The following is a 262584-nucleotide window of genomic DNA, read 5'->3' on the forward strand; positions in this document are numbered from 1 at the left end:
TGCATTTGTTAAGTATAGCATTTCACATCACAAAACTGTATTGAAGTCAATGGGAATTTCATGTTTTGTTCTATTATAGCGCCACCAAGAGGCAAAATCTCACAATTATTTTCCTGTGTCCTCGGAATGAGTCCATACATGTGTGTGCCACATTTGGTGAAAATATCTCAATTCGCTTCGGAGTTATAGACATTTATATGAAAAAACACGTCAAAAATGACTGACACGTGACTTTGATTGAATTTTACTACCCCTTACTATCAATATTTTGGCATTTGGGCAATTTGCAAAATGTTAAAAAATAATGGTTTCAAACTTCTGACGGTGGTTTCGTCTCGATCGGACTAACGGTTTCGAAGATATCGGCAAATGTTTTTTAAGCGCTAAATCACAACGCTACACAAACCGTGAGACGAAACCTAGCATGTTTGGTATCTGTGGATTTGGCAAGGATTCAGGAACCTAAAGAGATAACTCCAGTGAAAATAAGTCAACCACACACAGAGTTATGAGCATTTGAAAAATAAATTTTGCCACTAGGTGGCGCTGTTTCAAAACTTCTCAGGCTCCTTCAGGGCATCGTACTGATGACCCATACCGAGATTTGTAACAATTCGTTCATGCGTTCAGAAAATACAGCATTTTAGCACATATTTCAAAATGTCCGACAGCCAAAATGGCCGATCTGGGAAAATTGGATATCGCTCGACTCGACGTGATGCCCTGAATCTAACGAGACCACTTTTATGATTTTTGGAAAAAACATTCATAAATTATAAGAAAAAATAGCCATTTTCTGTATCACCGGACCAGTAGGTGGCGCGGCGCCGAAACGCAGCATGTAGCCTCAGGTCATGCTTGTGATGACATGTACCAAGTTTGGTCTCAATACGATAAAGCGTTGCGGAGATACAGCCTTACGTCTGTTTTCGCAAGCGCTACGTAAAATTTGTTTGTGCGTTTATCGAAAACAATTTGACGAATCAACTTGAATTCCAAGATTTTTGGTCCCCACTACCTCAAGATGATCTGGTGTAATTTTGGTTAAAATTGGACAAACCGTCTAGGACGAGTTCGAAAAAGTCGATTTTATGAACATTTCAAAATGGTGGCCATATTTTTGTGACGAAAAATGACGCCATAGGGTGCAATCGAATCGCCTTGAGCTCCGAAATCAGAGGAAAAAAGAATTTTGTTGATAGGCGTTACGGTTCACAAGTTATTAGCATAATAAAAGTGAAATTTTGGACAGGTGGTGGCGCTAGAGGGAATGAGTTAGAGACACCAAAATTGGTGTATTTAATGTCGGAACTGTCCTCTATCAGAATATCAAACCAAAACAACTTTCTCGCAAACGGTTCTATGGGCTGCCATAGACGCCCAGTCGGAAGAAGAAGAAGAAGAAGAAGAAGAAGAAGAAGAAATATAGCTGCAAGCAGCCATTACCAGGGCCAAGCGCAAGAAGCGGCAACAGATGCCATCATGGGTGGGAGTGGCAGACCAACTGCAGCATGGAGCCATTAAAGACATTAGAAGAAAATTTGGCAAAATGGCTGAAAAATCATTTATACAGTTACTTTTAAGATGATTTAATGGTTTATCACTTTCGACAAATAGGTGGCGAAGTTATGAAATCAATGTGATGTGGTCAGAGTGAGGTGACAATGACACATACAAAGTTTGGTGTCAAAATGTGAAGGCATTGCAGAGATATAGACATAATAGTCATTTTGGCAGCATGCCTCAACTTTGCTGCTGCGGTATACGAAAACGGTTTCGTCTATCGTCACGAAATCCATAACTTTGAGTCGGCATGGTCTGGAGATGATATGATTCGATTTTGGTGAAAATCGGAAGAATGGTCTAGGAGAAATTCGAAAAAGAAGGTTTTGAAGGTAAATAAAGATGGCGGACAGGAAGTTCGTCCAAATACGTCAAACTCGGTATCTATGTTCTCGGCATGACCCAAGGAATCTATTAAGACCAGTGTCATTACAATAGGCATATTTTTTCAAAACTTATTCGTATTTTTGTAAATATAATTTTAACTTTTGACCAACAGGTGGTGCTGTCTCGAAATTTTTCAGTACCTTCAGGGGATGGTGCTGGTGGCAAATTCTGAGGTTCATAATGTTACAGCAATGCATTTGTTAAGGATAGCATTTTACATCACAAAACTGTATTGAAGTCAATGGGAATTTCACGTTTTGTTCTATTATAGCGCCACCAAGAGGCAAAATCTCACAATTTTTTTCATGTGTCCTCGGAATGAGCCCATACATGTGTGTGCCAAATTTGGTGAAAATATCTCAATTTGCTTCGGAGTTATAGACATTTATATGAAAAAACGCATCAAAAATGACAGACACGTGACTTTTATTTAATTTTACTACCCCTTACTATCAATATTTTTGCATTTGGGAATTTGAATTTAGCTAACGAGCTATGGTCCCAAACTTCTGACGTTGGTTTCGTCTCGATCGGACTAACGGTTTCGAAGATATCGGCAAATGTTTTTTAAGCACTAAATCACAACGCTACACAAACCGTGAGACGAAACCTAGCCTGTTTGGTATCTGTGGATTCAGCAGGGATTCAGGAACCTAATGAGATGACTCCCGTGAAAATAAGTCAACCACACCCAGAGTTATAAGCATTTGAAAAATAAAATTTACCACTAGGTGGCTCTTTTTCGAAACTTCTGAGGCTCCTTCAGGGCATCATACTGATGACCCATACCAAGTTTCGTAACAATTCGTTCATACGTACGAAGATATCGGCAAATGTAAATATCGGCAAATGTATACGAAGATATCGGCAAATGTTTTTTAAGCACTAAATCACAACGCTACGCAAACCGTGAGACGAAACCTAGCCTGTTTGGTATCTGTGGATTCAGCAGGGATTCAGGAACCTAATGAGATGAATCCCGTGAAAATAAGTCAACCACACCCAGAGTTATAAGCATTTGAAAAATAAAATTTACCACTAGGTGGCGCTGCTTCGAAACTTCTCAGGCTCCTTCAGGGCATCATACTGATGACCCATACCAAGTTTCGTAACATTTCGTTCATACGTTCAGGAAAATACAGCATTTGAGCACATAATACAAAATGGCCGACAGCCAAAATGGCCAATCTGGGAAAATTGGATATCGCTCGACTCGACATGATGCCCTGAATCTAACGAGACCACTTTTATGATTTTTGGACAAACCGTTCAGAAGTTATAAGCAAAAATAGCCATTTTCTGTATCTCCGGACTAGTAGGTGGCGCTGCCCCGAAACGCAGCTTGTAGCCTCAAGTCATGCTTGTGATGACTTGTACCAAGTTTGGTCTTAATACGATAAAGCGTTGCGGAGATACAGCCTTACGTCTGTTTTCGCAAGCGATAAGTAAAGTTTGTTCGTGCGTTTATCGAAAACGGTTTGACAAATCAACTTGAATTCCAAGATTTTTGGTCCCCTCTGCCTGAAGATAATCTGCTGCAATTTTGCTGAAAATCGGACAAACCGTCTAAGACGAGTTCAAAAAAGTAGATTTTTTGAACATTTCAAAATGGCGGCCACATTTTTATGACGGAAAATGACGTCATAGGGTGCAATCGAATCGGCATGAGCTCCGGAATCAGAGGAAAAAAGAATTTTGTTGAAAGGCCTTACGGTTCCCAAGTAATTAGCATAATAATAGTGAAATTTTGGACAGGTGGTGGCGCTAGAGGCAATGAGTTAGAGACACCAAAATTGGTGCATTTAATGTTGGGACTGTCCTCTATCAGAATGTCAAACCAAAACAACTTTCCCGCAAACTTTTCTATGGGCTGCCATAGACGCCCAGTCGGAATAATAATAATAATAATAATAATAATAATAATAATAATAATAATAATAAATATAGCTGTAAGCTGCCATTACCGGGGCCAAGCGCAAGAAGCGGCAACAGATGCAATCATGGGTGGGAGTGGCAGACCAACTGCAGCAAGGAGCAATTAAAGACATTTTAAGAGAATTTTGGCAAAATGCCTGAGAAATCATATATACAGTAACTTTTAAGATGATTTAATGGTTTATCACTTTCGACAAATAGGTGGTGCAGTTACGAAATCAATTTGATGTGGTCAGAGTGAGGTGACAAAGACACACACAACGTTTGGTGTCAAAATGTGAAGGCATTGCAGAGATAAAGACTTAATAGTCATTTTGGCAGCATGCCTCAACTTTGCTGCTGCAGTATACAAAAAACGGTTTTGTCTATCGTCACAAAATTCATAACTTTTAGTTGGCATGGTCTGGAGATGATATGATTCAATTTTGGTGAAAATCGGACGAATGGTCTAGGAGAAGTTCGAAAAAGAAGGTTTTGAAAGTAAATAAAGATGGCGGACAGGAAGCTCGTCCAAATATGTCAAACTTGGTATCTATGTTCTCGGCATGACCCAAGGAATCTATTAAGACCAGTGTCATTACAATAGGCATATTTTTTCAAAACGTATTAGCATTTTTGGAAATATAATTTTAACTTTTGACCAACAGTTGGCGCTGTCGCGAAATCTTTTGAGTACCTTCAGGGGATGGTGCTGGTGGTAAATTCTGAGTTTCATAATGTTACAGTAATGCATTTGTTAAGTATAGCATTTTACATCACAAAACTGTATTGAAGTCAATGGGAATTTCATGTTTTGTTCTGTTGTAGCGCCAACAAGAGGCAAAATCTCACAATATTTTTCATGTGTCCTCGGAATGAGGTCAATTAATCGCTAAATATGTCGCAAGAACCTGATGAGTACGTCTTAATGACCAAACTGGCATGTTGCGAGGACGTAACATCAAAGGACAATATTAGTCGTAGTGACGTGCCAAATAATGTTCCAGCAATGTAACTTTGTGATTCCTGTATTCGTCGTGGCGACGTTATTGTGGTACATTGCTGGAGCGTGGTAGGTACGTCTTCTGCATTTATTTTTAATAAAATTCTCACCTTTAGTCCTGGGAATGAAGATGTGCTTGAACCATAACCTTAAAATCAGCATAGAACTGATAAACTCAAACATTTCATTCTCTCTTGTAAAACCTTATAAATTATAAAAGGGAATTGTGTATTGTTTTCAGTTAATACATTTAGGGATTAATACATATATGTAATGGAGACCAATACAAACCGCTATTAAATAGAAAATGGCCCAAAACCACACTGCATTCATTTATTAATCAGTATTAATTCAGTGTTACTTTGTACAATTACTAAGCCAATACATTTTGAACATTAACGATTTTTTAACCATGTAAAGTGTTAACAAGTTAGGAGTACAGAAATTGAACATGTCAATTAATTAATCAAAAAAACATAATAAATGAATAATGCAACCAACTATTATTCTTTTTATTGAAAAAAGTGTCTTATCATTAGGGATGGGTGTATTTAAATAATGATTTTATCACTGAAACTTATCAATACACTTATTGACACTACTCTCTAATTTGGCGCAAAAGCAATAAAGACATAAAAAAAGAAATAAAAAGAGTCAGATGTTTCTTTATTATTCATTTTATTTGCAGAAATAGGTTAAATTGTTTCCTGAGTGTCCTGTGAGGCTCCTGCTACAAATGTCTGGTGGTGATGTGCTTCATTGATTCACTACCATTCGCAAAACCTGAACAATGTGACAATGTGACAATTGCCAAAGATCTATAGTCTTTGAGCTTCTCTGAAGCAAACAAATAATAAAAAAAGTGTTCATAAAGAGTAAAGATATATAAAAAAAATAAATAAAAAATAGATAGATTTCTAGCTTCTCTCCTGTATTAGTTCACCCACCCAAATATAAATCAAGAATTTTTTGAGCTTCAAAATGAGCTTGATGACTTTCTCAGAGAGAATCTGAGATGTCTCATTCCTGGTAGTTGATACTGGTAGTTGTTTCTTATTTCTTCCCAGTAAACTATACTGTCTGGATCTGTGGAGACCTGCGTGAGGTGGGACCAATCCAGGACATTCATTCATTGACTTCATAAGGACATCATAACACACCATGCTGAGGACTGCATTCCTTTTTTCTAATAACTGTTTTTAATATTTAGATTCTGATCTTATGGTAATAAAATATTTGTGTAACCAATCTACCACTGGTTGAGTGTCGATACTGTCCAGCCCTCAGGAATAATTGACTTAAGAGAACGTGGGTTCTGGGCTCCATTACTCCTACCCAGGTGGCGTAGTCGGCTACTTTTATTTAATGGGGGTTTAAGACCAACCGTATTGCTGGTTTAGGTTGCAGAAAGTATAAGAAAAACCCTTCAAATTATTCTTCCATTTTGCCACGCCGCATCTGGTGTAGTCAGCAGGATTTCTGTTGAACCTGTTTGAGGGACACTCACGTGGTAGATTGAATTAGGGTGTTTCAAAAATGTTGATGCCAGTTTTCCCTGGGGCTCCTTGGGTTCCCAAATTTAGTGGGACAGATAGTGATTTGAGTTATGGGGATTGGAAGGACTTTTAGAGGCCCAAGAAATTAATGAAGCAAAAAAGTCAAGATTTTATTAGGTGCTTTGGGTGGGAATGCAAAACGAGAGATTAGTGTTTTGGCAGAGGAAGAACATGACAAATTGATTAAGATTTGACCAATTAGATGCCCTGTATGTTGGAGAAATCCCTTTGCCTGTTCTCCGGTCACAATTTTTTAGCTGCAGGCAGAAGTCAGAGGAGTCTTTAAAGCTTTTGTTTTACGGTTGCGAGAACTCTTTCGTAGGTTACAGCGGCGCAGCCCAGAGGGAACCCTGGTGGAAGATCAGCTGAAGGAACAGCTGTTGGTGGGGATGGAGGATGGATCGATGCAGAGAGCTTTGAAGACGTATGCTCGTCATCACACAGAAGGGACCTTTGCTGAGCTGCATCGAGAGACGTAATTGCTGGAGGAGGAGTATGGCCATGGGAGGTATGAGACTGCATGTGCTGCTATAAGCCAGCATGACACATCAAATCCACGTCCATATAGGCCTGACTGGAAAGCTGAGTTAAAGCGTGAGATCTTGGAGGAAGTCAAGGGCCAGATTCAAGAGCTGACTCAAGAAGTGGTAAGAGAATTGAGAAATTCTAACTGTGCAGCCCCTGTAAATCCCACATCCTCGCAACAGCCGGCTTCTCCTGTGCCTAGAAGGAGAGAGTATCAGTCAATGAACCGATGGGACCCTAATGGTAGACCTATTTGTCGACGCTGCCAACAACCAGGTCATGTGGCCCGTCACTGTAGAGAGCACAGAGAGCCCAGACAAGCTTAAAACGAGAATTCCCTGTTGTAGAGGTCCAGACGAAAGGGTTACGCGCTCCAACCGATAATAAAGGGACCCACTGTTTTATTGATAACCACTCTTTTATTGCTGATTGCCCTATAGTGGATGTTGTAATTCAGAATGTTCCCTGTAAAGGCCTGTTAGACACGGGGTCACAAGTAACTTTAATGCGACAGAGTATGCTAGAAGAGACTTTTCCTAGCTATAGATTGGGTGATGCCCCACTGTTGACACTGAGAGCTGCAAATGGCCTAGAAATCCCTTATGTGGGGTACGCTTTATTGGAATTTGAAGTAGCAGGCATCCAACTTCAGGAAAGGGGCGTTGTGAATGTGAAGGATGAATTTTCCACTAATCCCTTAATCATCGGAATTAATGTTATCTCCTCATGTTGGAATGCTCTTTTCCAGGGCTCTTCTCAGTCTTTGTCATTTCAGAACCCTAAAGAACAGCAGGTGTGGAAACGAGCCATGGCAACATGTCAAAGCATTGCTGCTTGGACTCAAGATGGTGGGTTCCTGGGCTATGTGTGACCAGCCAGTCATCGCCGGAGATGGATTCCACCCCAGAGCGAGGTCATTGTGTGGGGCCGTGTCCGAATGGGCCGACAGAACTGCAGTTACTGTGGATCGGTGGAACCCCTGCTAGAGCAAGATAGGTTGGCCGCCGCCCAAACTGTGGCTATCGTTAAGGATGGTAGGATTCCTATCAGATTGTGTAATTTGCAACCCTATAAAGTGTCTGTAGGCCGGTACCAGAAGCTTGGTCGGCTGTACGAAACGTCTGGCGTGGATATCTATGGCCAAAGAGATCTTGATTTGACCCTGAGCCCATATGGGGTCGTCGATGTTCGTGTGGTGGAAGCTGGAAGCCCTGAAGAAGAGGTAACTGCTGATAGGGTGAGTCCATCGATGCTTGGATCTGATTTAACTGACCAACAACGCCATGTTTTTGATGCACATATGAAGAAGTGGAGAGGAGTGTTTTCTAAGAATAAGGACGATCTGGGGTTTAATGAGACGGTCCAGCATAGGACTTACACTGGCACTGCACCTCCTGTCCGAGAAAAGTTCCGCCCCTTACCCCCAATGATGTACAAGGAGATGAAACTTCTGCTGGCAGGTATGTTGGAAAGGGGAGTAATTTCTGAGAGTAAGAGTCCATGGGCAGCCCCAATAGTCATGGTCAAGAAGAAGGATGGAAGTTGGCGCTTCTGTGTTGATTACAGAAAGTTGAATGCCATTACCCATAAGGATGCATTCCCTCTTCCCCGGATAGAAGAAACATAGCCCACCTTAACTCAAGCTGAATAGTTTAGTACACTTGATTTAGCGAGTGGCTATTGGCAAGTGGGGGTGCATGTCGACGATCGCCCAAAGACTGCTTTAACAACTCCTCTGGGGTTATTTGAATTCCAACGGATGCCTTTTGGTCTGTGCAATGGACCAGCTACATTCCAGAGATTAATGCAGCACTGTTTGAGTGACTATATTGTAGACTTTCTGTTGGTCTATCTGGATGATGTTATTGTATATTCCATAGATTTTAACACCCATCTTTGGAGCGAGTATTCCAGAGGCTGGCGCAGTATGGACTGAAGTTGAGGCTGGACAAGTGTCAGTTCCTTCAGCAGCAAGTGAAATTCCTTGGGCACGTGGTGGACAAGACTGGCATCAGCCCAGGTCCTGGTAAAACAGTGGCAGTACAAGAATGGCCTGTCCCAACCACAATTTGAGAGGTGAGAGCATTCCTGGGCCTAGCTGGCTATTATAGACGGTTTATTGCCAATTTTGCTCGGCTGGCGCAGCCGATAAATGCCCTTTTGGTTGGAGTTCCAGTCAACAAGAAGTCAAATAATCGCAGGATCGAGTGGACTGCAGAATGTCAAGCTGCTTTTGAAAAACTAAAGATCTGTCTCATTCAGGCTCCCATTCTAGCATTTACTGATTTCTCCCTGCTATTCATTCTTTATACTGATGCTAGCCACCAGGGACTCGGAGCAGTGTTATCGCAGGTCCAAGATGGGCAAGAGCGTGTGATCGCCTACGCAAGCCGCAGCCTCCACCTTGCGGAACGGAATGATGCTAACTATAGCTCTTTTAAGCTGGAGTTGCTCGCTTTCAAATGGGCTATGACAGAGAAGTTTAACCCTCTGAGGTCTGCTATCGCTCCGGCGTGATAGTCTCGCTTTTTTTCTTATCAGTGCAAAAGAGACTCAAAATAGTCTGTTGATTTTAATCTTATGTGTTAGTGTTATACATCATTCGATCCTGTAAAGTGTAGGCTTGGGTATCGAGTATCGAGTATCGATTGGAACCGGGACTAGCTTTGCGATTTTCTCGGTATCGTTCAAAAGTTTAAATTTCGATTCTTAGTTTCGATTCACAGTCCGCTGACCGGAAGAAGAAACCGCTGAACACCAACAAAGAAGCGTCCACTGGAAGTGTTGGCATAACCAAGTGAAGCAACTCGAGAGTCGTCCTAATGCTGCTAATAGCGCGTCAAATTCGCGCCTACCGCATCTAGTTATTCGCTTGAACACTTTGAATCCATTTGCGCGTCAAGAGCGAAATTGACGCACGGAAAAAAGGAGTATTCGCATCTATATAAACATAGACATTATAAACTGAAAAGCGGGCCTGTCCCCATTCGCGCCGCAGGAATTTTTTTCGCGCGTAACGCGTCTTTGCATTGAAATCACTCGCGCCAGACGCTCTATTCGCATCTGGTGTGAACGCAGCATCAAACCAAGGCATGGATATGTTCCAAAAGTGCTCTCGACGCCGTTCGGAGCACAGGTTATTTCGCTGGTTGCTCTCTCCTCGCCAGATGACGAAGGTTTTACAAGTTGTTTCTTATTGTTTATTTGCTATTCTGCACTAGGTTAGCCCATCAGTGGGAGCACGGTAACATGTTTAAGTACCTGCAGCATCATACACTCATGTGTTTTCATGAGGTTTTCAAAAATAAAACTCTCTTGAGGAAAGTGTACCCCTGTGAAAATAATTTCATAATTTATAATATTTATATTCAAGTTCATAGATTTGATATTTATATTGTAGTTGAAAACAACCCTGTGAGAAATTCATAGGAAAGTTCATAAAAAGTAAAAAGTTCATAGAATTAAAATTGATGGAGAAGGTTAGACTATTTCCTTCAGAAAGATTGTTGGTTATCTAGCTCATTTAAAATATCCTAAACTATTTGACCCTGTCTCTTAAAAGAATCGGAATCGAGAATCGTTAGGAACCGGAATCGAAACAAGGAATCGAAATCGAAATCGGAATCGTTCAAATTCAAATGATACTCGACCCTATTTAAGTGTGTATTTTTTTTGCGTATACTCACAATATAAACAAAGTGTTGTGCTTTTATTCAAATAAAGAAAAATAAACATGATTCTAGTTTTGCCTTCTCTCTGTCAGTGAAGTCCATTCCGAAACGCGTCCGAAAATTAACTGTAATTCTGCGAATACTTGTCATACAGGCACAAGTGTTTTTCAATAATGAAGCTTGAACTCTCTTTTAAATGAATTAATTTATATATATAAAAAAAAAATATTCTCAGTTTATGTATTCTGTATGAAAAGAGAGAGATGTCAGTCTTTTTCTTTCCAGCTCATTATACCTAATTACGCGTTAATGTGCCACGCCCACGGAGAGCGCTCTGTATTCAAACGCAAATTATCTAAGGCAAGCCATTCAAACATGCCAACGCCCACCAGCTGGATTATAAAACAGATCAAGTTTAGTAAGTATCTTTCTACCGCTGTGTACACAGCGTATATAAGATGAGTAAAAATAGACTGAAATATGTTGAAATAAAATGTCTGTATAAGCAACAAATTGCAAATTAACATGCTAATATAATATCATAAACACGATATGTTACAGACTAAATATGAATGTTTAGACAAGATTTCGTGATTAGTTTTGGATAGATTATAAAGTTTTGACTGTAAAAAAAGACTACTGTCACTTTAAATAGGCTTTTGTTCGCCAATTTCTGCTCATATGTTAAATATACAATAGTATGGGATGTTTTGTCAAAATTAAAGTAGGTATATTGAATTATCAACTAAGATGTTATTTAGTGTTTGTTCCAATATTCAAACCAATGAATCCTTACCTTTTTTAATACGTATGATAAAATGTATTCTTTTTACAAAGAAAGAATACACTTGAAATGTTGTTAAAACTGTTTTTGTAATTGTTACCCATTTGTAATTGGTTACAATTTCTAATTGTTATATATATATATATATATATATATATATATATATATATATATATAATTTATTTTTTCCGAGGTCGCATTCTTTGGTTCCCAGTGACACAGCTGTGTGAAAGGCTAATTAATATGCAGCTCATTATAGGACTCATTATCCAGCCTTTGTCTTCTCAGGTGTGGACACGCCACCACGCATATTGCCTTTCCAAACAAAAGGTGTCTTGTAAAATTTTAATCAATGTATTGTTTTTTGTAAATGATTAGGCAGGATGATTTTCAGATCATTTTGAAGCAAAAATTCTAGGCAACAAAACCCATTAGTCAAAAGTCTTGTGGACACATATTTAGTATGTGTTTTGTGGCCTTATTTCAGACACTTTAAGTTTTAGTTTTTTCAATAACCATGCATAAACAATATTCTCTCAAAAATACTAACATGTACATACATCTTGCTCACATATTATGGTAGCCCTGTTTGTGCTAAATATATTGTAATTACACCTTTGCAATTAATATGTTTATAAGCAACTGAAAAAAGCACAAATGTCAGGGCATGTCAAAACATCTCAAGGACCCCAAAAACAACCTAGACCTCAGAGGGTTAACTGTTTACTAGACTACTGCCACATTGAATAAGCTTTAGTTCACCAATTTCTGCTCAAATGTTATATATTAGGCTATGTTTGTTTTGTCAAAGATTAAGTAATCAACTAGGATACTATTATAGTGTTTGTTCCAATGTAGGCTTTATTCAAACTAATGAATCCTTAACTTTGAAATATGTATGATAAAATGTTTACTTTATTTTTATTTTCGATGTTCTGTATAAAAAAATTCTTCCGATAGACCCATTACCAGACAACCATATGAAGGTGCAAACGAAGACCCCATTGCAGTCCCTTGGAGTTGTAAAAAAAAATTGTCATAATATTTGAAAAAGTTATTAGATAAAATACTCTCGACCAAGTTTATAAGAAATTCTGATGGATGTAGAACATCAGTGGGACGTTTAGTAAGATGATGAGTTATGGCTTGTAAGCCTATATGATGAGGTATGCATGTATAAAGACTTTGACAACTGGAAGTGTGAAAGTATTGATGTCCTTGTATCGTTGGATGTGCAATCAAATTTAGAACATCAGTTGAATCTCCAAGGTAAGATTGTAAGCTATAAGCATATTGTCTTAGAAAAAAATCGACAAATTGTGAGAGAGGCTCTGTTAAGCTACCTATGCTAGATACAATGGGGCGGAAAGGAGGGTCATCAAGTCGTTTGTGAATTTTGGGTAGACCATAAAATACTGGACATCGAGGGTGGTCACTTAACAAAAAAGCCTTTTCTTTATCAGTAATCCAAAAATTGAAGATGTATCAATAAAATCATTAATCATATTTTTTGTGTTGGAAGTAGGATTACGAAGAAGGGGCTGATAATGTTTTTCATCATTTAATAATTTTAATATACCACAATCATAATTCTTTAATCCCATAACAACAACAGCATCCCCTTTATCAGCTGGGTGAATTATGATGTCATGTTTTGCTTCTAAACAACGTAGCGCATCCAGTTCACTTTTTGTCATATTCTTATTATTGGAAGTACAAGGTCTACTTAATTTAGCCATATATTACTCAACTAACTGACTAAAAGTGACAATAGTAGGATTTAAATTAGAGGAAAGGCAGAAACCTTGATTTCTTTTTACGTTCTTTAGAAGCAAAACATGACATCAAAATTCGCCTTTACACACCTGCTGATGATCCTTATTACTGGTTTCATTACCCATGATCTCCTAGGACTCTGATGAAGATGTAACTTTACATCGAAACGTTAGTCACTGGTTTGTACCTCAAATAAATGGATTACTAATGAATCCTTAACTTTGAAATATGTATGATAAAATGTATACTTTAGTTTTTACAAAGAAATATTACACTTGAAATATTTTTATTTTAATTGTTGCTGTAATTGTAACCTTTTTAATAAAATAGCAAACAATATATTTACAAGGTAGATGTAAACAACATCTTAAAAGGTCAATATAAGCCTTCTCTTCAAATTATTTGTATTGTGTTTTATTAGTGACAAATTTGGGGAGAGGATACATATGCAAAACTTTCTGAAGATACAGTATGATAATTAACTACACAATTACTAGAAATGTTCACCTTGGATATTATACAATTTGCAAGCAAAAATACAAGTGGAAAAATACAATTTTTTTCTAGATAAACTGTGAACCAATTTTGTAGTATATATATATTTCTTTTCTTGTGTCCTTGTATTCTTTCTTGTGGCTCAGTGACACACCTGTGAAAAGCTCATTATGCAGGCTCATTAAGCAGGTCTTTTGTCTTCACAGGTGTGAATCAGACAATTATACATGAGTCACGCCTATTTTGCATATTGCCTTTCCAAACAAAAAGTGTTTTACTAAATTTAAATCAATGTATTGTTTTATGTGAATGATTTGGCACGATGATTTTCAGATCATTCTGAAGCAAAAATCCTAGGCGAGAACATCCATTAGTCAAAAGTCTTTTGGACACATTTAGTATGTGTTTTGTGGCCTTATTTCAGAAACTTTAAGTTTTAGTTTTTTCAATAACCATGCATAAACACTATTCTCTCAAAAATACAAACATGTACATACATCTTGCTCACATATTATGGTAGCCCTGTTTGTGCTATATAGAGTGAATTTACACATTTGCCATTAACATGTTTATAAATAACTGAAAAAAGCACAAATGTCAGAGCATGTCAGAACACTTCCAGGACCCCCAAAACACCTTGGACCCCAGAGGGTTAAGCTTGTGATTCAAGATGGTGTTTTGTATAAGAGGATGATTGACCCCAGTACCCATGAGTTGCACCTAAAGATTATCTGTCCAGCCTCTAGACGGGAGGAAGTATGGCGAAGATACCATGATGCCTCTGCAAATGCAGGAGTTGCACGGACACTTTCGAGGGTCAGACACCACTTTTTCTGGCCAAAGATGGAGGAGACTGTCCAGGGGTACCATCTGGGTTGTGTCGCTGGTGGCCTACAGAAAGGTAAGAATGAGAAGGCCCCCCTTAATCTAATCCTTGTATCGTTCCCCTTAGAGGTGGTGTAATTAGACTTCTTGACATTAGGCCGTCCAGCTGACTCATGTCAAAATATTTTAGTTATTGTTGATTTGTTTACCCGTTATGCATGGGCTATCCCTACGAGTGATCAAACTGCTAAGTTGATAGTCAGGGCTTTGTGGGAACAGGTTGTCCAGACTTTTGGTTGTCCTTTAAGATTCCACTCTGATATGGGCCCAAATTTCTTCCCAAGAATCTTTAATGATGAAAGAGTTTTGCCAATTGTACGGTACAGCTAAGAGCCAAACAACTCCTTACCACCCGGCCGGGAATGGTAGAGTAGAGAGGGTGAATAAGACAATCCTGGGAATGCTGCGTACTTTAGAGAGATAAACACGATAGGTGGCCATAATTTCTCCCTGAGTTGATGCAGGCGTATAATAATACCATACATGGGGCTACGGGGTTTACACCTTCATATTTAATGTTTGGCCGTTCTTTGCGGACACCTGTAGATATTAGCCTTGGAGTGAGAGTAGGACACACTAGAAAGGATTTGACTGGGTGGGTACAAGAGCACCATAAAAAATTGAGCTGGGCTTATGCGTTGGAAAAAAGAGCCATGGATAAGACTGCAACACTATCTAAACAGACCTTTGACCCCAGGGCCAAAGCTACTCCATTGTTAGCGGGCCAGCGTGTTTGGGTTCGAGATAGAAATAGACAGGGACGGGGGAAGTTGTGCAGTTGGTGGGACCCTATGCCTTATGTTGTACTAGAGACTTTGGGAAATACTGGACTAGTGTATCGGGTGAGACCAGAACAAGGGGGAAAAGAGAGAAGTTTACATCGAAATTCCCTTAAGCTGCGTTCTGTTCCTGAATTAAGAAATCCGCAACCTATAGTGCCTGAAGAGACTAGGCGACAGCTAGATCCCATGCCCTATAGCATCTGGGTTGCCTCAGAGCCTGATCATGTGAATGATGAGAACCAAGTTAGACGTTCTGTATATAATAATATATTAATAATAATAATAATAATAAACTTTATTTTATATAGCGCCTTTAAAAAGTATCTCAAAGCGCTTCACAAGAACATAATAAAACAAACAAATAAACAATGCATTACTGACAGAAAAACTTAATAAAATACAAAATAAAAACATTATGAAATATAGGAGTAATAATAATAATACAACAATTTTCAACAATTATGTAAAAGCTACCCTAAACAAATAAGTTTTAAGTGATGATTTAAAAACACTAAGAGTTTCTGCTTGCCTAATCTCAATAGGCAGGGAATTCCAGAGTTTTGGAGCATTCGACGAAAAGGCCCTATCACCCATGGATTTTAGTCGGGTATGCGGAACAATTAAAAGGCCAGCTTCCAAAGAACGGAGATCACGTGCTGGTGTGTAGGGTGTTAAAAGTTCAGTTAGATAATGAGGTGTCAGTCCATGCAAGGCCTTATAAGTAAGCATTAAGATTTTAAAATCAACACGGAATCTGACAGGGAGCCAGTGTAAAGATTCAAGTACCGGAGTAATATGATCCCTTGACCTGTTTCCAGACAGATATCCAAATTTAGGACAACCTCCTGATGAATTTCAGTATTTGCAGGGACTGCTGACATTTTAGTGTGGGGGGGATGTAATGGGTGTGAATTGAGATGCATTTTTAATATACATTTTCATGTTATATTTGTTCATTGATTAAGTGATTTGTATTGTCATGCTCATTTCCTAACATGCCTGTTGAGGGATTAATCAGTGACCTAGTGTCATAGGCTGTTTCAGGAAAAGGTGGAGACTATTGCCGTTTAAGAACGCGTGCTTGAGAGACTGAGGAGAGTGTGTTGTTTGGACTGCGTCATTTCCGTGCAAGTCGTCGTCTTGCTGTTGAGTGAGTTATGATCAGGTGCGGGCGTCTGAGAAGGAACACTGAGCGGTGATAACCAAACATTTTATGGCTGTGCAGAAACGAACGAGTCGGAGTATTGTGACAACGGCGACACAGAGTAGCCACGGCGAAGCTGTTTGAAGACGAGTGAGTCAGCGATCGTTCGGAGACGAGGCAACAGCGGGTGGTGAGCACTAGGCGGCTAAGCAGAGTAATCACGTTGCACAGCTGTGGAGACGCGTGAGTCAGCGTGTGTTCGGAGTCGAGTGTGTCAATGGTTGCTGTTTGAAGATGAACCAATCAACGAGTGCTGTTCTGAGCGGCTAGTGAGACGGCGACGGAGGTTTGCAGAATGCTGGAAATCGACTAGACTGGATAGTGGGAATTACTACCCAGTCATATTGTGAGTACAAACCAGTGAAGATCGTTTGAGGGAGATTGTGACCATTTTGCATCTAATCCAGAAGATAGACTAGGAACTAATTGCCAGTATAACTTATCCATAGCTCTTGTTTCTCCTTGCGGTGGTGTGATTTATTTGGGGTGCAGTGTATATTGCATGGTGTTGGTATGTGTCTGCACAAGAGAGAGTGGTAATTAGAATTTTGCTTGCATTGGACTGGAGATACTGGTAGTTGTTTCTTTCTTCGGGACCATTGGTCCCGAAGACCCTGAGTGTGACTCTGAATGAGGGACCCCAGAGGGTTTGCTCCTTTGGATAGCAAATAGAGTGCAAACTTGTTCAAATGTAATATTCGTTCAAGTCTCATCTGTTTGGAAATGCATTTATACAAGAAATTGCACATAACCCAATTAAACTTTTCACCAAACTATTTTCAGTAAGTTTAATTGAAAAATCCAAAAAGAAACATTGTTTCATTGATAACTACACTGAGCAATTACAGAAACAGAGTATTTTATACAGAGCGATCGTACAACATTTTCTATCAGACATATTTAAATCTATTAGTTAAAAAGCATTAGTTACAGCAACACAGTATAGACATGCATTATTTATACATACAGGTCTATTTAAATGGAAAACTTAAACCATTCTGGATTAAATCACTATAGTTAACTAAGATCAATACATTGATACATAATCAGTACATGTCCCTTAAGTGTAACAAGTCCATTACTGTCTGGGAAGAATTAATCCTACTATTATGTATACTCCTTGGCAATAGCCCTTCTTTCAGTAAAAAAAGTTTGACTTATTTCAAAAAGCAAGAAAGAAAGAACTATATTTTATGACATATATTCCTAACACATAACATTTTTGATTGACAGTCCTATTTTTAAATTATCAGTAAAAATGAGGATTGTATGGCTTGAGGAATATCCTACTTTAGATTAAGAGGCACAACAACCCCATTCCTACATTGCCTTTGAACAAAGTCTTTGTCTTGTGCTAAAATTCACAAGTGTTACATAAAATATAATTATATACATACACTAAACTTAATGATATGCAAAAATTAATGAGTTTTGTTAACAGAATACTGGGAGGACAAAAATCACAGGACTTCACCAATATCATCAACACCACAATTCCAGATTTCCAGTGCTGGCAAATCCTGGATTTTCTCGAATCTTCCAGTAAGTGCCATTTGTTACCCATACCTCTCTTCCAGCATGATCTAGGGTTTTTCTGGTGAAAGAGAATATTTGTACATCGTTTTAATAAAAGCATTTACAATTACTTATGAATTTATTTAGTTAATTATCTGTTTTGATTCATTCTGAATATGCAGACGTTCATGGCTATTTTTAAAAATGTATATTATCTGCAAAATATTCCATTTATATATGATGTGGTCCTCTGACATCATTATAAACCTTAGAATTAATAAATTGCCGTGTATAGACCCCTTTACAGTTGGTAAACATGGTGACGTTTTTTGTGGGCGGAGCTTAGGTGGAGGCAAAACGATCCCCCTGGCCGCTTCGCTAACGTTAGTTTGCAAGTTTTGTTAGCTTGTTTTTTGAACAATGACTGGAGAAAATCCGATTTTATCTTAATGTGCAAGGTCACTCACTGTCCAGGACCGCGATTGTTATTTGCAAAAGTTAATTTTAACGGAGGGAACCAGATTGGCTGACCCGTACACGCTCACTCAATGGATGGACGATCTGACAGGATTAATGTTAACGCTAGGCTACCTTCGGTTGAGTGGCCTGAGTTCTACACCTGTCCGATAGAGAAACAGAGCGTAAAGAGAAACTGAGGGCATATAAATCTTTAGATGCCTATAACTATGTGCTGAATGGTCATGTACAAGACTTGTGTGGTACGATCTGCAGTTCTGCCTAGCCAGCGCCAAGAAGACGACAATGTAGAGTGACATTACGGTGCAATTTTAATGATGTGAATATTTTCTAGAAATAAAAATTCCAGATACAGCATAATCATTTTTCATTGATTTTTCACCCAACAACACAACAAGATGACATTTAATAATAATACTGTAATGTCAGTATAAATAGAAGACACTAGTTAGTGTTATGTTGTTCGACAGTGTTAGACTCATAAGTGGTTCTATCTGTTAGTCCCTGGTTCTTTAAGGGGCGGGGTTTAGCGGGGTCGAGTGACTAGAGCGAGTGAGAGCTGGAAGTGGGTAGAGAGACAGAGTTTAACAGCAGAGCAGAGACAGCACGTTATATCTCTCCTTTCATGTTGTATGGCGTGGGTTACGGCCATAACAGTAATCCTGCAGTTTTTGAATAAAGCCTTAGAAGGAGGAAGAATCCGTCTGTTACTTTTTAGTAGCGAAACGCTACATTTGGTGTCAGAAGTGACGGACTTCAACGCACGAGCTGAGCATTCGCCGCCGAGATGGACTACGGGGCGCGGCCGAAAGTGAAGCAAGAGATGCAGGAGACAGTAAGGGGGAAAAGCGAGTGCTTGTGGACACACGGGCCGCCGGCAGATCCGCACTGGGTTTCGAGCGAGGCGGCTAGGATGAGAGAGGCTATCATGTTACAAGCTGCTGAAGCTGGCTTCGCGCCTCCCGTTACCCCGCACAGCGAGTTTGCACATCAGCAGATTGGCGCCGACGTGACAGCGCATGTGCGGCGCGGCAAGACACACTCTCGCGATGACGTGAAGCCGCGGGATGTAAACAAACATGGCGGCGCCCAGGCCGGCAGCGAATACATCAGAGACTCAAACACGATCGCTATTAAAACACCGCGGTTCTCTGGTAAGACGGATTGGGATGCATTCAAAGCCCAGTTTGAACTGTTAGCTACTGCTGCAGGCTGGCCTGAAAATCATAAAGCCTTGCAGTTAGCTCTGTGCCTGACTGATGATGCGGCTGCCTGTCTGTTGTTGTTGAGACTGTTATGGTAGTGGGCTGGTCTTATGTTGGAAATTTTTGCCACATATCCATTGTAGTGGCGGGAGTTGCTTGCACAGCCCTTGTTGACACTGGATCGAATGCAACCCTTGTTCGTCCTGATCTGGTCCCAGTGGGGACAACTTTAGAATCGACGTCTGCTCGTCTGAAAACCGTGACTGGTGATTTTGCGCCAATAAAAGGGAAAGGTCTCTTCCTGTTTGACATAGGGGGTCTGTCTGTGTCGTTCCAGGCGTGGGTGGCTAAAGTGCAGGACCCATGCATCCTGGGACTGGATTTCTTGAGGGCCGTTGGCTGTGTGCTGGACCTATGTAGAGACTCCCTGATGGACGTTCGGTGCAACTGACCCATCCTACTCCAAACTTGACACAGGTTTCCCTATCTGTGTTTTCAGCAGACACATCCAGGCATGCCCTTGGCGCAGAATGCCCAGCCCTTGGGGCACCACCTCACTCAGTGAAATCGCCTGCCATTAGTTCAAATTGTCACACACGCTACAGCCCCGATTGTGATGCCACATCCCCTTCCCCCATTTTTCCGTTAGCACGGAATAGCTATTGTGTGAACAATGGGGTGTGCGATGATGAGAGAGAGACTCGGATATCGGCTGTGAGAGACATTTGGTCCAGAAACTGTGAGGGCTTAAGTGAGCAACAAAAAGAGTGCTTGTGGGAAGTCATGGAGGACTTCATCGACATTTTTGCTCTCAATGAGAAGGAAGTGGGCCTAACCCACTTGATGCACCATGTTATTGACACTGCAGATGCCCGCCCGATAAGAGTAAGGCCACGTCGTCTCCCCCTGGCCCGACAGGAAGCGGCGGATAAGGAGTTGGAAGAAATGCTGCAGGCGGGTATAGTTGAGCCCTCAGAGAGTCCATGGGCTTCAGCAGTCGTCATGGTACCACGGAAAAACAGTTCCAGATGGCGGTTCTGCATAGACTATAGGCAGCTCAACAAAGTCATGAAAAAGGATTCATACCCCCTTCCTAGAGTGGATGAGTGTCTCGACTTGGTAGCTGGTTCATCGTGGTTCTCCATCCTTGACTTGAGGAGCGGCTACTGGCAAGTGCCATTATCCCCTGAGTCTGCTCCCAAAACCGTGTTCCGCTCAAATGGAGGCCTCTGGCAGTTCAAGGTCCTTCCGTTCGGGCTCTGCAACGCTCCTGCCACGTTCGAACGGCTCATGGACAAAGTGTTAGCAGGAGTGCCTCGCCATGAATGTCTTGCATACCTGGATGATCTCTTAGTCCATGGTGATTCGTTTGAGGTAGCACTCGATTCCCTCCGACGGGTGCTGGGAAGAGTGGCAGCAGCAGGCTGGAAACTGCATCCAGATAAATGCCACTTTATGAGGCGGGAGGTTGAGTTCCTTGGACACAAGTTGGGGAGGGAGGGCATAGGCACCCTGGAGGACAAAATACACACCATTAGAGACTGGCCAATCCCTACAGACCTGAGACAACTGAAGAGTTTCCTGGGGCTCGCCTCTTACTATAGGAGGTTTGTAAGGGGATTTTCATGCATAGGGGCACCGCTCTTCCGCCTCCAACAGAAAGACCATGTTTTCGTCTGGACTGATGAGTGCCAGAAGGCATTCGATACCCTACGGCAAGCATTGATTGAAGCTCCAGTCCTTGTTCCACCTGACACCTTGCTGCCTTTTGTTTTAGACAACGTCGGCATGGGGGCAGTGTTATCACAGAACAGACCAGATGGGGAGAAGGTGGTGGCATACTTTAGCAGGGTCTTTAACAAGTGTGAGAAACGCTATTGCGTAACCAGACGCGAGCTCCTTGCAGTGGTAATGGCAGTGAGACACTTCAAATAATACCTGTGTGGCACACCATTCACGATAAGGACAGACCATGCTGCTCTTCAATGGTTGATGTCCTTCAAAGAGCCTGAAGGTCAAGTGGCCCGATGGCTGGAAGAACTCCAGTCATACGACTTCTCAGTACTTCATAGACCCGGGTCTAACCACGCCAACGCTGATGCCTTGTCTCGTCGCCCCTGTGCCGCCGAGGGCTGCGGCCACTGTGAGAAGAGAGAGACGCAGGAGAGGGAACTGTGTCTGGGGAACGAGCCAGCGCAGCCTGCATGTGGAGCATTAAGGGTGTTTGATACACCAGAGTGGAAGTTGGAGCAGGAGAAAGATGAGGATCTGAGGCCTGTTCTACGTTGGTTGGAGGCACAGCAGAGACCCGATTGGGGGAATATTACGGGCTGCTCGCTGGGCACAAAAGGACTGTGGTCCAAATTTAACACACTGAGGCTGAGTGAGGGGGTGCTCCAGCGAGCATGGAAGGAGCCTGCCACTGGGGAGGACAGATGGCAAGTAATAGTGCCCAAAGCACTGAGGGAAGCAGTGTTAACCGCTTGTCATGGGAGTACGGGGTCTGGCCATTTCGGGGTGTCCAAAACGCTCCGCCGCCTTCGCCAGGGGTTCTACTGGGGCCAGCATAGAAGGGACGTGGAGGATTTCTGCCGCAGATGTGATACCTGTGCAGCTTATAAGGGCCCTCTCGATCAATCTCATGCCAAACTTCAACAGCAGGCTGTAGGAGCACCAATGGAAAGAGTAGCTGTGGACATCATGGGTCCCTTCCCTGTCACTGTAAGAGGTAGTAACCGGTTCGTCCTAGATGCTATGGACTACTTCACAAAATGGCCTGAGGCCTATGCAATACCGAACCAGGAGGCAGAGACGTCGGCCTGGGCACCTTAAAGACTTTGTTTGCCCCCTCGTGTACGAGGGTTCTTCTTATTAAAGGGGGGGCATTGTAATGTCAGTATAAATAGAAGACACTAGTTAGTGTTATGTTGTTCGACAGTGTTAGACTCATAAGTGGTTCATCTGTTAGTCCCTGGTTCTTTAAGGGGCGGGGTTTAGCGGGGTCGAGTGACTAGAGCGAGTGAGAGCTGGAAGTGGGTAGAGAGACAGAGTTTAACAGCAGAGCAGAGACAGCACGTTATATCTCTCCTTTCATGTTGAATGGCGTGGGCTACGGCCATAACAGTAATCCTGCAGTTTTTGAATAAAGCCTTAGAAGGAGGAAAAATCCGTCTGTTACTTCTTAGTAGCGAAACGCTACAATACTACTAATTTAAGCTCCTTATTATGTAGCTGAATCTGTGGTGGTTTGTATTGGCCGCCTCCAGTTTTCGCTTTGTTTTGCCTCCAGCTAGCGTCGTGACGTAATTGTGACGTCGGCGCAAAAGGGGTCTATATTACCAGGAGAGAGTTTAGAACCAGAAAAAAAAAAGAAAAAAAAACATTAATATGGGATAAATATTGGGACTCACATAAAGAAACGTGGAACATGGTCTTCACCCCTTTTTGCCATTGCCTTGCGTCGGTCACGCTGTTTCTCCTCCATTTCATCCTTACATTTATCAGCTTCCACCACTTTACCCTCTTCAAGAAGTCTATAAGGAAAATATACATTTACAGTGGCATCTAAAAAAAATAATATTGAGGAAAAGTAAAAAAAAAATTGATTTTAATTTAATTTAAAAAGTTACGCTTTCATATATTCTAGATTCATTAGACAAGGTTGATGTGTATGGCTTACAGCTAATAAAAATAAAAATCCAGTATCTCAAATGATTAGAATATTTCCTCAAATAACTCAAAAAAGGATTTACAATAATAAAAAAAAAGGTTCTGAAAAGTATGTGTTCATTTATTCACTTAATACTTGGTCGGGGCTCCTTTAGCACGGATTACTGCATCAATGTGGCGTAGCATTGAGGCGATCAGCCTGTGGCACTGCTGAGGTGTTATTGAAGCCCAGGTTGCTTTGATAGCAGCTTTCAGCTCATCGGTATTGTTGGGTCAGTTGTTTCTCATCTTCCTCTTGAATTGTCCAGAGGAAGATAAAAAAATTCCTCTTGACCCATAGATTCTCTATAGAGTTCAGGTCAGGCGAGTTGGCTGGAGAACGGGCCCCTTTGTGCCCAAAGTGCCCTTTTGTCAAAGCAAAATTTCCTCTACTTTTTTTGTAATTAAAGGCCTTGTTGTGGATGCCTGCCTATGCCCAATTAAATATTAGTAAAATTAATGAATAATAATTTAGTCGTAAATAAAATGATCCACATCATGACCTTTCACCTGATGATGGCCTCATCTGACCGGGACGATTCATCACGCCGTACGCGCATTTTTTAAATTTCGCGTGCACTACCAGAGGATATCCAACACCTCAGCGGCTGGTGTTTCATTCTCAGCGAAGTGATTTTGATGTTTATTTACTTATTATTTTACAAGAACGACGTGAAGAGAGCATGTTGTTTATAACATCGTTGTTTGTAGCCTGTAGAAGTAACGTTAGCTTGCTGTTTTGAGGGAGAAAAGTTTCACAGGCGTCGAGGGGTCTGGTCTTTTTATGTTATTTGACTAAACTATAATTATTATTACAATATTTTTTTTTTTTAAACTGAGTGCCCTAAAAAATATTTATCACAACACTGGGTAAGGCTTATACTGATTTTCTCATTCTCTGAATTATCATTTTATACAAATAAAAAATTCAGAACAGGATTGAAATATAATTAAATGTTATATAATATAAATGTTACTCATATTTTTGTAATTCAGTTTTTGCATCAAAATAGCCACAAACGCTGACATGGAATTAAATAAATCTACTGTACGAAACATGGGCCATGTTGATTTTACTATAATGTTTACAAAAGTTTTTACTATAACGGATGTTCTTAATTATTCTGTATAACAGAGAAGAAAAAGCCATCAGGTTGGGATAGCTTAAGACGGTTCAGTTTCAGAGTTATTACTAGGTGGACAGAAAATATTTGTTTTAACTTTTAGACTTAAAATTGTATTTTCTGTTCTGTTTCATTTTTGAAACTGCATCGCAGCATTTGCTGACGTATCAATACAGAATCATCCATATCAACAATATCCATATCAGCAAGGACTGCGTCACGATATGTTGCTGTATTGATATTTGAGCACAGCTCAATTTAAAGCCTTGTTCCATGTGCCCCTTTTATACTTTGAGCACCTGCCCCTCCAAATGTCTCTGCACAGCCCTGAACAAACTTATTGTATTTTCTTCATATCACTGTGAAGCTGCTTTGATACAATCTGTATTGTAAAAAGCGCTATATAAATAAAGGTGACTTGACTTCAAGCCAGTAGGATTCTGTTCCTCTCCACTCTTCCTCCAGACTCTGGGACCTTGATATCCAAATGAAATGCAAAATTTACTCTCATCTGAAAAGAGGACTTGGAGCACTGAGCTACAGCCCAGTTCTTTTTCTCTTTCGCCCAGGTAAGTACTGACGTTGTCTCTAGTTCAGAAGTGGCTTGGTAAGTTCCTAGTATGGAATGGAATGGGACAGTTGTAGCCCATTTCCCATGGTGCGTGGTGCCTCTTGATGCACTGACTCCAGCTGGGCCAAGAGGTGGAAGGGTTCTCTACCCACGGTGGTATACATAGCCCACAAACTACCAGAAAGACAGTATCCCCAGTATTTCCATCTCCGAGGCGATGACAGGCTCGTTCAGGCCGTTGTTAAAAATGTCTTTAAGCGCAGTGTTGTTAAGGTGGAGCCCCTCCGCAGTGATGACAAACTGATTGGCTTTACTGTAGACCTCCCTTGGCAAAGAGAAAAGAGTTTGCCATAGTGTTCCATCGTCTGACGAGCGGAGGGGTAAGGGCTGGGAGATGGGAACAGGAAGGTGCCCATTCTCTGCTGAGTCCTCTTTTGGCTGTCAGGTGTGGTGGACTCAGGTGCAGACATGATGTTTTTTTTTAACAATAAAACTAAAACAAAATACAAACAAAACTATCCTGTAGGGGAAAACAAAAGACTTGACAGGACACAAGGGGTACATTTGACGTACATACGACAATGAAACAGCACAGGACTGCAAACAGAATGAGAATAAATAGGGCAGCAAACAAAAGAGGGTAACGAGGGAGGACAGATGGGGCAAATTAATCAATGATCAGGTAACAAGATAAAAACAAGACATGAACACGCAGCCAATGAGAACACTCATAAGCCACGTGTTCACACAAAACATGACAACATGAGAGCACACAGCTAGTGAAAACACAAGCTGCGTGCTACACAACACGAGACAAAACATGAGTGTCAGGGCTGTGTCACAAAACCAAGAAATAGATTAGACAGAAGTGACAAGGTAGATCCTTTTCCTATTTAAAACCAAAACTTTGGAACAATCTTCCTAACATTGTCCGGGAAGCAGACACAGTCTGTCAGTTCAAAGCTAGACTAAAAACACATCTCATTGACCTAGCATACACAACACATTATCGACTTCTATAATTCAATATTAGGCTGCATAGATTAGGTCAGCCGGAACTGGGAACACTTCCCTTAAATCCTGATGTACTAGTTACATCATAAGAAGAATGGCATCTACGCTAATTTTAGTGTCTTTGTTTATCCCGAGGTTTTCCCGCAGCCTGCCGGATCCAGGTCGTTTCCAGATGTGACGAAGGACCTTCGCCTGGACCCGATGACAATGCAGTGCTGAAGTGCCAACTAGCCTCTCCCTATGGAGGATCCCTATACCACTCTACAGATAAAGTGTTGTGGAATTTTTCGGTTCGCTTACCCACCCGAAGTGATAAAATAAAATAAAATTCTGTATAATTTTAGCGTATAAATATCAGGCTCGGAGGCTGCTCACTGGTTCACATCGAATTAAGTGAAAAATCGTTCATGGCACCAGCACGACGGTCGGGTTACGCAATACTCGTTCCCTCTTCTAGAGAGAACCGAGGTTACATACGTAACAGAGTACGTTCTCTTACGAGAGGTTCCTCGTATTGCGTAAGTTGCTTACACTATGGGAACCCATTGTCAACGCCGTGCACGCCAAGCATCCACTTCATGAGTCCCAGGGATTCCTGGGGAACATAAATAGTGGGAATCAGGCGGCCAGCAGCACGGGCCAACACATGTTCATAAGCACTTGTAGGGCATACAGAGCGCCGTTGCCATTCTATATAAACCTTCCTCATACAGTGCAGCTCAACCAGGAGAGCTAAAGTCACGTGAGAGTAGTCTACGCACGATCAGATCTGGGCAGAATATACACACCGCTCATACTGACAGAAGTCTAGCCTGCAGGGCGGGAACTTACAGGTTATAAAACCTAACGAATGTGGACGGGGAAGCCCAGGCTGCCACGTCACAAATGTCGTGAATGGAAATCCCGCAGGACCAAGCCCACGACGAGGCAACGCCTCTAGTGGAATGAGCCCTGACGCCCAACGGGCATTGCAGACCTTTAGACACATAAGCAGATGCAATAGCATCCACTATCCATCTGGACATGCTCTGTTTCGAGGCGGCGAGACCCTTGGTGCGCCCACCAAACGAAACAAAGAGCTGCTCAGAGCGCCTGAAAGGGGCGGAGCGCGTAATGTAAGCCCTCAGCGCCCTAACAGGGCAGAGGAGATTAACATCGCTCTCACTATCGGATGCTGGCAGAGCCGATAGGGAAATGACCTGCGCTCTGAAGGGAGTGCCCATCCATTTAGGGACATAGCCATGCCTTTGTTTGAGGATTACTCATGACAAGACACATGACTCCGAACTCAAGACACGCAGCGCTAACAGAAAGCGCGTGCAAATCCCCCACACGTTTAACTGATGACAGAGCTATCAGAAAAATGGTTTTTGAGCAAGATGTACTTTAGGTCCACGGAGTCTAGTGGTTCAAAGGGGGATGCTTTCAGGGCCTCTAGGACCAAAGAAAGATCTCACATGGGAACAGACGGGGGTCGCGGGGGATTCATCCTCCTGGCTCCTCTAAGGAAGCAGATGACAAGCAAGCTCGTACCTTCCTATTGACCGACCGCACGCCGACTCAGCGAATGCTGTAACAGCCGCCACATATACTTTGACATGGACGGGGACTGCCCTTATCCAACAGCTCTTGAAGGAAGCTAAGCAACCACGGGACCCCACACGTTCGTGGATCTATATTTCTGTCGGCATACCGTTTGGACAACACAGACCATTTAGACGAGTAGAGCCGTCTCGTAGAGGGAGCTCTAGACTGCTTGATCGCATGACCCTTTCTGGCAGGACAATGGGTATCCGTTGATTAACCATACGTGCAGAGAGAAGCACTCTGGATGGGGATGCCAGATTGAGCCGCAGGCTTGAGAGAGGAGATCTCTCCTCACCGGGATCGGGCATGGGGCTGTGCGTGACAACTGCATCAGCTCTGAGAACAAGATCCGGTTCTCCCATCGCGGGGCTATGAGGAGTACCGAGTGGCGCATTTCCCTGATTCTCCTGATCACCTGTGGTAACAGTGAGACCAGAGAGAAGGCATAAAGTGGGCGGCTGGGCCAGATTTGGGCCAGCGCGTCCTCGTTCTTTGAAAAGAACCTTGGGCAGTGAGCGTTGTCTTCTGACGCAAAAAGGTCGACCTCCGCTTTGCCAAACAGGCGCAACTGGCATAGCAACTGGACTGTCTGGGGGTGCAGGGACCATTCCTCTGCGGGAACGTTGTCCCTGGACAGTCTGTCTGGGCCGTCGTTCAGGTGGCCTGGCACATGCGCAGCTCTCAGCGAGCGCAGGAAGTGCTGAGACCAAACGAGAAGGCGTTCTGTCAGATCACAGACTCCTAGATCTGACACCGCCCTGACGGTTTATGTAGGACACCACAGACATGTTGTCTGAACGGACTAGCACGTGGTGGTCCCGTATGAACGGGAGAAAGCGCTTGAGCGCGTTCTAGACCGCTATCATCTCCAGACAGTTTATGTGAAAGCATTTCTCTTCTCATTTCTTTCTCTGACCACAGGCCAAAGACCGGTCTGCCCTCTAAGAGAGCGCACGTCGAGATGACCTTCCGGTATGAGACATCTCTCATTGTCACCCCCCGCTGGTAAAAGTCGGCTGCTAACCAGGGCTGCAGAGCTGAAACACAGCTCTGAGTCACTCTGATTTGTGTGCTGCCGAGAGCCCAAGCCTGGTGAGGCAATCGGGCGTTTAACCAGCATTGTAGCGGACACATGCGCAGCAGGCCCAGCTGAAGCACTGCTGCAGCTGATGCCATACAGCCCAGCATCCTCTGAAATGTTTTCAGAGAAGCGATGCTGCCCTTGTGGAAAGATGCAGCCAGGTGTCGGACACGGCGTGTGCACTGTGTCGATAAATGAGCCGTCATAGCCACAGAGTCCAGTTCTATCCCTTGAAAGGCAACTGACTGACTAGTCAGTAATGAGCTCTTGGTCCAGTTGACCGTGAGACCCAGGCTTTCCAGATGACTAAGGAGCAATCTTCTGTGAGATAAGAGTTCTCTGACTGTGCTAAAATCAGCCAATCGTCCAAATAATTCAGAATTCGCATGCCCGGATTTCTCAAGGGGGCGAGAGCCGCGTCCATGCACTTCGTAAATGTACGGGGTGCTAAAGACAGGCCGAACGGAAGGACGGTGTATTGATATACCTTACCGTTGAAGGCGAATCTCAAGAATGGCCTGTGACGGGGTATTATTGGAATCTGAAAGTATGCGTCTTTCAGATCGAGAGAGATAAACCAGTCCCTCGGGCGAATTTGCGCGAGAATTTGTCTGGTCGTGAGCATTTTGAACGGCCTTCTCATAAGAGCTTTGTTCAAATATCTCAGGTCTAAGATAGGTCTTAGAGGTCCGTCTTTCTTGGGTACGAGAAAATAGCGGCTGTAAAAGCCTGATTCGCTCAGAGAAGGCGGTTCTGGTTCTATGGCCCCTTTGCACAGCAGTTTGGCTATTTCTGCACCGAGTAGATGCACTACTTCCGCTTTCACTTTCGTCTCGGTCCGTGCTCGAAAGCGAGGGGGACGACAAGTGAACTGTAATGAATAGCCCTGCCTTATTGTGCTCAGCACCCATTCTGATACCCCTGGAATAGCCTCCCATGCTTTTACATGTACAGCTAGGGGCAGAATGGACTCCGGGTTCCGATCGCCGCACTTCGTGGGCTCTGGAAATTGAACCGGGGGTGTGATGCGCGAGGAGAGCCTGGGGCGAAGTGTTCATTAGTAAGCGTGAGCGCTCGTAAGCGGGCACGTAGCTTACGTTCATAACTTGCCCGATGTGATGCTGTTGTGGCTGTGTAACAGAGCTGGCAGCGAGTAGGTGTGAGCACAGAACTGTGGGCACATTTTCTACATCTAGCAATCGAGCGGCATTTGCCAGCTTTATGAGATGTAGGGTATGGACCAATCAGACACATACTAATTATTCATTATATACAAAGGTTTATGAAACTCCTCACACAGCCCAAATGAACAAACACAAGGGCAGAAACAGTGTCAGGTTACAGGGCATGATAAGGAGATTTTACGACCTCCGAGGAATGTGGCCACATACTCAAGAGAGAGACTATGAAACAGAAACCCTCTTTAAAACAGACTTTGCTGCATTAATCATAGACTAACTGATCTATAAATGAACATGCATAAAACTGTGAAAGAAACAGTGTAAATGGTTTACTGTCTCGTGTACTATTAGGTATATATTATGGTATGTATCCTGGTATACAACCAACTAACGATCAATGTAACCTCACCTGTATCATGCCTCCTAACTAATTAATCCTCATTTAATGACTCACACTTTGATGTACATCACCTTCTTCTAGAATACAGTGTGGATGTGTTATAGCTATTTTAGCATTAATGAAGGTATAATCATGCTAGGGACAAAGACTCGTAAATCAACTAAGAGCCACTTTCTCTCTCAGACATGTCCCCTTTCTGATTGGTCGAGTTCAACCCTTAGGGGAGGATCTTCTCCAGGCCTTATTAGAGACAGTCCACATGTGACCTCCCTCTCTTAGTTCTTTCATCCAGCCGGAACACTGTTTTGGTGTTACTGGGGAACCCCCTCCCCCTCCACGGGGGCCCCAGGGCCCAGCAGGCCTCGATTCCAACTAGATATGGGCTCAGGCAGGAGAGAGATGACAACCAACAACGACTCCAATCACCCATCCTTCCGACTTCCTCACTTCTCCTGGGTGCTCGGCGTGGCCTCAACAGAGTCCCAGGCCTTCACCAAACCAGTCATGCGTTCCTGGAGAAAGAGAACGCTCAACCAACTTCCACTTGACACTGCCGGAACCATCAACGACTTCAATTTTCAACAACTTCAAGAATTGTTCCCATTACAAATGCAAGTATTCAATTCAATGAAATGTGAAAATGAAATTCTGATGGTTCTTCTCATAGACCCTCTTCCGGTTTCCAATTTCATCCTATCACTAACCTATTTATGTATTCATGTGTGTATGTTGTTTAGTTTATTTATATTCATATAAATATCTATATTTAGTTAATAAAACTTGTACATAATATGTATTTGGTTCTGTTTTGTTTGCAATACAAGTCACTTTACGATCACGGTTTTTGCTACTGGCTCAAAGTACTGTACTGGCGAAGAAAAAATTATTCTTCGGTGGCCATGGAAGATACCCTTTTCTTAGAATAAATTAATAATCAAAAGAGTTCGTTGGAAGAACTGATTAATTGATTGTAATATTAATTCAGCCACATCAAGTTAATCCAATTAACTGACCCAAATATTTATGATTAATAATAACAAGATATTATTGATTATTAATATTTCCAGAAAGCTGAGTTCCTTACAGAGAGTTGGTTCTGTGAGTGTGTGAGACACGGGGGGTCTTGTGCTTGTGTTTAGAGGTGAGCACCACTGAGGTGTGGGCACATTTTCTACACTTAAAACACCAACGTCGTGAGCCGGATAACCAGACATTATACTCTTTTCGAGATTTCTCTGGGTCGCCGTAAAAACCGCGGTTGTGTGCAGGCGAACGGTTGTGTTACCGACTTGTTGGCTGCCAAATACACAGCTGCAGCAGCCTTCTCCGAGGGGACTGACAGAGCGAGACACTTTGACGGTGGTCCGGCCGCGGCAAGACCCAGCCATCTTTTCCTCTCTGCTGTCGCTAGGAGGACTTTGCATGCATCGCAATCTTAGGCCGAGGTCCCCGCAGGGCCGCCCTCTCGTCGCTGTGAAGGCTTGGGCTGAGCTGGACGCTGGTTAGAGCTTCGCGCAAGCGGCTGGTCACGTGGGCGACCTGCAGCAGAGCCAGAGCGTCGAGGCAGGAAGAGGTTCATGGCCTGCGAGGTCTTCTGTATTTCAGAGAAGCTGAATAGACCTGTATGGAGAGCGGTGCGTCGAGAAACGCAGAGTGCTCAGATTCCCTCATGTCAGCGAGCGTCAACCAGAGGTGGCTCTCTGTGAGGGTGAGCGAAGCCATGCATCACCCAATCGCCTGCGCCACGGATTTTGTAGCGTGAAGGGAAAGGTCCGTCGCGCTCCTCAAATCCGTAATGGTGGCTGGATCATTGCTTCTCTCATCCCATTCGCGGAGGAGATTGGCTTGAATGATCTGAAGCACAGCCATCGAGTGCAGGGTGGACACAGCCTGTCCGGCGGCTGTAAAGGCGTGGCTGATAAGAGCTGAGGTGGTCCTGGAGGCTTTGGACGGGAGGGCAGACTTTGAGCGCCATCTCACAGAGGGTGGGCAAAGGTGCGCTGCGACCGCCTCCTCCAATGGGGGAATATCTCTGTACCCCTTCTCGGCGGCGCCGTCCACTTGGGAGAGCGCCGAGAAGACGCGTGTGGAGTCTCACGGAGATTGATGCATTCCACGATTTAGCAAGCTCCGTGTGAAGCTCCGGCAGAAATGATACAGATCTTGAAACGGGCGATGGGCAGCAGCTATGGAGAAAACAGCCGTCGAGTTTGTTGGGCGCGGGCTCCTTCGGCGGTGACCACTCCAGGCCAAGTTGGTCAACGGCCTTAGAAAGGAGGTGCATAAGTTCCGCGTCCACGCCAGCCCGAGTCCTGCTGGATTCCTGGACCGAGGAGGAGGAGGAGTGATGAGAACTCGACCAATCCTCACTGTCCGAGGCCAGGATGGAACAGTTGTCACCTGGGTCGATTCCTTCAGCCTCGTCCCCTGAGGCGGTGGCAGTGAGGGCCGAAGCCGGCATCTGCGCGTCCGGGAGGGGCGGAAAAGTCGAAAGTGAAACTCGCGGGGTCTCCGGTGAACGTTTCAGTGAGACCTCAGGCTCCGGTGGCCTCTGTGAACGGCGGTTCTTCTTGCGCGGTCCAGAGGGGGGCGGAGTGACAGCTTCCTCGTTGAAGGCCTCGAGTCGAGCCCCGCAGGGTCGACAGCGGAAGCGCTTCACAGTGCATGTAGCCTCCCGAAGCAAGAGCGAGTGCTGCGTGGTCTGGGCCCAGGCAGAGAACGCAAATCACATGGGGGTCTCCGGCGCTGAGCAGGGCTCGGCAGGAGCCACAGGAAATGCGAGGCATTTTGGAACAAACGCCCTGCGCTCTTTTAGAAGTGAGTGTCGCGGCAGCGAACACTCTCAGAGGCAATAGCTCAAAGGATACTCGTCGCCGGATGGCGTAGCAGGCACGGAAGGCTGAAGACAACCGGCTTCCTCAGGCTCTTTCCTCTGCGTGCTGGTCATTGGTTTCAACGGCGGCGGCTTCTCTCAGAGTCCAGCGATGCGGAGAGCTTCGCTGAAGAGATGAAAATCAGTGAGCAGCCTCCTAGCCTGATATTTATACGCTAAACCATGCCCCTTTTGGCGGGCTGTAGCGCCCTCATTGGGTGTGACGTCACGCGCGAGGCTCAGTGGTAGGCGGCTGCAGTTGCCGCAGGGCAGCCAATGAGCACGCAAGATAGCCTGCTCTAGGTCTGCTAGCTGCTGCACTGCGTTGAGAATAAATGGAAAAATTAGGATAATTTTTTGGCTTCATATCTCGAGAAAATATGACTTTACCCGTAGCGTAAGCAACTTACGCAATACGAGAGAACCTCTCGTAAGAGAACGCAAGATCACGCGTAAGACTGGAATAGAAACATTTGGAATAGAATGAAAACATCAAATAGACATGGTGCTCCTGCCAAAGTACAACAAAACTTTCCTCCATTTCTTGGGTCCAAATAGACCATGAAGGAGCATTTTCGGAAATGAAGCCATGCTTGATGATTTACTGGTTTATAACTCTTCCCCGAACTTTCTGCTAACCGTTATCTTGCTCTCGCATTGGCTGTAGGTCATCGCTGATGTAATTTCCAGTCAGAAGGATTTTTGAATCAGAGTGACTCGCAGACAGGTCCAGATATTTAGCATGCCAAATATCTCATTGGGATTGGCGACGTACCAATTTTCTCAGATTATGTCTTTGATAATGCACACGGTGTGATTGTCATTCGCATGAACGATTGATTTCGGGCATTTGTCGGAGATTTAGCAAAATCTGTTGGTGAGTAAAAATATGGGCTCAAATTGTGCTGTGGGAACTCTGCATTACTAGGATACAGCCTTCTGACTGAGAACTACGCTTGTTTGCATGCTCCTGTTTCCCCTTGTCTTAGTTTCCATTTCCTTTGTTCTCGTATTTTGTTTGTTTCCACGGTTACTGATTATGTTCACTTGTAACTTTAGTTCTCTTACGAGAGGTTCTCTCGTATTGCATAAGTTGCTTACGCTATGGGTAAAGTCATCTTTTCTTGAGATATGAAACCAAAAATTATCCTTAATTTTGTATTTATTGTCAACGCAGTGCAGCAGCTAGCAGACCTAGAGCAGGCTATCTAGCGTGCTCATTGGCTGGTCTGCGGCTACTGCAGCAGCCTACCACTGAGCCTGGCGTGACATCGCGCCCTCTACGCGTCACAGCCCGCCAGAATGGGGGTGGCTTAGGGTATAAAAGTAAGGCTCAGTGGCTGCTTCTCTGATTTTCATCTCTTCAGCGAAGCTCTTCACATCGCTTGATCCTGAGAGAAGCCGCCGCCATTTAATCCAGCGTCTGCAAGCAGAGGAAAGCGTCTTAAGAAACCGGTCGACTTCGCCACCTTCAGCCATCCGTGCCTGCTACGCTATCCGGCGACAGTATCCTTTGCTCTACTGTGCATGTTCGCCGCTGCGACACCCTTCTTTTTAAAAGAGCACGAGACATTTTTCTAAAAATGTATCGCACTTCCTGTGGCTCGTGCCGAGCCCCGCTCAGTGCCGAGTCCCGCTCAGCGCCGGAGACTGCCATGTGATCTGCGCTCTCTCACGGAGCTTGCTAAATCATGGAATGCAACATTCTCTGCGAGGCTCCACTCTCACGTCTCCTCCGCGCTCTCTCAAGTGGACGGCGCCGCCGAGAAGGGATACAACCCAGCGTCCAGCCCAGCCTCCTCCTTTGCAGCGACAACAGGGCACCCGCCCAAGGTCGCGCTCGTCCAGCCGCCACAGGCCGCCTCCCCCACGAGAGCCTCGGCCTAGAGTATTGCTGAAACACGAGCGTGCGAAGTCCTCCTAGCAGCAACACGGAGGAAAAGATGGCTGAGTCCCGCTGCGGCCAGATCACCGTCAAAGTATCTCGCCCTGTCCACTCCGGCATTACAGCCCCCTCGCCTGCATACAACTGCTGTTTTTACGGCGACCCAGAGAAATCTCAAAAAGAGTATAATGTCTGGTTATCCGGCTCATGCCGTTGGTGTTTTAAGTGTAGGAAATGTGCCCACATCTCAGTGTTCACGCGCTGCGTGTCTTGAGTTTGGACCGAATGACTCCAAGGTCATCCTCAAACCAAGACATGGCTATGTCCCTAAGGTGTTGGGCACTCCCTTCAGAGTACAGGTCATTTCTCCATCGGCTCTGCCTGCATCCGATAGTGAGAGCGATGTTAGTCTCCTCTGCCCTGTTAGGGCGCTGAGGGCTTACATCACGCGCTCCACCCCCTTCAGCCGCTCGGAGCAGCTCTTTGTTTCGTTTGGTGGGCGCACCAAGGGTCTCGCCGCCTCGAAACAGAGCCTATCCAGATGGATAGTGGACGCTATAGCAAATGCTTATCTGTTTAAAGGTCTGCAATGCCCTTTGGGCATCAGGGCTCATTACACTAGAGGCGGGGCCTTGTCGTGGGCTTGGTCCAGCGGGATTTCCATTCATGACATTTGTGAGGCGGCGGGCTGGGGCTCCCCGTCCACATTTGTAAGGTTTTATAACCTGGAAGTTCCCGCCTTGCAGGCTAGAGTTCTGTCAGTATGAGTGGGATGTACGTACTGCCCAGATCTGATCTTGCGCAGACTACTCGTGACTTAGCTCTCCTGGTTGAGCTGCACTAAATGGGATGATATGCTTTATATAGACCGGCAACGCCACTCTGTATTTCCTATGGGTGCTGTAAGGAACTCAGCTTTTTGGAAATATTAATAATCAATAATATCTTGTTATTATTAATTATAAATATTTGGGTCAGTTAATTGGATTAACTTGATGTGGCTGAATTAATATTACAATCAATTAATCAGTTCTTCCAACGAACTCTTTCGATTATTAATTTATTCTAAGAAAAGGGTATCTTCCCTGGCCACAGAAGAATAATTATTTCTTCGCCTGTACAGTACTTTGAGCCAGTAGCAAAAACCGTGATCGTAAAGTGACTTGTATTGCAAACAAAACAGAACCAAATACATATTATGTACGAGTTTTATTAACTAAATATAGATATGAATTATATGAATATAAATAAACTAAACATACACACATGAATACATAAATAGGTTAGTGATAGGATGAAATTGGAAACCGGAAGAGGGTCTATGAGAAGAACCATCAGAATTTCATTTTCACATTTCATTGAATTGAATACTTGCATTTGTAATGGGAACAATTCTTGAAGTTGTTGAAAATTGAAGTCGTTGATGGTTCCGGCAGTGTCAAGTGGAAGTTGGTTGAGCGTTCTCTTTCTCCAGGAATGCATGACTGGTTTGGTCAAGGCCTGGGACTCTGTTGAGGCCACGCCGAGAACCCAGGAGAAGTGAGGAAGTCGGAAGGATGGGTGATTGGAGTCGTTGTTGGTTGGAGTCTTTGTTCCAAAACTATTGAGATTGTCCTTGGTTCTTTGTGAGAGAGTCATCTCTCTCCTGCCTGAGCCCATATCTGGTTGGAATCGAGGCCTCCTGGGCCCTGGGGCCCCCGTGGAGGGGGAGGGGGTTCCCCAGTATAACCAGAACAGTGTTGCGGCTGGATGAAAGAACTAAGAGAGGGAGGTCACATGTGGACTGTCTCTAATAAGGCCTGGAAAAGATCCTCCCCTAAGGGTTGAACTCGACCAATCAGAAAGGTGACATGTCTGAGAGGGAAAGTGGCTCTTAGTTGATTTACGGATCTTTGTCCCTAGGATGATTATACGTTCATTAATGCTCAAATAGCTATAACACATCCACACTGCATTCTAGAAGAAGGTGATGTACATCGAAGTGTGAGTCATTAAATGAGGAGTAATTAGGTAGGAGGCATGATACAGGTGAGGTTACATTGATCGTTAGTTGGTTGTATACCAGGATACATACCATAATATATACCTAATAGTACACGAGACAGTAAACCATCTACACTGTTTCTTTCACAGTTTTATGCATGTTCATTTATAGATCAGTTAGTCTATGATTGATACAGCAAAGTCTGTTTTAAAGAGGGTTTCTGTTTCATAGTCTCTCTCTTGAGTATGTGGCCACATTCCTCGGAGGTCGTAAAATCTCCTTATCATGCCCTGTAACATGACACTGTTTCTGCCCTTGTGTTTGTTCATTTGGGCTGTGTGAGGAGTTTCATAAACCTTTGTATATAATGAATAATTAGTATGTGTCTGATTGGTCCATACCCTACAGATCCCCCCTTTCGATCGTTGTTGTCCCCCCTCAAGGACAACCACGAGTGAAGTTGGAAGTGCAGAGAGATCAGACACACACTTGTCATAGAAGGCTGGAAGGCCATGGTGGCCTCTGGTTGCTCGTGTCTTCTGGAGCGGTGGTTAGTTCCACGGTTGGTGATGTGGACAGTAGCCAAGTCCAGGTCTCTGCTGCAGGTGTTGAGGCAGCAGGTTTTGGGGCATTCTTAAGTTCATTAGTTTTGGGGCAGGTGTTTCCTTGTGGTTGCAGGAAGTGGTTAGGCCTCTATGTAGATTAGAGAGGTTTTCAAGCTGACCTGGTGCTGGTGGCCAGAGGTAAGAAGGTGGTTGCATAGTCTGTTGGCATGTGAGGCTTACACCTGCATTCAAGATTTTCTTTAAATCAGTAAAATTCAAATTTTACTAATGCAACTCTTGCTTCCTTTTGAGCACACATTTTCATCTACTTTAAAAGTTTTATGTCCTATGCTGACTAGGAACTTTGTAGCACAGTCGTGCATTGTGGTCATGCCGTGTGTCTTCTGGGTTTTGAAGTTCAGAGTCAAAAGGTTCTTGAAGCTGGTGTCTTCCTTCATCACAGGTTCGTTTGCACGCTCCGAGGTAGCTCGCTTGATGTCTGTGGTAGTAGCACAGGGACTTTCAGGGTTACCCTGGTTGGTGTCTGGGACCGCGCCCAGTTTACATTCAGACTCTTAAGTCTGAGTATCCTGTTGTGATGGCTTGTTCCAGCTGCTGGTAGTTAGACTGGATATTTCTGGCTGCCGAGCCAGAAAGCGTCGCAACTCTGGGCTGGATGTGATCCAGATCTGATAGAGTCTAGCAAGCTCTGCTGTAAATGCAGGGATATGTCTGGCCATTCGGTTGAGGTCTTTGAGTGTCACTACACGCGTCATTTCAAGATTCTTCTGAATCAATCCTTTTCCTTTCACGGCTGCAGAAGCTTTAAGGAAATTGTCTGATGACATGTTAAGCAGAGGGGTTTGGCTGGCAGCATTAGTTCATTTACCTCCTGTTTGAGGCCTGCGGGAGCATGGCGAAGGAGAAGATAATTCTGGTCAGCTCTTGGTGGCTCAGGCTGGGTGTCAGACGTCTGCTTTCGTTGTTGCCTAACTGTTCCTTCCTCTGCCGTGGCAGGTCGTTGCCTGCTTCAGGCTGAAGGATGTCCATGACACTGCTCTGCCGGGTCTTCAGGTGGTCCTGGTGGCAGGGCCGGGTGTCTGAGGCCTACTGGCACACTTTGTGGGAACACGAGAGAGAAATGGCAAAGGCAAATGCAAGTTTCTACAGAGGTGGTGAGCTATCTGTGTGGGAGAATGGCTATGTGGAGCAGCTAAAATTTAGTGTTGGTGAGCACACACAACAACAAAAAAAGTTTTGAGTATCTTAGTTGACGTGCTTTAAGCAGCATCGACTGATGACTGGGCTCTTACATGTCATAACCTATTACTCAAAAATGCAGATGGTTCTTCTCACATGTTGTGCAACGAGAGTAACAGATAGAGCAAAACCAAAATAAAACAATAGGATGAAACCAGAAAAGAAGAGGAAGATATAGATATTGTAATCCTATAGAGAGAGAGAAGATGAGGATAGTGACTAGTGATCTAAATAAGGTAAAGGTAAAGTTAGAACGTCCTTATAGCTCTAAGAAAACTAAAAGGAAAGGGAAGAGTATCAAGTAATTTAACTAAATTTCAAATTTAGTTAAGCCCTTTTTTTTCTTTAGCTGAATATAAGAATTCAGGCTGAAACAAAAGTAAATAACTAAATTGAAATAAAATTAAAAAAAATGTATGTAAACATTGTGTGTTATCATAGCTCTGGTAACTAGGGGGGAACTTGAATAAGCAAATTGATTTAATTAAATTCCCAATTTAATTAAATTCAACTTAACTGAATAGGACGATTCAGGCTCAACAGGTGTAAATACACAAAATAAAATAGGGGTAGATTTAAGTAAAAATAAAAGAAACACAAATAAAACCCAAAGTATCTGGGTTTCAATCTGAAAGTGAAACCAAGAGGAAGGGGTCGAGAGAGAGAAAGAGAGAGAGAAGAGGGTGGTTTAACCCTCTTATGAGACGTGCTTCGTGAAGCTGTAATGTGTAATGTGTAATGTGTAATGTGTATCACTGCTAAGGTCACGTGATTTTATTAAACTGGGCTTTGTTACGCGTCATAGCTGTTTCGAAATTGTTTTAAATTTCAACGGTTCGTGAACCAGTGTGTATCTGGTCTCCATGTGATCTCGTATCACTTTATAGATTCGTACACATTTAATGACGCATTTGATAATGGGTCTGAATGACTTTCAAGTCAAGCTTTCATAAAACGAGCCCTACAGTTTACTAAGATATTGTGCCTTGAAAGACACCTCATATTAAACGATATTAGGTAGCTCGCAGATTGCCATTACCTGATTACACCTTTTGATAAAACCTTTGCGATTGGTTTGTAAAAGGTGTTCCGTTGATTTGAGTTTCCGCTACACTTTTGTTTTGACCAGCAGGGGTCGCCAGCGAGGGCGCTAAAAAACAAAGAATCATTTGTGACGCAGTTGACTCCTTTGATTCAAAGCCTCGAAGAGCTTTGACTCTCATTACTCGTGTTCAAATCACTCAGTTCAAATCACGCAAAATCTATAGTCTTTGGTTTAAGGTTACACTTTACGCTCTAACGTGTCTAAGTTTTTAGGCGGTGCTAAAACTATCACTCGAGGTAAGTTAGAGGGTTTTACTTGTAAGTTAGGATTGAGGGAGCTATTGGCTACAACCGTTGCTTGTTTACACGAGGGTCTGTGAGATTGGTGCTGTTGTCAGAAAAACTAGATAGGAACGCCTGCTCGCGTTCCGGACACAATGCCAACCAACAACACAGATCGGCCGGAGCAGCGGACGAGCTGTGCTGACAGTTTGCACTTAGTCTCTCGCTTAGACACGACGTTGCGTGTGAGTGACTCTTTTTAACAAATCAAAACAGCACCGTTCTTTCACAGACAATGGCAAATTACTAGTTAGCTGTATTCGACGCGATTGTTTCATATGAGCGCTTCAGCGGTTTAATATGAATACAATGACGTAACGCATAATAAGGCCTTAATCGGTGATTGAGGAACATCGATCAGATCACATTCAAAAATGCTGAAAATGGAGATTTCTTCGTCCATATCAGGTTAATTTGTTCTGGTACCATTTATGCGCGCGGCAAATCTGAGATTTCTTCGTCAGAGAAGGCTTATGCTCGATTTATATCTGGAATTAGGCTTTCTTCGCTAATATCAGGAGTTTCTTATCGTACGATTTAAATATGCATTATAGCATTTGTGAACTTTCTGCCATTCGTAGGAAGGCATATTCAAGCTATAGTTTTGCTGATTTACCCGGAAAATGGTACGTGCATGTATGAGATGTTAAACAAAAACTTATGGGACAACATATGATTGATTACTGTCTGCTTGCATACAATGTTTAATACGATGCCTTAAAATTCTCCACCATATATGTAAGGAACTCAGCTTTTTGGAAATATTAATAATCAATAATATCTTGTTATTATTAATTATAAATATTTGGGTCAGTTAATTGGATTAACTTGATGTGGCTGAATTAATATTACAATCAATTAATCAGTTCTTCCAACGAACTCTTTCGATTATTAATTTATTCTAAGAAAAGGGTATCTTCCCTGGCCACAGAAGAATAATTATTTCTTCGCCTGTACAGTACTTTGAGCCAGTAGCAAAAACCGTGATCGTAAAGTGACTTGAATTGCAAACAAAACAGAACCAAATACATATTATGTACGAGTTTTATTAACTAAATATAGATATTTATATGAATATAAATAAACTAAACAACATACACACATGAATACATAAATAGGTTAGTGATAGGATGAAATTGGAAACCGTAAGAGGGTCTATGAGAAGAACCATTAGAATTTCATTTTCACATTTCATTGAATTGAATACTTGCATTTGTAATGGGAACAATTCTTGAAGTTGTTGAAAATTGAAGTCGTTGATGGTTCCGGCAGTGTCAAGTGGAAGTTGGTTGAGCGTTCTCTTTCTCCAGGAACGCATGACTGGTTTGGTCAAGGCCTGGGACTCTGTTGAGGCCACGCCGAGCACCCAGGAGAAGTGAGGAAGTCGGAAGGATGGGTGATTGGAGTCGTTGTTGGTTGGAGTCTTTGTTCCAAAACTATTGAGATTGTCCTTGGTTCTTTGTGAGAGAGTCATCTCTCTCCTGCCTGAGCCCATATCTGGTTGGAATCGAGGCCTGCTGGGCCCTGGGGCCCCCGTGGAGGGGGAGGGGGTTCCCCAGTATAACCAGAACAGTGTTGCGGCTGGATGAAAGAACTAAGAGAGGGAGGTCACATGTGGACTGTCTCTAATAAGGCCTGGAAAAGATCCTCCCCTAAGGGTTGAACTCGACCAATCAGAAAGGTGACATGTCTGAGAGGGAAAGTGGCTCTTAGTTGATTTACGGATCTTTGTCCCTAGGATGATTATACGTTCATTAATGCTCAAATAGCTATAACACATCCACACTGCATTCTAGAAGAAGGTGATGTACATCAAAGTGTGAGTCATTAAATGAGGATTAATTAGGTAGGAGGCATGATACAGGTGAGGTTACATTGATCGTTAGTTGGTTGTATACCAGGATACATACCATAATATATACCTAATAGTACACGAGACAGTAAACCATTTACACTGTTTCTTTCACAGTTTTATGCATGTTCATTTATAGATCAGTTAGTCTATGATTGATGGAGCAAAGTCTGTTTTAAAGAGGGTTTCTGTTTCATAGTCTCTCTCTTGAGTATGTGGCAACATTCCTCGGAGGTCGTAAAATCTCCTTATCATGTCCTGTAACATGACACTGTTTCTGCCCTTGTGTTTGTTCATTTGGGCTCTGTGAGGAGTCTCATAAACCTTTGTATATAATGAATAATTAGTATGTGTCTGATTGGTCCATACCCTACAGTGCTTATGAACATGTGCTGGCCCGCGTTGCTGGCCGCCTGATTCCCACTTATCTATCTTCCCCGGGATTCCCTGGGACTCATGAAATACATGCTTGGCGCGCACGGCGTTGACAAGGGGTTCCCGTAGCGTAAGCAACTTACGCAATCAGAGAGAACCTCTCGTAAGAGAACGTACTCGGTTACGTACGGAACATCGGTTCTCTCTAGAAGAGGGAACTAGGATTGCGTAACCTGCCGTGCTTGCGCCACAAGCGATTTTCCCTTCAGTCGATGAAAACCAGAGAAGCAGCCTCTGAGCCTTACTTTTATACGCTAAGCCACCCCCATTCTGGCGGGCTGTGACGCATAATTGGGCGTGACGTCACGCCAGGCTCAGTGGTAGGCTGCTGCAGTTGCCGCAGAGCAGCCAATGAGTATGCAAGATAGCCTGCTCTAGGTCTGCTAGCTGCTGCACTGTGTTGACAATAAATACAAAATTGGGGATAATTTTTGGCTTCATATCTCGAGAAAAGATGACTTTACCCGTAGCGTAAGCAACTTACGCAATACTCGCAGTGGCGGCTCCAGAAATTTTTCATAGGGGTGGCCAGATGGGGCCACTTAAAATCTTGGGGTGGCACACCAAAACTATAAACCATAATTTCAGAATTTTATTCTACTGTTGTAGTAAACCGGCCTGTAGAAAACTTTCAGAAAGACTTAAGGAAACTCCTACTGATATACTTAGGTTTATTGTGTTATATTTAATGTTACTAATGATATTAGTAGGGCCCTACTAATATATATTATATTATATATAATGATATAGATTATATAGATATGATTTATATAAGGGCCCTCGCCCGCGGCAAATTTCCAGATTACATAATTGTGATGAATTTCATCCTTTTTAAGTTATTATTTTGCAATGTAAGATTACAGTTAACACCTTTAAATATTACATAAATGTATTATGAATTTTTAATAAACTTAATGAGTGTATAAATCAGCAGCAAAAAGTAATTCTTGAAAAAATCTGCACAGTAATTTTATAAAATCTAAATATGTTAATAAAAACAAATTACTATTAGTTCTCTTATAAAATTCAATCAGGCAATCATACATTTCACAATTTTATATTTATATATTAATGTCAAGAATTCAGAAGTGCATATATAGCCTACACTACAAAGTAATAATATACAATTAAATTATGCTTATTTTAAATGTATTGAGCAGGCTAGGTATAACAAAATATATTGGCTTCATTAATATTTCAGTGCGCAAACCCATGATAACATGAAAAACAGAGCGCACACAGCGTGTATGCGCATCGCGGGATTCGCGGGTGCAGAATGATGTGCTCAAAGAGTCACAGTGTGCAGCGCTGCGCTACATAAGTGCGCATTTAAAAGTTCACGTCACAAAGCGAAGAAATGTCGAGCGCACAAATCCTAGTGCGATTTGTTCCTTTGTTTCACAGTTTTAAATTCCAGTTATTGTGCGTTTGATGCCGATTCATAGTCCTTGTGATGTGTGTGATCTAGCAAGCACACGGTAGTGAGTCGTTTCAAAACAGCAACAAACTCCAACAAAATAAAGTCATTTTATGCAAATCTACAGCCTTTTATCTACAGATCATGCATTATAATGTGAATACATCATATTGGAGAGAGTTTTACCGTGCATCCAAGAGGCGCGCGCGCTGTTTGAATATGAATGGAGAATGATTGACAGCCGCAGAGGAGGGAAAACGAGTTTCCGTATACTTTAATGATGTAAATAGACTTCTGTCCCTCACATTAAGCTATTGAATGACTTCAGATGACTTTGTCACCCAAACTGACGTGAAAAAAGCGGGAGGCGCCGAAAAGCGCGCTGTTTGCATCCCTGCTTGTCAAAACTTGGCAAAGACACATCAAAAAGCTGCTGTAACAGTATACTGTAACCATTTGGCACTTAAAAAGCACGTCACGACACATAATTTCCCGTCTTCTTTTACTAAAGAATATTTTTGACTTATTTATGAAATGCATAACTGATGCTACTAAAATTTATACTGGCCATTGGGGTGGCCAGTGGGGTGGCCAGGAGTCGGCCAGGGGTGGCCACGGCCACCCCTGGCCACCCCCTGGTGGCGCCACTGAATACTCGTTCCCTCTTGCAGAGAGAACCGAGGTTACATACGTGACCGAGTACATTACTCATTATCATGTGTATATAATGTCAAGTCAAGTCAAGTCATCCTCATTTATATAGCGCTTTTAACAATGTAGATTGTTTCAAAGCAGCTTTTCAGAGATAAAGATATAATTTCAGGTAACAGAGATTGGTTTGGTTTTATAGTGGCTCTTGAAAAATGTTTTTTCCAGCTAAAGATAGTTTTGATTGATTCACTTCCGTCTAAATGATAGTTTGTTATTAAATTAGGGGCCGCTAAGACGACACCGTTCTCTCTAAACAGACTTTAAACGTGAACCTGTGATAGACGCTGATGGCGTTCACATGCGCATTAAGAATTGATTCTATAGTTATGTGCGTTTGAATATATGTGAGCAGGTTTATAATTCCTTACAAACCATTCCTAAACAAACTACTTGTCTATAAATTTTGATGCAGAATTTTTATTTTATCTTATCACTTTGGGTTGGTACGCGAACCGAAAAATTCCACAACGCTTTATCTGTAGAGTGGTATAGGGATCCTCCATAGGGAGAGGCTAGTTGGCACTTCAGCACTGCATTGTCATCGGGTCCAGGCGAAAGTCCTTCGTCAGATCTGGAAACGGCCTGGATCCGGCAGGCTGCGGGAAAACCTCGGGATAAACAAAGACACTAAAATTAGCGTAGATGCCATTCTTCTTATGATGTAACGAGTACATCAGGATTTGAGGGAAGTGTTCCCAGTTCCGGCTGACCTAATCTAAGCAGCCTAATATTAAATTATAGAAATCTATAGAGTGTTATGTGAATGCTAGGTCAAAGAGATGTGTTTTTAGTCTAGCTTTGAACTGACAGACTGTGTCTGCTTCCCGGACAATGTTAGGAAGATTGTTCCAAAGTTTTGGTGCTAAATAGGAAAAGGATCTACCGCCAGCAGTCGATTTATATATTCTAGGTATTATCAACTGGCCGGAGTTTTGAGATCGCAATAGACGTGAAGGACTATAATGCGTTAAGAGCTCGCTCAAGTACTGGGGAGCTAAACCATTTAGTGCTTTGTAAGTAATCAGCAATATTTTAAAATTTATACGATGTTTAATAGGAAGCCAATGCAGTGTTGACAGAACCAGGCTAATATGGTCGTACTTCCTGGATCTGGTAAGAACTCTAGCGGCTGCGTTTTGGACTAGCTGTAGTTTGTTTATTAAGCGTGCAGGGCAACCACCCAGTCGAGCATTACAATAATCTTGCCTTGATGTCATGAACGCATGAACTAGTTGTTCCGCATTTGTCAATGAGAGCATATGACGTAATTTAGATATATTTTTAAGATGGAAAAATGCGGTTTTACATACACTAGACACATGACTTTCAAATGAAAGACTGGTATCAAAGAGCACACCCAGGTTCCTAACTGACGGCGAAGACTTTACAGAGCAGCCATCAAGTGTTAGACGGTATTCTAGGTTATTACGTGTGGAAGTTTTTTGTCCAATAATTAGAATCTCTGTTTTTTCAGAATTTAGTAGTAGGAAATTACTAGTCATCCAATTTTTAATATCAACTATGCATTCCGATAATTTTGTGAATTGGTGAGTTTCGTTAGGTTTGGAAGGAATATAGAGCTGAGTATCATCAGCAAAACAGTGAAAGCTAATTCCATGTTTCCTAATGATATCTCCTAAAGGTAGCATGTAGAGAGTGAACAGCAACGGTCCTAGTACTGAGCCTTGTGGTACGCCATACTGAACTTGTGATCGATAAGACATCTCTTCATTTACTGCTACAAACTGATAGCGGTCAGATAAATATGATTTAAACCATGCTAATGCAATTCCACTAATGCCAACATAGTTTTCTAGTCTATTTAAGAGAATGTTGTGGTCAATGGTGTCAAATGCAGCACTATGATCAAGTAACACTAATAGAGAGATACAACCACGATCGGATAAAAGCAAATCATTTGTGACTCTAATGAGAGCTGTCTCAGTGCTATGGTGCGGTCTAAATCCTGACTGGAAATCCTCACAGATACCATTTTTTTTAAGAAAGGAACACAGTTGTGAGGATACTGCCTTTTCTAGTATCTTTGACAGAAAAGGTAGATTTGAGATCGGCCTGTAATTGACTAATTCTGTAGGATCGAGTTGCGTTTTTTTAACAAGCGGTTTAATCATAGCCAGCTTAAAGGTTTTTGGTACGTATTCTAGAGACAAAGATGAATTAATGATGTTAAGAAGAGGATCTATGACTTCTGGAAGCATCTCTTTCAGTAGTTTAGTCGGTATAGGGTCTAACATACATGTTGTCGATTTAGATGAATTAACGAGTTTGCAAAATTCTTCCTCTCCTATGGCAACAAATGAATCAAATTTTACCTCGGGGAGACTATAATGCATTCCCTGATGCGATGCTGTAGTAGACGGTTGCATAGTTATAATTTTGTCCCTAATATTATCAATCTTATAAGTGAAGAAGTTCATAAAGTCATTACTGCTGTGTTTCTTGGAAACTTCTGGGCTTGAAGCTTTCTTTTTCGTTAGTGTAGCCACTTTTTCAAATAAATACCTTGGATTATGTTTATTTTCTTCTAATAGGGTTGAAAAATAAGCAGATCTAGCAGCTTTTAAAGCCTCTCTGTAAGCAATCAAGCTCTCCTTCCATGAAATCCGAAATACCTCTAGTTTTGTTTTCTTCCAGTTGCGCTCCATTTTTCTGGCTGCTCTCTTAAGGGCCCGGGTGTGCTCGTTGTACCTCGGTGTTGGACTATTTTCTTTAATCTTCTTTAAGCGCAACGGAGCAACTGTATCTAAACTGCTGGAAAGGAGAGAGTTAAAAGTTTCTGTTGCAATATCAAGTGCTTCTAAGCTATCTGGGATGCTGAGACGATGAAACTGATTAGGAAGATTATTGATAAAGCAATCTTTAGTAGCAGAAGTGATAGGTCTAACATACTTGTAACACGGAGTTGGCTTTGCAGCCTTGGCTAAATGTAATTTACATGAGACTAGATAATGATCTGAGATGTCGTCGCCCTGCTGCATAATTTCAACAGCATCAACATTGATTCCATGTGACAATATTAGATCTAGAGTATGATTACGACAATGAGTAGGTCCTGACACGTGTTGTCTAACTCCAATAGAGTTAAGAATGTCTTTAAATGCCAATCCCATTGCATCTTTTCCATTATCTACATGTATATTAAAATCACCAACAATTAGGACTTTATCTGCAGTCAATACTAATTCTGATAGAAAGTCAGCAAATTCTTTGATAAAATCTTTATGGTGCCCTGGTGGCCTGTAGACAGTTGCCAGCAGAATTCTCAAACTTGATTTATCGTTTACATTATATATTTTTACATTAAGCACCAACACTTCAAAAGAAATATATTTTAGGGTTAAGCACCAACACTTCAAAATAAATATATTTTAAACTAGATTTTTTAGTGGTTTTGAAAATATTACTATAAATTACAGCGACACCTCCCCCTTTGCCTTTCAGGCGAGGTTCATGTTTATAACAGTAATAATGCGGGGTGGACTCATTTAAAGTAATGTAATCGTCTGGTTTTAGCCAGGTTTCTGTCATACACAGCACATCTAGGTTATAATCTGAAATCATATCATTAACTATGAGTGCTTTTGAAGTAAGGGATCGAATATTCAGCAACCCAAGCTTTATCGTTTGCTCATCTGTATTATATCTATTTTTTATTTGTTGAATATCAATTACATTTTTAACCTTAGATCGGTTTGGACGTTTTTTGGATTTCCAAATTCGGGGAACAGACACAGTCTCTATATGATGATATCTAGGTGAAAGAGCCTCTATGTGATGGGATTTATCTGACCTTGGTGACGCGAGGCCGCTAGCAGACGGTCGGTTTAGCCAGTTTGTCTGCTTCCTGACCTGATCCCCAGATTGTCATGTTTTGTCTCTAAGACTATGAGCCAAATTACTAGAGAGAAGAGCAGCACCATCCCAGGAGGGATGAATACCATCTCTTTTCAACAGGTCAGGTTTGCCCCAAAAACTTTTCCAATTGTCTATGAATTCTATATTATTTTGCGGACACCACTTAGACAGCCAGCCATAATGCCCTCAGTTCCCTTGGTTTCATTGTCCTGTATTGTCTGCTCTTCTCCCTGCCCATTTAAAACATTAGTATTTTTTGTAGAAAACCTGTGAAACTAAAGAGGGATCAATGGGTTTGTTTTGGCCAAATTTATAGTATAAATTACAGTGCAAAAGGTCAAAAAGATTGTTTTCTCTCTAATTACAGACCACATACCTTTGGTCTGGACGGAAGCGAGAGTCTGTTGGAGGCAATTTATCCTTTATATCAGGGGTCAGTTCATTTAGCTCTCTGGCATACTGAGAGAAGCCAAAGTAGTCAAAGTAATCATCTGGTTGAGGATCTGTGAATTATGATATAGACAATATCTTATCATCCAACTAAACAATATAATGTGTGCAGCTTGACATGTCTAATATAACAGCTTGACATGTCAAAACAAATCTTTTACAGCAGAACTAAAAGTTAATCAGGTTCTAATAAAACTAGATTGCAATTCATTCTGTAAAAATGTATGTCATGACCTGCATGGTCACTCACTGGGCTTCCAGATGCATTGTGGGTTGGGAAAGGTATCACAGAAAATGCCTTCATGCCATGATCCCCCGAAGCACTGCAGCACTCTGCCAGCACGGTCGAGAACGGTGCCCTGTACTTCATTCTTGCCACTATCCTCACCCCAATAACGTGACTGGACAAACAAGAAATAACATTAGGGTTATTATATATACAAGTCTGACAATTCCACTTAACGCTGGCAATCTGGCCTTAATTGTACACAGAATGTTTATTGGTTTTACAGTGCTTGTAGGAGCTGTATATTTATTTGTTTATGGTGTTTATTAAATATAATTTAAGTATTATATTTAACTTTCCTTAAATTGTATTTCTTTATTCAGATTTATTTTTAACAATTATTTATGTTGATAGGAGTTTGTGCTCCAAATGGTACCGATGCACAGGTCCACTATAAGCTAATGAAGCAGTACAGACCAATTTGACGGTGGGGAGCAAGCAGAAACAATCATTGACAGTGCTTGCACACTCAAAAGAACGTCCCGGGTTACGTATGTAACCCTAGTTCCCAGAGGGGATGGACGCTGTGTGTAATCGCAGTGGGAACGCCTCCAGCGTAGTGCGATCCAAGGGGATGCCGGAGAATGGCAGGACACGCAGCGTCCGTCCCCTCGGGGAACTAGGGTTACATACGTAACCCGGGACGTTCCCCTTCAGGGACCGCCGCTGCGTGTAATCGCAGTGGGAACGCAATGCCCACGTCCCCATACGAACAAGTCCCCGTCGTGTGTGATTAGGAGACACAAGCCGACAAGAGAACCTGAGCCCCAGGAGTGGAGCTAAAATCAAGAGAATAAAATCTGACAAAAGTGTGCGGTGAGGAGCAGCCTGCCGCATCACAAACATCTTAAAGAGAAGCCCCTGAAAGAAGAGCTCTAGAGGCAGCCATGCTCCTGGTAGAATGGGCCCGTACAGCCAAAGGCGAAGGCTGACCGGCCGAAATGTAAGCAAGTGAGATGGCCTCGACCACCCACTTGCTCATCCTTTGCTTAGATGCAGCACACCCCTTGTTAGGTGACCCGAAACAGACAAACAATTGTTCCGATTTCCTCCACAGGGCAGCTCTGTGGACATATGCATCTAAAGCCCTAACTGGGCACAGCAAATTAAGTTTCTCCTGGTCTGACGTCAAAAAAGGCGGAGGACAGAAAGCCTGCAGGACTATAGGTCTAACAGAAGTAGTTGGTACCTTAGGAACATAACCTGGTCTCGGACATAGAAAGGCCTTAACCATACCAGGAGCAAATTCCAGGCACGAGGGAGCCACCGAAAGTGCTTGAATATCTCCTATTCTTTTTAGAGATGAGACAGCGAGAAGAATAGTCTTAAGAGTAAGAAACTTTTCCGAAACTTCCTCGATGGGCTCGAAAGGAGCTAGGGAGAGATCTTCTAAGACAATGGCCAGATCCCAAGATGGTACCCTCGTGCGAACTGCTGGCCTCGAGGTGCCACGAAGGAAGCGAGATATAAGTGGGTGTCTCCCGAAGGGGCGTAGTAAGCAGCTAAGGCCGCCACATACACCTTCAGTGTGGAGTGGGATAACCCCGTGGATAGACGGTCCTGCAGGAATTCCAGCACTGTACCAACCGGGCAGTTAACTCTGTCCTGCTGGCGCTCTCCACACCAAGAGGTGAAAAGTTTCCAGCTCGTGGCATATAACTTCCTTGTGGCGGGAGCTCTTGATTGGAGGATGGTCTCAACGACCTCAGTCGAGAGACCAGAATCTATGAGCTGGGCCCCTCAGAGGCCAAGCCCACAGCCTCCATAGTTCCGGGCGGGGGTGAAGGATCGACCCACTCGCCTGAGAGAGTAGGTCTCTCCTGATCGGTATCTCCAGGGGAGAGCCGTCGAGGAGAGACACTAGGTCCGCAAACCATACTGGGGCCAGCCAGAACGGGGCTATTAGCAGAAGACTGAGCCTGTCCCGGCGAACCCTCTCCAGAACTCACGGGAGCAGAGCGATCGGCGGAAATGCATACAGACGTGACCTCGGCCCCGGATGTACCATCGCGTCCAACCCCAGTGGGGCTGGATGGCTGTGGGAGAACCACATTGGACAGTGTGATGTCTCTCGGGAAGCCAATAGGTCTACCTCGGCACGACCAAAATGTTCCCATAGGAGCTCCACCACCTCGGGGTGAAGACTCCATTCCCCAGGCCTCGGCCTCTGCCTCGACAGGATGTCTGCCCCCTGATTTAAATACCCCGGGAGATAAATAGCTCTCAGAGAAAGCATTTTCCCCTGGGACCATAGAAAGATCTGACGTGCCAGTTTGTAAAGCGGACGAGAAAGCAGACCCCCTGATGGTTAATATAAGAGACCACCGTTGTGTTGTCTGTTCGGACAAGAACATGGTGGCCCCTTAGATCTGGGAGGAAGTGTTTCAGAGCCAGGAACACTGCCAACATCTCTAGACAATATATGTGCCATAGACGCTGCTGGTCCTTCCACAGACCCTGAGCTGGGCGTCCACTCATGATCGCCCCCCAACCCGTGAGAGAGGCATCCCAACACAGGACCTTGGGACAGAAACCAAGGGTCTTTCCACATGATCAGGTCGCGAACTCATGATCTTCCGGAGCGGATTTCCCCTCGGGGAGAATCCCTTGGTTCTGAGCCACCACTGTAACGGTCTCATGTGCAAGAGGCCAAAAGGTATCACGTTGGATGCAGCTGCCATGAGACCTAACAGTCTCTGGAACTGTTTTACAGTGGATGACTGGCCTAGCTTGACCTGATCTACTGCGGCGAGAATCGAAGCAATACGAGCAGGTGACAATTGTGCCTGCATCGTCGTCGAATCTCACACTACACCGAGAAAAGTGGTTCTCTGTAATGGAGAAAGCACACTCTTCTTGGCGTTGAGCCTCAACCCCAAACTCTTGATGTGAGCAAGAACGACATCTCGATGCCGAACCGCCTGTTATACCGATTGAGCTAGAATTAACCAATCGTCGATCTAATACAAAATGCAGATGCCCTGCAGCCTTAGAGGGGCTATAGCCACATCCATACACTTTGTGAATGTTCGGGGTGACAATGCTAGGCCGAACGGAAGAACCCGATATTGGTACGCTTCGCCCCCGAAAGCGAACCACTTCCTGTGTTGAGGGAGAATAGATACATGGAAGTAAGCGTCTTTTAGATCTATCATGACAAACCAGTCCTCGGATCTGATTTGGGACATGATCTGTTTGAGAGTGAGCATCTTGAATTTGAGCTTCCCTACAGTGCGATTTAAGAGACGCAGATCTTAAATGGGACGCAACCCCCCATCTTTCTTTGGAACGATGAAGTACCGGCTGTAATATCCTAACTCCCTGCTGGCGGGAGGAACCCGCCCTATAGCTCCTTTTAGCAGCAGTTTTTACCTCCTGTTCTAATACCAGAGCCTGCTCGGGGCCCACCACTGTGGGCAGAACCCCTCTAAACCGAGGTGGACGCGTTCTGAACTGAATAGATTCAGGTTGAATATGCCGAGTGACAGACGCAGTGCCCTGTAGCGGCGCACCGTATTTTTTCAACGCTGCCTTCTTGCCGACAATGACTGTCCTGAGATCAGCCCTGCCCCGCTTTGACCATGTCTGAGAGCGCCCCACCTCGTCCCTCCAATTTTGTGGGGGGGCACGAGACGCAACACTCTGTTTCGGTTGCACTCTTTTAGAAGAACTACTCTGCGGCTGAGGCTGCCCTCGCCCAGCAGCCCCAGGATTTTTTACTTTAAGGGGAATAAATTTCTGAAACGCAGCTGACTGTCTTTTTTCTTCCTGAAACCTCTCAGTAACAGAATGCAAAGCATTACCAAATAAACCCACAGGGGATACAGGGGCGTCTAACAGAACAGATTTCTCTTTTTCTTGCATTTTACTTTGATTTAACCATAAATGCCTCTCTGTGGCTACCAGGGCTGCCATAGAGCGACCGATTGATATGGCCGTCTGCCTGGTGGCTCGAAGAGTGAAATCAGCTGTCTGTCTGAGCTCATTGATCGTCTCAACAGAAATTAGCCCCTGCTCGCTAGCTTCCTTAAGCAGATCAGCCTGATAAGCTTGCATAATAGCCATCGAATGCAAGCACGCGGCTGCCTGCCCCGCCGCCGAATAAGCCTTTCCCACCAGCGCTGATGTATTTTTTAAAGGTCTGGTGGGGAGAGCCGGTGCTTTCAGCGATGATGCCGATTCGGGAGAGAGATAGCTAGCGAGCGTCTCCCCCGCCCTCGGCATCGTCACATACCCACTAGATTTAGCTCCCATAATATTTGAATAAACATTGGAAGTGTGTGTGTGAATTCTCGCTGACATAGGTTTAACCCAGGTCTCCGTCACCTCGGTGTGAAGATCAGGGAAAAAAGGCAAACACCGGCAAGAAGGCTGAGTGCTTGTGGGCAAAAATCTATCGTCAAGTTTGCTTTTAATATGAGACTCCTGCCTATCAGATGGCCACTCAATACTGAGCTTTTCAACAGCACGGGAAAGCACATTAACAAGCTCATCATCGGGGGGAAACTGGAATGACGAGACACCAGCCTCCTCTGATCCGAAGCTTTCAACATCCAGCTCCTCAGAACTGGATAGCTGAAGCTCCGGAACAATATGTGCCTCAACCCGGGGAGAAGTAGCGGAGGACCGCGCTTCCACAGCCGGGATAGAGGCACTGGATCTCTCCGGTGAAGGCTGAGATAGGGCAGGGCCCGTCTCACACCCCTCGGTGAGATCGATCTGCGATCCCCACGACATGCGCCTCCGCTCTGCCTCAACAGAAGTGGGACCCGAGCTGCGGGGAGCGCGCACCGAACCGCCCTCCTCGAAGAGCGATCGGTGAGAGCGCAAGGTCCTCAAAGGAAGACGCTCAAAATGCTCACAATCAGCCCCCTCGAGAGCTGACTGGGCATGCTGCACTCCTAAACACACCACACATAGACGATGCGAATCCCCGCCTGTAAGGTATCTAGTACAAGGGGGAACGCATCTTCTATAATGAGGCTCGCTCGTCATTTGCTTTTGGCTCATTTTCCTAATATATAGAGATATATAGACAGTTCAAACACACACAGAGCGCTGCTGAAGTAACAGAAGCTGGCGTGCCTGTGATTCTGGGGTGCTTTATAGTTTCCTGGTCGATGACATCACTCGCTGTGACGCTCATTCTCTCCATTGACTGATTTCATTCATGCTTCAGACGCACTACGCTGGAGGCGTTCCCACTGCGATTACACGCAGCGGTAGTCCCTGAGGGGGAACTAGCGATCTCATGGACTGTCTTTCAAGTTTATTTTGCCAGTTCTCTTACGAGAGGTTCTCTCGTATTGCGTAAGTTTAGCTTACGCTATGGGAAAGGTTCATCTTCTCGAGATACTGAAGCCAAAAAATTATCCTTAATTTTGTATTCCTTGTCAACGCAGTGCAGCAGCTAGCAGACCTAGAGCAGGCCATCTCGCGTGCTCATTGGCTGCCCTGCGGGCAACTGCTGCAGCCTACCAGTGAGCCCGGCGTGACGTCACGCCCAATGAAGGGCGCCCGCGCCTTCATAGCGTCACAGCCCGCCAGAATGGGCGTGGCTTAGCGTATAACACTAGGGGCTGTAGGCTGACTTCCCTGATTTTCGTCTCTTCAGCGAGCTCTTCGCATCGCTGGATCTGAGAGAAGCCACCGCCGCCGTCGAACAGCGGACAGCCAGCTTAGGAGAGCGCTAAGGAAGCCGGCCGTCTTCGCCTCCTTCAGCCATCCGTGCGAGCTTCGCTATCCGGCGACGTATCCTTTACCTTGCTAAAACCTATTCTAAAACCTATTCTAAAAGAGCAGCGAGTGTCTTTTTTAAGACGCCTCGCACTTCCGGCTGTGAAGCGCTTCCGCTATCGACCCTGCGGGCTCGACTCGAAGCCTTCAACACCCCCCGCCTCTCCTCACCGACGCGCAGCTGCCGCTCACGAGCCTCACTGCCGTTGCATCTGAGAATGAGGCCGAGGGACACGTACGAGCACGCGGCTAGCTCTCTTTACGTTACAAGACAGCTACCCTGCCCTCGTGTCCCCGTTCGCGCGTCATGCAGAGCCCTCTCGAGCTCTCGGCATGACCCGGACGGGCGTCATCTGTGTTACATATAGGTCCCGTGCCCACTACTCGTGCGCGCGCCCTCGTACAAACACTGTTCCAGTTCTGCTCGACCACCGAGCACGCGGCTAGCTCTCTTTACGTTACAAGAGAGCTACCCTGCCCTCGCGTCCCCGTTCGCGCGTCATGCAGAGCCCTCTCGAGCTCTCTGCATGACCCGGACGGGCTTGCGCACCGCCGTCGAAATGTCTCGCCATGTCAGTCCCCTTAGATAAGGCTACTGCAGTGGTGTATTTGGCAGCCAACGAGCCGGTAATGCAAGCCGCTCGCCTGCACACATCCGCCGTTCTCTGCGGCGACCCAGAGAAATCTCAAGTGAGTATGATGTCAGATTAAGAATGTAAGTTACGTGCCCGCTCACGAGCGCTCACGCTTACTAACAGACACATCGCCTCCGAAAAGACGTGCGTGCTTAAGTTTATTCCCTGTCAGTCCCCTTCAAACAGGCTACTGCAGTGGTTCAATTAGCAGCCAACGAGCCGGTTTGTTGACCCTCTCGCCTGCACACAAACGCCGTTTTCACGGCGACCCAGAAAAATCTCAAAAAGAGTAAAATGTCTGGTCCGGCTCATGCCGTCGGTGTTGTAAGTGTAATGAAAGTGCCCCACGCCCCAGTGTTCACCACTACACATAAGCACTCCGAACCTCACAGAGCACACTCTCATGAAGCGCAGAAAAGCCGCTCGAGTGTTGAATGTAAGAAATGTGTCCACAAGTCTGTGCCCACTATCTGCCCGCTCTGTTACACGATCAAGAAAGCAGGTTATGAATGTAAGTCTCGTGCCCGCCAGAGTGCGTTCACGCTTGCTAACACAAACCTCCCCCCGGGCTCCGCCCGCGCGTTTAAGTGTTATCACAAAACGCAAGGCATTAATAAAACGCTCCCCATCCATTATGATCGGGGCGTCAAATACACTTGTAAGTCTAGTGCCCGCGCTCACGCTTACAGGAAGCTTTTCCGCCCGGAGCGCTGCTCGCGCGTCAAACAGTGAAAAAAGAATGTTCCCCATCCCTTATGATTGGGACATCTCACATAAATAGGCCGGTCTCGGCTTTCAGCGAGCAGCCATTGCCCAGAACCGAGAGCGCGCGCGCGCCGCGCTTTCGGTTCCGGGTCAGTTTCACAAAAGAAAGCAGGTTATGGATGTAAGTCTCGTGCCCGCCAGAGTGCGTTCACGCTTGCTAACACAAACCTCCCCCCGGGCTCCGCCCGCGCGTTTTAAGTGTTATCACAAAACGCAGGGCATTAACCTGTTAACCGTTGCCAGAGCGTCGGCATACTGAAGCGTTTTTTTTTATTTAGTTCAAATTTACTATCAGATTTAATGTTATACCTTGACAAACTATACATCATTAAAAAGATATAATACTCAAGATTCAGTATTTGACCAGTATTGTATTCTGAGAAACTTATAGTGACAGTTATGTCTTAATTTGTGTAAGGAGTTATGAAATGAAAAAATGAGTCGATACCTTTAATATGAATTATGAGCGTCAGCTGGTCCATTCATAAAAAAACACTCCGTGCTGTCGTCATGACAGCGATTCGCAAAACATCGTCCCTCAGGGCTTTAGCTCAAAAATGTGCAGACTTGGAGAAATATTGATATATTCTCATAGATTCACATCATATTTCTATAGACAGGAATAATATTTATTGAATTTATACCCAAATGCGTCGATGTAAGCATTATGATCGCTTCTTACTGAGATGTGCTGTGTTTTCAATTCATACCAATAGCCTGAGGGCGCTATATGCACAATAACAGTCCATATATGGACCACGAAGAAGACCCATAGTCATGTGACATTCCAGGACGTCACTGATACAGAAAGTAGCTGACAGAGATCGCTGTAACATGCAGATAAAGATGCTTTGAAGACAATAAACATGATTGCAATGATATTTGAGTTACCTGTGTTCAAGCCATGCCAGGTATTTCATAATAATAGATTATATTTATAATGTAATGCTAATCGATATAGATTTCATCATCGTGCAGAACACTATAAATAATAAATTTTCCGTCGGATTTTTTTTTTATCTGAAGCCAAATTAGATCACAGAAGATTATTTAAAACACTCGACTTGCGTTATAAAGTAAGTTTGGAGCACAAACATGGTTTTAATCTCATAAATGGTCGTGTATTGATGGTGTGCTAAGCTAACATGCTAGCTAGCCCAGGTGCACCTGCCACCAGCAGTTATTGTTTTATGATTTTTTTCTAAATACGCTCCCCATCCATTATGATCGGGGCGTCAAATACACTTGTAAGTCTCGTGCCCGCACACACGCGCTCATGCTTACAGGAAGCTTTTCAGCCCGGAGCGCTGCTCGCGCGTCAAAAAGTGAAAAAAAAAAAAAAAAAAGAATGTTCCCCATCCCTTATGATTGGGACATCTCATATAAATCAGCCGGTCTCGGCTTTCAGCGAGCAGCCGTTGCCCAGAGCCGAGAGCGCGCGCGCCGCGCTTTCGGCTCCGGGTCAGTTTCACAAAAGAAACCAGGTTATGTATGTAAGTCTCGTGCCCGCCTGAGTGCGTACACGCTTGCTAACACTAACCTCCCCCCGGGCTCCGCCCGCGCGTTTAAGTGTTATCACAAAACGCAGGGCATTAATAAAACGCTCCCCATCCATTATGATCGGGGCATCAAATACACTTGTAAGTCTCGTGCCCGCGCACACGCGCTCACGCTTACAGGAAGCTTTCCCGCCCGGAGCGCTGCTCGCGCGTCAAAAAATGACAAAAGACTGTTCCCCATCCCTTATGATTGGGACATCTCACATAAATCAGCCGGTTTCGGCTTTTCAGCGAGCAGTCATTGCCCAGAACCGAGAGCGCGCGCACCGCGCTTTCGGCTCCGGTTCAGTTTCACAAGCCCGCAAATGGCGTCGGTCTGAACCCGGAGGCCATTTGCCCCCTAGCGGCTCACATAGCTGCGTGGGAAACTATCCCAGGGATTTCAGAATGGGTGTTGAGCACAATAAAGCAGGGCTATACACTTCAATTAATTCGCCGGCCCCCGCGCTTTCAAGCCCGGACCGCGACGATTGTGAATGCGGAAGTAGCACACCTACTTCACGCAGAAATAGCAAAGCTGCTGTGCAAATGGGCTATAGAAAAGGTACCGCCTTCTCTGAGCGAGTCAGGCTTTTACAGCCGATATTTTCTCGTACCCAAGAAGGACGGAGACTTCAGACCTATCCTAGATCTGAGACATTTGAACTAAGTGCTTGCGAAAAGACCGTTCAAAATGCTTACGACCAGGAAAATCCTCGCGCACGTTCGCCCGAGGGACTGGTTTATTTCTCTAGATCTGAAGGATGCCTATTTTCAGATTCAGATAGTACCCCATCACAGGCAATTTTTGAGATTTGCCTTCGACGGTCAGGTATATCATTACACCGTCCTGCCGTTCGGCCTGTCCCTGGCACCCTGTACATTTACAAAGTGCATGGACGCGGCGCTCGCCCCCCTGAGAAGTCAGGGGCTGCGAATAATGAACTATCTGGACGATTGGCTGATATTGGCACAGTCAGAGACAGAACTGCTACCTCACAGAACAGTGCTTCTCAGTCATCTGGAAAGCTTGGGTCTCACGGTCAACTGGACCAAGAGCTCATTACTGCCCAGCCAGTCAATTTCCTTTTTTAGGAATAGCACTGGACTCGGTGACCATGACGGCTCGTTTATCGACACAGCGCGCGCACAGTGTTCGCCACCTAGCCGCATCTTTCCAGAAGGGCAGCTTTCTCCCTTTGAAAACATTTCAAAGGATGTTGGGCTGTATGGCATCAGCTGTAGCGGTGCTCCAGCTGGGCCTACTGCGCATGCGCCCGCTCCAACGCTGGTTGAATGCTCGCGTGTCCCGCTGGGTGTCTGGCGGCCAGAAAATCAGAGTGACTCAGGCCTGCATAGCAGCTCTGCAGCCCTGGTTAGTGGCCGACTGGTACCAGCAGGGAGTAATGGTGGGAACCATCTCTTATCGTAAAGTCATCTCGACAGACGCGGCAGACCTGCCTTTGGCCAGTGGTCAGACCAGGAGAAGGGTTTTCACATAAACTGTCTGGAAATGATAGCGGTCGAGAACGCGCTGAAGTGCTTCCTCCCGTTCATACAGGACCAGCATGTTCTTGTCCGCTCGGACAACATGTCTGTGGTATCCTATGTAAACCGCCAGGGCGGTGTCAGATCCAGAAATCTCTGCAATCTGACGGAACGCCTCCTTATTTGGTCTCAGATGCACCTGCGCTCGCTGAGGGCGGCGCATGTGCCTGGCCATTTGAACGACGGCCCAGACAAACTGTCCAGGGACAATGTTCCCCCAGGGGAATGGTCCCTGCACCCCAAACGGTCCAGAAACTGTGGCGCCTATTCGGCAGATCGGAAGTCGACCTATTTGCGTCAAAAGACAACGCTCAATGCCCGACGTTCTGTTCGAAGGACGAGGACGCCCTGGCCCAGGTTTGGCCCACCCTCCCGCTATATGCTTTCCCTCCGGTCTCTCTGTTGCCACAGGTGATCAAGAGAATCAGGGAAACGCGCCACTCGGTGCTCCTCATAGCCCCGAGTTGGGAGAATCAGATTTGGTTCCCGGAACTAGCAGGGCTGTCACATACAGCTCCGTGGCCGAATCCGGTGAGGGCAGATCTCCTCTCTCAGGCTCGCGGCACGATCTGGCATCCCAATCCAGAGCGCTGGTCTCTGCATTTATGGTTGATCAACGGGTACTCGTTGCCCTGCCAGAAGGAGTGATGAACACGATCACGCAGTCTAGAGCCCCTTCCACGAGAAGGCTCTACGCGTCTAAATGGTCGGTGTTCTCTGGATGGTGCACCGACAGAGGTCTGGAACCGCGGACATGCGGGGTGGCGCATCTGCTCACCTTCCTACAAGAGCTGTTGGATAAGGGAAGGTCCCCATCCACGCTCAATGTATACGTGGCGGCCGTGGCAAGTTGTTTCGTTGTCAGCTCTCCCAGCATCTGACAGCGAAGGTGATGTGAATCTCCTCTGCCCTGTCAGAGCACTGAGGTTTTACATTACGCGCTCCGCCTCCTTCAGGCGTTCGGAACAGCTTTTTGTTTCGTTTGGTGGGCGCACCAAGGGTCTCGCCTCTTCGAAACAGAGCCTGTCCAGATGGATAGTAGACGCTATAGCGGCCGCTTACGCGTCAAAAGGTCTGCAATGCCCTATGAGCATCAGGGCTCATTCCACGAGAGGCGTGGCCTCTTCGTGGGCATGGTCCAGTGGAATTTCTATCCATGACATATGTGTAGCGACTGGGCTGGAGCTCCCCGTCTACCTTTGTCAGGTTTTATAACCTAGAAGTTCCTGCCTTGCAGCCTAAACTGTTGTCAGTCTGAAGGAGAGGTGTATTCTGCCCAGATCTCCTGCTCAGATCACTCTCACATGACTCAGCTCTCCTGGTTGAGCTGCACTAAGTAGGGTATGTGCCATGTGCCTATACAGACCGGCGCGCTGCTCTGTATTCCCTATGTAGGCTTATGTACAAGTGATTGCCCGCGTGGCTGGCCACCTTATTTTTTCCACTTATGGGGTTCCCCTGAAAGCTCGGGGTCTCATGTGGATGCTTGGCGCGCTGGCGTTGACAAAGTGTTCCCGTAGCGTAAGCTAAACTTACGCAATAAGAGAAAACCTCTCGTAAGAGAACGACACTCGGTTACTAACGTAACCTCGGTTCTCTCTAGAGAGGGAACGAGTATTGCGTAACCGGACGTGCTCGCGCCACGAGCGACTTAGCTTCAGTCGACGAAAACCAGGGAAGTCAGCCTACAGCCCCTAGTGTTATACGCTAAGCCACGCCCATTCTGGCGGGCTGTGACGCTATGAAGGCGCGGGCGCCCTTCATTGGGCGTGACGTCACGCCGGGCTCACTGGTAGGCTGCAGCAGTTGCCCGCAGGGCAGCCAATGAGCATGCGAGATGGCCTGCTCTAGGTCTGCTAGTTGCTGCACTGCGTTGACAAGGAATACAAAATTAAGGATAATTTTTTGGCTTCAGTATCTCGAGAAGATGAATCTTTCCCGTAGCGTAAGCTAAACTTACGCAATACTCGTTCCCTCTCTAGAGAGAACCGAGGTTACGTTAATAACCGAGTATCGTTTTCATTTATTTAATTTTTTTAATAAATTTTAGGAGAAGCTTTAACACTGACGAGCCAGAGTTTTGATTGATCATGAGTCAAGAGGAAGCTCCAGACAGTCTCGAGGACTGAAGATTACCCAGAACAAATAGTCAATGAGTAGGCATCCAAGATCGAAACAATCAAACTTCCGTTACAACATATTAGATCACATCTTCGAGTGGATTAGACATGTGAGGTATTCCAATGGTATCAGTTCCATTAACAGTTTTTGCCATCCTTTCACAGAGGGAGGTTTGTCTATAATCAGTTCCAGATTTACACTTAGAATCTTTTGAATTTCATGAAGTATGTTTTTCCAATAATTCTTTATCAGACGACATGACCATAAACAGTGGGTGCCAATTTCAGTCTTGCATTTGATACCAAAAGGGGAAAGGGAATTATTAAAAGCATGTCTACGATTAGGAGATATCTGTAATCTATGTAAAATCTTCAGTTCAATTGCATTTGTGCGATTACAGACCGAGGGGTTTTAGCATTTTCCCAAACTTTGTCCCAAATTTCCTCATCAATTGGAACTAGCAACACCCCTTCCCATAATTTCCTAATTCTCTGTGTGTCTGTGCCTGTTCAATAACAAAGAATTATAAAAAGACTAATCGATGGTTTCCCAGATGTTTGAAACCGTAATTTCTCCACTGGAGAAATTTCAAGATTATCATTTAATGTTGTGCTGCTTTGAATAAAGTGCCTAATTTGCAAAAAACTGAAAAAATTCTGACTTCAGAAATGTGAAATCTGGTTTATGTAAAATTGGGTAGAATACAGAGGTGGCATTAGATCTACCTTCCAAGCACCTGACTAACCGCCATGCCCGGAGTGTGCTTAAAGCAGGGGTCTCCAACCCTGCTCCTGGAGAGCTACTGTCCTGCATATTTTAGCTCCAACCCCAATCAAACACACCTGGACCAGCTAATCCAGCTGTTCAGGGTAACTTGATAAATACAGGCATGTGGAACAGGGTTGGAACCAAAGTCTGCAGGACAGTAGCTCTCCAGGAGAAGGGTTGGAGATCCCTGGCTTAAAGTAATAAGATTAGCACAACTTTAATGGCTTTAAAACTTTTAAAAAATAACATGTCTTGTAATTGTACTTGGTATTTGGACAAACTGGTTTCAATATCCAACCATACAGAGGAGACATCTTTTGCTATCCAATCAAAATTAAACCTCAGATGTGCGCACAGCTGGCATGTCCTGATATTAGGTAGATCCAAGCCCCCTTTTGACCCAGGTAACTAAGATTGACATCTTTAGCCTTTCGCCTCTTGCTCCATATTAATGTATAAGTAAATTCCCTTTCAGTCGATAACGTCCCACCACTAATACATATATATATATATATATACAGGTCCTTCTAAAAAAATTAGCATAATGTGATAAAGTTCATTATTTTCCATAATGTTGTGATAAAAATTAAACTTTCATATATTTTAGATTCATTGCACACCAACTGAAATATTTCAGTTCTTTTATTGTTTTAATACTGATGATTTTGGCATACAGCTCATGAAAACGTCTCAGGTTACGTATGTAACCCTGGTTCCCTGATAGGGAACGAGACGCTGCGTTTGAGACGCGGTGGGAACGCTCTGCGTGATTACGTCGTGAAGCACGTGTAAAATCAGTCCAATGGAAGCCCGCTACGACATAGGTGACGTCATAGACCAGGAAACTATAAAGCAACCCTGAAATCAGACCGCGATAGCTTCTGAAAAACCTGAAGCAAGTCGATCAGGGCATGCAGGAAGTATGGCAGGCAAACGCAGCGTCTCGTTCCCTATTAGGGAACCAGGGTTACATACGTAACCTGAGACGTTCCCTTTCAAGGGAACTCGAGCTGCGTTTGAGACGCGGTGGGAACCCTATACCCACTACGCCATAGTGACAAATGCCCGTTCTGTGTGAGGTCCTGCGCACACTAAGAAGCAAGCAACCTCGCCCCAGGAGTGGAGAGGTCAAGGTCATAAAACCTGACAAATGTATGCGGAGAGGACCATCCTGCCGCATTACACACGTCAAGAAGGGAAACTCCCGAAATTAAGGCCATAGAGGCCGCCATACTCCGAGTAGAATGGGCCCGCACAGCCATAGGTGAAGGCTGTCTGGCCGCTTCATAAGCCAATGAAATAGCCTCGACTATCCATTTACTCATTACCTGCTTAGATGCAGGGCATCCTCTCTTGAGTGACCCAAAACAAACAAATAGTTGCTCAGATTTACGCCACAGGGCAGCTCTGTGAACGTAGGCATCTAAAGCCCGGACTGGACATAACAGGTTAAGCTGTTCCTGGTCAGGGATATTAGGGTGGAGGATAGAAGGCCTGCAGCACTATTGGGCCCCCAACATTCAGTGGGACCTTAGGAATATAACCCGGCCTGGGGTAGAGAAATGCCTTCACCATACCAGGTGCAAATTCCAGACATGAAGGAGCAACCGACAAAGCATGTAAATCACCAATTCTCTTGATAGATGAGATAGCAAGGAGAAATAAAGGCTTTAGAGTGAGGAACTTTTCAGAAACCTCCTCGATGGGCTCGAAGGGAGCTAAAGCCAGACTCTGGAGTACAATGGCCAAGTCCCAAGCCGGTGCTCTAGCGTGCAGTGCAGGTCTCAACCTCAATGTACCACGGAGAAAGCGAGTAATTAGAGGGTTTCTCCCAATAGAAGTACCCCCCAGAGGGGTGTGGTAGGCAGATATAGCCGCCACGTAAACCTTTAGGGTGGAAGGAGATAACCTGGCCGAGAAACGGTCTTGCAGAAAATCAAGAACTGAACCAACAGGGCAGCTAACAGGATCTAACTGACGTTCAACACACCACGTGGTGAAAAGTTTCCATTTTAGCGCATACAGCCTTCTCGTGGAAAGAGCTCTGGATTGAAGAATGGTTTCTACAACATCGGTCGAAAGACCGGTCTCCCTGAGCCTGGCCCCCTCAGAGGCCAGGCCCACAGTTTCCACAACTCCGGCCGAGGGTGAAATATCGTGCCCCCGGCCTGAGACAGGAGGTCCACCCTGATTGGGATCTCCAAGGGGGAGCCGTCCAGAAGAGACACCAAGTCCGAGAACCAAACTCGGGTCGGCCAATAAGGGGCTACTAGTAGCAGACGAGCCCCTTCTCGGCGAACCCTCTCCAGAACCCCCGGAAGCAAAGATATCGGGGGAAAGGCGTACAAGTGCAGCCTCGGCCACACCTGCACCATAGCATCCAGACCGAGAGGAGCTGGGTGCGTTAGAGAGAACCACATGGGACAATGGGTTGAATCTGATGATGCGAAAAGGTCTACCTGAGCACGACCGAACTTTTCCCACAGGAACTCCACCACTTCTGGGTGAAGTCTCCACTCCCCAGGCCTCAGCCCCTGTCTCGACAGAATATCTGCTCCCACATTCTGACGCCCCGGAATATATACCGCCTTGAGCGACAGTAACTTCCCCTGGGCCCATAGGAGGATCTGATGGGCCAATTTGCAAAGGTGACGTGACCTCAGACCCCCTGATGGTTGATATAGGAGACCACCGAAGTGTTGTCTGTGCGGACCAACACGTGATGGCCTCTCAGGTCTGGAAGGAAATATTTGAGTGCACGAAATACCGCCATCAACTCTAAACGATTTATGTGCCAGGAACATTGATGGTCCTGCCACAGACCTTGCGCCGAGTGGCCACTCATGACCGCCCCCCATCCCGTGAGGGAAGCATCCGTCGAAAGCGTGACGCGTCGACAAGGAGCCCCCAACACTGGGCCCTGGGCGAGGAACCAAGGTTTCTTCCACAAGGCCAAGGCACGAAGGCATAGCCGCGTGACCTTGATCTTGCGGAACGGATTTCCCCTCGGAGAAAACCCCTTGGTCCTGAGCCACCACTGCAGGGGTCTCATGTACAGAAGGCCAAAAGTAATAACGTTGGACGCAGCTGCCATGAGACCCAACAGTCTCTGAAACTGTTTCACAGTGAGTGACTGTCCAAGTTTCACATTCTTTGCGGCTGTGAGAATCGCAGAAATACGAGCAGGAGACAGGCGTGCCTGCATTGTGGTCGAATCCCAAATTACACCTAGAAAAGTGGTCCTCTGAGCAGGGAGGAGCACACTCTTTTTGGTGTTTAGCCGCAACCCCAAACTCTTTATGTGGGACAGAACAGCATCTCGATGCTGAACTGCCACCTGCTCTGACTGAGCTAAAATCAACCAATCGTCGATGTAATTTAATAAGCGGATGCCCTGGAGTCTCAACGGAGCCAGAGCTGCATCCACGCATTTTGTAAAAGTGCGGGAAGATAAACCTAGGCCAAATGGAAGAACCCGATATTGGTATGCTGCGCCCCCGAAAGCGAACCTCAGGAACCTCCTGTGATGAGGATGGATAGATACATGGAAGTACGCGTCCTTCAAGTCTATTGTGACAAACCAGTCCTCGGACTGAATCTGTGATACAATCTGTTTGAGTGTAAGCATTCTGAACTTGAGTTTCTGAACCCTGCTGTTTAACTGGCGCAGGTCTAGAATAGGACGCAGCCCTCCATCCTTCTTTGGAACAATGAAGTAACGGCTGTAAAACTCTGACTCTCTGCTGGGAGGAGAAACCCTTTCTATAGCTCCCTTTCGAAGAAGTGTCAGTACTTCTTGCTCCATTACCAGAGCCTGCTGTGAGTCCACCACCATGGGGAGGACTCCTTGAAATCTGGGCGGACGAGAACCGAACTGAATTCTGTAACCCTTTTCTATTATGTGCAGGACCCATAGAGAAATATTTGGCAGAAGTTTCCACGCTGCCAGAAATTCCGATAAGGGAACCAGTCTCTCGAGACTGGCCTCTGGATTTGATTGAACAATCATTTCGGCGCCCTGAAGCGGCGAACCGGCAGGGAACAACCGAACTGACCGTTCTACAACCCTCTTCAGAGGATTGTACGGGGACGCTGACACCTCGGTGCCCTGAAGCGGCGAACCGGCAGGGAACAACCGAAGTGGCAGCGCTGCGGCTCTCCTCGGAGAGTCGCCCCCCGGAGAGTGCCAAGGAGGGACGGTTCCTCGGAACCGTTCCTCCCTGGAGGGGACCACCCTGAGAAGCCTGATAGCCTTGGCGTCAGGACTTCTTCTTAGCCCAAGCTCTCCTAGAGATAACAGTCCTCAGATCTTGTCTACCCCTAACAGGTCTGGGCTGCGAGCGCCACTCAGGAACCGTAGATTGAGGAGGTGCCCGAGCGGCGACGCTCTGTTTTTGTTGAACTCTGTGAGCGGAGCTCGTAGACGGACGAGGCTGCTCAGACTTTATACTACGAGCAGCCTCGGGGACAATAGACCGGCGAGGAAGAAACCTCTGAAACGCAGCCGCTTGTTTCTTATTTTCTTGAAACCTATCGACGACACAATTTATAGCGTCGCCGAGCAGACTTGTAGGTGACAGCGGTGCGTCCAGAAGAACAGATCTATCTTTATCCTTTATTTCTGATAAATTTAACCATAAATGGCGTTCCGTGGCCATCTAAACCGTGGCCCACAGACTTGGCCGTCTCCTTGGTGGCTCGGAGAGATAAATCTGTCGTGCGACGCAATTCTCGAATTGCGTCAGCACTAACTTCCTCATTATCGTCTATGTCCTTCAGCAGGTCAGCCTGGTACGCTTGGAGAATCGACATAGTGTGCAAACATGCTGCGGCCTGACCTGCTGCCGAATACGCTTTACCCACCCACAAAGATGTATTTTTTAATGGTTTGGTGGGAGATGTCGGGGCTTTCAGAAGAAGACTCAGGGGAGAGATAGCTCGCTAGTGTGTCTTCAGCACGAGGCATAGTCAAATAACCATAATGATCAATCCCTTGAACTTTACTATAATTCTTAGTTTGTGGGTTATGCACTCTGAAAGACGCCGGTTTAATCCACGATCTCGAAACCTCGGTGTGGAGATCGGGAAAAAACAGGAGTTCCCGACGAGGAGGTCGTGATCTAGATGGTAAATAACATTCATCTAAAAGACTCTTTCTAGATTCAACATCGAAATCATCTGCTGGCCACTCAATATTTAATTTAGTAACAGCACGAGATAAAACCTCCATAAGCTCCTCATCAGCAGGGGTATGAGCTGGCGAACACTCAATATCCCCCATACTACCGACATCCAGATCCTCAGAACTGGATAGCCGTAATATTGGTGCCTCAGCCTGGGAAGGAGAAGCCGCAGAGCGGGCTCCTTCCTGGGCAAAGACACCGAATCCAGTAGGTAAGGGCTGAGAAAGGGCGGGGCCCGTCTCAAACCCCGCTACTAGATCCATCTGCGAACCCCACGATGAAATTCGACGCTGTGCCTCGGGGAGCGAGAACCGAACCGTCCTCCTTAAAGAACGCCCGGCGAGAGCGGAGAGTTTTCATAGACAAACTCAAGCAATGCTCACAGTCAGCCCCCTCGAGGACTGACTGGGCATGCTCCACTCCCAAACAAGCAATACACATAGGATGTGTGTCCCGACCCGTGATATAACACAAGGTTTATAACTTTGCTTGCTCGCCATAGTGATATATATATATATATATATATATATATATATATATAAGGGGCTTGACAGACAACAATAAATAGACAAGGACAGATATACAGAGAGCGCTTGCTGAAGGTGCAGAAGCTATCGCGGTCTGATTTCAGGGTTGCTTTACAGTTTCCTGGTCTATGACGTCACCTATGTCGTAGCGGGCTTCCATTGGACTGATTTTACACGTGCTTCACGACGTAATCACGCAGAGCGTTCCCACCGCGTCTCAAACGCAGCTCGAGTTCCCTTGAAAGGGAACCCAAAATGCCTATCTCAAAAAATTAGCATATTTCATCCGACCAATAAAAGTAGTGTTACAAAAAAAAAAACAAAGTTTACCTTCAAATAATTATGTTCAGTTATGCACTCAATACTTGGTCGGGACTCCTTTAGCTGAAATGACTGCTTCAATGCGGCATGGCATGGAGGCAATCAGCCTGTGGCACTGCTGAGGTGTTATGGAGGTCCAGGATGCTTCGATAGCGGCCTTAAGCTCATCCAGAGTATTGGGTCTTGTGTCTCTCAACTTTCTCTTCACAATATCCCACAGATTCTCTATGGGGTTCAGGTCAGGAGAGTTGGCAGGCCAATTGAGAACAGTAATACCATGGTCAGTAAACCATTTACAAGTGGTTTTGGCACTGTGAGCAGGTGCCAGGTCGTGCTGAAAAATGAAATCTTCATCTCCATAAAGCTTTTCAGCAGATGGAAGCATGAAGTTCTCCAAAATCTCCTGATAGCTAGCTGCATTGACCCTGCCCTTGATAAAACCCAGTGGACCAACACCAGCAGCTGACATGGCACCCCAGACCATCACTGACTGTGGGTACTTGACACTGGACTTCAGTTATTTTGGCATTTCCTTCTCCCCAGTCTTCCTCCAGACTCTGACACCTTGATTTCCGAATGACATGCAAAATTTGCTTTCATCCGAAAAAAGTACTTTGGACCACTGAGCAACAGTCCAGTGCCGCTTCTCTGTAGCCCAGGTCAGGCGCTTCTGCGTCTGTTTCTGGTTCAAAAGTGGCTTGACCTGGGGAATGCGGCACCTGTAGCCCATTTCCTGCACACGCCTGTGCACGGTGGCTCTGGATGTTTCTACTCCAGACTCATTCCACTGCTTCCGCAGGTCCCCCAAGGTCTGGAATCGGTCCTTCTCCACAATCTTCCTCAGGGTCCGGTCACCTCTTCTCGTTGTGCAGCGTTTTTTGCCACATGCACTTTTTCCTTCCCACAGACATCCCACTGAGGTGCCTTGATACAGCACTCTGGGAACAGCCTATTTGTTCAGAAATTTCTTTCTGTGTCTTTACCCTCTTACAGCAGTCAGGTCGGCAGTCTTACCCATGATTCTGGTTTTGAGTAATGAAACAGGCTGGGAGTTTTTAAAAGCCTCAGGAATCGTTTGCCGGTGTTTAGAGTTAATTAGTTGATTCAGATGATTAGGTTAATAGCTCGTTTAGAGACCCTTTTTTTATGATATGCTAATTTTTTGCGATAGGAATGTTGGGTTTTTATGAGCTGTATGGGAAAATCATCAGTATTAAAACAATAAAAGACCTGAAATATTTCAGTTGGTGTGCAATGAATCTAAAAAAGTTTAATTTTTATCATTACATTATGGAAAATAATGAATTTTATCACAATATGCAAATTTTTTGAGAAGGACCTGTATATATATATATATATATATATATATATATATATGTCTGTGTGTATATATATATGTATATATATATATATATATATATATATATGTATATATATATATTAGTGGTGGGCCGTTATCTGCGTTAACGTGCTGCGTTAACGTGAGACTCTTATCGGGCGATAAAAAAAAATATTGCCGTTAATCTATTCTCAAAGTTGGTTTGGGAGCTGGGTCTATACTACGCAAGCTGTGATGACTTTCACCTTGATATTTTAGCGCGGATGTATACCTAGCCGAATTGCACTGTAGGGGGTAGGGATGGGTATTGAAAACCGGTTCCACTCGAGAACCGGTTCTAAGTTTTACGAACCATCGATATTGTATGCCCTCGACATTAACGATTCCTCTTATTGTCGATGCTCCTGCTCCGAGTCCAAGCCAAAATATACAGACCGCGAACTCACAACTTTCCCTTTTGTCCTTTATCAGGCACCATAGCGCGACATATCTGTGCGTCATTCAGGATGTCAAAGCGATTTGAGCAGAGGAGGTAAACATGAAAAGACAATCTAAAGCTTGGCTTTATTTTACTAAACGAGACAAATTATGCTGTTTCCTGTTTGCAATAACAGGGTTTTTCCTGCATTTATTTTTTTTTAGCGCCCGCCAAAGCAAATGTTTGTCCCGCCAAAGTCTTATTTGATCAGTGAGTAATGTAGATTAACTGCTGCACTTGTGACAGGGCACATGTTTAACTGAAAGAATGAGCAGAGAGAGAGAGAGAGAGAGAGAGAGAGAGAGAGAGAGAGAGAGAGAGAGAGAGAGAGAGAGAGAGAGAGAGAGAGACAGACAGAGACCCGGTCGTGCGTGCACTCTCTCACTTCGAAGCCAGGCGACTTCATCTCCACACTAAGCCTGTCTTGCTCTCTTTCCCTCACACATATTAACCAAAATAAATCGACACGATGTTAAAAGGTTGGAAGTCCAAAGTTTCATGTGGAGCATTCGGAGATTTTGTTTTCCTGAATTACCGCTGGTTGTGAATTGTGCTAAAATAAGTTTCTTATCTTCTCTGAAAAACATTCCCCACATTCAGCTGACAGTCAAGTACCACCTAAACGCAAAGCATCCCTTAGCTAATGCGGTAGATGCCGGGCCAAGCACTGATGTGGCGCATGGTAAGTGTCGTCGTCAAACTACTATGTTTGAGTGCAACCGAGGCAAGCCCGTCAGCACAGCTCTATCAGTTAGTAAACACAAGTACATCTGATTGAACATGATTGATTTTTATCACCAGTTATCATAGTAGAACAGCTTTCTCAAGCAGTTTGTGATGCATTTTGGAAACAGGAGATAAGCCCCTGGTCTAATGCACCACCTGGCTTGAGAAACCCGTTCTCAAAGACTTACTTTTAGTCATTATTTGGGTAGCACACATATTCTGAATGCCTTCGGCAGAATTCAAATGAGCCATTTTAATCTAGATTAATTCCAAGATTACAGTGAGATTAATCTAGATTAAAAAAATTAATCTATGCCCACCACTAATACATACAGTATATATATATATATATGTTCAGCATGCTGAGGCAGCTTTTGTGGACGGCTCATGTTCTCATTGCAGGAATTTGACTGCGGTGTTCCCAGCACGAGTCCCCATTACCATGCCCCACCCCTGGGTGCCGTGTGGGATGGGTGATTGGAGGAGAGTGATAGATGTCTCGTCCGGTAACCATTCCCTGGGGGCTCCTCACTCCTCCATCACACCGCAGCCCCAGTGCTTTTCTTTCCCGAAGTGCATGGAGAGCTTATGTTGTGGACGGCACCTTTCTCTGAAAGCTCACATAGTTCACAACCTGAATAGCTTTTCCCCCTCACTACCCTTAATGGAGGAGCAGTGAAGGGTTGCGAGGCTATCCCTCCAATGGAGCGGTCTGTGGACACAGGTGTACCTGTGTCCGGCGGCCGCTGCCTTTTGGGGGGATCCTCGTCTCCCCCCTAAGGCCTGTGCGTTTTCGTCCATTCCGACGGGCAGAGCTTACAAAGCCTGTGAGCAAGCCGCTTCCACTTGCGTGGCATGGCATTGCTTCAGGTCTGTCAGGCCAGGGCATCCATGGACATGCACGATGGTAGCCCAGACCGTGCGCTCATAGGTGAGCACTGCACTGCATCCGACCTCGCCCTCTGGGGCACGAGTGTCGTGGCGTGCGCGATCGGTCTGGTGATGTCCACCTTAGTGTTCCATGAGTGCCATCGTTGGCTCAGCCTGATATGGCAGATGTGGACAAGGTTCGGTTCCTGGTCTCCCCAATTTCCAAGGTTGGGCTGGTCGGCAACGCGGCGGAGAACTGCATCCAAAAGTTCTCTGCCGCTCAAGTGCAGACGGAGGTCATCCGGCACATCCTGCCCCGGTGGCCAGCTGTTGCCTCCACCCGCCGCCGGTGGCAGCTTGGTGCGTTCGAGGAACCGGTCATCCGCCTTTTCACGCGCCCCCTGCCGCTAGTGGAGACAGGTAAGTGTTGCACAGCACACTAGCACCACACTCTCCACTTTGCTGCCCCACCTCAGACTCGGCTATCCCGTTCAAGTCAATGATAATCATCACATTAGGTGTTGAGCAGTCGTGCTCCTGAAAATCCAGTGATATTCATCACACCTAGAGTTGCTCCTGAGTTGCTCCTGACTTGTGTGTGCTTATCCTGCTGGCGAAGGATTTCATATAGCCGCTCCTCCAGCCGGAATGAAGGCCAGTTACAAATTCGTTCTTCATGCTACTAGATGGTTGGTCTTGACCATCTTGGCCCAAGATTAGTCTGCAGCTCTGACCTGAATGACATGTGCTTCAGATCTCTACCTTCCATTCCGCAGGCCATCCTGTGTGTTGCGCGTGAGGGTTGAAGTATCAGTACGGAGTCCTTCCCTTCGAGTGCTCCAGAGCCCGTTGGGTCTTCAGGTCAACTGCGAGAGAGTAATCTCGCCCACTGGTTGAGTATCTCTTTTTCAGTTTTGGAGGTGGAATCGGTCCAACATGTCTCTCCAATGAGAGTGTGTTCAGCTGGTGCTTATTGAAGTGAGAAAGGGTCCCTCTGAAAGAACTTTCAGAGGCTCCTGGGGCATATGGTAGATGCAGCCACTTGGCTTCCTCCATATGAAGACCACTTCAGCGCTAGCTTCACGACCATTGCAGAGCAGCTCACCCTGTGTGACAACAGTTCATCCCGGTCTGCTGCCAAACTCTCAGCAACTGTACAAAGTACCTCGGCCATGTACAAAGGGCGTGTTTTAACGGGGCCTGGGCGACCCTCGACTACACGGGCATTCGTGCCTTGAGTTGTTGTGACCGTTTCTTAAACTTCCCTCGCATGTCACGACTCATCCGTCACCACCTCCTTGGAGTCAGAAGCTTCTGAGGACGCTTTGTTCCACTTTTCTCACTCTGCTCATTCGTGCCGCCGACGAGCCTCACGACAGTTACAGCCAGGGTGAGTGGAGACTCCATCCCCTGGGGTCCAGCTGGGTCATGACAACTCCGGGGCCACTCAGTTGCCTCTCCGGTTTCGTCTCCCTGCCAGTTGTTTCTGTCCAAGCGGACAACCCTTGGACAGACACTGGCTCTCAGTTGCCCCGGGGGCCCGCAGAAATGCGTTTCCCCAGTGAGCCTCCTAAAAACGACTGCGACTCATGGTCGTCTGGCGTCTGCTCAAGTCAGTCAATTCATCACACATGTTGAGCAGAAATGCTCCTGAAAATCAGTGAAGTTCCTTGCACTCATGTGTTGAGCAGAAATGCTCCTGTAGCTCAGTGAAGTTCTTCACGCTCAAGTGTTGAGCAGAAATGCTCCTGTAACTCAGTGAATTTATCACACGCAAGTGTTGAGCATAAATGCTCCTGAAGTTCAGTTATCTTCACATGTTGTGTTGAGCAATGATCCTGTCTTTTTGTGCCCGTCGCTTGCACCTACGGTGCCAAGTCAGGAGGGAGCAGGTCTTCATAGTTGCCCCTTATTGGCCCAACCAGACCTGGTTCCCATCGACAGCCTTCCTGACTTCCCCTGAACACTTTTTCAGGGACGGGGCACGATGGCAACCGCATTCTACCCCTGGAGATTCCGGACGGTCTTACGTCTGAACGCGGAGGTTCAGGTGGCTATCATAGGGTCATGTGATAGTTACCATCACTTCTGCGAGTACCCCCTGAAGAGGTGGTGTGCTTACGCATTAGAAGTGGAACCTAGTTGTTGAGTGAGTCTTCTCTCCGTGAGGAGATCCTGAAAGCTTTGATCATTTCAGTGCTCTCTTTCCTGCAAGATGGGTTGGAGTAGGCTGTATCCTCCACCCTCAAAATAATGTTGCCTCTGTATTCTTGACGCTCATGATGCAGAAGCGTGGGAAGCACGTCCTGATCGTCAGGTTCCTGAGGGAGCAAGGTAATGTAAATCCTTGCGTCCCTCTTTATTCTCTTGGGCCTTATCTCTGGTGCAACTGCACTGCAGAGACCGCCCCTGAGCCACTGCAGGCAGTGAATTAAAAATTCTGTTAAATCAGTTCTCCTGCTCGCATGGTCAAGTCAAGTCAAGTCATCCTCATTTATATAGCGCTTTTAACAATGTAGATTGTTTCAAAGCAGCTTTACAGAGATAAAGAGATGGTCTCTACTAGAGGGTAGGAACTTGCTCGCTTTTGGTCAACGAATTGTGCCTGGAGTTCAGGCCGGCTAACTCTCACGAGCTGAGACCCCGGCCTGGATTGTGCCCAAGGTTCCTACCTCTCCCGTAATAGGAGTAGGTGGTGAGCCTGTAAGTGCTGCCCCAGAGAAGGCAGACCCAGCCCTGGCTTCCCTGTCCGTCCGCTTCATAGCGTTTAGACGTGTACAGAATTCAAGCCTTAGACCTCAGATTAGCTCTTATCTGTTAGGAATTCAGCAGAGAGGGAAGGCTGTTTCCAAGCAAAGTTGGCCCACTAATGGTGGATGCCTTCATTTCGGTGAAAAATTCTGAGAATGCTCATGTCCCCTGAGGTGTTGAGCTCCTCTATAATGAGTGTTTGCTCCGCCTGGGTGTTGACAGAGTGCTTTGTTGACAGATTTAGAGTTGGGGGCTGGGCGACACCTAGTTTGAATTGCTGCTTCCCGTGGGCTCCCTTCTCATGAAGCCAGTTTCACCGTGAGCCCGGTTCAAAGTGTCGGCTTGCTGTGCCATTCCCCTCCAAGGGACTGGATATGTGCGCCTTTCTACTCCAGTTGAGTTCCCTAAATCCGAACCCTGTTGAGTTCCTCCACACCCCTCCGATGTGCGGAACGTCTGGTGTTAGGCCTACCACTCATAAGCAGTGTGGAACCTGTGTTAGGCTGGGTCCATATGTTGCGGTCCCAACGGTGATCCCATGTCAAGTCAAGTCATCCTCATTTATATAGCGCTTTTAACAATGTAGATTGTTTAAAAGCAGCTTTACAGAGATAAACATATAATTTAAAATCCCATATGTGTGTTCTTCCACGATACGGCTCCCTACGGTGAGCCTGTGTCTTCCCATACAGTATTAGTATGGTGTTCCTAATAATCCTTTAGGTGAGTGTGTATATATATATATATATATATATATATATATATATATATACACACACATACATACACTCACCTAAAGGATTATTAGGAACACCTTACTAATACTGTGTTTGACCCCCTTTCGCCTTCAGAACTGCCTTAATTCTACATGGCATTGATTCAACAAGGTGCTGAAAGCATTCTTTAGAAATGTTGGCCCATATTGATAGGATAGCATCTTGCAGTTGATTGAGATTTGTGGGATGCACATCCAGGGCACGAAGCTCCCATTCCACCACATCCCAAAGATGCTCTATTGGGTTGAGATCTGGTGACTGTGGGGGCCATTTTAGTACAGTGAACTCATTGTCATGTTCAAGAAACCAATTTGAAATGATTCGAGCTTTGTGACATGGTGCATTATCCTGCTGGAAGTAGCCATCAGAGGATGAGTACATGGTAGCCATAAAGGGATGGACATGGTCAGAAACAATGCTCAGGTAGGCCGTGGCATTTAAACTATGCCCAATTGGCACTAAGGGGCCTAAACTGTGCCAAGAAAACATCCCCCACACCATTACAGCACCACCACCAGCCTGCACAGTGGTAAGCAGGCATGATGGATCCATGTTCTCATTCTGTTTACGCCAAATTCGGAGTCTACCATCTGAATGTCTCAACAGAAATCGAGACTCACCAGACCAGGCAACATTTTTCCAGTCTTCAACTGTCCATATTTGGTGAGCTCTTGCAAATTGTAGCCTCTTTTTCCTATTTGTAGTGGAGATGAGTGGTACCCGGTGGGGTCTTCTGCTGTTGTAGTCCATCCGCCTCAAGGTTGTGCGTGTTGTGGCTTCACAAATGCTTTGCTGCATACCTCGGTTGCAACGAGTGGTTATTTCAGTTAAAGTTGCTCTTCTATCAGCTTGAATCAGTCAGCCCATTCTCCTCTGACCTCTAGCATCAACAAGGCATTTTCGCCAACAGGACTGCCGTATACTGGAGGTTTTTCCCTTTTCACACCATTCTTTGTAAACCCTAGAAATGGTTGTGCGGGAAAATCCCAGTAACTGAGCAGATTGTGAAATACTCAGACCGGCCCGTCTGGCACCAACAACCATGCCACGCTCAAAATTGCTTAAATCACCTTTCTTTCCCATTCTGACATTCAGTTTGGAGTTCAGGAGATTGTCTTGACCATGACCACACCCCTAAATGCATCGAAGCAACTGCCATGTGATTGGTTGATTAGATAATTGCATTAATGAGAAAGTGAACATGTGTTCCTAATAATCCTTTAGGTGAGTGTATATATATATATATATATATATATATATATATATATATATATATATATAGTCTTCATGTTTTTACTCCAATCTCATTTCATAAAATACATTGTAGCTACTAGTTAAACTGTTGCAAGACTAAAATGTAAAGTTTATACAACAATAAGATGCTTACTATTAGGAGTGGAAATGTCTTACCTTAAAAATCTTCTCATCTTCAAATCACATTCTTCTAATTCTTCTCAGCTAAATCCAAGGTAAACAGCACAGCACAGCATAAACAGTCTTCCAAACTCGATGAAAAACAGGAATATGTTACTGGAGTCTCTGACTCTTTGTTTTAGAGGTGATGGGCATTTACAGGTCTGCGTTCCTTCACATGGACTATTTGCAAGTCAATCACATGTGCGCGTGTGGGTTTTGTCATATTAGAGTTAATGAGGAGCGTTTGAGAAACTGTACATGTCGTTGATTTCATACGGATTACTTAAACAGATAATATTTGTTTTTGATATAACCTACATCATTTAAAAACTGAGACTACAAACTTTGTAAAGACTTACGTCTCAAGTCTGTGTGACAAAAATTCGCTGAGTTAGTTAATTTTTTGTCACGTTTCAGAATGAACTTCACATTGAGAGAGACGGCAGGGAATTCTCTCTTATTTTCATTATTTTACGAAAAATACAACATTTTGTTTTTATTATGAGTGTACACAAATAGAAGACATTTAACAGTTTTGAATTATGTATAACACTTATATGTAAGATCAAAATTAACAGAGTATTTTGAGTCTCTTTTGCACTGATAAGAATAAAAGCGAGCTGGTCACGCCAGAGTGACCGCCGACCCCAGAGGGTTAACCATAATTTACACACAAATTTGAGCCTAGGATTTCACAACCTTTCACAACAAAAATTACTGAGCTGTTTAAAAGAATTACATAAATAAAATAAATAAAAAGGTATTAAATGAACAAAGCTTCCAACAAACAAAATTCTTGCCATTCCCGTCCGCTCCGGTACTGGTAATGGGTCCTATTTTCTGAAAGAGCAACATGGGTCCTTTTGCGTCTTTTTCAAGAAGTGATTCCACCTGTGCGTTTCTGGATGTGGTCAGACAGTCACAATTGTTGCATCACGTGTTTGGGCTTACAGTACGCTGAAGCAGCTTTTGTGGACGGTTCATGTTCCCATTGCGGGAATATGACTGTCGCGGTGTTGAGATCGAGACTCGCCTTTATCCGCGAAGTGCGAGTCCCCATTACCAAGCCCCACTCCCGGGTGCCGTGTCCTGCCCCGGCGGCCCGCTGCTGCCTCCACCCCGCCGCCGGTGGCAGTTCCTCCGCCTGCTCATCGCCGAGGGCGTTCCCCAGCTGCCGCTCCCACTGATCCTCCGCAGTAGCCTCTAGCCAGGCCTCAGCATGGAGCCGGCCGCAGTAAGGACGCCCAGCCCGCTACAGGCGCTGCCAAGCCAGGTGGCAAGCGAAAGCATTCCAGAGCGAGCCGCCCAAGGATAGAGGAGAATGCTCTTGGAGTTGGTCACCGATCCACTCCCTCCCCCTGGGTGAGGGCTGGCTGGAGTCTTCGTTTGTGTGTGTGTCTGTTCCACCGCTGGCTCCCAAAAGAAGCGGAGTAAGCGGTACCCACACTTCAAAGACAGACCAAATTCCTCTGTTCCTGGGTCCAAAGAGGGCAAGTCTGGCGGTGTGCGACCCTGTAGAGCCTTGCATCCCTCAGCCCCCTCTTGTTCACCAGCATGGCAGCTTGGTGCGTTCGAGGACCCGGTCATCCGCCTTCTCACGCGCCCCCTGCAACCAGTGGAGACAGGTAAGTGTTGCACTGCACACTAACACCACACTCTCCATTTTGCTGCCCCACCTCAGACTCGGCTATCGTTCGGTTCCGCTCAAGTCAGTGATAGTCATCACACTACGTGTTGAGCAGACGTGCTCCTGAAAACTCAGTGATATTCATCACACCTAGGTGTTGAGCAGTGCTCCTGTCTTGTGCGCACATATCTATGTCCTACTGGCGAAGGACTTGATATAGCTGCTCCCTCCAGCCGATATGAAGGCCAGTTGTTGTAAACTTGTTCTTCATGGTAGTATGTGGTGGGTCGTGACCATCTTGTCCCAAGTTTCATCTGCAGCATCTGACCTGAATGACATGTGCTTCAGATCTCTACTCTTCCGCACCACAGGCCATCCTGTGTGTTGCGTGTGAGGGTTTGAAGTATCAGTACAGAGTCCTACCCATCGAGTGCTCCATAGCCAGTTGGGTCTTCAGGTCAACTGGGAGAGAGTAATCTCGCCCACAGGCTGAGTATCTCTTTTTCAGTTTGGAGAATGAGAGTGTGTTAGTCTGGTGCTGTGTAGAAGTGAGAAAGGCTCCCACTGAAAGAACTTTCAGAGGCTCCTGGGGCATATGGCAGATGCAGCCGCTTGGCTTCCTCCATATGAAGACCATTTCAGCACTAGGTTCAGGATCGAGTCCCGAGATGACCGTGGCAGAGCAGCATGCCCTGTGTTACAGTTCACCACGGCCTGCGGCCAAACCCTCACTGACTGAGGGACCATGCTTTAACAGAGGCCTGGGTGACCTCCGCAAGCATGGGCATTCGTGCTTTGAGCCACCGCTGCTTAGCGAGCTGGTACTGGTCTGAAAAGACAACGTCACGACTGTTGCGCTAAGCTTCCCTCGCATGTCACAACTCACCCGCCACCACCTCCTCAGAGTCAGAAGCTTCTGAGGTCGCTTCATTCCACTATTTTTTATGGCCTGTTCAATCGTGCCGCCAACGAGCCTCACGGCAGTTATGCCCAGGAAGAGTGGAATCTGAAGTTACATCTGTTGCCTCTCCGGATTCGTTCCCCTGCCAGTTGCGCAATTCTGTGGCGCGAACGCACAACCCTTGGACAGACACTGGCACCCCAGGGGCCCCTGATTTTCATCACACTCACGTGTTGAGAAAAAATGCTCCTGAAGCTCAGTGATCTTCACATGTAGTGTTGAGCAGTGCTCCGGTCTTGTGCACGCATGTCGCTTGCACCTACTGTGCCACGTCAGGAGTGGAACAGGAGTTGATAGTTGCCCCTTATTGGCCCAACCAGACCTAGTTCCCCTCGACAGCCTTCCTGACTTCCCCTAAATACATTTCAGGGATGGGGCACAATCGCACCCGCGTTCAGACCCCTGGAGAGATTCCAGGCTGGTCCTACAAGCTGGACACGGAAGTTCAGGTGGCTACCGCAGGATTATGTGGTAGTTACCATCACTTCTGCGAGCACCCCCTGAAAAGAGGAAGTTGTGCTCATGCCAAAGTGAGTCTTCTCTCCGTGAGAAGATCCTGAGAGCGTTCTGTCATTTCAGTGCTCTCTTTCCTGCAAGATGGGTTGGAGTAGGCTGTTTTCCTCCACCCTCAAAATGATGTTGCCTCTTTTCTTGACACACATCATGATGCAGAAGCATGGGAAGCACGTCCTGATCGTCAGGTTCCTGAGGGAGCAAGGGAATATCCTTCATCTTGGTGAAGATTCCGAGATGCACATGTCCACTTAGGTGGTGAACTCCGCTTAAATGAGTGTGTGCTCCCGTGTAGGCGTTGACACAGAGTGCTTCGCTGACAGATATTCCAGAGTTGGGGGCTGGGCGACACCTATAGTTGCACCGCTGCTTCTCTTGGGCTCCCTACTCATGAAGCCAGGTCACCGTGAGCCCGGTTCAAAGTGTCGGCTTGCTGCGCCACTCCCCTCTTACGGACTGGATGCGTGCACCATTTATGCTTCAGTTGAGTTCCACTTAACCGAACCCTGTTGAGTTCCTCTGCACCCCTCCGACATCAGATTTGGCGGAACGTCCAGTGTTAGGCCTTCCTAACATATTCATATCGCATATCATTAACTATGACCGCTCTGAAGCAGTGGAGTCTCAAGAGAAGCCAGGTTATCCCGATATATTTTTCGGATGATATGAAAAATCAGATAGATTTAGCAATATAACGGATGTATGACGTATATTAAGTTTAAAGCGCTTCAAAGGCAGCGGTCTGGTGAACGGGAACATGGTTCATGTAACATTAGCAACCCACTATGGGGGTGGTGATGGAGCAGTGGATAAGACACATGCCTATGGTGTGAGAGACCCGGGTTCTAATCCACTGTGAGACACCAATGTGTCCCTGAGCAAGACACTTAACCCCTAGTTGCTCCAGAGGCGTGAGACCTCTGAAATGTAGCAATTGTAAGTCGCTTTGGATAAAAGTGTCATCTAAATGAATACATGTAAATGTAAATGTAAAATGCACTATTAGCTGTTTGATAACGTAGTCAAGCAACATTAGCAACCCACTATTAGCTGTTTGTAGTCAAGCGAAAGGCTAATCATATTAATTACAGTTATGTGTCCGACGTTGTAAAGAGTGATACCATTGTGCAGCGTTTACCGTAAGTTGACCTAGTGAATCTCTGAGCTGTGGGCGTGAGTGGAGATGGGGCTAATTAGCATATTCATTGTCCCACATATACTAAATGAAGCAAGGGTGTAGAGTTACATTCAAGTTATTTTAAGGCATGAATAATATTTATTAGTTTAAATATGTAATTTTGGTGATAAAAGTTAAAAAGATGAAACTGAGTTAAGGGATAAAAGTGACTTCAGGGGGGCTTTACCAGTAGTTCCTTTATTCATTCCATTGAACAACTGATTGAAAGCAAAACGAAAAACAACCAAGACACACTTTACTTTAATTCAGTACACAAAGGGTCAAGCACAGTTAGTCAAAAGCTGTCAACATAAGGCTCCAGAGAGAGTTTTTTGAAGCAAAGAGATTGCTTAACCCTCTGGGGTCGGCGGTCATGCAGACATGACCAGCTCGCTTTTTTTCTTATCAGTGCAAAAGAGACTCAAAATACATCATCTTACATACTGTGTTGGAGAGTAACGGAATACATGTACCGGCGATACATATTCAGAATACAAATTATGAGTAACTGTATTCTGTTACAGTTACAATTTAAATAGTTGGTATTTAGAATACAGTTACATTGTTGAAATCAATGGATTACATGACGATACTTCTCTGTTTCACGAGTTTATTCGCTCTATAAATAAATTAAGGCAACTCCATGCATTTCCCAGAAGCCCCAATATGAAAACGAAAAAATTTGCGGTTTGCGTGATCAGTCACAATGTGGATTCGGAAGAGGAGCAGCGGGAGCTAGAGGTAGAGTTGGAGCCGGAACAACAGAGCCAGGGCAAGAATGCGTTTCTATCTTGGAAATTCAAACAGCATTTCACATTAAAGGAAGAGAAGGGAGAACAAATATAACCTCTGCTTGCAAGCAACCATCCTCCTTTCAGCGTCCAAAGACTCCACCTCCAACCTGAAGAAGCATCTTAAAGTTATATATATATTTTTTTTTAATTAGCAAGGGGTAGTCGTCTGCTGTAGTTTTACTAGTCACCTTGCTATTTTATAGTTGTATCAGGTAGGCTACTAGCTACAGGGCTCTAAGGATATGCGATATGAAACCGAAAGATCCACAAACCTGTGTCGCGTGTGAGAAGGCAGAATCGCGACACACACCTTCCAACTCCCAGAGTTATCCTTCCCGTCCAGATCCAATGCTACCACATCTTTAAATTATTATTATTATTATTTGAAGTTAACATTATAAAATACGTAGACCTACACCACAAAACTAGTTGAGGAATAATTATTTAAAATTGAGCAATTCCAGCGTTATGGACGTGATCATTTGCAGTCAAAACTTGAAATATAAATTCTCAGAAAATGCATTTACCAATATATTGAAATGTCTGTTTATATATTCATACTCCCTTAATAAAGGAGTCCAGACATTAGAAAAATATCTGTCTACACATGCGTTTTATATTTAATATGAGGGAAATAAACATGACACAAAAAATATTTAACTTTTAGGCCAAATATTGTTTAATAGGCTACTTCTGTGATTTAGGCTACACTGCGCAAACCAAAAGTAATACCCACCGAATGAAGAAGGGTTGGCTCTCCACAGAACATAAAATATTTATTTTATTTTATTTTTCTTGTTCGCATTTATGAGGAAAAAACAATGTTACGGACGTGACCACTCTAAAAGCGGCACTAAAAGACTGCTTTAAAACTTTCACAGAGACATCAAACAGATGCACAAAGCCTTTCTTTAAAGTGAATTTCGATTTGTATTAACCCATTTAATCCCACCGGTCACAATAGTGACTGTAAAAAAATGTTTAATTTCTAAGGCTATAAAAATGTTACTCAATGATCTATCAATGCATTTCCAGCAGATATTGAAATAATAAAGGGTCTCAATGAAATAAGTGCAGTGTCGCATGTTTTCGGTAAATTGCCACATGACCGGAGTTGTTTACTTCCTGTTTGCGCCAAGAGAAGAGGATGGCAGCAAGAAAGCTCCCAAATAATAGATTAGTAAAGTATGTTAACATAAAGATAGGACATACATTTTTGGTACACACCATGTTTAAGGTGTCTAGTATTGATATATGCATTTGCAATTACTCAACTTTGTTTAATGTAGTCATAGAACTCACAAACATGTCAACGGCAACAATAGTGACCGGTGGGAAAACCCATTGTATCTACATGTAATACACTTAGGCTAACTGTTCTACCTTACTTCCTGCTGCTTCCTAACTTTCTACCTAATTTTACACACAGACACACACACACAAAGACTAGCTAGCTAACTAATTCTACTTAACTTTCCACACACACACGCAATTACAGGTAGGCACACACACGCACACCACACACCCTACACACACGCACACCACACACCCCACACGCACACCCCACACACACGCACGCCACACACCCCACACACACGCAGGCCACATACCCCACACAACCCACAAACACGCACATCACACACGCACACCACAAACCCCACACCACACACACACACATACACACACACGCACACACACCCCACACACACGCACGCACACCCCACACGCATGCACATACACGCACACACACATACACGGACACACACACACACACCCACTCCCCACACACACACCACACGCGCACGCACACACACACACACACGCCCCACGCACACCACACACCCCAGACGCACACCCCACACGCATGCACATACACGCACACACATACACGCACACTACACACCCACCCCACACGCACACCACACACCCCACACACACGCACACACACCCCACACACGCACACACGCACACACCCCACGCACACCACACACCCCAGACGCACACCCTACACGCATGCACATACACGCACACACACACACGCACACACACGCACACACGAGCAGACAAACACACACACACAAAAACACACACACACACACACACACACACACACTGTAGAGGTCAAATAGACCTATAATCAGTCTGTCCAATGGTTGATACTACACATTATCCCACCGGTCACAATTGTGACCGATCATAAAACTCACTTTTTCACACACTTTTCCATGAAAATTTTAAAACATTATGATTGATTCTTTCAAAGGGATACTAATGACACATGATTTGGATATATTTGGTGTCTGGAAAAAAATTGGGATTAAATGGGTTAATTGTATCTTAATTTTAACCAATGTTTCATCAACAAATTGCCTGGATTTAATAAATAATAAGTAAATATAGCAGACAATAGATATCACGGCACGGAGGCACCGGTGCGTGAACTGGGGCTCGTCTCATAAATGAACCGAAACTTAGCGTTGAGGTAGGCTAGCCTACTTGCCTCACAGACATGTCTACTTTTAATTCATAACGAAAGAAAACAGACTGCTCTCTGTTTATGTAATCCGTATGAAATGTGCATTTCTTTCTGGCGCGTTCATAGGTATGCTGCGAAGATCGCGAGTCAGCATCGTCAACTTCATCTTTGCAGCCGACACTAAATCATTACTTTTGCCGGTTCTTTGAGACAGCTTTTAGGTGCTTTACTGGCAGCGCCACCCTTACATGTTACATGAACGAGTCACCACATCACCGCACCAGTGAATGCAACATACACTATAGTCTTTGTTCTTCTATAGCAAATCATAATATATTGCACTTTCAGGGAGACATGGGCCTAACAAATTCAGCCAGTTGGAACAGAAAAACACACCAGAATAGGCCTGTTTAGTAAGCAGGATTTGATGGCCCCATTCCTACACTTATAGACTGCAATTCAATGTGGAATTAATCCAAGTATTCAGAATATGTTACTCAGATTGAGTAACGTAACGGAATACGTTACAAATTACATTTTTGGGCATGTATTCTGTATTCTGTAACGAAATACGTTTTGAAAGTATCCTTCCCAACACTGCTTACATATAAGTGTTATACATCATTCAAAACTGTTAAATATCTTTTGTGTGTACACATAATAAAAACAAAATGTGTTTTTCATAAAATAAAGAAAATAAACACGATGCGCGTTCTGCCTTCTCTCTCAATGTGAAGTTCATATTCTGAAACGCAACAGAAAATGAACCAACTCAGCGAATGTTTGTCACAGACTTGAGACGTATGTCTTCACATAGTTTGGAGTCTCTGTTTATAAATGTAAATTATATCAAAAACAAATATTATCTGTTTGTGAAATGCTCCTCATTAACTCTAAAGTGACCTAGCCCACACGAGCGATTGACTTGCAAATGATCCACTTGAAGGAACGCAGGCCTGTAAATGCCCATAACCTCAAAAAGAAAGAATCAGAGACTCCAGTAACATACTACTCTGCTTTTCATAGAGTTTGGAAGACTGTGTTTGTGCTGTGCACCTTGGATTTACCTCAGAAGAATTAGAAGAACGTGATTTGAAGATGACAAGATTTTTAAGGTAAGACATTACCACTCATGATAGTAAGCATGTTATTGTTGTATAAACTTTACATTGTAGCTACTAGTTTAAACTGGTGCCATACAAAGTTTGGAGTCTCTGTTTTTAAATGATGTAAATTATATCAAAAACAAATATTATCTGTTTGTGAAATGCTCCTCATTAACTCTAAAGTGACCACACCCACACAAGTGATTGACTTGCAAATGATCCACGTGAACATGGCTGGACTGGCCATCGGGCATACCTGGCTTTTGCCCGGTGGGCCGACGTGCTTTTTGGGCCGATACAGATCATTCTTTAAAAATATATAAACAATTTTTTTTTGTCTAAACGGCCCATAATACTCGTACATCGGCAGCCCTTTCGTTTAGTTTTGCTTAATTGGCGGCGCTGGGATCATTGTGCCGGTGTAATGCATTGGACAAAAAAAGTCAGCGTAGTTTTTTTTTTAACAGACAGGCCCATGAAACACGTAGATCAGCGGCCCATTGGTTCTTTTCTTGATTGGGACTGGGCTGGTCCAATCACATCTTTAAACTCCTTCCCCTTTGGGCTCTGAGCGCGCGTGTAGTGTTGGTGTGTATCTGTCAAAATATTTAGAGATGGAGAAGAAACGCAAGGAATGTGCAGAGAAATAGCGTGAAAAAAAGAAACGGGCCCTTCAAGTGTCTAATGAGGATATTGAGGAGGATCAGGAGAGAATGAGTGAGTGTAGAGAACTGTGGTAAACAGAACTAGGCAACTTTCAGAAGAACACTGAGGCGATGAGTGTAGGAACCCATCACCCAGTTACGCTTTTTATAGGTAAAAGCTAAAAGAGTTTTGAGTTTTTCTTTGTTCAATTTGCACACTGATTATGGGTTTGTTGCTCTTAATTTTTAACTCTCAAAGTGCACCAGAACCCCCCTAAAGGGACAGAAGTCCACCCACCAAAGATTTACCAAAAATCCTTTGTCAAACACTGGTATTGCTATGCCAATGCAGCTTATAACTTGTTTTAGGATTCATCATTGTGGAGTAGTTCGATTGTATTTTACAATTAGTAGTTATTTAATCTATTTACTCTTACTCATTCCTACTCACTCATTAGGCTACATGGCATAGGGGTTTTAATAGGAGTTAGTATACATGTTCAGGGGCGTGAAAAGATCGGTTGTGTTTATGATTATAGTGGGCCAGTCTGGGCCAAAATGCCCGGGCCGATTTTTAGTCCCAGTCCAGCCCTGCACGTGAAGGAACCCAGGCCTGTAAATGCCCATTACCTCAAAAACAAAGAATCAGAGACTCCAGTAACATACTCCTCTGCTTTTCATAGAGTTTGGAAGACTGTGTTTGTGCTGTGCACCTTGGATTTACCTCAGAAGAATTAGAAGAACGTGATTTGAAGATGACAAGATTTTTAAGGTAAGACATTAAACTCATGATAGTAAGCATGTTAACATATATATATATATATATATATATATATATATATATATATATATATATATATATATATATATATATATATACATATATACATTGTGGCGAACAGGACGGCCGAGGGACGTGAGAGAACGGCGCAAGGCCGGTGGTACGATTGCTAATGAGCAACACCTGTGAAGCACACCGGTCTCGCATCTCTCACAGAGGAGTCGAAGCATAAAGGAGAGACGATGTTGATGATGGAGAGAGGAACAGGCCTGTATTTTAGTTGTGTTTGGTTTTTGTATTTGTATTTTATTTTAGCCAGCAGTCATCCACGAGGGGCTGCTGGCAGTTATGTTTATTTTCGGTAGCCAGCAGTCGTCCGCGAGGGGCTGCTGGCGGTATTTTGGTTTGTTTGTTTTATTTTAAATAAAGTCTGTTAAATGTTCGCCGGTTCCCGCCTCCTTCTTCCCTGAACATTGCTACATACATATACAGGTGCTGGTCATATAATTAGAATATCATCAAAAAGTTGATTTCAGTAATTCCATTCAAAAAGTGAAATTTGGATATTATATTTATTCATTACATACAGACTGGTATATTTCAAGTGTTCATTACTTTTAATTTTGATGATTATAACTGAGAACTAATGAAAACCCCAAAATCAGTATCTCAGAAAATTAGAATATTGTGAAAAGGTTCAATATTGAAGACACCTGGTGCCAAACTCTAATCAGCTAATTAACTCAAAACACCTGCAAAGGCCTTTAAATGGCCTCTCAGTCTAGTTCTGTAGGCTACACAATCATGGGGAAGACTGCTGATTTGACAGCTGTCCAAAGGACGACCATTGACATCTTGCACAAGGAGGGCAAGACACAAAAGGTCATTGCTAAAGAGGCTGGCTCTTCACAGAGCTCTGTGTCCAAGCACATTAATAGAGAGGCAAAGGGAAGGAAAAGATGTGGTAGAAAAAAGGTCTACAAGCAATAGGGATAACCGCACCCTGGAGAGGATTGTGAAACAAAACCCATTCAAAAATGTGGGGGAGATTCACAAAGAGTGGACCGCAGCTGGAGTCAGTGCTTCAAGAACCACCACGCACAGACGTATGCAAGACATGGGTTTCAGCTGTCGCATTCCTTGTGTCAAGCTACTCTTGAACAAGACACAGCGCTAGAAGCGTCACGCCTGGGCTAAAGACAAAAAGGACTGGACTGCTGCTGAGTGGTCCAAAGTTATAGCCTAGAAATCTAGACGCACCTTAGCGGCAGCAAAAATTATTTTATAGCAAAGTGTGGTCTAGCAACTCCCCGTTGGCATTCGAGCTGGAAAAACCAATCTCTGGTCAGGCCAATCACATCGTGTATAGAGTTGGTGGGCGGGCTTAACATAATGACGGCAGAGTTGTGACGGTTCCCCCGCGTGATTTCCATAGGTGATTTGAATTCCCTGCTACTTGAAAACAAAGAAGATGCTGCTGGCGAACAGTGGTCTTTCGAATCGGCTTTGGCCGCGACTCTGGATGATTTGAAGTTAAGAGAACGTCACTTAAGTCATTCTTAAAAAAGGAAGATGTTTTCGGAGTTTTGATAACCGGATATGGCAAAATGTTTTGAGGATATCATTAAGGCCGGAGATGGAGTGTTTTTTATAAAACGTTCTTGTAATGTGACGTGTGAACAAAGCAAGAACATTATAACTGTAACATTTTGAGGACGTTTTGGGAATGTTGAGATAACAGATTATACAACGTTCAAAATAAAACATTGGCACAATGTTCCATAATAACAGAGGAGGAACATTATCATATCAACGTTCGCAAAATGTTTTGAGGATATCATTGAGGCCTGAGATGACGGAGTGTTTTTTATAAAACGTTCTTGTAATGTGACGTGTTAATAAAGCAAGAACATTTTAAATGTAATATTTTCAGGATATTGTTGAGGTAAAAGTTTGTAGAATGATCTTTTATAAAACATTGACACAAATGTCCCATAATAACAGAGGAGGAACATTATCATATCAACATTCGTAAAATGTTTTTGAGGATATCATTGAGGCCTGAGATGACGGAGTGTTTTTTATAAAACGTTCTTGTAATGTGACGTGTTAATAAAGCAAGAACATTTTAAATGTAACATTTTCAGGATGTTGTTGAGGTAAAAGTTTGTAGAATGATCTTTTATAAAACATTGACACAAATGTCCCATACTAACAGAGGAGGAACATTATCATATCAACGTTCGTAAAATGTTTTTGAGGATATCATTGAGGCCTGAGATGACGGTGTGTTTTTTATAAAACGTTCTTGTAATGTGACATGTTAACAACGCAAGAACATTTTAAATGTAACATTTTGAGAATGTTTTGGGAATGTTGTTGAGATAACATTATACAATGTTCTCAATAAAACATTGGTACAATGTTCCATAATTACAGAGGAGGAACATTATCAAATCAACGTTCGTAAAATGTTTTGAGGATATTATTTAGTCCTGAGATTAAATGTTTTTAATAAAACATTCCTTTCAATTGACTTTTTAACAAAAGTAGAACATTTTGCATGAAACATTTGGGGGATTTTTTAGGGATGTTATCTTTTATAAATCATTAGCACAATAACAAAGGAGGAACATTATCAAAGAAACATCAAATGTTTTGAGGACATTATTGGCCTGAGATGACAAAATCTCATAATATGATGTGTAACAAAAGCTCATAACATTTTAAGTATATTTTAGGGAAGCTGTTTAGGTTACAGATTGTAGAATTATTTTAACCTATAAAATATTGGCATAATGTTCCATGGTAAAAGAGGAACATTATCAAAACAGCATTCCTAAAGTGTTTTGAGGATATTACTCTGAACTGTGTGAACTGTTGCGTGAAATGGGTTTACAAGAGACGAGTTCGCTGATTGGGGGCCACTGTGGATTGTCGTTTAAAACCAGCAATCACGGCGTGATTTTCCGATGACGTAAGAAATTTTGAAATCGATAAACAGCGCAAAGAAAGTAACGTTTTTGTTGAAGAAATCGGCGCAAAATGTCCGTTGTCTAAATTGGCCGTTTGACACATTGGAAAAAAAACAACAGAACTCCGGGTCAACGGAAGAGCTCTTTTCACAACTGTAAGTTTTTTTTTTTGTGTGTATTTTTCAGTTTACATATAGCTTTCTCTTATCCTTGATATATCAATGTCTTTCAGTGTTAGATTTTACTCTCTTAGAATTGTATGACAGTCGCATTAAATCTGAGTATATGTTACTTTTGAATAACGTTAACAGCTAGATTTGTTTTAATCCAGACTCCAAACTGCCTGTTTAAAGATGAATATAACACCGATGACGCAATAAAGTTTCAATTTACAACAAAGGTAGCCTACTATAATATTGTTTTCTATGCATACGAATACTCTATTTTTGCTACTTAAAGTGTTAATCTTAATGGCTTTTGAAAGTAAAAGTTAATATTTCAGTAATGGGAAAATTGGAAAAAGCATTCAGTCTAAAACGTTTTCAGTCTTTTGTGTTTCTAGCAAATATTGTATGTGCTTGTAATGTCGTTGTATGTTGACAGACCATGTTTTAAAATATTTCAGGTAATTACTCTTTATTGTGTGCTGATGGTCAATGTAAAGGACACAATCTGGCAAACATAAACCTGCAGAGGTGAATCGATATGGGAGCTAAAGAGCCTTGTAACTGGTAAGTTAGGTGGTTTTGTAACTCGTTGTAAATCTTCATAGAATTACCTTAATATTATAGTACAGGTTATAGTAATCTTGTTCAAATGTTAGGAAATAATTATGTTGGTTTAAGAAAGCCAACATATTGTTAACCTATTTAAACTAAATATTATTATTATTATTCTGATTTCTGAGACAAAAATGTTCAACTCTTAACTCCTAGAGCTTTAGTGCTAAAAGCACCTACCACAGACCATAAAGGATCTCATCCAAAAGACATCCAAAAATAAGAATTAGCGCATGATTTACTCACCCTCAAATCATCCTTGGTGTATATGACATTCTTCTTTCAGATGAATACAATCAGAGTAATATTAAAAAATGTCCTGGCTCTTCCGAGCTTTATAATGGCAGTGAATGACCGTTTCTGTTTTAAGTCTATAAAAGCGCATACATCCATGATAAAAGTAATCAACATGGCTCTGGTGGGGTTATAAAGGCCTTTTGAAGAGAAGCAATGCGTTTGTGTAAGAAAAATATCCATATTCAAAACTTTATTGACTAAAATAACTAGCTTTAAAATAACTAGCTTAGCATATATTTCTTTCTGCTTTTGAAGTAACTAAAACGTACAGCTTCACTAACAGTGTTGGGAGTAACGCGTTACAAAAGTAATGCATTACAGTAACATATTACGTTTTGCTGTAACGCAGTAGTGTAGGGCATTACTAATCAATTTTCAGTAATATTTTACTTGGTACATGTTCGGTAAGGCTTGCGTTACAACAGACTTTTAGTTTTAATTGTAAAACAAACAAACAAAAAAAAAAACAGCAAGACCGCCAGACATTAACGAATGAAAGATGCAAGTAGGCTAAATTACCTGTTCGTGGTCAGTCAATAGCCGCGTGTGGTGTCCAAGTCTGTAATTAAAGACTAAATGGCAGCGTCTGATATATTTGTATAGCGATTTATTTTTTACAGGAGTGCCGTGAGGTATGATTTCGGCCTCTGTGCTCACGCTGGCCAGAGGAAAATTGGCTAATGGTGAAGATGGCATCAAGAAGACATTCGCGAGATGGACGTATGCGCATTAGGCTATTCGTTCTGTGTTTTCTTTCTAAACAGTTAGGCTATGTTTATGTGGTAGGCCTATTTTTCATGTTTTCATCACGCAATCATGTTTTTGATGCCGTGGTGACGCGTTCATGTAAGGGCGACGGCGCTGCCGATAAAGCACCTAGAAGCTGTCACAAAGAACCGGCAAAAGCAATGATTATGAATATGTCAAATAGCAAGGAGACATGTTGATTGTTTATTAATAAAGTCAAGATGAAGTTGACGATGCTGACTCGCGAAGTCGCGATCTTCGCAGTAGGCTAGTGAATGCACCAGAGAGAAATGCACATTTTATTTCATAAGCAGAGAGCAGTCTGTTTTCTTTCGTTTTGAATTGTTCTGTTTACAAGTAGACATTTCAATATATATATATATATTTTTCAGGTCCGTACAATTAATACAAAACGAAATTCACTTTAAAGAAAGGCTTCGTGTCTTCTGTGTAAGGTGTCTGTGAAAGTTTTAAAGCAGTCTTTTAGTGCCGCTTCAGAGCGGTCACGTCCGTAACGGAGAACTGTCACGTCTGTAACATTGTTTTTTCCTCATAAATGCGAACACGAAAAATAAAATAAAATGAATATTTTATGTTCTGTGGAGAGCCAACCCTTCTTCATTAGATTTGCGCAGTTTAATTCACAGAATTACAACAAAAAAAATCGTTGCCTCCTAAAAGTTAAAGATTTTTTTTTGTCACACATGACTGTCGATTTCCCTAATATTAAATATAAAACGCATGTGTAGACTGATATTTTTCTAATGTCTGGACTCCTTTCTGGGAGGAGCCTATGGATAAACAGACGTTTCAATATTTTGGTATTAATGCATTTTCTGAGAATTTATATAATTATATAAGTTAACTGCAAGTCTGGAATTCCCAAATTTTAAATAATTTATCCTCAACTAGTTTTGTGGTGTAGGTCTACATATTTTATAATGTTAAGTTAACTTCAAATAATACTAATAGTAATTTAAAGATGTGGTAGCATTGGATCGGGACGGTATGGATAACGCTGGGAGTTGGAAGGGGTGTGTCGCCATTCTGCAGGTTTGTGGATCTGAGTGTCGCGATTTCGGTTTCATATCGCATATCGTTACAGCCCTAGTCATTTTAGAATGTTAAGTTCTACTTCTGTATAGTTATTTTGGTGAAAGTAACTCAAAAGTAATACAGGAGTAATGTAACACATTACAATTCTGAGACAGTAATATTGTAAGGTAATGAATTACTTTTAAATAACAGTAACAAGTAATATATAATGTATTACAGTTTGGAAGTAACTTGCACAACACTGTTCACTAATAGCAAAGAGACGCTGCACTTACAGGTATGATTAATTCACTCTAGAAATAGATCCATCGACAATGCATTCAAACGCAGTGCTACTTTATATGTATCTGATTTAAAACAAGCAGAAATCTTTAAAAAATTTAACGATCCATAGACAATAACCGCTGTTAAGTCAGAGCAATAGCCTCATGGGCAGCTCTGTGACATGCTGGAGCTGTGCTCATGGCGACTTGAGTTCCAGTCCTGGTTCGAGGTTCAGGCTTCTCAAGCCAACATCGTTTGTTCACATAATTTAGCCTCTAGTTGTGTTATTAACATGTATATAATGGATTAAGTATATGTTTTAAGTTACAGAAACAAATAAGATACTCATAAGGTATCATATTTATACTTTAAATAAATTAGTCTTTACATAATTTCTGATTACTAATGAGGCTGGCTAATTTTAAAAGTTTTCAATGTCAATATTGCTTGTGATCTTAATATGTATGTATTTGTATTATTTCTGTTTACAATGCTGCATGATCTTCTTTTATAGGCTATGAGGAAAAACTCTACCATGCACACAAAATAGAGTTCAATGCTGCGAACTGGGAGAGCAGCTGGACGACTAGAAGAGAGAACAGTAGAACACATATTAATACAGATGACTGTATTATTCTTCTGCAAGAACCAAGACAAGCAAAGACTGATGATGAGCGCTCTGAACAAACACAGCAGTCAAGACGCATGATTGCACATTGGACTTTACTGAGTTCTACATTTAATGTTGGGCATGTACTGTTCACAGAACTTCTAATAATTTATGTGGATGCCATTTATAAACCTCATCACAAGGTCATCACAAAACATTTTTAGAGTTTTCTTAGAGAATGTTATGCCATCTTTTAAGAGAACATTCTGGGAACAAAAATAAAACTACCCACTGAAAATGTTATAAGAACATTAGGCAATAATAGGGAATAATGTTCTAACAATGTTAGCATTAAACATTTTTAGAATGTTTTTAGAGAATGTTATCCAATCTTTTAAGAGCATTCTGGGAACAAAAAGAAAACTACCCGCTGAAAATGTTATAAGAACATTAGGGAATAATGTTCTAACAATGTTAGCATTAACATATTTATAATGTTTTTAAAGAATGTTATTAGAACTTTTAAGAGAACATTCTGGGAACAAAAAGAAAACTACCCGCTGAAAATGTTATAAGAACATTAGGGAATAATGTTCTAACAATGTTAGCATTAAACATATTTAGAATGTTTTTAGATAATGTTATCCTAGCTTTTAGGAGAACATTCTGGGAACCAAAATAAAACTACCCGCTGAAAACATTATTAGAACACTGCATGGTAATGTTCTCGGAACATTTTTAGAACAAAAAGATTCTAGCTGGGAATTCAGGCAAAAGGAGCCCCAACTAAGTATTGAGTGCTGAACATGCTCATACTTTTTAGTTGGCCAACATTTCTAAAAATCCTTTTTTGTATTGGTCATAAGTAATATTCTAATTTTCGGAGATACTGAATTTGGGATTTTCATTAGTTGTCAGTTTTAATCATAACAATTAAATGAAATAAATAATAATATATCAGTCTGTGTGTAATGAATGAATATAATATCAAAATTTCACTTTTTGAATGGAATTACTTAAATAAATCAACTTTTTGATGATATTCTTATTATATGACCAGCACCTGTATGTATATGTGTGCATATATATATATATATATATAATTTTAACTTTAACCAGAAAAATCTAAAATGTATTCACGAAATCGTGCAGCCCTATAGTTTCTCTTGCTATCAGCATGTTCACAGCTGGAATTTTTTTTTTTTTTACAGGGACCAGATGCCACTGATAAGTCCTGCTGCTGACCATGTTCATGTACACAGACTCATGTGAATGTTGAAGTGAAAATGCAAACACATTGGAAATGACAGGTATATACTATGTTTCAGAAATGGTACAACGGTGTGTGATTGTTCAATCTCTGTCTTTAGATCAGTGAGTTCAATAATGTGCTTTTTTGTCATTTGTTGTGTATCTTTTGATTATGTTGTGTTGTAAATAAATCCCAACAATCAAAAAGCCATTCTTTTTTTTAAATCTCTCATTCTTTGTGCAAGGTTCCTCATATTGGTAGCATCTGATAGGGGCATTATGGGAGGGTCTTTGTCTTTCTCAGGTGTGAAACACATCAGTATTCATGATGATTCACGCCCTCCTCGCATAGAGCTTTCTTACACAAAACATGTCTTATAATTTTAAAATCAATATATTGTTTTGTCTGAATGAGTATGCAGGATGATTTTCACATAGTTTTGAAGCAAATATTCTAGGCTTCGTGATACAATTTTCAAAAGCCTTGTGAAGAAACAATAAGTATGGGTTTCATGACCATATTTCAGTGACAATTTTTTTTAGGTTTTTCACAAACCACGCATAAATGTAATTCTCAAAACTACAAACTTTTACATACATGATGCTGACATTGTAGCAGAGTTTGTGCTAAATACAGTGTAATCAGACTTTAGACATGAAAATGTCACGTAACAATATGCAACAAGTGTGTAGCATATATAACCCTAAGATTATTCAGGCCAGAGGATCTGTTGAACAAGCTCAACATCACAGGTAAAAGCACTAACATCCTTCTCTGAACAATGATCCAAGACTGGCTTAAAAGGCTGGAGGTCTCTGCATTGGATAAAACAATACTTCATTATGTTTCCACTCAAAGAAACATGCCTGTAGACACAAGCAACATTCCAACAATCAAGGTGGCCTTACCTGCAGATTCCCAGAAGCCCTTGAAACCTGGGAGATAATCAACAGTCAAGGAGATGGTCCATATGCTGTGAGAACCCTATTGGGGTGGGTTGTCAATGGTCCTCTAGATGTCAGTGATTGTACTGTTATCTGTAAAATCACTGACATCTAGAGGACCATTGACAACCCACCCCAATAGGGTTCTCACAGCATATGGACCATCTCCTTGACTGTTGATTGAGATAACAGTACAGCACTTGTTACTGTCAATGGGATTTCAGTCTCAAATCTTCAATTTTAATGAAAAGGCTGCAGATGAGAAATTTGAAATGCAGTAGAGGACAAAAGATTCATTGAAATATTACAGAATTCAGTAAAGCTGCAAGATGGACACTACCGTCTGAACTTACTATACATACCAAGTTGCAAGACCATGTTCCATCAAGTTAAAGTGTCAAAGATAAATTTAGACTTACGATTCCTGTGGTGGCCTGAAGGAGATTTCAGTATACCTCCTGCTAAATAACGCATGCTGGTACATCTCTTTGGAGCTGTGTCATCTCCAAGCTGTGCTAATTTTGCACTAACACAGACAGCTATGGATAAGACCTACTTTCTACCAGAAGTGATTAGTCGTCAACATAGAAGTTCTTTTCCACGGTGCTATCTGAATTCACTTTCCTCAGAAAAGGATGCAGTGTCATTGGTGAAAGATCTTACATCTCTGTTTAACAGGAGGATTTCAGCTCACAAAATGTCCAATATCCAAAAGGAAGACAGCGTTTCTTTGTTTTGATACAGATTTCTCATCTCACTTGCTCTATCTACTGAAAGAGCTCTTGGGTTGTATTGAGTGCACTGAAAGCGATCTGTTAAAGTTCAATATAACTCAAGAATAAGCCTTACACCTGCAAACTAGTGATGCGTGGGTTGGCTTTTTTTCCAACCCACGGGTCCCGCTTTTATGAAATTATTTGGCCCGCCCCAGCCCGCCCTGTATCTATTTTTACAACCCGCCCCGCACCCGCGACCGTTAAATAGACATACTACGTATTGTAATGTAAATGAAAACAGCCTTTATTTCAGCCTGAAAGTGCTTGGAAACATCGTCCTGTAAACTCGTCCTTTAAACATCGTCCTTGTAACAACAGACGATTATGAATATGAACCATAAATCTGGTCATATTAATAAGATAATGATAAACATTCAACATTTACAAAGCAGGATTTGTATTCATCAAATAGGCTAAACAATTTTTTATTTCTTAGACCCCCCACAAATATGTCTTGACATGCTGGAAAATTGGAAATGCCCATTTTGTGGCTCTCCTGTTTGTATATTTTTCACACGAGTTCCACTTTACGTAACCGTAACCGATACTGTCTCCTGCTGCAACTATTTTTGAGAACCGGTTCCAAACATTAGATTTAGCAGCCTGACCTTTTTTTTCTTTTAATTATGTAAATTCCCAACCTCAATTTGTCCCACACCTCGTCTTCCATCTTCACTTTTATTTCTCCGCTCTTGTTGTCGTGGCTGGCGACAGGAGCTGCTTGGCCCGCCGCTCTCGTGACGCGTCATGTGACGCCAAAGGTTTGCGGAAATCACAAGTTATGTTGCTACGGCATTCGTATTGTAACCTTATCAAAGAACTTAATAAAATATGAAAATATATATTCCCAAATATTTAATATAGGCTGGAAATTGCACGCAAGATACATGGTTAAAATTTTGCTTTTAATATCCCGCCCCAACCTGCCCCGCAAATAAAGTGACAATTTCTTTCCCGCCCCAACCCGACCCACGGGTTACCCGCTGGGTCCGCGGGTTATGAGACGACCCGCACATCACTACTGCAGACATATACTTTTAAATGTGAGTTCCATCTATGATCCACTTGGTTTCTTTTGCCCCTTTACTCTTCTCTGCAAAGCTCATTTTGCAACAACTATGAAAGTCCAAACAGAGTTGAGATGAAGAGATTCCTCAAACTGCAGAGAGTAAATGGACAAAGTGGCTTGGTGATCTTGAGAAATTGAAAGAATTCAAAGTTGCACGATGTGTGAAGCCGAGCTCCATCGCTTTTTCGAATGCAAGTAACCATAGATATGGAATAGTAAGCTATCTAAGAGTGATTGCAGGACAAAACTCTGCAAATGTGGCCTTCATGGTAGGCAAAGCCAGAGTTGCTCCTCTCATGCAAACCGCCATTCCTCGTTAAGAGCTTACAGGTGCAGTCCCAGAAGTTAGAGTGGATAAAATGTGGAATTGGAATTGAACCTCAATAGATTTGGATTTTGGACCGACAGTCAATCATTGTTTAAATACATTTCAAACAAGTGTACACGATTTCACACATTTGTGGCTAACAGGAAATCTATCATTAGAGAAAACGCAGATGTGTCTCAATCGAGATGCATTGGAACTAAACAAAATCCAGATGATAAAGTAACTAGGGGGAAGAATGCTAGCACATCGGTGAATTGCACAAAATGGATTCATGGAACAGACTTTCTCTAGATGAAAGAACAAGACTGGCCTCAGAGCACAATTACAACCATTTCTTCTGCGCTCTTTCTAGATGACCCTGAAGTGAATAAAAGCTCCTGTTGTGTACAACAGTGTCATCACACATGGTAGAAATCCCACCGATCAGCTTAAAACTTATTTCTCAAGCTGGAATAAGTTGAAAAGAGCAGTGGTATGGTTCCTTAAATTGAAGAACATCCCTTCCTTGACTTTTTCTTTGCATTGTGAGATTGGATTGGATCTGATCCTTTTCTTTGTTTCACAGAGGATTGACTTATGGAATGAATGCTCTCAAGAAATCATTTAATGCGCAGTCCATTACCTTGAATGACCTTTTATTGGCAGAAACATTGTTATACTGTCAAAGACAATCATATGAAGATGAGATTTCAAAACTTGGAAGTGCCTCAACCACTGGAAAACGGGTGAATAGATGTAGTAGTCTCTACAAGTTGGACCCCGTATTGGAAGACTGAGTTCTAAGAGTTGGAGGTTAGCTGAGTAAGTCTGCAATTCAGACTAAATTAAACATCCAATCACTCTTCACAACCTCCATATTTCCATGTTGATTCTGCAAGATATTGGGTATTGAATAAATCACATCCAATCACAACTTCGGAAAAGATACTGGGTCATAAATGCCAATTCTGCAGTTTGTAAAGTCATATCAAAAGGTGTAACCTGTAGACGCATGAAATGACGTATTGGAGAACAAAAGATGGGTTATGACCCTTATGGCAGTCATGGCCTAATGGTAACAGAGTTGGACTGGTGACCCGAAGGTTGCTGGTTCGATTCCAGTACCGGCAGGAATATGACTGAGGTGTCCTTGAGCAAGGGACCTAACCCCCAAACCGCTCCCCGGGACCCACTCAAGGCTGCCCGCTGCTCCGGGGGTGTGTATCCACGTTTGCAGTGTGTGTGTTCACTACTCAGTACTCTGCTCTTAATGTGTGTGCACTTACTTGGATGGGTCAAATGCAGAGGTCAAATTCCAAGTATGGAAGGTTACCATACTTGGCCATCACGTGTCACTTTCACTTTCACTTCAGCAATGTTGGAATTGATTACTTCAGACTGTAAAAGACAATCATATGAAGATGAGATTTCAAAACTTGGAAGTGCCTCAACCACTGGAAAACGGGTGAATAGATGTAGTAGTTTCTACAAGTTGGACCCTGTATTGGAAGACTGAGTTCTAAGAGTTGGAGGTTAGCTGAGTAAGTCTGCAATTCAGACGAAATTAAACATCCAATCATTCTTCCAAATAACCTCCATATTTCCAGGTTGATTCCAGAGTAGTGAGTAGTGAACACACACACACTGCAAACGTGGATACACACACCCGGAGCAGCGAGCAGCCTTGATTACTTCAGACCTTTTGAAACAAAGCGAGGACAAAGTGTTAAGAGATATGGCATAATTTTCACCTGTATGTCTAGTAGAGCTGTGCATCTAGAAGTGGCCTACACTTTGGACACTGACTCCTGCATCAATGCCTTAAGAAGATTTATCAGCAGAAGAGGTCAAGTACAACATATCCGCTCTGATAATGGAACTAAATTAGTTGGTGTTAAAAGAGAATAGAAAGATGCAATCACAGCTTGGAATCAAAATAAGATTAACAATACTATGTTTCAGAAAGTAGTTCAATGGAGTTTTAATCCCCCAACAGCCTCATCACGGAGGGATCTGGGAAAGGCTTATACGTATGGTGAGACAAGTCCTCTTTTCTATTCTGCGTCAACAAAATCTGGAGGATGAAGAGCTGCAGACATTTTTTTTTTTTGTGGAGTCCATTTTGAATAGTCGGCCTATAACAACAGTGTCTGATGACTACCAAGACCTTGAAGCACTGACTCCTTAATCACATCCTATTGCTTAAGTCCAATATATATCAAGCGCAGACAGAAACAAGTATAGTATCTATCAGATCTGTTCTGGGCAAAAGTGGACCAAAGTAAAGCTTGGCCTATTGATTTAAATGTAATATTTAATTTCATTTAATATTCAACAATAATATTGATCTGCCTGTATTGACACTATTATACAAGAACTGAACGATGAGATCATGGTTTACTCCAGAGCGGAAAAAATTAAACATCACTGAACTTATTTTCCAGTTATCTCTGTAAAGCTGCTTTGAAATAATATTGTAAAAAGTGCTATATAAATAAATGTGACTTGACTGTGGACAGTCCAGGACCTTGTTGTCCCTGGCGTCTAGGAAGAGTGGTGGAAATTCTACCTGATGCCAAAGGATTAGTGAGGATTGTAAAAGTGAAGTCAAAAACTGGTGTATTGGAGATACCTATTACAAAACTTTGCTTGTTTCTGGAAAATGATGACACGTGATAGGAACACTTGGAAGCTTGTCCACAGTGATTGGACAAACTTTGACAAGCATTCTTTTGTATGTTTATAATATTGTTAAATGGAAATATTGGCTCCTTATTTAGTCACATAATGTAATTATATACATTGACAATTGGGGCCATTGTGTAGGAGCCATACATTCATTTGTTTATGGTGTTTATTTAATCTACGTATTATATTTAACTTTCCTTAAATTATATTTATTTAAATGTATTTTTATTTAACAATTATTTATGTTGATTTGAGTTTTTGCTCCCTCTGTAGGCAAAATGGTATCAATGCACAGGTGCACTATTAGTTTATTAGTAAGCAGTACAGACCAATCAATGTTTGTATATGAGCAGACTCAAAAGAACTAACAATCTCAATGGACTTTGTTTTTCAAGTATTTTGCATGTGTTTTTTTTTTTTTTTTTTTAATAAATTTCAAGAGAAGCTTTAAAACATTGACGAGCCAGAGTGTTGATTATGAGTCAAGAGGAAGCTCCCGACTGTTTCCAGGACTGAAGATTTGCCGGAACAGTACCCTCAACAAATATTGGCACCCTTGGTAGATGCACAGTGCTCTTAAGAGACATAGTAGACAACTGAGAGACATGTTAAATACAGAAGACACAAACCTAAACATAGTGTGGGACTGCCTATGGCCTCAAGTAACAATTGCATGAGTTACAAACTCAGATAGGATGCGCATGTCTTAATATAAATCTAATTGACAGAAATGCGTGTTTATGCGATTTGAGACCACTGCTCTAGAGAACATTTCATGAATAAACATTGTTGCAATGAAAATTTAAAGTGATCGTTTACCCAAAAATAAAAAAATCAGTTATTGTTTAGTAGAGTTGTGGTACTCACTCAAATTTCGAAAAAACTCGGGTGAATTTGTACTCTGACTTGACATGGACTCTGTACTGAAAATTTTCTGAGTATAAAATGTCAGTCAAGTATTATATACACAATATATTATTATTCAAAAACGAAACTACTTGCATTGTGTTGTTTCAGCATTGATCATTGTAGCCAATCACAGACATGTATATTAAGTGCATGAACGCGTATGGCCAATCAGAGGCGTTTTAGAGTCACCATGCGGAGAATTTGCTCAAAATGTATGTTCAGAATCAGCACAAGCTTTATACTTTCGCAAATCCCCTCATAAACAACAGTCTAGACGCGATATAAATAAGAAATTCACTGTGGAATGTGGACAACTTAACTGTTTATGACGAGAGTTATAGTGAGAGTGCAGAACGCAGTAAGTAAGTGATTGCTTAAAGGGAGCGCTATTGATGATAGCTTGATTGATTTTGTTTTCATGCTTCTAGAGGACAAGTGGTTACATCCACACTGTAAAGTATAACTGCATTTAATTGTGGGAGTGAATCCGCTAAATTATAGTCCTGTGTGAGTCATAAAAATCAACCGTAGTGTCAGTTCTGGCAGGTCACGTTAGTCAAGCTCGCATCAGCTGACTCTCAGCTGATCCACATCTACCTATTGGAATACGATGCCTATCACTGTATACATGTATAAGCTCCTTCAGTATTACCAGCAGCTATCGCGTTTCTCACGAGCCAATTACCCTCCTCCATCCCCAGCTCCTCCTCTCGTCAGTCAGGATTTGGCATTCTGATTCCCCTTGAATCAGAATTAATTCTCGAATTATGTTGTACTTTAAAATCTTGAATTAATGATCTGCATACATTCATGTTGGTTCTGTTCTATTTACCCTTAGGGGGGTTATTGCTGCTCTCCCTGCTCTTATCCATGCTAGGCTAGATGGATGCGCAGGGACTTCTTGCCCAGAATGGAACCATACTGCCAATCCAAACTGTATGCTAATTGTCAATTGTATTTGACGATACTGGTCCTGACAGAATTGCAAGTATTGACACACTTGGTCGGTGTTGTGTCATAGCTGGGGGCATGGTGTGGGGTGTAGTCAGCATGGGGGAAAACAATCCTTTCCCCCTGACTGGAAAAGTATGGTGTTAACCCAGTATGGCCTACGTAGAATCACTTCTGCCGCTCGACAGAGCAAGATACATGTAAAAACTGAGCCGTATTGTCCGGACAGTATCTGTGTGTGCTATAGTATCATCTTGTGCTATAAAATGGATATTTTTTCTGAATATACCCTGTGGAATGCAAGGGGCGTTTATGTATACGTTTGTTTGAGCTAGAATATAAACATGAAATGCACAGAGTCTAATGTCAAACGTTAATTTACTGGAGTACCACGTTTAACAAACATTTGTCAAAAGCTTTAAAGCCAGTTATTGATGAACTGTTTGGCATCAATGACAGGTTTAGATAAAGTTTAGACATCCGTCAGTTTTCTGTTGTCTTGCGTGCAGCTTTATTTGTTTATTTATTTGTTTTTCTTTACAGCCATGCACAAATGAATTCCCAGTTCCTATGGGTTTCAGAATTTACATTTTACAAAGTAAATTCGGAGCTGACGTGTCCGTGTCGCAATATTATTCAAATTGCCTTCAAATTACGGACAATAGCAATTTTTTTTTTTTTTATAATAACAGTCTTCATCAAAAGACTAGGTTATTTTTTGAAGTAGGCTATTATGTAGTGTAATATTTGGAGGAGCAGCATGCATTTTGTCGAGAAAATGTCATTCTTGTCGTACATGCAATGTGACTATCAGCTTGTAAACTTGAAGCAAAAACATAAGCCCAGCACTTCCCATAGTAAAATAAACGTTTGAATGTTTTGTACATCAATAACTTAATATATTCTGTCGCTATGTGATAGCTCAACGTGAAAAACTGCTTTAATGATACGTTGACTGCTTTTTAGATCAAGCACCTAACAAGGTCTAAACACATAAATGGCTGTGACGCTAGGGGGAGCAGGCGATGGCATAGAATGTGTTTGGCTGAGCTCCTACCTAATTTTTTTTATCTAATTTTGAATTAAAAGCAAAATATCTTCTGTAATTATCCCCAGCACGATTTATAACGTATTCCTGAACACATAGTGTAAAATGAACGAGCCTTGGGAAGAGTGATGGCCTCTAAGCTTCGAAAATATAAATACAGAGGATCCTGCAGTTCTAGGCCCAATACTTCCTCAACGCAGTGTTCAGCTTCTGACCGTGCCCACACACTGACTCCACCAGACATGACTGATATGGAAGAATTGGGTATATTATTGTACTGTTCTCAGCTCCATATGACCAATATTAATATGGCTTCTCAAGTAAATGGTTGTTCAGTTAAACTGGTGAGTTGGCATGTTAAATCTCTCAACCACCCTATAAAATGTAAGAAATTGTTTGCTCATTTAAAATATCTTAAGACTGATATTACATTCCTTCAAGAGACGGATTTACGAGTCTCTGACCACTGCCGGCTTAGATGTAAGTGGGTGGGCCAGACCTTTCATTTCAACTTTAAATCTAAGGCTAGAGGTGTGGCGATAATTCTCAGTAAAAATATACACTTTGTGGCGACGAGTATTGAGTCTGATCCGGATGGGCGCTTCCTAATCGTGTGGGACATTTGTATGGGCTCCCTGTTATTTTAGCCAATGGTTTTTTGCCCCAAATTGGGATGGTCACCTTTTCTCTAGTAATTTCTTCTCAAATATTGCCAAATATGGTATTCTCATCTTATCCTTGGTGGTGACTTTAAAGGGGCATTCGGCAACTATTTCAACTTAATAAAACTGTTTAGAAATCATTTGGATGGTTTAATAACCTGTTCCGGTGAGAATGGTAACTTTCCCTGCTCCCCCCAACGTTCCTAGTCGGAAAACCAACCTTGCAGCATGGGGATTACCGTCCCGGTAAGTTGGAAATAGGAAGTCTCGTGAGAAGCGAGAACGAGTGAGAAACACAAACTGCTTTACGGCAAATTCGACATACATCATACACATTGAGGGTGGCGTGTGTGTTTATTACCCACCACGGAAGACAAAGCTCCACATGATAAAGTTGGCCACCTCAGGTAATAACAAATGCACATGAGCAGCGGTAGAAAGGGGGACGAGGGTGCCGCAAGAGTTTTTTTTACGACATTGTTGTGCAATATACGCCTCACAGCTGTAGGGGGAGCTCGTTGAGAAAACATGAGACAACAAAAGTGAAAATCAGCGAAGAAAAAGCTAGAGTTACCGAATGCCCATTTAATTGTGTCCTTTTCTCCAGTCTGGATCGTAGCGCATCCAGAACGGTTTCGATATCTAAATCAGCACATACGATTGAATTCAATTTGCTGTCAACTAAACAAGCAGAAAACCTTATCTCTAAATTAGAGTACGGGGAAAAGGCTGAAAAACTTCTGGCTCACCAGCAATCGGTTTATCATGTTATTTCTGAGATACATGATGATCAAGCCCTGAAGCACATGCATAGTACAGTATAGCATGTGCTATACTGCATAGCTAATTCTTGTTTTTATAAATTTATCAGTCGTTATATTCCTCAGATCCACCCTATGACCAGTTGACTTTAGAAAGTTTTAGTAAACTTGATACACTGATAGACCCTGAAAAAGCAGCACATCTTGACTCACCAATTACGATTTCAGAAATAGAAGCAGAAATCGGGGGTATACAGACCGACAAAAAACCCAGGTTCAGATGGATATCCAAATGAATTCTTAAAAAAAAATCTCTACCTAACTTTCCCCATTATTACTCTGACACTAAGATCTTAGCCAAGATCCTGAAAGATGTTTTTCCAGCGGTCATTTCACCTGACCAAACAGGCTTTATTAAAAGTTGACATTCCTTCTTTAATACCCAACGTCTTGCAAATATAATTGATGGCTCTTCTTCGTCTAATACTTCAGAAGTTATTTTATCGCTTGACGCTGAAAATGCGTTTGACCGGGTGGGATGGGATTTTCTGTTCTTGACTCTTAAAAAGTTTTGTTTCGGAGCCAACTGTACGTCTTGGATTAAACTTTTATATTCAGCCCCATTGGCTGCGGTACGTACTAAAATAACATATCACCTTTTTTTGAGCTAAAGCACGGTACAAGGCAGGGCTGTCCTCTATCGCCACTCCTCTTCGCGATTGCAATTTAACCCCTAGCCTTGAGGATATCTACTAATATCAAAGGGATGTGTAGGGGGCATTTAGAGCACAATGCATCTTTATATGCAGGTGATATGTTGTTAAATGGACTGCATTTATATAGCGCTTTCAACAGACCCATGGCCACCAAAGCGCTTTACATATTGCCTCAAATTCACCCATTCCTTCACTCATTCACCGACGGCGGTGTCAGCCATGCAAGGCGCCATCCAGCTCGTCGGGAGCAGCAGGGGTTAGGTGTCTTGTTATACATTTCTGACCCTCCTCGAGTCTTCCAAATGTATTAAATTTACTTAATGAATTTGGTCAGCTGTCTGGTTCTTAATTATTAAAAGAGTGAACTAATGCCAATTGGCTCCATGATTCCAGATATGCTCCCTTCTTCAATCCCTTTTAAAGATCACTACGACAAAGTTTAATTATTTGGGGGTCTGGTTTACACAAAACTTTAAGGAGCTTTATAAAGCCAAATATCAACTTCTTTCAGCTAGTCTGAAGCAGGATTTTAAAAGATGGGACTCCTTGTACCTTTCCCTAGGTGGAAGGGTTAACATCATTCAGATGACTGTTTTGCCGAAGTTTTATACTTTTCCAATGTTTGCCAATTTTTCACAAAATCTTTTTTTTTTTGTAATTTAAATAGTCAAATTATAAGTTTTATTGGAATAAAAAACGTCCTAGGGTAGTGGATAGAATATTACAAAGGCCCCGCAGCTTAGGTGGTCTTGCCCTGCCGAACTTTCTATATTACTACTGGTCGGCCAATATCAGGGCAATTCTATACTTGTTGGGGGAAGATGAGAAAGCCAGCTGGGCACAGATAGAGAAATCATCCATTTGACATAACCCTCTGTTAGTATTATGTTCTAAGCTGCCATTGGCAAACTCAGTATCTAACCTTACACTCTCCCCAGTTGTACTACAAGCTATACAAATTTGGTATCAGTTCAGACACCATTTTGCACTTAATCTTCCGCTTGCCTCACCTGTTGTACAGAACCACATATTTACTCCTATGACAGATTGATATATGGTCAAAAATGGCATTAGGTTAGTACATGATTTGTATTTGAATGACACATTTGCCTTCTTCAAACAGTTAATCCGAAAATTTGATATTCCTAACACACTTTTTTTAATCTCTCATTGATTATATTCTCGAGTACAGGTGTGGAGTAAAACAGTCCATAAGTAAAGTGGTCAGCAAAGAAATCTGTGGAAGAGGCAAAGGCTGCCCTTCAAATTGGTGATATCGTGGGGCAGGTACAGCATGGAAGAGGGGGTTTTGGGCTCAGTTTAGCTCCTCCTAAATGGCATAAGGCAGCCCCAGCTCAAAGGAGGAAGCAGGAGGAGAGGATGAGGTGTATAAAGGCCATTTCCCAGGCCAAGCTGGGAGAGTGGATGAGATGGGAGAGTGTGGAACCACGCAAGATGGGCTGGTAAGACCTTTGGTCAATGGAAGAGAGTAGGATCAGTTTCCTTATCAGGTCAACATATGATGTTCTCCCATCACCACAGAACCTAAACCTCTGGGAAGGAGAGGATCCCTCTTGTCCTTTGTGTTCATCACCTGCCACATTAAGGCACATTTTGACAGGATGTAAGGTGTCTCTTAGCCAAGGTCGGTTTACTTGGCGCCATGACCAAGTACTCTGATGTTTGGCTTTAGCATTGGAAGACAAGCGTAACATGACCAATAAGTTGCCACCTGTTCTAGCAAAACACTAGACAGTATTCCAGACAATATTCCTCCGCCCAGGCGAGCAACCACCAAGAACAGGTGTTAAAACCAATTCTCGCTCAGGACAACTGGAAGCTGCTAGGGACTGGAAAATGCTGGCTGATCTTGATCAACGGCTTATTTTTCCACCTGAGATTGCCACCACTAACCTCCGACCAATTATTGTTTTGTGGTCTGGATCAGCACGCATTGTTCAACTGATCGAGTTAACAGTGCCATGGGAGGATGCTGTAGATGAGGCATATGAGAGGAAGAAACTGCGGTATGCTCAGCTGGCCACTGAAGCAGAACAGCGAGGATTGAGAGTCCGGGTTTATCCAGTGGAAGTGGGTTGTCGAGGATTTGTGGCACACTCCACAACCCGGTTCCTCAGAGACGTCGGATTCAGTGGCCAAGAGTTGCGTTGCACAGTAAAGAACTTATCTGAAGCAGCAGAGAGGAGCAGCAACTGGCTGTGGTTTGAGACGGAAAGAGTCTGGCTGGCTGTGTACAGGCCGCCATGCTACGGTTTCGAAAAATTCTTGAAAATTTGATGAGTCTGTTGGTTTATTTGTATAGTTTGCATAGTAATTACAGTTATTACATTCTTGTGTATTTTGCGTGAATGAGGATTGGTGTTTGGACAGATATTGTGTTTTGCGGTAGTATGCCATACGGAACCGTTGCCACTGACCGCTTTAACGTCCGCAGTGGGGCTCAACAGCCTTAGTCAAACGGGTTGGCGCGTAAGGTCGGGTTGTGGAGAGGTTGAGAGATTGTGGTTAGGTCAAAGGAGCAGCTTCAGCAGCAGGAGGGATGTAAAGGTCAGTAAGCTGGGCTGAGTTGAGTGGGGGACGGAGGGGGGTGACTCTGGGACGCCAGAGTCACTGTCGAGCCCTCTTGAGGTGTCTTGGGCTAGTCGACGAAACACTGAGGACAGAAGGTTCCCACTTGAAGACCCTAGAGATGTCCCCTACTCTGCTCAATCCAGACCGTTGTCATGAGGGGACCTCACTGTGGTTGCAGCCGTTGTGTGTGCAAATACACTATTAACACCAGACAGAAGGAGATTCAGAAGAAGCGTAAATGGATGGAGAAGCATAGGTTACTGTAAAGCTATGTCTAGTTGGTGCTTATCTTGGCGAAAGCCGAATACATATCAGCATGAAGTTTTAACATCTCTTGTGTAATGGAAATCATTATGAACTACACAATCTACACAATCTGATTGCCTTAGAATCTTTAAAACAAAAATGGGAAAAAGAAATGGAGGATTAAATATCAGATGATGTTTGGCAAGAAGTAATCCGGAGAATACATTCATCCTCTATCAGTATCAGGCACACGATTGTTCAGATTTAAATTGTACATCGTCTGCATTGGTCTAAAGATAGATTGGCTAAGTTTAAAAGCTCCTGCTACTTTATATCATATGTTTTTGTCATGTCCGAAATTGCTAGAATACTGGGGCTCAATTTTTGAGACCAATTTTATACAAATGGAAAGACTCTTCACCTCCAACATATGGACATTGGATTAAAGATGTGATGTATAACATACAATTGGAAAAGCTTTGATGTTCTATGAAAGGGTCAAATAAGAGTTTTTTTATCACTTGGCAACCTTTTTTGACCTTTGTGGAGAAGGTTTATCTTATCTTTATCTTATTATTATTATTATTATTATTTTACTGGTCTGACTGTTACATGGGGTTGGGAGGGAGGGGGGGGGGGGGGTCTTTATCTGTTCTGTTATATTCTTGGTTCTTAAATGCTTTGATGTATAATGTATATTTTTACTTATTCTTTTAGTAAAAATAAAACACATTGAAGAAAAAAAAATTAATTTAGTACTGCCCTTCAGAGGCTAAATAAGATATTAACATGTAAAGGAAAATAAGAAAAATGTAAACATCTTGCTCAAAAGTTTACCCCTGGGTCTTAATGCATCGTGTTGCATTCTTGAGCATTACCCTGCAGATTCTGAAAGATGTACAGTAGGTAAACGTATGACTGCAACTTTAAATTGCAATTCTTTTATAAAGGTTAAAATATTTAAGAGGTCAGTGTTGAGACCCTTTCCCAGAGTTTGATTGGTCAGATAAAATCACCTGTCAATCAAAATGCAGATATGTACCATTTTTGTAAAATGGTGTGTATTGACGTCTTTTTGCAGTTCTGATGTTTATTAATGTGTAATTCATGCTATAAGTAGAAGAGATGATCCGTTCACATTCTGCTTGACCTGAGGAGCTACACATTAAAGGGATAGTTCACCCGAAGCTAGAAAAAGGGATAGTTGACCAGAGGCTAGAATTTTACTTTGTGTAAGAAAAATATTCATGTTTAACACGTTACAAATGCATCGCTTCACTTAAGAAGAACTTTACTCACCCCCGGAGCTGTGTGGAGCACGTTTATGATGGATAGATGCACTTTTATGGACTTCAAAACAGAAACGGTCATTCACTGCTATTATAAAGCTTGGAAAAGCCAGGACATTTAAAAAAAATACAACTCCGATTATATTCGTCTGAAAGAAGAATGTCATATACACCTAGGATGAATTGGAGTAAATAATAATTAATTACATTTATATAGCACTTTTTCTGGGTACTCAAAGTGCTTTACATTGAATGGGGAATCTCCTCAAACATCACCAATGTGCAGCATCCACCTGGATGATGCGACGGCAGCCATATTGCACCAGAACGCCCATCACACAACAGGTTAATCATGGGTTAATTTTCATTTTTGGGTGAACTATCCATTTAAAGCGCCACAAAACGGTATTTATTGTTTGAATTTCATAAAAATGAAAAAAAATTGTAACACTTTATAATAACGGCACGCTATTAATCATTAGTTAAGCATTAGTAAACAGTTAATTCATCATTTATAAAGCATTAATAGACATTAATGAGCAGTTTATAAATACAGCTATAAATGCTTTATTCTTGATTTATAAGCATATCTATAATGTGTTTAATTGTATTTTCATACTTTGTTAATGATCAATTTATAATTTCTAAATGAAGTGTAGCATTATTTACAAACCAGTTATTTGGGAGTTGTCAGTGATTAATAAGATCACTTAGAAAGTAATGTAGTAAATTCAGGTAGTTATAAAGCATTAAGTAGTGGTCAATTAACTAATTGTGTGAGCTCATCTAAAGTGAGGACTATTTATGCCTTGTAAAGCATTTACAAAGGAGATTTAAAAACTAATTTATCTTCTAAACAAAAAAAAGGAAACCAACACAATACAGTGATACAGAAGATATAAATATATAACTGAGCCTTTAAATCTCCTTTGTAAAATGCTTTACAAGGCATAAATAGTCCTCACTTTAGATGAGCTCACAAAAATAGATAACTGACCACTACTAACTGCTTTATAACTACCTGAATTAACCCTGAATTACAGTAAAAATACATGTTAATAAAGCATTTATTAACACTAAGTAACTATTACTAAATGTATGAATAATAAGATGTATGAATGTATATTAAATAGTTTATTAATCATTTACTTACACTTTCTAAGTAATCTTATGAACCACTGACAACTCCTAAATTTCTGGTTTGTAAATAATGCAATACTTTATTAATGATCAAATACTTCTAAATGAAGTATGAAAATACAATTATTAAACACATTATTGATATGCTTTTAAATCGAGAAAAGTATTTATAGCGGCATTTATAAACTGCTTATTAATGTCTATAAATGTTTTTTTAAGTTATGAATGAACTGTTAACTAATGCTTAACTAATGAATAATAGCTTGCAGTTATTATAAAGTGTTACCAAGTTTTTTTTTAAAGCTGAGACTTTTTTTCATATCAAAAGTAACCTGATCTGTCTTGTCTGTTTGCGCACTGTATGAGAACATGATGTGGAGTGAGAGTGGAATGGCTTGTTGGACTTAGCAACAGTAACTAAAAGGGGCGGGTCTTTGTTAAACGTGAATTTCAAATCATTTAAATCTTTGTGGACTCGGCCAGAGTCGACTGACTCGGATTTTAAGGACTCGGACTTGATTCGTTTAGGACTTGAACTCGACAAAGGTGGTCTTTGACCCAACACTATTGTTTAGTCACTGGTGTTTTTCTAAAGCCTTTTTTCTTTTGTTTTTCAGAGCAGGATAAAAAAGGGCTGGTCCATATAATGACATAAATTGTGACTAGCTTCTGTAACAAGAAAAAAAAGCAAAAGTATCACATATTGATCAAATACGTTATGCCATATTTTTCAAGTGTTCTGAGGGCATATAAGTTAGGGTTTGGTTAAAAACAAATTAGAATGTAAATTATTCTTTAGCGAAAATCGTGACCTTGGACAGTGATCTGCTTGGGAATGACTATTATAGCGAAGAAAGTTGTTAAAAAACAAACAAGGGCACCATTTTTAAAAACCAAGCTTAATCAAAACTACGTCTTCTAGAAAATGATGCACACACTTTATTTTCTAAGGAATGTGTTGTGTTCCAGTTGTTGCAATAACCAAGTGAGTTCACTTTCACATCTGTCAACTGTCATTCTGTGTGTCATCTGAAAACTTGAGTTCTCATCTTGAGATATTCACCCCAGAAGAAAGTAAATAATATATATATTTTAAACCAAACCATATCGTATGCCATAAGAACATTTGGAAAATATGGCATGAGTGGTTTGATCATTCTGTGATTTTTGTTATAGCTTGAAGCTGGTCACTATTCCCATTACATAGAGGGAGTGAATGATCCTTTTGTAGTCTGAAAAAATATCATATAGCATTAGAACACCACCAGGGTGAGTACATAAAGGCTGAATTTTAATTTTTGGTTGAACTATCCCTTTAAGTGAACAGATACAATAACAACAAACAAGTTATAAGTGCATCATCTCTTTGGTTCATTTGATTCCATTTCATTAAACATCCAACACTCTAAATATCCTTCATTTGTATTTTGTTTTGTATCAAGCCACTAACCAGCATTCATGTCCATTTTACAATAGTCCAACAGAACACCAAACAAAATCCCATTCCACAGAATATGCAGCCAAAATTCGTTTGGCTGCACACCTCTACCTTACCATGTTTTCTAAAATATAGAGCTGCACGATTAATCGGCAAAAGATCGCGATCTTGATTCAAACACCCATGCAATCTTATTCCCTGTGTCTATTAAACCTTTGATAAAATCATACCGGGACTTTCAAATCTGTGTCCGCGCTGAGCCAGAGAGAGCAGTTGTAATGTTTAGGTATGAAATAGCTTCACAAACAGTCTTTTCAACCAGTATCGTTATATCTGTGTTACAAATATTCAAATAATCGCATAAATACAGAGATAAAAGTTCAGATATAAATACTGATGTGATGTCTATGGTAGAGATCAAAATAGGGCAAATTACCTTTTGAAAGTAACTTGGTGCTTCAAACAAAGATTGTATCTAATACATTGTTAAACCAGTAGGTGACGACAAGTCACTGTTAAAAATTTATTTGTCATTGAATCATTCATTCAAGAGATTAATTAAAAAACTATTAATCCAGAAATTAATGAAACAAGTGAAGTACTTATTCATTCAAACTGATAAAAAAGAAGATTTTTAAATAAACATGCAGCAATGAATATTTCATCAGACGCGTTACAAATTACATGCTATTTTGTTTAATTCTGTTAAGTTTAGTCCGTTAAGAATAGTGGGAGAATTGTGATCTCTATGTGAAAAAAATAAAAAAATAATTGTGATTCTCAATTTATCCATAATTGTGCAGCTCTACTAAATGACAAAGGTAGGAGGTATCTGATCACATGAAAAATAAGAGGCATGTCTAACCTCTTACCACTTTATTGCTGGTACCAACAACAATAGAAATGAAACCTAAAACAAATAAACAATATTAAATATTTTACATAATCCATTGCAATATATCATAATTATTATAATAAATAAACATAATCCACCAGGGAACTAAACAATTCCTTGAATTAAATATAAATATGGCTCCTACACTCACTTTGACAAATGTGATCTTGCAGGTGCACTCGTCACTGTTGAGGTTGCGAATGACAACATCACCATAGTGCTCGAGCCATCTGTCCGGACTGAATACGTTGTGGATGCAAGTTACCACTTTATTCCACTCATAATGATCACCGTAGCTGAAGAGGAAAGATCATGATCAGATAAGAAAAAACAAAAGATACAACCTGGCTTGATTATTTTGCCCATTCATTTATGGAATCTAGTACATCATAATGAATGTACCTTCTGAATCTACAGTATATTGCAATCAGAAAATTGGATGCTACATAAAACTCAAATTAATATTCAAAAAGTACTTTTAACATCTCTCAAAAAATATTAAAGAAAAATAAAATGGCTACATAATCTCAGCTACACATTTTCAGGAATCTCATGACCTATTCCTCATTAATTTCTGCATTCATGTCTAGAAGCAGATGTTACCATCAGAGAGCTCAGTTTAACTATACTCACTTTGGTAGAGTGACATTAACCATTCCGGTTGAAACAATTTCCACTGACTTCCCCCAGAACTTATACTTCCATCTCTGGTCTGAAAATGTAAAATTAAAGAATGAAAAGTTGCATGAATGAATAAATAAAAAATTTATTTGAGGTGTGCAATTTCAATTAGAAGTAATCTTTATTTGAAAGTAAGAATTCACTCTTTTGCAATGTCTCAAAAACCTTCCTCGTCGGATATTAGAATGACATTGAGCAAATGTACTGTACAATTATTTTAAAGATGTTTACATGACTTAGAAAATGTAAATATGCCCTTATTTGTTAACATACATATACAGTCTTAATTGTTAATGATTTTAACATCCACATAGATAATAAAAAATTGCATTGGGATTAGCATTTATAGACATTCTGAACTCTATTGGAGTTAAACAATGTGTCAGGGCCCACTCCTTTTTGTAATTCTTAAGAAAAATTGGATTAGGGCCACTTTTTCTCTGTAGTGTGAACGTAAATACTGATTGTCACTGAGTTTAGCATTTAAAGTCAAATGACTGGGTAAAAAGTAGTTAGCAATTTTTACTTCTTTATTGCTACCTACTTTTTACCTAGTCTTCAAAGACGTACTGGGCTCAGGGCAGCATTAAATGCTAAACTCAGTGACGATCAGTCTTTTACACCAAAAGTGTACACCAAACAGATTTCTCCACCCAGGATAACCATAAAAAACAAAAAGATTTTTTTAGATAGTAGTTGCAGTTTCCCGAATTATAGTGGTGAACCTATTTAGAAAAATATTGCACTTGTGTTTGTGTTTTTTCTCTCTCACTTTCATATCTACAATGTGTTTGACTTATGGTAAGTCAAGTCACCTTTATTTATATAGTGCTTTTTACAATACAGATTGTATCAAAGCAGCTCCACAGTTATAACATGAAAATAATACTACAAAGTTTGTTTTTAGAAGAAAATTGCGTCATCGTCCACCTTATAGGGACTGTGTAGTTTTTTAGGTATTTTATTATCTAAAATCAATATTTTTACTCATAAATATGTCCTCAATGGTGTACAAATAACTCTGTAATATGTCTTATCCTCGTAAACGAAGAATTTATTATCTATGTATATAAATACATGTGACGGGTAGGTCCACGGAGGCTTCCATGTCGTTCCACCATCTTGAAAAACTATAATAGCAGAGAGGGTCAAAAAGTACTAGGCCAACGCATTTGCACAACGCATTTTCGTTCAGAGCCAGCGTCACGTAACTGAAAGCAGCAGAAACGGAGGAGCAGAGCAGTAAGAGGCGCTTGTCACTGCCCCGCAGTGATTTGGTTGATCCAAAAAGAGCGGGTGCCTGCGGTCACCCGCGGTTACGAGTCATTCAAAAATATTTTTAATGATATTCGGGTCGTGTTCGGTCGGGTCGTTTGAAATAAAGATTCCAATTAAACATTTGCAATTTAAATAGCCTAGTACTAGACACAATTTTCTATGAAATACATATGCCTACACTATATTGGCTGAATAACTGGCACGAAGATGACGCACAAGCTCAGTATGCCTGTTCGTGGTCAGTCAATTGCCGCGTGTGGTGTCCAAGTTTGTAAATAAAGACTAAATGGCAGCGTCTGATATATTTGTATAGCAATTTATTCAGGAGTGCCGTGAGGCATGATTTCGGCCTCTGTGCTCGCGCTTGCCATTAGCGCTGGCCGGCTCATGGGGGTGAAGATGGCATGAAGACGACTGTACATTTACGAGATGGACGTATGCGCATTAGGCTACTGTATTTGTTCTGTGTTTTCTTTCTAAACAGTTAGGCTATGTTTATGTGGTATTTTTCATGTTTTCATCACGCAATCATGTTTTTGATGCGCTGGTGACGCGTTTACGTAACAACATGATGAGGGTGGCGGCGGCGCTGCTGATAAAGCACCTAAAAGCTGTCACAAAGAACCGGCAAAAGCAATGAATGATTATGAATATGTCTAATATAGGAAGGAGACATTTTAATTGTTTATTAATAAAGATGAAGTTGACGTTGCTGCCTCGCGATCTTCGCAGTAGTGAATGCGCCAGAGAGAAATGCACATTTCATACAGATAGGCTAAGCAGAGAGCAGTCCGTTTTCTTTCCATTTGAATTGTTCTGTTTACGAGTAGACATTTCAATATAGATTGAAATATATTTTTCAGGTCTGTGAAGTAGGCTACCTTATACGCTGAGTTTCGGTTAATTTATGAGACGCGCTCGCGCAGGCACCTCCGGGACGTGATCTTGTCTGCTATATTTACTTCTTATTTATTAAATCCAGGCAATTGGTTGATAAAACATGGATTACAATTAAGATACAATTAGTACAAATCGAAATTCACTTTAAAGAAAGGCTTTGTGTCTTCTGTTTGAGGTCTCTGTGAAAGTTTTAAAACAGTCTTTTTGTGCTGCTTCAGAGCGGTCACGTCCGTAACGGAGAACTGTCACGTCCTTACATTGTTTTTTCCTCATAAATGCGAACACGAAAAATTAAATGAAATGAATATGTTATGTTCTGTGGAGAGCCAACCCTTCTTCATCCGGTGAGTATTACTTTTGATTTGCGCAGTGTAATTCACAGAATTACAAAAAAAATATTTTGCCTCCTAAAAGTTAAATATTTGTTTTGTCATGAATGCGTGTGTATTTCCTTTATATTAAATATAAAACGCATGTGTAGACTAATATTTTTCTAATGTCTGGACTCCATTAAGGGGTAGCCTATGGATAAACAGACATTTCAATATATTGGTATTCTATTAAATGCATTTTCTGAGAATTTATATTTCAAGTTTTGACTGCAAATGTCACGTCCATTACGCTGGAATTCCCCAATTTCAAATAATTTATCCTCAACTAGTTTTGTGGTGTAGGTCTACGTATTTTATAATGTTCACTTTAAAATTCAAATAATACTAACAGTAATTAAAAGATGTGGTAGCTTTGGATCTGGACGGGAAGGATAACTCTTGGAGTTGGAAGGGGTGTGTCGCGATTCTGCAGGTTCGTGGATCTGAGTGTTTCATATCGCATATCGTTACAGCCTTAGAATGTTAAGTTCTACTGCTATATGTCTATTTTGGTGAAAGTAACTCAAAAGTAATACAATATTACTGTCTCAGAATTGCAATGCGTTACATTATCCTGTAAGGTAATGAATTACTTTTAAATAACAGTAACAAATAATGTATAATGTATTACAGTTTGGAAGTAACTTGCACAACACTGACTACTTTTTAAAAAATGCGGGCCAGGAAGCAGGTCGGGTACAATATTTTCTTCTTTTTTTTCGGTCCGAGTTGCGGGCGGTTAGTTGAAAACATCGGTCGGGTGCGGGTTGTTTATACATCGACCCACACATCACTGCTGCTCCGGCAAGTTTAAAATGCTGCACTGCACTGTTATTATCCATACTGTAACATTCGTTTGTTCGTTGTGTCAAGTTGCAGTTGAAAACTCGATTAAGTGCTATTAGAAGACATCCTGTCATAGCTTTTTGGTACATAACAGCTACCGTGGATGTAACACGCATTTGAAAAAGTGAGGCGCTGGAGAGCACAATTCGTTTGAATGCAAAATACAATTTCATCGCTAGATGGGAGAAATTCCTACACAATGTCCCTTTAGAAAGTGACATGTGATGGCCAAGTATGGTAACCCATACTTGGAATTTGACCTCTGAATTTAACCCATCCAAGTAAGTGCACACACATTAGGAGCAGAGTAGTGAGTAGTGAACACACACACTGCAAACGTGGATACACACACCCGGAGCAGCGGGCAGCCGTGAGTGGCGCCAGGGGAGCGATTGGGGGTTAGGTGCCTTGCTCAAGGACACCTCAGTCATATTCCTGCCGGTACTGGAATTGAACCAGCAACCTTTGGGTCACCAGTCCCACATGGATTTATTAATACCTTGACCTTGGATTGTGTATCTCGTTTCTGCTTCTTCTCTGCCCGCCTCAACTTGGTTTGCTTACTGGATCTTGCTTCTCGATCCATTTGCCTGTTAACTGGTTTGTCTCTGCCTCGTCTCGGTTGTCCTGTTTGCTGTTGTTGATTCCTGCCTGTTTGACTACTCTAATAAAAGCTGCAAAAGGATCCCCTTGAGTCTACTGCTTCATTACAATTATGATCCAGGCAGCATTACAGGTCAGAAGTCAGACTGGATCAGAACATTCAGAATATGAATCCAGTTCCAGACCAGGTTAGTCTTTGAAGTTGTGAATTAGTAGGTTATGTAGTAGATCGATTGTCTAGATCGATTGTCGATTTGGGTTCTTCAAAAAAGAACCCAAATATGAGGTCAAAACGGAGTAGAGTGTGGGAGCATTTCAAATTAATTAATGATGACAAAGACGCCCAATGTAAACTCTGCGGTACTATGATTAAGTACATCAGCTCTACAAGTTCGCTAAGATACCACCTTCATAACTTGCATGCAGCCGTGTTGCAGGGAGGTTGTCTGTAACCTTCACAACCTACAATTGCTTCTGTGGTGGGAAGGCGAGTATGTGACCACAGGAAAGCGGAGGGCATTATGCATTATGCAATGCATCCGTGCATTTAATTGCCATTTGCTCGTGTGATAGTAATATATATCTTAGTAGTATTTTAAGTGATATAATTTATTCTATAAACAACTAGATAATTTTCGGTTTTCTCCGGCTCCCTGCACCGGCGTAAAGCGAGACCGGAAGTGTCCAACCGCACACTCGCTGATCGGTAATCCAACATGGCGGCCACGTGCAACTAGCCTATTGAAGACAAATATCTCAAAATTGACCAGTGAAAAAAACCCGATGTTTTTGCCTGCCGTGTCTCGCCTTAAATATTTTAGTTTCGGTATGGTTCGCTTGGAACATCAACCAAGGTCATAATGTGATGTGTAAACACTGCAAATCACTGACTGGTCAGAGAGAATAGTCAGCGTCATTGGATTTGCAACACGAGACACCAAATCTGCTAACGGCAACAGTCATCGAAGTATCATTTGTTTTGCAAGACTTTTTTAAACGACTTGCTTTAAACAACCTCAATGATGAGGTTCAGACTTTATAAAGCTTAAAATCAGAGGATGAAATCCAGCAGGAACTGAGAAGTAACACACAGTCCTACGTCATCGGACTAATTTCCCTAATCTTCATAGTACTTTAGACCGTGATGGAAATGCAAACAGCAACAGGGTCTGGGAGAAAAAAAGTTCCTGGGACAAATTGTTTTGGGTAATTTTGGTGGAAACGCAGCTTATTTGATCAATGGTGCACTAATGAAAATCACAACTAAAGAGCAGCTTAGAGAATTGGTGCTCTTGGAGGAGTTTAAGCATGTTGCTCCTCATGCTGTAGCTAAATTAATAGAAATCTAAATGAATAGAAGGTGGATAATCTTTCTGAAGCTGCTATTTTAACCCATCGGGAATCATTCAGCTCGGTCATCCTTAACAATTACTTAAGTCTAAGTTTTGCTGAAAAACAAAATTTGCTGTGATGGCACAAAATGTTAAGGCAGCTGTTGAGAATTCTAGTAATCCTGCACTCTCAAGATTTATATTGTCTCTGTTTATTGTAAAAAGCCTGGCCATAAAATATCTGTTTTGTTTTTAACCCTTTTAAACCGGCTGTGTCGTCGCGACACATCCAACCAAGCTGAATTCATGTTACATAACTCTTCAACCGTTAGCACCATCAAAACAATCCAGATTGTCCCTGAAAGTAGACAACATGCGCTTTTCAGCAATATACGGCTTATTACGGTAATTCCATGCTTTCCGTTAGCAAATGACAGCTGCGTTCTGGCAGAGCGGGAAGGAAAGTTTTGAACAGAGAGATACGGATTGTGGCAGGTTAGAGTGTTTCGGATTGCATAAAATAAAAGAAACGGAAAAAAACATGGCGAATAAGAAATGAACAGCAGAAGAGGCAACTTGGGAGGCATCTGAGCATTTCTTTTTTACGCATCTTAGCACGTGGTGTGTGCACAAGTATTCGTGCGTGCATATGTATGCATGCATTTGTATGTGTGTGTGTGTGTGTGTGTGTGTATGAAAAAAAGACTCCTGAGTGAAAACTGTGCAACCCAGTGTCACAAAAAATACTTGTATACATGTATTATAGTCAATTTGTCCAACTTTGAAGTGTGAGATTATTTTCTTCGTGATTTTTCAGATTTTTTCTAAATAAAAATCAGTACATTTATTCCCTTTTTTTATTTTTGTTAAAATTCCATTTACAAGCTCACCACACCGTAATGGTCAATAACTAATTTATTGATAGCCATTTTATTCTGAAAACAAATTACTCCTTGAACTTTCATTGGAATTGAACATCATTTTAGAATTTTGCATAAAAAAAACCCAAAATGTGTGAAAAACACCTATTTTAGCTTCAGGTTCTAAAGGGTTAAGACAGACAGACGTTCAAAACCTGTTGCTTTAGTTACTACTTAACCATTCTTAGATGACATTCTTAAAGAATAAGGTCCTCAGAAAACGGTGCCAGCGCATATTCTTAGAGATAATGGAGCTGTGCAGTCCTTTCTTTTGTAAGGAATTTTGCCTTTGACCTCTGAAACTGCTACTGGAACCCATACATTGGTACAAGGATTGAGATGGGGTGCCTTAAAGTGCCTTTGCACCAAATCCATCTTTCCTCAGTGATAGTATCTGGCAATGTTGTGCTTGGTGTTTGTTCTGCACTTCCAGTATTTGGAATTACATTAATTTAGCTGGGGTGAATATTTGGGGAAAGAGTAGTATTGTAGCCAAGTCCATAGTGGTATCTGTACCCAAACAATCTGAGGTTGAGGAATGCAACAAAGAATTCAAAGTAAAAAAAAAAAAAGTTGTTTTACTACGTATTGTCGGTTACATCGGTTTTAGTCCAAATGAACTGGTATTTGGGCATACAGTATGGGAGCCTACTGCCATTTTAGCTGATGAGTGGTGTAAATTGAAGCCTCCCGAAAAGTTGTACAAGAATTTTTTTGAAAGGTGGGTGGGTGGGTGATCCGATATTAGTAATACGATTCGGCCTATGGCAAAATGATTTATGACCCTATGATCGACAGGTGGGCGGGGCTAACCTTTGACCTTCCGGAGGGTGTTCCGGAGGTCCTTTGATGTAGGGATTAACCTTTGACCTTCCGGAGGGTTGTTCCGGAGGTTCCTTTGATCTAGGGATTAACCTTTGACCTTCCGGAGGATGTTCCGGAGGTCCTTTGATGTAGGGATTAACCTTTGACCTATCGATCGATCAAGTTGACAGTTGTCTTTGATCGTGGGGTATGACAGTTGTCTTTGATCTGTGGGTATGATATATCAAGTTGACAGTTGTCTTTGCCCCATTGATTTTGGCCTATTGACCCCCGGGGGAAATAACTTCTTGCTGTGGGAAATCCCCTCCATGCCAGCCGTGTCGGGGTTAGTCAGAAAAGAATTTTTCTAATGTCGCATATAGATTAGAATAATACATAGGGGTGTCCAAAAAGAGTTGAGGATCTTTTGAAAAAGTTGAAAAGAGTTCCTCCGAGTGATTCTTTCACCGGCCTTTTGCATCTGACAGTCTCCGCACTGTGTCTGTGTGTGTGTGTGTGTGTCTGTGTGTGTGTGTGTGTGTGTGTGTGTGTGTGTGTGTGTGTGTGTGTGTGTGTGTGTGTGTGTGTGTGTGTGTGTGTGTGTGTGTGTGTGTGTGTGTGGCGCTGCATGTGAGAGGGAGGGGGGCCATATGATACCCTCCCATTCCTGAAGCAGGGGGTATAAATCGGGATAGTGAGAAAAAGTTTTTCTAATAATGCTACATATCTCACACTAAAGTTGAAAAGCATGTAGCCTACATTTACAAATATAATATTTTCACACTAACTAAAGTTGAAAAACATTGATCTTTAAAATTATATAAATGAAATGGTTAATAAAATATCTTTTCAAAACAAAAAATAAATAAATAAATTTTCACCTGGGTTTAAGAAGTAAATCTACCGCCATGTGTCTGGCCTCGTGGGTATAAGGGTTTGATTTAATGGAAGTTGTGAAGGTTTTATGTTTGAACTTTGACACGGGGCTTCACAGGATCTCCCTCCATATTCCAGAGGAGAGGGGATTGCTGAGGACGGTGAAAGTGAGAAAAGAGTTTTTCTAATAATGCCACATATTTTACACTAAAGTTGAAACACATTCTGTTCTTTAAAAGTATATAAATGAAATATTTATAAAATTTACATTTAGTCATTTACAAATATAATATTTTCACACTAACTAAAGTTGAAAACGTTCTGTTCTTTACAAGTATATATGAAACGGTTATAACATTTACATTTAGTCATTTACAAATATATCATCTTCACCCTAAGTAGAGTTGAAATACATTCTGTTCTTTAAAAGTGTATAAATGATATGATTATATCATTCATTTTAAAAATAACCATCTTTTCTAAATTTACTGAAACACAGTGCACCAATTAGTTTTGTTTTAGATGAACACAAAATAAAGTAAATCATCTTACATTTTCAGAGAAATGAAGAAGTAAATCCCAACACATCATTGTCCATATAACGTATTAATGTATTTACAAAGATGCAATAAGTTTAAAGTTTTGATACAAAATATCCCAAAGTTTTTTCTCCCACACCGGCGTTTTGACACTCTGTGATTCAGAGTGGAGGAGGAATGGGTGTCTGTGTGCGTGTGTGTGTGTGTGTGTTACATGATACCCTCCGCATTGCTGGGGACAGTGAGAAAAATAAAAGATTTAAATTCAATTGAATGATTTATTTAAAGTCTTAATAAAACGTTGTAATACAGTTACTGTAGTATCTTTTATTTATCTTTTGAATGATTTTGTTTAATGGTGCTCTAAAGTATAATGTTTATTAATATAGTGATAGCCATAATGATTTTTGTACTGTATCCCGTACACCTAAACACGACCATCACAGAAAAAGGCATTTTTAAATTTTCCAAAATAAAAAAATAAAAATAAATAAATAATTTAATATAATTTCTAAACTGTTTTGCACTCATACTAACTCAGTTCCATAAATTAACTAATCTCTATATATTAAATGATTATAAATAAAGTATATAACTCAATGAATAATAACAAACATGTTACTAAAATGTATTCAAACGATTTGAACAGTTTTAGCTAAATTAATTAATATATATATAAAATAAAAGTATATATATATATATATATATATATATATATATATATATATACTTTTATTTTACATATATATTAATTAATTTAGCTAAAACTATGTTCAAATCGTTTTTTTATATTTTTTATATAATTATATATATATATATATATATATATATATATATATATATATAAATAAATATAAAAATACCTTACATTTTCATAGTGCCGAAGATGTAGTTCTTTATGCAATGATAAAAACAGTCCAAAAAGCAAATAGTTGAAGTTGTCATAAACAAAGCCCTTTCTAAAGAACCTTCAGTGATAAACTACAGGGTGAAATGAATGCTTGAGCCCCGAGATGCAGGACAGATTAGCCTCTGGGGTACACTGTCACACTAAAGTTAGTGTGCTTTCCAGAGTTTTATTCATACTAAATTCATTTCAAATATTAAAAGTTTAAATTAGATCTTTTAAAATTAAAAGACTGTTTAAATCAAATCTTTAACGTTTTATTAAAATCGTATATCTTCTATTTATCTTCTTAGAAGACTTATGTATGATATAAATGATTTTACATAAATTTAACCTAACCTAAACTGTTTTTACTAAACAGTTTAAAGCAATTTTAAAATTTTAAAGCAAAAACTGTACTTTGGTATCTTAGATCTTATACAAATTATTTCAAACAGTATTTTTGTACATGCCACATGAAACATGTTGTCAAAGTTTGTCACAATGTGTTTGCTTGTTTTTGTTATGTTTTGTTTTTAAGAAATCTTTTAAAATGTTATCATTTGTTGATGCGACAGTTTGTCTGTTGGAACAGCCTTTGGGGGAGCTGATGATACTCTATAGCAGGAAAACATGCCCTTTGACCTCCTCCATTTTGAAAGCTGTTTGTTAAAGTCCCTACAATTTAGTCCTTAAAGGTAAATTGTGTAGGAATTTCTCCCATCTAGCGCATCGCTTTTTCAAAAGCGTGTTGCAACTACGGTAACCATTATGTACCGAGAAGCTACGACATGTCTTCCAATAGCACTTCATCGAGTTTAACTATACATGTTCTACTGTTATGCTGCCTATATCATGAATTAAACAATCAAGCAATGAAAAAAGCTTGTAAATTTAACCATAACATTGACTTACCTACGAGAAGAAAGCAGGACTTCAGCGTCCCTTTCAACGTCTTTCTCCTTCATTAGCTCTATCCACCGGGGAAAAGCTAATATTTACCCTCGTTTTGAATTCGCCGGTCACGTTTCCTTTTAAATAAAATGTTTATGCTTTTTGGTTACTAGGATTGCATTATGAAGTACCGCACAGTGCAGCCTTTCAAATTTGCCAGGGGAGTGACAACAAGCGCCTCTCACTGACCTCCTTGGGAGCTTCAGCTGGGTTCAGTCTCTGGTTCAGTCAGCCGGCTCTGAACGAAAACGCGTTGAGGTTGGCTAGTGCTTTTTGTCCCTCTCTGCTATTATAGTTTTTCAAGATGGCGGAAAGACATGGCGGTCTCCATGGACTTACCCGTACCATGTAATTAAAGATAAGAAATTCTTCGCTTACGAGGATAAGTCAGATCATTGGCAGGGCTAATTTTACACCAATGAGATCATATTTATGAATAAAGACATTGATTTTAGCTAATAAAATACTTTTTAAAAAACTACTGTACCTTTAATTTCAGATGTGTAAATTACAAAACAGCATTTTTCAACCGAGTGAATCTACACGTGAGAGATCTTCAGAAGTCATAACTTCAGGGGTCAAGGGGTCTCCCGAGAATATTTAATTTCCCTTAAAAACCAAAGATTAAGTTTAACGACGCTAGTTTGCAACGTTCCCCCAAAAATCAAATACTGTATTAACCTTTTCAAAGGATAATCTAGCTTTAAAGTTAGAATAAAAAGTTAAAACAAAACATATCTTCATACCTGTTGTGTTCGGACGCAAGGCCATTAACTGGTTCTTTTGTTTTATACATTTACTTTGCTTATTTCTACAAATATCAGCCTCACGATGAAGTTATAACACGATGAACAAGATAATCATACTACCAAATACGCCTGACACAATGTTTTTTAAGAAAAAGCAATGTTTTAAAATACAACTAAACAATGATAACAGATGATTTTTTGACAGACCTAGAAATGCATGTTGATTACTAGGTTTCAGGCATAGTGCAATTGTGCAATGTTCAAGAAAGCCAATATTGGTGTAATCTTTTGTGCGGTCTCACCCACAACGCAAAACTTTGTGTTGGCTAATCCAGGCATAGCTTTACTAAAAGAAAATAATATGCAAGTCATTATCAAACTTTAATTAAACCATATTTTATTTATTAATATTGTGGTTTCATGCTGATTTAACGTTTTCGTTTGGTTGTTATTAACCTTTATTTTTTACATCCAGCACAAATTAAAGAGATGTATGAGCTAATGGTGTTCGCTGACCCCAAATACACAGATGGTGGAATGTTCACAAGCGACAGTTAGATATTCTGCCGCTTAGTATGGGTGCACATAGTTGTGCTTAAATGTTTGGGTGTATTTTTACACACCAACATATTTTGTCACACCGCAGCGATATTTATTCAACATATTTTGTCACACACTTGTAAAGACTATGGCCTACCTTTAAAACATAATCTTTATAATCAGGGACAGTAATATAAACAGGAATAGCCTGGTCCAAAACATCCATGTAAGATTCAAAAGACCAAATCACTAAGAAAAGAGGTTTAAAAGCATTGTTTATAACAAATACACAAAAGTTTGCAAATTATTGTTTTTATTACTATTACTATTCAGATAGCAGACGACACTTTTTCACATTTTGAATGTCGGACTGTATGTGTTTTAGGTGAAGACTTTTCTTTGAGAGCCGTCAACATTCAGTGTTTATAGGAATAAATGACCATTAATAATTTAAGCGATAGTATTTCTGTTTGAGAACTATATAATACTATCAGTCGCATTATTAATATCTTGGTGTTCTTGACAATAAGCTTAAATGGGATATGTTGAACGGTCATATAGTGTAAGTATAAAGCCACAACAGAGAATTAATTTCCTAAAGCAATAACTTTCCTGTAATGTCCACAACATAAAGCTTCAGATGTTTTATAGTGCTTTCATCGAAAGTGTTATGATATTCAGTATTATTTGTTTGCTTTTGAACTGTTGCCGTCGGGCTGTCTGTATTTTTACACGTTGAATGAAAAACAGATTCAAATGGTCTTTACTCAAATTTAATTCTTTAATTTTTGATAACTGATGGTTTGGTCATTCTCTTTTTAATATTATATTGTATATGTTTATCCATGCATATTTTGATCTCTGATGCCTGTGTGAATATATATATATAAATAATGTATATAAAAGATATATAATGTAACTGTAATGAAGACAGATTTCACTGCCAGTTCACTTCACACACACACACACAGTCCCCACTTGGTTGGATAGAAATCGTTCAGAGAGTCCCCTCTTGGCCAGTGTGGAGCGATACTGCTCTGTTAGTAATATAGACATGTATATGGTAGTAATATAGACATTGTGTGTGCAATGGCACATACGTAACAATGGCAAGTAAATTGTAGGGACTGCATAAAGCATAGAAAGTATCTATGAAGAGAGAGCGTTATATAAAAATATAGTTTATAAAAATAATATTAAGAATGATACGTCTGTATTTTTACCACGTTGTAGATTTTAAGGGATAGTTCACCCCAAAATTTATATTTTTTCAGTAATTACTCTCCCTCATGTTGTTTAACCCAGTAAGACTTTCGTTCATCTCCGGGACACAAATTTAGATATTTCTGATTAAATCTGAGAGCTGGATCACTCCTCCATAGGCTTCTAAGGGACTGAAACTTGCCGGCCCAGAAAAGTTATTAAAGAAATTGTTAAAATAGTCCGAGTGACTACAGCGGCTCAACCTTAAGTTTATCAAGAGACGAGAATACTTTATGTGCGCAGAAAAATAAACAAAAATAACGACTTTTTCAAGTATTAATTTCCTTCTCTGTCGGCCTCAAGATTTCACGTAGTGTAACATCGTAGAGCTTCTGGTTGAACGTCACACGCAGGCTCACTATTGGCCGACACTGGTCATGTGTGTGTGTGTGTGACGTCTTCCGAAGATGAACGAAAGTGTTACGGGGTTGAACAACATGAGGGTGAGTAAATACTGACAGAATTTTCATTTTGGGGTGAACTATCCCTTTAAATGATCTTTCCTCAAGCAATCTTTCGTGATTCCCGTGTGAACATTATAATATACATACATACATACATACATAGTTTAATAATTGTATTTTCATACTTTAGTAATGATCAATTTACAATGTCTAAATGAAGTATAGCATTATTTACCAACCAGTTATTTAGGAGTTGTCAGTGGTTCATAAGATCACTTAGAACGTGTGAGTAAATTATATACATACATACATACATGCATACATGCATACATATATATATATATATATATATAATTTACTCACACGTTCTAAGTGATCTTATGAACCACTGACAACTCCTAAATAACTGGTTGGTAAATAATGCTATACTTCATTTAGACATTGTAAATTGATCATTAATAAAGTATGAAAATACAATTATTAAACACATTATAGATATGCTATTAAAACAAGAATAAAGCATTTATAGCTGTATTTATATACTGCTTATTAATGTATTTTAATGCTTAAATGATGAATTATCAGTTCACTAATGCTTAACTAATGATTAATAGCATGCAGTTATTACAAAGTTACCCAAAGTTCCTTAACAAAGCAGCTAGTTAAACAGCAGCTCTACAGTCTCAGAGACTCTCTGGGACAGAAAGCCATGCAAACAATAGAGAAGTGTGAACGACGTGTGTTAATGGGCCATTGGAGTTCCTGCTCCAGCCTACAGGAGCGCTGCTGAGTATGGGCTTAAACACACACACACTTGCAGGTCCCCACTTGGTCAAAAATGTAAAAAATTTACCAGAGCGTTTTTTACATTATTTTAACATGTTTTAAAGCATGACCAACAGGGGACTTGAAAAATGTCCCCACTTGGCTCGGCGGTCCCCTGTTGGTGAGTGTGTAACGACACCAAGGTCCCCACTTAGATAGGTAGACAAGTACACACACACACACACACACACACACGTCAAGTCATCCTCATTTATATAGCGCTTTTAACAATGTAGATTGTTTCAAAGCAGCTTTACAGAGATAAACATATAATTTAAGGTAACAGCGATTGGTTTGGTTTTTTAGTGGCTCTTGAAAAATGTTTTTTCCAGCTAAAGTTAGTTTTGATTGATTCACTTCCGTCTAAATGATCATTTGTTATTAAATTAGGGGCCGCTAAGACGACACCGTTCTCTCTAAACAGACTTTAAACGTGAACCTGTGATAGACGCTGATGGCGTTCACATGCGCATTAAGAATTTATTCTATAGTTATGTGCGTTTGAATATATGTGCGCAGGTTTGTAATTCCTTACAAACCATGCCTAAACAAACTACTTGTCTATAAATTTTGATGCAGAATTTTTATTTTATCTTATCACTTTGGGTAGGTACGCGAACCGAAAAATTCCACAACGCTTTATCTGTAGAGTGGTATAGGGATCCTCCATAGGGAGAGGCTAGTTGGCACTTCAGCACTGCATTGTCTTCGGGTCCAGGCGAAAGTCCTTCGTCAGATCTGGAAACGGCCTGGATCCAGCAGGCTGTGGGAAAACCTCGGGATAAACAAAGACACTAAAATTAGCGTAGATGCCATTCTTCTTATGATGTAACGAGTACATCAGGATTTGAGGGAAGTGTTCCCAGTTCCGGCTGACCTAATCTAAGCAGCCTAATATTGAATTATAGAAGGCTATAGAGTGTTATGTGAATGCTAGGTCAAAGAGATGTGTTTTTAGTCTAGCTTTGAACTGACAGACTGTGTCTGCTTCCCGGACAATGTTAGGAAGATTGTTCCAAAGTTTTGGTGCTAAATAGGAAAAGGATCTACCGCCAGCAGTCGATTTAGATATTCTAGGTATTATCAACTGGCCAGAACTTTGAGATCGCAATAGACGTGAAGAACTATAATGCGTTAACAGCTCGCTCAAGTACTGGGGAGCTAAACCATTTAGTGCTTTGTAAGTAATCAGCAATATTTAAAAATGTATACAATGTTTAATAGGGAGCCAATGCAGTGTTGACAGAACCGGGCTAATATGGTCGTACTTCCTGGTTCTGGTAAGAACTCTAGCGGCTGCGTTTTGAACTAGCTGTAGTTTGTTTATTAAGCGTGCAGGGCAACCACCCAGTAGAGCATTACAATAGTCTAGCCTTGATGTCATGAACGCATTAACTAGTTGTTCCACATTTGTCAATGAGAGCATATGACGTAATTTAGATATATTTTTAAGATGGAAAAATGCGATTTTACAGACACTAGACATGTGACTTTCAAATGAAAGATTGGTAACAAAGAGCACACCCAGGTTCCTAACTGACGACGAAGACTTAACAGAGCAGCCATCAAGTGTTAGACGGTATTCTAGGTTATTACGTTTGGAAGTTTTTTGTCCAATAATTAGAATCTCTGTTTTTTCAGAGTTTAGTAGTAGGAAATTACTAGTCATCCAATTTTTGATATCAACTATGCATTCCGATAATTTTGTGAATTGGTGAGTTTCGTTAGGTTTGGAAGAAATATAGAGCTGAGTATCATCAGCATAACAGTGAAAGCTAATTCCATGTTTCCTAATGATGTCTCCTAAAGGTAGCATGTACAGAGTGAACAGCAGCGGCCCTAGTACTGAGCGTTGTGGTACGCCATACCGAACTTGTGATCGATAAGACATCTCTTCATTTACTGCTACAAACTGATAGCGGTCAGATAAATATGATTTAAACCATGCTAATGCAATTCCACTAATGCCAACATAGTTTTCTAGTCTATTTAAGAGAATGTTGTGGTCAATGGTGTCAAATGCAGCACTATGATCAAGTAACACTAATAGAGAGATACAACCACGATCGGATAAGAGCAAATCATTTGTGACTCTAATGAGAGCTGTCTCAGTGCTATGGTGCGGTCTTTTTCGTCACATAGAGGCTCTTTCACCTAGATATCATCATATAGAGACTGTGTCTGTTCCCCGAATTGTCCAAACCGATCTAAGGTTAAAATTGTAATTGATATTCAACAAATAAAAAATAGATATAATACAGATGAGCAGACGATAAAGCTTGGGTTGCTGAATATTAGATCCCTTACTTCAAAAGCACTCATAGTTAATGATATGATTTCAGATTATAACCTAGATGTGCTGTGTATGACAGAAACCTGGCTAAAACCAGACGATTACATTACTTTAAATGAGTCCACCCCTCATGATTACTGTTATAAACATGAACCTCGCCTGAAAGGCAAAGGGGGAGGTGTTGCTGTAATTTATAGTAATATTTTCTAAACCACTAAAAAATCTAGTTTAAAATATATTTCTTTTGAATTGTTGGTGCTTAATGTAAAAATATATAATGTAAACGATAAATCAAGTTTGAGAATTCTGCTGGCAACTGTCTACAGGCCACCAGGGCACCATAAAGATTTTATCAAAGAATTTGCTGACTTTATATCAGAATTAGTATTGACTGCAGATAAAGTCCTAATTGTTGGTGATTTTAATATACATGTAGATAATGGAAAAGATGCAATGGGATTGGCATTTAAAGACATTCTTAACTCTATTGGAGTTAGACAACACGTGTCAGGACCTACTCATTGTCGTAATCATACTCTAGATCTAATATTATCACATGGAATCAATGTTGATGCTGTTGAAATTCTGCAGCAGAGCGACGACATCTCAGATCATTATCTAGTCTCATGTAAATTACATTTAGCCAAGGCTGCAAAGCCAACTCCGTGTAACAAGTATGTTAGACCTATCACTTCTGCCACTAAAGATTGCTTTATCAATAATCTTCCTAATCAGTTTCATCGTCTCAGCATCCCAGATAGCTTAGAAGAACTTGATATTGCAACAGAAACTTTTAACTCTCTCCTTTCCAGCACTTTAGATACAGTTGCTCCGTTGCGCTTAAAGAAGATTAAAGAAAATAGTCCAACACCGTGGTACAACGAGCACACCCGGGCCCTTAAGAGAGTAGCCAGAAAAATGGAGCGCAACTGGAAGAAAACAAAACTAGAGGTATTTCGGATTTCATGGAAGGAGAGCTCGATTGCTTACAGAGAGGCTTTAAAAGCTGCTAGATCTGCTTATTTTTCAACCCTATTAGAAGAAAATAAACATAATCCAAGGTATTTATTTGAAAAAGTGGGTACACTAACGAAAAAGAAAGCCTCAAGCCCAGAAGTTTCCAAGAAACACAGCAGTAATGACTTTATGAACTTCTTCACTTATAAGATTGATAATATTAGGGACAAAATTATAACTATGCAACCGTCTACTACAGCATCGCATCAGGGAGTGCATTATAGTCTCCCCGAGGTAAAATTTGATTCATTTGTTGCCATAGGAGAGGAAGAATTTTGCAAACTCGTTAATTCATCTAAATCGACAACATGTATGTTAGACCCTATACCGACTAAACTACTGAAAGAGATGCTTCCAGAAGTCATAGATCCTCTTCTTAACATCATTAATTCATCTTTGTCTCTAGGATACGTACAAAAAACCTTTAAGCTGGCTATGATTAAACCGCTTGTTAAAAAAACGCAACTCGATCCTACAGAATTAGTCAATTACAGGCCGATCTCAAATCTACCTTTTCTGTCAAAGATACTAGAAAAGGCAGTATCCTCACAACGGTGTTCCTTTCTTAAAAGAAATGGTATCTGCGAGGATTTCCAGTCAGGATTTAGACCGCACCATAGCACTGAGACAGCTCTCACTAAAGTCACAAATGATTTGCTCTTATCATCCGATCGTGGTTGTATCTCTCTATTAGTGTTACTTGATCTTAGTGCTGCATTTGACACCATTGACCACAACATTCTCTTAAATAGACTAGAAAACTATGTTGGCATTAGTGGAATTGCACTAGCATGGTTTAAATCATATTTATCTGACCGCTATCATTTTGTAGCAGTAAATGAAGAGATGTCTTATCGATCACAAGTTCAGTATGGCGTACCACAAGGCTCAGTACTAGGACCGTTGCTGTTCACTCTCTACATGCTACCTTTAGGAGATATCATTAGGAAACATGGAATTAGCTTTCACTGTTTTGCTGATGATACTCAGCACTATATTTCTTCCAAACCTAACGAAACTCACCAATTCACAAAATTTTCGGAATGCATAGTTGATATTAAAAATTGGATGACTAGTAATTTCCTACTACTAAATTCTGAAAGAACAGAGATTCTAATTATTGGACAAAAAACTTCCACACGTAATAACCTAGAATACCGTCTAACACTTGATGGCTGCTCTGTTAAGTCTTCGCCGTCAGTTAGGAACCTGGATGTGCTCTTAGATAAAAAATTTCATTTGAAAGTCATGTGTCTAGTGTCTGTAAAACCGCATTTTTCCATCTTAAAAATATATCTAAATTACGTCATATGCTCTCATTGACAAATGCGGAACAACTAGTTCATGCGTTCATGACATCAAGGCTAGAATATTGTAATGCTCTACTGGGTGGTTGCCCTGCACGCTTAATAAACAAACTACAGCTAGTCCAAAACGCAGTCGCTAGAGTTCTTACCAGAACCAGGAAGTACGATCATATTAGCCCGGTTCTGTCAACACTGCAGTGGCTCCCTATTAAACATCGTATAAATTTTAAAATATTGCTGATTACTTACAAAGCACTAAATGGTTTAGCTCCCCAGTACTTGAGCGAGCTCTTAACGCATTATAGTCCTTCACGTCTATTGCGATCTCAAAACTCCGGCCAGTTGATAATACCTAGAATATATAAATCGACTGCTGGCGGTAGATCCTTTTCCTATTTAGCACCAAAACTTTGGAACAATCTTCCTAACATTGTCCGGGAAGCAGACACAGTCTGTCAGTTCAAAGCTAGACTAAAAACACATCTCTTTGACCTAGCATTCACATAACCCTCTATAGACTTCTATAATCTAATATTAGGCTGCTTAGATTAGGTCAGCCGGAACTGGGAACACTTCCCTCAAATCCTGATGTACTCGTTACATCATAAGAAGAATGGCATCTACGCTAATTTTAGTGTCTTTGTTTATCCCGAGGTTTTCCCGCAGCCTGCCGGATCCAGGCCGTTTCCAGATCTGACGAAGGACTTTCGCCTGGACCCGATGACAATGCAGTGCTGAAGTGCCAACTAGCCTCTCCCTATGGAGGATCCCTATACCACTCTACAGATAAAGCGTTGTGGAATTTTTCTGTTCGCGTACCTACCCAAAGTGATAAGATAAAATAAAAATTCTGCATCAAAATTTATAGACAAGTAGTTTGTAAGGAATTATAAACCTGCGCACATAAATTCAAACGCACATAACTATAGAATCAATTCTTAATGCGCATGTGAACGCCATCAGCGTCTATCACAGGTTCACGTTTAAAGTCTGTTTAGAGAGAACGGTGTCGTCTTAGCGGCCCCTAATTTAATAACAAACTATCATTTAGACGGAAGTGAATCAATCAAAACTAACTTTAGCTGGAAAAAACATTTTTCAAGAGCCACTATAAAACCAAACCAATCTCTGTTACCTTAAATTATATGTTTATCTCTGTAAAGCTGCTTTGAAACAATCTACATTGTTAAAAGCGCTATATAAATGAGGATGACTTGACTTGACTTGTAAAGAGTTCACTATGCTAGGCGCATCCAAAGTAGAATCTAAAGCTCTAGCACACTTACTATCCTCAATTAAAGTTTGGATGCGTGTTTCTAATTCTGAAATCTTCTCTGTCAACCTGACTGTTTCCTTGCATTTATCACATATAAACCCTATATTTCTGACGGGGAAGGCTATGCTAAACATGTAACATGAAGTGCAGGTGACAATAACAGGACAAGACATTACTCACCGTGTTTGTTGACTGATTCTTACTCACCTGGACTTTTTATGAACTCAGAGGCGCGGGCACGCGAGAGAAAAATAAATAAATAACTGAGCGCACGGGTGGCGCGTTAACAGGCTAGCGAGTTACTAGCGTGTTGTTCTAACAATAACGGAAGCTAGCAATGTCAGGTTAATCTGAGATGTTGTCTAAGCTGTATTTAGTAGTATAAACAACTAGAAATGGTAGTAAATGATGGTTCAAAACAGAAAGAAATACAAGGCTAATACGAGGCTTAGACGGAGCTTACAGCCTCGAAGCAAACAAAACACAGCAGGCAGCAAGGCAGACAGGAGCATTCGATCAGGATCAGGAACAGCAATCGAACAGCCACACACACAGTGCGGAGACTGTCAGATGCAAAAGGCCGGTGAAAGAATCACTCGGAGGAACTCTTTTCAACTTTTTCAAAAGATCCTCAACTCTTTTCAACTTAAACCCAATTCTCTGAAACGGTAAGATGATTTTACTTTTTGGACACCCGTATGTATTATTCTAATCTATATGCGACATTAGAAAAATTCTTTTCTCACTAACCCCGACACGGCAGGCATGGAGGGGATTTCCCAAGGCAAGAAGTTATTTCCCCCGGGGGTCAATAGGCCAAAATCAATGGGGCAAAGACAACTGTCAACTTGATATATCATACCCACAGATCAAAGACAACTGTCATACCCCACGATCAAAGACAACTGTCAACTTGATCGATCGATAGGTCAAAGGTTAATCCCTAAATCAAAGGACCTCCGGAACATCCTCCGGAAGGTCAAAGGTTAATCCCTAGATCAAAGGGACCTCCGGAACAACCCTCCGGAAGGTCAAAGGTTAATCCCTACATCTAAGGACCTCCGGAAGGTCAAAGGTTAGCCCCGCCCACCTGTCAATCATAGGGTCATAAATCATTTTGACATAAGCCGAATCGTATGACTACTGATATTAGCTTTGTTACCTCTTCCTACTAACTTGTTTCAAGCTAAGTTTACAGGAACTTACAATATAGCTAAAAGCCATTTAGATAATTATCTGCTGTATACCCCTGACCGTCAGAGGAAAGTTCAGGTTTGTTACATTAATTGGTTAAAATCTTATCCATTTACTGTATCTCCTGTTTTTGTTGCTGTTGTGACAACGTATTACCCTTCACATCCAGAACAACTGTCTGTGGTTTATTTTATTTCATCCTACAGCATAAGTGACTCTCCTCCAGAAAATACTAATGAGGATGGGAATCTTCCTTCTCGAGGGAAAGTAGAAGGACGACTGATTTGCCCTATCATGTGTCTTGTTTGGCAGAGAAAGAGGAATGACACCATTGAGTTGATGTTATTTCCTTCTCTCATTTTCTTTTGGGGTTTCTTTACCTCTTGAGGAGCTTTCATTGTATGTGTGAATGATTATTTCAGGATACTGTATTTTAAAGATAATTTTGTAAAATCTAAATAATTGGATTGTCAAGGGTTTAACAATATTTTTCATGCTTGTTCAATTAACCATACACAATTGTTGCACATGGACTTGTGAAACGGTCTTCGCGACAGTATACAGGTGGTAGACAATTAACATCTAAGTTAAAATTACACTAAAAGAGACCTTTCCTTCTGACTCTAAAAACACCAGGAGAAAGATGTTCAGGGTCCCAGGTTCCCTGATCACCTGTGTGAACATGTCATTGTCATGCCTGATGGAGGGAGGCATGAGGAATGCAGATGTGGCCAGAGCAATAAAATAATGTCGATAATGCAAGACGCCTAAGACAGTGCTACTGTGAGACAGTGGCAAACTATGTGTAACCATACACCCCCTCATTACTATGGTAAGTACATGTAACATTTGTAACAAGGACAATGGAAAAGTGTTACCCAGGTAAGGTTTTAGTGGTTTGGTGGTAGGGGTAGGTTTAAGGATGGGTTAAGGTGTAAAGGAAGGGTCAACAGTGTAATTATAGGTGTAATTACAGAAATTAATTACATATGTAATTACACTGAAGAAAGTTATTAACGCAACACTTTTGTTTTTGCCCCCATTTTTCATGAGCTGAAATCAAAGATCTAAGACTTTTTCTATGTACACAAAATGCCTATTTGTCTCAAATATTGTTCACAAATCTGTCTAAATCTGTTAGTGAGCACTTTACATACGCCTGACCATACCATAACCCCACCGCCACCATGGGCCACTCGAACCAAAACGATCAGCAAACTGCTCACCCACACGACGCCATACACGCTCTCTGCCATCTGCCCTGTACAGTGAAAACCGGGATTCATCCATGAAGAGAGCACCTCTCCAAAGTGCCAGATGCCATCGAATGTGAGCATTTGCCCACTCAAGTCGGTTACGACGACGAACTGCAGTTAGGTCGAGACCCCGATGAGCATGCTGATGAGCTTCCCTGAGATGGTTTCTGACAGTTTGTGCAGAAATTCTTTGGTTATGCAAACCGATTGTTGCAGCAGCTGTCCGTGTGTCTGGTCTCAAACGATCTTGGAGGTGAAGATGCTGGATATGGAGGTCCTGGGCTGGTGTGGTTACACGTGGTGGTCAAACTCTCTCCGATACAGACACATTCCCTGTGTGAGTTCCTGTGTTTAATGTTGATCACATTATATGAAGGTCCACACGATTGCTGCGGTTGTAAGGCCGGTTGGATGTACTGCCAAATTCTCTTAAACACCTTTGAAAAGCCATCTCGGCTTATGGTAGAGAAATTAACATTCAATTCATGGGCAACAGCTCTGGCGGACATTCCTGCAGTCAGCATAAATGAATGTGTTTGGGATGCTCTGGATCGGCGTATACGACAGCGTGTTCCAGGTCCTGCCAATATCCAGCAACTTCGCACAGCCATTGAAGAGGAATGGACCAACATTCCACAGCCCAAAATCAACAACCTTTTTTCGATACAGTAAAACTGCACATTTTAAAGGGGCCTTTTATTGTGGCCAGCCTAAGGCACACCTGTGCAATAATCGTGCCGTCTTATCAGCATTTTGACATCCCACACCTGTGAGGAGGATGGATTATCTTGGCAAAGGAGAAGTGCTCACTAACACAGATTTAGACAGATTTGTGAACAATATTTGAGAGAAATAGGCCTTTTGTGTACATAGAAAAAGTCTTAGATCTTTGAGTTCAGCTTATGAAAAATGGGGGCAAAAACAAAAGTGTTGCATTTATAATTTTGTTCAATGTATGTGCAGAGATTTCAGTACAATGTAAAACACATGTTCACAATCAGTGCATTGTATCAAATTAATAATTTATAAGTACAGTGGTTAAAGAGACCTCATATAAATTGGGATCCTTAATGCAGCTGGTGGCCACATACGATACTGACTGCTTTTCTATATTGACTTTTGAAACTTGTTTAGTCTTTTGTTGAATCTTTTTATGTTCATACAAATATTTACACATCTGCTGGAAATGAAAGATGTGTGAGGACGATTATTTTTTTATTTTTCAAAAGAAAGAAGATCATCAGGAAATCAGGAACAGCATGGATGCTAGAGAGAGCCTTGAGGTGACTGTCAAGAGGGCAGATTCCTGGACAATTGCTGCTAGCATGGAAGCTGAGGTCGGATCAGCCTTAGCTGGGTTGCCAAGTCAAGTGTGTCTGATGTTTGAAAGACCCAAAATACACAGTTGACTATAGAAAACACTGATAATCTGCCCTAGGTTAGAATCAAATGGATTTTTACTGGGATCTCTATTTTGTATTTAAATCCTAAACAAAACACTCTACATGAAGAATAAATAATTTGAAATGTTACCCTGCCAAAAGCTGAAGTTGTCAGACTCCGCATGGATGGCAGACAGAGGTGGGTGATGACTGACCTAGAAAAAAAAAGTTGCAAACATGCAATTACTACTAATGAGTTCTAATTAACAAGACATTCTGTATAAAGATCTCATACCTGCTCTGCAACATAACGGAAACCACGGTCCTCACGCACATTCTCATACGTTTCCCCTAGAACAGGATTAAAGGGTTTGTACCGATTACGCCAGCTGGCCCAGGCATAGCCCGAAATGGAGAAAGCAGCCACATAAACCTGAAAGAGGGAAAAACAAAATACAGTAAAACAAAATACATATTTCCAAGTTAAGAATGTTTCTTCAATGTGTCTCCCAATAGTCAAAACCAAGACCATTGGTAGCACTTAGGCCTACGATGCTTTTGGGAAATGGAGCCCAGAACGTTTTATTTCACTGTTCCTTGCTGGTGGAATTATCTTCCTAACCCTATCAACCCTCGACTCACGTTCCACCGCGAGGAGCCAACACCACAGAGGCAACCAGCAATTTAGGAGTAAAAGCACAAAATCTTTATTAAATAAAATATGTTAAAACGGTCCCCGGCAGGCCAAGAGGAGGTGAGGATTCAACAATGTCACTGGCTTGCTTCACAGGGCTCAGGCAAACAGAGGGACGATGAGAATTCAATAGTGTCGCTGGTTTTCTTCACAGGGCTCAGGCAGACAGAGAGAAGATGAGGACTCGACAGTGTCACTGGCGTGCTTCACAGGGCTCAGGTAGACAGAGAGAAGATGAGAATTCCACAGTGTCGCCGACTTTCTCCACAGGGCTCAGACAGACAGAGAGAGGTAAGGAATCAACAGCGAAGCTGGCTCTCTTCACAGGGCTCAAACAACCAGAGAGATGAGGATTCAACAGTGTCGCTGACTTTCTCCACAGGACTCAGGCAGACAGAGAGAAGATGAGGATTCAACCGTGTCACTGGCTTTCTCCACAGGGCTCAGGCAGACAGAGAGAAGATGAGGATTCAATAGTGCCGCTGGCGTTCTTCACAGGGCTCAGCTAGGCAGAGAGAGGTAAGGAATCCACAGCAAAGCTGGCTCTCTTCACAGGGCTCAGACAGACAGAGAGAAGATGAGGATTCAACAGTGTCGCTGGCGTTCCTCACAGGGCTCAGGCCGACAGAGAGAGGATGAGGATTCAACAGCGAAGCTGGCTCTATCCACAGCGCTCAGACAGACAGAGAGAAGAGGAAGATTCAACAGCGCAGCTGGCTCTATTCACAGGGCTCAGACAAACAGAGAGAGGATGAGGATTCAACAGCGAAGCTGGCTTTCTCCACGGGGCTCAGGTCACAGAGAGAAGATGAAGATTCAACAGCGAAGCAGGCTCCCCTTCACAGGGCTCAGGTAGGCAGAGAGAGGTAAGGAATCAACAGCGAAGCTGGCTCTCTTCACAGGGCTCAAACGACCAGTGAGATGAGGATTTAACAGTGTCGCTGACTTTCTCCACAGGACTCAGGCAGACAAGGAGAAGATTAGGATTCAGCAGCGAAGCTGGCTCTATTCACAGGGCTCAGACAGACTGAGAGAAGATGAGGATTCAACAGCGAAGCTGGCTCTCTTCACAGGGCTCAGGCAGACAGGGAGAAGATGAGGATTCAACAGCGAAACTGGCTTTCTTCACAGTGCTCAGGTAAACAGAGAGAAGATGAAGATTCAATAGTGAACGAATACTTCACAAACTCACGTAGACAATAAAGAGAAGATGGGAAATTCACCACTAGATGGCTTCCTTCATAGGCCTCAATTCAACAAGATGCGGTCGATGTTTCCACAGTCAGGACCGCCTCCCCAATGTCTCTGCATTACACTTCCACTCGTGTTTCACTATAACCCACACAAATCCACACACGTGAATATATTAATGTACAACACTGCAAAGTCTCGTCACTCACAGATTAGGGCGTAGACAGGGGATCTGGTCCACTGTGCATCACTACAACCTCCTTGACTTCTCCCGATGAAGCGTGGGGCTTTCAAACCTTCTCCAAAAAAACAGTTTTACACATCCTGAAGTCTCATCACATCCTCCAAAAGGTTCCTCATATCACAAGCCAACATCAACAGCACTTATCTCTCATCCACTACGATTCCCCTCCCCACATCTCCAGATTCGGCCGAACCCCCGCAGCTTTCCTTTTCCCTTTCTTCTCGACGCTGAGTGGAAGATGAGATAGCCTTTTATCCTTCCCGAATGACAAGGTGTCCCAATCGCCATCATGTTCGCACTCTCCCGCACCTGTTTCGAATCTTTCACCAGTAATTCTCTGTCTCTCCCCGGTGCTTCCAGGTTGGTGTCTTCCGGGTCCCACACCGGAAATCCTTCCCGTCCGACACCGGACCGTGATTAAGGTTCCGCCTAACTTTGTTACCCCGGTGACACAATGTTTGATAATTTGTATTGCTAGCACTTGTGTTAGTGCTTACTTAACCCTCTGAAGCGATAGTCTCACTTTTTTTCTAATCAGTGCAAAAGAAACTCAGAATACTCTGTTGATTTTGATCTTACATATTAAGTGTTGTACATCATTAGATCCGGATAAGTGTCTTTTTTTTGTGGATACTCACAATAAAAACAAAGTGTTGTGCTTTTCGCCAAATAAAGAAAAACAAACATGATGCGCGTTCTGCCTTTTCACTGTCAGTTAAGTCCATTCTGAAACGCGTCCGAAAATTAACTGTAATTCCGCGAATACTTGCCATACAGGCACGAGTGTTTTTCCATGATGAAGCTTGAACTCTCTTCTTTTAAATGAATTAATTTATATAAAAAAACAAATATTCTCAGTTTATGTAATCTGTATGAAAAGAGAGAGATGTCAGTCTTTTTCTTTCCAGCTCATTATAACGGATTAAGCGTTATTGTGCCAAGCCCACGGAGAGCGCGCGGTATTCAAACGCAAATGATCTAAGGCAAGCCATTCAAACATGCCAACGCCCACCAGCTGGATTATATAACACATCGTGTTTAGTAAGTATCTCACTACAGCTGTGTACACAGCGTATCTCACTACAGCTGTGTACACAGCGTATCCCTACGCTGTGAGCAATAATACCTCACTACAGCTGTGTACACAGCGTATCCCTACGCTGTGAGCAATAATACTATCTAATTTACCCTGGAAAATGTACCAGAAGTGCTGGTAGTTTAATTTCGAGGAGCAACGGATCCAGCTGATGTAGTAAGTCATTTATTCTTAAGTGCTTTGTTCTAATCACGATATTGAATAGTGTCTGACTGTAAACCGCAAAAAGACGGTTTAAATATGAATTGCGTGTCTGTGTGTAGGCTAAATGATGAATGAGTTAACGGCACAGGCGCGCGCGCTGTTGTTTACAACAGTTATACAGCGCGTGTCTGTGACGTTCATTCACTCCCGCACCTACATTAGTAAAAGTTATGTTTACATGAACAAATCCAAACTATATTGCTATAGCCTCCTAAGATGAGTAAAAATAGACTGAAATATGTTGAAATAAAATGTCTGTATAAGCAACAAACTGCAAATTCACATGTATATGCTAATATATCATACACAATATGTTACAGACTAAATATGAATGTTTAGACAAGATTTTGTGATTAGTTTTGGATAGATTATAAAGTTTTGACTGTAAAAAAAGACTACTGTCACATTAAATAGGTACGCTTTTGTTCACCAATTTCTGCTCATAGTTAAATATACTATAGTATGATGTTTTGTCAAAAATAAAGTAGGTATATTGAATTATCAACTAAGATGTTATTATAGTGTTTGTTCCAATATTCAAACTAATGAATCCTTACCTTTTTAATAGGTATGATAAAATGTTTACTTTTTACAAAGAAATGCACCTGAAATATTGTTAAAATTGTAATTGTTGTTGTAATTGTAACCTATTTGTAATTGGTTACAATTTCTAATTGTAAAATATGTATATATAGATAATTTCTTTTGTCCTTGCATTCTTTGGGATCCTGTGACACACCTGTGTCAAAGGGCTACTTAATATGCAGCTCATTATGTATGTGGCACATTAGCCAGCCTTTGTCTTCTCAGGTGTGAACACGCCTCCACACATATTACCTTTCCAAACAAAAGGCGTCTTATAAAATTTAAATCATTGTATTGTTTTGTGTAAATGATTAGGCAGGATGATTTTAAGATCCTTTTGAAGCAAAAATTCTAGGCAACACTCATTAGTCAAAAGTCTTGTGGACACATATTTAGTATGTGTTTTGTGGCCTTATTTCAGACACTTTAAGTTTTAGTTTTTTCAATAACCACACATAAACATTATTCTCTAAAAAATACAAACATGTACATACATGTTGCTCACATATTACGGTAGCCCCATTTGTGCTTTATAGAGTGAATTTACACCTTTGCCATTAACATGTTTATAAATAACTGAAAAAAAACACAAATGTCAGAGCATGTCAGAACCTCAAGGACCCCAAAAAGCCCTTATACCTCAGAGGGTTAAGATTAATTACTTGTTGAATTCTTCATTTGTATTTGAATAAGGTGTCTGCTAAATGAAAAAATACAAATATGATCGATTGGAATATCACACGTCTACTCCACATGCATTATCTGAGGTAAATGCCAACATTTGTTAAGTGTTTTATACTTGATAAATAATAATAAATCACAAGATATTCTGTTTGACAAGTAATGTAGTGGTTCAGTCGATGGGGAATCTTTCCAGTCACTTTATGACCTTGATGTGGCCAGACTACTGTATGTAGTAACTCTTTTACTAAGTAAAGAAAATAAGTAAACAAATTTATTTTAAACTTGTCATTTTATTCACATTTTAAGATTAAATATGTCACTTTCAAGTTAACCCTCAGGGGTCTGAGGGATTTTCTGGGTCCTGGAGGTGTTCTGACATGCTCTGACATTTGTGCTTTTTTCAGTTATTTATAAACATGTTAATGGCAAAGGTGTAAATTCACTCTATATAGCACAAACGGGGCTCCCCTAAAATGTGAGCAACATGTATGTACATGTTTGTATTTTTGAGAGAATATTGTTTATGCGTGGTTATTGAAAAAACTTAAACTTAAAGTGTCTGAAATAAGGCCACAAAACACATACTAAATATGTGTCCAAAAGACTTTTGACTAATGGGTCTTATTGCCTAGAATTTTTGCTTCAAAATGATATGAAAATCATCCTGCCTGATCATTTACACAAAACAATACATTGATTTAAATTTTATAAGACACCTTTTGTTTGGAAAGGCAATATGCGTGGAGGCGTGTTCACACCTGAGAAGACAAAGGCCGGATAATGTGCCACATACATAATGAGCTGCATATTAATGAGCCTTTTTACACAGGTGTGTCACAGGGTCCCAAAGAATGCAAGGACAAAATAAATTATCTATATATACATATTTTACAATTATAAATTGTAACCAATTACAAATAGGTTACAATTACAACAACAATTACAATTTTAACAATATTTCAAGTGTATTCTTTCTTTGTAAAAAGTATACATTTTATCATACCTATTTAAAAAGGTAAGGATTCCTTAATTTGAATATTGGAACAAACACTATAATAACATTTTAGTTGATAATTCAATATACCTACTTTATTTTTGACAAAACATCATACTATAGTATATGAGCAGAAATTGGTGAACAAAAGCGTACCTATTTAATGAGACAGTAGTCTTTTTTTACAGTCAAAACTTTATAATTTATCCAAAACTAATCACAAAATCTTGTCTAAACATTCATATTTAGTCTGTAACATATTGTGTATGATATATTAGCATATACATGTTAATTTGCAGTTTGTTGCTTATACAGACATTTTATTTCAACATATTTCAGTCTATTTCACTCATCTTAGTAGACTATAACAATATAGTTTGGATGTGTTCATGTAAAACTTAACATGTTTACTAATGTAGGTGCGAGAGTGAATGAACGGCACAGACACGCGCTGTATAACTGTAGTAAACAAAGCGCACGCGCCTGCATGCCGTTCATTCATCATTTAGCCTACACACAGACACGCAATTCATATTTAAACAGTCTTTTTGCAGTTTACACAGACACTATTCAATATCGCAATTAGAACAAAGCACTTGGATGTGTTCATGTGAAAATAACGTTTACTAATGTAGGTGCGAGAGTGAATGAACGGCACAGACACATGCTGTATAACTGTAGTGAACAAAGCTCTCGCACGCCTGTGCCGTTCATTCATCATTTAGCCTACACACACACACAATTTATATTTAAACAGTCTTTTTGCGGTTTACACAGACACTATTCAATATCGCGATTAGAACAAAGCACTTAAGAATAAATGACTTACTACATCAGCTAGATCCGTTGCTCCTCGAAAATGAGACTATACCAGGACTTCTGGTACATTATCCAGGGTTATTAGATTGTATTATTCCTGACAGCGTAGGGATACGCTGTGTATACAGCTGTAGTAAGATACTACTGAACACGATGTGTTTTATAATCCAGCTGGTGGGCGTTGGCATGTTTGAATGGCTTGCCTTAGATCATTTGCGTTTGAATACGGCGCACTCTCAGTGGGCGTGGCACATTAACGCGTAATCAGGATAATGAGCTGGAAAGAAAAAGACTGACATCCCTCTCTTTTCATACAGATTACATAAACTGAGAATATTAGTTTTTTTATATAAATTCATTCATTTAAAAGAAGAGAGTTCAAGCTTCATCATGGAAAAACACTCGTGCCTGTATGACAAGTATTCGCGGAATTACCGTTAATTTTCGGACACGTTTCAGAATGGACTTAACTGACGGAGAGAAGGCAGAACGAGCATCATGTTTGTTTTTCTTTATTTGGCGAAAAGCACAACACTTTGTTTTTATTGTGAGTATCCACAAAAAAAATAGACACTTATCAGGATCTAATGATGTACAACACTTAATATGTAAGATCAAAATCAACAGAGTATTTTGAGTTTCTTTTGCACTGATAAGAAAAAAAGTGAGCTGGTATCGCCGGCGATGTGTATAACGTCCTGGTTGCGTATGCAACCCACCGTTCCCTGAAAGAGGGAACGGAGGACGTAGTCGACGTCGACTGAAATAGGATCACGTCAGGGAGCCAGTCATCTTCGAGTACTATTGAACGAGCCAATGGAATTGGCGTGTGTGATTTACATCACACACTCCGCCACTAGTTGCTTTTTCGCTGAGGAGCCGAGTGTACCTCTGAATCAGTGGTGGTCCAGCGGTAGTGTCAAGGGGACTACATCCTCCGTTCCCTCCTTCAGGGAACGTTGGGTTGCATACACAACCAGGACGTTCCCTTTCAGTCGAGAACATCAGACGTAGTCGATGTCGACTGAAATGGGATCAACCATTGAAAATGCCACTAAAGCTGCCACCTTCCAGTGCCTAGACAAAATCCTCCTGATCCCCCCGCAATTTTAATGCGGAAAAGGGACAGGGCTTAGGCCAGGGAAGTCATTGCTGTTCCTACAGGACCACTGGGAAAGCGTTCCCTGAACATGGAAGGAAGGGACGCTGCGGAAGCCACATCCTACCCAAAGGGAGGTAACGTGGAGAATACACATATGAACTGAGCGGGTGACCGGCAGAACAACATATGGAACGATACTGGGGTGGCTACAGCCTAAGACAGGGGGGAGACTCAACCGGACAGTGACGGCAGAGCGGCAAGACAAGGGCTTGCCGCAGGGAGCCGTACCGTGGAAGAATACACATATGGGATCACCGTAGGGATCGAAACATATGGACCCAGCCTAACGCAGGTTCCACAAGCTTACGAGTGGTAGGCCTAACACCGAGCGTTCCGCCACGTTTGATGTCAGAGGGGTGCGGAGGAACTCAACAGGGTTCAGTTAAAGGGAACTCAACTGGAGTAGAATGGCGCACGTATACAGTCCATAGGAGGGGAATGGCGCAGCAAGCCGACACTTCGAATCGGGCTCACGGTGAACTGGCTTCATGAGAAGGAAGCCCACGGGAAGCAGCGGTTCGCTATAGGTGTCACCCAGCCTCCAACTCTAGAATATCTGTCAGCGAAGCACTCTGTGTCAACGCCTAGGTGGGAGCAAACACTCACTTAGAGGAGCTCACCACCTAAGTGGACATGTGCATCTTGGGATTTTCACCAAGATGAAGGCAGCCACCATTCAGTGGGCCAACCTCGCTTGGAAACAGCCTTCCCCCTCTGCTGATATCCTTAACAGACAAGAGCTGGTCTGAGGTACTAAAGCTTGTGGTCTGTGCACGTTTAACCGCAATGAAGCGGAGGGACAGAGAAAGCCAGGGCTGGATCTGCCTCTTCCGGGGCAGCGCTTGCAGGCTCACCACCTAGTCCCATTTAACCCTCTAAGGTGTTTTTGAGGTCCTTGAGATGTTTTGACATGCCCTGACATTTGTGCTTTATTCAGTTGCTTATAAACATTAATGGCAAATGTGTCATTACACTATTTAGCACAAACAGGGCTAACATAATATGTGAGCAGCATGTATGTTCATGTTTGTATTTTTGAGAGAATGTTTATGCATGGTTATTGAAAAACAAAAAATTAAAGTATCTGAAATACGGCCACAAAACATACTAAATATGTGTCCACAATACTTTTGACTAATGGATGTTGTCGCCTAGAGTTTTGGCTTCAAAATGATCTGAAAATCATCCTGCCTAATCATTCACATAAAACAATAGATTGATTTAAATTGTGTAAAAGACTTTTTTGTTTGGAAAGTCAATATGCATGGGGGATGTGAATGGTCCAACATGATCATGAATAATTATGGTTTCACACCTGAGAAGACAATGACCTGCATAATGAGCCTTTCATTCACAAGCAAGAATGCGAGGACAAAAAAAAAAAAAATATATATATATATATATATATATATATAAAAATCCAAATATAAATTAAAGTCAAAAGCACATTTTTATTACATAGTCATACCTGGAAACAAATCCTGTTCAAATAGGCTATTCTACAGAATTGGTACAAAGTTAGAGTTGGAAACCTCTTGAAAAGAAAATTGTCTTTTTCCATAAATTTCTTATAAAGCATTATTTTTAAAGTAGGCCAATACATTTTATCATTCATTAGTTTGATATAGCTTACATTGGAACAAACACTATAACAACATCTAGTTGATGAGTTTATTTTTGACAAAACATACTATATATTTAACATACGAGAAGAAACTGGCTAACAAAAGCTTATTCGATGTCTATTACAGTAAAAACTTTATAATCTATCCAAAACTAGTCAACGAAATGTTGTCTTTCATATTTCATCTGTTACATTCAACAAAAGTGCACATCTGTGCCATTTATTCATTCACAAACAGACACCCGATTCATATTTAAACAGTCTTGCAAGCTGTAGTAAACAACAGCGCCCATCTGTGCCGTTAACAGAAATGTGAATGAATTTTTGCGTTTACAGACACTAATCCATATCGCGATTAGATGAAAATGAAATGAAAATAAAATGAAAATGAAAATAAACCAGCACTTGTTCTGAGGTAAATGTCCCAGGATTATTCCCCACAAAATGACATAGTAGATTAATCTGATTAAACTTGGTGTGTTTTATCGAGTTGATGTGGGCGTTGACACATTTGCATGTGTTTGCCTCAGATCATTTGCGTTTGAATAGCGCGCGCTATCCATGACCGTGTCACATTAGCAGAATAATGAGCTGCGAGAACTATAATGAGAACGACTGACATCTGTCTTTTTAAATAGATTACAAACAGAGAATATTTATTTGAGTTTTGAATTAGATTTAAAAGTACACACTTAAATTATTATATAGATATATTGCTCATGCCTGGGTGAATAGTATTAGCTGAGTTTTGTTTAAGTTTAAGTTTGTTTAAGCGCTCCAGAAAAAAAAGTTCACGGAGAAGAGACAGGAAGCACACCCTGTTTATTTTCTTTATTTTACAAAAGCACAATGTTTTATTTCGATTGTAAGTGTACACATAAAAAAGTAGACATTTAACGATTTATTTTTTCATATTTCTTAAGTCTGTATGGCCAAAAATGACAGTATTTAAGTCTATTTTGCTGCTATGTGAAAAAAAAAAAGAGCAAAACGTGCCGGCGCGTTTGCCGACCCCAGGGGGTTAAGGGAGAGGTAGAAACCTTGGGCACATATCCAGGCCGGGGTCTCAGCTCGTGAGAGTTAGCCGACCCGAATTCCAGGCACAACTCAATGACCGAAAGGGACCAAGGCCCTACACTCTAGTAGAGACCACGCGACCAGGAGAACCGTTTAAAAAACAGAATTTTTAACTCACTGCCTGCAGTGGCTCAGGGGCGTTCTCTGCAGTGCGGTAGCATCAGAGATAAGAGCCAAGAGGATAAAGAGGGGCGCAAGGCAGATTACCTTGCTCCCTAAGGAACCTGACAATCAGAACGAGCTTCCCATGTTTCTTTATCATAATGTGGGTCAAGAAAACAGAGGCAACATCCTTTTGCGTGTGGAGGAAAACAGCCTACTCCAATCCATCTCGCAGGAAAGAGCACGAAATGACCGAACACTCTCAGAATTTCCTCACGGAGAGAAGACTCAACGAATAGGTTCCATTTCTAATTGGCGTAAGCACAACTTCTTTTGTTTAATGGGTGCTCGCAGAAGTGATTGTAACTACCACATAACCTTGCTGTAGTCAACTGAACCTCCACGTCCAGCTTTTAAGAGTCGGCCTGGAATCTTTTCAGGGGTCTGGAGAGAACACCATGCCATCATGCCCCGTCCCTGAAATGTATTCAGGGGAAGTCAGGAAGGCTGTCGAGGGGAACTAGGTCTGGTTGGGCCAATTAAGGGGCAACTATCAAGACCTACTCCACTCCTGACCTAGCACAGTAGGTGCAAGTGACATGTGCGTAAAAGACAGGAGCACTGCTCAACACTACATGTGAATTTCACTGAGCTTCAGAAGCATCTCTGCTCAACACGTGAGTGAGATGAATTTCACTGAGCTTCAGGAGCATCTCTTAACACCTGAGTGTGATGAAAATCACTGAACCTGAGGAGGCGCCAAGCGACAATGAATCGCATAGCCGCTTTCTTAGAAGGCTCGCTGGGGAACGCATTTCTGCAGAGCCCCGTGGGCAGCTGAGAGCCAGTGTCTGTCCAAGGGTTGTCCACTCAGACAGAAATAACACAAATGGCAGAGGGACTAATCCGGAGATGCAAACAGATGTAACTGTGCGGCCCCGAAGTGGTCCCTGCCCAGCTGGACCGCAAGGGGATTGAATCTCCACTCTCCCCTGGCCATAGCTGTCGTGAGGCTCGTTGGCGGCATGATTGAGCAGGCCGGAAGAAATAGTGGAATGAAGCAACCTCAGAAGCTTCTGACTCCAAGGAGGAGGTGACGGGCGAGTTGTGACATGCGAGGGAAGCTTAGCGCAATGGGCGCAATGCTCAGATCAGTACCAGCTCGCTAAGCAGCGGCGGCTCAAAGCGAGGTGAGCTGCAACAACTCGAGGCACGAATGCTAATGCAGTCAGAGGTCGCACAGGCCTCCGTTAAAGCATGCCCTTTGTACATGACCCCTCAAGTCAGTGTTAGTCGACCTTGTTCTAGGAGCGTTTTGGCCTGGAGAAACAAAAAGGTCTGATCACGGGATGAGGATTTGACGACAGGCCGGGGTGATCTGTTGTCATAGAGGGCATGCCACTCTGCCACGGTCACCTCGGGACTTGATTATGAAGCTAGTGCTAAAGCGGTCTTCGTATGGAGGAAGCCAAGCGGCTGCGTCTGCCATATGCCCCAGGAGCCTCTGAAAGTTCTTTCAGTGGGACCCTTTCTCACTCCTATACAGCACCAGCCGAAATTCCCTCTTCTTGAAGAGACGTGTTGGACCTTCTCCAAACTGAAAAAGAGATACTCAGCCCGTGGGCGAGATTACTTTTTCCCAGTTGATCCGAAGACCCAACTGGCTATGGAGCACTCGAAGGGTAGGACTTTGTACGAAGGGTAGGACTTCACAGTAGGACTCGAAGGGTAGGACTTCACACCCTTTGAACGCACGAACACAGGATTGCCTGAGGTGCGGAAGAATAGAGATCGGAAGTACATGTCCCTCAGGTCAAACGCTGCAGACCAATCTTGGGAACGGAGCATTTGGAAATGCAAATGCAAACTGTGTAACAATTTGAATGGAGGCTTTCGAAAAAGGGCCCGTCTCAATTAACACAGGACCAAGATGGTCGAGACCCACCTCTGTAGGGTACAATGAAGGCTTATACAAGCCGGCCTTCATATCGGCTGGAGGGAGTGGCTGCATCGCGTCCTTCGCCAGAAGACTGCAACATGCGCACAAAGGACAGGAGCACTGCTTAACCCTCTGGGGTCGAGAAACGCGCCGGCGCGTTTTGCTGTTTTTTTCCACATAGCAGCAACATAGACTTAAAATACTCTGTCATTTTTGGTCATAGAGACTTAAGAAAAAAAAAGAAAAAAAACTGTTGAATGTCTATTTTTTTATGTGCCCACTTACAATCGAAATAAAACATTGTGCTTTTGTAAAATAAAGAAAATAAACAGGGTGTGCTTTCTGTCTCTCCATCTCCGTTAACCTTTATTCTGGACCACGTCACTAAACTTAAACAAAACTCAGCGAATACTAGAATAATATTCACCCAAGCATGAGCAATTTATCTTTATAATCATTTAAGTTTGTACTTTTAAAATATCTAATTCAAAACTAAAATAAATATTCTCTGTTTATGTAATCTATAAAAAAAGAGAGAGGTGTCAGCCGATCTCATTATCCTTTTCTCAGCTCATTATTCTGCTTATTTGACACGCCCATGGACAGCGCGCGCTATTCAGACGCAAATTATCTTCAGGAACACATGCAAACGTGTCAACGCCCCTCATAAACGCGATAACACAACAAATTTAATTCTTAATTTCGTAGGCAACAAATTTAAAAGATTAATTTCGTCTTGCGAGGTTGTGACTGAGGAGTAATCCTGGGACATTTACCTCAGAACATGTGGTTTATTTTCAATTCAAGGAGCTACGGATCAAGCCGAGAATTGTGAGTAGCCCAAGTTTTTTTTATTCTTGTGCTTTGTTCTAATCGCGATATGAAATGGTGTCTGTGAACGCAAAATGACTGTTTAAATTTGAATCACGTTTCTGTGTGTGAATGAATTAACGGCACAGATGGGCGCTGTTGTTTATGTTTAGCCTATGTTACAGATGAAAAATGAAAGAAAACATTTTGTAGTTTTGGATAGATTATAAAGTTTTTATTCTAAAAGATCAAATAAGCTTTTGTTATCCAGTTTCTGCTCATGTTAAATATATAGTAGGCTATATGTTCGGTCAAAAATAAACTCATCAACAAGATGTTATTATAGTGTTCGTTCCAATGTAAGCTATATCAAATTGATAAATCCTAAACTTTAAAACATGTATGATAAAATGTATTGGCCTACTTTTAAAAAGAATACTTTATAAGAAATGTATGGGAAAAGACAATTTTCTTTTCAAGATGTTTCCAACTCTAACTTTGAACAAATTCTGTAGAATGGCCCATATAGCCTATTTGAACAGGATTTGTCTCCAGGAATGACTATGTACTAAAAATGTGCTTTTGACTTTCATTTATATTTGGATTATATACATACACTGCCGTTCAAAAGTTTGGGGTCGGTACGATTTTTGATGTTTTTAAAAGAAGAAGTCACTTATGCTCACCAATGCTGTATTTATTTCATTAAAAATACAACAACAAAAACAGTAATATAGAGAAATATTACAATTTAAAATAACTGTTTTCGATTTTAATATATTTTAAAATATTCAGCTGAGCTGAGGAATACTGTAGTAATTTTCTTTCATTCTCAAGTGAATCGCGTTTCTGTGTGTGAATGAATGAACGGCAGAGATGCGCTGTTTACCACAACTCGCAAAAAGACAGTTTAAATTTCAATCGCGTTTGTGTGTGTGAATGAATGATCCGCTTTTAGCAAACTATATTGCTATACTGAGGAGTAAAAATCGACTGAAATTTGTTGAAATGAAATGTATTTGTATAAGCAACGTATTAAACTGCAAATTAACATTTATATTTCTTATATAAACGAAAGACCTATGTTACAGACATATGAAAGACAACATTTCGTTGACTAGTTCTGGATAAGCCTAGATTATACATTTTTACTGTAAAATATTTGCCACCTCAAATAAGCTTTTGTTTGCCAATTTGTGCTCATATGTTAAAAAGCCTATAGTAAGTTTTGTCAAAAATAAAGTAATCAAATAATATGTTATTATGTGTTTGATCCAATGTAGCCTAGGCTATTTCCAAAGTAATGAATCTTAAACTTTGAAATATGTATGATAAAATGTATACTTTAGTTTTTACAAAGAAAGATTGCACTTGAATTGTTGTTGTAATTGTAACCTTTTTAATAAAAATATATATTTACAAGGTAGATGTAAACAAACTATTAAAAGGTAAATATAAGCCTTTTCTTTAAATAATTTTTATTGAGTTTTATCAGTGACAAATTTGGGGAGAGGATACATATTCCAAAACTGAAAATACAGTATGAGAATTAACTGCACAATTAGGCTACTACACATGGAAAAATATATTAAAAAAATGAGATGCTTCCAACTGTGAACCAATTTGGTAGAATATATATATATATATATATATATATATATATATATATATATATATATATATATATATATATATATATATATATACATATACATACATATACAGGTCCTTCTCAAGAAAATAGCATATTGTGATAAAGTTCATTATTTTCCATAATGTAATGATAAAAAATTAACTTTCATATATTTTAGATTCATTGCACACCAACTGAAATATTTCAGGTCTTTTATTGTTTTAATACTGATGATTTTGGCATACAGTTCATGAAAACCCCAAATTCCTATCTCAAAAAATTAGCATATTTCATCCGACCAATAACAGAAGTGTTTTTGATGCAAAAAAAGTCAACCTTCAAATAATTATGTTCAGTTATGCACTCAATAATAATAATAATAATAATAAAACCTTTATTTAACCAGGTGAGCACATTGAGAACATTTTCTCATTTACAATGGCGACCTGGCCAAAAAAGCGTCGAGGTACAAAAACATAAGTTACACATATAAACTACAAGACACAGTGGTACTCAGTTAACATAGAAGAAGATTAATATACAGATCCGTAGAGCAAGTACACAGATCAGGTTAGCATGTACAATGGTCCGACAGTAAATTTGCTAAGAGTAATTTGAAAGTGATTAACGGGACAATGGATTCAAGTTTCAAAGATTTTTGGAGTGTATTCCAATCATTAGCAGCAGAGTACTGGAAGGAGAGGCGTCCAAAAGAAGTACGAGCTTTAGCAGCCACCAGGGTGATATACCTGCTTGAACGAAGGTTCATAGAGGGGATTGCTCTGGAAATTAATGATCGTAAATAAGGTGGGGTGTTACACAGTAAGCATTTATAAATAAAAAGATACCAATGTTTTTGACGCCGGGTATGTAATGAGGGCCAGCCGATTAAACTGTAAAGGTTGCAGTGGTGAGTGTTATATGGAGCATTGGTGACAAAACGGATGACACTATGATAGACAACATCCAATTTCCTAAGGAGAGAATTTGAAGCGATTCTGTAAATAACATCACCATAATCAATAATTGGAAGAACAGTCATTTTCACAAAGGCAAGTTTGGCTGGGAAAGTAAAGGAGGCTTTATTAAGAAATAAGAAGCCAATCCTAGATTTAATTTTAGCCTGAAGCTGATTGATGTGGGTCTGGAAAGAGAGTGAACAGTCTAACCAGACCCCTAAGTATCTACCTGCTCTATTGCAAACCCATCTAGTGTCATGATACTTTTTGAACAGTCAAATACAGTGTGAGATCGATTAAAAAAACTTAAATTTAGTTTTACTAGAATTTAAAAGCAGTTGAAGGGAACGGAAAGAGCGTTGTATATTATTGAAGCTTTCTTGGAGGTTTTTTAACACAGTGTCCAACACCGGGCCAGATGTGTAAAGGATGGTATCGTCTGCATAAAGGTGAATCATTGAGTCTCCTGCAGCAAGAGCAACGTCGTTGATATATACAGAAAATAAAGTCGGCCTGAGGCACCCCCATAGAGACAGCCAGAGGACTGGAGAGTAGTCCCTCTGACTTAACACATTGAAACCTATCAGAAAAATAATTTGTGAACCAAGCAAGACAATCATTTGAGAAACCTAGGTTTTTCAATCTATCAATTAGAATGTTGGGATTGACAGAATCAAGGCCTTGGCCAGGTCAATAAATACTGCTGCGCAATAGTGTCTTTGATCAAGAGCAGTTATGATGTCATTTATTACTTTAAGTGTAGCTGAAGTGCACCCGTGACCGGCCCGAAAACCTGATTGCATGTCAGAAAGACTGTGATGGGATTCGAGATGGTTGATAATTTGTTTATTAACAATTCTTTCGAAAACCTTTGAAATGCAAGGGAGGATAGAGATTGGTCTATAGCAATTTGGGTCTAATCTATCCCCTCCTTTAAATAACGGAATTACTGCAGCAGATTTCCAATCTTTCGGTAGTTCAGATGAATTGAAAGAAAGGTTGAAGAGACTGGTGATGGGGGTAGCTATGATTACCGCAGACAACCTTAAAAAGGAAGGGTCCAGATTGTCTAGTCCTGAGGATTTAAAGGGGTCAAGATGCTGCAGCTCCCTTAGAACGTCTACTGTCTGGACATGGGCAAAGGAGAAACGTGAGAGGTTGTTACAAGATGCTACAGAGGGGGAGGGGCCATTAATTATGGTCGGGTTCGCCAAATGAAAAGCACGACCAGCCATGGCAAAATGCTTATTTAAGTTCTCAACCATGGAAGGCTTGTCAGTGGTAATAATATTATCTAGCTTCAGAGCTGTAGGCAGCTGTGCACAGGTGTTCTTATTCTCCATAGATTTTACTGTATCCCAAAACTTTCTAGAGTTAGTGCTGCAATTGGCAAATTTTTGTTTGAAAAAACTAGCCTTAGCATTCCTAACCGCCTGTGTGTATTGATTTCTGGCTTCATTAAAAAGTTGCCGATCTCGAAGGTTTTTCGTAACTAATGCCGTACGCCATAAAATGTTCTTATTTTGGCTCAGGGCAGTGAGTTCTGGAGTAAACCACGGGCTGTATCTACTTTTAGTTCTGTAGTTCTTGTAAGGGGCATGTTTATTTAGAACAGCTAAAAAAGAATTCTTAAAAAATGACCAGGCATCCTCAACTGAAGGAATAAGGTCAATATCCTTCCAGGATACCTGGGCTAAATCAGCTAAGAAGGCCTGTTCGCAGAAATGTTTTAAAGAACGTTTATTAATAATAAGAGGAGGCCTTTTAATTGCAGACCCATTACGAGCACATGCAGTTATACAGTGATCGCTGATGTCCTGACTAAAAACACCTGAGATGTATTTAGTGGGCATATTAGTTAGAATAATATCTATGAGAGTGCCCTTATTTGCAGATTTTATGTTGTATCTAGTAGGTTCGTTAATAATTTGCGTGAGATTAAGGGCATCAAGTCTAGATAATAAATTGGAAGAAGCATTAAGCATGTCCCAGTTTAAGTCGCCCAACAATAAAAACTCAGAAGATAAATGGGGAGCAATCAGTTCACACAGGTTGTCTAGGGCACAACTGGGCGCAGAGGGGGGTCTATAACAGGCAGCTACAGTCAAGGACTTATTTCTAGAAAGGTGGATTTGCAAGATTAAAAGCCCGAACTGTTTCGGCAAAGACCTAGATAAAATGACAGAGCATTGTAAAGCCTGTCTACAGTAAAGAATGACTCCGCCTCCTTTAGTGGTTCTATCTTGACGGTAAATATTATAATCTGGAATTGAGACTTCTGAATTTTTAATAGATTTCCTAAGCCAGGACTCAGACACTGCTAAAATATCAGGGTTGGTTGAGTGTGCAAGGGCAGCAAACAAATCCATTTTTGGAAGTAGGCTTCTGATATTCTGTGCATGAACTTCAAATTCTTACTATTACAGAAGTCTGCATAAGAGAGCTCCTGAGATGTTAAGATGGTATTATTTGCTACAGGGCCAGGATTTAATTCAATATCACCCGAGCAAAGTAAGAGCAATGTGAGAATTCTGCAGAAGGCATGCAAAATAGGGCGTTTAGAGTATTGGGCTGGATAAATGTATAGAAAGGATTTATGAGCAGAATAGAATATATTCATCGCCCTAAAGGCAGATAAGGGTGAAATCGAATGAATATACAGAGGGGGTAAACCTATGTGTAAAGTGATAAAGAAACAGGTTGTATCTCTAGGGAAGTTGTAAGGATCAGTTGTATCAATATGGGTCTCAGCAAAAGTGGGAGGAGGTGTAAAATGGTTGTCTGAACTATCATGACTTTCTGGTCTATACGTAAGTAGGACAATAAAAACTAACTGCAATAACAAAAAACGAGACATGTTTAAAAAAAAAAAAAAAAAAAAAAAAAAAAAGAGATCGCTGCGCGTGGGATTAGGCACGCACAGTCGCACACACAAATCGACAATAAGTAAGCCAAATAATAATGTATTCTTACGATATTGATGATCGGGCTTCACAGGTTCATTTCACAAATTAAAATAGAACGTATATGATGTCAAAAAGTTCAACTACAACAAAATGCCACCAATGTGGCTCCATTAGTCCAAGCAGCCAGTCCCGTCAGCCGTCCAGAAGACCCGCATCAAGGGTAAACGTCACAATGGAGGCACCGAGAACATCACCACGAAATCCCATCGACGGAACACCCACGACAAGTCCAAGAAGTTTCGAGAAGACCACGCCGGGGAGTGAGGACGCCAACCAGCCCAAAGTAGACCAATCTCCTTGCTATCCGCCACTACGAGGTGCCCCGATGTACACGGTTGCAGCCAGTCAGCTAAGCTAGGTAGCTGTTGGCTGAACACTGGTCAGATGGCTGGGCATCAACAGACGCACCGAAGCGTCGCCGCGAAGTCCTATCGACGGAGTACCCACGCCGGGCTACAAAGCTCCGGGATGACAGCGCCGGGAAGTAGGGATGCCGCCAGATACCAGCCAAGGGTAGGCCAAAACTCTGTTGCTACTGGCTGCCACTACGGGATACTGCAGCTAGTCAGCTGAACTAGGTAGTTAGTGACTGTTACTGACCAGATGGTTGACTGTAATAATCCAACAAATTAAGGAGATACTTGTGCATGAGAATTGCTTTGTAGAGAAAGTTGTGAAGTAACGTGCACCATTAAAAGCAATAAAAACACTCAATATACAGACACAGTACAAACATGTCTTGACCTCAAGACGCCATTTTGGGGATAATTGGTCGGGAATCCTTTTGCAGAAATGACTGCTTCAATGCGGCGTGGCATGGAGGCAATCAGCCTGTGGCACTGCTGAGGTGTTATGGAGGCCCAGGATGCTTCTTAGGGGCCTTACGCTCATCCAGAGTGTTGGGTCTTGCGTCTCTCAACTTTCTCTTCACAATATCCCACAGATTCTCTATGGGGTTCAGGTCAGGAGAGTTGGCAGGCCAATTGAGCACAGTAATACCATGGTCAGTAAACCATTTACCAGTGGTTTTGGCACTGTGAGCAGGTGCCAGGTCGTGCTGAAAAATTAAATTTTCATCTCCATAAAGATTTTCAGCAGATGGAAGCATGAAGTGCTCCAAAATCTCCTGATAGCTAGCTGCATTGACCCTGCCCTTGATAAAACACAGTGGACCAACATCAGCAGCTGACATGGCACCCCAGACCATCACTGACTGTGGGTACTTGACACTGGTTCAAAAGTGGCTTGACCTGGGGAATGCGGCACCTGTAGCCCATTTCCTGCACACGCCTGTGCACTGTGGCTCTGGATGTTTCTACTCCAGACTCAGTCCACTGCTTTCGCAGGACCCCCAAGGTCTGGAATCGGTCCTTCTCCACAATCTTCCCCAGGGTACGGTCACCTCTTCTCGTTCTGCAGCGTTTTTTGCCACACTTTTTCCTTCCCACAAACTTCCCACTGAGGTGCCTTGATACAGCACTCTGGGAACAGCCTATTTGTTCAGAAATTTATTTCTGTGTCTTACCCTCTGGCTTGAGGGTGTCAATGATGGCCTTCTGGACAGCAGTCAGGTCGGCAATCTTACCCACGATTGCGGTTTGAGTAATGAAACAGGCTGGGAGTTTTTAAAAGCCTCAGGAATCTTTTGCAGGTGTTTAGAGTTAATTAGTTGATTCAGATGATTAGGTTAATAGCTCGTTTAGAGACCCTTTTCATGATATGCAAATTTTTTGAGATAGGAATTTGGGGTTTTCATGAGCTGTATGCCAACATCATCAGTATTAAAACAATAAAAGACCTGAAATATTTCAGTTGGTGTGCAATGAATCTAAAATATATGAAAGTTTAATTTTTATCATTACATTATGGAAAATAATGAACTTTATCACAATATGCTAATTTTTGGAGAAGGACCTGTATGTATATATATATATATATATATATATATATATATATATATATATATATATATATACACACACACACACACACATATACACATATACACACACACGCGCACATATGTTGCTCTTGCATTCTTTCTTGTGGCTCAGTGACACACATGAATGAATGGCTCATTAAGTATGCGGGCCCCATTGTCTCCTCAGGTGCGAACCACTAAATATGCAGGATGGTGTTGAAATCGTTGCGCATATTGCCTTTCCGAACAAAAAGAGTCTTACAAAATTTAAATCAATGTTTTGTTTTATGTGAATGATTAGGCAGGATGATTTTCACATCATTTTGAAGCAAAAATTCTAGGCAACAACACCCATTAGTCAAAAGTCTTGTGGACACATTATTATTATGTGTTTTGTGGCCTTATTCCAGACACTTAAAGTTTTAGTTTTTTCAATAACCACGCATAAACATTATTCTCTTGAAAAATACAAACATGTACATACATGTTGTTCACATATTACGGTAGCCCCGTTTGTGCTATATAGACTGAATTTATACCTTTCCCATTGACATGTTTATAAATAACTGAAAAAAGCACAAATGTCAGAGCATGTCAGAACACCTCCAGGACCCAGAAAACACCTCGGACCCCAGAGGGTTAACACTTAGGTGTGACTAAAGTCACTATTTCTAGGAGCATCTTTGCTCAACACCTGGGTGTGATTTAAACCACTGAGCTTGGGCGGAAGCCAAGCGAAAAAGTAATACCAAGCCGAGTCCGATGGTATAGTTTAGGGCCATCTGGACTGGTTGGGAAGCATTTTTGGCTTCTACTAACCGGGCCAGGGAACCACAGACGTACCCGAGGTGGAGGACAGGGACCCGGCTCGGAAGAGGCCCGAAGCAGGGTCTGAGTGTGGTGCACAACACTTACCCACATCACCAGACTTGCCCTCTTGGGACCCAGGAACAGAGGAATTTGCTCCTCCAAGAGGAGGTGGCTTGCCCACAGGCGTTTTTTAAGCTCTGCCCGTCGGAACGGATGAGAACTCACAGCCCATAGGGGGGAGACGAGGATCCCCCCGAAAGGCAATGGGCACCGGACAGAGGTGCACCTGTGTTGTGACAGACCGCTCCACTGGAGGGATAATCTCGCAACCCTTCACCGTTCCTCCATCAAGGGTAGTGAGGGGCAAAAGCTATTCAGGCAGTTTCTGGTATAGAAAGGTGCAGTCCACAACCTGGTAAGCTCTCCATGCTCTTCGGTGAAAGTCAAGTCACATTCTATATAGCGCTCTTAACAATTTGGACTGTTTCAAAGCAGCTTTACAGTGACAATAGGAAATTAAAGTAACAGATATAAACGTCTACGTCTGACGTTCTCGACTGAAAGAGAACTACGGTTGCAGAGTCAATTTGTCAACTTGGTCTCGAGTGTTCACCCACAGCTTTGACTGTTCCAATATTGCAGGTGGCTTGCGTATAGCATTGAGGTGGTTTAGATCATACATTTTAGGCCGTTACCATTTTGTCTTTTTAAACAAGGAAAAATCTATGATAACGTCAGTAACTTATGAAGTGCCGCAAGGATCTGTGTTAGGCCCTCTGCTATTTTCAATATATATGCTGCCACTTGGTAATGTTATAAGAAAAATTTAAATTAGTTTCCACTGTTATGCCAACGATACTCAGAGAATTCATTTGGTCATGATGAAATATATAAAATTATCCAAGTTGACAGAGTGTGTTAAATATAGAAGAAAATTACAGGTCATCCAATATTTTATATTAAATTCAGATAAGACTAAGGTATTACTTATAGGACCAAAAACCTGTACACCAAATCTCTTAGAATATAATTTGCATTTAGAAGGATGTACTGTAACTTAATTCTCTTCAGTTAAAGACCAGAGCAGGTGGAGTCTTTATACCCAAAGAAAAAGATGCTACAAGCATCAGTCAGTTTCACCCTATTTCACTATTAAACGAAGGCAAGATTTTCTTCAGCATTATTGCTCAGAGATTGTCATCCTACCTATAGAGGGAATGCATTAACGTCACTTTCCCGCCGGAACACGCCCCCTCAGCCGGACTGAGTGGCAGAAGAGCTGCTGCGTGACTGGATTTAATAGGGGAAACTGCGAAAACGCAAGTAAAACAAACGATTATCAGTTTAAACTAAAGATTGGACTTAATATAGTGTTCCTTACAACTTACTAAAGATCCAGTGATCCATGGATATTAACATGCAGCCAGGAATTGTGTTTCCTGACATTTATATGTGCCTGATTTCGACACCAGGGAAATACATACAGCAAATTTGCCTGTGAATGCTTCATATAAATACAAAATAGGCAGGTCTAAATCCAGGTGATCACTTATCAATGTTATATATATCATATCGTCTAGAGACTTAAAACTTGTATAGTTTTTTTTCAGTGTTTATTTAAAAATGTCAAATTATACAGAATATACAAAGTCACGTGACAAATGTGTAAGGGAGGCAGCCCCTGTTGTAAAAACTGGTAGAAAGTGGTCAGCAAAAAAAAATCTGTAGTAGAGGCAAAGGCTGACCTTCAAATTGGGGATATCGTTGGACAGGTACAGCATGGAAGAGGGGGTTTTGGGCTCAGTTTAGCTCCTCCAAAATGGCACAAGGCAGGCCCAGCTCAAAGGAGGAAGCTGGTAGTCAACGATGTGCGAAAGCAGGAGGAGAGGATGAGATGTATTAAGGCCATTTCCCAGGCCAAGCAGGGAGAGTGGATGAGATGGGAGAGTGTGGAACAAAATGGGCTGGCAAGACCTTTGGTCAATGGAAGAGAGTAGGATCAGTTTCCTTATTAGGTCAACATATGATGTTCTCCCATCACCACAGAACCTAAACCTCTGGGTAAGAGAGGATCCCTCTTGTCCTTTGTGTTCATCACCTGCCACATTAATACCTGCCACTCACAATCAGCACTGGTGCTCCCCAAGGGTGTGTTCTCTCCCCACTGCTCTTCTCCCTGTACACTAATGACTGCACTTCTAAAGACCCCACTGTCAAGCTCCTGAAATTTGCAGACGACACCACTGTCATCGGTCTCATCCGAAACGGTGACGAGTCTGCTTACAGACTGGAGGTTGAACAGCTGGCTGCCTGGTGCAGTTATAACAACCTTGAGCTGAACACGCTCAAAACAGTGGAGATGATCGTGGACTTCAGGAGGAACAGCCCAGCACTCCCCCCACTCACCATCATGAACAGCACTGTGGAAGCAGTGGAGTCATTCAGGTTCCTCTGCACTATCATCTCTCAGGACCTGAAGTGGGACAATCACATTGACTCCACTGTGAAAAAGGCCCAGCAGAGACTGTACTTCCTTCGCCAGCTGAGGAAGTTCAACCTGCCACAGGATCTGCTGATTCAGTTCTACTCAGGCGTCATTGAGTCTGTCTTGTGCGCTTCCATCACTGTCTGGTTTGGTTCAGCTACCAAATCAGACATCAGGAGACTACAACGGACAGTCCGGACTGCGGAGAGGATCATTGGTGCCCCCCTGCCAAACCTCCAGGACCTGTACTCTTCCAGAGTGAGGAAGAGAGCAGGTAAAATCATCACAGACTCCACTCACCCTGGACACCACCTGTTTGAACTGTTACCGTCAAGACGGAGACTCAGATCACTGGCCACAAGAACATCTCGGCACAGGAACAGTTTCTTCCCACAGGCCATTTCCCTCCTGAACAGTTAACACTCCTCCCAAGGCATATGCCTGTAAGTGCAATGCTCCCACTGTTTAGTGCAATATCCCACAACTCAGGTGATACTTATATGTAGATTTATTTATTTATAATATTCAAAACACTGTAAATAGGTTCATAATCTGTAAATCTGAAAATGTCTATTCTGACTAAACCCACCTGTGATAGTTTTTATTCTCATATATTTATATTTTTATTTTTTATTCTTATAATTTGTAGTATTATGTTTCATGTTGTATTTGTATTTGTATATGTCCACTGGAAGCCTCAGTACCAAAACAAATTCCTTGTGTGTGCAAGCACACTTGGCAATAAAGCTCTTTCTGATTCTGATTCTGATTCTGATTAAGGCACATTTTGACAGGATGTAAGGTGGCTCTTAGCCAAGGTCGATTTACTTGGTGCCATGACCAAGTATTGCGATGTTTGGCTTTAGCATTGGAAGGCAAGCGTAGTATGACCAATAAGTTGCCGCCTGTTCTAGCAAAACATTACACGCAGAAGACAATATTCCTCCGCCCAGGCGAGCAACCACCAAGAAAAGGTGCTAACACCAATTCTCGCCCAGGAAAACTGGAAGCTGCTAGGGACTGGAAGATGCTGGCTGATCTTGATCAACAGCTTATTTTTCCACCTGAGATTGCCACCACTAACCTACGACCAGATATTGTTTTGTGGTCTGGATCAGCACGCATTGTTCAACTGATAGAGTTAACAGTGCCACGGGAGGATGCGGTAGATGAGGCATATGAGAGGAAGAAACTGCGGTATGCTCATCTGGCCACTGAAGCAGAACAGCGAGGATGGAGAGTCCAGGTTTATCCAGTGGAAGGGGGTTGTCGAGGTTTTGTGGCACACTCTACAACCCGGTTCCTCAGAGACGTCGGATTCAGTGGCCAAGAGTTGCGTCGCACAGTAAAGAACTTATCTGAAGCAGCAGAAAGGAGCAGCAACTGGCTGTGGTTGAGATGGAAAGATTCTAGCTGGCTGTGTACAGGCCGCCATGCTACGGTTTCGTAGGATTCTTGAAAACTTGAGTCTGTTGGTTTATTTGTATAGGTTGTATAGTATTTACAGTCATTACGTTCCTATGTATATTGCGTGAATGACGGGTGGTTGGGCAGATATTGTGTTTTGAGGTAGGTGGTATGCCATACGGAACCGTTGCCACTGAAACTGCATAGTAACGCACCAGTGGGGCTCGACAGCCTTAGTCAAACGGGTTGGGGCGTATGGTTGGGTTGCGAAGAGATTGTTAGATTGTGGTTAGGTCTCAGCAGCAAGAGGGAAGTAGAGGTCAGTAATCTGGGCTGCGTTGAGTGGGGGACGGAGGGGGGTGACTCTGGGACGCCAGAGTCACTGTCGAGCCCTCTTGAGGTGTCGTGGGCTAGTCGACGAAACACTGAGGACGGAAGGTGCCCACTTGAAGACCCTAGAGATGATGTGTTTTAACATCTACTCTCGTGTAATGGAAATCCTGGAGGTGCATTACAGAAAGATCCTAACTTTAGAATCCTATCTTATCTGTTTGGTAACCATGGTAATTTCAGTTAGTACCTCATTTAGGACAAAAGCTATTACAAAATGACCTTTCTTAAGTGCATAATTTTATCTTAACTACAGATAGGAAAATGGTATGACAGAAGCATCATAACTCAACAAAAAATTCTAAAAACTTTCTTAACTTTAGGACAACCAATCTGGTGTCCTAACTTCAACAGGGTTCGTACAAGGTGCTTAAAGTGCTTGAAGTACTTGAATTTGACTTTTTGAAAATTAAGTCCTGGAAAACCCTTGAAAACAGCCATATTTTTGAAGAGGTACTTGAAAAGTGCTTGAATTATTAAAAATTGGGATGCACCGAGCTCATGTACTCGTAAAAATGCCCCGATACCGACAACAACCGATAGGCCTACCAGGCAGCGTGTGTATAGTAACAGCTGTGGTAAGCGAGCTGATCAGAGGAAACCGCGCTGTGGATTGAGCGCGCAGCGGCACAGACACACGAGCTGGTCGAGCACATCCTTTAAACAGACATCAGTGGAAGGTTTGTAGTTCAGTCGGATGTCAATATCAAAGAAAGTAAAACGAGGCATGTAGCTTATTATTAACGTTAACTGACGAGAGAGAGAGAGAGAGAGAGAGAGAGCGCAGTTCTGTTGAATGCTCTTGATTGCTGATCGTTCACTCAGCACGAGTTATTTGGATGAAAACTAAATCGTATATGTAAGTAAAGCATGAACTGTTACCTCATTTATGTGTAACGAGTGGTTCTCTACATTATTACTGGACGTTTGCAGTCAAGAAGTTCCATGAACGCAAACATCAGCGCGCGCCCCGCAAACCGGCGTCTCCGCGCGCAAATACTGAGTTAAATTGTCTTTCACGTCTTGCGCTTGTACGGACGAACTCAAACAAAATTATGTAAAAACGCCCATCTTGGCGAGTATCCTAGTAAACAATGTCAGTTATATCTCAAGTGAACCATGTTCAAATGGGGTCCGTGCGTTCGGTCAGCAGTTTAACAAACCCATTGCTGTTTTAAAGTTAATCAAACAATGGACAAATAAATTACAAACTGCTCTTGACTAAATAGGCTACCCTTTTCAACTTTACAAAAATATCTATCTATATTTAATTTATCCAGTAATGAATATGCCTTTTTTCACATTTTATTACTTTATACAAATTTCTGTAGGCCTACCTGTTAGATCTACCCAAAAAACTCTAAAAACACAGTTTATTTCATTTGTAGCCTTTCTTTGTTCTATTGTATTTATTTGTAAGTTGATTATTCATTCTTATTTTGTTGCTGACAGCTTACCTTTAATAATGTTTTAAATTCACATTAATTAGGCTGGCAGTTTTTGTTGTATCAAAATTGGATTAAATAATTGATATTTCACTGGTGTCTAAACATTTGTACCACTGACCCAATCCTCAGCACTGACCCTTCTGGAGCTGCTCTAGTCTAAATATGTGCTGTGCTATTCAATGAAAGATAAAATATGATAGAGCAATAGAAGGTACAGTAACAGAAGCTCATACAATGCATTTTAGCAGGCTTAATTAAGCATGAAAATAATTGAAAGAAATATATATTTGATGAACAAATTAAGCCAACTAATATGATTTATATTCTTTTGGTTTATCTACTACTAATACATTTAAAAATTACAAATGCAGTGAAAATTCAGGGATCGGTTACGGTATCGGTATCTCGTTCTGCAAAAAGTGGTATCGGTGCATCCCTAATTCAAAATATTGTGATTTTTTTGTTGTTGTTGTTGAAAACATACAATTGTTTCACGCTAAATCAACACTGCAGCCCGTCTGAGATATAGAGCTATTTCTCATAGCTATGAGCATGATATTAATTATGATAAGTATATAATACAACTTTCATTCTTCAGGTCAATCATATATATTAATGGGGTAAAAATCAGTTTCAATATCCTTTCAATGGTTAAGGGGATTTCCCATGCCTGACAGCGCTGGTCAATGGATTGACCTCTATGAAGTGAAACATCAGATACTATATATATATATATTTAATTTGAGTAAAAAATAAAAAAAATAAAATAATAAAGATACTGTTTGATAAGTGCCGATTTAAGTCCTTGAAATCCAAAAAAGTAGTGCTTGAAAAGTCCTTGAAAGTCCTGGAATTTCATTTGACAGAGTCTGTACGAACCCTGCTTCAAAATTATTTGAAAGCCAACTATTAAAAAAAACATAATAGCCCTGTATGAGAATGACGTCACATTTTTGACAACTTTGACAACCAAACTCTGAAAAATAATTACAGACTTCTATGGAATAAAAAAAGGATTAGGCTTTGCCTTTTTTGCCAAGCTTATCAAAACCTTACTTAATGAAAAGCACAACTTAATTTGTTTCTCCATTTTAAATATCAGTTGTTTCTATTATCTGAGTTTTTCGGTTTTACTTCACAACAGCTGTTTGCCTGTAGTTGGTTGCTTGGTAACAGACCTGAGAGTTGATACCGAACTCGATGGAAGGGTTTAAGATTTCCTAACTACAGATAAGATTTAAGAAGGATAAGAATCCTAAATCAACATAAGATTTGCTTCTGTAATACAAATTTGTGAAAAATCATAAATGAACTTGCCAGATCTTAACTTAAGATATAAAGTGTCTGTAATACGCCCCCTGGGCTTTATAATAGAAAGTAACTTGTCTTTCAAAAATCATATTTCATAGGCTACAAAAACATCCTTCTTCCACTACAGAAACATTGCTAAGCTCTGGAACATGCTATCTGTTTCTGATGCAGAAAGTAAGTTCATGCATTTATGACCTCTGTAGTAGATTACTGTAATGCATTACTAGGTGGTTGTACTGCATCCTCAATAAACAAGCTACAATTTGTCCAAAATGCAGCTGCTAGAGTTCTTACTAGGTCAAGAAAATATATAACACCTATTTTATGATCTCTACTCTGGCTACCTATTAAGATCCGTATCAATTACAAAGTATTGCTACTGACCTATAAGGCCCTAAACGGTTTAGCTCCTGTGTGTTTAATGGATCTTCTATTGCCCTACCATCCTTCATGTTCTTTAAGATCACAGATATCCTAGTAACTACCAGAAGCTCCAATTTTTAAGTCCAGGAGGACTTAAAGTGTTCACATTTGGCTCCTAAACTCTGGAATAGCCTTCCTTGTAATGTCCGGGGCTCAGTTTAAAGACATCTCTTTAGCCAAGTATAATGCATCTCATAACCTTATACTACCGTTATATCAGATCAAATGCACATGATTATATTTGCTTTAAAATATTAGAACAGAAGCTATGCTAAATTTTCCATTTGCTTTTCTGTTTTGAACAGCAGCTATGCTAATTATTTCCACTTGCTTTTCTGTTTCATCTCGGGATGCACATCCTGAGGTAACTAAAGAGTATGTCAGCTCCAGTTTGGATCTAGCCTCTTATGAAGACTTCAGATGCCCCAACACCTGTGAAGAGACAGCGCCAACTCTTGCATTTTTCTAAATATCCTAATCATTTGTTAGAAAACATGTATTCATTACTTCATGACCTCATTGTTTCTGCCTTAAATTAATACTTTATTAGCTAACTGTGTAATTTGTATATGTACATTTCTGAAATGCATAACTTCACAGTCACCTCTGATAGCAGATCACTGAATTGTAATGTAGACATCCTTTTTCTATAAAGCTGCTTTGAAACAATATGTATTGTGAAAAGTTCTATACAAAAACATGTGAAAAATGTGAAATAGCAGCCTATGGTAACAGCTGCTAATGAGGCGTCTATGGTACACACTGTTAGGATAAAATCTATGATGCACCAGGCCCTTACCATTCTTTTGTAAGGGTCATCTATGTGGTTGGCAATATCCAGGAGTTCAGAATATTCCAGCTCTTCACTGACACGCTGTAATAAACTAAGCGGTTCATTGAGAGCCACTGGCATGGAGACCCGTGACAAATCCTTCCCAATGTTGTTGTACAGGATGGTAAGGATTCCAATATGGCTGTTATCGGTGCTGTGTGCAGGAAGTACTGTGCGCTGTCCAGTGACCTTCAGAGTATTAGCAGGCAAATCTTTTGTGCTGGAAACACTAGCTCTGTACTTCTCATTTACAGCTGCTGAAAAATGAAGTAACATACCAATAAATGGGTGAATGGGCACAAAACTAAAAACACCTTAAGTTTTCAGTAATTGTAGACATACTGTGACCTTCCTCTGGTTCAGAGTTGCTTGTGGTGACATCACTCAAACTAAATTCGTCAGACATTTCATTTTCAGACAAATTCTCACAAACCACCTCACTGGCATCAAAATACTCAGCAGTAGAGTCAGTCACTGAGGGTGTACGATACAGCTTACGGTCCTGAGCGGGGGTGGGCTGCTTAACAAAAACATTTATTTGAAATAAATAAAAAACATTTACTTTAAAAGGCATAGGGCATGGGGAAGCACACACCTGATCCTCACGCACAGTACAGTAGGACCCATCTGAGGAATCAGATGACAGTGACCCAGAGTGAACTCTGGTTAAACGTGACTGCAGCTCAAGCTAAAAACAAAAACAAAAAAACAGTCATAAACTGACTTCAGCTGAACAACAGCCGAAATGCACAATTTCCCAGTTATCACTGAAAGCTGCTTTGAATCAATCTGCATTGTATAAAGCGCAATATAAATAAAGGTGACTTGACTTGATAAAAAGCAAGACAGCATAAAAGACAGACAGCATATACAACCTATATTTAAAATTCATTCCTCACAGTAAATGGTTTTAAAAAAAATCCACATTCTGCCTGGCCTACTCATAGGCAAAGCAAATGTATGAGCATGTGATTAAGCGTTAACATGCTTTCAATTACCACAAAATATTGAGCTCATCCCTCAGTCTGCAGTAACAAAAATCATGTTTATAGGTGACAATAGTAATAGCAGCTCACGCTGTAGTCATAAGTGTACTAGTGTTTACACACACCAGAGCAACTTGAACAGTGAGCTTCAATTTACCTCTGAGAGGGTCGTGCACAATGTGGCCAACTGATCTGAGGTTGACTGCCGAAGGTCTGGTCCGGCCCAAGCCTGTCTGACATGCTCACGCTCCAGAGCCAGGGATTCATGGATGGACTTTAAAGATGCATGTACTATAAAAACCGAGACAAAAACAAACAAACAATAAAACAACACATTTAATCTCCAAGTACACACTTGACTTTCATGCATCGCTTAATCAAGCAGTTAGGGTCAATCTTGGTGCATACATCAGCTGCATGTCTCTCTTCAGGTTTGTTTTCACAGGAATGCTTTAAAATGTAAAAGTACTACACTGTTTTAGTGCCTATACAGCACAACTGAAAACAATTAATTGTACTTAAAAAAAAAAAAACTTCACTCAATTGCAATTGTCTTAATCCTAGATTATAAAATATGTTTCAAAAACCTAAAGACTGAATGTTTAACATAATTGTTGCAATTTATTTTGGCAACTAATTGATTCAAACTTAAAATTAAACTCATTACAAAGGGAAAAAAAATCTCTTTAAGGGGTTAGTTCACCCAAAAATGTAAGTTCTGTCAGTACTCACCCTCAATGTTGTTCCAGCCCCGTAAGACCTTCGTTCATCTTCGAAACACGAATTAAGATATTTTTGACTAAATCTGAGAGCTGGATCACTCCTCCACAGGGTTCTAAGGGATTGACACTTGCCAGCCCCGAAAAGTTATTATAATAGCCTTCCTTGTAATGTCCGGGGCTCAGTTTAAAGACATCTCTTTAGCCAAGCATAATGCATCTCATAACCTTATACTACCGTTATATCAGATCAAATGCACATGATTATATTTGCTTTAAAATATTAGAACAGAAGCTACGCTAAATTTTCCACTTCGACTATTTTAACGATGTCTTTAATAGCTTTTCGGGGAACAAGTGTCAATCCCTTAAGAAGCCTATGGAGGAGTGATCCAGCTCTCAGATTTAATCAAAAATATCTTAATTCGTGTTCCAAAGATGAACGAAGGTCTTACGGGATTGGAACAACATGAGGGTGAGTAAATACTCACAGAATTTTCATTTTTGGGTGAACTATCCCTTTAATCCCAATGTGCAACAATGTGAAAATGATAAAGGAGGCTGCACATAAAACAAATGCCAGAATATAAATCTGTAAATTTATACAGAATTAAATCTGATCCATTTCCATTTGTAATCTGCCAACTAACGCGAAATGGCGCCTGTTTTCGAGTACAAATGAAAAAGACTCGCATTTATTTCTACATTGAATTACAGATAAAAATTACATTTAATTTGAGCCTTATATTGTGAGCTCACATAGCAGTAACTTAAATACATTTGAGAGTGACCTTCATAAAATGAGACGCATAACAAATGCATGCATTTTTTTTTACGTTTTGACGCCTCTTTTGAATCATCTCAACATTCAATCATGTTGTATTTACCCAAACGTTCAGCGATTTGAATATCTATCTACTCTTCGCCAGGTGACGTCGAGTCTCCCTTGGCACCCGTTTTTTTTCTTTCACATTCTTAATTGATTTGCGCCTGGTACTGAGGCAAAATTTGTATGCGCACATGAAAAGTCTCCCGTGTGTTGTGGTCATAAAGAGACGGTTCTACATTTAAATAAACTCAATTCTGAACAAGATAAAACAGACAGAAATTGAAATTGTGAGGGGGGTCCCTAGCTCTGCCCCTGATCAGCATTATTTACAGGAATGTTTCGAAAGCAGGTAAATACAATATTTATTTTCTTTCGAAATGAAGGAAATCGCTTTAAAATATACTGTCACTCAATGTTCCATTTATAAACCTTTTTGATTAAGGCTTCCCACAATTCGATTGCTGTTCCTGATCCTGATCGATTGCTGCTGTCTGCCTAGCTGCCTGCTGTGTTTTGTTTGCTTCGAGGCTGTAAGCTCCGTCTAAGCCTCGTATTAGCTTTGTATTTCTTTCTGTTTTGAACCATCATTTACTACCATTTCTAGTTGTTTAAACTACTAAATACAGCTTAGACAACATCTCAGATTAACCTGACATCGCTAGCTTCCGTTATTGTTAGAACAACACGCTAGTAACTCGCGAGCCTGTTAACGCGCCACCCGTGCGCTCAGTTATTTATTTATTTTTCTCTCGCGCGCCCGTGCCTCTGAGTTCATAAAAAGCCCAGGTGAGTAAGAATCAGTCAACAAACACGGTGAGTAATGTCTTGTCCTGCACTTCATGTTACATGTTTAGCATAGCCTTTCCCGTCGGCAATATAGGGTTTGTATGTGATAAATGCAAGGAAACAGTCAGGCTGACGGAGAAGATTTCAGAATTAGAAACACGCATCCAAACTTTAATTGAGGATAGTAAGTGTGCTAGAGCTTTAGATTCCATTTTGGATGCGCCTAGCATAGTGAACTCTTTACATGATTCGGTTCCGGCTGAATTATTGCCTGTGCAGCCAGGCAGATGGGTGACAGTGAGGGATCGCTCTAGTCACGGATCAAAAAACCACTCTTCCGTTCCGATTACCACAACAAATCGATTTGCCCCACTCAGTGAAACACCCACTGAAAATTCTGTTGATTGTGCCCTGTTAAATGGCGATTCTATTACACGGAACGTGAAAATAGGGACACCAGCCAACATAGTCACATGTTTGCCGGGAGCCAGAGCGCCTGACATCAAAGCAAATTTAAAAGTGCTGGCTAATGCCAATCGTAAATTCTCTAAGATTGTTATTCACGTCGGCACTAATGATGTTCCACTCCGCCAGTCGGAGATCACCAAAATTAATATTAAAGAGGTGTTTGAACTCGCAAGTACGATGTCAGGCACTGTAATTTGCTCTGGCCCCCTTCCTGTTCGAAGGAGTGATGAGATAGTTAGCAGATTGTCATCACTCAATGGCTGACTGTCTAAGTGGTGTCCGCAAAATAATATAGAATTCATAGACAATTGGAAAAGTTTTTGGGGCAAACCTGACCTGTTGAAAATCGATGGTATTCATCCCTCCTGGGATGGTGCTGCTCTTCTCTCTAGTAATTTGGCTCATAGTCTTAGAGACAAAACATGACAATCTGGGGCTCAGGTCAGGAAGCAGACAAACTGGCTAAACAGACCGTCTGCTAGCGGCCTCGCGTCACCAAGGTTGGATAAATCCCATCACATAGAGGCTCTTTCACCTAGATATCATCATATAGAGACTGTGTCTGTTCCCCGAATTTGGAAATCCAAAAAACGTCCAAACCGATCCAAGGTTAAAAATGTAATTGATATTCAACAAATAAAAAATAGATATAATACAGATGAGCAAACGATAAAGCTTGGGTTGCTGAATATTCAATCCCTTACTTCAAAAGCACTCATAGTTAATGATATGATTTCAGATTATAACCTAGATGTGTTGTGTATGACAGAAACCTGGCTAAAACCAGACGATTACATTACTTTAAATGAGTCCACCCCTCATGATTACTGTTATAAACATGAACCTCGCCTGAAAGGCAAAGGGGGAGGTGTTGCTGTAATTTATAGTAATATTTTCAAAACCACTAAAAAATCTAGTTTAAAATATATTTCTTTTGAAGTGTTGGTGCTTAATGTAAAAATATATAATGTAAACGATAAATCAAGTTTGAGAATTCTGCTGGCAACTGTCTACAGGCCACCAGGGCACCATAAAGATTTTATCAAAGAATTTGCTGACTTTCTATCAGAATTAGTATTGACTGCAGATAAAGTCCTAATTGTTGGTGATTTTAATATACATGTAGATAATGGAAAAGATGCAATGGGATTGGCATTTAAAGACATTCTTAACTCTATTGGAGTTAGACAACACGTGTCAGGACCTACTCATTGTCGTAATCATACTCTAGATCTAATATTATCACATGGAATCAATGTTGATGCCGTTGAAATTCTGCAGCAGAGCGACGACATCTCAGATCATTATCTAGTCTCATGTAAATTACATTTAGTCAAGGCTGCAAAGCCAACTCCGTGTTACAAGTTTGCTTACAGCAAATTGCTCGATTGCTTACAGAGAGGCTTTAAAAGCTGCTAGATCTGCTTATTTTTCAACCCTATTAAAAGAAAATAAACAATCCAAGATATTTATTTGAAAAAGTGGCTTCACTAACGAAAAAGAAAGCTTCAAGCCCAGAAGTTTCCAAGAAACACAGCAGTAATGACTTTATGAACTTCTTCACTTATAAGATTGATAATATTAGGGACAAAATTATAACTATGGAACCGTCTACTACAGCATCACATCAGGGAGTGCATTATAGTCTCCCCGAGGTAAAATTTGATTCATTTGTTGCCATAGGAGAGGAAGAATTTTGCAAACTCGTTAATTCATCTAAATCGACAACATGTATGTTAGACCCTATACCGACTAAACTACTGAAAGAGATGCTTCCAGAAGTCATAGATCCTCTTCTTAACATCATTAATTCATCTTTGTCTCTGATTAGGATACATATCCAAAACTTTCTGAAAATACAGTATGAGAATTAACTACACAATTACTAGAAATGTTCACTTTGGATATTACAGGTCCTTCTCAAAAAATTAGCATATTGTGATAAAGTTCATTATTTTCCTTAATGTAATGATCAAAATTAAACTTTCATATATTTTAGATTCGTTGCACACCAACTGAAATATTTCAGTTCTTTTATTGTTTTAATACTGATGATTTTGGCATACAGCTCATGAAAACCCAAAATTCCCATCTCAAAAAATTAGCATATCATGAAAAGGGTCTCTAAACGAGCTATTAACCTAATCATCTGAATCAACTAATTAACTCGAAACACCTGCAAAAGATTCCTGAGGCTTTTTATAAAAACCAGCCTGTTTCATTACTCAAAACCGCAATCATGGGTAAGAATGCCGACCTGACTGCTGTCCAGAAGGCCATCATTGACACCCTCAAGCAAGAGAGTAAGACACAGAAAGAAATTTCTGAACAAATAGGCTGTTCCCAGATTGCTGTATCAAGGCACCTCAGTGGGAAGACTGTGGGAAGGAAAAAGTGTGGCAAAACGTTGCACAACGAGAAGAGGTGACCGGACCCTGAGGAAGATTGTGGAGAATGACCGATTCCAGACCTTGGGGGACCTGCGGAAGCAGTGGACTGAGTCTGGAGTAGAAACATCAAGAGCCACCGTGCACAGGCGTGTGCAGGAAATGGGCTACAGGTGCCGCATTCCCCAGGTCAAGCCACTTTTGAACCAGAAACAGCGGCAGAAGCGCCTGACCTGGGCTACAGAGAAGCAGCACTGGACTGTTGCTCAGTGGTCCAAAGTACTTTTTTCAGATGAAAGCAAATTTTGCATGTCATTCGGAAATCAAGGTGCTAGAGTCTGGAGGAAGACAGGGGAGAAGGAAATGCCTGAAGTCCAGTGCTACATCGAAAAACATTGCCAAAGAACTGTTTCTTCTGTTCAGCCGGGCGGGCATTCCGGCCAAGATCTTGACCGATCACGGCACTCCATTCATGTCCAAGCTCATGAAAGACCTATGCCAGGTACTCCAAGTTAAACAGCTCCGTACTTCAGTCTACCAGCCCTTCCCACATTGAACCGTGATCGAGCATGTACGAGATATGAGACAGAAGATTGACTGACTAATGCCATTAGTGCAACAACATCTAGCCTCGGCCCAGCATGCACAGCAACGCCTCTATAACCGACCCGCTCAAGCTCGGGAATTCCAGCCAGGAGATCAGGTCCTTGTTCTGATTCCGTGTGCTGCTTCTAAATCCCTGGCGTCCTGGCAGGGTCCCTACACCATAATTGAACGGGTTGGGCCAGTGACGTATAGAGTTCGCCAGCCTGGAAGGAGAAAAGCAGAACAAATATACCATATCAACCTGCTGAAGAAATGGACTGCACCCCGAGACCATCTGGCTGCTTTTTCTCAAGCTAAAGGACCAGTGGTTGATTTGGGACCACAATTGTCAGGCAGTCAGAGGATAGAACTGGAATCCCTGATCGGACAGTTCCGAGATGTGTTTTCAGAATTACCCGGGCAGACCAACTTAATTCAGCATGAAATTCGCACTCCCCCAGGAACTATTGTCCGGCAGCGCCCCTACAAAGCTCGTCGACAAGCTATTGAGGAAGAAGTACGGCAGATGTTAAAACTTGGGGTCATCGAAGCATCATGGAGCCCATGGTCCAGTCCCATCGTGATGGTCCCAAAGCCTGATGGAACCCTCCGTTTCTGCAATGATTTTCGGACACTCAAAGAAGTTTCCATCTTCGACAGCTACCCCATTCTTCGAGTAGATGAACTCATAGAGCGCCTGGGTAGAGCCCGATATATTTCCACCTTGGACCTGACAAAGGGATACTGGCAGGTACCTCTCACAGCTGCATCCCAGGAGAAGACAGCCTTTAGCACCCCTAGTGGCCACTGGCAGTACCGGGTTTTACCCTTCGGGGTGCATGGGGCTCCAGCAACCTTCCAGCGTATGATGGACATCCTGTTGAGACCTCATCAGGCTTACGCTGCTGCATTGATAGACGATGTGGTTATTCACTCGGAGCGATGGGAGGAGCACCTGGACCGCCTCCAGAAAGTTCTGTCAGAGCTGCGAAGAGCTGGGCTTACCGCCAACCCCAAAAAGTGTCATCTCGGGCTATAGGAAGGGGCTTATATACCTGGGCTTTCGGATTGGACGAGGTCTGATTATGCCCCAGGAACAAAAGGTGGAGGCCGTCCGCTCTTTTGTCCGGCCCACAACCAAATCCCAGGTATGTGTTTTTCTGGGGTTGGCAGGTTACTACAGATGTTTCATCCCTAACTTCTCCACAATAGCTTGCCCCCTGACAGACCTGACCAAGAAAGGACAGCCCAAGAGACTGGAATGGACATCAGATGCTCAAACAGCCTTCCAAGCATTAAAGTCAGCATTGGCCTCTTCTCCAGTACTTTATGCCCCAGATTTTAACTGTCCCTTCACACTCCAGACAAATGCTTCTGGCTCTGGACTGGGAGCTGTCCTGTCCCAGATACTGCACAGAGGGGAACATCCGGTGGTGTACCTAAGCCGGAAGCTTACTCCAGCTGAAACCAAGTACGCCACAGTGGAAAAAGAAGCTCTGGCCATCAAGTGGGCAGTTCCGGAGCTGCGGTATTACCTGTTAGGGCGGAGCTTTACTCTGGTGACTGACCATGCTCCATTGCTCTGGATGGCACGGGCAAAGGATACGAATACCAGGGTGACTCGGTGGTTCCTCGCTCTCCAAGATTTCCACTTCAAGGTGCAACATCGGGTTGGGGCAGAAAATGGAAATGCGGATGGATTGTCAAGGATGTGGACAGGTTGGTCAGGTCTGTCTAGTGTCACCCATCCCCTACCCCCGTCTTCTCCCCTGTGTTGTTCGAGGACCAGGTCGATGCTTAGGGCGGGGGGAGAGTGTGATGAGTCAGGAGCAAGTGCTGATCGGCCACACCTGCGCTTCGTTAAGAAGAGAGAATATAAGCAGAGCAAGAGAATGAAAGGGTGAGCTAGTTCTCCACTGCAGGAAATGCTAACAGTCTGTTCTCTTTGTCTCTACTTCTCCAGATTCAAGTGAGGATTAACCGATCAGCACTGGCCTTCTAACGCTGGAAAGCCACAGACCTTTATTATTTCATCAACCTTTGAGCACCATAATTCCCACGTTAAAGACATTACTTTCTGTTTAATAAAAACCCTCCGGGGACTTGTGCACTGCAAATCAGTTTGATCTGTGTCCTCATTCAGCTTGCCACAATATATATATATATAAATATATATATAAATATATATATAGGCTACAGTATATGCATATTTTTAATGACAGTATGTTTTTCATCATGGTTTTTCCAGTTCTTCACTGCCTATCGTGAAATGAAGGAATGCCACTACTTCATTGACAGAGAGCAACGTTTTGGCTAAGGTAACCTTAAGTGAAGCACTCTTGCCTTTTTAAGATTTATAAAAAAGTAGTAATAATTTTGCCGACTGTTGTTACAATCCATGGCTCGGCACAATGACAGTATTTAAAGTTTTACAAATTCTGCTTGCTGCCATAGTCTGTGTTGCCATATTTTGTTAATGAATATTTAATGTTGTTAATGGGAGTATATGGTGAGTATATTTGCTTTTAAATTTTTTGCTGCATTTTCCAGGATGCACATGCTTTGTTAAAGTTAATACACAGGAATTTAAGAGTACTGTATTTTTTAAATATGCCCTCTAGGATGCCGACGTTGCCAGCACTCAGGAGGCGATCCAGAAGACTCTGGTGGGGATTTATGTCATAAGACTTGAAGGTGCAGACAGCAGATGTCGGAGTGTTAGAGGGTCAAAAAGTTCTTCAGGACCTTAGCAGTGTCCCATATGCAACAGCCATGTTGCTGGGATTGATATATGGACTGAACTTGAGCTACCCTCCTGAACTCAGGTACACATTCGAGGTACTGCAAAAGGTAATTCTGGAGCTAGATGGCAACAAGTTATACAATAAAGTGCAAAAACTGAAGACCAAGCTCTTCTCTGATATATTTGTGTAAGGACTGTTCCTGGAATGCCAAAATGTTAATGTTTTAAAAATCGCAGTATTAAAATTTTTCTATTGGTTACACTTGTTTTTGTATTTATCCATTGTTAAAGGAACTTTAACAATGCGAGTTTTGCCGAGTTTTTGGGACTTTAGCTTATAGACCATATCCCCCAGAGTTAGATAAGTCCATACATACCCTTTTCATCTCTGTGCGTGTTGTAACTCTGTCTGACGCACCCATTGCTAGCCTAGCTTGGCACAAAGACTGGAAGTAGATTGCTCCAGCTAACATACTGCTCCCAATAAGTGACAAAATAACGCCAACATATTTGTGTACAAATAACAAGGTCATATGACCTTTTAACCGGCCATCTTTTAACCATATATATACTGGGAACTATATTCTCAGAAGGTGAAGCACTTCTACTTGGGCGGAGTGATTAGCGCAACATTAGCGCAGCAAACTCTCTTCTCCTCACCATGGGGCTTCTCAGGTGCTGCGAGCAAATCACTCAGCCCAAGTAGCAGTGCATCGCCTCCTGAGAATATAGTCCCAGTATGTATAAGGTTGGAAGATGCCTGTATCTCATATGAACTTGTTATTTGTACACACTGTGACTATACAAATCACAACATATAAATAGGAAACTGTTGGCGTTATTTTTTCACTTATTGGGAGCAGTATGCTAGCTGGAGCCATTTACTTCCAGTCTTTGTGCTAAGCTAGGCTAGCAATGGGTGCGTCAGACAGAGTTACAGCACGCACGGAGATAAAAAGGGTATGTATGGACTTATCTAACTCTGGGGGATACGGTGAATAAGGTAAAGTCCCAAAAAGTTGGCGTGTTCCTTTAAACTCAGTTGCAAGCTTCCTATTTGGTGCTCAGTCTGTTATTTTCTGTAAAAGAGGTCTAGCATTATAGCAGTGATATGTCATTTGCTAATTGTTAGACATATCTTTAGACAGACTGCTATCTGGACATTTTGGTTGCTTGATTTATTTTCGATTATTATTATTGAATTGTGTACACTTATATATATATATTCATCCTGTACCAAGATTTCAGAAGAGTGACTCTTGACTCTTAAAAGTATGATGTTGTAAAAGTAATTTTAGCCAATGTTAATGCATTTGCACAAGTTTAAATACTCTTGAGTGTAATGACTGAGCTGGCTGTTTAACCCTCTGGGGTCTAAGATGTTTTTGGGGTCCTTGAGATGTTTTGACATGCCCTGACATTTGTGCTTTTTTCAGTTGCTTATAAATATATTAATGGCAAAGGTGTAATTACACTCTATTTAGCACAAACAGGGCTACGATAATATGTGAGCAACATGTATGTACATGTTTGTAATTTTGAGAGAATATTGTTTATGCATGGTTATTGATAAAATTAAAATTAAAGTTTCTGAAATAAGGCCACAAAACACATACTAAATATGTGTCCACAATACTTTTGACTAATGGATGTTGTGGCCTAGATTTTTTGCTTCAAAATGATCTGAAAATCACCCAGCCTAATCATTCACATAAAACAATACATTGATTTAAATTTTGTAAAACACTTTGTTTGGGAAGGCAATATGCGTGTGGGCGTGAATGGTCCAACCCCTATCATGAATAATTCACACCTCAGAAGACAATGACTCGCATAATGAGCCTTTCATTCAGGTGTGTCACACAAGAAAGAATGTGAGGAAAAAGTATATATATATACACATGCATACATACACACCTAAAGGATTATTAGGAACACCTGTTCAATTTCTCATCAATGCAATTATCTAATCAACCAATCACATGGCAGTTGCTTCAATGCATTTAGGGGTGTAGTCCTGGTCAAGACAATCTCCTGAACTCCAAACTGAATGTCAGAATGGGAAAGAAAGGTGGTTTAAGCAATTTTGAGCGTGGCATTGTTGTTGGTGCCAGTATTTCGCAATCTGCTCAGTTACTGGGATTTTCACGCACAACCATTTCTTGGGTTTACAAAGAATGGTGTGAAAAGGGAAAAACATCCAGTATGCGGCAGTCCTGTGGGCGAAAATGCCTTGTTGATGCTAGAGGTCAGAGGAGAATGGGCCGACTGATTCAAGCTGATAGAAGAGCAACTTTGACTGAAATAACCACTCCTTACAACCGAGGTATGCAGCAAAGCATTTGTAAAGCCAAAACACGCACAACCTTGAGGCGGATGGGCTACAATAGCAGAAGACCCCACCGGGTACCACTCATCTCCACTACACATAGGAAAAAGAGGCTACAATTTGCAAGAGCTCACAAAAATTGGACAGTTGAAGACTGGAAAAATGTTGCCTGGTCTGATGAGTCTCGATTTCTGTTGAGACATTCAGATGGTAGAGTCAAAATTTGGCGTAAACAGAATGAGAACATGGGTCCATCATGTCTTGTTACCACTGTGCAGGCTGGTGGTGGTGTAATGGTGTGGAGGATGTTTTCTTGGCACACTTTAGGCCCCTTAGTGCCAATTGGGAATCGTTATATATATATACAAATATAAATGAAAGTCAAAAGCACATTTTTAGTACATAGTCATACCTGAAAACATATCCTGTTCAATTGGCTATATGGGCCATTCTACAGAATTTGTTCAAAGTTTTCCATCTTGAAAAGAAAATTGTCTGGAAAAGAGCTGCTAGTTGAACAGAGTCGAGAGAACTTTTGGAACATAACCATGCCTTGGCTTGAGGACGACTGTGGAGTCGTTAGGCCAAACTCGAGGCAGGAAACGTTTATTGACAGCACTTGTAAATTGCCCACTCTTGAATGAGGCGAGCGCCCGTAAGAGAGCGTTTTTTAGCGAGAGATGCTTCAGGTCCGCAGACCGCAGCGGCTTGAATGGGGCCCCTTTCAATGCTTTCAGGACCGTGGAGATGTCCCAGATAGGCACAGAAGGAGGTCGCGGAGGGTTCAGCCTCCTTGCCCTTTTAAGGAAGCGTATGACAAGGCAGTTTCTTCCTAGCGATTGGCCGGACATAAGAGCGTGAGAAGCTGTTATGGCCGCCAAATACACTCTGAGCGTGGATGGGGTACGACCCTCGCCCAACAAGCCTTTATAAGAAGACGAGAACACTCGATACTTCGCATGAATAGGGGTCCAGGCTCTGTGCAGCACACCAGCCAGAAAATACCACCCATTTCTGAGCGTAGAGGTGTCTAGTTGACAGAGCTCTTGCCTCAGTGATAGTTTTCAGCACCCCTTTCCGGGAGACACCCGGGTATCCATTGAGGGACCATACATGAAGGGCCCACAAGTCGGGAAAGGGATGGCAAATTAATCGGTTTGACTGCGTGAGGCGGTCTTTCCTCAGCGGAACCAGCCATAGGGTTGTTTCCAGCAGCTGTGCCAGCCCGGAGAAACATAATTGGGTCTTAAAAAGAGGTGCTATTAGTAGCACTGCACACTTGCTCTCCTTGATCCGTTCGATGACCTGTGGTAACATCGTGACCGGAAGGCGTTGTCTTCTGAGGCGAAGAGGTCGACCTCTGCCTAGCCGAAGATGCTCCATATTAGCTGAACCATCTGTGGGTGAAGAGACCATTCCCCTGGGGGAACATTGTCTCTGGATAACATATCCACACCCTGGTTCAGAATGCCTGGCACAGAATGCCTGGCACATACACCACCCCTAGGGAGTGCAGGTTGTGCTGAGCCCATAAGATGAGGTTTTTGGCCATGGTGTGCAGGTTGCTTGACCTGAGACCACCCTGGCGATTTATGTAGGACACCACTGCCATGTTGTCCCTCCGGACCAGGACGTGGTGGCCCTTTAAGTACGGGAGAACAGCTTACAGCGTTAGATCGAATCCTCTCATCTCTAGACAGTTTACATGTAGGCGCTTCTCCAGGCCTGACCAAAGGCCAGAGATGGGCCTGCCCTCGTAAAGGGCCCCTCAACCTAGATTGGAGGCATCTGTCAAGATCACCTTTCTCCTTGTAACCACACCCATACTCACTTCTTACACCGGTCGTCTGCTTTTCAGGGAGCCAGGGCTCTGATACAGCCATGGTTTGCTCTGATTTGTAAGTTGCCAGATTGCCATGCGCCAGTTGGTACACGGGGTTTTAGCCAGCGCTGGAGAGGATGCATGTGCAGTAGTCCAAGCTGGAGTACTGACGATGCTGAGGCCATAAGACCCAACATCCTCTGAAATCTCATTAGAGGACGCATTCGCCTGCCCTGAAGATGCCGCCAGACGCTAAATAGTGAGCGTGCACTCTGATGTGAGGCGCGCTTTCATTTTTATAGAGTTTATCCCTGCACCCAGTAAAGAGACACTTTTGCTGGGAGACAGTGTGCTCTTTGAAACGTTGCTCCTGAGTCCCAGGCTTTCTATATGGCTGAGGAGCCAGGATCTCCTGAATCAATTGTTCCTCTGATTGGGCTATAATCAGCCAATCATCGAGGTATTTCAACACTCGCACTCCCCGCTGTCTCAGGGGGATAAGTTCTGTGTCCATGCACTTCGTAAAAGCACGAGGTGCCAGTGATAGGCCGAACGGTGGTACTGTGTACTGGTAAGACTGCCCCTCAAGGCGAATCTGAGAAATGGCCTGTGATGGGGTGATATCTGGATGTGAAAAGCATCCATCAGATCCAACTGAAATAAACCAATCCCCTAGGCGAATCTGCACAAGGATTTGTTTGGTTGTCAGCATTCTGAACGGTCGCGTCATAAGCGCTTTGTTCAAGTGTATGAGGTTTAGGATGGGTCTGAGACCGCCATCTTTCTTTGGGACAAGGAAGTAAAAGCCCAAATCACTTTGTGATAATGGAACTGTTTCCACAGCTCCCTTCTCTCACAATTTCGACGGTGCGAAGGACGTGAGCCACGTCTCTTCTCACTGTCGTTTTGACCAAGGCTGAAAAGCGAGGGGGACTGCGAGCAGACTGTAGTGAGTAGCCTCGTTTTATTATGTTCAACACCCATTCTGATATACCGGGGATGGCCTGCCAGGCCCGACCCGTATAGCTAGGGGTTGAATGAAAAACTGGGGACGGGCCGCTGTGTAATAGGGCCCTGGCCGCCCAGCGGTTTAATGTTTGCGCCGCTATGAGGGGGGCGCGCATTACAGCAGACGTACCCTTTATCACTGAATGAACAGTTTTCGCATGTGGGGGTGCAAACTTCACAGTTGGCACACAACACGTTTATTACATCTCCCGCACGAGCTGGGGGGAGAGTTGATATACGGTGGTCTCGTTTATGTGTAGGGGCGCATGCTTCATAGGGGGCACGCGCACTGATTCAGAAAAGGGTTTTCCCATAGCGTAAGCTAACTTACGCAATACGAAAGACCTCCGAAAAGGAACACAGACAGAGACTTTACATACACAAGATCATCCCAAAACAATGCTTGATGGACTTAATCAAACAGTTCAACTGCATAATTCTATATCATGTCTACAAACTATTTATATATATATCTGACTTATGCTTGGATCACACATAATTCATGCAATTATTATAACTATTGAATGGTTGATTGAAAGGGTGCCTTGTTTGGTACCAATGTGTGTGTCTGTTCTTAATTCGGAAGATGACTTGAATTAAATCTGTGTAAAATATATTGCATTCTTATAATAGGAATCATGTCTAAACTTGTACTCTCTGCTTAGAGCAGGAAATTAAGAGACGAGGAACAGCCACCTCTGAACTAAAGACAGAGTCTAATTGGTCAGAACTCCCCTGAGAGGTTGGACAGCCATTTGCATTTAAAAATCTTAGGCAAAGTAATAGACAAGTAGACAAGCAGATGAAGGTGCAGATCAAGATCAGAAGAACATGGGTTAAACAACTTCATTTCAAGCCATTTAGACCATTCTAGTCTCACTTTTCTTTATCTTAACTTTCTTTTCTTTTCCATTGGGTCTCAGTTCTAAGTTAAGTTTTGCTGCTAAGTTTCGGTCAACAATTTAACAGCAAAGCCCACTTCCAACTTCAAACTCCATCCACAAGACTTTCCATCCATTCACCAACACTATCATGTGATTGGCCAAGAAGGGTCTGGCTGCAGACTTGCACGCTCAGACACAAGCGCTTCCGCAGCAAGTGACGTCACTTGCAATCGACGCATAATGTGTCTCGTGGTGGATTGAGAACAATTCCAATGTCGTTAAAAATCGTTTCTGTAAGTATATACACACACACACACACACACACCTATATTATATATATGTATATACACATATTATATATATATATACACATATATTATATATATATATATATACACATATATTATATATATATATATATATATATATATATATATATATATATATACATATACACACACATACATACATACATACATACATAAGTATATACACAATAAAAATGAAAATAAACTTTTTTATATATATAGACATAAGGGTCCTTCTCAAAAAATTAGCATATTGTGTTAAAGTTCATTATTTTCCATAATGTAATGATAAAAATTTAACTTTCATATATTTTAGATTCATTGCACACCAACTGAAATATTTCAGTTCTTTTATTGTTTTAATACTGATGATTTTGGCATACAGCTCATGAAAACCCAAAATTCCCATCTCAAAAAATTAGCATATAATGAAAAGGGTCTCTAAACGAGCTATTAACCTAATCATCTGAATCAAGTAATTAACTCTAAACACCTGAAAAAGATTCCTGAGGCTTTTAAAAAGTCCCAGCCTGTTTCATTACTCAAAACCGCAATCATGGGAAAGACTGCCGACCTGACTGCTGTCCAGAAGGCCATCATTGACACCCTCAAGCAAGAGGGTAAGACACAGAAAGAAATTTCTGAACAAATAGGCAGTTCCCAGAGTGCTGTATCAAGGCACCTCAGTGGCAAGTCTTGCGGAAGGAAAAAGTGTGGCAAAAAACGCTGCACAACGAGAAGAGGTGACCGGACCCTGAGGAAGATTGTGGAGAAGGACCGATTCCAGACCTTGGGGAACCTGCGGAAGCAGTGGACTGAGTCTGGAGTAGAAACATCCAGAGCCACAGTGCACAGGCGTGTGCAGGAAATGGGCTACAGGTTCCGCATTCCCCAGGTCAAGCCACTTTTGAACCAGAAACAGCGGCAGAGGCGCCTGACCTGGCTACAGAGCAGCAGTACCAAAGTACTTTTTTCGGATGAAAGCAAATTTTGCATGTCTTTCGGAAATCAAGGTGCCAGAGTCTGGAGGAAGACTGGGGAGAAGGAAATGCAAAAATGCCTGAAGTCCAGTGTCAAGTACCCACAGTCAGTGATGGTCTGGGGTGCAATGTCAGCTGCTGGTGTTGGTCCACTATGTTTTATCAAGGGCAGGGTCAATGCAGCTAGCTATCAGGAGATTTTGGAGCACTTCATGCTTCCATCTGCTGAAAATCTTTATGGAGATGATTTCATTTTTCAGCATGACCTGGCACCTGCTCACAGTGCCAAAACCACTGTTAAATGGTTTACTGACCTCCTGACTCTCCTGACCTGAACCCCATAAAGAATCTGTGGGATATTGTGAAGAGAAAGTTGAGAGACGCAAGACCCAACACTCTGGATTAGTTTAAGGCCGCTATCGAAGCATCCTGGGCCTCCATAACACCTCAGCAGTGCCACAGGCTGATTGCCTCCATGCCACGCCGCATTGAAGCAGTCATTTCTGCAAAAGGATTCCCGACCAAGCATTGAGTGCATAACTGAACATAATTATTTGAAGGTTGACTTTTTTGTATTAAAAACACTACTTTTATTGGTCGGATGAAATATGCTAATTTTTTGAGATAGGAATCTGGGGTCTTCATGAGCTGTATGCCAACATCATCAGTGTTAAAACAATAAAAGACCTGAAATATTTCAGTTGGTGTGCAATGAATCTAAAATATATGAAAGTTTAATTTTTATCATTACATTATGGAAAATAATGTACTTTATCACAATATGCAAATTTTTTGAGATTTTTGTGTAAATGATTAGGCAGGATGATTTTCATATCATTTTGAAGCAAAAATTCTAGGCAACAACACTCATTAGTCAAAAGTCTTGTGGACACATATTTAGTATGTGTTTTGTGGCCTTATTTCAAACATTACATTTTGAAATAAGGCCACATTACATAAACATTATTCTCTAAAAAATGCAAACATGTACATACATGTTGCTCACATATTACGGTAGCCCCGTGTTTGCTATATAGAGTGAATTTACACCTTTGCCATTAACATTTATAAATAACTGAAAAAAGCACAAATGTCAGAGCATGTCAGTAATCTTTAGCGCGTAGTACTTCTACGGGAGTTTGCACAAGTTGAAGTACAACTAGCCACAACTGCAGAATCTCGAGGTCATGACAAGGAAGACGATGAAAATTTAAGCTCTTATATTTTCGCATTCTGTTGCCACAATTCGGAAAGGCACAAACACGAACCATTTCTTCTTCACTTGTAAGCAACTCTGATCTTAACTCGTCGCACATGATCAACGCTCCTCCCACCTGGACATTGTTTACCTTTTCCGGCTACAGCACGGGACTGCAGCGCGAGACTACAGTTTGCCGTCTAAAAGACTATTTAGGTGAGTTGAAACAATGGCTAAGTTGCTAAACGTATCTTGTTCACATGTAGGGTCCCTGTTCATGTTGGACAGACATTTTAATTGCATTTTGTGTCTGTTAAGAGGCTAAAAAACGCTCTTTATGTCCATGCCCCCATAGCTGCCGTTTTAGCTGGGTGGGAGCTCTGGGCATTCGCGGTCGCAGCTCCGCGTAGCAAGCACCAATCCGGTTCGTTTTTTTTTATATAGTCAGTACTCACAAAGGTCTAACGATCAAGATTAACTTAAAAATTGCCCGGAGTTCTCCTTTAATATTGTGCTATGAATAGTAAACACTTATTAAACTGGAAACATTCGTACAGACAGCACAAAAGTAGCTGAAGCCTAAGAATTATTCAATTTATTTTGTTGTTCTAAAATGAGGTATTCAATAATATGACAATTTGTTCCGTGTAGTATTTATGAATTGCAGTAGTCAGTTAGGAACCTGGGTGTGCTCTTTGATACCAATCTTTCATTTGAAAGTCACGTTTCTAGTATCTGTAAAACCGCATTCTTCCATCTTGAAAATATATCTAAATGACGTCATATGCTCTCAATGACAAATGCGAAACAGGAAGTTCATGCGTTTGTCGTAATTTTTCCCCTAAACCTAACTGGGTACCTGGAACCTAATTATTTTAATTATACACTATCCCTTTAATAATAAGGTCTCTAGTGCTTTTAAATTGAACACTATCACTTGAGATTGGTAGTAAGGTCTCTAGTGCTCTTTTATCTGGGACGCCCAGTTAAATCGCCCAAGCGTCTGCTAATCGACACTTAAATCCTATACATCAGCGAGTCTACAAATCGACTACGGCATCCGTTTAAAATCCTATACTCCAGTGAGTCTACTAATCGACTACAGCCGAGTTTAATCCTATACTCCAGGGAGTCTACTAATCGACTACAGCCGAGTTTACATTGTATTAATTCTAACTTGTTCTCTTTCATAGGTGAACTCAACGCTGCATAGCTTAAGAAGCAGTGGGAACGCCCTCTGGGTGTGCCGATTGTCTGAAGCCCTTATAGAATCACGCCAAAACATTGGCTGATGGCGCGGGCGCCGCCCCGACGCTCTCTTGTCGTCATATTATATTAGCGCGCGCGCCATCTGCTCCTCAGATTTCTCTGCCTTCACGAAGCGGCCATCTTAAGCCCTTCGGTCTCGTTTTTTCTGGCCCAAATATTCGGATTATAACATCAGCATTCTTCATTTGCACTTCAGCGACTGCGAATAGTGGAACTCAGTTCTCCTTGAGGTGAAGTGCCATGGAGTTTCGTCGTTGCCCGCCACCATGCGTGTGTGAAAGTGTGTGAAATGTATGGGTTTTTCGCATGCGCGCGAGGCTGTTTTAGGCTTGTCTAAATGCAAATTTTGTGATAACCTGTTTCTCAAAACCCTCCTCTCTCGGCTTGCGGTTTTTGAGGAGTCATTCGTTTCCCCTCCATCACGCTCCCGAGGCTGCTGAGGCCTTGTTGGAATCCGCGACCTGGGGTTTGGATGTAGAGCTCGAGGATACGGAGTACGAGCAGACGGGCCAGGTCCTTTCTCTCCATCCCTCTCCCGAGCACGCACGGGGTGTTCGGCCAGTCGAGTTTGCGCATGATTATTTATGCCCCAGCCCGAGAGCGCGCGAGTCGGTTTCTTTCTGGCTGGAAGATCTGATTTACACTGCAGCGTCCGACTCCGAGGATTTCGGGCCTGCTTTAGCTACTGACGGTCTCCCGCCTAGCGGCCAGGAGGCGCGGCCTATTGCGGCCTACACAGAGCTTATCGAAGTGCTTTTGCGCGCTACAAACAAGCTCTCTATCGACTGGCCCGACGAGCCCCGCGAGTCACAATAGTCTAAACTCAACGAGAGATTTTTAATTGGCCCTAATTCTAGGCCTGAGCGGAGAAAGCTGCCCTTTTTCAGTGATCTGCATCACGAGATCTCCAGATCCTGGAAACAGCCTTTTTCCGCGCGTCTAACAAACGCGGCAGCTGCTGACTTCAGCAACCTTGTTGGTTCTGTGGAGCAGGGCTTTTCCGCCATTCCAGCGGTTGAGGACACGTTGGCCACTCACCTTTCTCCGTCATGGAAATCTCGCCCCCTCCTTCCTTCTAAACCATGCAGGACAACTTCCGCCCTTATCGGAAAGTCCTACATGGCAGCTGGTCAGGCAGGCATGGCCCTACATACTATGGCCATCATCCAAGCCTAGCAGGCGAACGTCTTGAAGGAGATGGACAAGGGAGATGGAATTACACCGGAAGCTGTCAAAGAGCTTTGTAAGGCCACGGATCTGGCCTTAAGAGCCACCAAGCACACTGCATGCGCTATAGGTCATCATCATAGCAACAAGCATGTTGTCAATACCTGAAATGCTTAAGCATTGCTCCGACTAGCAGCAACAACTGATACAACAAGCATGTTGTATAATCGCGGAACTATTGCTAAAACTAGTGTAGTTTGGCAGGGGAAGCATACACCCTACAACAATTGCTCCGACTAGCAGCAACAACTGACACAACAAGCATGTTGTATAATCGCGGAACTATTGCTAAAACTAGTGTAGTTTGGCAGGAGAAGCATACACCCTACACCAATTGCTCCGACTAGCAGCAACAACTGATACAACAAGCATGTTGTATAACCATGGTGTAACCCGGTGGTAAATACACTTAAAGTTTGATTTTCTCGTTGTATGTTAAAGCCTTGTATGTCATTGTCATTATAATTATATAGACAGGAAAAAAAACAGATTAACTGTACTTCCCCGGAGTCATCAACAGGTGGCACTATGTGTGCTGCGTACGATACGATGCGCGTGCGTTCTCGACTCAGATTTTAGGTGAGACGTGCAGCGAGCAGTGCGAGAGAGACGCGCACTCTCGGGTAATTGTAGGGGATTCAAGGTCATATATGGGTAAATACAATGTTTTGTGACTATTTTATTTTAATACCATTTGTGGATGCATATTTTGTTGTGTTAATTTGGGAAAACTGTCATATTTGAAAAGTTATGATGTGTGTAATGAACGCGATGATATGACGTCACACCATGCGGTGTAGGCCTGGTTATTTGGGATTATGCCAAATGTTATACACTCCATTTTTATTAATGTTTCATGTGTTTTCTTGTGATTATAAAGTGATGTGATTATTTACACAGTGTGCAACCCAAGTTACAATCAAATCACCTTTATAGTCTTATATCATATGAGAAATTGATATAAGGAGATTTCAGCCCTCGTGAAGTGAATGTGGTGGTGTGTTATGCGAGTGTAGTTTTCTCTAATTTTTCTTAAATGATATGTAAGTGGGTAACATAAAAAATTTACTTGTTCTCTTTGTATAGTATTCCCACTGCCGTATTGTATAGTATTGTCTTGTATTCTGCCGTATCGCATTGTATTGTAACGTTTTGGTAACGTTTACTCTTATTGTTGATTTTCCTTTTTTTTTGCACTTTAAAACGGTTGTATTCTTGTATTGCCTTAAGAGTATTGTGTTCATTATACCCAAGTGGTATGTGATACTCAAGCATACAGCTATCACAGAGATAATTGCACAATGAGAAATGTAAGGAAGTGAGGTGGTTTAAATTGTATCACCAGCTCTGTGAACCTCATTTATTGAATTTTGTTTTTTTTCTGCTCTTTTCGGTTTCTCTTTCTGGAACTGTTCTTTATCAATTAAATTGATAAACCACATTTGGAAATAAATTGTTTTTATTTTACATCATTAAACAAATAAACTTAAAGTAAAGTATAGAAACCCCTAATGTGTTCCTGGTGGTAAATCTAAATCCCTGGTCACAAAAGGATTATTATTAAAACTAGTGTAGTTTGGCAGGGGAAGCATACACCCTGTAGCTCTGAGTCAGATGCAGTAGGCAGCTAAGCTATGAATACAATGTGCTTCATTCATGAACATGATTTTTGCTCCCTACGTACTGAATTCCATCGGCTGTGGAGGTGAAGATGACCAATCCCGTGATTCCACACTCCTTCACAGGACCATAAAGCTACGATGTTGTTAGTGTTGAATAACAGACCTCTGCGGTGAATTTACCAACTGTTTATTTTGCATAAGTATGTTATTGATAATCTAGATAGCTTTAACCACAAGCATGCACTAATTTTAACACAGCATGTTGCAATAATCAGATAGAATAAAGAGCAAGCATTTTTCCAATGCAACCAGATAAGCCTAAAACAACGCTTGATTACCACAGCATGTTGCTTCGGGCAGTATGCGCTATAATACTAGAAGCCTAAGTAACAAGAATATATTCTATTACATTTGCACTAGCAACCACCGTACAGTACTGATAGCAATGTTGCTGAAACCTGATAAGCTTAACACAGCATGTGATAATGACACCAGATATAAGCCTAAAACACAGCCATGTTCCAAATAACGACTGGCCTAAATATCCTTAAAAGTAAAAAAAAAAAAAAAAAAAAAAAAAATTCATCTTCCCAATAGCAACTAACAGCCCAAGAAGGAAAAAAGTCTCTCACAGACTGCCGAAGTCAAGGCACCCCTCCCTCCTAGATATGAGAGCATTCTGTTGTCTCTGAACCTATAAAAAAATTGACTGTACCGTGACTTGAAGACCGTGACCTTATGTCACTTTGTAGAAATGGCAGAAGGATTTAAAGTACATCCTCTTAATTTCTCGGAAGTAATGGCAATTTGAAAAGAATTACCGGATCCGGCCCGATCACCACATCATTATGTGACGGTATTGGAACGGTTAACAGCGTACAGTCAACTTACTGGTTGTGACTACCGTTTCATTTTGACAAACATTGCCTGTGGAAATTACAGAGGATGAATTAATTGATGAGGCTGATCTTTTTAGACCCAGGTAAAGATGCACCTCCCGCCCGTAGCATTGTGTTAAAGGATTCGGAACCTGCTGATCTGTCCAAACCCGTGAGTGGACTTACGGTGGCTGAGTTTGGTGATTACGACGACGTATGGATTTGGGCCAGCTCAGGTAAACTCAAAGTTTTTTTCAAACAACTAACTGCATTTTTAGTGAAGCCGTCTTCGGCTAAACAAGACATTTCGCATGCTGCAAATACAAAAAAAATTGGATGAAAGCCTGTCGCGTTTTTCAGCAAAAAAGCTGGGAGACTTCACCAAACTAGGGAGAATCAGATGTTCAGGCGCTCTGATGGCTTCAGGCCAAAACACCCTCCCTTTCTTTCTCCCTCTGAAAGGCAGAGACCCGCCTACCCGACTTCATCGCGAGGACAATGAAGCTGCCCAATGAGTTCTGAGCCCTCTTCTGATCATTTTTCACTGATTTCCATGAGTTATCCAAATAAGTCAACTGTTTTGCCTTTTATTGAATTGAATGTTGACTGTAAACCATATGTTTTTTTAATCGACAGTGGCGCTTCAATCGCATCGCTGTCTTCTAATGTGTACAAGGGCTCCATTTCAGGGAACAAAATTAGCTCTGTTGGGATTACTGGTACCCATGTGACATGTGTGATGACGCCAACTTTACCGGTTACTTCTAATGATGTCTCATCATTGTTTAAAATGCATGAATTTGCAATAATACCCGATTCTCCATTCTGCCTGTTAGGTAGAGATTTGATGCATAAATTGGGTGTTAAACTTGCTTTTGAAATTTGAATCAATCATATTGCATAGGAAAGTTTTGAAGAAATACTTTTGTCCTTTTGTTTACACCGGGTTCATAGATCTGAAGGCTGCCTTTGACACCGTTTGCCACACTTCACTGTGGAGTATCCTATACACCCTTGGAGCACCACCCAAGATCGTTGCACTGTCCAAGCTGCTTTATGGCAACGCTCAGAGCTGTGTCCGTATCAACGGCAGAGATTCAGAGTGGTTTCCCATCTCCAGTGGCGTTCGCCAGGGCTGCGTGGCTGCTCCTGACCTCTTCAACTGCATCATTGACCATCTGATGTCTAGGGTTTGTGAGCGGGTCCCCGGAGTGTCCTTCGGCAGTTACCACCTGACTGACCTGGAGTATGCTGATGACACCATCCTGCTCAGCACGTCCTACAGCCAGTTGAGAGACGCTCTGGGCATATACAGTGAAGAGGCTGAGAAGCTTGGCCTTCAGGTGAGCTGGACAAAAACCAACTTCATGTATGTCGGCGATGGGCTGCACCCAACTTCTCTGCGGTTTGGCAATGATATTGTAGAGCCTGTCAACAACTTTGTGTATCTGGGATCCCTAGTGCAGACAACGGGGACCTAAAACCAGAGATTACCTGGCCCCTAAATAAGACACTGACTACAAGATTAGATGGCTTTGATAGCAGGGCCCTCAGGACCATTGAGAAGATCAGGTGGCCCCAGCGGGTCTCCAATCAAGTGCTTAGAGCCTGCACGTGCCAGCCCAGAACATCTTGCCTGGCTGCGCAACGTCGCACCCGCTGGCTTGGCCATGTCCTTCGTCTCCCTCCTGACCACCCGACGGGAGCCATTCTTCAGTTTGATCCAAGACCTGGAGACGACCACGAGGCAGACCCCGCAACCGATGGCTTGACGTCCTTGCGTGCATCAACCAACAACATGGAGTTGCTGTGGAGGATGCTGAGCAGCTGGCACAAGACCGTCAGCACTGGAAACAATTGGTTCATCTGGTCGGCTCAACGCACAGGGATGGGACGCCCCCACACCCATTGCAGGAGCCAAAATTAAAATTAAAATGTCGCAGTGGAAATAAAAGCCAAGTGTCTAATCCACTGCGCTATCAACACCATTCTATAATAATAGTAGTAATAATTATAACAACAATGACAATAACTTATTTGAATTTTTAAAAAATATGTTTTTACCAAACCTATACTGCTAAATGTGCAACATCCAACTTTTTATGACACATGACAACAACTTAATTGAATTTTAAAAATAAAATATATCTTTAATTTTTTTTTTTTACCAAACTTAAACTGCTTAATGTGCAACATCCAACTTATTATGTCATGAGTATGACACATAACTTATTTGGTGGATGTGTTAAAGAAAGTTATATTATTCAGAAAACTCAGATCAAACAGCCAGACCAGTCTTTGTCTATTGATAATCTGTAGGAATAAGATTAAGTTCAAGACACTTCAACTCTGATGTGGGTGAGACGAGAGCGACCGCGACAGTTTCATGGGATCACGCACAGTGGTATACAGAATATGTTGCCATGGTTACCAACCATAGAGCACCTGGCGTTGACTCAGAACGTTTGTCGGTAAATATATGAGGTAGCGCAGAGCGACCCTGCAGATCCAAGCCGTCTGAAACGCCTTTACATAAAAACCCTTTACATTAAAACCCTGTCACAACCATTCACAAGAAATTAATGTATAAGTTGCCAAAACCTTGAAAACGATTCATACATCATACAACGATTCATACAGCAAAGTTTTAAAGGCGCAATGTGTAATAATTTTGAGTATCTATTAACAGAAATGCAATATGATATCCATAACTATGTTTTCAGTTGTGTATAAAGAACTTAATAAACCGTAATCTTTTTATTACCTTAGAATGAGACATTTATATCTACATAACCGCGGGCACCCCCTTCTATGAAGGTCGACATATTGTGACGTCATGTTTCTACCGTAGCCGCCAGCGAACAAACAGCGCTACAGAGTGCGTTTCGTCACTACCTTGAAAGAGAAGCAGCAGAAAGCTAGAAGCTAGCCATAAACACCGTGAGTAGTGACTTTTCCCTCGTCAGTGGTGTAAAATATGTAGTTGGATTGTTTCATGTAACTTAGTTCTTCTCCCTCACTGTGTTATGGCTTTGCTATGTGGGGATAAATGTGCTGGTTACGTTCGTGAGACATTTGATTAGTACTCTTGTCATTGATAGTAAAATAGTATGTTACAGGAATCACCAACCCGTCGATCGCGGTCGACAATTTGATCTTGGAAGCATTTTAAGTCGATCGCGAAGAGTTTTCAAAATCAGAGAAAAAAAGCCTATTGTGTGTAGTAAATGGTGACTAGGTGATGCGGAGGCGCGCGTGCTGTTACAATCATGTCATTTTTGCCGCGCACCTTTGGGCTCACGCGGATGCGTCAAGTTTAAACAAGGCTTTACGCTTTAACCAGCTCAGCCACAGTAAGAGCTGATATTTAGCCAGCTAAACTTTTACTACCCTGTTAGAAAAAATATATAGTTGCATAGTTTCATGTGGTTCTTCTCCCTCGCTGTATTATGGGTTTGCTAAGTGGGGAGAAATGTGCTGGTTACGTTTGTGAGACAATCAGCTGATTACTATTATTATATTATATATTAAGACCCTTGATCCTCACCTGACTATGGCTTTGTAAACTTTATCCATGATGTGGTTTATAATGGACTGTGGTACAGAAACAGTGACAATGTTACACACTCTTGGCTTACTCTGGCTATTCTCTGCTGTCTCAGACGATGATATGTTTGTCCCATTTTAGCCACAGTAGCTTCTTCGAAAGGGAGGGGTGAGCAGTGGGCTGAGCCCTTAGTGCAACTCGCAGCCGAACTGCTAGATGCCGCTAAAAATCACACACTGCACATTTAAGGGTGGCTAGTAGTAGCTAACTAGGCTATCTTATTATTATATAGCTAGCAAATACAAGTAATGTTAATGTAGCTTAAACATCCTGCCATAGTGGAAAATCAATCAAAATTGATCATCTAATCAATCGACAACAAAGTCAAATTAGTATAGGTTATATATAGACACAAGCAATAATACTTACCCAGATCATCCGATCTGGCGATGTTCTTGTCAACTGACAATGATACCACTGTAGCGCGAGAGCGACTAAGGTACAGTGAAATTGAGCAGGTAAACAAGCTGAACGCAAATACTTCCTTGTTGATACTTGGAAAGGAAGGAAAAAATCTGTGCGCACGTCAGCCTGTAGATGTCCTCATATCCTCTCCTTTTCACACCGGCAGCTCTTGAAGATTGAAACGCTCCCTCTCTGGTCGCAGTTCAGTTAGCAGTCTGGGAAGAGATAATCCAGTACCAAAAGAACATCGACTTTGGACTGGCACTGAAAAGTTCTTCAAAGCTATTTTTCCAACAATAGGTATATCCAGTCTTCAAATAGAAGTGGAAGTTACAAGATATGAATTGATTTTGTTTATTAAAACTACAAGGGACTTATTAGCTCATGTCCAACAGGAACTTCGAGGACTCCGACTAACTGCCCTACAGAACAGGTTGGTCTTAGATCAGCTGACCACAGCAAGAGGAGGGGTGTGTGTTATCATTGGAATTTCTTGTTGCACAGTCATACCTAATAATGATGCCGACGGCCATTTAATTAGTGAAGGCATAAACAACATGACGAGAATTGATCAAGAATTGCAGGAAAGAGATGCGAGTGACAGAAGTGGGTTCGTAGATTGGCTCACAGGTTGGAAACAAATGCTTATAACTGCTTTAATCCCCATAGGGGTAATACTTTTAATCCTTGCATGTATTATTTGTTGAATCACTCCATTTATCAAGATTTTGAATTCATCGTGCTATGAATACTTTTGTATCTTCTTAATATGCTTTATGAACAGAACTGTAAAGTATTAATGATTTTGAAGTATTAATGTAACGACCACAACGCATGATGTAGTCAGCCGGATCCAGGCCGTATCCAGATGGGAGGACCTGTGCCTACATGACCACAATGCATCACTGAAGTGTCAGCAGAGATTGTCAACTAGACTCTCCACTGTGAAGGCCTCAGCGACACGACAGCCATCAGCACTGATCCTCAACAAACCATTCTCCAATCCGGAGTGATGACTCCGATCTTCAACCAGATGGAACTGGATAAATATTCAGAATGTTCTTATCTAATCTGACTTCTGACCTGTGATGCTGCCTGACTCATAATCATACACTGTTCATTCGTTGGCCAGAGGAGAACTGGCCCCCTGACTGAGCCTGGTTTCTCCCAATGTTTTTTTTCTCCATTCGGTCACCTGATAGAGTTTTGGTTCCATGCCACTGTCGCCTATGTCACCTTTGGCTTGCTTAGTTGGGGAAATTTCATATTCAACAATATTATTACTGTCACAACCACTAGTCCGCGCTGTCGGCCCTAATCGACTAGTCGGAAACAAAATGGCGTCCGGCGTTGAGGTACCTATGCGCCCAAAACGGTCAAGGTCATCCTATGTGTGGAAATACTTCACAGAAAATGTAGACATCCACTGTTACCTGTAAGTTATGTAAAGCAGTGCTAAAATACAATAGCAATATGTCTGCAATGGATAATCATCTTAGGATGAAACACCCACTGCCAACAGCAACCGTTCATGGCAATGATGCTAGCCATGCTAGCACTGCACCATCGTCAGGCAGGCAGACAACAATCGATTTTTTTAACGTGCCTAATGACTGACAACAGAAGGCGAAAAATCACAGATTTACTGGTCAACTTCATTGTCAAGGATGTCCACCCTATATCCACTCTCTCTGGGGAAGGCTTTAAGGACATCATCCAGTATTTTGAGCCAGGCTACACGATCCCTTGCCACCGCACAGTTTGGAGCAATATCATGCACCAATACAACACTGTTAGAGCAACGATTATGGATGAGATGAAAGACCTCAGTGTTTCCCTCACTACTGATCTGTGGACATCATGTACTATAGATCCTGATCGCCACTGACAGTTGGAAGTTAAAGTCAAGAGTGTTGCAAACCACCGTGATGCGCGAGAGACACACTGCTGCAAATATTGCCCAGCGTCTGAGAGAGACGATCGAGGAATGGGGCCTCAATGTTTTTTGCACCATCCATGACAATGCTAGTAGCATGAACCTAGCACCATCCATGACAATGCTAGTAGCATGAACCTAGCAATGGAACTATGTGAGCTATTTCCCCACCACCTAGGATGCACCGGGCACACACTGCAACTTGCCATTAAAAAAGGTCTCAACTTACCCCAGATCACGAAGACAATTGATGCTGCGGGATGTGTAGTCAGTCATTTTCGTCACTCCTCAGTGGCACATTGTGCTTTGCAGAACTACCAGAAACAACTGAGAGTACAAGTGAACAGTCTGCAAAACGATTGTGCCACTCGGTGGAATTGTACATTCACTATGCTAGAGCGTTTGTATGAACAGAGAATCCCAGTCCAGGCCGTTCTCACGGATGAAAGCATAACGAAAGTGGACGTCCGAAAATCCTTGACCATGAGAGAGCACCAGTGGGAATTGTTCGAGCAGCTGATCCCGGTACTTAGGCCTCTAACTAAAGCAACAACAATAATGTGCGCAGAGTTACATGTCGAGTTGTCATTCATCTATCCCGTCCTGCTCAATGTCAGCGACATGCTGAGAATGACAGGATCCGACCTGGGGCTATTCGCTCTTTCAAGGACATGGTGAGGAAAGAACTCCTAAAACGCTTCAAACTAGAGTCTGACATCATGGCAGATTCAATCCCGATAACGACTCGCATGCTAGTTCCATGGTTTAAGCACCTGAAGTTTCTCCCGGAAAATATCAGAGCGGATGCCCTGGCACACCTGACTCAGCTGGTAGGAGAGGATGAGGAACAGCCTGCTACAGGTAAGTTTAGAACTAACGTTGACTCTAATGTCTAAACAGTTTACCATGTTTAAGTCACTTTGGCTACAAATGTAGGCCTAATGCCATCCTTAAATATATATATAAATTTTTTTTTATTTTTTTTTTTTTTTTTCTCTCTGGTCTGTGGGGCAATGGCTTATACGCTGAATTACGGTTCATTTAAGAGACGAGTGTGCCTGCTATATTGCCTGCACGCTATATTTAGCCTATTATTTATTAAATCCAGGAAATTGGTTGATGAAACAGATTCAAATTAAGATACAATTACTACAAAACGAAATTCACTTTAAAGGCTTTCCACAAAAACAAACTTAATGAAGTGGTCAAAATGTCTGCCCACTCCATTTGTCTCCCGATATTTTCGTGATCATCTTATTCATGTTTTCACTTTTCAGATAATCAACATGAAATTAAAAATATATATATTTTATTTAAACATGAATATGAAACTAAATCGTTTTTTAATGACTGGGCTACAACACCTATTAGCCTACCGAGAAATTTAGGGTGTATTCACACCAGGAAAGTCCGATAGTTCACTTGCTTTGGTCCGGACCAAATAAATGTTTTTTTTGGTACGGTTTGCTTTCACACTGCTCTTTTTGCAAGTGAACCAAATTTGTAAACAAAACCACACGTGTCGTGCCGACGCGGTGTCATTGGTTGTTGCGTTAAATCTTACCCAGATACAATAGTGCTATTTTCTGATTGGCTAACAACACCAGAGGAGACGCGCTTGATTCCTGCCGGTTCCACAGTGAGAGCGGCGTGGCCAGAGTTTTGGGCGCTGCGGCATATTAAATATATTACAAATAGTTTTTCAGCGTGAGAAATACAATGTGTGGCAGGGGAGAGCGTGACAGAAGACCGAAATGAGTGACTGTCACGCTCAACGCGTGACACCTGAGGGCCCTGTCACTCATTCATTCATTCATTCCATTCCAATGATGCACACACGACGCGCAGAAAGATGCGCAACAGTATCGTGTGGCCAGACAGCGCGCCGGAATGGAATGTAGTAGGCTACAACAGATCACTTACCCATAACGCAACTCCGACTACGGAAGCCTGTTATCTCAAAGGCGCAGTGCTTTCTTGCAATTGGGTCGGTTCATGTTCACACCGTAAACGAACCGTACCAGAGTTCGTTTGGAACCGTACCGAGACCACCTCTTCAGCTGGGTCTTGTGATGTTGACAATGTTTTTGTCTGAGGCTAGCCATGTGGCAATGTTTATCTGCAACGTTCGCTGATGGGTGTTGTGTGGCGCGGCTCATAACAAGAATGTTTTAATTACAAGAATGCTTGTATTAACACACGTTGATGAAAAGAATAACTGATGAATTTATTTATGTTATTTCAGAATTTCAAAAATACATTTCCAATGATTCACCAGAACTCCTTCCTCTGTGTCTTCCTTAATGCTCAATGCATTAATGCGTCAATTTAATGAATAAATAATTTAATGACTAGTCGACTAGTAATCGACTGTTATGCAAAACTAGTCGACTAGCAAAAATCAGTAGTTGTGAAACCCCTATTATATATATATATATATATATATATATATATATATATATATATATATATATATATATATATATATATATATATATATATATATATATATATATATATATTTTAGCGGAATAAAAATTAAGGTGTCTTGACTTTAATGGAAAGATTTTCCCAACAATGTCACAAGACTCAAGTAACCATGTTAATTTTGGAACCTGATCTATAAAAAATGTTTGCCATAAAATTTTTATAATACATTAAAAACATTAAATACATTACAGTAATTAAACAGTTTTTTTTCTCCATGAATTGCACTTCAAAGGTTGTCTTTTTGAAATAGTTATTACTTTTACTCAAGTATGTTTTAAGTGCTTTTAATAAAACACACAATTCTGCTTTTTTTCCCCATTGCAATTGCATGTTTTTATCTCAAAATTCTGAATTTTTCCCCTCAGAATTGAGTTCATATTTCAATTCTTATAAAAAAAATAAAAAGATCAGAGTTGCGGGATGTAAACTCTAAAGATGTAAAATTACTCTACACTATTTTGCAGCTGCATTTAAAATTGTAGTGAAAGGAGGAATTAAACAATGTACCTCTTTCACACAAGGCACAGATGTCCATCTGTAGTTTCTTTCCTTCTAGTGAGGAGACCTCAGGTGTAGATAGCTGGGAGTAAACGTAATCTGGGATGGACTGAAGGGAAGCAGCCAAACCACCTGATGTGCCCAAATGGCTTGAAGATAGCTGCTCCAAATGTCAGAGATAGAAATAGTATTATTGCCAGGACACTGAATTTCATTTAACCATGCTTACGTATGCATTCGTGTGTAAAAAGGTTTTCACACAGATAATAAAGGCAACTTAAGGGGGGAAAACATTTTCACATACAGCTATGAAGATTTCAGTCATTCCTTAAGGTAGATAGATGCTGGAAAGACTGTCCAGGGTTTTGCAAATACTGTGGCCTTAAAACATGCCTCATGCAGAGTTTGAGACAACTACTTTCAGTCAGAGTAGTGCATACTATCTGGGAATATTTACATTAATGTAATATACATTAACAGTAATGTAACGGCAATACTACTGTTAAAATATTATTGGACTCATTAGCAATTAATTATAATGAGGGTAAGAACAGATGTACATGCATAGGCACCTGTAGTGAATGACAAAATTGTGAGACTTTTAGGCACACATTTATAAAAAAACTTGCATGCATTAAAAGTGAACAATACCCACTGTTAGAACAGCCAACGATAAATGCTTATAAAACCACAAACAAGGAACATAATCGTGATGAACTTACAAAGTGAAGCGATTCGACTCGTGAAAGTTTTCGGGAGTGACCCCAGAGCTTTCCAGACTTCTTTTTGGGTTTCTCAAGACTAAGATTCTGGAAAACAATTACCATGTTTACCTATTCATTATTTAATACTGCAACTTTAATCAAATGATCACCACTTTTAATTTTACATTTGCTTTGTGTTAGCTGGCTGTGGCAAAAAGATAGCGGACACATTCTGTGTCACCACAAAAGCAGACTCACCTGCACGCTGATGCGACGTTCCAGGTCAGTGCTTGTGATGGGAAGGCCACCTTCATGCCAGTGAAGTTTTTGGATTAAACTCGAGAGCTCAGCCAAATCCAGCTTACATCTGGCGAGTTCTGTGCATGAGAGGGTGAATGTTTGAGGAAGTGACGAACTTATATTCTGAAGCTGTCTCTACCTCGTTGAATTTTCTAGCAATAAACATCAACAAAAACAGACAGAACACTATATGTAAGGCAGTGGTTGTAAACTGGGGGGGCAGCACACGTTATTTTTAATTTATTCATCAATTTTTTACTTGCCACATAAGTAAATAATTAAACAAAAAACATTTTTGTATCACCTCAAGATGACTCGCAGTACAGCTAGATGGTGAAATTCAATCAGAATTGAGTACTGCAGGGAGCCATGTAAATGATTGATGCATGGTTCTGCACTAAAAATGCACAGGTTTGTGAAAGGACTGCCAGTGCCAGGTAAACAACTCGATGATGAATCTACTTCAAACGTCACAAGTATTAAAACAAAGACAAGAAATTTTGACGATTTATATCTCGCCCTGTGATTCACTAGTACAACGGAGGGTAATGAGAAGTGAGACCACCGTGTCTTGTGTTCCTCAAAATATTAGCTTCTGACAGAATGAAGCTGAACAAGTTAAAACACAACTTAGAGACTTCACATCATGAGCACAAAAGGTGTGTTCCATTTGAACATAAGTGATTTGAGGAAGGATTTGCTGTTCTGCAAGCTTATAACTAAGAGACATTGCAGAAAAACTGATAAAAATCCTTGACACTTATTTGAAAGATGCTGATTTGAAATATGAGGACTGTGTAAAGATCTGCACAGATGGGGCTCAGGCAAAGGCTGAGAAATAGTGCTGCAAGCATTAGTAAAGTGCATTTCCCACAATGTGCTGTGGACACAGTGAGGTGCTAACGTCTAAACAAATGAGTAATGACAGATATCACCACCATAAACTACATCAAAACAGGACTGGTCAAAGCATGGATTTTTGCACACTGCGAGAAAATGAGACCTGTTCACACAGTTGTTTCAGTCCAGTTGGCTGTTGTGTGGGAAAATTTTATCCAGGGTGTTTGAATTGTGTGATGAGATCAGAATCTTCTTGAGGAAGAGGGTTATGAACTTCAGAAGTTCATCAATAAATTTCTAATGAAACTTGCAAACCTCAGTAACACGTTTCAGAAATTCAAACTAAATATACAGTTGCAGGGCACCAACACACCTTCCACAGCTGGCAGATAAAATTCACATTTGAGTACTGCAGAAGAGGAACAATAAAGTGGGTAATAGATCCTCTTAGTTGTCAGTACTTTTGACTGAGGGACTGCACCTCTTAGACCGTAGTCAGCAGCACAGGAGCACCACAGGGGACAGTGTTCTCCCTGGTTTTGTTCACCACCCTGTACACCTCAGATTTTAAGCACAACTCGGAATTGTGTAGCATGCAGAAGTATTCTGATGACACTGCAAACGTGGGGTGTATTAAGAATGGAGATGAGGGGGAGTATTGGACCCTGATTGAGGACTTAGTGAGGTAGTGTTGCTTTAACCATCTACAACTCAACACTACAAAAACTAAGGAGATGGTGGTCGACTTCCAGTGACCGAGGCCCCACCTGCAGCATCTTCTCATCAAAGGCATCTATGTGGAGGTGGTCCAGACCTACAAATACCTAGGTCAGCAGCTGGACGACAGACTGGACTGGTCCTAATTTATTAATTTATTTATGTATATAGGGCTGCTTGTCTTTTTTTGTTTGTTTATATTAATTGTTGCTACTGGAAACTTGAATTTCCCTAGCAGATGAATAAAGTATCTATCTATCTATCTATCTATCTATCTATCTATCTATCTATCTATCTATCTATTCATTGACATTACTGATTCAACAAAGAGGCCTCAGACCAGATAATATGTTCAAGACATTAGTTGCATTTAGGATTGGAGTGGAAAAGGACTACCTAGGCAAGAGAGCCCCAGCCATAATCCTTCCTTTTGCCACATCAATTCTCTACAATAGGGGGTCAGAGAGCAAAAGTTTGGGAACTACTTGTGTAAGGTAAATTAAGGGTCACATGTAATGCCTAATTTATGTAATGGTGGAATGGTTGAGTTAGAAAAAAATATTTCTGAATAAGGGATTATTTACATACTACTAGTCAAACGTTTGGACACATTTGACTAACTTTGATGAATATTGAAATAGTTTTGATTTGATATTTGTTCACTATATAATTTGCAAAATACTGTAAAGAATGAGTCATAATAAAGTGCGATTAGATATGTCCAAAGTCAGTTCTATTTCTTCCTAACCTTTACTGATTTCCCATATACTCATGCTGAATTAAAAGGTATTGTGTGGTAAACCTTGATGACACAAGTCAACATCCTCTGTCTGTTTTAGCCAATTAGAAACTTTACTGTTCCCTTGAGATGAAGAGGCTGATGGTGAACCCTGTGTCTCTGAACCAGACAATGATGCTGAGCTCTGATAATGTGGAATCTAATGGAGAAAAAAAATACAACAGATCAATGGGGAAAAGCCAAGACAGTAAAAACTTAACACTTAAAAAAAAACAGGGTAACACCTTAGAATACTGTTCCGTCATTAATGAATAACCACACAGGAACAAATGAGTAATGCATTATTTAAAATCCAGTAACTACTATTAACTAACAAGAAACTCTAACGAATTAGTAAGTTATACTGCTTAGTTGAATGTGGTAGTTCACTATTAGCTAATCAGTAACTACCATTTTTTCATACCTCCCAGTGGACTACTATAGAACTACTATATACAGCTTCGTAAGTAATTACTAGTGGGTTACCATTACCTTATATTATGCATTATTCATGTTAACCATCAGAGGTCTAAGGTGTTTTGGGGGTCCTTGAGATGTTTTGACATGCCCTGACATTTGTGCTTTTTTCAGTTGCTTATAATTACACTCTTTTTAGCACAAACAGGGCTACCATAATATGTGAGCAAGATGTATGTACATGTTTGTATTTTTGAGAGAATATTGTTTATGCATGGTTATTGAAAAAACTAAAACTTAAAGTGTCTGGAATAAGGCCAGAAAACACATACTAAATATGTGTCCACAAGACTTTTGACTAATTGGTGTTGTTGCCTAGAATTTTTGCTTCATATGATCTGAAAATCATCCTGCCTAATCATTTACACAAAACAATACATTGATTTAAATTTTATAAGACACCTTTTGTTTGGAAAGGCAATATGCGTGGAGGCGGGTTCACACCTGAGAAGACAAAGGCCGGATAATGTGCCAGCTGCATATTAATGAGCCTTTCACACAGCTATGTCACTGGGTTCCAAAGAATGCGACCTCGGACAAAATAAATATATATATATATATATATATATATATATATATATATATACAGGTCCTTCTCAAAAAATTAGCATATTGTGATAAAGTTCATTATTTTCCATAATGTAATGATAAAAATTAAACTTTCATATATTTTAGATTCATTGCACACCAACTGAAATATTTCAGGTCTTTTATTGTTTTAATACTGATGATTTTGGCATACAGCTCATGAAAACCCAAAATTCCTGTCTCAAAAAATTAGCATATCATGAAAAGGGTCTCTAAACAAGCTATTAACCTAATCATCTTAATCAACTAATTAATTATAAACACCTGAAAAAGATTCCTGAGGCTTTTAAAAACTCCCAGCCTGTTTCATTACTCAAAACCGCAATCATTGGTAAGACTGCCGACCTGACTGCTATCCAGAAGGCCTTCATTGACACCCTCAAGCAAGAGGGTAAGACACAGAAAGAAATTTCTGAACAAATAGGCTGTTCCCAGAGTGCTGTATCAAGGCACCTCAGTGGGAAGTCTGTGGGAAGGAAAAAGTGTGGCAAAAAACGCTGCACAAAGAGAAGAGGTGACCGGACCCTGAGGAAGATTGTGGAGAAGGACCGATTCCAGACCTTGGGGACCTGCGGAAGCAGTGGACTGAGTCTGGAGTAGAAACATCCAGAGCCACCGTGCACAGGCGTGTGCAGGAAATGGGCTACAGGTGCCGCATTCCCCAGGTCAAGCCACTTTTGAACCAGAAACAGCAGCAGAAGCGCCTGACCTGGGCTACTGAGAAGCAGCACTGGACTGTTGCTCAGTTTTGCATGTCATTCGGAAATCAAGGTGCCAGAGTCTGGAGGAAGACTGGGGAGAAGGAAATGCCAAAATGCCTGAAGTCCAGTGTCAAGTACCCACAGTCAGTGATGGTCTGGGGTGCCATGTCAACTTCTGGTGTTGGTCCACTGTGTTTTATCAAGGGCAGGGTCAATGCAGCTAGCTATCAGGAGATTTTGGAGCACTTCATGCTTCCATCTGCTGAAAAGGTTTATGGATATGAAGATTTCATTTTTCAGCACGACCTGGCACCTGCTCACAGTGCCAAAACCACTGGTAAATGGTTTACTGACCATGGTATTACTGTGCTCAATTGGCCTGCCAACTCTCCTGACCTGAACCCCATAGAGAATCTGTTGGTTATTGTGAAGAGAAAGTTGAGAGACGCAAGACCCAACGCTCTGGATGAGCTTAAGGCCGCTATCGAAGCATCCTGGGCCTCCATAACACCTCAGCAGTGCCACAGGCTGATTGCCTCCATGCCACGCCGCATTGAAGCAGTCATTTCTGCAAAAGGATTCCCGACCAAGTATTGACTATTGTGTGCATAACTGAACATAATTATTTGAAGGTTGACTTTTTTTTTTTTTGTATTAAAAACACTTCTTTTATTGGTCGGATGAAATATGCTAATTTTTTGAGACAGGAATTTTGGGTTTTCATGAGCTGTATGCCAAAATCATCAGTATTAAAACAATAAAACACCTGAAATATTTCAGATGGTGTGCAATGAATCTAAAATATATGAAAGTTTAATTTTTATCATTACATTATGGAAAATAATGAACTTTATCACAATATGCTAATTTTTTGAGAAGGACCTGTATATATATATATATATATATATATATATATATATATATATATATATATATATATATATATGTAAGGATTCATAGGTTTTAATATTGAAACAAACACTAAATAACATCTTAGTTGATAATTCAATATACCTACTTTATTTGTGACAAAACATTCCATACTATAGTACGACATAACTGTAGTAAACAATGCGCGCGCCTGTGTCTTTCATTCATCATTTAGCCTACACACAGACACGCAATTCATATTTAAACAGTCTTTTTGCAGTTTACAGACATCGCGATTAGAACAAAGCACTTAAGAAGAAATGACTTACTACATCACCTGGATCCGTTGCTCCTCAAAATGAAACTACCAGCACTTCTGGTACATTTTCCAGGGTTATTAGATAGTATTATTCCTCACAGCGTAGGTGTCACGATTCCTGTCTTATGTTTTCCTTGTCTTGTGTGGACTTTTGTTTGTTCCTGTTCTGTGCCATGTTTTGTAATCCTTTCTAGTTTTTCTTGTTTATTAGTCTCTCCAGGTGTTTCTAATTAGCCCCGCCCCCTTGTTATCTTGTTTAGCTGTTTGCCTGTGTATTTAAACCCCTGTGCTTCAGTTGTTGTTGGTCGGTCGTTGTTTAATGTTGCTTGTAGTCCGAGTTCTGAGTACCTTGTTCCTAGTTCTGAGTTTACCCTGGATTACCTGTTTGTTGGATTATTAAAGTGCTTGCATTTGGATTCACTCTCTGCTTCCTGCTCTCTGGGTGATGAGTCGATTAAGATGTGTTACCGGCTGGGGGCTAAGGAGGTCGACCCGAGGAAGCTCCCCGATCTCTCCGGTCTGGTCTGGAGAGAGGCACTGTCAAGATGTCTGGAGAGCTTCCTCCCGTGGCACGCCACGTCATCACCTGTTCTTCACGTTCACCAAGTAATGCCTGAGCTTCACCACGACATGCCTGAGCTTCACCACGACATGCCTGAGCTTCACCACGACATGCCTGAGCTTCACTACGACATGCCTGAGCTTCACCACGACATGCCTGAGCTTCACCACGACATGCCTGAGCTTCAAGTCAGCCACGTCCGGCCAGAGCTTCACGTCAGCCACGTCCGGCCAGAGCTTCACGTCAGCCACGTCCGGCCAGAGCTTCACGTCAGCCACGTCCGGCCAGAGCTTCACGTCAGCCACTTCCGGCCAGAGCCTTCACCGCTGGTGCCGTCCAGCACAGATCCTTCACCGCTGGTCCCGTCCAGCACAGATCCTTCACCGCTGGTCCCGTCCAGCACAGATCCCTCACCGCTGGTCCCGTCCAGCACAGATCCCTCACCGCTGGTCCCGTCCAGCACAGCGCCCTCACCGCTGGTCCCGTCCAGCACAGATCCCTCACCGCTGGTCCCGTCCAGCACAGATCCCTCACCGCTGGTCCCGTCCAGCACAGCGCCCTCACCGCTGGTCCCGTCCAGCACAGCGCCCTCACCGCTGGTCCCGTCCAGCACAGCGCCCTCACCGCTGGTCCCGTCCAGCACAGCGCCCTCACCGCTGGTCCCGTCCAGCACAGCGCCCTCACCGCTGGTCCCGTCCAGCACAGCGCCCTCACCGCTGGTCCCGTCCAGCACAGCGCCCTCACCGCTGGTCCCGTCCAGCACAGCGCCCTCACCGCTGGTCCCGTCCAGCACAGCGCCCTCACCGCTGGTCCCGTCCAGCACAGCGCCCTCACCGCTGGTCCCGTCCAGCACAGCGCCCTCACCGCTGGTCCCGTCCAGCACAGCGCCCTCACCGCTGGTCCCGTCCAGCACAGCGCCCTCACCGCTGGTCCCGTCCAGCACAGCGCCCTCACCGCTGGTCCCGTCCAGCACAGCGCCCTCACCGCTGGTCCCGTCCAGCACAGCGCCCTCACCGCTGGTCCCGTCCAGCCCTGCGCCCTCACCGCTGGTCCCGTCCAGCCCTGCGCCCTCACCGCTGGTTCCGTCCAGCTCTGCGCCCTATCGCTCTCGGAGACGGAAGAGGAAGAGGACTTCCCGCATCCAGCAATGCCTGGAAGTCCTCCCTGTACTTCCTGTCAGCCCAGAGTCCTCGCCGCTGGTCCCGTCCGATCCAGAGACTGTTCAAGTCACGTCTGCCGATCCAGAGGCTGTTCAAGTCACGTCTGCCGATTCAGAGGCTGTTCAAGTCACGTCTGCCGATCCAGAGGCTGTTCAAGTCACGTCTGCCGATCCAGAGGCTGTTCAAGTCACGTCTGCCGATCCAGAGGCTGTTCAAGTCACGTCTGCCGATCCAGAGGCTGTTCAAGTCACGTCTGCCGATCCAGAGGCTGTTCAAGTCACGTCTGCCGATCCAGAGGCTGTTCAAGTCACGTCTGCCGATCCAGAGACTGTTCAAGTCACGTCTGCCGATTCAGAGACTGTTCAAGTCACGCCTGAACCTGATCGCTCTATGTTTGTTTCTGTGTTTACGTCTGTCCTTGTGGCTGTTTCTGTTCTGGTGTCTGTTCCAGAACCGGAGCCAGTGTCTGTTCCCGAGCCAGTGTGTGTGTGGTCTGTTCCCGAGCCCGAGTGTGTGTTTGTGTTGTCTGTTCCCGAGCCAGAGCCAGTGTGTGTGTTGTCTGTTCCTGAGCCGGTGACTGCTCCTGCCTATGACCCCGTAACTACCCTTAAGAAATTTTTTTGGGGGGGCAGTAGGTCCTCGCTATGGCAACTTAGGGGCCCACGGCCACCAGAAAGATCCTCACCGCCATGGCCACCGGAAGGGTCTTCACCGCCCTGGCCGCCTGAGGGGTCGTCTCCGCCCTGGCCGCCCGAGTGGACGTCTTCGCCCTGCTCTTCACCGCCCTGGCCGCCCGAAGGCTCTTCACCGCCCTGGCCGCCCGAAGGGTCTTCACCGCCCTGGCCGCCCGAAGGGTCGTCTGCTTCGCCCTGGCAGCCCGAAGGGTCGTCTGCTTCGCCCTGGCAGCCCGAAGGGTCGTCTGCTTCGCCCTGGCAGCCCGAAGGGTCGTCTGCTTCGCCCTGGCAGCCCGAAGGGTCGTCTGCTTCGCCCTGGCAGCCCGAAGGGTCGTCTGCTTCGCCCTGGCAGCCCGAAGGGTCGTCTGCTTCGCCCTGGGAGCCCGAAGGGTCGTCTGCTTCGCCCTGGCAGCCCGATGGGTCGTCTGCTTCGCCCTGGCAGCCCGAAGGGTCGTCTGCTTCGCCCTGGCAGCCCGAAGGGTTGTCTGCTTCGCCCTGGCAGCCCGAAGGGTCGTCTGCTTCGCCCTGGCAGCCCGAAGGGTCGTCTGCTTCGCCCTGGCAGCCCGAAGGGTCGTCTGCTTCGCCCTGGCAGCCCGATGGGTCGTCTGCTTCGCCCTGGCAGCCCGATGGGTCGTCTGCTCCTCCCTGGCCTCCCATCCTGCCACAGTCTCCAGGTTCTCTTCCTCTCCATGGACCTGGCCCTCCATCCCTCCCCCAAGACCACCTCCACTTCACCACCCTCCTGAACTCGTGTTTTTTTTGTTTGTTTGGTTGTTGTTGTTTAGTTTTTTTTGAGCGTCTGGAATCCGCTTCTTAAGTGGGGGGCTATGTCACGATTCCTGTCTTATGTTTTCCTTGTCTTGTGTGGACTTTTGTTTGTTCCTGTTCTGTGCCATGTTTTGTAATCCTTTCTAGTTTTTCTTGTTTATTAGTCTCTCCAGGTGTTTCTAATTAGCCCCGCCCCCTTGTTATCTTGTTTAGCTTGTTTGCCTGTGTATTTAAACCCCTGTGCTTCAGTTGTTGTTGGGACTACAAGCAATATTAAACAACGACCGACCGAGTTCTGAGTACCTTATTCCTAGTTCTGAGTTTACCCTGGATTACCTGTTTGTTGGATTATTAAAGTGCTTGCATTTGGATTCACTCTCTCCTTCATTTCTGCCGACATCGTAACAGTAGGGATACGCTGTGTACACAGCGGTAGTAAGATACTTACTAAACTTGATCTGTTTTATAATCCAGCTGGTGGGCGTTGGCATGTTTGAATGGCTTGCCTTAGATCATTTGCGTTTGAATACCGCGCGCTCTACGTGGGTCTGGCACATTAACGCGTAATTAGGAATAATGAGCTGGAAAGAAAAAGACTGACACCTCTCTCTTTTCATACAGATTACATAAACTGAGAATATTTGTTTTTTTATATAAATTAATTCATTTAAAAGAAGAGAGTTCAAGCTTCATTATGGAAAAACACTCGTGCCTGTATGACAAGTATTCACGGAATTACAGTTCATTTTCGGACGCGTTTCAGAATGGACTTCACTGACAGAGAGAAGGCAAAACTAGCATCATTTTTATTTTTCTTTATTTGACTAAAAGCACAATACTTTTTATATTGTGAGAATACACAAAAAAATACACACTTAACAGGATCGAATGATGTATAACACTAACACAAGATTAAAATCAACAGTATTTTGAGTCTCTTTTGCACTGATAAGAAAAAAAGCGAGACTATTGCGCCGGCGCGATAGCAGACCTCAGAGGGTTAACAGTGTTCCACGCAGTCAGGGTAAACAGCGTTCAGCCTGAACTGGATAGCAGTACAGGTCATTCAACACCCATGGAGCTGTTCTATCGATCAGTGAACGATGCACAAGCAAAATTCAGCCTTCTGAGCCAGAGCAACGGGGCAGACAGAGCTGATTACTAGACCGACAGAAGCTTAGCCTGTAAGGCAGGAACCTCTAGGTTATAAAACCTTATAAATGTAGACGGCGAAGCCCAGCCTGCCGCCGTACAGATATCCTGCAAGGTAATCCCGCTAGACCACGCCAACGACGAGGCCACGTCTCTCGTGGAGTGCGCTCTGACACCCAAAGGACACTGCAGGCCCTTAGAAGTGTAAGCCAGCGCTATGGCCTCGACTATCCATCTGGATAGGCTCTGTTTTGACGCACCTAGTACCTTAGAATGCCCGCCAAACAAAACAAAGAGCTGCTCAGTCTGTCTGAAAGCAGACGAATGGGACACATAAGTTATCAGCGCCCTGACAGGGCATAGGAGACTCGTATCCTCCTCCTCATCATGACCCGGAAGGGCGGACAGGGAAATCACCTGGGCCCTGAACGGTGTGTTGAGGGATTTGGGCATGTACCCGTGCCTTGGTTTGAGTATGACTTTCGAGTCATTAGGACCGAATTCCATACATGTCGCACTCACCGAGAGCGCTTGTAAATCCCCAATGCGCTTCACCGAAGCGAGAGCCACAAGAAACACTGTTTTGAAAGACAAATATTTCATGTCTGACAAATGGATTGGCTCAAATGGGGCACCTTTCATGGCTTCCAAAACCGTAGAAAGGTTCAGACTCCTAGCTCCTTTGAGGAATCGTACAACCAGGTCGTTCCTCCCCAGTGACTGGCCAGACGCCGGTTTAGTAAACGCTGCTATTGCCGCCACAAACTTTTGAGCGTGGATGGGGTTCTGCCCTTATCCAGTAGTTCTTGAAGGAAGGAGAGAACTTCCTTAACCCCGCAGTCTAGGGGTGACAAGCCCTGAGCTTGACACCAGCTAGAGAACAGACCATTTTGTGGAATAGAGCCGTCTAGTAGACGGGGCTCTAGCCTGTGTGATCGTGTTTAACACTCCCTCCAGGAGGTTAGCGGGTACCCGTTGCTGGCCCATGCATGCAGGGACCATAGCTCCAGGCGAGGATTCCAAATCGAGCCCTTGGCCTGAGAGAGGAGGTCTTTCTTCATCGGTATTGGTCATGGGGCAGTGCTGGTCAGCTGCATCAGGACTGGGAACCAAGCCTGGTTCGTCTAGAGCGGAGCCACAAGCAGCACTGAGCATCAGTTTTCCCTGATTCATTCCAACACCTGAGGAAGGAGCGAGACGGGGGGGAAATAGCATAGAGAGGGCAGCGGGGCCAGACGTGGACCAGCGCACCCCTGTCCTGCTGGAACATTGTTTCTGGACAGTCTGTCTGGTCCCAGATTCAGGTGACCAAGCACATGTGCTGCTTTCAACAAAAGCAGGTTGTGCTGAGCCCAGACCAGGAAGCGTTCCGTCAGCCTGTAAAGGTTTCAGGACCTGATGCCGCCCCGGTGATTTATATATAGGCCACCACTGACATGTTTTGCGATCGGACCAGGACGTGGTGACCTTTTATTTGGGGACAAAAACGCCTCAGCGTGTTGTCGACTGCCATCATTTCCAGACAGTTTATGTTTAGAAGCTTTTCCCGTTCTGACCACTGGCCAAAGAACGGTCAGCCCTCGAGCAGCACTCCCCATCCCGAGGTGGAAGCTTCCGTGGACACCACCTTCACACTCGAGGAAGTCCCCAGACTCACGCCTGACTGATACCAGTCGATCGCCTTCCAAGGTTCCAGAGCTGAGACGCATTTCAGATCGACCATGAGGCGAAACAGACCGGAGGCCCATGCCCGAGGCAAAGAGTATAGAAGTAACAAGAGGCGAAACGCCGTTCCAGTTTTGGTAACAATCGCTAGATGGCGCTACTATCATGCTGACGCCATTTTGGACTGAACCAACGGTTTTACCGTTAGCACAACTGTACAGCATTATGTCTGGAAATAATTGGAAACAAAGAAAACAGTGTTCTGCCATCAACTGCAACAACTGCCATCAACTGCAACAACTACCAGTGTACAACCAAATCAACTAGCATTTCATATATTCCCCAAATATCCAGAGAGGTAAAGTAGAAAATGTTTTTATTAACGTTAAAGTGAGCAGCGTACTTAAGTTACGTCTCCATACGTAAATAGCGGCATGGATGTACAACAGTGAGTGCAGGGAAGTTGTGTGTGACAAGGAAAAGAGCAAAAACACTCTTGTATACATGGTGAAACTGTTCAATAGAGTCAGAATCCATCATATATTACGGACCCAAAATCGACAACTCTCACAGCCCAAAACAGAAGCGCAACGTCCAGATTTTTTTTTAAAGCCAAGTCATCTGTAGGCCTACATTAACTCTCTCTTTCTGTATCAAATGTAACATGTGTTGTTTTTTTATCAGTCAAGATTAATTAAATTATAATAAAACTAAAGACTAAAACATATAGTACAGCTAATATTCTTACCATTGCCATTCTATTTGTAGTAAATGTGTGCACTTTACTTGCACAATGTTTGATTTGTTGTGTGTAATGCAGCCAGAAATTATGTGATCTACTTACCATCACCAATTTTATTCCTGTTCATTTTGTGATGATCTTCTATCCCTATTACATAGCCTATTCTCTCTTGACTAATGTGTCGTCACTTTCACCTACTCACTGTTCGTGTTTTGGCTTTTTCAATGAATTTTTCAATCATTTCATGAGGATGGGCTGTTGTTACTGGTGTTGTAAAATTGTGCTGTGAATGAAAACAGGAGTTATCCCCAAAAGTTATTGGGGTAAATAAATAGCCTATTTGACAGCTTCATGCTCTATGACGAAATTGTTTATTTATAAACCGATCCATAAGCATTATTTTGTTGTACATTATTCAACACGCCATTTTAGTTTATGCTAGATATGTTAAAAAATAGAAACTACTATTTAGTTCCCTTAATCGCTTTTGAATTGGAACCGGTATCGTTCAATTCTATGACAGCTGTGAATTGTCTCTGGTTGCGTCCAGTCCAAAATGGCAGAGCTGCACCTCTGCCCATGGGCGTGTTTGTTGCAATGGAACATTCTATTGAGTTTCGCCTCTTGGTACTTCTATACTCTTTGCTCGAGGTGGAACTCGCGCTTTCAGCCATGACTGCAGGGGGCGCATGCGAAGCAGACCCAGCTGGAGTACCGAAGATGCTAAGGCCATAAGGCCCAGCATTTTCTGAAACCTTTTGAGCAGGACTATAGTGCCTCGGCGGAAGGATTTCGCAGCACGCTGAACGTTAAGTCCGCGCTCCGGCGGCAGGCACGCTGTCACAGACAGCGAGTCCAGTACTGTGCCCAGAAAATACATTTTCTGACTGGGAGAAAGCGAACTTTTCACCCAATTGAGACCCAGGTTCTCGAGATGCTCGAGTAATACGGTTCTGTGTTCTATGAGCTCTGAGCGTGATCGAGCTAGAATCAGCCAATCGTCCAAGTAGTTAAAAAGTCTCAGGGGTGCGAGAGCCGCGTCCATGCATATTGTAAATGTACGGGGTGCCGAACGGCAGGACTGTGTATTGATATGCCAGGCCCTTGAAGGCAAATCTCAAGAAAACGCCTGTGACGTGATGATATTTGTGTTTGGAAATAATCGTCTTTCATATCTATTGACATAAACCAGTCCTCCTGGTGAACTCGCGCAAGGATTTTCCTGGTTGTAAGCATTCTGAACTGGCGCTTCACAAGCATTCTTTTCAGTTGCCGCAGATCTAGGATGGGTCTGAGACCCCCGTCTTTTTCGGTACCAGAAAATATCTGCTGTATACGCCCCCTTCGCTCTGAGCCTGAGATAAAGGTTCTATGGCCCATTTGTTTCGCTATTTCGGCTCGAAGTAGATGAGCTACCTCGTTTTTTACCGTAGTTTCGACACGCCCCGTGTAACCGCGGGGACGTCGAGCGAACAGCAGCGAATAGCCTCTTTTTATAGTGTTCAGCACCCATTCTGATACCCCGCTAGCGGTAAAATTAGATCTGGGCTCTGGCCGCAACTTGCCGGAGAGCTCCGGTGTGCTGTAAAGTAAACACTGTGCTTGCAGCATCTGAGGCGGGGGGCGCGCTGATCACAGCGGGCGGACTGGCCGCACTCGATTTCTCTATGGCAGTTTGCGAAGAGAAAATGAGTGGGGTGAAACGTGGGACATGCATTATGTAGTGTTTGTGGGCACTGAGATGTGGGCACATACACTACATGTAATGCACAATTGACATCGACCGTGGCCGGAATACAGAAAATACACGTCATGTGATTTATCTGGGTCGCCGTGAAAACGGCTTTTGTGTGCAGGCAAGCGGGCCGTAGTACCGGCTTGTTTACTGCAGAATACACTGGAACAATCGCATTTTTTGGAACTGAACGATCGAACATTTTCGGTGCGAGTCTGGCCGCGGCAAGACTTAAACACCGTTGCTTACCTAGGAGGGCTAGGAAGACTTTGAGATCTAGGAAGACTGAAGATCATCTCTAATCTTCGGCCGGGGCCCACGCGGAGGGGGGCAGCGTCCGGCAGAGCGAGAGCGCGCGATAGTGGGCTGCGCGGGCGCCTTCCACTCAAGGCCAAGGCTCGCTGCGGCCTGTGAGAGCAGATGTATCAGCTCGGATTCGATGCTGGCCTTTCCCTGACGACTCGTGGGCAGAGGGGGCGAGGTCCACAGAGCTCATCCAATCCTCACTGTCCGACGCCAGGATAGAGCAGCTGTCCTCCTCCGCAGAAGCAAATATCTCGTCGTTTCCAATGGCGGAAGCAGCGGCGGACCAGAGGCTGCTCCCAGAGTGCTGTATCAAGGCACCTCAGTGGGAAGTCTGTGGGAAGGAAAAAGTGTGGCAAAAAACGCTAAAAAGGACCCAGGTCAGGCGCTTCTGCCGCTGTTTCTGGTTCAAAAGTGGCTTGACCTGGGGAATGCGGCACCTGTAGCCCATTTCCTGCACACGCATGTGCACGGTGGCTCTGGATGTTTCAACTCCAGACTCAGTCAACTGCTTCCGCAGGTCCCCCAAGGTCTGGAATCGGTCCTTCTCCACAATCTTCCTCAGGGTCCGGTCACCTCTTCTCGTTGTGCAGCGTTTTTTTCCACACTTTTTCCTTCCCACAGACTTCCCACTGAGGTGCCTTGATACAGCACTCTGGGAACAGCCTATTTGTTCAGAAATTTCTTTCTGTGTCTTACCCTCTTGCTTGAGGGTGTCAATGATGGCCTTCTGGACAGCAGTCAGGTCGGCAGTCTTACCCATGATTGCGGTTTTGAGTAATGAAACAGGCTGGGAGTTTTTAAAAGCCTCAGGAATCTTTTGCAGGTGTTTAGAGTTAATTAGTTGGTTCAGATGATTAGGTTAATAGCTCGTTTAGAGACCCTTTTCATGATATACTAATTTTTTGAGATAGGAACTTTGGGTTTTCATGAGCTGTATGCCAAAATCATCAGTATTAAAACAATAAAAGACCTGAAATATTTCAGTTGGTGTGCAATGAATCTAAAATATATGAAAGTTAAATTTTTATGATTACATTATGGAAAATAATGAACTATCACAATGCTACTTTTTTAAGAAGGACCTGTAGTAGTTATATAGTAGTCATCTGGGAGGTATGAAAAAATGGTAGTTACTGATTAGCTAATAGTGAACTACCACATTCAACTGAGTGCTATTACTTAGTAATTTGTGAATCAGAATTTCTTGTACAGTATTGGAACAGTATTCTAAAGTGTTACCCAAAACAGAACTTTGAAATAATGATAAAGTTAGATGCAAATGTTTTTCAAAAGCAATCATGTTTAACAAGAACCTAAATGCCTACCATCACTCTGTTTCTCTGTGCAAGACTCGCAATGGCAGGCAAACTGCTGCCGTTTCCTATCGAGAGTGCTTGCAGGACCCCGTGGTGCAGGTTTATTGCCTCATTCTTCTTGAAATGGCGGTGGGCATTCAGTTTGGTCATCCAGATGTAGAAGATATCATCAGTCTTTGCCTGAAAGCAGAAGAAAAAGCCAATCCACCACAAACAAATCAGTTACTGTACTGTTAGAGAGTTTTGGAACTCACTTAAATTGGAGTCCAGTTTTAAGTCTTGTCACAAGGGTTTGAAATTAACACCTTCAACCTGCCAAATGCAGGTAAAAATCAACTGTGTCAGGTGACGCTGTAAACTCAAGTACTACAACTTACTGCTCTTGACTGAATAACTTTTGTAGCTTTAAATGAGAACTCCGGTCAATTTTAACATTGAGCTCATTTTTTTGTAAATTTGGAGTGCTGTCAGTACAGAGAACAACGACAAAATTCGGTGTTGCCTACACAGTGTTATCCTCTTTTTAAAATTTGCACCCTGTTGACTTATATGGGGCAAGTTTTAAACCTGCTTTTAGCCTCTTAACATTCTTGATGCGTCATTACAAGTGCACAGCCATGTGAGTGATTCTATTAAGAGTGAACACGGTGAATCTGACTGCATTAGATGTGAAAGATATGAATAAAAGTGATGTTAATTCAGCCAGCTCACATACCTGTATTTACTTCATGTTTTTGGTCGAAGTCCACAGTAGTCGATTGTCGAGTGCGTGCGCTCGATCATTGGTAAATTACCATTGCTTAGTTACCAGTTATTAAGTTGGCTTGTGAAAGCCAACTTACTGAAATCCTATTTAAACTTATTATTATTCTTTTTCTTCTTCTTTTTCTTAACCAAAATTTTCTGACTGCTACTCCTCCTAGAGCTTTAACTCTACAAACTCCAAACTCGGGTCAGACCTTCAGACTGTTCTGACTTAGTGTGCTATATCTTTTCAGACTGATTTGACTTTCAGATTTCTTAAAAATTAATATTAAAAATCATAAAAATCCCATTGACTTTCATTGCAACAGTTCAAATTGAGCCAAGGCTACGGTGGCCCAGCAGTGTACAACACAAAAACTCAAATCTAAACTCCCTGAAGCCCAAGACTCAATTAAACTACCATTCTATATGTACTAATGAACTTATCTATCTATCTATCTATCTATCTATCTATCTATCTATCTATCTATCTATCTATCTATCCATCTATCCATCTCTTTCTATCTATCTATCTATCTATCTATCTATCCATCTATCCATCTATCCATCTATCTATCTATCTATCCATCTATCTATCTCTTTCTATCTATCTATCTATCTATCTAATCTATCTTTCTTTCTTACTAACTAATCTATCTTTCTTTCTTTCTAACTAATCTTTCTTCTTTCTTTCTTTATTTCTTTCTTTCTTTCTAACTAATCTTTCTTCTTTCTTTCTTTCTAACTAATCTTTCTTCTTTCTTTTTAACTAATCTTTCTTCTTTCTTTCTGTCTTTCTTTCTTTCTAACTAATATTTCTTTTTTCTTTTTTTCTTACTAACTAATCTATCTTTCTTTCTTTCTAACTAATCTTTCTTCTTTCTTTCTTTCTAACTAATCTTTCTTCTTTCTTTCTTTCTTTCTTTCTTTCTTTCTTTCTTTCTTTCTTTCTAACTAATATTTCTTCTTTCTTTCTTTCTAACTAATATTTCTTCTTTCTAACTAATCTTTCTTCTTTCTTTCTAACTAATCTTTCTTTCTTTCTAACTAATCTTTCTTTCTTTCTAACTAATCTTTCTTCTTTCTTTCTTTCTTTCTAACTAATCTTTCTTCTTTCTTTCTTTCTTTCTTTCTTTCTTTTTCTTTCTTTCTTTCTAACTAATCTTTCTTCTTTCTTTCTTTCTTTCTAACTAATCTTTCTTCTTTCTTTCTTTCTTTCTTTCTAACTAATCTTTCTTTCTTTCTTTCTTTCTTTCTAACTAATCTTTCTTTCTTTCTTTCTTTCTTTCTAACTAATCTTTCTTCTTTCTTTCTAACTAATCTTTCTTCTTTCTTTCTAACTAATCTTTCTTCTTTCTTTCTTTCTTTCTTTCTTTCTAACTAATCTTTCTTCTTTCTTTCTTTCTTTCTTTCTTTCTTACTAATCTTTCTTCTTTCTTTCTTTCTTTCTAACTAATCTTTCTTCTTTCTTTCTTTCTTTCTTTCTTTTTTTCTGTCTCTTTTCTGTCTTTTTTTAGTCATCCAAAATACCTTAAAACACCCTAGCAACACCATAGCAACCACCCAGAATACCGTAGAACACCCAAGCAACACCATAGCAACCATCCAAAACACCCTAGCAACCACCTAAAATACCTTAGCAACCGCCAGGCAACCACCCAGAACACCTTAGCAACCCACTAGAAACACCCTAGCAACTTTAAATTACTTCAAACTATACTTCAAACTTTAAACTACTTTAAACTTTAAACCATTAAAACTTTAAACTTTAAACTTTAAACTACTTTAAACTTTAAACTAATTTCAACTTCAAACTAATTTAAAATTTAAACTAATTTAAACTTTAAACTAATTTAAACTTCTTCAAACTTATTGGTCCAAACTCTCACAAGCCAACTTAAAGTTTGTCTCGACGAACTTTTTCTAGTTGTTTAGTTAATACTCTGCAGCAGGTTAGTGTGAACAATAGAGATCTTATTCCCAAGTGATAGTGTTAAAAAGGAAGGAGACGTCGCTCGACTCAGTATGAGACTCTTAGGCGGGGTTAGATTGCGGTCAGGTAACTATAAATCTTAGGGCATTTTATGTGGTCAGAATTGCTACTCTTAGGCATCAACCAACGCAGTCAGAGGTAAATTCATCAGAGTATAAATTTGCAAGTGTCGACTGTAGATGCCCCAGGTAGACTTAAGCGAGTTGCGTAGGGGACAATCTACCACGAGTGCAATCTTGCAATTTGGATACTGTCTTGATCGGGCTTGACTGATTCAGCTAAGGTGGACAACATAAGTTACTGTAATGATTTACAAAATCAATAAATACTATAACATTTTCAGTTATATATACACACCTTGACATGGTACAAGCTGTCGCCTGCATCAAGATCGATACGCTTGGATTTCTTGTTCACAGACATGACCGCAAGGCTAACATCTAGAGCACCATGAATCTTGCCTCTGACAATCTGAGGATGTGAGCAGCCACACACTTAGAAAAATCCTGGAGGCAGATATTACTACATTATAAAGATTACTAAATAAGAGAAATTGGTTTTACTTACTTCCTGCTGGGTCTTTGAGTATTTAAGAATCCCCTTATCCAATACAAAATATCTCTAAGAGGAGAAAAACATTGCATTGGGACAGGTCACCAGAAGCCATGGTGCTCATTTAGCACAGGTCTTTGTTCTTCATTTATATTTTCTTACTTCACTTGCCTTATGCCAGCCCTGGAGAGGATACTTCTGTTTTTTCATGAGGAATCCCTCACAAATGCCAGGAATGGCATTATTGACCATGCTTATTCCTGCAACAGGTGCAGAATATTCTGTATCTGATATTACTTCCCAGTCTCTGGAGTTCTGTATCCAAAAAAAAAAAAAAAAAAGTTTATATTTACAATAACTGATGCGTTTTAAGAGGAAAATTACAAACAACTCAGATGTAAGAGCCAGAGCATAAAGAAATATTGAGAGCCGTTTCACTGACTTGTCGTGAGTGGCGTGAAGATCCTGTACTGCCATTGCGGAAGTGTGTGGGTTTAATATCACAGATTACCACTGATTTATCCAAAGCACTCACTGATTGGCTGCTATTCAGAGGATGTCCGCAGTCAGCCATTGATATAGCCGGTATACGTTTATAAGCAATTCTATTCAGGGCTGGATGCTTCCATCAGATAATAAAGCTCTGAGATGCATTGTACAAACATGAACATGAATTTGAAAAAACATACTTTCAAACACCTCCAATAATGTACATTAAATTTTGATAATAGTATTTTGATAAATGAAATAGTTTACTTGTTACATGTAAAAAATTGTTTTGATGGTGAGCTGGCAAACAGGACGTGAGGTTATATCTTTAAAATACTGTGGTCTGTTGAAACAGAACTTAGTATGTTATCACCACCATCTGCTGAGGAAACCGCAAACTGAGGATTGTGCAACCTGCTGGACATGAAATCAGAAATTATTGTTGATCATTAAACTCTTGAATTTTTGCTTATGACTGCTCTCTTTAAATTCCTAATTAAATTCTAAAAATTACAAAAGATGGCAAATCTTTTTAAAATGAAAAAATTAACTATGAGGAAAGTAAACGCATTGTAAGACTACTTCAAACAGCAGTGACTCATTGGCACTGAATTTGAGCAATGTGAACAAGCAGGAAAAAAAAGTTGTTTCTCTAAAACTATTTGAAACTGTTAGTAAAGGTATGAACTAACTGATGAGCTCACTATAGTATGTGATCTGATCTCTGTTCCATTGTTTCCCCCCAATGAAAGTAAAACTGAGGCAGAGTCTTCGCTAAATTGATTTAATAAACAATGTTTATAGAAATTTGTTTTTACAATCGAATTGTTTTAGAAAAGTTTGATGTGTGCTTAGTATGGTCTGATGAGTGTGTGTGGAATGCGTCCAAACCGCTCAGATGAGTTCAGGTTTCTCTCTCTCTCTCTCTCTCTCTCTCTCTCTCTCTCTCTCTCTCTCTCTCTCTCTCTCTCTCTCTCTCTCTCTCTCTCTCTCTCTCTCTCACACACACACACACACACACAGAGAGAGACACACACAGACGAGTTTGCTGTATGTTTGGCATGCTCTTAATAAAAACCAACAAATTAAGTTTATGCGCAATGTCTCTACATAGTGTATCATACACAAAACATCTTTCGTAATTTGAAATCACTTGGAACAGTGCAGAGTAAAGACACACTATTATAATCAGATTAATCGGAATATCATATGGTGTAATTGGATTTAAATCGCTATTTTTCGCTATATTGTTTCGACTAATTGTTATAAAATGAAACCAGGTTAAACCAGGTGACACGCTAAATACTTACAAGTGCATGAAAGTTAATATATGAGCTATTCATTAGGCTTATTATTTATCATAAGCTACAACAAATCAGGGAATTAATTATATAACTTCCACAAAATACTACTTGCGTTCGTCTATACCAATACAAATTAGGCCTACATAAAATCCGACGGCGAATACACACAAACCGATGCTCCATGTCACACAATAGCTACTGATACATTGTTTTTGCGTACAGATTAGTTGTTTCTTACCTTTCACAGGTGAACTGTTTCATGTGGCCGTCTCACTGAACACGCGCTCTTGCCAAATCTTGGTCATGACGTCATAGGGTGTGTTCACGCCTGCCGGAAAAAAATAAAGGTGCTACATTTTCACAACGTTATTAATGCGTTTAAAATCAATTGGATTAGAAGATGTCTACTAAATTCAAATTCTTTTTGGTTTTTCATTCCTAATTTCATCTTTAATAAAATTGGAGGCCTCCTTTTTATCTTAAAATGTAATTATATGTACAATAAACTCCCGGTTAAACTATCTAAATTTCATCAGCAAGCTCTTCTTGCATGGAAACTGTGTTACATCCACAATTTCTCCCCACATAAAACTCTTTTGTGGAATAATATGAATATAACTGTTAGAAACAAATCTCTCTTTTTTTCTAATTGGTTTAATAGAGGTCTAATTCATATAATTTCTTTATTTGACAATTCTGGTAATATTTTGTCTTATGAACGCTTCATGACTATCCATGACTTTCCTATTCCTTTTAAAGAATACAGTACTGTGCTTAAAGCTATTCCTACAGGTCTAGTGCAACTGGTTAAGAGCCACTTATTATACAACCAAAATAATATGATGGATTCAGCTTTGTTATTGGATGGCATTAGTATTTATGATAAGAAATGCAATAATAAACATATTCGCCGGATTTTTCAAAAAAGAGATTTAATTTGCCCTAGAGGCAGATCCCATTGGGCTGCCTCTATTGGCAATATTGAATGGAGAAAAGCGTGGTTATTACCACATAAATATTTTATTCCTAACAAGACCAAAGAAGTCCACTTTAAAATATTACATAAGATATATCCTGTTAATACAACGGTGTCGAAATATATTGATATTTCTAGTACCTGTTCGTTTTGCGGTGACGAAGATGAAACATTAATACACTTATTTTTTTCTTGCAAATTGGTTCAGAAATTTTGGTCTAGCATATTTTCTCATTTAAATAAAACCCCCATTCATGCACACTCCTTTAATTTAAAAGATATTATTTGTTATTATACTGATTCCCACACATCCAAAGAATACATTTTTAATTTTTTTATTTTATTTGGCAAATTCTTCATCCATAAACAGAAATTTATGGGATTACTTCCTATTTTCTCACATTTTTTGGCTGAAGTAGACTCACTGCTTAAATCTTTTAATTTAACTAGCAATAAAAAATGTGATAGATTCCTGAATATATATGAACAATTATTTTGTAATGGCTCTGATATTCAGGATTAAACAGCTTTATATTATATATTGTGTATTTTATTTGTATCATTATTATTATTTTTTTTTTTTTTTTTTACTTAATTTGGAATTATTCTGTATAATTTGTCTTTTGTTTTACCTCTTTTATGTTCTCCTGAATATATTTGTATATTTACATGTTTCTTCAATAAAAAAAAAAAATAAATAAATAAATAAAAAAAAAAAAAAAAAAAAAAAAAAAAAAGGTTGAACAACATACATTTTAGTGCTGCCTTACTCATAAATAACACCATTTGAATTTAAGCATATTGAAGTATATAAAAATAACAATAAGTTGAGACATTTTACAGCAATTTGAACCACCATCACCATTTTCCTTTGTCCCCAGGCTTTGCGTATCCCACTGCGATGATAGGCTACTTACAATAATTTTTACATTCTTGGTTGTACCAGTAATGCTTCTCTCTATTAGTTTTTTTTAATTATAAAATTAATTTGAACAATTATACTAAAGGTTTTTAGCTTGTCCCTCAAGTTATTGTCTCTTTTATTTTTGACTACTGTCCATTTAAATGAAAGTTGGAAAAATTAAATGGCATCATTATATCATGAAGAAATTCTTTGGAAGAAAAACCACTTGGGAAAGTGAGCGAGATGCTGTTATTTTAATTGTCTGCAGGGCTGGCCCAAGCCTTTATGGGGCCCTAAGCAGAATTTTATTTGGGGGGCCATGGTGCCGCCAATATAATTGACTATTGTCAATGCTTGATTATTCGCAGACTACAAAACACACCCATTATCAATTTTATTAGTTGTAGCTGTGTTGCTAACATCAATGTGTGCCTGGCATGTTTTTACCCTTATAGAGTTTCAAATTGTAACAGTAGCAAACCCACAAGAGTGGCCAGGTCTTATTTTGAACTTTATTATTCAAAGTCTTACAGTACTAAATGGTATGCTCAATGTGGTGTACTAAATAAACCAGCAAACCTGCTTTTGGTAAAAAAAAATGTAAAAAATGTAAAAAAAATAATAATTGTGTGCAAATGTGTAGAACAATTATCTAAATAACTTTAGATAAACAGTATCTTCTTATATAAAAAAAAACGTAATTTAATTCCAAATCGGACAATATTAAATGAAATACTTAAATAAGACATAAAATGAACAGACCAGAATCAGATGGCCCTGTACCAAGATAACAATAATAAATGCATTAACATTAAAGGGGTAGTTCACCCATGACAATTCTGTCATTATTTACTCTCTCTATGTATCAATTTCTTTCTTCTGCTGAACACAAAAGAAGATATTTTGACGAATGTGTGTAACCAAACAGTTGATAGACCCCATTGCTTTCCATAGTATTTTTTTCCTATATGGAAGTCAATGGGGACCTGCAACTGTTTGGTTACCCACATTCTTCGAAATATCCTATTTTGTGTTCAGCAGAAGAAAGAAATTGATACATGGCGTTATTTCAGAGGCTCCAGGGGCATATGGCTCCGAGTACCAGCTACTCCGACCTGCCGTCAGACCTTCACCCTGTGGTCGAACCTCAGTTTTCTACGGGCTAGTGCCCCTGGAACGAGCTTCTGGGCATGTTGTTCTCTCAACACATGCCTCCACCACGGGCTGGGGCGCCATGCGCAATTGGACATGCTGCCGCCAGCTCCTGGACAGGACCTAGCGCCCTTAGCATGTATATTGCCTCGAGTTGTTGGCAGTACGCCTTGTTCTGCACCGCTCTTGCGTTGCTCAAAGGTCAACGCGTACTAGTCCACTCTGACATTACCGCGTCAGTAGCTTACATCTACCATCAAAGTAGTCTACACTCCCGCCGCCATATGTCGCAACTCGCCCACCACCTCCTCTTATGGAGTCAGAAGCATCTGAGGTCGCTTCGAGACATTATTCCTGGAGCCCTGGACTGTGTAGCCTACGAGTTCCAACGGCTTCAGCCCCTCCCTGGAGAATGGTGACTCCATCCCCAGTCGGTTCACCTGGTTTGGGACCAGTTCGGGGACGCACAGGTAGATCTGTTTGCCTTCCACGACTCATCCCATTGCGCTCTTTTTACTCCCTGTCCGAGGGCACGCTCGGCACGGACGCACTGGCGCACAGCTGTCCGCGGGGCCCCGCAAGTATGCATTTTCCCCCAGTGAGCCATCTTACACAGACCCTGTGCGAGATCAGGGAGGACGAGGAGCAGGTCATATTGGTTGCACCACTCTGGCCCACCAGGACCTAGTTCTCCGAACTTGTACTCCTCGCGACAGCACCTCCCTCGCTTATTCCTCTGAGGAAGGACTTCCTTTCTCAGGGACGGGGCACCCTATGGCACCCTCGTCCCGATCCTTGAACCTCCACGTGTGGTTCCTGGACGGGATGAGGCAGGTTGGGTATCCTACCACCAGTGGTGGTGGTTACCATCACCTCCGCTTAGCATCGTCCACGAGACATGTCTACACGTTGAAGTGGAACCTCTTCATCAACTGGTGCTCTTCTCGCCGAAAAGACCCCCGGGGATGCTCGATTAGTGCCATGATTTCCTTCTTGCAAGATGGGTTGGAGCGAAGGCTGTCTCCCTCCACCCTGAACCCTAGTGAAAAGAAAATATACTAAGTATACTTGTAGCCAGACTATTTATCAATACTTCAAGTGTGTTAATGATTAGTTAACTTGAAGTGTGCAATTTTGGAACAACTAATTTTGCACTAAGTATATTTTTGTAGTAATTAAATTATAGTAAAGCGTAACTTTAAGTGTATTTAGTGTACTTTTGTGTACTAAAGTTGAACAAATTTAAGTATACTTAGTATACTTTAAGTATATGCCTGTGTAAGGACTAACTATATGCTTAGTGATATTAAATTGTACTTTATTTGTGTTACAAGTACATTACAAATTCATTCTGAGTGTCTTCGAAACATACAAGCAATATACCCAGTAAAATGTTGAAACAACTTCAAGTATATTAAGTGTATTTCAAGATATGCTCAAGATCAATTTTAAGCTATTTGTACTACATTTTAATATATTAAATTGTGCTGAAATTGAACCACTTCAAGTACATTTAAGTGTATTTCTTTACAGTTCATCATAAATATACTTTCATATGTCTTAAATTACATATAATATATTCAAGAACGTTTAAATAGTATTAAACATGTATTAGCATTTCACTAATAGTTTATTATATTTAAAATGGTATATTAAAAGTGCAAAAATAATTAAATATACATGTTAAGACATACAGACTTTCAAATTAAGAAAACTTTATCTTTTTGTGTTAATTACAAAATAAATACCCAAGAGTACATTAAAAAGTACAGCAGCATATATAATCTCTTGAACAAAATACATAACAAAGATCAGTGAAATGCAATGGCAGAGCTATATTTACAATTTTTTGTAGAACATTGTAGTTATACCTGTATTACTGGAAAGTACACTATGAATATTACATCACTAAATAAATAAGCATCAAAATGCAATTTTCTGAAAAAATAAAAATAAAAGTTACAGAAAAACAATGTGCAGAAGTGAATAATGCATTATTTACAAACTTAGGGCTAAAAATGGCTGAACCAAAGGAACAAGAGTTTGAATGTCATATCTTCATCTTCAAGTGGACAGTCACTTCTTTGTGTCACGGTTTATAAATTCACTGTTTCCTTTTTGTCTCGTGTTTCTGTTGTTAAATGTGTGGGTGTGTGGGAATGGGCGTTGCCACTCCATTCACTGATCAGCGCTCCAGCTGAGCGTACTCTACTCACCAGCTGCAGACCATTCACTCGCCTACTTAATCTCACCACATTCTCCTCTCCTTGTCAGATCGTTGTGTGATGTCTCTCGTGTGTGTTGGTCCTGGTCCTGTCGGAGTTTCAGTTCGTGTCCTGTTCCTGTCTTAGTTTTCACTGGATTACTTCACCACTCGGCACTCATCACCTCACCACTCTACAACCGGACGCCTGATCATCTTGTCCCTGCGTCACCAGTTGTCTTGTGTTATCTGACTTGGATAAATAAATATATGGAGTTTACTTGCATCTTTGCTTCCTTGTTCTTGACCGTGATAGAACGATCTGACCTACTATAGAAGCAGCAGGTGAATCTACACCATTGGAGGATTTCGTTCATTCCAGCATTCAACGGATGGACCATCAAGAGAAAAATTTGAACGAGAAGGCTCGCGCCGTTCAAGCGCTGGTGACGCAGGTGTCCGAGCTCACCCAGCAAGTACAACTGCTACGAGCTCCCACTGCGCCACCCACACCGGCCTTTCCTCACATCCCACCGGAAGATGCGCCCCAGTCAGAGCCCCGCCTACCAGTTCCTCAGACCTATGATGGTGAGCCTAACTTTTGTAGAGCATTTCTCACTTGTTGCTCCATGCACTTTTCTCTACAGCCCCGGACTTTTCTTCAGGAAAGAACCAAAGTGGCTTTTGTGCTAACTCTACTGACTGGGAGAGCGGCACTCTGGGGAACGGCGGTGTGGGATAACCAAGATCCATGCTGCGCCTCATTCCAAACACTCGCCGCCGAAATGAGAAGAGTTTTCGACAGAGCGGTCGCCGGGAGAGAAGCGGCTCGGATGCTTGCGGAACTCAAACAAGATGAGAAGTCGGTGTCGGATTACTCTATCGAGTTCAGAACCCTGGCGGCAGAGTGTCACTGGAACGAGGAGGCGCAGTGGGAAATGTTCCTGCATGGGCTGGCTGACCGCGTTCAAAGGGAGATCTACGCCCTGGACCAACCCACCTCACTAAATGAACTCATTGATCTAGCCCTTCGAGTGGACGCGAGACTGACCAGGGTCGAACGCAGAACACTGTCTAGCCGGAGCTTGGGAGGAGCCGAGAGTCAGCGGTCCAGCGGCGGGGACGCGGTCAGCCCCGTCTACGATCACGAGCCCATGCAGGTCGGGCGAGCTCGGCTTTCCCGGGAGGAGAAGAAAAGGCGGAGATCCCAAGGACTTTGCCTTTACTGCGGAGCAGCAGGACACTTCGCCTACTACTGCCCAGTAAAGGGCCAAGCCCGACAGTAAGTATGAGGCTACTGTCGGGTGGGATCTCCGCTGAGAAGACCTCATCTACATCTACGCTCCTCCCGGTTAGACTAAGATGGTCAGGCCACAATCACGACTGTCACGCACTGGTGGACTCTGGGGCAGAAGGTAACTTCATGGACCATTCATTTGCTCAAAGATTTCATATTCCCCTTTTACCCCTCACCAGTTGGATAGCTGTTCATGCACTCAACGGTCAAGATCTTCCCACCATCCCTCTCATCACCGAACCAGTCACACTTATCACGTCAGGCAACCATGCTGAGACTCTTTCATTTTACATACTGGACTCTCCACTCACACCCATTGTTCTTGGACACCCCTGGCTCATCATACACAACCCCAAAATTGACTGGCAGCAGAGATCAGTGGTGGAGTGGAGTAATAAATGTCATGAGTCTTGTCTTGTCTCTGCCCGTTCGTCTGTTGCTGTCTCTACGTTTCAGGAGGAGGCAGTGGACTTATCTAACGTGCCCGCGGAGTACCTAGGGCTGAAGGAAGTGTTCAGTAAGTCTAGTGCTGCTTCTCTCTCTCCTCATCGTCCCTATGACTGTGCCATAGATTTACTGTCAGGTAAGTCTCCGCCTAAGGGCAAGTTATATTCACTTTCTGTTCCAGAGAGGGAGGCTATGGAGAAATATATTTCTGATTCTCTAGCATCAGGGTTCATCCGCCATTCCTCTTCTCCAGCGGGGGCGGGGTTCTTTTTCGTGGGGAAAAAAGACGGGTCTCTGCGACCTTGTATTGACTACCGAGGGTTGAACAGCATCACGGTAAAGAATACTTATCCTTTGCCGTTGATGTCTTCAGCTTTCGAGAGGTTGCATCTTGACCGTCTATCTTCACTAAATTGGATTTGCGTAACGCTTATCATTTGGTTCGCATTAGGAAGGGGGATGAATGGAAGACTGCGTTTAACACCCCCAGGGGGCACTTTGAATACTTGGTCATGCCTTTCGGGCTGTCCAACTCCCCAGCAGTCTTCCAGGCACTTGTCAACGACGTGCTGCGAGATATGGTTGACCAGTTTGTATATGTTTACCTGGATGTCATATTGATATTTTCATCTTCTCTCCAGGAACACGTTCAGCACGTCCGACGAGTGCTTCAAAGGTTGCTAGAGAATAGGCTTTTTGTCAAGGCGGAGAAATGCGTTTTTCATGCACAGTCTGTTTCGTTCCTAGGATACATCGTGTCGACTGAGGGAATTTGCATGGATCCTGAGAAGGTTAAGGCTGTGGTGGATTGGCCAAGTCCAGATTGTCGTAAGGTCCTACAGAGGTTTCTGGGATTTGCCAATTTTTACCGGCGTTTTATTCGCAATTTCAGCCAACTAGCCGCGCCTCTGACCGCCTTGACCTCTCCCAGAACTACGTTCAGGTGGTCAGACGCTGCTGAAGCAGCGTTTGCCAAACTGAAGGCCCGCTTTGTTTTGGCCCCCATCCTTATTACCCCTGATACATCACGTTAGTTCGTGGTGGAGGTCGACGCGTCAGAGGTGGGGGTAGGTGCAGTGATATCCCAGCGTTCTCCCACAGATGACAGGGTTCAGGGTCTTCTCAGCGGAGATCCCACCCGACAGTAGCCTCATACTTACTGTCGGGCTTGGCCTTTTACTGGGCAGTTGTAGGCGAAGTGTCCTGCTGCTCCACAGTAAAGGCAGAGTCCTTGGGATCTCCGCCTTTCCTTCTCCTCCCGGGAAAGCCGAGCTCGCCCGACCTGCAAGACCTCCAATCGACCCCCAGATGGGTTACTTCAACCGCTGCCTGTCCCTTCGAGACCCTGGTCCCATATCGCTCTAGATTTTATTACCGACCTCCCACCCTCCCAGGGTAACACGGTTGTTTTAACTGTGGTGGACCGGTTCTCGAAGGCGGCTCACTTTATTCCCCTACCCAAATTACCCTCAGCTAAGGAGACAGCGTTGACAGTCGTAGATCACGTCTTTCGTATACATGGCCTCCCGACGGACGTGGTCTCCTACAGGGGACCCCAGTTTGTGTCCAAATTTTGGCGAGAGTTTTGTAGGTTACTGGGAGCGACTGTTAGTCTGTCCTCAGGGTTCCATCCCCAGAGCAATGGTCAAACCGAGAGAGCCAACCAGGATTTGGAAAGGGTGTTGCGATGTTTGATTTCCAAGAATCCTTCCTCATGGAGCCAACAACTGTCCATGGTGGAGTACACCCACAACACGTTACCAGTGTCATCCACGGGTCTGTCTCCGTTTGAGTGTAGTGTAGGGTACCAGCCACCAATTTTTGCCAGTCTGGAATCCGAGGTCGCGGTTCCCTCCGCTCACGCCTTCGTCCAGAGGTGTCACCGCACTTGGACTAGAGCCCGGGAGACTCTACTCCAGGTGGGGGCGCTCACCAAGGCTAAGGCCGATCGCCACCGGTCAAAGCCTCCCGTATACGTCGTTGGTCAAAAGGTGTGGCTTTCTACTAAGAACATTCCTCCCCGCTCCGTTTCTGATAAACTTGCTCCCAAATTCATTGGCCCGTTTACTGTCGCCAAAATCATTAGTCCGGTGGCAGTCCGCCTCAACTTGCCTCCAGTGTACAGGAGGATTCATTCCGTCTTTCATGTATCCAAAATTAAGCCCGTATTTCATTCTCGCATTAACCCGCCAGTCCCGGTTCCTCCCCCGCCGCGACTCGTAGAAGGGGAATCCACCTATTCGGTTAATCGTATTCTGGACTCTAGCGGGAGTGGACGCGGATTCCAGTACTTGGTGGACTGGGAAGGTTCACTGTTTCCTTTTTGTCTCGTGTTTCTGTTGTTATATGTGTGGGTGTGTGGGAATGGGCGTTGCCACTCCATTCACTGATCAGCGCTCCAGCTGAGCGTACTCTACTCACCAGCTGCAGCCCATTCACTCGCCTACTTAATCTCACCACATTCTCCTCTCCTTGTCAGATCGTTGTGTGATGTCTCTCGTGTGTGTTGGTCCTGGTCCTGTCGGAGTTTCAGTTCGTGTCCTGTTCCTGTCTTCATTTTCACTGGATTACTTCACCACTCGGCACTCATCACCTAACCACTCTACAACCGGACGCCTGATCATCTTGTCCCTGCGTCACCAGTTGTCTTGTGTTATCTGACTTGGATAAATAAATATATGGAGTTTACTTGCATCTTTGCTTCCTTGTTCTTGACCGTGATACTTTGAGTACGACTCATTTTCTGCAACTGAGAGCTTGTGGTTCAGACACGGTAGTATTTGAAGACTGCTTTATCAAAGGATCTGTGAAAGAGAAGAAGAATTTATATAAATATTAACCAAATGATTAACCTTTTTGTATCCATGTTTGAATACATGTATAATAATTTGCATAGAAATGCATTAGAATTCCATTGACTTCTCAGTTTACCTTTAAAAGCTTTGGCTATATCCACATCAAGCTAGACATGAGTGTCCATTTTTATCCTCTTGTCTGTCGTCACTATACAGCACTCTATGAGTTACATTGAACATGAGATTAGAAGAAGCCCAATACAACTTACAGTGAGCAGAGTTCAAAGTATGTAAGGCCCAAATGTTTACATCGTCTGGCTCCGCCCCTGGGCGGGGCTAAGTTCAGCTGGCATCCAGGCTAGTATTTCCCATGAACGTGACTATTGTGGTCATGCTAACATGCACTCTCTTCACCTCTGTTGCAAAGATTTAAGGAAATTAGAAGTCCTAAATATTGTATGCCAGGACAACTAGGACAAGTGGCTTGCAGCTTTACTAAAAAAATAAACCAATTAAATAAACATTTTTACATGAATGTCTTAAAGGCAGCACAAATTAGACACCTGAAATGGACCCGTTGCTAACATTTTCCTAACTGTCAATCACCTTTCAATAAGGCCTGATTCAAAAATCTCTATAACAGAGGTGATATGAAATTAAACCATACTTACTACTCTCTTCTTTGCTCGCCTCTGCACTCAGATTTCAGTATTTCTTCTATAGCAGCTGGCCTGAAAAACAACAAATATTAATATGAAAAAAAGAGAGATTATATATGCATATATATGTATACACACACACACACATACATATATATAAGGCAGGCAAATTATGATGAATGATTTGTTTTCTTTGTAAGAATGACAGTATGCTGAGTACAATGTACTTGATGGGTAATATAATCAAAACCCTTCACAGACTCAGCAGTTTCAAATGTATGCTCTCTTATAAGCATCCCTTTTAACAATTTAATCTTTGTACTTATTTGTAATTACAAATATATATTAGAAAGTAATCAAAAAGGCAATAAGGTTGTCAAGCTTGAACAGATATAAACACCAATCAACACACAGTACCGTAATTGGCAGGTCATCTCATGACAAAGTAACTTTATGTTCATAACATGTTTTTTTCTTTTTTTTTTTACTTTAAAAAAAGATAATTTACATCATAAAAATGAAGCCAAATTGTTCAGGAAATTAGAAATAAATACACTCCTTCATTTAGCAAATAACGATAATGTTAATGTAATGTTGTACATGTTATAATAATGACTAATTATGTTTTTTGCAGATGCATTGAACAATGTTTTATAGTTGTTTTTAGACAGACAAATTTCTCCACATAGATTGTAAACACATTTACCAAAGACTTCAGACTTTTACTAAATACCCAGTGCTTAAGTTAGAAATCAGTGTCAGCATCATGTTACAGCGGTTTACATCAGTATTCCACGTGTAAGTCATATAAGCAAAAGCATACCAGACCTATCCACCTAGTAAAAAAACTAAACAGTGAGCTATTTATTTATGCAAACAGCAAATAAAACTTACCAGTAACTTCTAAGGCAGTATCTCTTAGAGTCTTCTTCGACTTCGACTTGAAAAGTATGGAGTAGCTGAACTGAAAAAGACGCGCTGTTACACTTAATCAAAAATACAACTTTGTATTTTTACTTTGTAAAAATACAAAGTAAAAATAATTAATCGGTACAAATACTTGCACCGACAAGTAACGTTAATGTAATACAGATCTTACCTATAATCACAATATAATGAATTTCCAAATGTCGAAGAAGCTAGGTAAAAATAAGTAGTTCCAAACCATTTAAGACTTTCGTTCATCTTCGAAAGAAAAACTGACATATTTTAATTAAACCTAGAGATTTACATCCCTCCGATAAACGATTCACCAGATCTGTTCACGTTTCAAAAAGTTAATCGCAAAAAACATAATCCATAAGAGGGCAATTCTTAGACTATGGGCACTTTCATGTCCTGTGATCATATTTTATAAAAAACATTCAATTTAGAAAAATTCACACTTTCATAGTTAACTTTACAATGAAAGTATTTTATGAACTTTTTACCGGTAGTCTATGATGATTGTTTCACCTTTTTAAAAATCATTATAGATGCAAATATTGCTGTTTTGTGCTTGTCCCATACCCAGACTTCTGATCTTCAATAATGAAAAAGAAGTGTAAAAAAATTATTTATCTATTTTTTTTTATATGACTGTATACAGTATCAGTAAAATAATCAAAACATAATAGTGGTATTTAAGGTCAGACAACTATTAATGTGATTTTATATACAAAATGTAGTTGTCCCACAGTATTGCCGTCATTTCCACCACAACGCTGTAATGTCCCTTTAAAACGTTGTTTTTTTTTTTTTTTTTTGAAAGATTGTTTGGGTAGTTTCAATGGAGATGAACAATGACATCACAGCACATGTCTGACATGGAGGAGATTTTTAATTTCTTCACCAACTTGGAGAAGAAAACTCAAGGTAAATATTGCTTGAAATGAAAATATTTTTTATTGTATGTCATTTCCAAACATGGCGTAACATCAATTGAGTTTGTAAATAAATAGTTTTTTTTTAAAACATAAATAGATGTAGTTTGCATGCATGGAATGCTAGCTACCAATTCATAGCTAATCTGTAATACTAGCTTGGATTTTTTTTACAAAATACTGAAGGATTGTCATTTCCACCACCATCATTTCCAAAACATACCTTCTTGGGTGGAAATGACAAAGGTGAGGTGGAAATGACATTTATGCTTACAAGGTGCAATTCATAGATTGTGTGGCTACATATGTATATTTAGGGCCCAAGCCCTGAAAGGGCGCAGAGCCCTATTGTTTTTCTTAGTATTATTATTATTAGGGCCCAAGCCTTGAAAAGGCGAAGGTGGTTTTCAAGGCTTGGAAGGCCCTATTGTTTTCCTAAGGATTATTAGGGCACAAGCCTTGAAAAGGCGAAGGCCCTCTAGTTTTCCTAAGGATTATTATTAGGGCCCAAGCCTTGAAAAGCCTTATTGTTTTCCTAAGGATTCTTCTTATTCTTATTCTTTTTAGGCCCCAAGCCTTGAAAAGGCGAAGGCCCTATTGTTTTCCTTAGGATTATTATTAGGGCCCAAGCCTTGAAAAGACGAAGGCCCTATTGTTTTCCTAAGGATTATTAGGGCCCAAGCCTTGAAAAGGCGAAGGCTCTATTGTTTTCCTAAGGATTATTATTAGGGCCCAAGCCTTGAAAAGGCGAATATAGCGTTTTCCTTAGGATTATTTATTAGGTGTTCAAGCACGAAGTGCTGAAAACCTATTGTATTTGTACTGATTTTTATTATTATTAGGGGTTCAAGCACTTCAGTGCTGAAACCCTATTGTTATTGTTAATTTTCCCATGATGCAACATTCAGACATAAAACTGATCGGGCAGAACGAACCGTAAGTCGTAGAGCTTTGAAACTTTGGGGGCTGGTAGTACTCACACCGCCTACAACGTCACCAAGGCACGCCCCGATTGGCCCATAGGTGGCGCTACAGCGGCCAAAAGTACGAAACAGCTCATAACTCCTCAACCGTTAGGCGTAGGCTCAAGTGTCTTACATCGTTGGAATCCTTGGCTCAAGCCGGACAAGATGCATGCCTCGGATTGGCTCGCCGTTCGGCTCCAATTTTGAGTAAATCGCGTTTTTGTGTAAAACCTACTTTTGCGCACTACTCTTAGGTTTTTGGCCTAATCAGAACCAAACCACTGCAGAAATATTCTCTGGAGTCTGACGGTCAATAATCAATAAAAAAATTCTAAATTTTAATTGTCGGTCACTAAGGGGAACCAAAATGTTTGATGGGACCAGAGCCACTTTTACTAAAACGGCTATAACTTGTGAACGGAAAGAGATATTTTCACTAAACTTGGGACACATGTTCATGAGCTCAATTTGAGGTCACATGAAAAAATTGCGACGATTAGCCACTTGGTGGCGCTATAACAAGGGAAAAAATCATGACAATGGTTATAACCGCATCCAAACGTTAGTCTAATGAAAGATGGCATGCAGTGTCTTTGTCCAGGGTACCTTGATAGTCTATGAGAACATTGGTGTATCTCAAAAAACTCAGTATACGTCATCGGCATACTGCCATGAAGGAGCCTTTTCAAGCCAACGTTTTTTCACGGGAGTGACCTCCTTATACTCCTGAATCCTTGCCGAGTCCAACAATACCAAACATGCCAGGTTATGCCTTTTGGTTTTGTAACGTGTCATTTAGAGCTTAAAAAAAATTATTGTTATCTTCGAAGACCATTAGTCCGATCAAGACAAAAAAAAAAAAGGCAATTTGAAAACATAGTAAATAGCTAAATAATAATGCCCAATTGTCAAAATTATGATAGGAACTGAAAAAAAATTCCAATCAATATCACCCATGCATCATTTTAATGCTCTCATAAATATAAGTGTCTCAACTTCAAAACAAAATTAGATATTTACAACAAATTTGAGACATGTATATGGGCACACTTTGAGGACTACTAATAAAAGTGGTGGAGATCAGGCAGGTCAAGCTGCTATAGCTGTCAAAAAAAAACTTTAAAAAAATATTGCTCCTTAGTAAATTGCCTGTATTGGCTGTAAATGGTCTTTCCTATGATCTAAGATTATTTATTTATTTATTTATTTATTTGGATCCCCATTAGCCAGTACAGAGGCAGAGGCTTCTCTTCCTGAGGTCCCAACAATTAAATACAAATACTACATTTAATCAAAAAAATAAAAAGTTAAGCCAATGAACCTATAACAGATTCCAAATATCAAAATCAACAATTTACTATATATATATATATGCAATTAAATGTTCCTTAAAATATTTTTTAAAACTCATTTTTCTTGTGTAGAGTGGCTCTTGCCAAAATGTGTAATATCAATGGTAAATCCTTCCATAGTTTCATTCTTCTTTACATTATACAGTCCGATGTTTTGCAGTGGTTTTCGAAATAAAATAAAAATCCCTTTTATGCATGCCCGCTGTTAAAATCATGACTAGCACTACTTTTCAAAAATTGAGAGAACAGGAAATTAGGAATTCTAGACACAGAAATATTTCTTATAAAACAAAGCAGAGACAATCTTTCACCTGAACATTTTTTGTCTATATGCACACGACCAAACAACTGCAATAATCTAAGATAGAACCATTGTTTTAGAAATACAGTTGTAACCCGGGTAACCCAGGCCACCAGTAAATGACTTGAGAGTTGGAAAAAGTTAAGAAATATCAAGAATTAAAGGGTTCTACAAAGAAACGCGATTCATCCAATCACTGATTGTGCTGCATATTCACTATTGTGAGTCAAAAGTATAGCGCCACCAACTGGCAGCAGGAAGTGTGTCACTTTCTAAATTCTTTTGACAAAAGTGGAGGGGTTAGTTTTATCTACAGTAACAAAACTCGGTATGTATATTGTACTCTTCGAGCCGGACAGCTTTCTAATTTACAGTCATTAGCTACGACCAACAGGAAGTCAGATATTTTGGTTTGAATGTGGATTTCAGATTCTGAGTTTTTAGCTACTCCTCCTAAGTAGTTTATTTTATTCACGCCAAACTTTTTCAACATGATGAAAATACATTAAAGATGCTAAATTGTGAACGGATATTGAATATCTCAAACGGTTTTGCTATGGTGAGGGATTAAATTAATGTAAAAAAAAAGAATCAGGAAATGTCTCATATCTTTCTAAAATGTAATTATACACCATTTATTTTTATATACAATTATACAAATATTAGAACTAAAACATAATTCTTTAATTGAAAAAAATGAATAAAATGGGTTAAGTTTAAAAACAGCCAGAATGGTTGTTTAGTCAAAAAAAAAAAAAAAATTCAAAATCATACATAGTGCTATACTGCCCTCTTGTGTTCAAAATCAGGTAGGCCTATTTTATTTATATATAAATATTAGGGATGTTACTATGGGAATATTTTCCCACCGGTTAATCAATGTGTGACATCGCTGGGAGCTTTAAGATCGCTAACTTGCAAGTGGAAGTAAAATACAGACGTCCGCACAAGACATTAATAATGGTGCAAAGTAGAGCGAGCTTTTTCAATTAATTCCTATGGAAGTAGGAATGAACTAAACAACGTTCACTCTGTTCTGCTCGTTCCTCAGCCGTGAGCATTTTAGTTTAATTTAAAATTAGTGCCATTTCGGGTGGATGTATTACTTTAATTTATTTAACAAAAACACAATGTTGTGTTTTATATAAGTAAACACTTTGCAGTTTGAATGATGTCCTGTATGAAGAAAATGACGGAGTATGTTTTTATGTGTAACACACTTTTCAATCGCACTGAGCCACCCACACCCACACACACACACACACACACACATTCCAGCATTGCAATCTTGACATCGCAAGCCTCTTGATTTATACATATGTGCTATATGTATATATATATATATATATATATATATATATATATATATATATATATATATATATATATATTAGATCAATATATATGTTTTCCTTAATTTTTGAAAACCTATGCAATATGATGGATGTCCAAAAGATGGCACTCACAGACTGTTTTTAAATGGGGTTGGATAAATATCTTTTTGCATTTAAAGTGTGTGTGTGTGTGTGTGTGTGTGTGTGTGTGTGTGTGTGTGTGTGTGTGTGTGTGTGTGTGTGTGTGTGTGTGTGTGTGTGTGTGTGTGTGTGTGTGTGTGTGTGTGTGTTGGTTTTGGTGGATTACAAGGTCTTTCCACCAGTTTACATACCAGCATTATAAGGACATTTGGGATTATAAGGACAAAGGACATGTCCTTGTAATTCAAAACCGTCAAATCATCAGTCTGAGTCTGAAGAACAACCTCCTGCTTTTTTATTGGATGTCCCTTTAAGTGGGTATACCAGTGTTCTGGTGTGTGGGTGTGTATCTCATGACTGCCGCCTATCGGCAGGTGTCCTGACATTCCATCCTACCCGTCAGATTGTCCTACCAAGGCTTACTGCGCATGCGCACATCAATTTTGCGTCATTTTTGTCACGCTGAACAACACGCCCATAATATTTTACTACTTGCGTGAGAACTTCTTCATCTGAGGTAAGTTTCTCTATTTATGTTAATTTTAAGCCGTGCGGATATTTTTTGCTATCTGGGTAGTAGCTAATGAATAAGTACTGGTATCTATTTAATAGATACTAGTATCTAATGACTTAGTACTAGTATTTATTGAATAAATACTAGTATCTATTAATAGGTACTAGTATCTAAAAGGTCATTTTCTCTCTCTCTCTCTCTCTGAGCCAATATGGCAAGCCGTTTTAACATTTTATCATTTTAACCTACTAGTCTCTATTTTCATGCTACTAGTACTTATTTTTTAGATACTAGTATCTATTCCATTAAGTACTAGTACTTATTCATTAGCGACTAGTGCTTATTCTGTTTAGAATATTAAAAGTGCTTATTAAATTTTTATGCTTATTTATATTTTCAGAGCAGAAAATCCGAATTTTCTGCTTATTCAATATTGCATCTAAAATGGAAGTGACTTGACGTGTGTGTGTGTGTGTGTGTGTGTGTGTGTGTGTGTGTGTGTGTGTGTGTGTGTGTGTGTGTGTGTGTGTGTGTGTGTGTGTGTGTGTGTGTGTGTGTGTGTGTGTGTGTCTGAGAGAGAGAGATTGTGTCTGTTACAGTGACAAGAGTTTAACCCTTTAAGGCCTTGTTTTTTGGATATATATCTTTTTTTATTAAAAAAAAGTGCATACAACCCATATCTTTTAAATGTATTGTTTGCTTTAAATTAAATTAAGATTGTATGTTTGGTAATTGAACCTAAATAAATTTAAAATTAATGTGCTATATTTCAGATCAATATATTTGTTCCCTTTCGAAGGGAACTCAACAATACGTCAACGACGCTATGGGGAACGCCTCAGGCGTGACAGGTGTCTGAAATCACTATCAAATCACGTCAATCATATTGACCGGCGACAGCCCGTGAATCATTAGCGTGAATGATTAACGTGCGACCTGGAAGTATAAAGGGGCGCCTTGCAAACATGACAAATCATCTCATCGTCTTCAGGGACTGTTTGTTTGAAACGCTATTCAAGTATACGAAGGTAAGAGAAAGATGAAACGCACAGCTAAGGCAGATTGTTTTCGTAAGTGTGCCGACCCGTGTCCGAGGTTTCTGACACCGGCCGACACACACGAGCTGTGCGTTTTTTGCTTGGGTGAAGAGCACGCACGGGAGGTTCTCGAGGGAGCCCTCTGTGCTAACTGCGAGCGTTTTTCTCTTAAAACGCTCCGCTCTCGTCTGGCCCTCTTCTCGAGTGAAGGGGGTTCAGCGTCTGGACCTCACGGCGCGGGTCCCGCTCGTGCCGAGGCCGAGCGGCGACTTAAATCATGGGGCTCCCAGATGGAGCTCGTCGATCGCCTCGAGAGGGTTGTTAACCTCTCAGATGATTCGACGGCTGACGAGGGCGAACTGCAGGTCGATGGGGAAGATTACTCACCGACTGTACCTGCAGTTGATGCTCTTCAGGACGCGCAGGAGATGGCTGAGGAGGTTTATGATCAGGTAGATCCTGAACCTCCTCAGCCATCCTGCCCCGTGTATGCAGAGCTGGTGGATGTGATGGAGCGCGCTGTCAATAGGCTGCAGCTGCCTTGGCAGCGCGCTAGAGGAGAGATCGCTCGCGGTAGGCTCGACGATCGGTTTCTCCCCGGCCATACACCACCAGCTCAGGTGAGCCTTCCATTCCTTCCTGATCTTCACACGGAGATCGAGAGGGCACGGAAGAGCCCATACTCTGGCCGTATTCACCGACATCAGCGGGCCAGTTTCGCTGATGTCGAGGGGATCGGAGAGCATGGGTACGTGTCAATGCCGCCCATTGACGAGACGTTCGCGAACTATCTCTTGTCTGGGCGGGCAGCGACATTGAAAGCTCCAACCCTGCCATCCAAACCGCTAAAAACAACGGCTCGTTTGAATGGCAGAGCATACACGGCAGCAGGTCAGGCCGGTGCTGCACTGCACACCATGGCAGTATTACAGGCGTACCAGGCCGACCTGCTGGGGGATCTCGACCAGGGGGCAGGGATGTCCCCTGAGGCGGTGGCTGAGCTGCGCCGCACCACAGATCTGGCTCTCCGGGCCACCAAGCAAACCGCTGCCGCGATCGGACGGTCGATGGCGGCGATGGTGGCCACGGAGAGGCATCTGTGGTTAAATCTAGCCGACATCGGGGAGAAAGAAAAAGCCTTTCTCCTCGATTCGCCGGTATCGCCTTCCGAACTCTTCGGCACCTCCGTAGAGGCGGTGGTGGGGAAGTTCAGGGAGGCGAAGGCGCGCTCAGCAGCGTTTAAAACTTGTATACCGCTGAGATCCGCGTCCGTACCCCGGCAAGCGGGAGAGACTGGCCCTTCACGGTCTGAGGACCGTAGGCAGGGTCAGCGAGCCAGTGTCGCCTCTCGTGCGCCCCCTCCCTTGAGGAGCAGGTCGCAGAGAAGGCGTGACTCCCGCAACAGAAGAGATTTGAGGGAGGTTATCCAGCGCAAACGCACACAGCGTCGGTAATGGATAACCTCCCCGGAGGGTCACGAAATCTGCCCTCTCTCTTCTGACCCCCAGGCGTTCGTAACATCAGGCCTGGGGATGGGCCTATGATGAGAACTATGTTCTGATGGCCCACCTAGGCTTGGTTAGTGGAAACGCCCCTTTCAGGCATGTAAAGTGGCGGATCCCAGGTTTGTAAAGAACTATCTGGCGAGTCTTCACTTTGCACGCCGCAGGTGAGCTGCTGGTCTTTTCAAAGAGTATTTTTTGTGATTAAAAAATAACATATCTCTCTTTACAGACCTCGTTCCCTGTATAGAGTCATGGGGTCATGTCAAGGTAATAAGGTAAGAGAACTTTATTGGATTATCAGGGCCCTGAAGTTCCCCGTTAGGTGGCCAGAACGGTAACTGTGTTAGCCTTCGGGCTGCTAGCCACCTCAGGGTAGAGTGGTTGGTCTCTCTCTTTAAATTGTTTTACTTAGAGTGTTGACTGACGCTAGAGCTTCAGATAGATCTTATGTCCGGCCCACAGGTCCGTTTGACTTCTTCCTGAGTATGTCGCCCCTTGAGCTCTGTTTGGGTTTTCATTAGGCTGAGCGATTCTGCAGCCCTTTGTATGGAATAATACAGACTATATTCTTTAGTAAGGCTGTGGCTCCTCCGAGCCCTCAGATAGATCTATGCTTGCAGGCTGGCCCTCACCAGGGCCGCCTCTGTAGCTGTGCTACAGCCTGCAGCCTAGGCGGCTGTGCCAGGGATAATAGAGGCGCTCTGCTAAAAATTTTAGCATTTCTTCCTCTGACCCTTCACTGTGTGAATGTTGGTTTCTAGCATCCCTGTATAAACAGCCTCCTCCCATGGGAGTCGTTAGGCCAAGGCCCGCCCCCTTCTCTGCATTCTGGGGTGACTAGAGTAATGCAGCGTGGTGCTGAGGATGGTTTGTAAGGACATGGTAGGCCTCAAACAGGCCTCCGTGGTATATATGTCTTTATTGAGCAGGGTTAGGCCGTCTTTCGCTTCACGAAGAAGACCGGGTTTCCTGCCCGACCCTGCCACGCAGAACTGGCCTACGGATTTAGGCCGCCAGTTTAGGCTTCACTCACCTCGCTGAGCTACTGCTCGAGCGCTAGGTTGTAGGTGGTTGGCTTTCATTCAAGCCCCACTCCCCTAGGTTGGGCACAGATACATTTCTGTCACCCCTAGAGCCGCTGGCAGGCCCGCACCCTGGTAACCTCAGGGTGAGGTGTGAGTATTCCCCTGTGATACAGGGTAGGTCTGAGCACTTCACTCCCAATTCTGTTTTATCCCACCTCGCACCACTATGGCTCGGGTCGAGTATGAAGTAAGCTTCACTTCTTCTTTGGTCGAAGTACGCTCCTCTGAAGCCAGAGCATTGCCCTGAGCTGACGCCCATGCATAGATGGTAGGCCCCTGACTAACTGGGGCCTCCGTTGAGGCAGAGTGGCGTATGTTGTACTCCCCTTGTTTTAAGGGTGCTAGCTTTCTTGCGGAGTACACTGCCATGGGCAATGTGATTAGGCACCAGGATGCTGTAGGCGCTGTGTAAACAGTTTTTCTGCCAACGAAGGCTGCGCCATTAGGTAGTAGGCCTCAGCAGGCCTCCTTGATTGGACAGCCCCCCAGAGGGCACTCTAGGCCAGCTCACTTTACGTGGTTGGCCTTGGTGGTTCGGGCAGTTGTCTCACTGATGGGTAGTAGGCCTTAAACAGGCCTCCTCGGAGGTGAGTCCCAACATTGTGGGACATACCTTATAGTGCTACTGGAAGCCCATTAGTGAATTATGCTGTGTAGTATGGTTTCCAACAGTGTACTTTATGGCAGAATATGACTTGCTATTAGCTAGTAGGCCCGACCAGGCCTCCCTGATAGGCGAGTCCCCAGCTGGCTGGCCTTAGCAGGCCACCTTATACTTTCACCCGGATTCAGGGCTCAAAGCTACCAGTGGTTATCAGGTAGTAGGCCACTCAGGCCTCCCTGAAGGTGAATTCCCACTTAAGATGGTTATCAGGTAGTAGGCCTCACCCGGCCGCCCTGAAGGCGAATTCCCACTTACGTTGGCTATCAGGTAGTAGGCCTCTCTGGGCCTCCCTGAATGTGAGCTCCCAAATATTGTGGCTGTCAGGTAGTAGGCCGCTCTGGGCCTCCCTGGATGTGGGCTCCCAAATATTTTGGCTGTCAGGTAGTAGGCCTCACCAGGCCTCCCTGAAGGTGAGTTCCCACATGCTGTGATTATCAGGTAGTAGGCTCCTCCAGGCCTCCTTGAATGAGAACGGTCAGGTAGTAGGCCTCACCAGGCCTCCCTGAAGGTGAGTTCCCACAGATAGTGGTGACCAGGTAGTAGGCCTCACCAGGCCTCCCTGAAGGTGAGCTCCCCACATACTGTGGTTGTAAGGTAGCAGGCCTCACCGGGCCTCCCTGAAGGAGGAGTTCCCACGTACTGTGGTTATCAGGTAGTAGGCCTCTCTTGGCCTCTCTGAAGGTGAGCATCTCACATACTGGGGTTATCAGGTAGTAGGCTCCTCCAGGCCTCCTTGATTGAGAACGGTCAGGTAGTAGGCCTCACCAGGCCTCCCTGAAGGTGAGTTCCCACAGTTTGTGGTTACCAGGTAGTAGGCCTCTCCAGGCCTCCCTGAAGGTGAGCTCCCCACATACTGTGGTCGTAGGGTAGCAGGCCTCACCGGGCCTCCCTGAAGGTGAGTTCCCACGTACTGTGGTTATCAGGTAGTAGGCCTCACGTGCCTCCCTAAAGGATCAGGTAGTAGGCCTCTCCGGGCCTCCCTGTAACGCTCCCTAGTGGTGCTGGGTTTATGAAGCTAGTGGTCTCTTGCTATCAGTTTCAGCTAGCCTTAATAGGCAGCTGCTGAAGGCGAGCTTGCGCCCTGGCTCGCTAAAGTGTTCATTCTCTGCTAAAGGTTCCCTCCCGGAACCTTTTCTGCCTACAGCCTGGTTTGCCTACCAGGCAGACCTTGTGCTCCCCTCACGAGGGTCTCTATGAGCATGCGGCTTCCTGAGTCTGGTCAGACGGTCGTAGGCCTCTCGTGAGGCCTCCCAGTTAGATCAGCCCTTAGGCCTTCGCAGGCCTCCTCAGTGTTTTGAAACACAGACACTGGGTTGATCCGTGGATCGAGTAGAGAAACTCCCCTCGCTAGCAAGGGTCGGAAAGCACTATGCTGAGTCATACTCTCCGGGATATCCCGTCTCTGAGATCCGGGCCGAGTGGTTCACTGCCAGCTTCGCAGTCCCTCGGGTTGGATGCCTTACTTAAGGCATTTGTCCAGAGGCTCTGTCTTCAGACAGACAGGATTTGGCCAGACTAAGTGTCTATGTACTGGCGCCAGGTCAGGCCGTCCTGGTGGCATTTCGGGGTGAGTACGTTCCCATGAATAGTGACTGGCTGGGGTTCCCTTGGGTTCCCTAGCCACATTCCCTAGAAGGGACCCCTTCTAATTGGAAGCTGAGGTTCCAGGCCCGGAGCCGGCCCAGGTAGACCTTTCATTTAACCATGTTTATGAAGGTTTTTCTGTGAGGCTGTAGCTTGGGCTATGACCGTAGGGAATGCTGTCACTGACAGCCCAGTGTGACCTGAGGGTGAGTGGTTCTAGCGTTTCATTTGAAGTTGCTGGTTCTGACAGTTGTCACTGCCACTTGGCATGCACTCCCCTTAGCATGGCGGCGTTGGTATATCGTTCCCCATAGCGTCGTTGACGTATTGTTGAGTTCCCTTCGAAAGGGAACGTCTCAGGTTACGACTGTAACCTATGTTCCCTGAGAACAGGGAACGAGACAATACGTCTCCCTGCCATGCCGCGGGGCTTGCCTACCGTACAGTCCCTTCAGACGATAAGGTGATTTGTCATGTTTGCAAGGCGCCCCTTTATACTTCCAGGTCGCACGTTAATCATTCACGCTAATGATTCACGGGCTGTCGCCGGTCAATATGATTGACGTGATTTGATAGTGATTTCAGACACCTGTCACGCCTGAGGCGTTCCCCATAGCGTCGTTGACGTATTGTCTCGTTCCCTGTTCTCAGGGAACATAGGTTACAGTCCTAACCTGAGACGTTTCTCTCTCTCTCTCTCTGAGCCAATATGGCAAGCCGTTTTAACATTTTATCATTTTAACCTACCAGTCTCTATTTTCATGCTACTAGTACTTATTTTTTAGATACTAGTATCTATTCCATTAAGTACTAGTACTTATTCATTAGTGACCAGTGCTTATTCTGTTTAGAATATTAAAAGTGCTTATTCAATTTTTATGCTAATTTATATTTTCAGAGCAGAAAATCCGAATTTTCTGCTTATTCAATATTGCATCTAAAATGGAAGTGACTTGACGTGTGTTTGTGTGTGTGTGTGTGTGTGTGTGTGTGTGTGTGTGTGTGTGTGTGTGTGTGTGTGTGTGTGTGTGTGTGTGTGTGTGTGTGTGTGTGTGTGTGTGTGTGTGTGTGTGTGTGTGTGAGAGAGAGAGAGATTGTGTCTGTTACAGTGACAAGAGTTTAACCCTTTAAGGCCTTGTTTTTTGGATATATATCTTTTTTTATTAAAAAAAAAGTGCATACAACCCATATCTTTTAAATGTATTGTTTGCTTTAAATTAAATTAAGATTGTATGTTTGGTAATTGAACCTAAATAAATTTAAAATTAATGTGCTATATTTCAGATCAATATATTTGTTTTCCTTCATTTTAATCAACACTAACTTTATTCTCATCTGAATTATAAATAACTTATTTCTGTATAAAATAAAAAATCCCGAATAATCCAGACCAACCAGAGCGCACTATTTCTACAACATCATCAGTGCTGAAGCGGAACTACCAGAGCCGTTCGGCAGATAGCCAGCAGATATTTTGTGTCACGTCGTGCACAATGAACCTAAAGGCACCAGGGTGGCGGTGCCACCGGCTTTTTATATATATATATATATATATATATATATATATATATATATATAAATATAGCTGCGAGCAGCGATGAAGGGCCAAAGCCGGCGGTACCGCCACCCCCGTGCCTTTAGGTAACTAAAGGCACCGGGGTTGCAGTGCCACCGGCTTGGGCCCGTAATCGCTGCTCGCAGCTATATTTATTATTATTATTATTATTATTATTCTAACGACTATTCGGGCACTTTTGGGGCTCTTACCGTGCACGAAAACTCTTGAAACTTTGCACACAGGTCAGAACCCGCGGCCATCAGGGCCGGGCTGAAGATGGTACCCGGGCGTGGCAGGGGGGCTCGACAGCGCCCCCTGGAACGGGGTCCGAAAACTTGGTCCATAAATCAAACACGCTTGCATGTAATAATATGAAACTCGGTACACATATAGATCTCATCGGTTCATATATACTTCATGCTCTTACTTTTTACCCCAGCCCAACAGGAAGTCGGCTATTTAGGGTTGTTTGTAAAACGCATGCAATGGAATTTAAAGTACTTCTCCTAGAGAATTCAAAGAAATGCCACGAAACTCGGTCAGCATGAAGTCAAGACATTGAGGATGAAAAATTGCCAGGGGATTTTTGATATCTCGAACGGTTTGGCCGTGGCGAGGAAACGAATTTATGGCGAGAAACGTGAAACAGGAAGTGTGTTATAACTTCAGCATACATTAGCTGATCTTAATGAAACTTCAGCAGTGTGTTCGTTGTAAGAGGCCGATCACATGGATGTGACTATTGTGAGTCAAAGTTATAGCGCCACCAACTGGCAGCAGGAAGTGTGTCACTTTCAAAATGCTTTGAAATCACCCTCTTATTTTAACCCGATTTGCTTCAAACTTCATCTGTATAATGTAAATACACGGCAGATGTAGACCTGTGAAAGGATTATTGATATCTTTGATACTGTTGCCGTGGCAACGCATCAAACTTTAAAATTCTTTTTGGATGCTTTTGAGACTCTTAGCATGCCTGAAATTGCTTGAAATTGCATGAAACTCGACAGACAGATTTATTAGCCAGTAGACATGTGCAAAGTTTCAGAAACGGGCGTGGTGCAGGGACTCAGTAGCGCCACCTTTTGACAAAAGTGGGAGGGTTAGTTTTATAGTTTTACCTACAATCATAAAACTCGGTACGCATATTGTTCAGATCAAGCCGGACAACTTTCTGATTAACTGTCATTAGCTCAGACCAAGAGGAAGTCAGATATTTTGGTTTGAATATGGTCATTTTCTCTCTCTCTCTCTCTGAGCCAATATGGCAAGCCGTTTTAACATTTAATCATTTTAACCTACTAGTCTCTATTTTCATGCTTCTAGTACTTATTTTTTAGATACTAGTATCTATTCCATTAAGTACTAGTACTTATTCATTAGCGACTAGTGCTTATTCTTTAGTACTAGTGCCTATTCTTTAGATACTAGTGCTTATTCTTTAGATATTCTTTTGAATACGTATTACCCAGATAGCAATGAGTCGGCGGACCGCCGGCGGCGCTCCGGATGCAGTAGAAGCGTCAGAATGGCGTAATCGCAAAAACGTTTGACGGCGCACCGCCGGCGGCAGCCGCTTTTTAAAAGCGGCAGCCGCCTTCCTACCGCCCTCGTTCCGCGGCCGGCCCGCAGGCCAGCCGCCGTTCCGCCGCCGTTATACCGAAGGCAGACCTTCCGCGGCCCGTCGGAGGCAAACGCTATTTTCGAGCGAGCTGTCCCGCCGCTTATTGCACTTATATATATTTTTAATATTTATAGCATGCAGTTTATCAAGAATAATGATTGATCAAACCAGACAAATTTCCATTTGGCATTTTAATTCCACATTTCAAAGTACTGTAACCGTCATTAAAACAAGATGTCAGATCACTGAAATATAACAGAAAAATACAAATACATATATACATACACACACACACACACACTAACATGCAGGTTTCCAATTAAATTTTGGTAAAAAAAAAAACACTTGTAAAAAAACACAATTTTAACAATTACAATACTTGCTAATAATATAGGGGGTCAGCTCTGGGATGAAAAGAATTACCAGTAAACACAAGTAATGAGGATATTTGGTACCAAAGAAAGTGAAGGATACCAAATAATTTGAGGTATAACATCATATTATCAAGTGATTTCTGACAATAGGATAAGTGGTAATAATTTAGAATAAAGCTCTGGAGTAGAATATACCATTATAACTGCAATGCTGACCTGTGGCACAAGTATTTACAAGCTATATTTAACAATAGAATAACAGTTAAGTACTGTGACGGAATGAAGTAGAATATTTGGTACCAGGTAATGTGCAATATCAAGTATCAGAGGTATGAAATAGTATTCCAAGCTATTTTTAATAGAATTACAGTTAAGCACACTGATGGAATGAAGGTAGAATTTTTGGTACTAGTTAATGTGCAATATAAAATATCAGGCACGAAATAGGATTTACAAACTATAATAGAATCGTTAAGCACTGACGGAATGAAATAAGCCAATACTGAAGTCACGGCAAGTAGAATATTTGATACCAAATAATGTGCAGATATCAAGTATTAGATGTATAATCTAGGATTTACAAGCTATATTTAAAAATAGAATAGTTAAGCACTGTAACAAGTCTTTTTTAGAGGTCTTGATGTTACTGACTGCAGGATAAAAAAAGGGTTCCAGTTGTCAGTGATGCTGGAGTGTCAGCCTAGGTTTAAGGGGTCAGCTGTGGGTCCCTCTCAGCTGTGCGGCGCCTTTTTCCACCTTCACGGTCAGATGCTCCATTCAGGTAACGCGTAACGTTAACCTGGATCGCTTCAACAGTGGCATCCTGGGTCGCCGGGTTCTTCCGGATGGCTCCTGTAGAAAATAAAGATCTGTCATTCCATTTGAATGGCATAAGGTCATACACATCTACTTAAATATAAAAAAAAAATATCCAACTTACTTTGAACAATGGTCTTCAGGAAAAGGTCTCTAAAACATGCTTTATCCCCTACACCAGTCCAGGTTGTATTGATGGAAAGGTGATTAGAGAAGATACTCTGAAGCATTCGCCACACGGTTGTCTTTAGGTCCCTCCCACATGCGATTTCCAAAAACCGAAGCTGAAAATACAAAAAAACAAAAGTGTAACAAATTACATTTCTCTGAAGCTTCTCATAAATTTAAAATGTAACAGGCTGTGGATTCAGACTGTAGAATATGCAGTGTACAATCTTAATTTTTAGAAGAAAAAAAAAATGACTGTTTTTTTTTTTTACTATGGCGTTATAAACGAAATCAGCACACTTACAAATTGTTCCTGGAGCTCTTTATCCTGCCTCATACTGTTGTCAAGTAACGCCAAATCTTCCTGGGTGTCTAGGGGGAGTAACAGATCCCCTGGTAGGGATAACTCTCCAACAGACACATTGGCACTGAAAATGTTGCAGCATAGTGTCCATTTTGTTGTCCATGCTACGCACACCATCACCACACTCTCCAAGACGTTGCAGCATTGGGGTCTGATCTGCACCTACAGGGGTTCCCAGAATAAAAGAATAAAGTAGTCAGTCCTGGTCCCTCAATTACTAAACTATGACAGTTATATCTAGGTCTACTACATGTACAGATGGCCCCAGTGGGAATTAAACCAACAACCAACGCCTGCGTTGTTTGCAAGTTGTACCTGATTGCCCAGTGCGAGCAAACGTCTTCAACATTGTCCCAACTTGCTTAACCTGCTCTCGAAGTGAGCCGCTGTCATCTGAAGCTACAAAATGAAAGGCATATGGTAATTTTGGACCTACATCACACACAAAAAAAGTTAAATTTAAGAAAGTGTGCATGTTCTCACCTGCTGGTGCATTGCTTTCCCTCAGGGCTTGTTTTTCCATTCTGGAGTCTCTGGAAATCTACATTAAAAAAAAATATACAACTAAAGGCACTATTTTCAATACTGTTAAAACACTGGACACTAAGACATAGGCCTAGAATATACCTTCATAGCAGAAAACTTCATGCTGTACACGAGGTGCCAGGGGGGCCCAAGGGCCAATAACTGAGCGATGACTTTCTCCTATTGTTTAATCAGGCACCCAAGGAAGTTTTCAAATGGGAAGCATGAGATGTTATCAAGGACACCATATTTTTTGGCATCTTGTCTGAGGTGCACCAAACCAATCCATGCATGTTGTATGTCACATGTTCTATTCCATAAAGCTTGCTGCAGTGATCAAAGAGAACCAATATTAACCACTGTTGCTACATTGTGAACTGAACTAGCAGCATACTTGTTCGGACAAACAAAATAATTTACACAACTTATATTCATTATTATGTTATGTTTTGTTAGAAAAAAACACAAGTTATACGTAGTCTTTCTAGATGTAAAGCTTTGGCTAACTACTGTAAGTAGCTAATTACATTTCTACATGTAACGTTACTAGCAACATTGCTTAACCTCAGTGTGTACAGTAACAAAGGCAAAACAGCATGTGTTAGCTAACACTTGCTAACGTTAGCTACTGGACTAGCAGCATACTGCAAGAACAAAGATTACTAACTTAGATATTTTAAAAAGATAAACTAAAAACAATGCAAACATAATACTGCGTTACACAAAAAGGAAACATATACTTACTTAAACGATGGTAGTCGATAACTTTGCTAGCTAGCAAACTGTAGGCTGTAGTAACTTCGGCAATCTTCTTCTTCTCTTGATTAATGGCGGATTGTAAGTTGTAACCAACTTTTAGGTGCATACCGCCACCTACCGTACAGGAGTTTGTAACACCGTGCTATTTAAGTGTTCTAATCTAACTGCGGCAAACTGATGCAATGTGCTCTAGTCATATCGTTAGGAGAGGGGCCAGCCTCAGTGGCTCCAGTGCGTCATCGAGCCACCGTTTTAGCCCCGCCCAAAAAATCCTGAACACAGCAATGGTGCAAAACTGTACGGTCTAACTCCACAATTCAGTACTTCACAGTTCACAGTCTTTGTAATGTGTTTTAGTAATACATTTTTAACATTTATATGTTATGTGTTTAGATTTTTTTAATTGCCTTTAAAAAAATAATCTGCTAAATTGTTCATACCATTAATTAAATATCTATTTTAAAACCCAATGAGAAACATATTTCTTGCCAAGTAAGTTTTATTGCCAAATTATTTTTGGTTTATTGGTGCATGTCTCAAATGTGCATCAATCAAAGAAATGTAAATAATTTGTACCTGCATAAAATAATAAAATATATTTTACTGTATAATCTTCAGAGTTTCAAAGTAATTTAAATGTCATTTCCTAAACCTTATCATGGAATCAAGAGTCAAAAATCTGTTATAGCCTAAACCCTAATGGCTTTGGAGCAAAAAAAAAAAAAATAGCCATGGCTGGTCGATTTTGAGAGTAGAAATCCTTGTATTTCAAAGTGGCTTGCCGCCAGCCGGCCGCGGTCCATTAGACGGAGGCAACCGCCAGAGAAAATGAAGCAGTCGGCCCGCCAGCTATTCGCCGGCGGCATCTCGCAAAAAATGGGAGTGACGAATTCGGCGGCAAACGTTTCATCCCCGCCAGCGAGACGCACCTATAGCCGACAGCTTAGGGCCGGCGGCAAAAAGAAGCCGTGCGGATATTTTTTGCTATCTGGGTAGTAGCTAATGAATAAGTACTGGTATCTATTTAATAGATACTAGTATCTAATGACTTAGTACTAGTATTTATTGAATAAATACTAGTATCTATTAATAGGTACTAGTATCTAAAAGGTCATTTTCTCTCTCTCTCTCTCTGAGCCAATATGGCAAGCCGTTTTAACATTTTATCATTTTAACCTACTAGTCTCTATTTTCATGCTACTATTCCATTAAGTACTAGTACTTATTCATTAGTGACTAGTGCTTATTCTGTTTAGAATATTAAAAGTGCTTATTCAATTTTTATGCTAATTTATATTTTCAGAGCAGAAAATCCGAATTTCTGCTTATTCAATATTGCATCTAAAATGGAAGTGACTTGACGTGTGTGTGTGTGTGTGTGTGTGTGTGTGTGTGTGTGTGTGTGTGTGTGTGTGTGTGTGTGTGTGTGTGTGTGTGTGTGTGTGTGTGTGTGTGTGTGTGTGTGTGTGAGAGAGAGAGAGATTGTGTCTGTTACAGTGACAAGAGTTTAACCCTTTAAGGCCTTGTTTTTTGGATATATATCTTTTTTTATTAAAAAAAAAGTGCATACAACCCATATCTTTTAAATGTATTGTTTGCTTTAAATTAAATTAAGATTGTATGTTTGGTAATTGAACCTAAATAAATTTAAAATTAATGTGCTATATTTCAGATCAATATATTTGTTTTCCTTCATTTTAATCAACACTAACTTTATTCTCATATGAATTATAAATAACTTATTTCTGTATAAAATAAAAAATCCCGAATAATCCAGACCAACCAGAGCGCACTATTTCTACAAGATCATCAGTGCTGAAGCGGAACTACCAGAGCCGTTCGGCAGATAGCCAGCAGATATTTTGTGTCACGTCGTGCACAATAAACCTAAAGGCACCAGGGTGGCGGTGCCACCGGCTTTTATATATATATATATATATATATATATATATATATATATATATATATATATATATATAAATATAGCTGCGAGCAGCGATGAAGGGCCAAAGCCGGCGGTACCGCCACCCCGGTGCCTTTAGGTAACTAAAGGCACCGGGGTTGCAGTGCCACCGGCTTGGGCCCGTAATCGCTGCTCGCAGCTATATTTATTATTATTATTATTATTATTATTCTAACGACTATTCGGGCACTTTTGGGGCTCTTAACGTGCACGAAAACTCTTGAAACTTTGCACACAGGTCAGAACCCGCGGCCATCAGGGCCGGGCTGAAGGTGGTACCCGGGCGTGGCAGGGGGGCTCGACAGCGCCCCCTGGAACGGGGTCCGAAAACTTGGTCCATAAATCAAACACGTGCATGTAATAATATGAAACTCGGTACACATATAGATCTCATCGGTTCATATATACTTCATGCTCTTACTTTTTACCCCAGCCCAACAGGAAGTCGGCTATTTAGGGTTGTTTGTAAAACGCATGCAATGGAATTTAAAGTACTTCTCCTAGAGAATTCAAAGAAATGCCACGAAACTCGGTCAGCATGAAGTCAAGACATTGAGGATGAAAAATTGCCAGGGGATTTTTGATATCTCGAACGGTTTGGCCGTGGCGAGGAAACGAATTTATGGCGAGAAACGTGAAACAGGAAGTGTGTTATAACTTCAGCATACATTAGCTGATCTTAATGAAACTTCAGCAGTGTGTTCGTTGTAAGAGGCCGATCACATGGATGTGACTATTGTGAGTCAAAGTTATAGCGCCACCAACTGGCAGCAGGAAGTGTGTCACTTTCAAAATGCTTTGAAATCACCCTCTTATTTTAACCCGATTTGCTTCAAACTTCATCTGTATAATGTAAATACACGGCAGATGTAGACCTGTGAAAGGATTATTGATATCTTTGATACTGTTGCCGTGGCAACGCATCAAACTTTAAAATTCTTTTTGGATGCTTTTGAGACTCTTAGCATGCCTGGAATTGCTTGAAATTGCATGAAACTCGACAGACAGATCACATTTATTAGCCAGTAGACATGTGCAAAGTTTCAGAAACGGGCGTGGTGCAGGGACTCAGTAGCGCCACCTTTTGACAAAAGTGGGGGGGTTAGTTTTATAGTTTTACCTACAATCATAAAACTCGGTACGCATATTGTTCAGATCAAGCCGGACAACTTTCTGATTAACTGTCATTAGCTCAGACCAAGAGGAAGTCAGATATTTTGGTTTGAATATGGTCATTTTCTCTCTCTCTCTCTCTGAGCCAATATGGCAAGCCGTTTTAACATTTAATCATTTTAACCTACTAGTCTCTATTTTCATGCTTCTAGTACTTATTTTTTAGATACTAGTATCTATTCCATTAAGTACTAGTACTTATTCATTAGCGACTAGTGCTTATTCTTTAGTACTAGTGCCTATTCTTTAGATACTAGTGCTTATTCTTTAGATATTCTTTTGAATACGTATTAGTAGCTAATGAATAAGTACTGGTATCTATTTAATAGGTACTAGTATCTAATGACTTAGTACTAGTATTTATTGAATAAATACTAGTATCTATTAATAGGTACTAGTATCTAAAAGGTCATTTTCTCTCTCTCTCTCTCTGAGCCAATATGGCAAGCCGTTTTAACATTTTATCATTTTAACCTACTAGTCTCTATTTTCATGCTACTAGTACTTATTTTTTAGATACTAGTATCTATTCCATTAAGTACTAGTACTTATTCATTAGCGACTAGTGCTTATTCTGTTTAGAATATTAAAAGTGCTTATTCAATTTTTATGCTTATTTATATTTTCAGAGCAGAAAATCCGAATTTTCTGCTTATTCAATATTGCATCTAAAATGGAAGTGACTTGACGTGTGTGTGTGTGTGTGTGTGTGTGTGTGTGTGTGTGTGTGTGTGTGTGTGTGTGTGTGTGTGTGTGTGTGTGTGTGTGTGTGTGTGTTTGTGTGTGTGTGTGTGTGTTTGTGTGTGAGAGAGAGAGATTGTGTCTGTTACAGTGACAAGAGTTTAACCCTTTAAGGCCTTGTTTTTTGGATATATATCTTTTTTTATTTAAAAAAAGTGCATACAACCCATATCTTTTAAATGTATTGTTTGCTTTAAATTAAATTAAGATTGTATGTTTGGTAATTGAACCTAAATAAATTTAAAATTAATGTGCTATATTTCAGATCAATATATTTGTTTTCCTTCATTTTAATCAACACTAACTTTATTCTCATATGAATTATAAATAACTTATTTCTGTATAAAATAAAAAATCCAGAATAATCCAGACCAACCAGAGCGCACTATTTCTACAACATCATCAGTGCTGAAGCGGAACTACCAGAGCCGTTCGGCAGATAGCCAGCAGATATTTTGTGTCACGTCGTGCACAATAACCCTAAAGGCACCAGGGTGGCGGTGCCACCGGCTTTTTATATATATATATATATATATACATATATATATATATATATATATATATATATCTTTGGGGGGAGGGGGATTTGTCTGCTGAGTGAGAATGCTTTTATTTTTGTTTTTCAAGGTTTTGGGGCCCTTAACATGGTCGAAAACTCTTGAAAATTTGCACACAGGTCAGAACCCGCGGCCATCAGGGCTGAAGCTGGTACCCGGGCGTGGCAGGGGGGCTCGACAGCGCCCCCTGGAATGGGATTCGAACACTTTTCCATGTATCAAACATGCTTGCATGTAATAATATGAAACTCGGTACATATTTAGATCTCATCGGGCCGAACAACTTTCGTGCTCTAAGTTTAACGACAGCTCAACAGGAAGTCAGCTATTATGGGTTGTTTGGAAAATGCATGCTTTTATTTTTTATATACTTCTCCTAGAGAATTAATCCAAACACCACGAAACTCGGTCAGCATGAAGTCAAGACATTGAGGATGATAAATTGCCAGCGGATTTTTGATATCTCGAACGGTTTGGCCGTGGCGAGGAAATGAATTTATGACTAAAAAAGGACACATAAAGTGTGTTATAACTCAGTTAGTTTTACCTACAGTTACAAAACTTGGCGTGTATATTGTTCTCTTCAAGCCGAACAACTTTCTAATTTACAGTTATTAGTTCCGACCAACAGAAAGTCAGATATTGTGGTTTGAATGTGGATTCTGACAATTTTCCCCTTCCTCTCTCTGACAGAGAGAGTTTCCCTGCCATTCTCTCTGTGTGTGTGTGTGTGTGTGTCTGTGTAGGGAGGGGGAGAAGGAAAGGGGGGGGGGCGTGGGGTGGTCTCTTCCAGTGATAGTTTAAACACAAAATCATAAATAGGGCTATACTGCGCTCTTGTGTCCAAAATTATATTTATATTAGTGCTGTCAAACGATTAAAATATTTAATCGCGATTAATTACATTAACGCCGTAGTTAACTCGCGATTAATCGCACATTTTTATCTATTCTAAATGTCCCTTGATTTCTATTTTCCCCATTATTTTTTCTAATTTTAATGCTCTTATCAACATGGAAAAGTGGACCGGCAGTAAGTTTGTTCTTAGCTGTGGTATCCATGTGCTTCTGTCTGAAGTCATCCATTGTAGAGCTTAGATCGGGCCCAAAAAATCAAGCCCGACCCTACCCGAGCCCGTGCAATTTTTTTTAATACGTGGGTCGTTATAACTGACGTTCTCAACTACTTTCTATGTTACTTTCTCCCGCCCGCAACATTTTTGTCCCACTCCCGCCCGCAAATAGACTTTTTTTGTAGGTTTTTGTAGGTTTTTGTAACGTTACCTCCAAATACTTTCGCCCACGTGTCGCCAACATACACATCAGCATAAATGCTCCTGATAAATTATTTGTTATTAAAGCATTAACACACAAACCACTGTTATAATATAAAAGCAAGCAGGCTACTGCGTGCATGGTTTGGCATGACTGAATGCGAGCAAAGTGCGCTCCCTTAATAATTCCTAAAAAGCTGACATCAGTTCATCGCGATCTCACACAACTTTGTTATTATCAATGAAGCTGACTGCACAATGAATCTTTAATAATATATACACGTTGTTTGTTATAATTTGAGGATTTGCCAGCATACAGAATTCAGCACTGAACAAAAAGTCAGTTTTGAGCGGTGAGGGGAGTCTATTTTAAATGCATCTGATTGGCCATTGCGTTCAAGAAATGTGTCTGCGTTCAATCACATGTGTCTTTGATTGGCTACATCGCTCAACGCTGCAAACATGTTAAACATGTTATAAAAAGTAACTCTGGCCTGTAATCGTTTCGTTTTTGTTTTAGTTGTTCTTGTTGCTTTTCTGCAAGATATGAATAAAAATTTATTAGTTTTTATGTTTTATACAAAGATATTTATAGTTTGCGGGAGTCCCGTGAATCGTTTTATTCTCCAGTACCCGCACACACAGACTGAGTACATTACCGCACGCGCTCGTACTCGGCCATCAAATCGGGTCTCGCGCCGCACTCTATTGCGTTGAGAGTGCAGTCAGTGCGCGTCTCTAGATCGGCGTCTCGAGCTCGCGCCATCCACTCAAAACGTAACGTTAGCCTACTACTCTTTGGCCGGCGCGCAAGCCCAAACAAGTATGTGCGGCGTGCCTGTTGTTTTGTTTCCGGTCCAGCTATCCAGTGTGATGTTGTAATTTTTCTAACGTTACTAGTTGTTGCAACAGTATGTGAAAAAAACTACAAAGTTTGCTAGGCCAAAAAGAGCGTTAATCTCGCGATAAAAAAATTGACGCCGTTAAAATGTGTTTGCGTTAACGCCGTTAATAACGCGTTTAACTGACAGCACTAATTTATATATAAATATATTACGTATGTGACTGAGGATGTTGTGTTTTATAGCGAGTGTAAACAAATATAAGTAAACAGTTTGCAGTCTGAATGATGAAAAAAATGACGGAGTATGTTTCCACTGTTCACACACACACACAGTTCGATCGCGCCCGCGCATCTCTCTCTCTCTCACGCACGCACACACACACACAGTTCGATCGCGCCCGCACTTCTCTCTCTCTCTCTCTCTCTCTCTCTCTCTCTCTCACACACACACACACACACACACACAGTTTGATGGCGCGCGCCTCTCTCTTAAGCTGGAGTGTGTGTGTGCGCGCGAGCAACCTGATCTCACGGAATTCCGTGAAATGGACCCTTAACTCAAGATCCGTGGCAGTTCCACGGAATCGCCGAAAATTCCGTGATGTGCCCACGGAAGTGATGCCTATGTAAGTCAATGACAGGCAGCATCCGTGGTCCACACACGGACAGTTACAACACACGCGCTCCCCCAATTGACGTCGTTTTTTAATTTGTAAATGTATCGCTTTAAATATTCTGAGTTTACTTAAAGTACTTTACTTTAAATATTTAGTTCTAAAGTGATTTTAACTTGATATTGCATTGTTCTGTCGTCGTTTGATCGCTAGGATAACGTCTGGTCACCCTGAATTCCGTGACCGTACCACGGAATATTCAGTGGTCGCCACAGATTTTTTTCACCTTCAGTGGTCGAGATTGCCTATTGCTGATTTTGACACTTTCAGTAGGCTATTCAAGTTGTCTGTGTTTGTGATGCATGTAGCCTAATTAAACTGTGTACCTCTTATCTCCCCTGACCAGTTTCTATAGCCTTTTGTTTATTGACAAATTCTGTGATGGCACCACGGATTCTTCCGTGACTGGACTACGGAATTCTTCCGTGACCGTACCACGGAATATTCATTGGTCGCCACAGATTGTTTCACCTTCACTGGACGATATAGCCTATTGCTGATTTTGACACTTTAGGCTATTCAAGTTGTCTGTGTTTGCGATGAAATGTAGCCTCATTAAACTGTGAACATATTGTCTCCCCCGATCAGTTTGTAACAGTTTTTACTTATTGTCAAATTCTGTGATGGCACCACGGATTCTTCCGTGACCGTACCACGGAATATTCAGTCGTCGCCACAGATTGTTTCACCCTCACTGGACGATATAGCCTATTGCTGATTTTGACACTTTAGGCTATTAAGTTGTCTGTGTTTGCGATGTTGCCTAATTAAACTGTGAACATATTATCTCCCCCGATCAGTTTGTAACAGTTTTCCTTATTGTCAAATTCTGTGATGGCACCACGGATTCATCCGTGACGGGACCACGGAATTCTTCCGTGACCGTACCACGGAATATTCAGTCGTCGCCACAGATTTTTTTCACCTTCACTGGACGAGATTGCCTATTGCTGATTTTGACACTTTCAGTAGGCTATTCAAGTTGTCTGCTTTTGTGATGAATGTAGCCTTATTAAACTGTGAACATATTATCTCCCCTGACCAGTTTCTATAGCCTTTTGCTTATTGACAAATTCTGTGATGGCACCACGGATTCTTCCGTGATGGGACACACGGATAACCGGATAACTAGAGGCAGGCTTGATCAATCAAACTCCCCATCCATCATCTTGTGTAAATAATATTTGGACTAATTTACATTTTTTTTATGTTTACACAATTGACAGATAGGCATATACAGACAACGGAAAAAAAAATGATAAAGACTAATTATAAATTAATGTTAAATCGGACGAGTCTGTTGCCATGACGGCGACCCCACTTTCGCGGTTTTTCCGTCATTGCGAGGATCCCCTCTACAAATCGGTATGTATCTCAGACCCTGCTACTTATTTACTATCTATAAATGTTGAATTATAAGTTTTAATGCGTTTTAGATGGCTTGTATTGTTGATTGCTAAATAGTTGACATGATATCGTGTCTGTAGTCTGTTTTCTCAAAATTAGTTTATTTTTTTTCATCCATCCAGTAACGTTACCAACATCTCATCCTATGTAGCACCATCATGTACACCAAAAAAATATAGAGGAAATCGATTTTTTTTCTCCAGTATTATTTCCTAAGTGATGAAAGCATATAGGCCCTATCCTGAAATCCGTCTATTTTTTTTCCATCTTGTGTGTAAACAAAATGAAAAAATAATTTTGCACCTGGCTTTATCATATGCATATGTTCAGATTTATGTTACCGAAAATATATATGCAAAATTGCGCATATTTAATGAGATAATGCCTACTTTGCATAATTAAACATACACATTTCAAAAACTTATAATACACTGTTTTTATATACTTAATTGTGTAATTAATCAACTGAGGAAGTTTCATCGTGATATCTATTATTTTAAAAGTTTACCCTATTCACCTGTAGTGTCTCGCATTAATGTGGACATTATATTTTTTTCTCAGAGATACTGTATATCTAATTATGCTTTCTTGTCTGTTCTACAGATTATTTGCAGATTATTTTATTTCGATAGATTATCTCTATCGTTTAAAAAAACAAAGGCACTTTTAAGAGCCACTCTTTCAATCTCTCTCTCTCACTCTGTTTCTCTCTTAAGTCTCTCACACTTTCTCTCTCTCTCTCTCTCTCTCTCTCTCTCTCTCTCTCTCTCTCTCTCTCTCTCTCTCTCTCTCTCTCTCTCTCTCTCTCTCTCTCACCCCCTCCTCTCTCTCTCACTCACACATACACACACACACACACACACACACACACACACACACACACACACACACTCATCTTCATATCTGTATTGTGTGTCTATTGTCTGTAATTTTGTATCGTATCACCATGTCAGAAAACCACCCAGGAGTCTTTGAAGATCCCAATGAGGCCAGGGTGAGAAATTTTGATAACTTTACACCCATATCTATGTCAAATAACTTTTGGTATTACATATTGTTTGTTTGTTGTTGTTGCTGTTGAGGTATAATGTTCTAGACATTTAATGTATATTGAAATAGTGTAGTATTTTTTATCTTGTAGTTTTTGATTTGTGTTTTTTATTGTTACTTACTAAAAAAGCGTCCATCAAACATAACCATAAGTTAGCCATCAAAGTCTGATATTCAGATGTTTGGAGTAAATCCAGTGTCTTACTAAAACTCTATAATCACTGAACCAGGACGAAGTCATGTTTGTGACAGACATTATGCCTTCTGTCTGGTTTACAGCATCAAAACATGTCAAAAGATGGAGGGCTCAAGAAGACATGCCCAGCGTGCAAAAATAAAAATTTTAATGGCTTCAAGAAGTGCCCTATGTGCAAGGCCCCACAGTCTAAAAATGTGCGCCTAAACAAAAAGATTGAAAAATTCGAGAGAAAAAAAAAGATATGGGTCGCCAACACAAAAAAAAAATCAGGTGACCTCACATTTGTGGGACGATGCCATCATTTTGGTAAGTAACTTTTGTTGTCCTGTCACCATAGTCCAGTTATTTTTGGGTACTGGGGAGACTTTCTGGTTTTGACTGAGACAAGATAATGCATTAACATATTTATGAAAGCTATTTATTCAATAGCTTTAGCATCTTAATTGTACTCTCCTATCATTGAAAAACGTTGCAAACAGACCAAAGACTCTCAGGATCACTTAGCCTGCAGTACTTTAAGATACATTCAGCAACAACCCACAAAGGTCTTCTGGGATCCTCTGGGATCTTGAATACAGCTATTCCTTGTGATGTTCCAAAAGTCTGCTTCTACCCTAAGTATTTCTTGTTGACCTGCATTTGTGTCCCAGCTTTGTGATAAGCAGACAAAGATCCATACACAGCCACACCAAAGCACTTGTAATTGTTTTTAAGGATTTTTTTTAAATGTTTTTTTTAGTGCTGTGCGTTAAACGCGTTATTAACGGCGTTAACGCAAACACATTTTAACGGCGTCAATTTTTTTATCGCGAGATTAACGCTCTTTTTGGCCTAGCCAACTTTGTATTTTTTTCAAATGTTGTTGCAACAACTAGTAACGTTGGAAAAACTACAACATCACACCGGATAGCTAGATCGGAAACAAAACAACAGGCACGCCGCACGTACTTTTTTGGGCTTGCGCGCCGGTGTCCTGACATTCCATCCTACCCGTCAGATTGTCCTACCAAGGCTTACTGCGCATGCGCACATCAATTTTGCGTCATTTTTGTCACGCTGAACAACACGCCCATAATATTTTACTACTTGCGTGAGAACTTCTTCATCTGAGGTAAGTTTCTCTATTTATGTTAATTTTTATTATACAAAGATATATAGCAGTAATGAGAACTGTTTACGGGCACATTCATACAAAGCCAGCTAGCACCATTGATCATATTAGCATTTTTCATGAAAACATTAGGCTAGATATGGGCGGGGCATATGATTTGATTGTTTGGTGTAAAATATAAACACACACAATTATGTCAAAATGTCCGTTTTGTCGAGTGTCCTCATAAGATCAGTCTTAAATTAATTAAATAAAGTATCAAATGATCGTAAAGAGTGTGAGGCGTGTGAGATCGCATCTCTCTCAGCAGCGGCAGGTCTTAAAGTGACAGCTGTTTTCATTCATAAAAATACGCCATTAAACAAATATTTAAAATATATACTCTATATTGTTTTTGCATCAATTTGGAGATCAACTGTGAAATTATTACATTATAAAATATAATAATGTATATATAATGTTTGTAATTACAATTAATCACATAAAAAAATTTGATTAATCTAGTTTTTTTTTCTTGCATTTTTTGACAGCTATGGAAGATAAGTGGGAAGCACTGTATAATCTTCTGTCAGTGGGATCGTACCCATCAGGGTATGATAAGTCCAAAAGGCAGAACATTAGAAGATATGCACTTAAATTCAACCTAAAGGGTATTTATTTTAACTTTACATTTCAATTATGTTTATTTTATTATTCATTTGTTCCCATCTTGATTTTCTTTTCCAACAATGCCAATTGTCCTTTTGCTTCTGTCATAGTCATGTTTTCTCTTTAATGTAGATGGAGAGCTTTTTTATGGAAGCAAAAGAGTGATAAAAACCAAAGAGGAAGCCAGGATGCTCTTTGAAGAATTCCATTCCTCGCCCATTGGTGGACACACAGGGATTGGTAAAACACGTGCTGCCATCTGTGCCAGATTTTACTGGCATGGCATGTCAGTTGACATTGAAAATTGGGTATGTGTTATTTATTCTATATAGTTATTTTAGTTTATATTTATAGATATATATATCAACTCACAAATATGTATATATATATATATATATATATATATATATATATATATATATATATATATATATATATACAACAATTTCTGAAAGGTATTGGAATGTGATCAATGTCAAAAAGTTGGAAAGCCTTTGACTGCTGTGCAGACCTTACAGTGCATCAAGGTAAATAAGTGCAGTAACATACAGTATACATATACTAAACCTACTTTATACACACTAAACTTACTTTACATTTGGTGGACTTGATAGGTTTCTGCTGTTTGGGAGCTTGTTGGCATTGATTTAACTGGACCATTACCTGAAACTGCAGATGGCTTTAAATACATCCTCACAGCCACAGACTACTTCTCTAAGTGGGTTGAGGCTTTTCCTTTAAAAACCAAGACAGCAGCTGAAGTTGGAAGACATCTCTGTTCCATCATTTATAGGCATGGTTGTCCCCAGAGAATTCTCTCAGATCAGGGAAGGGAATTTGTAAATGATGTAAGTGTATTTAAAATGATCAGTATTAAAGTGATTTAGGTTTAGCCTCAA

General features: G+C 41.7%; 1 protein-coding gene and 1 long non-coding RNA gene across 10 annotated transcripts; both read right to left on the reverse strand.

The window, feature by feature from the left end:
- Nucleotides 1–17304: 17304 nt before the first annotated feature.
- On the reverse strand, nt 17305–221397 carry LOC143731964 (oxysterol-binding protein-related protein 7-like). 9 transcript variants are annotated; one of them, XM_077222574.1, is made up of 23 exons: nt 221319–221391; nt 220051–220193; nt 219730–219930; nt 219459–219602; nt 219303–219356; nt 219093–219206; nt 216008–216178; nt 202988–203123; nt 200587–200705; nt 200347–200433; nt 199634–199784; nt 168804–168937; nt 168256–168348; nt 168003–168177; nt 167628–167917; nt 138146–138283; nt 138002–138065; nt 113989–114067; nt 113507–113651; nt 49332–49482; nt 49008–49134; nt 23153–23275; nt 17305–18139 (listed from the first exon to the last, which is right to left on the reverse strand). In XM_077222574.1, the coding sequence occupies exons 3-23, from the start codon at nt 219859–219861 to the stop codon at nt 18028–18030; spliced, it is 2739 nt and encodes a 912-aa protein (XP_077078689.1). In that variant the 5' UTR covers nt 219862–219930; nt 220051–220193; nt 221319–221391; the 3' UTR covers nt 17305–18027. The 9 variants fall into 9 exon arrangements, with proteins under 9 accessions (XP_077078689.1, XP_077078688.1, XP_077078690.1 ...); XM_077222573.1 differs by having other exon boundaries at nt 220044–220193; XM_077222575.1 differs by having other exon boundaries at nt 220051–220190; nt 221319–221372.
- Nucleotides 221398–248157: 26760 nt separating this feature from the next.
- LOC143731975 (uncharacterized) lies at nt 248158–248789 on the reverse strand. Its single transcript, XR_013201031.1, has 3 exons — nt 248702–248789; nt 248354–248513; nt 248158–248265 (listed from the first exon to the last, which is right to left on the reverse strand). It is a non-coding gene; the product is annotated as an uncharacterized LOC143731975 (long non-coding RNA).
- Nucleotides 248790–262584: the final 13795 nt, after the last annotated feature.

This window comes from Siphateles boraxobius, unplaced genomic scaffold (genome assembly GCF_051911475.1).
Source record: "Siphateles boraxobius isolate OS27281-9 unplaced genomic scaffold, OSU_SipBor_1 89, whole genome shotgun sequence".
NCBI classification, from domain to species: domain Eukaryota; kingdom Metazoa; phylum Chordata; class Actinopteri; order Cypriniformes; family Leuciscidae; genus Siphateles; species Siphateles boraxobius.

Excerpts from the sequence above, each read along its gene's own strand:
- LOC143731964 (XM_077222574.1), bottom strand. The coding sequence starts at position 219,861 with ATGGCTGACTGCGGACATCCTCTGAATAGCAGCCAATCAGTGAGTGCT. Across the intron at positions 168,938-199,633 it reads CTGTGCCTTGTGTGAAAGAG|TACATGCATCTTTAAAGTCC; the intron begins GTACATTGTTTA and ends CGGTTTTTATAG. Across the intron at positions 23,276-49,007 it reads CGCTTCCGTCCAGACCAAAG|ACTTCTTGAAGAGGGTAAAG; the intron begins GTATGTGGTCTG and ends TTTTCCTTATAG.